General features: G+C 44.0%; 1 protein-coding gene across 5 annotated transcripts; it reads left to right on the top strand.

Moving 5' to 3' along the window:
* The first annotated feature begins 63,888 nt into the window (after positions 1–63,888).
* WNK2 (WNK lysine deficient protein kinase 2) lies at positions 63,889–252,688 on the top strand. 5 transcript variants are annotated; one of them, XM_088472731.1, is made up of 28 exons: positions 63,889–64,005; positions 69,866–70,770; positions 150,430–150,602; positions 151,375–151,595; positions 153,444–153,601; positions 167,019–167,107; positions 170,117–170,336; positions 183,714–183,987; positions 199,480–199,679; positions 204,357–204,500; positions 206,871–207,047; positions 210,602–211,099; positions 215,097–215,381; positions 215,486–215,535; positions 216,219–216,387; positions 216,466–216,582; positions 220,787–220,957; positions 223,724–223,772; positions 223,911–224,018; positions 228,650–229,602; positions 231,527–231,928; positions 232,010–232,089; positions 237,830–238,035; positions 239,459–239,680; positions 240,698–240,796; positions 245,649–245,693; positions 248,225–248,487; positions 249,565–252,688. In XM_088472731.1, the coding sequence occupies exons 2-28, from the start codon at positions 70,063–70,065 to the stop codon at positions 249,883–249,885; spliced, it is 6,402 nt and encodes a 2,133-aa protein (XP_088328857.1). In that variant the 5' UTR covers positions 63,889–64,005; positions 69,866–70,062; the 3' UTR covers positions 249,886–252,688. The 5 variants fall into 5 exon arrangements, with proteins under 5 accessions (XP_088328857.1, XP_088328856.1, XP_088328860.1 ...); XM_088472730.1 differs by having other exon boundaries at positions 231,527–232,089; XM_088472734.1 differs by lacking the exon at positions 69,866–70,770 and having other exon boundaries at positions 231,527–232,089.
* Positions 252,689–288,358: the final 35,670 nt, after the last annotated feature.

Below are 288,358 nucleotides of genomic sequence, written 5' to 3'. Positions count from 1 at the left end.
ACGTAGATTGAGGGTGGTGTAGAAAATGCGGAAGCGGTTGCTCATTATTCCAAATGCATTTTCCACAATGCGCCATGCCCGGGATAGACGGTAGTTGTAGATCCTCTTCTCTCTGGTCAGGCCCCTCTGTGCAAATGGCTTCATCACATGTTCATGTAATGCAAAAGCCTTGTCTGCGACAAAAACGTAATTTAGGCCATGCTTTGTCTGGTTCAGTGAGGGCAAGTTGAGGGTTTTTTTGGTGAGTCTCTGGTAGAAAGTCGTCTGTTTGAAGGACCCACCATCCGAAGCACGGCCATTCTTGCCGATATCCACAAACAGAAATTCGTAGTTGGCATTCACCATTGCCATGAGAACGATGCTAAAGAATCCTTTGTAGTTGTAGTAATATGATCCGGTGTTGGCAGGTGGGTTGATGCGGATGTGTTTCCCATCAATGGCTCCTCCGCAGTTAGGGAAATTCCAAAGTTGTTCAAAATCTTCCGCTATGCTGGTCCACTCCTCCACGGTGTTAGGAAACTGTAAAGATAGTAAAAAAGGGGTTAAAAAACATGACTATAATATTTTCTTTTTCTTTTTTTCCTATATAGACTCCCACCCAAGACCCTGATTTAGGATCCACACAGGACCTCAGTCTGCTCGGTGGTGACAGTGAGCCGGTGAATACCACACAAGTGGAAACTCCACTTCCACCTGGAGCCCTCATCTTCTTCCCAACAACCGCAAAAAAAGAAAAGAAAACAGGGAAGAAAGGAGAACCTTACTGAACGTGAGGACAATATTTTCCAGAATGCAGAACGGCTGCTGCAGAAACCCCCTGATGCAATAGATGATTTCACAGCTCATGTGAACAGCACTTTGAGATATATGGATACAGATACCAAAAGAAATTTTCTCAGGTTAAACTACGACCTTTTGAGTTGCTGTATGAGCAAAAATGTCAACAATTCTATGTACATGGCAGACCCAAAGCTATTTTCCCCTGCCGCAAATAGGTATGTCCATCCCCCCCTGCCCAGTTAGATATTACTCCCCCACCAAGCACCCCAAGCACCAGCACGACTTTGTATAATGCTCTGCTGGATGCAGTGGATGAATCGCCTCGTTATACAGAGATGTAATTTCTTTTCTTGCTTTTAATATCACCAAATTGCATGAATTCCAATAGGTGCTTGCTGCATGGGATAGGGTGGTGATGACGCCATTTGACAAGGTCACTACACACATGGCACAAGTACACATTGCTGGAAGCCAGGGCCACAATGTATACTTGTGCCATGTGTGTATTGGCCTGTTCAAACTGGCGTCTGACCCACCCTATCACATACAGCCAGCTACCTATTGGGATTCATAAAATTTGGTGACATTTAATTTTTCTGTTATTTTTTTCTTGCTTTTAATATCACAAAATTTTATGAATTCTAATAGGTGCTTGCTGCATGGGATAGGGTGGTGATGACGCCATTTGGACAAGGTCACTACACACATGGCACAAGTACACATTGCTGGAAGCCAGGGCGCTGATTGGATGGCTGGCTCCGGCTCCTGACAGTTCCCACGTGGGGGTGTCCCATCATTAGCCGGGTAGCGGTGTTTGTGTAAGCAGCACTGTCCATGTTTTGCCAAGACCCGGGGTGCTATGGACACCAGCGCCAGGACAGAGGTGAGTTATAGGATCTTTTTTCACAGGTACACCCATGGAATTCTATTCGGAGAAGTGGACCAATCGTCAGGCAGCAGGTAAGTATGTGTGAGTGTGGTAGGTGTATGTAATAAACTTGTACTTACTACGGTGTGTGTGTGTCTTGTGGTTTTAAATTATTTCTTTTATAGCGGGGGTACGGGTACCCGCCACCTGCTGGCACTTGTAGTTCTAGAAGTGCCAAAGGGCAGGCAAGCCCTTTGGCAAGCCTGGGGTGCTTGGGAGAAGGTACATCCCTGGTCCCCACCTCCCCTAAGATCCCCAGCTTGATAATGCTTTGGCCGGGGAGACCCAGTGATAAGGTCCCCTGGCTGTGGCATTACATCCAGGGTGAATTTGAGTCGGTGCTGGTTTCAAAAATACGCAATTTTTTCCCCCTATTTTTAAAACCAGGACAGGCTCAGAAGCCCAGTGCTGGTTCCTAAAAGAAATCAGTATGATTTACTGGCGGCCGCATGGCCGGCGGTTCAAATCCCGACAGCAGAAGCCCAGCAGGGGTGAAGATCCCGAACGTAATAAGGTAAGTATTAACTAACCCTATTCTACCCCGTAACCCTAACCCTCCCTTAGGGGTGCCAATCCCTAACCTCCCCCCCAAGTGCCTAACCATAACCCCCCTCTAAGTGCCTAACCCTAACCACCCCTTCCCCGCAGCCTAACCCTACGTCTCCCAGTGGGGTTCCTAACCCTAACCTGCCCACAGGGGTGCCTAACCCTAACCCCTCTTCCCCTAGCCTAACTCTAACACAACCGGGAGGGTGCCTAACCCTAACCTACCCCCCCCCCCCCGCGGCTGTCCGCGCTTGGCACCCGGCTTACCTTCGATCGGTATGCCGGGAGTCAGGCTCCCGATGTAGGTCTAATGACAGGCGTTGGGATTTCGACACCTGTCATTAGTGCTCTGCACCCGACTTACCATCGATTGGTATGCTGGGAGTCGGGCTCCCAGTGTAGGTCTAAAGACAGGCGTTGGGATTTCGACACCTGTCATTAGCGCTCGGCACCCGGCTTACCATCGATCGGTATGCTGGGAGTCGGGCTCCCAGTGTAGGTCTAATGACAGGTGTTGGGATTTTGATGCCTGTCATTAGTACCTTGCCGAGATTAGACAGTCGGGAAGCCGACGGTCGGTATTTCGTCCGTCGGCTTCCCGACTGCTTCGCTCCTAAAATACAGGGTAACCCTACTCATTTTTTCCGCCGTATTTTTAGGAACCAGGACTGGCTGAGCAGTCCAGGGCTGGTTATGTTTTTTGGGGGGGACCCTACGTAATTTTTTTCCCACATTTAACCCTTTTTTGAAAGATATAACACACAAGCAGCCTTCACATATCTCACTGATATATACAGGCTGCTTGTTCGGGAGAGTTTGGCAGAGAGAAGATACTGCAATCTTGAGTCAGAAATCTCTATCTAAACTTAGTCCTGAGCAGTATAATTCAAGTGCACAGTCTGGAACCTGGTCCCTAAAGAAGGGGGTGGGCCCTCATGCAGTGGGGCCCACCGGGGGATTCCCCTGTACCCCTGCGGGCCAGTCCGAAAGCACCCATCACCAAAACTACAGGTAATAAAAAAAATCTGTCCCTAATGATTATATATGAATATGACAATTTTTGTAACTGATGGGCAATATAGTTTTTAACATGTAAATGTGTGAGTATAATTTATACTCTATACTTAGGCCTCGTAACTATTGGTATCAAGATACATAAATTTACTAGCTAATGTAAAGCTAGTACAATGCATGTCAGTATCACTGGAACGCATTGTTTCCAATGTCACAATACTGACTCACATTCATACTTGTGGCCGGGAGCATTACATTTATGTGGTGAAGCAGGATTTTTCAGATGTCGCCAGTTCCATTTTTAGCATTCAATACAACTCAAGTGCTCGTTAACTACCTCCTGTCATAGATAAGCACTGTCACTGACATGGGGCCTTCCACTGTTGTACTGTCACTGCTTACACAGCCTAAAGGTCCCAATTATGACTGGCCAGTAAAGAAATAGCACATAACACAAGCTAATCATTAGATGCATTAGTAATAGCAGCATTGTTTCTCAGCCTCACATCATTCTTTATGATACCAATTAGATCCTGAAAGCTAATAGGTTGAAATAAATTACTAATTGCCTTCCAGAATTTTACAAGATTTACAGTGGTTTTATATAGTCTAGTAGTACTGGATGGCGGCTTGTCTTATTTGGCAAGTGCATGTATTACAAGTATAGGGGAAATTCAATTAGTCACGATAAAGCAATAACTTGTTGCGCGTTATCATACACATTGCACGATAATTTTGATTATTGCGTCTATGCGCAGTCCCATTTTCCAAGAAGTCCAATTGCAGTCATGTTGCAGTAGTTGCACGATAATTCTTCCTGGTTTTACCCGCAATAAGTGTAGGTGAAAATGGGGAATTCTGCCAGTACCCCCCAAAAAAAGGCAAAGTCATATAGGATAACAGTATAGAATTGTATTAGTGGCCCTAATCAAAGTTATTGGGGTTCTTAATATGTGTCAAATGGCTGCTATATGCAAAACGGCCAAAGAATTATAGAAAGCAAGTGTTTTTTGCTCAAATAAATATTCTACTTAAATTCGGGGGTGCATAAAATTGCCTATAAGTATATTTTTGTGTAATTTAAAGACACTTTTAAAAAAACCTTCAAAATACGCCTCTAAAGCCGCAAACACACTAGGCAATTCTTATGAACGATATGGAGGATAACGATATCATTCAACGATATATCGTTCATATTGTTCAGTGTGTATGCAGTGAACGACCAATGATGCTCGCTCCCGTGAGTCGTTAACAATGGCCCTCATTCAGAGCCGTACGCTATTTGCGGTCGTTCGTTTAAAAACAAGGGGTGGCTATTCAAATGATCCGTACGCACATTGCAGTCTGTTCACGCCTCTAAGTCTGAACGAGCGAGCAAAACATACGCTCGTTTATTTGTTAAAAACGCCCCCTGGCCGCACGCATCCTACGTCATGTCCGCTATTTATTAGATTAATCGAGTACATCGACCAGCGTATGAACTGCTCGCTATTCTTGTGGTTGGTGTTTGCTACCACAAATTTGCGTGCAGTTCGGGCTATAAAATAACCCAGTGACGTGGTCAATGACGCTGCTGTTTTAAATATACACACCCATAAAACGCCCGTTTTGACCTTTAAGCACGCCTGCGTTCGGATCTCCACTCCCCATTTTCAAGCACCTTCCCCTGTTACCACCCACATACGCCTCATTCTGTCACTCAAAATAGCCGGCACTCGCTATATAGCGTACAAAGGATTTTCGGCCGCACTGACTGGTTCGCGCATGCGTACTAAAAAGCGTACGCATGCGCAGATGTGCAAACATCGCTCGGAACGAGCGTACTGTTGTTAACGTGCGGCTCTGAATGAGGGCCAATGGCCCTCATTCAGAGCCGTACGCTATTTGCGGTCGTTCGTTTAAAAACAAGGGGTGGCTATTCAAATGATCCGTACGCACATTGCAGTCTGTTCACGCCTCTAAGTCTGAACGAGCGAGCAAAACATACGCTCGTTTATTTGTTAAAAACGCCCCCTGGCCGCACGCATCCTACGTCATGTCCGCTATTTATTAGATTAATCGAGTACATCGACCAGCGTATGAACTGCTCGCTATTCTTGTGGTTGGTGTTTGCTACCACAAATTTGCGTGCAGTTCGGGCTATAAAATAACCCAGTGACGTGGTCAATGACGCTGCTGTTTTAAATATACACACCCATAAAACGCCCGTTTTGACCTTTAAGCACGCCTGCGTTCGGATCTCCACTCCCCATTTTCAAGCACCTTCCCCTGTTACCACCCACATACGCCTCATTCTGTCACTCAAAATAGCCGGCACTCGCTATATAGCGTACAAAGGATTTTCGGCCGCACTGACTGGTTCGCGCATGCGTACTAAAAAGCGTACGCATGCGCAGATGTGCAAACATCGCTCGGAACGAGCGTACTGTTGTTAACGTGCGGCTCTGAATGAGGGCCAATGTCTTTTGTCATCCGTACAATCTGATGATATCATCAAGAATTGCCTGTTCAGAGATGTGGCAGGATGACTTCACTGAAAGATATCTTTAAAGATATCTCTCAGTGTGTACACCCAATATCGTTTGTCCTGCACTACAGAAAGTTCAAGGGAAATCTTTCACCAATATCGTTCATACAGCACATCGTCTAGTGTGTATGAGCCTTAACGCCCATCTGCAATCTTAAAAACACCTGTCCCATTCATATAGCATCCCCATATACCTATCCACATCAATTAACCCATTTTCCTGCCCTTTGTACTTTTACACCCCAAAAATTACATGTCATTATTGCCCAAATTAAGCTAATTTAAAAAATTAATTTTACCTCAAGCAGTCATTAAGGAGGATGGCCAGACATTTTTACCTTAAAATAGGGATTTTCCTCAACTTTTCACCTGCTCAGGAAGTGGTGAAAACTAATTTGCGTTAAATGCTATGGAGAATTTGCACCCGCGAAAACTGCGGCTAATATGATTGCGCAATAAGTATTCGCATGAGAAACTCTTTCTCAAAAAGTGGCTTATAGCGGCTAATTGAATTTCCCCCTTGATTTCTTGAATTAACAAGATTGTGAACCATTCAGTGAGATCATAAGTAACCCAGCAAATTAAGGGGCACATCCACTAGACGATCTACTCCCTGTCCAATCTCTAAACGATTTTCCCTTGATTTTTTCCCTTGAAATTTTATCTTTCAGTCTTATAGATTTGCAAATGATCCATAATAGATCAAGTGAAACTGACCTTCATGTTCAGTCGACTGACGAGACGATCAAACGACCAGCGGGAACGCGCATCGTTGATCGTTAACGACCAAACACTGCACGATTTATAAACGATTTTTAAACGATTGAACGATAATGACGTCGTTATCGTTCATTTGCCTGCTAAAATCGTGTAGTGGATGCCCCCCTTTACTCTAAATGTTACCTTTAGTTGACACCAATATGGCTCAGCATATTACGCTGAGACATACTCGGCTGGCCGGCCGCCCGGCGCCGTCCACCATTGCGACCATCGAAGGTCACGATGGTGATCCCTGTCTGTGACCTCCGTCACAGTGCTGGGATCGCAAATGCAGCAGGGAGTGTCATACACCTCCTGCTGCATTTGCATTATTGCAAGGATCATAGCAAAGCTGCCTGCGTGTATACATCATATCTATAGTCTGCGTGTATACATTATATCTAAAGCCTGCATGTATACATCATATCTATAGCCTGCATGTAGCTTTGTAATTGCGATCCTTGCTGACTCAGGGCCTGATTCAGGCCCGCTCGCGAGCGCTCGCAAGCAGGTCGATGTTGGCCCAGTGCGCATGCGCACGACGGAGCCGGCTCCGTCGTGCACATGCGCGAGACCCGGATAGCGACGGGCAGTCCATCGCTCTGGGTCTCGTACCAAAGGGGGCATGCTGTCGATGTTGAGTGACAGCACGCCCCCTTTGGTGGGTGGCCCGGGGGCATGGCTGGCCAGACGGAGGCATTCCCATGGGAACGCCTACCGTCTGGGGCTCGCCCCACTGACATCACAAGTGATGTCAGTGGAAGTGCTTTCCGCTCTGATAGAGCCGAAAGCACTCTAGGGCTTGCGGCAACGAGACCCTACCACAAGGGTCTCGTCGCAAGCCCGATGGTCGCGATGGTCTTGACCATCACGACCATCTTCCTGGCCGCTCGCTATAGCTGTGGGTGGTCACCCACAGCTATGCGAGCGGCCAGCAGGCCGCTCTAAAAAACCAGAGGGCCGGCCCTGATTCAGAGCGAGCGCTCTGTCAGAGCGTCCGGCTCTGAATCAGGGCCTCAGGCCCATAGCTCAGTCCTTATCCAGCTGGCCCAGATTTGTATAAATTTTTTCTAGTTTGCACTAGATATGGTTTTACACATTATTGATGGCATCAGGCATGGCTCAAATGTCACTAGTTAACACAAGGTTTCTCATGAATGTAATGTGGTTCACTGGACTTTTACAGGACTATTCCAAAACATGATATTTTGGTATTTACTTGCCTACAGTGTGTTTTTTTCTGTATGCCTTGGGTCATTATCCTGTTGAAATATGAATATTCTCCCAAGTCCTAGGTCTCTTGCAGACTGCAGCAGATTTTCTCCCCTAAGATTTGTCTATATCAGGGGTTATTATTATTATTATCCTTTATTTATATGGCGCCACAAGTGTTCCGCAACGCCTTACATAGTGCATAGAACTAACAGGTGAACAAGTAACAAGTTACTTACAGTACTTTACAGTGCAGGACAAGGACCCGATTTATATACATTGCTGCAATAGCGATTAAATCACTCACAATAAGCAGCAGGGAGTTATCAGTCACGTGTTAGGTGCCCTTATGGGGAGTAAAGAGTAGAAGAAAATGTAAATAGAGAAGCAAATGAGGGAAGAGGTCCCTGCGCGTGAGATCTTACATTCTAAAGGGGAGGGGCAGACAGACAGGCATGCCATAGAAGAGGAAGATAGGGAGGAAAGAGCATGAGGTGGGTCAGGATGAGTGCTGGAAGGCCTTGATGAAGTAGTGGGTCTTGAGAGCCCGTTTGAAGATTTGTAGAGAGTTGGAGAGTCTGATGGGGAGAGGGAGAGCATTCCAAAGGTAGGGAGCAGCACGGGCAAAATTTTGGATGTGGGAGTGGGAGAAAGTAATCAGTTGGCAAGAGAGGCGGCATGCATTTGTTGAGCAAAGTGGACAGGTGGGAGTGTGAAGGGAGAGAAGGTCAGAAATGTATGCGGGAGAGGATTTGGTGAGGGCTTTGTAGGTGAGTGTAAGAACCTTGAATTGGCATCTGAAGGGGAAGGGGAGCCAGTGTAGGGCTTGAAGGAGAGGGGAAGCAGATGTAGAACGTCTATAGAGGAAGATGAGCCGAGCAGCAGCATTGAGAACATATTGTAGTGGAGAGAGGTGAGAGACTGGGAGCCCAGCTGGGAGAAGGTTACAGTAGTCCAATCTGGAGATGACCATTGAGTGGATGAGGGTTTTAGTGGCATCCTGGGGGAGGAAAGGTCTAATCCTGGAGATATTTTTTAGGTGGAAACGGCAGGAATGCGAGAGGTGCTGAATGTGTGGTTTAAAGGAGACGGAGGAGTCTAGGATAACTCCAAGACAGCGCACTTTGGGGCTAGAGGAGATAGTTGTGCCATCAATGGATAATGAAATTGTGGGAACTGATGAAGTGGAAGAGGGTGGGAAGATGATCAGCTCAGTCTTAGACATGTTAAGTTTAAGAAAGCGCTGGGACATCAATGAAGAGACAGCAGAGAGACAGTTGGAGATATGGGTAAGGAGCGAGGGGGAGAGCTCAGTGGTGGAAAGGTAAATTTGAGTGTCATCAGCATAGAGATGATATTGGAGGTCAAAGGAGTTAATGAGTTCACCTAAAGAGGATGTATATAGGGAGAAAAGGAGAGGTCCAAGAACAGAACCTTGGGGAACTCCTACTGTTAGTGGAAGTGGGGGGAGGAGGAGTCATGAGAGGACACAGAGAAGGAACGATCAGAGAGGTAGGTGGAAAGCCAGGAGAGGGCAGTGCCACGTAAACCGAGAGAGTAAAGGATTTGCAGGAGGAGAGGGTGGTCTACAGGGTCAAATGCAGCAGAGATGTCAAGGAGAGTCAAGGAGAGGTCAAGGAGAGTAGTGGCCCTTGGATTTGGCAGCAAGGAGGTCATTGCTGACTTTCGTGAGGGCAGTTTCAGTGGAGTGGAGAAAACGGAAGCCAGATTGAAATGAGTCAAGGAGGGAGTGGGAGGAAAGAGAGGTGGTAAGGCGGTTGTAGACAATACACTCAAGGAATTTGGAAGCAAAAGGGAGAAGAGAGATGGGTCGATAGTTGGAAAGTATGTTAGGATCAAGGGTAGGTTTTTTAAGAATGGGGGAGACAAGGGCATGTTTGAATGCAGAAGGGACAATGCCAGATGCTATGGAGAGATTAAGGAGGTAAGCCAGATGGGAACAGGCAGAAGGAGACAGGTAGGAGAGGTGACGGGAAGGGATAGGGTCAAGAGGGGAGGTGGAAGGAGGGGAGGACCGGATGAGGGCCATGACTTCCTCTCCAGAAACAGGGGAGAAGGATGTTAGAGTTGGTGAGACAGAAGGGGAGGGGTGGTCAGGGCAAGGAGGGGGAGGAGTGCTGAGGGTCTGATGGGATATGATGTCCTCACGTATGGAGTCAATTTTAGATGTAAAGTAGGTGGCGAAGTCAAGGGCAGAGAGTGAGGAGGGGAGGTGAGGAGGGGAAGGGCAGAGGTGGGAGTTGAAAGTAACAAAGAGACGCCGGGGGTTTGAGGACTGGGAGGAGATGAGGTTCTTGAAATATGTTTGTTTGGAGAAAGACAGGGCAGCACTGTAGGAAGAGAGAATAAATTTGAAATGGAGGAAGTCAGCCTTAGAGCGTGATTTTCTCCACTGATGCCTGGCAATTCTTGAACATTTTTGCAGGTATCTGGTGCATTTGGAATGCCAGGGTTGTGGTGTGGATCTGCAAGGGTGAGTAGTTATTGCCAGAGCAACAGAGTCAAGAGCAGAAGTAAGGGAGGAATTGTACAGGGAAATAGCTTGTACAGGACAGGAGAGAGAAAGGATAGGGGAGAGAATAGAGTCAAGCAGGGAGGAAAAGGCAACATTGTCAATAGCCTCAATATTACGCTTAGTAATGGTAGCCTTAGGAGGTAAAAGAGGGGAAGGAGAGAGGGATAGGTTAAAAGAGAGAAGGTGATGGTCAGAGAGGGGGAATGGGGAATTGGAGTAATCAGAAATATCACAACAGTGAGTAAAGACCAGGTCAAGTGAGTGCCCACTCACATGGGACAGTGATGAGGTCCATTGGGCAAGACCAAATGAAGAGGTGAGGGTAAGGAGTTTAGCTGCAGAGGATTCTGTGGGAATGTAGGAATATTAAAATCACCTAAGATAATGGAGGGAAGATCTGAGGAGAGAAAGTGAGGGAGCCAGGAAGCGGTTGACAAGGAATTTGGAGGGAGAGCCAGGGGGACGGTAAATGATAGCTACTCTGAGGTTTACTGGTTGGAAGAGGCGTATAGCATGAACCTCAAATGTGGGGAATGTAAGGGATGGTTCAGAGGATATAAGCTGGTAGGAATAACTGGTGGATAGAAGCACTCCAACACCACCACCATGGTGACCCCCAGGTGTGGGAGAAGGCAAGGTCCCCAGAGGATAGAGCAGCAGGAGAGGTGGTGTCAGAGGGTGAGATCCAGGTTTCAGTAATGGCTAGGAGATTCAGGGAGTTGGAGATGAAAAGGTCATGGGTGGGGACCAGTTTATTACAGACTGACCTGGCATTCCAGAGGGCACAGGATAGAGAGATAGTATTTGTGGGGTAGATGTGAATAAGATTATCCAGGTTGTTGTAACGTGGAGGTAAGATTAATTTGGGGGACCGATATGCATAAAATTTAGTGATGGTGCGGGCACCTGAGCTAGAAAGGGAACCTGTAGGAGGTGGGCAGGGAGGGAGATGTGAATGGCAGTGGGGTGAAGTGACAGGGAGAGGAGTGTAGGGGAGGGTTTGGTGGTGGGGTAGTAGGACAGAGGGGGGGTAGAACAGGAAGAAAGTGGAGTAATGGGAGAGGAGGGAAGAGTAGGCAGACAGAGGAGAGGGGGAGAAGGGGACCAGGAGGGAGAAGAGACAAGGAGGAAAGGATAAAGGTGGAAGCAGGGGGCAGAACAGAGGATTAGGTAGAGACTGATTGAAGGAGGGAGTTGAAGAAAACCTTGTCATGGTGTTTATAAGTAAACAAGAGTAAAGAAATTTGGAAATGTGAATGAGATATGAATGCAAGAGATTTGTAGAAATGCAAGAGAAAGAACAGTGATGGTAAATATGTATGCAGATTAACAAGTTTGTTATAGGGAGGATTACAAGTGACAATTTAATGTGTTCAGAATTTGATAAATAACACAGATTGTAAGCAGATAGAGGATGTGAGGCTAGGCAGGAGAGCTAAGATAAAGGACAGTGGGCCTGATTCAGACCCGGCAGCAAGCGCTGAGTGCTTGCAACCGGGTCGGTTTGCCCACTGGGCATGTGCACGACGGAGCCAGCTCCGCCGTGTGCATGCACGAGACCCGGCTAGCGATGGGTGCTCCATCGCTCTGGGTCTCGCATCAAAGGGGGCGAGCTGTCGATGGTGATTGACAGATCGCCCCGTTTGGTAGGCGGGCGGGGGGGTTGCTGCCCAAACGGAGATGTTCCTGAAGGAACACCAGCCGTTTGGAGGCGGCCCCACTGACATCACCAGTGATGTCAGTGGGAGAGCTTCCGGCTCTATTAGAGCCAGAAGCTCTCTGGGGCTTGCGGCCACGAGACCCTACCACAAGGGTCTCGTCGCAAGCCCGATGGTCGCGATGGTCTTGACCATCGCGATCATCATCCTAGCCACTCGCTATAGCTGTGGGTGGTCACCCGCAGCTATGCGAGTGGCCAGGAGGCCGCACAAAAAAAAAAAAAACCGCCCAGATTCAGAGCGAGCACTCTTTCAGAGTGAGCGTCCGTCTCTGAATCAGGGCCAGTGTTTCAAAGTGGAAAGATGTAAACTGACATTGGAACAAGAAGGATAAGCATTGAGATATATGTGAGAATCAGAAGGACAGTATTATAAATAGCAGTGGAAGTGTTCTTGCCATGACTGTACAGGGAGTCCAGTTGTAGCTTGAATCTTTAGATCGTTGAGGTTTGTTGCTGGATGGATCTTTTTCTCCCTCTGCTTTTCCTCGGTGTAGCGCAGGTCTAACGCTAGTTATGCACTTAAAAACACTGCACTTTGAAAAAACTGCACCACCCAGCCACACTACTGACACTTATACAGGGAAGCAGGCAAGTGTGGACACTAATTAATGAAAACCCCCAATTGGCCAACCAAAGAAAAGCTAGCAATAAAGATGGCTTAAGTCATCAAGGTTCTCAACTCCCTCCAACAGGTCATGTTTTGTAGATTTCTTTAATCATGCACAGGTGACTTAATCGATGTAGCTTGGTCAGTAACTATCTCATCTTCTTTCACCGACAGAAATTCTCAAAACATGACCTGTTGGGGGTACTAGAGGGATGGGGTTGTGAACCACTAGTCTACATCTACCTCTATTTTATCATATTTTTCAGTGCCTGATACAGTAAAGCATCCCCATAGCAGGAACAGTATTGAAATGCTGATGGCTCAAATACCACCTGTGGCAGCCCGACAGTACAAAATCCCAACAAGCTAAGGTAAGTAATCTAACCCCCCCTAACCCTGACCCACCCTTAGTTGTGAATAACCATAACCTCCCTGGGGGTTGCCTAACCCTAAGTCCCCCCCAGTGGTGCCTAACCTTTACCCCCCTCCCGGCACCCTAAACCTAAGTCTCTCGGGGGGGTGCCTAACCTTAACCTCTCCCCGGGGGTGCCTAACCCTAACCTCCCCCCGGGGTGCCTAACCCAAACCCCCCCTCCCCGCATGCTAACACTAACTCTCCCGGGGGGGTGCCTAACCTTAATTCCCCCGGGGGTGCCTAATCCTAACCATCCCCATCCCCAGCTTACTAGCATACTTACCTGCCGTCCGGACGTTCGGGATTCCGTCGGTCGGGATGCTGACGCCGGTACCCTGATGTCCATCGGGATATCGCTGTCGGCATTATGCCCGCGCGGCAGGATAGCGGCATCGGTATTTCGACTGCCGGCATCCCATCTGCCGGCATGATAACTGCATCCCCCCAACACCATGTTTCACAATAAGATGCGCAGGGTATGGCTATTGGTAAATAAAAAGTTCACTCTTGGGGATATATTTACTAAAAGTCGATTTTGGTATTTTGGTTTAATAATAGGTGATTTTCTGTGTAATTTGCAAAATCGGGGATTTACTAAGGCAAAATCAACTATAGATTAGACTATAAAACCGAATCCCACCTAAAATCGACCATCAACCACACATCGATACTTTCACATAGACCACTACAGGATTCTCTCATTTACGAACAGTCGGATTGAAGCTCGACTTAAAATCGACTACAAAATTAACAGAAAAAAAACCAAATAAATAAATAGACTAATAAAGAACAGGTGATTTTAGCTTCTAAACACCATTCTATGGGTTGGAACTTAGGGCCTGATTTAGACCAAGTCGCAAGCTCTGAGCACTCGCAACCGGGTCGATGGTGGCCCAGAGCGCATGTCGATGTTGAGTGACAGCACGCCCCCTTTAGTGGTCGGGCCGGGGGTGGGGGGGTGGCTGCCCAGACGGAGGCTTTCCCATGAGAATGCCTACTGTTTGGGGGCGGTCCCACTGACATCACAAGTGATGTCAATGGGAGAGCTTTCAGCTCTGTTTGAGCCGAAAGCTCTCTGGGGCTTGCGGCCACCAGACTCTACCACAAGGGTCTCGTCGCAAGCCCGATGGTCACAATGGTCTTGACCATCATGACCATCATCCTGGCCGCTCGCATTAGATGTGGGTGGTAACCCACAGCAATGCGAGCGGCCAGTAGGCCGCTCCATAAAAAAAAAAAAAGACGCCCTGATTCAGAGCGAGCGCTCTGTCAGAGGGTCCGGCTCTGAATCAGGGCCTTAATTATCTGTCTGAAAAACGCTTCACACACTGGTGCTTATCGCATTTTAAGGTCCAATAGAATTAACCACATCAACTGCTGCCTACCACATGGCCCACTTGCTTCTTGCAGATGTGTGTTGGGTCTGGCAACCAAATAACTCCTCAAAGTTAGACAACAAGGTATTTACCAATGCACAGTTTTTCTCAGCGTTAAACCTGACATTATGGCCAGATTTAGTTTTGCCAGGTTGAGGCTCCTTCCCCACAGTCCTCGCCCTCTGCCTCCTCCATCACACTATCCTCACTAACTTTATCTCTCTCCTCCACCTCCCTATCCTCTCTTGCCCTACTCCTGGCAGCCTCCATAACAAATACAAAAAGACATACACAAACTTAAAAACAAATACAAAAATTAAACACACATTCCCCAGCACACACTCAGAAACACTGACAAAGGCTAAATAGAAAAATTAGATAAGACAAAAAATAAGACAAACTTCAAAATGACAATAACAATACATAAATTGACAGGATAAAACTCTCAGAAATCACTTTTTAAGCAACTACAGTATATGAAATCGCCACTGTCAATGCTAAACACTCCTCCCTCCGCTCTCTCCACAAAAATCTCTTCAGTTTGCATTTTTATAATGAGTTTCTGTGGCTTACAGACAGTGCATGTGTTATGTTTTGACCAACAGGAGTACATAAGGAAGTGTTTGTTGATTTTGAAGTGCACATTCCAAATCGACCATTTTTACACTCATCGACCCACATCACACTTGATTTTGAAATGTTAGGAAATAAGATATTTGACCAGTGATTTATACAGTCGATTTTAGCCAATTAAAATCAACTCGAAAAAATTACCTTTAGTAAACATACCCCATGGTGTCATCAGACCATGTAACCTTCCACCACTTGGTATATTTGTCTCGTGTTTGCTTTAAGGCAAACTCTCATCCAGATTTATTTTAAGTTTTCTTTAACAATGATTTTTCTTTTGCCACACACCCATAAATCTCTGGTTGTTGTTGTCCCATCTCAGTCATGCAAGACTGGAAAGGGAGGAATTAAATTTAGCATGATGACCAGGAAGGGCCTTTGGAATGGTCAGTCAGACGATGGCATTGCACAACCAGTAACATTACTACTTTTCCTTCATAGCCCATAGAGGTGTGCAGGAATATTAGCGTGGTTCGGTTACCAGGATTTGCGGTGAAGTGCACAGCCAAGATGTGATAGGAACCTGGTGGCCTTTGTTAGAGGCTCATTTGGACCATCAGGGATTCTGCTGGTACCAGATAATTGTAAAGTTTCCTGTTCAGTATAACAACATTTTTATCCAAATTATGACAGATGCTATATCATAAACTATTGTTTGCAGACAGTCGTCTTATAAAATTAAAAAGCCTATGGAACATTGAGTAATACAGCCTGTCCTGCGGGTAGAAATTAATTGGAATCTGTATCATAGGGAAAATTGCCTGTATGTGAAAGGCTCCTGCTTTGTTCATTCCTCGTAAGGAATTTTGTCTTTAGGGTGTTCAGAAGTCGTAAATGTACTACAGAGCGCTCATTTAAAGGGGTTGAAAGCCTAGAACACATCACGCCAGGCTGCTATCAGGTTTTTTAATACCAGTGACTGACACCTGGCAGCTTAGAACCTAAATCGTGTGTGTGTTTAATATATATGAGGCAATTCTCTCCCACCCTGCTCAGCTTCCTGCATTTCATCATTTAGCAATAAAGAAACTTGTAGTGTGTTATATTGTCATACGGTGACTATATCTTACTGAATAGTGTATTCTGATTTGACTGCACGTGGGATTATGTATATGATTCAGAATTGCACGCAAGTCGCTTGCAGATCTGTATTCAGAGGTGGCCACATCTATGCAGCTGCACTTCCCGGATCCATCTGCTCCAGCCCTATTGTTAAGGCAAGAGATCCACCTGAAATCCCCTCTGAATAGCCTGCAATACATGCCCACGACATGCCCACAGAATGCTTAAGCTATGCGTGAACATCCATTTGCAGCCAAGTTCCACCCACTCAGCCACAAGTGGGGATGTGGCTGAGGGCCTGATTCAGAGGTGAACACAATGCCAATGTTTGCAGAGTTGAGCGATTATTCGTACTGCGAGCGCAGAAGAGTTGTACTGCGCATGCGCCAAGTTTGATTACGGACGGCGTTCGCAGAGTGATTGACAGTCAAATGCAGGCATGTTGCAACCATTGCGGTGGCGTGTGTCTGCAATAAAGCAATATATATATAAACTTTATTTTCCTTTTTTTCTGAATCTAGAATAGAAGTGTTAGTGTGGATTTCAGCTTCAGCGCAGATATGGGAGCTAGTGAACAGGCTTACACATGCACTGATAGACTACTGACTGCCAGAGCCGAATTAAAGGCCATGTGGAGAGCCGTGCTGGGATCAAGTGGCACTAGAAGAGATGTGTCCCCTGCGGGACACATCAGCATCCGGCGCTGGGATGCTATTTCTGCTCCCAGCGTCGGGGAAGCAGAGGCAGCGAGTAGCTGGTGCTGGGACAGAGTATCTGTTCCCAGCGCCGATCAAGCGTCGGGTGCGGCGCTCTGTACTTGGCTCAGGGTGCGGGCATATTGTAGCCCGCCACTCGACTGCCTGGTTACAGCGGCGGGTGTATGGCTCTGGCCGCGAGCTGGGCCAGCAGCCAATAGGAGGCGGATGCAACGAGCCAATCGCAGCTCGCAGCGTCATAGCCCCGCCCTCTCGTGACATCTAGTTTTAGACGCCGCTGGGTGGGAAAAAGCAGTTCGGCAGCGGAGAGGAAGGAGAGAAGACCTCCCGAAGAGAGCGTCGCGGCAACAGGTCCAGCGGCTGCGGAAAAGGCCAGAAGACGCCGCTGTCAAGAAAGAAGACAGGCGGCGCCAGCTGGAAGAAGAGAAGAAGAGGCGGCGCCGCTGGCCAGGATGAGCCAGTGGCCGAAGAATGCGGCTGAGGACCGGAGAGGACTGCGGGGGAGGGAAGTAAAAGAGCTCCACGAAGTTTCCCCCGCAGCCTCTTCCAACGGAGCAGGTAGGCCCTCCGTGAGGCCTACCATATACCCCCCCTCCCTAGACCACCAGGGTTATCGGGCATTAGGCCCAAATAAAGGATTTACCCTTAATTAAATGTGAGTGGCCTGGGTACTAGGCCCAGGTCACTATTTGGAAAAGTAGGCGGGCAACTTGCCTGAGCCACTCAAACAATAAGGTGGCCTGGGTATTAGGCCCAGGCCGTTAAGCAAGCCCCACAGCTAGGCAGGCCCATAGGCCTGAGCCCCATATAAAGTGGCGCTGGGCACCAGGCCCAGGCCACTACCAGAGCCCATCATTAGGCAGGCCCATAGTCCTGAGCCACGATATAGAAAAGGGACTCTGGGCAGGAGGCCCAAGCCCCTCCTATGCCCTGTATTAGGCAGGCTTAAACGCCTGAGCTGCTGGTAAGACCTTGGGCGTTAGGCCCAGGGCCCTGAGCCCATTAACAGTAGACCACTGGTATAGGAAGTAGGCAGCCCCTATGTACTTGATTAGAGGTGTGACAGAAACCCCCGTGGAGAGCTGTCAGGCTCCCATCAATCTGTGTGTATTGTCTCTCCCTGTTTGTTTGTCACTACCTATCCTTCCTTCCTTCTGGGCGGACGGTGAACCTTGCAACCGGGAGCAAGGACGGGTCTTCACCTGGTGCGTGAGTACCGATAGGTGAAAATTCGGGATCTGAGTCCAAAAGTGCCAATGATGATCTTCACTTAAAACCTGAATCTATCCCTCGGTTCGGTAGGGCATGTCGGTTGACGTGAGGAGGGACGGTACTCACATAGTCTCCTTCCTCCTAGGTCATCGTGTCTGTGTTCTATTTGGGAGTTCCAGGACCGTCTGTTCAACACACGGCCTGAAGGTGAGAGGGTGCAACGCAAGGTAAGGAACTGAAGTATACCTGCACAATCAGGCACTGCACCGCACCCCACTTACAGTCACATGGGCCTGGGGAAGGAAATGATCAAGAGCCTATTGAGAGCAGAGGAGCTGTGATCAGTGCTGTGTGGGCGTGTACACCCCCCTACACTATCATCCCAATGTCTTTCTAAATACATAAAAAAATAAAAATTGCATCATTTTGGAAAACAGAAAAAACAGAAATGCTTATGATATATGGTTGGTTGTATAGCCAGCTGGGTAGCTGATCATCATCATGTCATGATGATGAGCCTATTCTGATGTGGAGACCCGAAACTGTAATCACATCTGGCTCATTGTTACTCTGTCCCTGTTGCCTAGCCTTGCGAGTGGTAAGATTACTCTTATTGCTACCAGAGGTGGGCTGGGCCAGGAGGCAAGGTGCCGTCTGCACCCCAGGCCTGTACAATTTCAGTCCCGGGGGACTGCCAGCTGCCTGCAGCCGCACTCTGCATACAGGCATGGTGGCTGGGAGACAGGCACAGGATGCACCCCGGCTGCTCCATTTGTCCATTTGACACATGCTTGCCAACATTCTGGCTGCCCCCTCTGGGAGGAAGCAGCCAGGTCAGCATAGCGGGGATCGGGGCCAGCATGGGGGGCACGGCCAGACATATTACCTGGCATTTGTGGGCAGAGCGAGAGGCGTGGCCACGCAGTCACTTCATTTTGGCCCCGACTACACAATGCCGAGATTACCGGCATTGTGAAGCAGGGGGCGGCAAGGCCGGCTGCAGCAGGAACCGTGCCCTGTGCAGCCAGGGACACGGATGCCCCAAATTTCACCGCGCGTGATCGAAAGGGGGGCATAGCCTAACTAAAATAGGCCATGCCCCCTAAATTACGCTATTTGGGGCGTGCCCATATGGCACACCTCCCATTTAACTTCTGGCTGGGGGCGAGCCCAGCACTACGTCAGTAGCTGTGGTGCACCCACCTCTCTCTCTGCACTGAATGGATGCCGCGCGCATCCATTCTTCTTCTCCAGGTGCGGCAGTGGAAGTACCCAGCCTCCCGACCAACCCACAGGACATTCCATCCTGCGGGTGGAACAGCGAAGCAGTGTCTGAAAAACGGGACGTCCTGCTGAAATCAGGATTGGCTTGGAGGGGTGTGCCCTATATGGGGTGGTGCCCTGTTCGACCGCACTGGTCGAACATGCCTCGAGCCGGCCCTGGGGGGCAGGGTCATGATGACGCAATTCAGCATGAATCGCGTCATCAGTCACGCTCACTGCGGGGGTTTCTATTTCAGGGGGGTTCAGAGGGGATGGTGGCCTCCGGGAGGCTTGACTGCCTTTCCGGGGGGCCGGGAGCAGGACCCGGTTTTCGGGAGGCTCCCGGCCGAATCGGGGGGGTAGGCAAGTATGGTGTTACACACATTATTGAAGCAGCCGATCAGCATCTACTGCCAGTTTCCCGGCTGCAGCAGGCATGTACATGAAGCTTCCGCCCAGCCATGCTGCTAAGCTGCTGATTGGTGTTAGACTCTGGCCATCCACCAATCACAATTGTGGGGATGTCTCCAAGCACCGAATGGTGGATGGCTGGAGCCAGGGATGTAAAAGGGCTTTTCTGCTCCCTATGCCGGTCACACCCTATGAGAGCATGACAATCAGAATGCATGAGGCTGCAAGGACAAATGAGGGACAGAGAAGGCAGCAGCATGGGCAGTACTACAATGTGGCATATAGTGAACTGGGGAATACAATGTGGCATAATATGAACTGGTGGCACTGTGTTGTATAATGTGAACTATGGGGTATTTAAAAGGTACTAGAGCTCTATTATAATTAAAATTAATTAGGGCACTATTATGTTGCACAAAGGAACAACTACTGTGGAAAGAGGTGTCTCTCTAGAACAGGGGTGGGGAACCTTTTTTTTTGCCACCCCAGACAACCCAGTGCTTTAATATCAGCAATACAAACAATATACATATTTCCATGTGTATATACATATTTGTCTACTCTCCCTGAACGGCCAAAAGTCTCCCAAAAATCAGGTGCCGCTCCCGGCCCCACCGGAAGAGTGGTCGATTTGCGATGAATTGCGTCACTCTGGCCTCGTCCCGAGCTGCACAATGCCGGTAATCTCGGCATTGCGTAGCGGGGGTGGGGCCGCGATTACACGATTGCGCAGCCATGCCCCCACCCTCGAAAATCGCATCATGCCTCACCCCACTATGTCAACGTGGATTATATATAAATATATATGGGTTGGGTACGAGATGCCGCTGCTCAGGATCCCGGCATTCAGGATCCTGACTGGGTTAAAATACAGACAACTTAACCTAACCCTCCCTCCCTGCAGCCTAAACCTAACCCTCCCTCCTCGCAGCATATTTTAATGTTACAAGTCGGCCTCATTGGGCAGTGTCCGACCAACTGACATTTTCCCTGGGACAGATATCGTTGCCAGTACACTGTGAAATATTCTCAAAGTCTATGACCATGATATCGGTTGAGTGTCTTCCTTGTCCCAATGCAACCCAGCACACAGCAGCGTTTGATGGTCTGCCGACAGGAAGCCGTCACGATCAGGGATTTTTTTTTTACCTGTCTGGAGGTTGATAAGTGCTGTTTTTTCATGGCCACAATTGTGAAAACATATGGATCTGGGAACTTATCCTGGATCTTATGTGATTTCACCCGGGAATTTCTTGTACTGTAAAATCTGAGGGTAATTGAATTGCCCCCCCAAAAAATAGCGGTAAACGGTTTTTACCGCACACAAAATTATCGTGGGGAATTTAATTTACCCCTAAATGGAGCAAATCTTCAGCTATTTAGCCACTAGATTTAAAGTGGCAATAATTTAAAAATCAAAACCAGGTCGATAAACATACACGTGTGCGTGTGCGTGAAATTAACATTTTGATAAAGTGCTTTTTCATACAAAGGCAAGTTGTACTTTTTTAATTTCCTTTGCACAACAACTCCAGGATTAATCCAATCTTACAAATAGGTTCTTGTTACTAATCTCAATTCATGTTCTTACAGAAAATTGTTAGCTGTTAAAAAAAACGATTAACAAACAGAACATCTTAGACCAGAGTACAGCAATTATATGTCATCCAAAGAATCTCATCATTTTGTTTTTTTCAACTAATAGGATCACACAATTAACACTTTAAGAACTTTCCTAAAAAAGTATGTCACCTTACGTCAATATCAGACATTTTGGCCCTGGGAGATAGAGTATTCCCCTCCCCCCCTCCCAATCTTATACCCTGCTCTTCCTGGACCTCTGGACTGTTGATGCCCAGTCCCTTTTCTAGATTTTCTTCTGGACACTGGGCCTGATTCAGACCCGGTCGCTCTGACAGAGCGCTTGCTTTGAATCAGGGCCGGGTTTTTTTTTTTTTTAGAACGGCCTCCTGGCTGCTCACATAGCTGTGGGTGACCATCGGGCTTGCGACGAGACCCTTGTGGTAGGGTCTCGTGGCCGCAAGCCCCAGAGAGATTTCGGCTCTAACAGAGCCGGAATCTCTCCACTGACATCACTTGTGATGTTAGTGGGGCCGCCCCCAAACGACAGGCGTTCTCATGGGAACGCCTCCGTTTGGGCAGCCACCCCCCCCGGCCCGCCCACCAAAGGGGGCGAGCTGTCACTCAACATCGACAGCTCACCCCCTTTGTTGCGAGACCCGGAGCGACGGAGTGCCCGTCGCTAGCCGGGTCTCGCGCATGCGCACGATGGAGTCGGCTCCGTCGTGCGCATGCACTGTGGGCCACCATCGACCCGGTTGTGAACGCTCAGCGCTTGCGACCGGGTCTAAATCAGGCCTTCAGTCATTTCACCAGTTTGTTGTTTTTTTTCAAATAACTTATATTTATAGGGTGCCACAAAGGGTCAGCAACACCATACAGAGGGCCTGATTCAGAGCCGCTCGTAAGCGGCCGCTCGTTCGCTCCGAGCGATGTACGCACATCTGCGCATGCGTATGGGTCATAATGCGCATGCGCCAACCAGTCATTGCAGTCGGAAATTGCGCGCTCGCAAAACAGCGAGGGCCTGCTAATTTGAGTGATAGAATGAGGCGTTTGTGGGTGGTAACAGGGGAAGGTGCTTGAAAACGGGGAGTGGAGATCCGAATGCAGGCGTGCCAAACGGTCAAAACGGGCGTTTAATGGGTGTGCATAATTAACAAAGCAGCGTCATCGATCACGTCACTTGGTTGTCTTTTAGCCTGAACTGCTCGCAGTGATTGCAGGAAGTAAAACCTACCACAAGCACTGCGAGCAGTTCAGACGCCTTTCGATGTACTCGATTAATCTAATAAATAGCGGAGATGACGTAAGATGCGAACGGCCAGGGGGCGTCTTTACAAAATAGCGAGCGCATGTTTCGTTTGTTCGCTCAGACATAGAGGCGTCAACAGACCGCAAAGAGCGAGCGCTCAATTTAAATAGCCGGCCCCTTTTTCTGAACGACCATTCGCAAATAGCGTTCGGCTCTGAATCAGGCCCAGAGTGCATACACAAATGAAATTAAAATAGTTAACAATCCCAAACACCCAGGGGTGTCGGAACGATTTTATGTTGCGGGGGTCATCATAAAATTGTTCTGGCGCTGCCCCCCCCTTCCCTCACCTAAACAGTGGCCGTAGACTGTCAGAGGCTGTGCTTTATAGTAATAGGCTGCACAGCCCCTGTAAAAACTAATGAAGTGTAGAAAAAAATCCCTTTCAAAATGGCACTAGACCAATAGCACTTCGCAGCTGAGAAGGCGTGTGTGTATAGCCACCTAAATAGTGGTATCCGAAGAATCCACTGGACAATAATTACTGAAATACCCACAGCGCTGAGAATGATACTGAATGAATAAAACTATAATGGAAGTTTGCTTCTACTATATTGAAGCAATTTAATAAAAAAGTAACATTAATATCAGTTAAAATATATCAACTCCACAATAAATAAGAATCAATGTAAATACTCTAAAACATCATTTTATGGGGTAAATTTACTAAAGGTCGATTTGGCATTTTGAGTGATTTGAGGTGCGATTTTCATTCGATTTGGATTCGATTTTGGTTTTAAGTATTTACTAAAGGCCAAATCCCATGTAAAATCGGACTACAAATCGACTTTGGACTCAAATCGCCCTCAAATCGACTATCGGAAAAACATTGGTACTTTTACATAGCCCAACACACAAAACCCTTATTTACTATCATTCGATTTGAAATCGTCCTCAAAATCGGACTTCAAATAACTCTTCAAATCCCCAATACAATAGACCTGCTTCATGCCTTCGATTTGAGCATGAGCAGGTCGGATTGACACAGATACATGCAGACATCAGTGAGATGCCTGCATGTATCTCACCGTAAAAAGCAATTAAAGAGTTAAGTTAAGAAAAAAACTGATGTGAGGTCACACCCCAAAACACAACCAGCCCTGGACTTTGCCAACCCAGTTCTGGTTGACTTAAGTACAGGGAAAAAATTACGTAGGGTCTCCCTGTACTTAGTACAACCAGCACATGGCTATGGGAACGGGAGTCCAGATAGCGAAGGGACCTTTAGCTGATTGGTCTCCAGTCCACGAGTATGCTGGCGTATTTGTCCTCCTCCAAATTGGTGTTAGAGTGTAGTGGACAGATGATTAGGGTAAATCCTGAAAAATTTGCGTAGGGTTCCCCTGTAAGATCCAGAACCAGCCCTGGACCCTTTCTAATGGGGCACTGATGCCACAGCCAAGGGAGCCCTATCACCGGGCCCCCCAGCCGCAGCATCAGCCCTGACCGTTAGTCAGCCCAGGCCAGGGATCCCTGGGGAGTTGGAGACCCCTTTAAAAAAAGGGGTCTCCCTCTCCAGGGCACCCCTAGCCTGGCTGATAGCCCGGGGCTATCCCCGCCACCCCTGGGTGGTGGGTGGCGGGTTGATTGTGACAGTGTGGTGTAAAAAGAGATATAAATAAACATTGTCTTACTAGTAGAACTGCAGGTCCAAGCAAGCCTCCCCCGCATGCTGGTACTTGGAGAACCACAAGTACCAGCATGTGGGGCATTAAGGGCCAACTGGGACTTGTAGTTCACCTGTAAAGAAATGTCCCAAGAAACACACACACACCTTACAAAGTATAAATTTAATAAATACATACATACACACACTCACAGAATACTCACCTATCTTACCTCCAGTGGTCCCCGTCTCCAGTAGGCATCCATGGGTTAAAATAACAGTTTATCCTGCGGCTCCCACCATTAACTTCAATGGAGTGAGCCGTTCATTGGCTGGGAGGTGGGGGCCTGACCTCTCTCAGCCAATGAACGCACAGACACGGAGCTTCAAAGGATGAAGCCGCGTCTGTGCGCTTCATTCGGGAAAGAGTAATCAGTCTGGTTAGACTGATTACTCCTTAATGCGAGGGTCCGTTTTTTACTTTTTATTATTTTAACCCATGGATGCCACCTGCTATTGGAGAAGGGGACCACTGGAGGTAAGATAGGTGAGTATTGTGTGAGTGAGTGTATGTATTTATTAAAGTTATACTTTGTAAGGTGTGTGTGTGTTTCTTGGGACATTTCTTTACAGGAGAACTACAAATCCCAGTGGGCCCTTAATTCCCCGCATGCTGGTACTTGTGGTTCTCCAAGTACCAGCATGCGGGGGAGGCTTGCTGGGACCTTCAGTTCTACTGGAAATACAATGTTTATTTATATTTCTTTTTACACCACACTGTCACAATCACTATTTATTTTAAAATTCAACTATTTAGACACTTTTACCAGGCAGATACAAGCAGGCATCTCACTGATGTCTGCATGTACCTTTGTGACAACGAACTGCTCATGCTGAAAGTGAAAGCATGATGCAGTTTGTTGTGTCGGGAATTTGAAGAGTGATTTGAAGGGTGATTTGCCGTTCGATTTGGACAAATGAACAGCAAATCACTCTTCAAAACCGACTCAAATCGAATTTGTTATGCAAATCACAAAACAAATTGACTAATAGTAAATGCAGTGAAAAACTGGTTTTCACTGCATGCGATTTGAGAAGTGCTAAATCACTCCTCAAATCGTGCTGCAAATCGACCTTTAGTAAATTTACCCCTATATCTGTCATGGATTTACCAGCAAGTTCATATATGTGTGAACGGGAGTCCAGATAGCGAAGGGACCTTTAGCTGATTGGTCTCCAGTCCACGAGTATGCTGGCGTATTTGTCCTCCTCCAAATTGGTGTTAGAGTGTAGTGGACAGATGATTAGGGTAAATCCTGAATACCTGGTCAGTGAACCAAAAGTTAGCTGTTGTCCCTAGTGTGATGTTAACAATTGTGCGCCTCCGAGCAATAGACCAGATGATCATTACATCCAGAAGGGCTGAACGAAACTGTGGAACTTAAGTCCATTAAAATAAATTAATCACTGCGCTTGTTTTGAATGAAAGCAGCTCTGTTTTCCATATGATATAAACTTAAAACTTTATCAGAGCCCTGTTAATGAATAAAATAAATAATACAGGTTGAGTCTCCCATATCCAAATATTCCGAAATACGGAAAATTCCGATATACGGAATATTTTTAGCATGACTGAGATAGTGAAAGCATTGATTTTTGATGGTTCAATATACACAAACTTTGTTTAAGGCACCAAATTTTCAAAAATAAAGTTTAAAATGACTTATAGGCTGTGTGTATAAGGTGTATATCAAAACATAAATGAATTTCATGTATGTACACAAACATTGTTTGATGCACAAAATTATTGAAAGCATTGTATAAAATTACCTTCAGGCTGTGTGTATGAGGTATATATGAATCATAAATGCATTCTGTGTTTAGATTTGGGCCCTATTCCTAAGACATTTCAATATGGTATACAAATATTCCAAAATACGGAATATTCCGATATCCAAAATAGTCTTGGTCTCAAACATTTTGGATATGGGCGACTGAACCTGTAATTTTGAATTAAATGCAAATACCATAAACAAAATTTAATTAATGCAAATACCATAAACAAAATAAATCTTTCATTAATGCATGTTTATTGCCCTTTTGTGAAGGTATCTGCGGGTCCGGTTTGTCTCGGTGTAGGATTCCAATTATGTGCCTTCTGGAGGTGGACATACATTTGATATGAACTAATTTCTAACTTTCCCTAGTTATTACCTTAGTATGCCTCCAAATCTTCCTCCCAACTGGTCTCCTTTCACTTGTGCGACCACTTCCAGTGAAGGTGTTCCCGAACTTCCGGTTTCACGCTAACCAACGTGTGTCAGGCTGATTGCACTTTGGCAAGGTTGCTGGTCCAGTACTGAGGCTGCCTCTTCATACTTAATAAATATCAACAAACTTTATTGATTCTTGGTTAAAATAGATGAATCTCTGGAAATAGGGAATATTAAAAAGGTGGCAACCTCATGGGATATTTGGTATTGCATTATCCGTTATAAAAACTCAATATACTGTATATATAGGTAAAATATGTGTAAAGGGTATTTTAAAATGTTGAAAATCAAATCAGATAAATAATATTTTTAAAAACATTATTTTATTAAAAAAAAAAAGGTTTTAACTCAAGGACCACATTAAGGCCATGTGGTTTTAATGTCTTTAAATAGAAAATCCACTAGGTTTCATTTTTTATTAATTTTGATACAGGATTCCCTCCTCTCCAATTATAGAGAACCTTTTGGATGCCCATAAACTTTAAGGAGGATGGATCTTTGTTATGACAATCCAAATAGTGCTGGGAGACACTGTGGTTTGTCAGACCCCTATTTATGTTATATAGGTGCTCAGCTATCCTAACCTTTAGTTTCCTTTTTGGCTGGCCCACATATTGGTGTCCACAAGGACATTCGAGTAGATAAATCACTATTTTCGTATTGCAAGATATGTGGTCCCTTAATTCATATTCCTTCTTTGTCTGATTAGAGTGAAACTTCTTTATGGGAAAAGTATTGGTTCTTTTTGTTGTTCTGCAGGCAGGGCCACCATCAGGGGAGGACTGCCAGGACTGGAGTCCAGGGTCCACATACTCAGACAATGAGAGAGGGCCCGTTTGCTCCTGCAACATACCCTCTGGGCCGGACCCTGTGCTCCCCTCAGTGGCCTGCAGTCCCAGGGCAGATTCATAAACGGGGTGTCGGGCTGGCAGCAGAACTCCGTTCAGGCAATGTTTAGCCTCTTTGGAGCATCTGTGCATGTGCTGAAGCAGGGCTGGAGCGTCCTTGCTACAGCCCTATTTCTGAACATGTGCAAACACTCCGAAGAGGCTAAACAGCTTCTCTACCCATCTGCTTTACAAATACACGAGTGGCCGCCAGCACCTGTCTGTCCCTGCTGGCCTTTCTCTTCCAGCGATGATGACAGCGCCACATCACTGGGGGACCCCAAGAAGAGTGCCGGCTGCCGAGGCCTGGGAGGACTGAGCAGAACCCAGGCCACCCATCAAGGTAGGTGAAATAAGGCTATAAATCATTAAATATATTATTTAAAGAGTGGGATGAGGGGAGAAACAAATTAAATATATAAGGGGTGAGAAGGCAGAAATTAATGAAATATTATATAAGGTGAGGGGAGAGAACATTAAACATATAAGGTAACATATTGGTATGAAACTTTTTGTGAGTCGTCAAATTCCTCTCTTTTTTATGTATAATCCTAGGATTCTTAGGTAGTAATTGTGAGAGTTGTTTGTCAAGTTCTAATACGTGCTAATGTTTTTTTAGGGCTTCCTCCAGTAGATAGTGGTCGCTGCTGAATTATGTGATAAAAGTAAATTTGAAATCATCTCTGGGAGTCTTTTGCTTGTATTTAATCATAGCTGTTCTGTTGATTTTGGCAATATCTTCAATTTGTCTTTATAATTGTTCCTCTTTGTAGCCTTTTTCTATAAATTTCTAATTCAAAGTTCTTCTTCATATCATGACTTTGTGATTAAAAAGTTATCTTTACTTGAGCAGTTACGCCTTACTCTTCTAAATTGTCCTCCCGAGATATTAGCTAACCATTTTTATGGTGGTTGCTATTGATAGATAAAGCATTATTCCTGCTTACTTCTTTAGTATGAGTCCTTGTTTGTATCTCTTTATTGTTCACAAAAATTTCCAAGTAAAAAAAATTACCATTTCTTTGCTGCTTGTTGATGTGAATTCTAGACCATACTCATTATTGTTCTTGTAACCATAAAGTCTTGAAAGACTTGAATTTTTTTGGACTTGGAAATTTTTGTGAACAATAAAGAGATAGAAATCAGGACTCATACAAAATTAGTAAGCGGGAATAATGCATTATCTATCAATAGTAACCACCATGCTGCAACCAAACCCCCTCTTTTTAAATTATTATAATACAAGTTAATTTTTTAAAACTGCAAAAATGCTGCAATAAGAGTGCCTCCACAAAGGAATCACTCTTTTCTTTTTTTCCTCTGTCTTTTGAGAAATTACCCATCTCTACTAGATGCGTTTTTTGATTCCGGGGAGCACCACCAACAAATGCAATCACGTCACTATTTGAACAAATATACTGTGCATTACGCATAATCCTGTGCGGAAGTTCCCTTGTAACACTTTACATCTGTCCTCCTGTAAGCATTTAGTGAATATCATAGACACAGCAGATGGCAGAAAATGGATTCAACACGTGTCCATCAATCTAATAAACATCAGACACTAATAATGATCAACACAGCAAATTGGTCATGGATGAAATTGGTAATTCCTCCAAGTGTCAAGACTGCCAATCCTAATGCATCATGAACGCATACCAAATTGTATGCTCCTGTGATCGTATGGTGACTATCATGAATATACCCAATCGTGAGATATAGGTTCCTCACATATCCAAATACCAAAGAAAGCCACCGACATCAATAGTGGTCATCAAAAAAGCCATTCAAATCAATGAGAAATGAATAAAAGATTGTTATTGTTCTCCTTTCAACAGGAAAATCTGTCTCTTTTCAACAGGAAATTCTGAATTCCATCAGATGAACAAATAGTTTGGACTGTGAACAGTTTTTATACCAAGGCAAAAATATTTGAACAGTAATACAAAAAACTATTTGCGGCTGCCGCTGTTGCAATTATCTCAGCTATCCATTCCCTTCCTTCCAAACGGATATGCTGGGGAGGATTTTTTCATTAGTATTATTTTCCCATACAATGCATCTCCACAACATAAATGAGCAGGTTCAGAGCATTTAATAGTCATAGAAATTAGTCAATAGTATAAAAACTGTGGCCTCCAGTTGGTATTCACATCTCCATACTTATATGTATAATGTATCTGCAACCTTGCAGGATGAGTTAATCACTACAGTAGTACATTTGAGTATTTGCACTCTAGTTATATTGTGCTTTTCCTCCCTTCTAGCAGGCAGTCAACAATAGGGATGTTTGCTTCCAGAAGATCTTCACATAATAGTATATTGTTTGGTGATTAGTACCATAGAAGTACAATAGTTTACAACCTAATGGGGTTCCCCTCCTCTACTTTTCCCCATCGTGCCAGAGGTATAGGGCACGGAATGAGAGGGAGAAGGGTCCCAGTAGCAAATGAAGGAAGAAAGAGAGGTATCTAGCGACAGGGGTCCATGGTCATCAGTACTGTTGCTGATTGCATTGAAGTGCAAAATGAGACATTCCCCCCTGAGGCAATTTAACCATGTGGAGAATGGAAATAACAGAGTATAAGAATGTTACCACTGTGCCTAAAGAATAGCCGCTCGATTCTTGCAGGTCGGTTACGGCTGGGACACTGCCGTGTCTTCCGTGTATGTTCCACGGGTAGAGTCCAGCCTTGTAAGAAGGAAGGTCAGCTGATGCGGATCACATGTGCGCCCCACATGGCCCGACAGAGATCTCTGACGTACGTTTCGCCGGTAGTTTGGTCACAGAGTAGCCCTCTGAAGAGAAACAGATACAAAGACAAATTGAAGATATTGCCAAAATCGACAGCAGAACTATGATTAAATACAAAGACTCCCAGAGATGTTTTAAAATGTACTTTTATGATTATCACACAATTCAGCAGCATCCATTATTTAATGGAGGAAGCCCTAAACAAAACATTGGCACGTATTAGAACTTGACGAACAACTCTCACAATTACTACCTAAGAATCCTAGGATTATATATAAAAAAGTAAGTAATTTGAAAGGCTCGCAAAAAACGACTCACAAAAAGTTTCATACCAATAGAGACCCAGGCTCAAATAAATAAAAATTATGAAAGAAGAACATTTCTACAGCTTGGATGGCCTGCAGAACAACAAAAAGAACCAATACTATTCCCATAAAAAGAAGTTTCACTAATCAGACAAAGAAGGAATATGAATTAAGGGACCACATAACTTGCAATATGGAAATGTGATTTATCTCATTGAATGTCCTTGTGGGCCAGACAAAAAAGAAACTAAAAGTTAGCATAGCTGAATACCTACTGTATATAACATAACAGTGTCTTCCAGAACTATTTGGATTGTCCTCCTTACGGTTTATGGGCAACCGAAAGGTTCACAATAATTGGAGAGGAGGGAATCCTGTCCTGGAATTAATAAAAAAATGAAACCAAGTGGATATTCTATTTAAACACATTAAAACCGCATGGCCTTAATGTGGACCTAGAATTAAAACCTTTATTTATAAAATAATGTTTCTAAAAATATTATCTATCTTATTTGATTTTTAACATATTTTAAAATACCCTTTACACATATTTTACCTATATATATATATATATATATATATATATATATATATATATATATACACACACACACACACACACACACACACACTACCATTCAAAAGTTTGGGGTCACCCAGACAATTTCGTGTTTTACATGAAAACTGACTTTTATTTATAAAAATGAGTTGCAAAATGAATAGAATGAATGAATGAATATAGTCAACACATTGGCAAGGTTAGAAATAATGATTTTTATTTGAAATGATAATTCTGTCCTTCAAACTTTGCTTTCTTCAAAAAATGCTCCTTTTGCAGCAGTTACAGCATTGCAAAACTTTGGCATTCTAGCTGTTAATTTGTTGAGGTAATCTGAAGAAATTTCACCCCACGCTTCCTGAAGCACCTCCCACAAGTTGGATTGGCTTGATGGGCACTTCTTGCGTACCATACGGTCAAGCTGCTCCCACAACAGCTCAATGGGGTCGAGATCTAGTGACTGCGCTGGCCACTCCATTACAGACATAAATACCAGCTGCTTGCTTCTTCCCTAAATAGTTCTTGCATAATTTAGAGGTGTGCTTTGGGACATTGCCCTGTTGGAAGAGGAAAGGCTCCAATCAAGCGCTGTCCACAGGGTATGGCATGGCGTTGCAAAACAGAGTGATAGCCTTCCTTAATCAAAATCCCTTTTACCTTGTACAAATCTCCCACTTTACCAGCACCAAAGCAGCCCCAGACCATCGCATTACCTCCACCATGCTTGACAGATGGTGTCAGGCACTCTTCCAGCATCTTTTCACTTGTTATGTGTCTCACAAATGTTCTTCTGTGTGATCCAAACACCTCAAATTTCGATTCGTCTGTCCATAACACTTTTTTCCAATCTTCCTCTGTCCAATGTCTGTGTTATTTTGCCCATAATAATCTTTTCCTTTTATTGGCCAGTCTCAGATATGGCTTTTACTTTGCCAATCTGCCTAGAAGGCCAGCATCCAGGAGTTGCCTCTTCACTGTAGATGTTGACACAGGCATCTATTTCTCAAACTAGAGACTCTAATGTACTTGTCTTCTTGCACAGTTGTGCACTAGGGCCTCCCACTTCTCTTTCTACTCTGGTTAGAACCTGTTTGTGCTGTTCTCTGAAGGGAGTAGTACACACCATTGTAGGAAATGTTCAGTTTTTTGGCAATTTCTCGCATGAAATAATGCCTTCATTTCTAAGAACAAGAATAGACTGTCGAGTTTCACATGAAAGTTCTCTTTTTCTGGCCATGTGGAGAGTATAATCGAACCCACAAATGTGATGCTCCAAATACTCAACTAGCTCAAAGGAAGGGCAGTTTTATAGCTTCTCTAACGAGCAAACCCATTTTTTCAGCTGTGCTAACATAATTGCACAAGGGTTTTCAAGGGTTTTCTAATCATCCATTAGTCTTCTGACTCGCTTAGCAAACACACTGTACCATTAGAACACTGGAGTGAAGGTTGCTGGAAATGGGCTTCTATGAATCTATGTAGATATTACTTTAAAAACCAGACATTTTCAGCTAGTATAGTCATTTACCACATTAACAATGTATAGAGTGTATTTCTGATTAATTAAATTTTTATTTTCACTGAAAAAAACAGTGCTTTTCTTTCAAAAATAAGGACCTTTCTTAGTGAACCCAAACTTTTGAACAGTAGTATATATATATATATATATATATATATATATATATATATATATACATATATATACAGTCAGGTGCATAAATATTGGGACATTGACAGAATTTTCATATTTTGGCATCTATTCACCACCACAATGACTTTGAAATGAAACAGACAACATGTGCTTTAACTGCAGACTTTCAGATTTAATTTGAGGGTAATTACATCCAAATCAGGTAAATGGTGTAGAAATTACAACGTTTTCTATATGTGCCTCCCACTTTGTAAGGGGGCAAAAGTAATGGGACAAACTAAACAATCCTAAATCTAACTTTCACTTTTTAATACTTTATTGCAAATCCTTTGCAGGCAGTTACAGCCTGAAGTCTGGAACGCATAGACATCACCAGACGCTGGGTTTCATCCCTGGTGATGCTCTGCCAGGCCTCTACTGCAAATGTCTTCAATTCCTGCTTGTTCTTGGGGCATTTTCCCTTCAGTTTTGTCTTCATCAAGTGAAATGCATGCTCAATCGGATTCAGGTCAGGGGATTGACTTGGCCATTGCATAACATTCCACTTTTTAGCCTTAAAAAACTCTTTGGTTGCTTTTGCAGTATGCTTCGGGTCATTGTCCATCTGCACTGTGAAGCGCCGTCCAATGAGTTCTGAAGCATTTGACTGAATATGAGCATATAGTATTGCCCGAAACACTTCAGAATTCATTCTGCTGCTTTTGTCAGCAGTCACATCATCAATAAATACAAGGGAACCAGTTCCATTGGCAGCCATACATGCCCACGCCATGATACTACCACCACCATGCTTCACTGATGAGGTGGTATGTTTTGGATAATGAGCAGTTCCTTTCCTTCTCCATACTTTTCTCTTCCCATCACTCTGGTACAAATTGATCTTTGTCTCATCTGTCCATAGGATGTTGTTCCAGAACTGTAATGGCTTTTTTAGATGTTGTTTGACAAACTCTAATCTGGTCTTCCTGTTTTTGAGGCTCACCAATGGTTTACATCTTGTGGTGAACCCTCTATATTCACTTTTGTGCAGTCTTCTCTTGATTGTTGACTTTGACACATATACACCTACCTCCTGGAGAGTGTTCTTGATTTGGCCAACTGTTGTGAAGGGGTTTTTCTTCACTAGGGAAATAATTCTTCTGTCATCCACCACAGTTGTTTTCCGTGGTCTTCCGGGTCTTTTGGTGTTGCTGAGCTCTCCGGTGCGTTCTTTCTTTTTAATAATGTTCCAAACAGTTGATTTGGCCACACCTAATGTTTTTGCTATCTCTCTGATGGGTTTGTTTTGATTTTTTAGGCTAATGATGGCTTGCTTCACTGATAGTGACAGCTCTTTCGATCTCATATTGAGAGTCGACAGCAACTGATTCCAAATGCAAATGTCACACCTAGAATCAACTCCAGACCTTTTACCTGCTTAATTGATAATGAAATAACGAGGTAGTAGCCCACACCTGTCCATTAAATAGCTTTTGAGTTGATGGTCCCATTACTTTTGGCCCCTTAAAAAGTGGGAGGCACATATAGAAACCGTTGTAATTCCTACACCATTCACCTGATTTGGATGTAATTACCCTCAAATTAAATCTGAAAGTCTGCAGTTAAAGCACATCTTGTTTGTTTCATTTCAAAGCCATTGTGGTGGTGAATAGAGGCCAAAAAATGAAAATTCTGTCAATGTCCCAATATTTATGCACCTGACTGTATATATATATAGTTTTTAGAATGGATAATGCAATGCCAAAAATCCCATGAGGTTGCCGCCTCTTTATTTTCCCTATTTCAGGAGAGGCATCCATTTTAACCAAGACTCAATAAAGTTTGTTGACATTTTTTAAGTATAAAGAGGCAGCCTCACTACTGGACCAGCAACCTTGACAAAGTGTAATCAGCATGAAATGCATTGGTTAGTGTCAGCGGGAAATCAGAAGTTTGGAAACGCAATCACCGGAAGTGGCCGCACAAGTGAAAGGAGACCAGCCAGGAGGAAGATTTGGTGGCATACTAAGGTAATAGCTAGGGAAAGTTAGAAATTAGGGCATTTCGAATGTATGTCCACCTCCAGAAGGCACATAGTTGGAATCCTACACCGAGACAAAGCGGACCCGCAGATACCTTCACAAAAGGGCTATAAACATGCATTAATGAAAGATTTATTTTGTTTATGGTGTATGAATTGAATTCAATATTATTACTTCTCTTTTACACTTAAGTCCATTATTTGATCCCGAATAAGTGCTCTCTTTCTGTGTACAAGTTAGGTCCCCTTGGTGTGTGTGTGTGTGTGTGTATATATATATATATATATATATATACACACAGTCAGGTCCATAAATATTGGGACATTGACAGAATTTTCAGATTTTGGCCTCTCTTCACCACCACAATAGTTTTGAAATGAAACAAACAAGATGTGCTTTTATTGCAGACTTTCAGATTTAATTTGAGGGTAATTACATCCAAATCGGGTGAACGGTGTAGGAATTACAACAGTTTCAATATGTGCCTCCCAGTTTTTAAGGGGCCAAAAGTAATGGGACTATCAACTCAAAAGCTATTTCATGGACAGGTGTGGGCTATTCCCTCGTTATTTCATTATCAATTAAGCAGGTAAAAGGTCTGGAGTTGATTCTAGGTGTGACATCTGCATTTGGAATCAGTTGCTGTCAACTCTCAATATGAGATCGAAAGAGCTGTCACTATCAGTGAAGCAAGCCATCATTAGGCTGAAAAATCAAAACAAACCCATCAGAGAGATAGCAAAAACATTAGGTGTGGCCAAATCAACTGTTTATAACATTCTTAAAAAGAAAGAACGCATCGGAGAGCTCAGCAACACCAAAAGACCCGGAAGACCACGGAAAACAACTGTGGTGGATGACAAAATAATTATTTCCCTGGTGAAGAAAAACCCCTTCACAACAGTTGGCCAAATCAAGAACACTCTCCAGGAGGTAGATGTATATGTGTCAAAGTCAACAATCAAGAGAAGACTTCACAAGACTGAATATAGAGAGTTCACCACAAGATGCAAACCATTGGTGAGCCACAAAAACAGGAAGACCAGATTAGAGTTTGTCAAACAACATCTAAAAAAGCCATTACAGTTCTGGAACAACATCCTATGGACAGATGAGACAAAGATCAACTTGTACCAGAGTGATGGGAAGAGAAGGAAAGAAACTGCTCATGATCCAAAACATACCACCTCATCAGTGAAGCATAGTGGTGGTAGTGTCATGGTGTGGGCATGTATGGCTGCCATTGGAACTGGTTCCCTTGTATTTATTGATGATGTGACTGCTGACAAAAGCAGCAGAATGAATTCTGAAGTGTTTCGGGCAATATTATATGCTCATATTCAGTCAAATGCTTCAGAACTCATTGGACGACGCTTCATAGTGCAGATGGACAATGACCCGAAGCATACTGCAAAAGCAACCAAAGAGTTTTTTAAGGCTAAAAAGTGGAATGTTATGCAATGGCCAATCCCCTGACCTGAATCCGATTGAGCAGGCATTTCACTTGATGAAGACAAAACTGAAGGGAAAATGCCCCAAGAACAAGCAGGAACTGAAGACATTTGCAGTAGAGGCCTGGCAGAGCATCAACAGGAATGAAACCCAGCGTCTGGTGATGTCTATGCGTTCCAGACTTCAGGCTGTAATTGCCTGCAAAGGATTTGCAACAAAGTATTAAAAAGTGAAAGTTAGATTTAGGCTTATTTAGTTAGTCCCATTACTTTTGGCCCCTTAAAAAGTGGGAGGCACATATAGAAACCGTTGTAATTCCTACACCGTTCACCTGATTTGGATGTAATTACCCTCAAATTAAATCTGAAAGTCTGCAGTTAAATCACATCTTGTTTGTTTCATTTCAAAGCCATTGTGAGGGAGAATAGAGGCCAAAATATGAAAATTCTGTCAATATCCCAATATTTATGCAACTGACTTTACATACATGTGGATATAATGGACTATGGGGACCATTTATTAATTATTGAGTTTTAGACCTAATAATTATAAATTCTAGCTTATCACAACAATAAGAAATTATGAACCGCTAGTATGCATCAAGAATCGAATGGAGGGACAGGGGTAATGATAGGCATACAAAAATGGGAGGCGTCCCTGTTTTCTAGGCGTGCCAAGGCCGGGTCTCCTGACACAGATTTACTAGCCCTGACAGAGGAGTTTAGGATGCCATTCTAAATAAGCTTAGGCTTACTCAGATGGCCGATGGCTGCCCGATGGTGATCTAAGGCTGCGTCCTCAAACAAAGTAGCAGATCACAGATGCCGGCAGACAAATTTTTACTCATCAGTCCAGAGCACCTGCTACCATTCTTCTGCACCCCAGTTCCTATGTTTTTGTGCATAGTTGAGTCGCTTGGCCTTGTTTCCATGTCGAAGGTAGAGATGTGCGGGTTCGGTTTTATTCGGTTCTTATCGCCAAATTAGCCCAAGTTCGGATTTATTATATTGGATATCCAAAACACGTGAGAGCCAGATAGCCAATATGATGCCGTTTTTGAGATCCAAACATATCAGAGTAAATCCGAGTAAAACCGAATCGCACATATCTAGTCGAAGGTATGGCTTTTTCCCGCAATTTTTCCATTAAGACCACTTCTGGCCAGACTTCTCCAAATAGTAGATGGGTGCACCTGGGTCTTCTGATTTCAAAAGGAAGTAACCATGATGTGTCTTTCTTCTGATGTCGACCACTGTGTCTACAGTCCTCAAGGTCAGGGGTGTATCTAGGGGTCCGAGCATCCCTGGCAAACTAAGGGACTGGCACCCTCCCCCAATGATTCAATGATTGCTCCCACAGGAAATAAAATAACACACACTAATACATTGCCCCCCACAGCCAGAAAACAAATAAAAACAAACACTGATTTCCCCCAGCTCCCTACAGAAGACTGAGGGCCTGATTCAGCAAGGAAAGCAAGTGAGAGAACGCATGCACATACTCGGCCGATGTTTTCGCATTGCGCATACATATGCATCGCACTGCACGTGCGTGAACTAGCCAGTGCGATCAGGTAAGGGTACGCATACTACATGTAGTGTGCACGCAGACCCTTGTGATACTGATTGACAGGAAGTGCCATTTGTGGGTGGTGACGGTGGGTGGTTGGCTGAACGCAGGTGTGCCTGTGCATTGAGAAGCCATTATAGGGGTGTGCATAATTAAGGCAGTGCGGCGGCATATGCAGCCAGATGACTCGATTCACGCAGGAAGTGGCCAAAATCCTGCACAACATCAGGTCAACCTCTATTGTGTGTATGGTTCCGATGGTTCTCGATGTTACCGATGTTTCCGCTGTTTTGCGGACAGCTCAGGCTTTGAGTAAAGGGAAGTGGACGGTATTGTATAGTGCTGGGCGTCTACATCTTCTGCTGCGGTTGCTGTGCGTATGCATTGATTAGCATATATATTCGCAGCGGCCAAGTGCGTGCGATCTTTCAAATGTGTCCCTTGCTGAATCAGGCCATGAGTGACCTCACCTGCTGGGCTGTCAAAGATAGCTGCAGAGCTAATTCCAGGAGATCAGCCTCCAGTCTCTTCAGAAAGTCCAGACCAGTGTCTCCGTCCAGAGAGTCCAGACCAGGCCAGTGGGTTGGAACTTGGTCCCACTCCCTCCCTCAACACCTCATCACTGTCCTCAGCCCCTCATCCCCCTCATCACTGTCCTCAGCCCTCATCACTGTCCTCACTGTTCTCATCCCCTCATCACCATCCTCAGACTATGTCACGCTCAAGCTATGCTGACCCTCTGCTGGGGTATTGGAAGACGTGGACCCAGGTTGGGAAAGGAACAAGAGGCGACGGGCCTGGATAAATGACTTCATCATCCATTAGTACCGGAAGTTGGTGAGACCTGACCAAAGGCGCGGAGTCTAACTTACTGGGAGGTGTTCACCAGTGACCCCTCCAAGCAGGATTTGGGCTTAAGCTGCACCTAGCAAGCAGGTCGTGGCCCTTTTGTCAGGTATCCGGCACAAGTGGGAAATGGAAGAACATTTATCACAGGGAAAGCAAAGGAAAAAGATACTGGAAGTTTGTACTGGGTAGATCCAGACGCAAGGATGACACAGGAAAATGGCACTAGGAGATTGTACTTGGATGACGTACTAAGTACATACGCTGCAGCTTCAGATGCAGAACTGGCACAGGAGAATGATATTAGGAGATGGTACTTGAATGATGTACTAAGTACACACACTGTGGCTTCAGACGCAGAGCTGGCACAGGAGAATGGTATGATGAAATGGTACTTGGATAAAGTACTAAGGCCCTGATTCAGAGCCGGACGTTCTTTCAGAGCGCTCGCTCTGAATCAGGGCGTTTTTTTTTTTTGTTTGTTTCGGCCTCCTGGCTGCTCGCATAGCTGTGGGTGACTTGACCATCGCGACCATCGGGGCTTGCAACGAGACCCTTGTGGTAGGGTCTTGTTCCCGCAAGCCCCAGTGAGCTTTCAGCTCTAATAGAGCCGAGCTCACCACTGACATAATTCGAGATGTCAGTGGGGCCGCCCTCAAACGGCAGGCGTTCCTTTGGGAACGCCTCCGTTTGGCCAGCCACCTCCCCTGCCTGCCTCCAAAATAGGGCGAGCTGTCGATCAACATCGACAGCCGCCCCTTTTGGATGCGAGCACCAGAGCGAGCGATTTCTCGCTTGTGCAGTGCACACGCCGCGCATGCGCACTTCCCGGCCATCGACCCGCTTGCAAGCGGATCTGAATCAGGCCCTAAGTACACACACTGTGGCTTCAGATGCAGAACTGGCACAGGAGATGACTCTAGGACACAGGTTCTCAAACTCGGTCCTCAGGACCCCAAACAGTGCATGTTTTCCAGGTCTCCTCACAGAATCACAAAATAATTAGCTCCAGCAGTGGAACTTTTAAAATGTGTCAGAGTAATGAATACACCTGTGCACCTGCTGGGTGACCTGGAAAACGTGACCTGTGTGGGGTCCTGAGGACCGAGTTTGAGAACCTCTTCTCTAGGATATTGTACTCAGTAGACGTAGTGAGTACACACACCGTGGATAAACACTAGTAACAAGTCACTAGAAGCAACGGAGCTTGGGACCTGGAATGCTGCAACAGCAAGTCTTCACTGGAAGTAACGACATTGTACAGGCAATTCCCTGCTGTCCAGAGCCCTGTTAAATACACTAAGGTAGCAGTCCATTGGAGGATAGTGTCAGCTGACAGCAAGCAATACTACCGTTGGGTAAAGGGCTAAATAGGATATAGACTGTCATGGTTGCATCCATGATGGTAACAACAGAAACCACATCACGGAGCGAGCACATGGATGTCTTAGCAGACCCCAGGTATAATCCTCAGCACAAGCATAAAGTGCCTGGCATCTGACTGCTCGGACGCTGAGGTGAGTTACTGACCCTCATCACCATCCTTAGACCGTCATCACCTCCTTCAGCCACTCACTACCATCCTCAGCCCCCAATCACCATCCTCAGCCACCATCACCATTCTCAGGGCCTGTTTCAGAGCTGCTCGTAAGCGGCCACTCGTTCGCTCCGAGCAATGTTCGCACATCTGCGTATGCGTATGGGTCGTAATGCGCATGCGCCAACCAGTCATTGCTGTCGGAAATCGTGCAAGGGCCTGCTAATTTGAGTGACAGAATGAGGCGTTTGTGGGTGGTAATAGGGGAAGGTGCTTGAAAACGGGAGTGGAGATCCGAACACAAGCGTACCAAACGGTCAAAACGGGTGTTTAATGGGAGTGCATAATTAGTATAGGAGCGTCATCGACCACGTCACTTGGTTGTCTTTTAGCCAGAACTGCTCGCATGATTGCGGGAAGTAAAACCTACCACAAGCACTGCGAGCAGTTCAGACGCCTTTCGATGTACTCGATTAATCTAATAAATAGCGGAGATGACGTATGATGCAAACGGCCAGGGGGCGTCTTTACAAAATAGCGAGCACATGTTTCGTTCGCTCGCTCAGACATAGAGGCGTCAACAGACCGCAAAGAGCAAGCGCTCAATTTAAATAGCTGGGCCCTTTTTCTGAACGACCGTTCGCAAATAGCGTCCGGCTCTGAATCAGGCCCTCAGCCCCAACACCATCCTCAGCACCATCACCCTCCACAGCCCCCATCACCTTCCACAGCCCACAGCCACATCACCTTCCTCAGCCAGCCCCCAGTCCACATCACTTTCCTCAGCCCAAAACACCTTCCTCAGCCCCCATCATCTACCTCAGCCCCATCACCATCCTCAGCCCCCATCACCATCCTCAGCCCCATCACCATCCTCAGCCCCATCATCTTCCTCAGCTCCATCACCTACCTCAGCCCCATCACCTACCTCAGCCCCATCACCTACCTCAGCCCACAGCCACATCACCTTCCTCAGCCATCATCACCTTACTCAGCCCCATCACCTACCTCAGCCCACAGCCACATCACCTTCCTCAGCCATCATCACCTTACTCAGCCCCATAACCTTCCTCAGCACCTCCCTCACTCTCTCATCACAATCCTCAGCCCCCATCACCTTCCTCAGCCACAGCTCCATCACCTTCCTCAGCCACAGCTCCATCACCTTCTTCAGCCCTCAACCTCCATCATCATCCAGCCCCCATCACCTTCCTCAGCCAGCCCCAATCACCGCCCTCATCCAGCCCCCTTCACAGACAGATCCCAACTTCCCCAGCCCAAGTCCTCACGCTGCTGTACACTTCTCCTGCCTGCTCAGTTCTCACCCCCGCAGGTCCCGGCCGCCGGAGTCAGCAGTGCAGCATGTGCCCTCACCACTCCCTGACCCCTACTTTGTAGGGCATCTAGATGCTGCCATTAGGCATGTGTCCTCTTCTCTATCAAAGCACACATGGTGTGTGATGTCACACAGGGTCACATGGCCACCCAGCGCTGCCAGATCCAGACTGTCTGTCACTCTGTAGTGATTGTGACAGACTCAGTGTATGTGTATACTAAGCGTCGGGCAGCCGGGAAATCCCTGGGGTGGGCAGCAGGGAATTGGTGTGCCCACAAAGGGATAGAACCGTGGGTGGCACCATTTATTTGTGCTTCTTCAAAAGAGCTTGAACACCACATCTTGAAACTCCAGTTTGCTTTGAAATCTTGGGAGAGATCTTGCTGATGCAGTATAACTGCCTAGTGTTTTGTTGCTGTGCTCATACAGACATCTACACAGCTGTTTCTGTTAATGACTGTGTTTCAACCTACATATGAAAATGATGATCATTATTACCTGTTTGGTATGATTGCTTAACCATACACTTATGGGCCTGATTCACTATGGAATGCAAATGCAATAGCTATTACGCACTACAGCCATGGCCAATAGTTTTGAGAATGACACAAGTATTTGTTTTCACAAAGTTTGCTGCTTCAGTGTTTTTAGACCTTTTTGTCAGATGTTACTATGGTATACTGAAGAAAAATTACAAGCATTTCATAAAAGTCAAAGGCTTTTATTGACAATTACATTAAGTTTATGCAAAGAGTCAATATTGCAGTGTTGACCCTTCTTTTTCAAGACCTCTGCAATTCGCCCTGGCATGCTATCAATCAACTTCTGGGCCACATACTGACTGATTGCCGCCTATTCTTGCCTAATCAATGCTTGGAGTTTGTCAGAATTTGTGGGTTTTTGTTTGTCCATTCGCCTCTTGAGGATTAACCACAAGTTCTCAAAGGGATTAAGGTCTGGGGAGTTTCCTGGTCATGGACCCAAAATTTCGATGTTTTGTTCCCCGAGCCACTTAGTTATCACTTTTGCCTTATGGCAAGGTGCTCCATCATGCTGGAAAAGGCATTGTTCGTCACCAAACTGTTCTTGGATGGTTGGGAGAAGTTGCTCTTGGAGGATGTTTTGGTACCATTCTTTATTCATGGCTGTGTTCTTAGTGTTAGGAATTCAGGATTAATCACGCAAGATCAAGTCTAGTATCAGCTTTGAGGACTGATTTGCATTGACTAGCCGTGGCCAGAGGGCTGAGGGAGTGGTGCAGCCTCTGGGCTGTGGAAGCAGCCTTGAGGGCTGATTTTCCATTACTAGTTGTGACCTGTGGGCCGAAGGTGAGACGCAGCCTTTGGTTTGTTGAAGCAGCCTTGAGGGCTGAGTTGCTTTTACTAGTAGCGGCCTGTGGGCTGAAGCTGAGACGCAGCCTGTGGGCTGTTGTAGCAGCCTTGAGGGCTGGTTTGCTTTTGCTAGTAGTGGCCTGTGGGCCGAAGGTGAGATGCAGCCTTTGGGCTTTTCAAGCAGCCTTGAGGGCTGGTGAGTCTCTTTATGAAAATGTGAACAAGACGCTGAGATGCTACCAATGTCGCCGAGTTGACACTGGCGTCGGTGCACTGGATTGCGCACTTGGGACACTGAGATGCTACCAATGTCGCCGGGTTGACACTGGCGTCAGCGTGCCGGATTGCGCACTTGGGACGCTGAGATGCTACCAATGTCGCAGAGTTGATACTGGCGTCGGTGCACCGGATTGCGCACTTGGGAAGCTGAGATGCTAGAAATGTCGCAGGGTTGACACTGGCGTTGGTGCGCTGGATTGTGCACCTAGAACGCTGAGATGCTACCAATGTCGCCGGGTTGACACTGGCGTTGGTGAGCCGGACTGCACACTTGGGACGCTGAGATGCGACCAGTGTCGCCGGGTTGACACTAGCCACCAGACGCTGGCATGCACCCGGGATGTTTTCTTACCCGCTGGGATGACACACCTGGCTGAGGGCAGAGATACATACTGTGCTGCTTAGATAACTTGAGTAGCACACAGCAGATGGAATGCAGACCATGCCACCTGGATGGAACAAACTGCATTGAATACTACTTAAACTGGAGACAGGTACTCGACTGAACAAACAGTAGACTGGAACCAGAGGTGGATTTACACTTCATGGGGCCCTAGGCAGGTTACTGTTTTGGACCACCTCCCACCTGTCTTTAGAAGAAAAAATAAATAAATAAAAATTCTACATAAACTAAAAATATTTTGCAAAGAATAAAGCATTTTTAATGAATTTTAATCTACTGAAAGAACAAGTACTGTGGCGATACAAGTACTGACAAAACACCTGTGCAGTTTGGGTTCGGTACAGAATGCCGGTACTCGGAACCTTGGTGGTCAGAAACCCGACAGGGTAAGGATACCAACACCTATTGGTCGGTACCCTAACCCTCCCCCTCTCCCTACCCCTTCCTCCCCGATGCCTGAACCTAACCTCCTCCCATAGTGTTTAAATCTAACCTCCCCACACCCTAACCCACCCCCATAAAAGCCTAAGGCTGCGTACACACCTATAGATATATTTGTCCAATCTGTCTGGTGGGAAAGAAAATCTGGTAATGTACAGGAGCAAATAACAATAGAAATTTGCTCCCAAACACTGGAAAATGGACCAGATTTTCCTTCCCAGCAGACAGATTGGACAGATATATTTATAGGCAAGTACGCAGCCTTACCCTCCTCCTAGTGCCTAACCCTAATGCCGCATACACACTAGACGATAAAAGTGAACGACATGAACAATAATGTTCAATGATACGTTATTGTTCATATCGTCCAGTGAACGGTGAACGATCAACGATGCGCGCTCTCGTGGGTCGTTAACGATATACCCAGTCGGCTGTACATGCGGCCCAACCTGGGGATGTCGTTAACGAGGCCATACTGCCGAATGCAACATGACCCAGTTCCCTCCCCACCCACCGACGATTGCCGCTGACGAGGTCGCTGGGTACACACATCGTTAAGTATGTACCTGGCTTAACCCCCCTAACCCCGTTACTTCAGGATTTTGGTGGTCGGGATGACGGGGCCAGGATTCTAACAGGTTGGGATTCCGGCGTCGGCATTCTGACCGCCGGAATCCCAGCGGTCGTTATTTTAACCACATTCCGTGCTGTTTATATGGTGAAGCTTAACTGGTGAAAACTGGCATATTTTACTGCCGTAAGGGTTTTCGCCAGTGACTGCAGCATTATAGAGAAGAAAAATAATTTAAAACAGAAGATTGTGCTCACCAGCCATCCTCAGGTTTCTCCTTCGACACTTCTGATCATCGGCCAGCAGAACTCCATCGCCTTCAGTAGAGAAGGAGGAAGAAGGACAGGGGTGAAGGAGGGACAATTGAAATAAGAAAGGGGGTGGCGGAATGAGGAACAGGGTAAAGGGGACATGAAGACATATGCTGGCCATACACCTGCACGACCAGCATAAGATCAGATTCACATACGACTTCCCGGAGCTCCCTGGCAGTCCCGGCGGCATGATTTGTTGTTTTTCATTGCACACGATCTGTCGTACGATCGATCGTGTGCCTCATGCGCTCATAAGGGAAAAGTCACTGAAATAACATGAACGCACGATGCATCGCATTCACAAAATACACGGTACGATCTGCACACGATACGATTGACCATATGGGCTGCACACCTGATCATACGATTCGTTTTAGGAGCTGCGGGAGCTTGCATCAGATCGTATCCTACTCCAAAAATACACGATTCATCGTAAGACTCGTTGAAAATCGGGCAATCGGCCTGAAATTGTGCAGGTGTATGGCCAGCAATACACATTGCTGGTCGGGGGAGGGGGATATACACACTGCTGGCGGGGGGGGCATGAGACATACACACTGCTAGTGGGGTACATGGAGACATACACACTGCTGGTGGGGTACATGGAGACATACACACTGCTGGTGAGGTACGTGGAGACATATACACTGCTGGTGGGGGAGGGGGGAGACATACACACTGCTGGTGGGGTACATGGAGACATAGACACAGCTGGTGGGGTACATGGAGACATAGACACTGCTGGTGAGGAAGGGGGGGGAGACATGGAGATATTCACACCGCTGGTTGGGGGAGACATGGAGACATACACACTGCTGGTGAGGAAGGGGGGAGACATACATGGAGACATACACACTGCTGGTGAGGGAGGGGGGAGACATGGAGACATACACACTGTTGTTTGGGGGAGACATGGAGACATACACACTGCTGGTGAGGAAGGGGGGAGATATGGAGACATACACACTGCTGGTGAGGGAGGGGGGAGACATGGAGACATACACACTGCTGGTGAGGGAGGGGGGAGACATGGAGACATACACACTGCTGTTTGGGGGAGACATGGAGACATACACACTGCTGGTGGGGGGAGACATGGAGACTGACAGTGTCAGCTTGGGATTCTTCCCTCTTCTACACAGCAGTGAGTTGGAGGTGGAGCAGCTGTCAAATCAATGCACTGACAGCCTGCCGAGGCACTCCATTTGTTCAGCCCTGTTGGGCCCCCTGGGACCCGCCAGGCCCTAGGCAACTGCTTGTGTTGCCTAGCATTAAATCTGCTACTGACTGCTAACAAACAGAAGCACGAGTAACTATCACCGGCATGGAGTGAAGGGCTGGCTGTAATTTAACAGATACAAGGTCCAATCAGAGGAAGCCATGCAAGCTTCCCTAATGACAGACCAGTGTGCAGCTGGCCTGTGCACACAGACAAGACAATTAATGAGCAGCTGATACTGCACACTGGCAGACAGTTAATTAGCTGATACTGCACACTGGCAGACAGTTAATTACTGAACACATGTGATCAGCACACAGCCTGGATTAAATGCAGTGTCTCAATAGCAACTAAAATAATCTGCTAACCACAGATCCTAACACTTAGGCACAATTATAAGTGAGCCCACTCCCTTTTCTGAGAAGCAACCCCACACATCAGTGCGTAACTATAAATTTTGCTCCCCCATGCCAAAAAAGTTTCAGGCACCACATCTCCCCCCCCCCTTCCCCGCCCAAAGATCAAACACACCCAAAGACGACATTTAAGGTGTGTGGTTACATGATACAGTAATGTGCCTTACACATTATGACACACTAAGTAATGCCACTTATAACACAGTATGCCACACCGGAATGCCCCTTACAACACATTATGCCACACAGCAATGCCCCTTACACATGCCACACAATAATGTATAACACATAATGACATACAGTAATGCCCTTATAACAAATTTATGCCATGCTGTAATGCCCCTATTTCACATTATGCCACACTGTAATGCCACATACAACACATTATGCCACACAGTAATGCCCCTAGTAGCACATTGTGCACACAGTAATGCCAAATACACATTATGCCAAACAGTAATGCCCATTACATCCCATCCTGACAGATATACTTCACCAACCCTCCTCTCTGCTCTTGCCAGTCTGTCACCTCAGCTCAAGACAGGTTGCACAGATTTTATGTCCGTGTAGAACCAGATTATTGGGAACATAGTTTAGAACATGTAAACTGCGTGTATCAAGTTAGTACCCCCTTATACAGTGCCCCCCTATACTAGTGCCCCTTATGCAATGCCCCCCTGTAATAGTGCCCATTATGCAGGGCCCCCTGTAGTTGTGCCCATTAAAGTAGTGCCCCCTGTAGTTGTGCCCCATATGCAATGCCCCCTATACTAGTGCCCTTATGCAATGTCCCCTGTAATAGTGCCCCTTATGCAATGCCCCCTGTAGTAGTGCCCATTATGCAGGGCCCCCTGTAGTTGTGCCCATTATGCAGGGCCCCCTGTAGTTGTGCCCAGTAAAGTAGTGCCCCCTGTAGTTGTGCCCCATATGCAATGCCCCCTGTAGCAAGTGCCCCTTATGCAATACCCCCTGTAATAGTGGCCATTATGCAATGCCCCCTGTAGTAGTGCCAATTATGCAGGGCCCCCTGTAGTTGTGCCCATTAAAGTAGTGCCCCCTGTAGTTGTGCCCCTTTTAGTAATGCCCCCTGTAGTTGTGCCTCTTTTAGTAGTGCCCCCTGTAGTTGTGCCCCTTCTAGTAGTGCCCTCGGTAGTTGTGCCCCTTCTACAAGTGCCCTCTGTAGTTGTGCCCCTTTTAGTAGTGCCCACTGTAGTTGTGGCCTCCCCAAACCTCTCTCCCTCCCCCCCCCCTCCCTCACTTACCTGACTTTGCGCGCTATCATCCGCGTTGTCTCTCCCACTGCCGCGCTGACTGGATCTAAATAGATCCAGCAGACGCGGCCGCACAGGTTCCCCAGGTCTCGGGTGACGTCATGACGTCACCCGCGCACTGCATTACTGGGAACGCTGGCCTCTGAAGTGATCAGAGGCTTCCTTAGCCTCCGATCATTTCAGAGGCCAGCGCTCACAGTTGCAGTGGCGTAACCACTGCCCCCGTAACCCCCAAGCTACCCGGCGCCTCCAAGCCACCGCGGGGGCTGTAGTTACGCCACTGCTCACGATGCTTTAATGTTGGTAAAAAGGTCTAAAAACACTGAAGCCACAAACTTTGTGAAAACCAATACTTGTGTCATTCTTAAAACTTTGGCTGTGCATGGATCATACTGATTTGTGTATGTTTCTGTCAAACTCACAGCTCACAGACAGGTGAATTGATTTCACAAATTTTTACAGGACTTTTGTCCGTTCTCATGAGAGTTTAGAAACTCTCATCTTGGTAAATTCCCGAATCCTATCTTCACTAGTTAAGAGTTACTCGAGTTTGGCCGATGGTGAAGTGAAGAGAGTTTGCTAGCTCTCCAGAATTTTCCGGTAGCAAAGGAGATTTCTCTCCCAAGTTTGTCATTAGTAAATTTGTGAGTGGAAAAAAATGCCCAAACTCTCCAGAGAATGCTAACTCGACCAAACTCGAATCTTAGTAAATTTACTAAGAATTTAGTTATTTTTTTTCCAACTCGATTAGCATCGCCGAAACACGGGTGAATTGAGGCTCCTAAAACTCACAAATTTACTAAGAAGTGAGTTTAGCTGAGAGTGAGTTGGCCGATGATGAAGCAGATCAAGATATCCGCCCCGTGTAGCAAATTTTGAAGGAGATTACTCACCCGAGATTGCAGTCTTTTCTCTCTGCCTAATTCTCCCGGATAAGCAGCCTGCACATATCAGTGAGCTATGTGAAGGCTGCTTGTGTGTTGTACCTGTAAAGAAAAAGGTTAAATCTTTAAAAAAAAATGACGTAGGGTTCCCCCCCAAAAAACAAAGCATAACTAGCCCCGAGCTGCTCAGCCAGTTCTGGTTCCTACAATTACGGGAGGAAAAAACGAGTAGGGTTCTCCTGTAATTTAGGAACCAGCACCTGGCTGCAGGGTCAGTCTCAGTTTTTAAATATAGGGGGAAAAATGCGTACTGGTCCCACCCTATCACCGGGTCTCCCCAGCCAAAGCTTTAACACCCCAAGCCAGTCAACCCAAGCCAAGGATCTCAGGGGAGGTGGGGACCCCCCCCAAGAAGAGGTCCCCCTCTCCCGAAACCCCAGGCTTATGCTGAAGCCCGGGGCTCTTCCCTGAACCCCTGGGCTGTGATAACGGGGGTAATAATATTGTAAACATTTTTCTAAACTATTGTATTTTACAGTGGAACTAGAGGTGCCAGCATGCCTGCCCTTTGGCACTTGTGGAACTACAAGTGCCAGTAGACGGCTGGCACCCGTACCCCCACATCTGGCAGCAGGTAAGTATGTGTGAGTGGGATAGGTGTATGTATTAAAGTTATACTGTATACGATGTGTGTCACGACCAGGGTTTTGCGGCGTGGAGGTTGCGGTCCTTGCCGGTGGGGGCGTTGTGGCGCAGTCCTTCCGGTGAGGGAGCTGGCGCGTGGAGACTGGCATTGTGTGTGCAGGGGTCTGCCAGCATTGGGCCATCCTGGCAAGGGTAAGTCTAGCAGTGTCTCAGCATCACAGGTACATGGGAGTGACCATCTTACCTCAGGTCATGTGACATACTGGGACTATCCTGATGCATCAGGTGATCTCTCCAGCCACTCACGCTCTGCTGCTGGGTACTTAAGGGGGTTTGGAGCTCCCTGTAGTTGCCAGTGCAAACGTGTGTTGCAGCATCAGCTATGAGAGAGTTCCTGTGCTTCTGACCTTAGTCTTGTGCTCCGGTGCTTGCCCTAACTCCTGGTTGGTCCCTGGCTCCCTGCAAACCTGTACCATACTACCCTGCCTTGCTTCCTGCTCTGAATCAAGTCCTGCTGCTTCTACCTACCCACTCCTCCCTGAACCTAAAGTTCCCAAACCTACCCATTCCATCCTGAACCTGTTGTTCCCAATTACCTACTCCAGCCTGCACCTGAGTTTCAGCAACTATTACAGCATTTCCAGATTACCCTGCGCAGTCAACTCTCAGCATTTTTGGATTTCCCTTCAGCCATTATCACAGCATTTCCGGATTACCCTGTTTAGCCATCATTTTAGCATTACCTGATTTCCCTTTCAGCTATTATCACAGTATTCCCGGATTCCCTACCCTGCTATTACCACTGACTTTCTGGACTTTTCCTTCAGCTCCACAGTTACCTCAGTAATCAAGACTTTATTTTAGTTCTGTCACTGATCTGGACATTCATTCATTGCATCACTATTGTTCTTTCACCACAGATGTTAATCAGTATTATTCTTGTGCTTGTCTACTAGTATTTACATTAAACAACCCACCTTTCAGCTGCTCCTGTTTCCACCCCAGGTCCACAACAAACACAGATCCTAACAATGTGTCAAAGGGCAGGCATGCTGGCACCTGTAGTTCCACTGTAAACTACAATAGTTTTCAACTATTTTCACAATAAAATAACCCCATACCCACAGCCCAGGAGTGCGGGAAAGAGCCCCGGGCTTCAGCCTAAGCCTGTGGTTTTGGGAGAGGGGGAACCCCTTCTTGGGGAGGTTCTCATCTCTATATATATTTATACTGTATATATGTGAGATACACACACAGCAGGCAAACACACACATAGCATATATACATAACATACACAAACACACAGGGCCTCATTCAGAGCCGCTCGCTGCTGGCGAGTGCTCGCTCTGAATCAGGGCATGTTTTTGTTTTTTATTCTCCAGCCGGCTCGCAAAGCTGTGGGTGACCACCCACATCTTCTGCATGCAGTCTGGAGTCTGTCGCAATTACTGCGACCATGGGGCTTGTGACGAGACCCTGTGGTACTGTATCGGCTCCCGCAAGCCCAAGTGGACTTCCTGCTCTAATAGAACAGGAAGTCCACTAGTGATGTCAGTAGAGCCGCCCAGAAATGCCAAGCGTTCCTAAGGGAACGCCTGCGTTTGTGCACCCACCACCGCTCCCCGTCTACAAAACGGGGCAAGCTGTCACTCATCATCGACAGCCGCACCGTCTTGTAGTGAGACCCGTAGCGACGGAGCTGTCATCGCTGGATGGGTCTCGCGCATGCGCAAACCAGAGGTGGTGCATGCGCAGTGGGGGACCATCGACCCGCTTGCGATCGCTGTGCACTTGCAAGCGGGGTCTGAATCAGGCCCACAGAGCATACATACACATAGCAGCTTGTCCTTTGATGTGTGGGCCCTAGTGCTAGCTGTGGACCTCCTCTATGACCCTAGGTGCCTGACTCCTGCTGCTGCTGGGCGGCCTTGATCCTCCCTCTTTCAAATTCTCGTACCCTCTGGGAACTCTGATTGCGGCGCAGTGCCTGACCACTGCCAGACTTGGTTCAGATGTCAGCGCTTCCGTGTCAGGTGGTATGAAAGCCAGCTGATGCAGACCCGTTGACAGCTGAGCAGGGAGTGGCCGGGCAGCTCCAAGCGTAGGCTGATGCAGAGCTGCTCGTGGCTTGTGTGGAGACCGAGACAAGGCTGTACACCAGCACTTTTGTAATGGGTCTACTCAGGTAGCAGCTGCCCTCTTTACTGTAGGCTTTGGGACTCCTCTCACTGCTCACAGCAAAAGCTCCTCTTCAGAGCATAGGGCTGAAAATAATTTCGTCTTCCAGAGAGCAGTGCAGGGAACTCCTCCACCGCGGAGCCCTGCCCACAGTCCCCTGACAATGGTGATGAACCTTAGTCTAAAGCCACGTATCCACTTGCCGATTAAAATGAGCGATTGAACGATAACGATATCGTAATCGCTCAGTAATCGTACATGAATCTGGCAGTTTAATGTCGAAAACAACCAGTGATGCACACTCCCGCTGGTCGTTTTCGACATCAATCATCGCCTGAACATGCAGGTCAATCTGCCGATAAAGACAGATTGATTATGTTCAGGGATGAGGGAGAGAGCCTACACTGAACAACATATCATTCAGTGTAGGCACTGCAGGGGAAGAGGAACGACTGTACGATTACAATGTTGTAGTCATACTGTCGTTCCACTATCTGCTAGTGGATATGCACCTTAAAACCTGCCTGGGAATATTATCTACACAATGGTGAAAACTGCATCACAATCGACCTGATGGGCCAGTCTGGTCGTTTGGAAACCTGGCCCAGCAGCTCCGCCTCCCGGCACTCTGTTTAACCGGCATGCTTAGACAGGGGCGTAGGGTTAGGCTACGCCCCTGTGACAGATTGCAAGCGATGATTTATAGCCTCAGTCCGCCCCTAATTAGTAGCATATTTGAAGTGTCAAATTGCTTCACCAAAAAATAGTCTAACTGGGTGTAAACTTGTATCAGTCTACTAGCTAGATCACATATTATTTAATTTGAATACCACTCACATTATCCAGCATGTTTAGGCAACTTCAAAACAATTTCTATGCACATTTGTTATGTAAGGGAATAGTTGATGGTAAACTCAAAGCTACCATTATTCATTTTAAACAACTTTTTTTTTTATTATTCCACCTAAAAGTTAAAACCTATTCAAAAATGTATTTTATTAATTTAATTTATTTTTCATGATAATTTGTCCACTGGAGACACTCTTCCATTAGTGCCTGTACCTATCATAGTCTATGGCAGTAGTTCCCAAACTGTGCGCCGCGGCACCCTGGGGTGCCTTGGAACTAGGGATGTGCGCCGGACCATTTTTGCCGGATTTGGATTTGGATTTGGTTCTAATTCGTCGTCCGGCTTTGGATTTGGATTTGGATTTGCCAAACTGCGGTGACTGGCTTTGGATTTGGATTTGGATTTGGATTTTTTTACAAAAATTGACAAAAAAAGCTAAAATCACATAAATTGGTCTTTTTTTTCTTCCTAGAGTATTATTAACCTCAATAACATTAATTTCCAGTCAATTTAGACCATATCACAGCTTATAATATTGTTTTCAACATTATTGGCCAAAGGTTGCAGTGAGCTGACTGGTTACTAAGCGACAAAGCAGCGGCACAACGACACAGACACCACAGTATAAAGCACATCTATGACACATTGCCACACAGCAGTGGCAGAAATGAAAAGTAGTGCACCCACCCAGTGGGGTACGGCCAGCAGAGTCACAGTACTTGTTTACAAAGTGGGCTACGGCCCTAGGAGTCACAGTGCACAATCTTATTAGCATTACACCGCACATAGGGCCTGATTCACATTACACCATAAAGTAGTGTCTCTTATTTATGTTACGACACACAGTAGTGCCCCTTTTACACAATGCCCACAGTAGTGACCCTTTTACACAATGCCCACAGTAGCGGTGTCCCTTACACAATGTCCCCCAGCAGTGGTGCCCCCTATGCAGTCCCCTTAGTAGTACGGTCCACTATGCAGTGCCCCCAGTTGAATGCTCCCCAGTAGTATGCCCCCCATTAGCAGGCCCCCCCAGTAGTATGTCCCCCATTAGCAGGCCCCCCCAGTAGTATGCCCCCCATTAGCATGCCACCCAGTAGTATGCCCCCCCAGTAGTATGGCTCCCCCAGTAGTAGGCTGCCCCAGTAGCAGGCCCCCCCAGTAGTAGGCTGCTCCAGTAGTAGCCCCCCCTGTAGTATGGGCCCCCCCCTGTAGTATGGCCCCCCCTGTAGTAGGCCCCCCCAGTAGTATGCCCCCCCCCCAGTAGCAGGCCCCTCAGTAGTATGGCCCCCCCAGTAGCAGACCCCCCCAGTAGTATAGCCCCCCCAGTAGCAGGCCCCTCTGTAGTATGGCCCCCCCAGTAGTATAGCCCTGCCCAGTAGCAGACCCCCCCCAGTAGTGCAGACCCCCCCAGTAGTATAGCCCCCCCCAGTAAAAGGCCCCTCTGTAGTATGGCCCCCCAATAGTGCAGATCCCCCCCAGTAGTATGGCCCCCCCAGTAGCAGACCCCCCCCCAGTAGTATAGCCCCCCCCCAGTAGCAGGCCCCTCTGTAGTATGGCCCCCCCAGTAGTATTGCCTCCCCCAGTAGCAGACCCCCCCCCAGTAGTGCAGACCCCCCCCCAGTAGTATAGCCCCCCCAGTAGCAGGCCCCTCTGTAGTATGGCCCCCCCCAGTAGTATAGCCCCCCCCCCAGTAGCAGACCCCCCCAGTAGTGCAGACCCCCCCCCCCCCAGTAGCGCCCCCGGACCTTTGACAAGTAAAAAAATAAAAAAAATAAAACTTACCTGTATCCCCGCTCCCGCGCCGTCCGCTCTGTCACACGCTGAGGAGGGAGCCGGAAGACGGAGCTCATGTGTGAGCTCCAGCCGGCTCCCTCCGTGCAGCAGCCAATGAGAGTCTGTGTGACTCTCATTGGCTGCTGTAACAAACACACAGCTGCCGCTGGCGGCTGTGTGTCTGTGTCTGTGTAGGGCAGAGCGCTATCACTGCGCTCTGCCCTACACGCTCTAGTGAGAATCCGACATCAGGCGGCCGCCGTTCGGCCCCGAACGGGGATCCGAGTCAGGCGGTGAACACCCGAACAGGGTTCGGGTGGACTCGGATCCCCAATGTTCGGAGCGGTTCGGATTCCACAGAATCCGAACCGCTCATCTCTACTTGGAACACTTGCAGGGGTGCCTCAGGTTGGTGGTCCAGCACCCAATCAAATTATTTATGGTCAATGTAATATAAATATGTGGACAAACAGAAGCGCAAACCTGTCACCCACTACATAAATGAACCTAAGGATGACAGGTAAGCACTTTACTTCACTTCTGAATTTCTCAATAACAAACTTTTGACTTAGGGGTGCCGTGAAAACAATTCTGATGCATTAGGGCGCCGCGATTCAAAAAAGTTTGGCAATCACTGGTCTATGGGAACATTTCATGTCATATGACAGAGTGAGTCACAGCTTCTAATAATATGAATGAAGTGTACACATTACTGCATGTAAAGATTTTCAGTCTCTGGTCATAAAGATTATCAGTATCTGGTTGCTTACACAAAAAAACAGCATTGTCTTGTGAACAGCAGGTTTTTGTCAGCACAATGTTAACAGGAAGTCCCCAAACATTATGAAATCCCAGCAGTTCTAGTTTCTGTTTACTAGGATTAGCATCAGGATATCTATGGACAATATGGGATGACTTTGTGTCAAGGCAAATTTTAAACCTGCTTTGTTTTGCTACTAATCTGTACATCTAACACTGTATCGTAATGATAAACACTAATACATCATTTAATTATACTAAATTACCATAGTACTGTTACTTGTATTTGCATGTTTTCATATTTTTGAGTGTATGATTCATTCAGATAATATGTATTTGTATTAACCAGTACTTTCTGACTTAAGCTGGACACACACCTATTCGATCACTCTTCTGATCGGGTAAACGCTGCCTGAGTGGGGTGTGAACGGCACCAACCCGGGTATAAAAGGGGTATAACATTGTCAATGATACCTCTTTTACATCTGAATGCTGGGTCACACCCGGGATTTTATTAATGCGCCCATGCTTTACCCCTTTTAAACTCGATGACCTAGGAAATACACAGGTTTATCAACTCATGCATTTCCCGGTCTCAGTCCCCAACCCTGGTACAGACCATAGTCCTGGACTTCGACACTTGTCATTTACATTCACACATTTAAAGAGTCAATGCGCGTTCATGTGCAAAGTCCAGGGTTGTGGGAAAGAGGTATCAAATTAGTGTCCCGACCCGGCACCCGACCTCGTGAAGGTCTGAGCAGTTCCTTAATCCAGGGGAAGTAGCGGCTGAATGGAAAGCCGGTCAGGCTGGGTAGAGACAGCTCGTGGGGGTCTGAGCAGTCTTGTGAATAAATGGACCATATGTGGTGAGAAAAGTAGGATATGCTAACGCGTTTCTCTGCCTGTAATAGTCTGGCAGTTTCCTCACAGGTACCTCTGAGGAAACTGCTGGATTAAGGAACTGCTCAGACCTTCACGAGCTATCTCTGTTTAGCCCTACCGGCTTTTCCACCAGCCGCGGCATCCCCTGAATCAAAGGTGAGCCGCCCTTGCATCGGCTCTATCCGTCTTGCTCGCGGTGTGACTAAGGAGAGCAAAGATTGTATTTCACATTCCGCTCTACACGGACCAGCTCAGACGGAGCATCACCTCTTCATCGCTGTCTTTCTTCCACAAGGCCACCTCAGAGTGGCATTCCGGACACTGCCTGCTATACACAAGAGTACGGGACCAGGAGGAATACTGACCGATTGTTACAGAGACCGGTCCGGTTATCATTACATATCAGCTAAGTACTGGTTTTATCATCCATTTACACTATAAGTCAAAATATCTATCTGGGTTAACCCTTGATAACTACCTTATCCATCGGGATACCTTTTCTACCACAGTGCAAGGACACTAGTCAGGTTAGCACTGGTTTACGGAACTCCCATCAACCAAACAATTTTTTCTGGAAATTGAATCATCTTTTTTATACACGATTGGACAATATATGATCTCATATAGGTCACTTGTCACGCTATTTATTACCTCTCAACCATGGACATTTATCACATGTCATTTTAATGCAGTTGTCCTCATTCACACAACGTATGAGGCTTAGTATAAATCTCTACTCTTGAGTATTATATTTGTATTTTACATGTTTTTGTGTATTTGATTTCTACCTTACCCTGATGTATTATTAACATTAAATGTATATGATTTCTATTAGCGCTCCCATCTTCTCCATATAAATATATATTTATTATTTGCTTAGTCCCTTTGTCCGGAGTGCTTTTTCAATTTGAATATCTCAAAGACTAATTAAGATATTAATATGATTCTTTGGCGACGGATTTTCAATCAGCTATAAATTATAGAATTTGGAATAAAATTTGATGTAAAAATAAATAAAATAAAATCCAAAAAAAAACATAATAAATGCTGTAGTGTAGCTAACCTCAAAATGTGAAGAAAACTACCTGAACACAGAGACGGCACAGTGACCCAAGGGAACCGACATAGGGGTGACCGCCGCCGGCTGCTGTTTACCCACACAACTGGTGGTCTGTGCTCTCACATGGACCTGGCGCCCTAGCCATGTGCGGACACTGTTTACGTTCTGCCCAGTTCAGCTACTGATTGGACGCCTGGCTGCATGACGTAGCTAATATATACTGAGGGAAGGCACGCGGCCTTCTCCAGCGCTTGGATTCCAGGCTCGCAACTCCTAGCCAATCAGCACCAGGTTAGCGCCTCAAAAGCAATGCTTCTTTTCTCTGTTTTCCACGAGAGCTGCTGCCAGCCGTTAATTGGCAGGAGGCTGGGAGACGGTGAGGCGGAGTGTGGTGTGTACTGAGCGCACACACGTGTTACACAGCCTTGTGCCTGGTGGGGGCGCCACTCAGCTGACTGATGTCATGTGACACATTGCTCACCTCCCTGTCACCCAGCCTTATAGTTACTGTTGTGAGTAGTTGTGTAAGGAACTGTCACAGTAGAGGACGCTCTTCCCTGACCTATTCTCTCCAACATGTGGATTCCATGCTTGCAACTCCCAACCAATCAGCACCAGGGTGGCGCCTTGACAGCAACGCCTCTTTTCTCTGCTTTCCACGACAGCTGCCGGCAGCCACTGATTGGCAGGAGGCTGGGACACGGTAAGACGGAGTAACAGTGCATTATCATTTGCATCTATAGGGGCTCAGCTTGCAATACCTCCTAGAAATGGTCCATTTTGCTTCAGAGTCCATGGCCAAATATATCATCGCATATCCATTATCCAGTGAAGCATTTTCCGTACGTATGTTCTGGGTGCAAATTGGTGAAATGTTCACCACGGGCATACTAGTTACCTCATAATTGCCATAATTCTTAAAACTCAAATTTGATGTGAGAATATATATATAAAATTCCAGTAAAGAGAAAAACTAATCAGCAATCACTTCTATGATACATTTTTCTGATTACTGGGATTCAGAATGATGTTATAATTAATGTATGGATCGTACCCCTTTATGTTTCTGTGAGCTGCTTCTCTATGCTCGAAAAAATTTTTTGGGTGGGATCCTGAATAGGGGTGTGGCCTCAGAAGGAGCGTGGTCTCACTGTGCTGTGGCCCCTTCCCCCATTGCGCTGTGCCGCCAGCACCCCTCTACCAGCACAGATTGCAACTCAGCACCCCTCACCCAGCACCACTCTACCAGCACAGGATCACAACAACTCTCTCCCAGCATAGATCACAGCACCAATCACCCCTCTCTCAGCACAGCACCCTTCATAGCACCTTTCACCTCTCTCCCAGCACAGCACCCCTTTCCCAGCACTGCACAGGTCACAGCACTCATCACCCAACACAGCACACCACCCATTACCCCTCTCCTAGCGCAGCACAGATCACAATATTCATCACCCCTCTTCTAGCACAGCACCTATTACCCCGGCCTTCAGCCAACACAGCAAGCCCCCTCTCGCAGCACAACATGGTGCTAGCACTCCTCACCTGCCAAGCACCCCTATCCAAGCACAGCACCCTTCCTCATCCAGCACCCCTCACCCAACACCCTACCTTCACAGCAACCATTTTTCCAGCACAGCACAATTGCACCACTCACCTGACCCAGCACCCCTATCCCAGCACAGTACCTTCATACAGAACAACACCCCCAACCCAGCACCCTGGCACTCACCCAACACAGAACCCCCCTCTCCTAGCACAGCACAATGACACCCCTTACCTGTCCTAGCACAGCACACCCCTCATCCAGCACAACAGCCCTCCTCACCCAATACCCTGACTCTCACACAGTACAGCACAATGGCTGCCCTCACCTGACCCAGCACCCATTTTCCCAGCACAGCACCCCCCTCACCCAGCATGACAACACCGTTTACCGACACACCGGCCCTCACCCAGCACAGCACCCCCCTCTCTGAGGACAACATGGTGTCAGCACCCACCCTTACCTGGCACTCCTACACCAGCAGAGCACCTATCTCCAAGCAGTGAGGACCACAACACCCTGGCCTTCTCCCAGTTCCAGACTTTACATGAGTGCAGCAGCTTCAACCTGCAGAACCGCCCGACTCTAGGTACCCACTTTTCCTGGCTCAGGCTGGCAGGCTGCATCCCAGTGCATGCCGCCCTAGCGCTAACCACTAGCTGCCGTCCAGGTGCACCGTCCCTGCAAACTGCCGCTGCCCACTCACTGTTTGCTGCTGCCGGACCTGAACGAAGCTGTCAACTGAGTGACAGAGTCTCTGCCCACCTGGCAGCAAGTGTCCTGGCCGTGGCTGGCCCCAAACCTCCGCCAGCCCCAGGCAGGCTTGAATGCTCCTAGGTATTCCAAATGCCCTAGGCATTCGCTTAGTTTGCCTATACCCCGGGCCGGCTCTGAGATAATGGATGTGGATTAAAATAAATTTTGTTTATTGGCGAGTGCCCTGTGTTTGACATTTTTCTGTATTTCAAAATTTTTGGGACTGGTTTCTAGATGTCGCTGTGGGAGCACCCTGAAGAGATGTACTTTCTCTCTCTCCCTCTGTCTATATTCTGAAGATATCTGCACTCACAACATCATCCACTTCCAACGGCTGGAGTGCTTCACGTGGGACTTCGTTCAGAGGTCCCATATGTAAAAAAATGACAACAGAGAGGGCGAAAGTCATAATCAATGTTTCGGTTCAAGCAAGACCTTTATCAAGATAATCAGCAATTTATATTCACAAAGAAAACACATCCAAGTAGTAGCATGCTACTACTTGGATGTTTTTGCTATGTGGATATGTACATTTTACTACCTGAAATGTACAGTGGGTACACATCAATTAGCTTACATATTGAACCCAGAGGGATCAGAAATTGTTACTACTGAATTGAAAAATTGTATGTGAATGGTCAAATATTCTCTGTAAAGTGCTGTAGAATATTTATGTGCTATATAAATAACTGGTAATACATTCTGATGTGGATAAGCATACAAAATGGTGGTTGCCACTGTCTATAGGCATTGTCAGATAGTCAGCATTGTCTGTACATGCTTTGGGCCCCATTCTCCTAGGATAGGAGGCAGGATCTCATGCTGTGGGGTCAAATGTGGATTCCTCTGGAAGGCCAGCCCGAACCTCTGTGCAGATGACAGATGTCCTTTACTTAAAGCTAGTCATACAACCAGGAATCCTGCCACATTGGACAAAGGCCCTAATTCAGAGCCGGACGCTCTGAGCAGAGCGCACGCTCTGAATGAGGGCCGTCCTCCATAATTATGGAGCGTCCTCCTGGACGCTCGTATAGCTGTGGGTCACCACCCACAGCCTATACGAGCGTGCAGGTTGATGGCCGCGATGGTCTTGACCATCGCCACTGCGAGCCGGAGCCTGCGGTTGAGTTTCTCAACCGCAAGGCCCGGAGTGATTTTGGCTCTATCAGAGCCAAAATCACTCCCACTGACATCACTAGTGATGTCAGTGGGCCGGCTTCTGACGGTAGGCGTTCCCTTGGGAACGCCCCCGTCTGGGAGGCACGCCCCCGGCACGCCCACCAAAGGGGGCGTGCTGTCAATCAACATCGACAGCACGCCCCCTTTGATCAGACACGATGGGTCTGCATTGTCACTGTGATTGCAGTTCCAATCGCAGCATCTAGTTTGCGCACTGCAGTGCAAAATAATCAGCCGATTGCATGCGTATTAGCAACTGCGATCTTTGCTGACTCAGGTCCAATGTCCATCTGATTGGCGTTTGTGTCTTAGGAGCCGAATCACTCTTAGCATCATTAGGGTCTATGCGAACAGAAGATAGCTGTACATACAAGCTAGTATTGGCCATGTGCAGAAATTGAAGGGCTCCCTACAAAACACAGATGAATAGTGGCTGGCAGCTATCCTAGGGGTCCGCCACCACCCAAAAGCCTCAAGGGTAAATAGATAGATAAATGGGAGCGCCAATAGCCTTTCCCGGACCAAAGAGATACACCAAATACAAAGATATTATATTTTACAAAATATATTAAATTGTAATATAATATTTTTGCAATTAAAAGAACAAATGTTTTAAAAAACTATTTTCTCATTTGGTAAAAGGACTATAATCATCCTGTACTGATATCAGTTCCATATGAATATAGTTAAAATACTGTGGGAATAGCCGCAATCCTTTAGTTACCGCTGCACACAGGGTGGTCAATGGAACCGGACTTAATAATTGCCATCAACACCCGCTGTCAGTAAATGTGCCCGGGGAGCCGCTGCGTGTATGTGTGCTCGCTCACCTGGTATATGTAATCAGCGGTGGACGCCGGGTCCCGTTGTTATCCCTGCGGTCGGCAGGCTGCTGTGCTTTGGAGTTAGCTGGTCACCAGCTCACTAAGTAAGGGTGAGGGTTACCGCTCACAAGATTGTCCACTTACCTAATAGGTACGACCAGCAGTATGTACCTAATAGGTACGGCCAGCAGTATGTGCCACAGTCCTGGACTCTGAATAATATCCAAATGGATAGTAACCACGGGGCAGGCAGGCACAAGACTGAGGGGTCTATTTATCAAGCAGTGAAAAGTCTGGAGAAGTGAATCAGTGGAGAAGTTGCCCCTAGCAACCAATCAGCTTTGAGGTAGTATTTATCAAGTACAGTCTATAAAATAATGGGCTGGACCTGATTGGTTGCTATGGGCAACTTCTCCACTGGTCCACTTCTCCACACTTTTCACGGCTTGATAAATAGACCCCTAAGTCCAAAAGCTGGTATAAATGCCGGTATAGATGTCGGGAGGATGGTTACGACAATATTCCACACGATCTATATAGCTTCCTCATAGCAACAGAAGTGCAGACTAAATCCAGGGACCCCCTTAACGCGTTTCTTTCTCTGTGAGAATTTCTTCAGAAGTATTGGCCATGTGCCAAACACATTTACCAACATTATTATTATCCTTTATTTCTATGGCGCCACAAGTGTTCCACAGCGCCTTACATAGTACATAAACAATAAGTGAACAAGAAACCAGTGACTTATAGTACAATACACTCAAATAAGCAACTGGGCATAAGCAACCAAGTGTTAGGTGCCCTTGTGGGGAGTAAGAAGTAGATTAAAGTATAAGTACGGAGAAACACAAAAGGAAAGAGGGCCCTGCTCATGAGAGCTTACATTCTAGTGCCTGGTAACGAACTTGCTTACTAACCCGGAATGTACGAGAGACTCGATATGTGGTGCATAGTGCTAGCTTGTCGCACAGGCAGGACATGCCACAAATAGCAAGGTGTAATGTGATTCACAGGACAACAAACCCATAGCTCCAACTTGGACAACCAATCTAGGATAACCTGGAGAGGAGGATAATAAAAGTCGCCAAGTATGTTGTAGTTTTAATATAAAGCACTCAAAAGTTCTAGGGTCACGTATATGTGACAATATCAACATAGAGGGGAAGACCAGGAGCTCTGAAACGCTTGAAGAGTTTAGTTCCTGTCACAAAAATCCCTTATCACCGCTGTGTGCTATGCATTACTTTGATGTTAGTTGCTCCCTCTATACGGTAAACATAATTTACTGCTGAAATCTTAGGGTCAAAAGTCCCTACTTGTGGATATCAGATCAGTTTCCCAATATCTTCTGCAATAACATAGCATATCTGGCCAGCATAAACTATAGATAAGATTGCCAGATCAGCCATGATCTGAAAAACACAGGTTGCTTAATTGCAATGCAGTCAGTTCACATTTTAGTAAAAAGGCATTCATTTATTCAAAGCAGGAATGTGATCTTAGCGATGCGAATATATGTACTTCATACGTAGGCTTGCCGTATAATCCCTATTAATTCGGGGCACATGTGAATTACACAGGTTTAGTGGCTGATTAAAACCAGGTGAAATGGATACTTGAAGTCAGTCAGCCACAGAATCTGTGCAATTCATATGTGCCCCAAATTAAAGGGATGATATGGCATACTTGTCTACTCTCCCGATTTGGGTGGGAGTCTCCCGAAATTCGGGGGACGCTCCCGCCCCCCCAGAAAAGCAATCAAGCCTCCTGGCCAGCCGCCGGCCCCTCCAGACTCCCCGCAAAATAACACACAAACCCCCGCAGCGAGGGGGGGCGGTGATGCGATTCGCACTGAACCGTATCATCATGACCCCGCCTCCTGCTTCACAGTGCCGAAAATATTGGCAAGAGTAGCGGGGCGTGGCCAAGATGATGAGATTCCATGGCCACGCCCCACTCCGCCCCCATTACCAGTTAGTGCGTGGTGTGGCCGGGGATACTATCGCGTCACACACCCCTCTGCTTGTCCGAGATAGCATGTGATATGGCAAGCCTATTCAGACGTATTTGCATATGCTTGGGCTTGCCATACTATCCCTTTAAACTGGGACACTCATAAATTACACAGGTTCTGTGGCTGGGTGACTTCAAGCCTGGATTTCATCTGGTTTTAATGAGCCACAGAACCTGTGTAATCCTTGAGTGTATCCCGGTTTAAAGGTATAATATGGTAAGCCTACATATGCTGTGCATGTCTGACATAATCAAGTTAACGATAGAGAAATTATTCAATATATTCTGTGGCAGAAAAGCACAGCTTTCTATAAAGGATAAATTACATGGAAATATAGTATACAAAAGCATAGTCCCCTTTAAGGTCAGTTCTGACTGAGCACAGGTGACTTCACTTGATCAGTCCAACTGTGCACAAGGGTATGTTTAAAACATTAATAATCGGATCAGAGGTTCCCAAACTCGGCCCTCAAGGCACCCTAACAGTCCAGGTTTTAAGGCTATCCATGGTTGAGCACAGATGGTTAAATCAAAAGATTGAGTAACTAATTAAGTCACCTGTGCCCAAGCACAGTTATCCTAAAAACCTGGACCATTAGGCTGCTTTGAGGACAGAGTTCTGGAACCTCTGTATTAGATGGTTACATAAATATCAATCATATCATCAAGCCTACTGTAGTGACCTTTTATGTCATGAATTGTAAAGTTTACAGCTGTAATAGTAAGTAGCATGCAATTCACTGGCTTCTACTATTTAATTACTGAGGGACTGTTAACCCCATCCAGTTCTCACAAACGGAAAACCTGGAGTGGTGCAAACCCTAGGCCCTGATTCAGTGCTTATGGGTCCTATCCCAAGTTTTCTGACAGTGCAGGTTTTCACTCTCTCACACATGGACAGAACTGTCATATGTCAGAAATTCACATGCACTAACTTACTATACCTTTGCTCACATGGAGGATGACCTTGAACTGGGACTTCTGTAGACAGGCGGCAGGTATGTACTGCTAAAGCGTTTTAATGTATTATTTTTTAGTATGGTAACTTAACAACTAAATACTTTTAATTTCTATGTAAAAAAAAACAAAATAAGGCAATGTTCTACTTTAGTCACCTGGGAATTAATCAAATGCTGCACCAGAGGAGAGACAATTTAGGGAACTGACTACCGGACTGCAGGAAATAATATATCAATGTTCCAACCGTATTTGTAATGGTAATAAAACATATCTTCCAAAATGTTAAATGGGCAAAGAAATAATAAAAAAATAATAAAACAAAATATATTTTCTTTGATCACAGACATCATTGACCTGCATATACTAAAGGCCCGTACACACTGGGCGATATCCATGAACAATATTGTTGAACGATATATTGTTCATATCGTCCAGTGTGTACGTACTCGCCGACGAACAATGCGCGCTCCTGCGGGTCGTTAACTATATCCCCAGTTGGCTGTACATGCAGCATAATCTGGGAATATCGTTAGTGATGCCATGCTGCCGAATGCAGCATGGCCCAAACCACCCTGCCAATTGTCGATGTAGTCATCGTCAAGTGTGGATGTACTAAACGATGCCTGGACTCCCGCCGGACCCCCTGCTGACGACATCGCCCCATACACATATCATCCAGTGTGTACGGGCCTTTAGGCTGTTAGACCAGCTATTTACAACTAAACGCAATTTAAAAAAGAACTAAGGGTTATTTCAGCACAAAACTGAAAACTTGGATATTTCCATAAATCGCACATTAATAAAGATTATTTACCTGGTGTTCCACATTCCACCATGATCTCTACTGTGGTTTGATTATGCTCTTCTGCTGGCAGCGTGTTATTGATGGACAACCTGCTGTCTGAATGAAAGAAAAGCCCTTCTTGGCAGTAGCTAGGAGGCCACTGCCAGACTGGCAGAAATCGAGGGTTCTCCTAGTGAGGGAACATTTATTTATATGGATGCAACTTGTTATGCAGCAATAACTTGCTGTAAGCGCTGGCGATGAATCCCCAGACCATGGTAGATGTTGTGGGACCAACTGAATGGGGTGGGATGCCGGCCTGTAGGTAATATTCTAGATTAATGTTTAGGGTACAGAATTCCACTTAAAACTTAGTTTTTTTTTATTTTATTTTTTTGCTGCAATTCTGTCAATTTTGTAGTTGAGATGCAGTTTTGATCAGGCCTGGTCAACCTGTAGCGAAACTACAAATCCCAGCATACTCTCCCACCGATTAGCTGGTAAAGCATGCTGGGACTTGTAGTTTCACAACAGCTTATGAGCCACAGGTTGGCCAGACCTTGGTTGTAGTTGGTACCATGTAAATACAGATCATGCCTGCAGTTCTAATACCCCTTTTACACCACAGCTAAAACATGGGGACTTCCGGGTTTCTCTGCTCTTGGAGATGATGTCATCTCCAATCGCCGGAGGAACAGGTCCTCAATGGGAACAAATTCTGACCCGGATACCTGTTCAGACATGGGACTTTAGTGTAAAAGTGGTATAATTGTCTTGATTTTTAGATGGGATAGTCCTACTTTTAATAGACTATCTTGACAAACACTGCTGTTGTGTCAGCAATGCTCATCAATGCAGAGGTGTATTTTGTGGTGGGGAGTAATGAGGCCCATATATCTGTGATAAATTGAGGCAAAAAAGTGATTGGAATTGGTAAGTCAGGTTGTCCAACATGTAGATTGCTAGTGTATGGTAACGATCAGCCATTTTGCAGACCATTACTAGTAAAATGATGAGCCTTTCACGATTGCCAGATCCTTTCTTTGGCAGAAATGATCTGGAAATCACTGAAAAGTATCAGCAATGTATGGGCGCATACTGGTGGACTAGAGAATCGTTACATTTTTGGGGAAAAAACACAGAATATGTGAATCTTAATTTGTGATTGCTGATGAATGGGCCCCACAAGTCTAGTGGGGGCATCTAATTATTGGCCCAATCAGCCGATAATCATAATTTTTCCAATCTGCTTCTAGCTAGCACTTATTAAGTATATGCTATAAAATGATGGGTAGAAGCTGATTGATTGTTATGGGCAACTTCTCCACTTTTTAGAAGGTTTGATACATCTACTCCCTAAAGGCCCCCATAAATCAGAGATTGATTGCAGCAATCGTGCAATTTGCAATAGATTGTGTATAAAAAATCTTTCCCTTTTTCAATCGATAGCAGATTGCAGAATTGCCACAATCGATTGTGTATAAAAATCTCTCTTTGTCAATCGATTGCAAGTTGCACGGTTGCTGCAATCAATCTCTGATGTATGGGGGCCTTCAGTTACAAAGAGTATTACTCATTTATGGGGAGATTTATTAAACCTTCTAAAGAGTACAGAAATTGCTATGGGCAACTTCTTAGATGAAGGTTTGATATATTTTCCCTTTTAGTGTTTTTATTTTGACCTGCATTGAGCGTAGGCCACTCCTGTCAATTCCATGAAGTACACCCCCTTCCTCATTGTCTGACAATGGCGAAATCGAGGGGCGAGGTGTTTCAAATATTTAAATTAACAATGTGCTGCGCACCACAGTCCTGTGACCGACATCCAGCAGTCCTCCTGCTTGCTCCACACAAGCCAGGTAAAGGGGTGTTCGCTACCTTAAACCACCAAAGTTCACAAAGCACTTCAACTCCTATAATCAAATAGAGGCACAGCAATAAAAAAGCTTATGTTTTTCTGGCTAAAGTTCAATGTCCTATTTGTCCTGTCCGTCTGCAGTAAAAAATAGTGTTAGTCGCAAGTAATGCATTATATGTGATTGGTGCTAATTTTAGGGTACAGACTTTTCTCTGTATAGTTGAAGTTCTTTTTTTGGTTTATGGTTAATTTGCCAGAACATGAAGTTCCTAAACAAAAGTCATTTTAATTGAAAGACTGAGCTTAATTTTACATATGATGAGAAAAAACAAAATGTATCATTCTATCATACACACACACATTTTACCTCTGTCTGAGACATACATTTTTAAACCTGGTTCTCAGACAAAAGTTGGCATTTACACAGTAACATTTTATTTGTTGTGTTACCTCTTTCTTATGCATCAGACTTCATAAATGTCCCCTTTTGTACCTCTAGATTAATCTATGATGACAAAGCTGCAAAGTGACTTTTTTACAAAAACATGAAAGATATACAATTAAAAGCTATATGGGCTGTGGAGTCCAAAAGGGGCCAGTTGCAGACATAGGAGATAAAGGTGCGTACACACTACACGATATGCTCCCTGAGCGATACCGTGTAGTGTGTCGCCGGCAGGCTGTGCTCAATGTCATTCATGACATTGAGCACAGCCGCTGAACAATATCATTAACTATATCGTTCAGCGCCGGGCTCTCTTCCCCATTCCCCAACATGCAGCAACCTGACGAGGTCATCAGATTGTGCTGCATGTCAGGGCGATGGCTAGTGTCGGAAACGACCAGCGGGGGTGCGCATCGCTGGTCGTTTCCGACATAAAAGTGCACGATTTGTGCACGATTACGCGATTACGATGTTGTAATCGTGCAGTCGCTCAGTAATATCGCCCAGTGTGTACCCACCATAACTTTTTATTTTTTAAACGATTAGGGGTGCTCATCTTATCCTCCTCCCCTATATGACTGAATAATGCATAGATATGCTTAATGATGGCAATTACCTATATTGGAAGTGCAAGTGCTCCAGTACCTGCAACACCCTCAGAGCTAGCTCCCATGGTTGTAGAAAATATTACAAGCCAGAAAGTACTTCACATTATAAAAGGCTCAGGCAATCAGCTGTTATGTCAGAAGGGGGTCATGCTGGGGGGAGGAGATGGAGCAGGGATGAGCCTCTCCATTTTGCTGTCTGAGATGGCGACTAAAATACAAGCTTCTCCCCTCTCATACAAACTACCAAAGCATATGTATATATGTGTACTTTAAATGGAAAGGCTTATATATCTTTTGTAAAGTATTACCAAGACAATGCAAATTAATACTAATGTAGACTTTTTATATATATATATATATATATATATATATATATATTTTCCTCACAGAAATCATTTTTTGCTGCACATATTATGGGTAGCAAATTGATTTATGTGAGAAAAATATATAAAAAAAAAGAGAATTATGGCATAAGAGAAATACCTCATCGCAGGCAAAATTATTGCTGGGATTTGTAGTTCGACAGTAGATGAAGAACAACACCAGCACAATATACTACTAGCGTTAATAACTAGCTGCCCAACAGAGCTTAGACCACCAAAAACAAGTAATTTCCATATTATGATAAGATAGAAAGGGGGTGTGCACCCCTTGTTAGACAATAGAATGTAGCAATCTAGTCCAACTATTTGATATTGTTGAACTGCAATTCACTAGTCACACTGGTCAGTTCAGTAAAAACCCTTATCAAAGAAACTATTGGGATAAAAAAAATTTTTTTTTCAACTAGCTGCACCCCTCCACCTCAAAGGGGCCCAACACTCATCTATATGTTAGCTGGAGGTTATTCTGAATATAGTATATTGAATTTTAGTTGAACACATTGTGTGTGTGTGTGTGTGTGTGTGTGTGTGTGTGTGTGTGTGTGTGTGTGTGTGTGTGTGTGTGTGTGTGTGTGTGTGTGTGTGTGTGTGTGTGTGTGTGTGTGTGTGTGTGTGTGTGTGTGTGTGTGTTTAGTTGGTCCCAGCAGAGTGAATGGTAGCAGCATGTAATGAGAGCAGAGCTACTGAGTGCTGAGAGAGCTCGAGTGATATCAGGGAGGGGCTGCATCGACTACTGGTCCAGAGCTGTTAAATCCCTCCTTCCTCCTCCTCCCTGCATTGCCCACCTAGGCATCCCCTTGTCCAGAAGCCGGCTTGCTCAATGGATCTGTCATTACAGAGCTGCCATCAGGAGGAGGACAGAGGACAGGCGGAGAGGGATCGGATTACTATCAGACATGCATTGGGGGCGCAGGTCACTCCTGTGATCAGGGTGTGTATAGAGGGATGTCATGCAGAGAGCACAGGGCAGGGTGGGTGGTGGCAGCAATAGCTCAGGCTGGAGGGTAGGGGGTCACTGTATAAAGGGGAGAAGTTCTATTTCCTTCTCCTGTACAGGAGTCCGGTCGGACACATGTGATGTGAGTATTGTGTGACTCTTCCCCACCCTTTGCATGCATGTGTTCCCTGCCAGCATCCATCCTCTTTGTAGCTCTCTCTCTCTCTGTTATGTCGGGCAGCAGAGCAGGGGTTAAGCAGGAATCATCTTATTGCAGAGCCACATGGGACCTCCCTGGCTGCACGTTGTCGATTTAATATGATCATTTTCAATGTTCCTTCAGTGTCTGCCTGAGGTACCCATGCAGTGGGAAGAATGGCAGGCCTGGTACCCACAGTGATCATGTAGTAATCATGTCAAGGCCTGATGCCAGCTTCTATCATTGGGAAAGCTTAATAGCAAAGGTATATCAGGCCTTGTATTCTTATGTGATCCTGTACACACCTACTTCCCTCTTTGTTTTAAGGATGCCAGGGCCTCCTGGCCCACTTTCTCAGTATCCCGGGCCCAGTGGAATCTCTGGAACCTTATGTTGGATGCTGTACAGAAAATGCCATGTTCTGAACGTACTGTCATTTATTTATCTGACATTACTAATTGGATGCTAAGTCTACCTTCACACCTACGTCCCTTTATCTAACCCTATGGAGGAGTCCCACCTAAATATCCTATTATGCACCACATGTGTTCTGATGATGTCAGGAGCTTTAGCCCATGTTCCCACGTGTGTCTTCTGACCCCAGTGCTATGGACAAGTGGTCGCAAGGAGGGAGTAGAGTGTGACTATGCTGCATGTATCTAATGATCTGTCTCTATCACACAGGCTTCTACAGCTTTTTGACAAGATCTGGTTTTGCTGTGCTGAGAGAGGATCTGCAGTGATCTGGGGGGGCAGAGTCTGATAACCTTTTCATGGGAGCTCTAGGAAGGGCTGCTGCAACTGCATCGGTCTGCGTCACAGCCTCCTGCAGGGAAATCTGTTGAGTTGTATTTTTTTTTTGTTTTGTTTCTTAAACTGATATGGACCATGAGTCCAACAGACTGGAAACACTGGACCCACAACCTGCAGACACAAATCTAATGGAAAGTGGGGTTCATAACAATAAGGATATAGTTCTTCAAGGTGCGTGTCCTGCAGAATCCAATGACTGTGCTGGGAGTCCTATGAATATTCATGGGCTGAACACTGGTGTGGATATCATGGACACTGCAATGCTCAACTCTGGGAAAGAAGCCCAGCTTGTGCCTGCTGCTAAGGACTCCAAAACGGTCAAGCTGCGGTTTTTGAGAAGGACTGTGATCGAGTCGGATCAAGAGGAACCTCCAGTTCTTGACTTAAGTGAATCTCAATACCAGAACAAGGTCATTCCTATAGCTAGAGCCAGAAGAGCCATTGCCAAGAGAGTGCATGGGGCCAGCGATCAGGGTTCAACCACAGAGACCCCTGAACCCAAATGTGAATCCTCTAGGGAAATTAGAACTGAAGGACCACAAGACCAAGCTGGACAAGAGAAGAAGGATGAACCTGAAACTTCTAAAGAGGTATCAAAGTCCAAAAAGGAGGAAGAAGAGGACAATGAAGAGGAGGCAGATATGAAAGCTGTTTCTACATCCCCTGATGGCAGGTTTTTAAAATTCGACATTGAAATTGGAAGAGGCTCCTTTAAAACAGTTTACAAGGGTCTGGATACAGAAACATGGGTGGAGGTAGCGTGGTGTGAACTCCAGGTAAGATCAAGGTTTATTCACATTAACTACTTTAAGTAAGCTGATTTAATTGGTCCTTGCTTGGAAACCTTTGATGTCTCAGTAACGAGTTATAAAGTGCTGACAGTATACGTGTGTGTATATTTGTGTGTGTGTATGTAATATATATATATATATATATATATATATATATATATATATAGTACTTTACGTTCTATTTATCTTTTAAAATTGTTTCGTATTAACTATATTTTGCCCTCCCCCCCCCCCCCCTTTTAATATTATGATTATTGTTTTTAGTTTGTGTTGATTTGTGTGCTAGTTTGGGTATCCTACGTGTGAGATCTAGGCTGCAGGACAGGTCACTTATAGATCACCTAATTGCTAATTCCAGAGAAGTGTGTTTGCACCAGTCTTGCTGAATAAATGGTGGGTTCTGTATTGATTCTAGAAATAACCTTCTGCTAGATTAATTTATTGTGCTTTATCCACATTATACATGAAAACTTCACTCTGAAATTCCGAGGAATACAAACTTGTCTGATTACATAAAAAAGCTGATGACATGCTGTCATGGAGTTTCTTGTGCTTATGTAATAATTATCCACTATTCCTATAATTGGACAGCTTGATCATCACATATTTGCTAAGCTAAGACTGAAGGAGTTATTGAAATTCAATGTCCTAAGTAGGTTGTTTGCCATAAAAAGAAAAATAAAGAAATGTCTCCATTTTAATACGGTCTGTGTAGATCTATACAGGATCACCAGAAAACCCTTCAAATGAGGGGTTTTAAGCCCATATACTATGTTATACCTCTTTTACACCAGAGCTAAAACCTGGGTTATTACAGGGTTAACCCGGGTAGCTCATTGGTGTGAAAGGGGACAGAGTTGGATTCCCAGGTCAAGTCACCCAGCAATCCAACCCAGGTAACTTGCAGGGTTTAACACTGGAATGACCAGTGAAACCCTGCAGTGTAAACGGCGTCATACAGGTCACGATGATCTGGAGCGTGCGTGCATGCTAGCCGATTGGCTGGCTTCAGTGGCGCTTGGAGATTACGTAATCTCCAAGCGTCCGCTTTCAAGCCGGAAAAGCCGGGTCACTGCAGACCCGGCTCCGGTGTGAACGGTGCCGACTCGGGAATGTCCTGGGTCGGCGCCGGCTAAATTCTGGGTCTGATCCGGTTTGGAACCCTGTTCTAATCTCCGTGTCAGACCCAGAACGCGGTATCACTCTAGGTGTACTAATTGGTAGTGTAACAGTTAAATGTGTTGGCATTACATGCTGCAGTATGTGGATGGTTTCATATAGATCTAGCCAGAAGTGAGTTAACACTGATTGATTGGGCTTACCTAAACTTTACTCTGATTCTCTAAATTCCACTGTTAATTGCAATAGTTTTTCCAAATGATGTTTCTTGTTGCTTTGTGGGCAGTTGTTACTGTGACTTTTGCAGAATATTCAGTACTTAATTTTAGGTAGCTTGTAACTCAGACCTGGTGATAACATACCGCTCTGAAGCCCCTATCTGAGGATTTTATTCTGCCTTTCTGATCAGATCTGCATTGTACTGATTGGTCAGGTGGTTGGGGATGTAAATGCCATTCACTGCTGCTCAAGCAGATGTGCATAGCACTAAGCAAGAAAAGATATGAGACTGTATGGGAGATGTATCAAGCCTTGGGGGCCTATTTATCATTAAATATTTGCGGCACATATTAAGTATTCCCCAGATGTATCATGGAGGGATCACAGCAGCCATCTCAGATACGAGAGCAGCCGCAACCCCCATAGTTTTCTGTGGTGGCGATTCAATTCAGCGCAATGTTGAATAGCCCTGGGAAGGAGTTCCCGGAGCTATCCCATTGACCTGTGCTGTTAAGTGTGACTTAAGGATTTCTGCTTGCACCTTCCTGAGGAGCGAGCCAAGCATGGCTGCCAGTCATATGGAGTCTCTCATCTGGAACATGCAAATAAATACCTATCTGAATTGCTTACCATAGCTTCCATTCCTCCTGTTATTTCCATGCTTCAGTGTTGTGTACTGATTAGGAAGCCACAGGGGTTATTTGTTGGCAGAGGGAGGAGTATTTTGCAGTGCCCTTACATACGGAGCTCAAAGTGGTATTCCAAAGCCTTTGTGCTCACTTCATCATGTGTTGTGTGACTGTGGTTGCCAAGGTGTTCACATGACACACTATTGAGTTTGAGTTCTGCACAATTTTTAATAACATAAAATGGTTTAACAAGTTCCTTCTTAAAACCCAACAGTAATTTATGTTAAAAAAAATAAAACGTAACAAAAAAAAAATACGTGGGATTGTTCCTTTAAGTTACTCACTGCTTGCTGACCTATTTCTAAAGGATTTTATTTACACCATGTCATTGTTTAGAAAACTAGAACAATTTGCAGTGTTTATATGCACACTATCACTGTTGTTGTTGTTGTTGTTTTGAGTGATCATTGTAGCCGCCCCAATAAGCAATTGAAATTTTAAATTGTGTAACTGATGCAATCTTATGGTCTATTTATTAAATGCTGAAAAGCCTTATCTCCTGAAAATGGTGTTTTCATCCAAAAACTGGCTCGCCCTCTACATTGGGAGGTCAGCACTGACAAAGCATGGGGAAGTGGTTAAACATGTATGTGGTGACAAGGATGGTGGCACAATGTTCTACAATTTGCGGATTAGATAGCCAAATCATGCATGTACATAAGCTCTGAGACTGCCTCTATACTGCTCACGAACAAGAGATCCGGAGGCCGTTGCAGTAGAAGCTCCCTCAACACCCTGGCAGTTCCGATTTGTTTGCCTGTTTCATTCCTCCTCTGCCTCCACTTCTGCAATGCATCAAGAGGAAAAGGGCCACGGTTCTCTTAGTGGCTCCAGATTGGCCCCGAAGAGCTTGGTATTCCAACCTATGTCTACTGCTGGTAGACGATCCGTGGCCTCTATCACTGCGAGAGGATCTCCTGCAACAGGGTCCTTTCGTCTATCCATACTTAAGGTGGCTAAGTTTGACAAAGTGGCTGTTGAAAGGGCTATCTTAAGAAAAAAGGGGATCCCATCTACTGTGATCCCTACCATGCTCCAGGCCATGAAGGATGTCGCGTCAAAACACTACCACTGTATTTGGAAGGCTTATGTGATTTGGTGTGAACGGCGGGGATCGCTTCCTACAGCGTTCAAGGTGTCCAGGCTCCTACTTTTCCTGCAAGCAGGATTCTCTGCTGGCCTACGTCTTGGATCCCTGAAGGTTCAGGTTTCAGGGCAGTCCTGTTTCTTCCACATGACACTCCACCGTTTCTCGTCACTCTGGAAACATTCAATTCCATATGGACTTTAATGCCCCCAGTAGTAGTGGCCCTTATGCAGGACCCAATATACAGTGCTCCCAGCAGGTCCTTTGCCCGCCGCTGTCCACTGCTCCCGTCCCGCTCGGTGCTGTGGGAGAGACATGTCGTCTCTCCCTTCACCCAGTGCGGGAGCCGGAAGGCGAAGCTCATGAGTGAGCGAGCTCCAACCCGGCTCTGGCCCTGGGTGCAGCAGCCAATAAGAGTCTGTTTGACTGACTCTTATTGGCTGCAGTGCTAAAACAAACACACTCCCGCTGGCGTGTTTGTTCTAATGTGTAGTGCCTTGGATTGCACGTGCCCTGGATTGTGGCTGTTGGCGCCCCTTGCAACGCCGGGTCCGTTGGTGCCCGGGGCACATGCCCTACTCGACTCCCCCAACGTTACGCCACTGGTGATACTTTTCCTTCTTGGCAAAAACGTATCTGGAGGGTTGCCATATCATCCCTTCAATTTGGGACACATGAGAATTACATTGGTTCGGTTCATATGTGTACCGAATTAAAGGGATGATACGGCAAGCCTAGCTACAGGTGAAAATATATTTGTTATGAATACTATAATCTGTATCATCTATAGATCTAAACAGAATAGCGCCACTCACTGACTAAACCAGGGTTTTTAACATATTTCTCAACTTTCCTTTCCTTATTATATTTATGTACTGCTTTTAAATTATTTTACTCTTGTCCACCGGTTGCTGCAAGTATGTAGAAAAGCAAAACTTATCAATAATATTTTAACTTTGGTACATTTTCTTTTTTTTTTTTTTTTTTGTTTGAATTTGCACAACCAGGACTTTTGACCGATTTTTTTTTTTTTTTTTTTTTTTTTTTGCTCGCCACCTCAGGAGTGTGTGAGCAGAAATCTTTACGTCTGCGTAATTCGCGCCCGAACGGAGCAACAATTGAATTGCTCTGTCGGGTGCTCATTACAGCCGCAGGCGAAAACAATTTAATCGCCCCCTTGTAGTCATACATCAGTTGAATCGAATGCATACTTTCCTGCTCTCCCGATATGGGGCGGGAGCCTCCTGAAAATCGGGTGACGCTCCCGCCCCCTCGGAAAAGTAGTTCAGTCGCCAACCCCTCCAGACCCCCCCCCCCCCCCCCCGCAAATAAAACACAAACACCTGCAGCGGGGGTTGGGGAGCGATGTCGCAATTTGCGCTGTATCGTGTCATCATGACCCCTTCTTCACAATGTTAAAATGTTGCAATTCCATGCTCACGCCCCCGCTCCGCCCCCATTACCGGGTAGTATTTCCGGCCACGGCCCTCTGTATCGCGTCACGCCCCCCTGCTTGTCTGACCTGGCTGTCCCCTCCCGGAGGGGGCTGCCAGAATGTCGGCAAGCATGATCTAATGTATAATCTAGGTCATAGATAACAGTTGAATTAAGTGATCTAGAGTGCAGATAGATTTTTTCCATATGGATAAACAGAAAATTGCCATATTTTTATATGCTAAAACGGCCTAGCAGGAACACTAAATAGTATGGCCTTTGTACAGATTATTTTTACACACAGTCCTCATACTTGACTAAACATGTGTTCCAACGGTACACCAAGCCATCTATCCAGGCATAGAAGAAATCTATGTCAAGCGCCTGAAGCCAGGACAAGATGGCTTGCTGAACTTCACAGTCTGTTGCGAATCGCCTTCCATCCAGGTGCTTCTTTACTGGTCTAAACATATTGAAAACAATCTGCAATGTCAGGGCTGTAGGGAGGATGGTCCAGTACTTCCCAATGGTAGAGCTGTAACCACTTACGCGTGCGGTTGTGGACTGGCGTTACCATGCAGCAATATGATGACTGTTCGTAGCTGCCCAGGTAATTTTCAACTACTTGCTCTCCGCAACCGCCTCAATGTGGCACAATAGCGGACAGCATTCACCGTATCTCCCTCGGTGAGGGAATTAACGTTCTTGTGGTCCCAAAATCCAGTCGCCATGGCCTTCTTTGCTGATGGAGTTGTTTTGAATTTCTTTGAAGGTGAGAATGATGTGAGTTTCCATGTCATGGATGCTTGCTTCATCTCCGGTGTCACAAGATGCACCCACGTTTCATCGCCTGTAACAATACACTGCAGGAACTGCGCTCCCTCCTCATGATACCTCGTCAAGTGCATGAGAGAAAAACCCATCCTGTTGGTTTTGTGAACTTCTGTGAGTTGCTTCTGTAACCAGTGTGAACACTTTTTCCTGTACCCTAGTTGCTCATGAACGATGTTGTGCACTGTACCCACTGAGATGTTCAGTTCGTCAGAAATATCACTAACTCGATTGAGTCTATCTTCCTGAATCAAACCTTCAATGTGGCATAAATTGCCATCTGCGGTGGACGCGCTTGGCCGGCCGGATCGCTGCTCATCTTGAATCTCTGTCCCGCAGTTATCAAAGGCAGTGCACCAAACCCAAACCTATTTCTGTGACATGACTTTAGAACCGTACACCTCGACAAGTTATCGATGAGTTTTAGCTGCTGATGTCCCCTTTAGACACAGAAATCTGATCAGACCTCAATGTTTCACCATGTATTCGCCAGCCCCGCCATCTTTCAACTGATGTTGGGACAGTATAAATGCAATGAGGCGCAGTCTAATGGCCGTGTGGGGAAGCCTGGTGGGAAATTAGAATGAAATCGAGAACAAGTGAGAGGTCTTGTTACCTTACTTATTGAGAAAGTTTCGTAATTTCATAAGTCTAGCAAACCTTCAGAATGCGTACACAGTGGGAGTCACCCAGCCAACGGCTACCACTGCTAGGGAAACAGGACAGACCTAGTAGAAGACAAAATGGGCAAGTATGGAGGCAGGGGGTGGCAGATGGGTAGTTCTGGATAGAGCAGGGGGACCTGCAGATAGAAGAATAGTTTTGGTGCAGACTGAGGCCGGGTCTCTTTACAGGTATGATTATAATGTCGACATGGCTTGTTGACATTGGGAATATCTGCAACAGATGATTTAAGGGTTAGGCTGCAATTCTGGTTAGGTGGTAAGATTTGGCATGCTAACCTCTCGGAGTGGACGGCCACATGCTCGACATGCCACCTGTCAACAATCTGTCAACGCATATTGAATCGTGCCCATAATAGCTCCCGGAGCTATTCAATTCAGCGCACTGTTAAGTTGGAGAATGCCCGTTCTCGCGCCTTAAACATGGTGTTTAGTCGCGATAACCGGCTAGCTCCGACTAAACTGCCCGATGCCATGCTGTTTTCGCTGCGCTTTGGGCAGAAAAGAGCATCGTGCCAGGAGTTTTGCCGGATTTCTTCTCGCACCCCAGTAGGGGTGCGAAAAGAAATCCTTAGTTGGGCTTAACAGCGCTCTGAATTGAATAGCTCTGGGAATTGAATTGAATCGAGCCCAGTGTCGACATTGTGAATGTTGACTTTCTTGTGTCATTTATTCTTATTTATTGTCATTAATTTTATATATGGCCAGAATCCCAATGGTGAATCTCGACGCATGCAGGTAAGTTAACCCACCTGTCCTGCAGCCTAACCCTAGCCCCTCCTGCAACCTAACCCTAACCATCCACCTAGTGCCTAACCCTAACCCTAATTTAATACTTACTATCGGGATCACATCCACCAGGATTCTGACTCCTGTCTGGACTCCAGCACCGGGATTCTGGACGACGTCATTGTGTGCGCTGGGATGCCAACTACATCACTGCGCCAGCATATACCATTTCACTTTTACAATTGGGTGAAAACTGTCAATTTTGTGATGGTGTTTTTTTGTTTTTTTTATTACCTTCCAAACCAGACACAAGGCTAAATTCAGCAGTGCAGTGCTGAACGCAGATTCCCGATGTTCAGGATTCTGCTCAGGCGTCAGACCCGTTCTTCGCATGTGCAGAACAGGTCTGCGAGCCCGCACATAAACTGGCAGCAGACTGTCGGTGATTGACAGTCTGCTGCCGTTTGGGGGCGGCGATACCCTCCTTTTTGTGAAACTGAGGTGTGTCGCCGCCGTTGCAGGGGAGGGAGGCCAGGATCTCCGTTGGCTGACAGAGATTTCCTGGCCTCATCCTCTAAACTGCAGCGGTCGGCTGCGGGACCCCATGGATCACCGCAGCTGGCCAATGGTACGGAGATTATCCGATGCTGCATTGGACAACGCAGCTTGGATAAGTAATGCACAGGGGGTGTGATGCCTCATGCTGCATTACCATATCTGCCAGGATCATAATTGTAAAGCTGCCTGCGTGCACTACACACTACAGTATGTGCCTGTGTGCAGCTTTGTAATTATGATCCTTGCTGAATCAGGCCCACAGATTGCACACACCAGGAACAACAGAAATCCTCTAACAACTCCTGAGGTTTGAAGCAAGCTCTGGAACTTGCAAGTTTACAAAACATAATGTGTCAATGCTTGAAATCCTGTGACTGTGTGTATGTCTGAGAATAGCAAGCTTCTAAATGTAGAAATTGTGTGAAGCTCAATATGGCAGCAATGTGGAAGGTCTTGGGCCTACTATATGTGGATTATTCTGAATTTAAATCACCCTGTTAGAATACATTTGTACGCCAATTTATTGTGCATACAGTGGGGGTTGGAATTAGTGTGACAGGTATTTATACTATACAAGGGGATTATATTAGTGGTGTATTGGAGACGGAGGGCATGTTCGCAGGGTCCATAATCAGTCTGTGTGCACATACACGTGCCAATGATCATTGTGGCTGTGATGACTCTTTGAGCTTTTGTTAGGCAATTTGCTGCTGTCTTTTCAGTGGTCTAACCAGAGGGGGAGATGGAAAAACTTAAACTTGTGTGTTTATAATTCCAAACATTTAAATTGGTTTTCAGAAGCATGCACGTCTAGCATTGCCTTGTATATGTTGATACATGTGAAATGCATATATGATTAATAAGTTACAACTTTCATTAGCACAAATTACCTGACCGAGCCCGATACAAAGCATAATTGTAAGCATAAAGCTTTGTATTCTTTATTTTTTAAAGGAAAACTATAATTGCACTAATAAGAAAAAGTGGTTGTGTGGGTCATTGTGAAAGAAGTAAATATACTTCTCAGGTTAAAGGCTCAGCCTTTAACCATCATTTCCCTTGTAATTTATTACAATCCTTAATTATTTCCTTGCCATCAATTACATTAGGAACTGTCACACAAAGGCCAACAGCACCCAACTGAATCAGGGGTCCAGCTGATAATACACACAGGGAAAGCCCCCCATGCATCACATTTGGACCCTGATAACAGGCAGAAGAATACAGTAGTAATATTATCACTGGTGTTTCCTGCCTAAAACAGATTATCTGGATTCAGATGGATGCAATGCCAATATTTACGGAGATTGAGCGATTGTTTGCTATTGCGGATAAGTGTAAGCGCTTATGCAAAGTGAGTGATCGGTAGTCAGCATTTGGGGGGGGCAGGCATGTCTGACTGTTGTAACACTGGGCCTGATTCAGAGCCGCTCGTAAGCGGCCGCTCGTTCGCTCCGAGCGATGTTCGCACATCTGCGCATGCATATGGGTTGTAATACGCATGCGCGAACCAGTCAGTGCGGTCGGAAATCGTATGCTCACAAAATAGCGAATGCCTGCTAATTTGAGTGACAGGATGAGGCGTTTGTGGGTGGTAACAGGGGAAGGTGCTTGAAAATGGGGAGTGGAGATCCGAACGCAGGCGTGCCAAGCGTTTTAAGGGTGTGCATAATTAACAAAGCAGCGTCATTGACCACGTCACTTGGTTGTCTTTTAGCCTGAACTGCTCGCATGATTGCGGTAGGAAAATGCTACCACAAGAATAGCGAGCAGTTCATACGCCGTCCGATGTACTCGATTAATCTAATAAATAGCGGAGATGACGTATGATGCGAGCGGCCAGGGGGCGTTTTTTTCAAAAAAGCGAGCGCATGTTTCGTTCGCTCGTTCAGACATAGAGGCGTCAACAGACCGCAAAGAGCAAGCGCTTAATTTAAATATCCGGCCCCTTTTTCAGAACGACCGTCCGCAAATAGCGTCCGGCTCTGAATCAGGCCCACTGTTTGCAGGGCGTTCATAAATTAGCCCTGCATAATTGCATGCAGCAGGAAAGTCCTCTGTGTCTGGAGACCAGCTATGTCTGCGACAACTTAGACTTGCTCAGAAGGCTGATGGCCGCCTGATCTGCGTTCGATGTTGCCGGTATTGTGCATGAGCAGCAGATGTGATGTGAGATGCTTTCAGCGGGCGTCTCTAAGCACTGGACGGTAGTTATTAGCATATTTTTGCAATTGTGATCTGTGAGAGATCACGGTTGCGATAGCGTTAATGTAAATCAGGCCCTTAGTGCAGCACAGCGCACCGAATGTCGGAACTAGTGACTACAGCATCATCCCAGAATATTGCATCAGACTGTATCTTATGTTTTCCACTTTCAAAATAGAATTTAAAAAAACAATATATAATCCATTAAAGTTATAAAATAAAAGAAACCACAACACAGATTGGGTATCCCTGTAATTGTGACATTGCTTTAAAAATGAATAGGAAATCCCGGCATGGGACTAATGATAGGCGTCTAAATACCGACGCCTATCATCAGCCCCACGCTGAAATCCCGACACCCGGCATACCGCTCGTAGGTAAGCCGGGCGACGTGAGTGCTTAGCCGCGGGGGGGGGGAGGGTTTAGGATTAGGGACTCCCGGGGGTCTTAGGGTTAGGCACCCCCCCCCCCCCGGAAGGGTTAGGTTTAGGATAGGGGAAGGGGAGGTTAGGGTCAGACACCACCGGGGTCAGGTTTAGTTTAGGCGCCCACCCCCGGAAGGGATAGGTTTAGGGTGCGCGGAGGGGGGGTTGGGTTTAGGCACCCCTGGGGGGAGGTTAGGTGCTAGGGGGGAAAGTTAGGGTTAGACACCCGTAAAGGAGGGTTAAGGGGGGTAGAGGAGTAGGGATAGCCTACTTGCCTCCCCTTTCGGGATCTTCAGCTTTCGGACTAGGGTGCAGCGGTGATTCATACCGATTCCGAAAAGTATAATTTTATTACTTTTATTTTGTTAAATTATAATATGGGATAAATATGAGTCTGATTCTGAGTTGGGAGAAAAGCAAAAAAAAAAAAAACATGGACAAACCATATTGCTATGCAAGGGGTGCAAATGTCACAGGCTGCTTTTGCTTGTAGCCCAGAAATGCTGGACAGTAAGCATGGCATTTGACCATCGATGATTACCATCCATCGAAGGTTAGCCGCTGATGATTTTGACATCGATGGGAGGAGATCCAATGGTTCAGAGCCCCACAATGTTTTTTTTCCCTTCCTTGGTGCCCGGACACAGAGCATAGCTCTGTCACCCTGCGCGACCCCTGAAGCCCTGACCCCAAATCTGATTGGCCTGGAGACTACTAGAGCAGGGCTGACCATCAATGGGTGAAACAAGCAATAGTTTACTGCCAATGGTTAGACACCATCGATGTTCAACACTGATGATACAATCGATAGTGGGCAGCTTTATATTTATAATGCAAATTAGATTCAAGTTTGGACACGTCCCATTCACATCTCTCTGCTCCTTTTAAATGTTCCCCCACCTGCAGTGTAGCAACGTTTTACAAGTTAAATATTGTTTTTGTTTATAACACACAGAGGCCCCCATTTAACAATGAAGCATAACACCTTTAGTGCTCGCTAAAGGGGTTATGCCACCCTTTCTGGATTTAACAAACAGCGGTGATCTAAGAATACCGCTGTTTGTTATGAATCGCGATGCGCTCCCCAATGCCGGCAATGGAGACCCGGCGGTGCCTTTCTGGCTTCAACAAAGTTTTCCAGGCTTTGCCGGGTACCCGTTATGCATACGTGCAGACGGACCGTTGTGCATGCACATTACAACGGCGCTGGCAGCATTCGGCTGCCAGCAGGTAAGAGGAGGACTTCGCCGGGGAGTGATACTAAACAAATATTGACGCTGGTATTTTCGTTGGTTTATAAATGGGGCCCTATATTCATTACAAATGTTGGGAAGGTGAAAGAAAGGTTGAGATAAATGAGGAAGCAGGACTAAGCACTGTACTAGATAAATTAGAAGGCCGGGATAAGCGGTGGCCAAATTAGTGAAGGATGTGGGGCTAAGCAATTGACAGAGACGGGGCTTTGCACCGTGAAGCCCTTTGCCCTTTCGATTTCTGCCATCGATGGCAAACCCATCGACCATTGGTGTCAAACCATTGATGATTGCAGAACATCGAAGGTCAATAGCCATACCTAGAACAACCCTACCTTGTTGTCTGTGCTGCTAGTATTGGCTTTCTACTCCTGCTGTTCTGCGAATTACATGATTTTGCCATCATATTCTCCAACTAATACACAATGCTCCTAATCCTCATCTCTGCTGTACCATTGTTATTTGTACGCCTCTATACCCTATACTGTACCACTACAACCAACATTATTAGTATCCTATTATGTGTTACTTAAAATCAAACCAATCAGTCTGGACAAGGGACACTTCAACTTCACTTCACTATGCAGCTAGTTTTTATAGCTGGACATCAATAGCGGATGGTTTACTTTCATCAATGTTTTTTGTGAATTTAGTATTTTTTTTTATTTTTTTTTCTATTAAGCAGCATCTTTCCAATGTTTGCCACGTTTGAATAATGTGGAAGTTATGCTCTCCCGATGGTAAAATACAGCTAAATACAGTCCATCCGGATAAGTGTATCTATTGCATATGTGCAAACCATCGCAATTGTACTTCCATCGAATGGTTATGATAGTTACCATTGCATCACAAGATTTGATGTCGAAAGCCCATCCACCATTTGTGGGTGGGCTTGTGATGTCTGTCACTACTAGCTTTTTTTCTTTTTTTTTCTCCTTTCTTTTTTTTAACTAAATTTTGTTTTCAGAACAAAGAACAAACACTGCTGTGCTGGTCATTATTTACTTTTTTTTTTTTTTAGACAACAACTTTTTTTGGTGGTGTCCTTCTACTATTTAGGGTTTCTGCAAGATGATGACCAGACTCATTTGCTCAGAGACACATAAAACTGATTTAGAGAAGTGCCTGGGAAAGTTTTGGTCGGCAGCATTGACAACCCACTCCTCAGTAAATCTATCCATTTTTGTATTTATACTCTGGGATGGTATATCTATTTTCTTTTAGTAGATACAATTGACAAATTTTATGCGTATATTGTCAGCCTGTATTTAACAATGCCTGTCCACTCTGGATTACAACCTGAAGTCTTGTGACATAGACATACTCGCATACGGCCAGACACACCCTAATGTTAGGCGCCTTCTACTTGTCAGGAATTTCAGCGGCACCAGTAATTTTGCTAAGAGATGACGGTGTCTGTGAGTTGCTCAGTGGCTTGAAAGATGCAGTGCCACCCTCTCCTTCACTTTGCTCCCTAGTTATCCCCAGCCGCTCAGGACGAGTAGTGTAGCGAGTTGTGCATGTACTATATAAAAAAAAAACACCGTCCAGTTCTATTTTGCATAATATGAAGTGAGGTGCCAGAGTTGGGTGGGACGTGATATGAGGGGAGTATAGGGTGGGATATCATTTAGGGGGCGATTTGGGGAACATGATCAAACTATGATTGATGAACCTAGTGATACACTACCCTGGGTGCAGAATATCGCTGTCTAGAACTCTGGGGGCACACCCTAATGAAATGTGCTGCGCATGCCAATGATTTCTGGATTTTAGAAGTTGCATTCACTGGTGCTTGTCAATTTCTAGGCTACAGCTCTGCCCTCCTCTACATAGATTTAATGATTATTAAACTTTTGTTACTTTTGTGTTTTTTAGTTTGAATTTAAGCTTCTTATTTATTCTCTGGGATCAATAATCTTTGACCTTTTACCTCTAATAACAAGTATGCATTAGTATAACTTACTCCCAGTGGAGAATTGGTGCACTGTAAATGACATAACTTGTTGTATTGTGAATGGCTTTCACAAGTTTAATGTCGAGCTGTTGCATTTTGTATCCCTTTATGTATAGAGCCGATAAATCAGTTCATTGGCAGGAGGAGATGACTCATTCTCCTGGAGGTTTCATTGCACCTCTGGGTACTGAGCATTTTATTGCATCAGGCATCCAGTAACTCAGACAGGATGATCACCTCCTAGAACCATTTCAGGCCGTTACTGGTTTGTTATATCCTACGTGGGTGATTGACCTAGTAATATAAAAATCCAATATGTGTGATGTGTCTTTTAGTCTCAATCAGTGTGTATTTGATTTGTATATAATATCTATCTCGGGCTCAGTGAGGGGGGTCATACTTGCCTACACACCTAGAAGTCGCGGGAGGCTCACGATTTTTTGGGTAGCCCCCCGGAAGTGTAGGCAGATCTCTCTCATCCTGCCAACTTCCTAGAGAAGCGGGCAGGATGGGGAGACTTAATGGGGAATTACCTGGGCTTGCTGAGGGGCCCCTCAGCCCAGCGCAATCAGGATGATTGCTCCCCCCACAGTCAGAGGACTCCCTTTGCAGCCCAGCAGACAGCAGTGTGTGCTGGGCTGCTCAACTGACTGGGAGGAGAGAGGGGGCGGCATCGGATTCCGGCCCCTCCAGCAAGATCTGGCCTGGGTGATTACTACCTGCTTCACCCCCCCTCAATGCTCCTGCAGATCTGCATTCCTTAATTACCATTACTGTATTTAAGTATTCATGAAGAGACTTAACACAGGAGATATCACTATCTCTTGGTTATGTCCCCCTGTGTTAATTTCCACACTCCCCATACATTAGTATGGGGATATGGAAATTATGGTTGGGGGACACACACAAAATTACCGCAGCTGTAGGTAATGTTGCGCATGCGCTGGTTTTATGGATGTAACAGCGTATGCGCAGAATAGATTACAGCTGCAGTAAGTTAGTGTATAGAGGGAAAACTATCTATTTCCTGAAAAGCTGTCATCGCAAAAATTACAGTTTTTCTAAATAGACAGTTATGGAGAGGAGTAATGATGATTTCCTCCGGTAATTAGGTAAAACTCCATACGGGTTCTAAACCTGATTACCTCCAGAGAAATTTAAGTTATAATGATTCGGCCCCTTAGTGAATGTCTTTTATAATTTGGACTCTGACTTGTCTTGATTAATGGCTTGTATACATATTAGTGATGTTGCCTGAGAATAGAATAAGCATACGGTCTTACACTTGTCTCCAAAAATCTCGCAACTCGACCCCTCTGCTCTATGCATGATCTTCATCTCTCATCCACACTCATTAACTGCTTTCATTCAGGGTTACAGGTTATTTGGGGGGGGCTGCCCACATTCTGTGGAATGCTGTCCCTCGCACAACAAGATTTTACTCTTGCCTCCGAACCCTCAAGCGTTCCCTGAAAACTCATCTCTTCAGACAAGCTTATGAAATTGTTGAACAACCCACGTAACCTCCCTTAACCATTCTACCCAATTGATATCCTCTATGCAGTTTCTACAAACAAAGCTCCCATGTGTTCCCTTTCTATATATTTAAGCAATTCTCTAGCCTTCGACCAACCTTGCTGTGTGACTGGGGGCGGGATGCATCAAGCACCACATTTTGGACGCGATGCATCCAGCCAATAATCGCATGCATACCGGCATTTAGCAATAATTTTAGTAAAGGACAACCCTCCTGATAACAGCTGTCCTTTACGTTGTGGGGACTTCCGAGTTTATGACCCATGAGTCCCTCTGCGCAAGCGTGGGACGCAGGGGAACTTTGGAAGGGATCCGGTTGGATCCCTCTTGGGGAAGTCTACCGAAAAGAATCCCATAGTCAATGCCTGCCTAATAGAAGCCGATCGGGTCCAAGCATATAGAAAATGCAGTCAAATCCCCAAAACAGCATATTTCTGGGTTTTGACCTCATTTTTAGCATTGATACATCCCGCTTTCCCAATTGTAACATGCCACAGAATATTCTGGAGCTGATTTATAAATAAAGAACTACGCACTAGATGTGTAAGATACTCCGGGAATAGGTTTTGGCAAAACCACTAACAAGTGTTTTGTTTCTGTGTTGAATTTCTTTAAAAAAATAATAATAATTAAAACGGCTAAACTTATGTATCTTGGACCCGTTTTTTGCCTATAGTATTATCAACATCAATAACATTCATATCCAGTCAATTTTAACCAGTTTTGGCACCTGAAATCAAAAGGAATGCAATAAAAAACACGCGGGATACAGATTTTAGAACAGAGATCAACTTGTGGGAAGACTTGAGCCAGGACTCTGTTCTACGTGGAGCCCCAAAAGTGATCAGAGTCGCGACTTGGTTTGACTCGGAACCCCAAAGTTCAGGTGTGTTCGGTTTTCAGCTAAACCAGAACCGCTCGTCTCTACTACACACAAATACCAGCCAGCTCTCCTCCTCTCCTGTGCACCATATCCTTCTTCCTCCAATCCATCCGCCGCGCACACATAACGAGGCTCATGCATTGTTAGCTGTATACCAGTTTGCTTAGTATATCTTGCATGAAATCATCATAGAGCAAAGGCAGACCTGTGTGATTCTGGCACTGTTCACCCAACTGCTCCTGGGGTTTTAATGTAGGCCAAGTTCTGTAAGTGCGTGGTCACATAATTGCTCGCACATGCAGCGCGACTATAAGATGCACATACATCAGTGACCGCCATATTTTTCTGGTTTCAGTGCAGGTGCAAATTAACTGATGATGCTAGCACTAGTGAATCGCTTGCCAGGCATAGATTTATCTTTTTGATTGCGTATTAGCAGATTTTTTACTTTTTATTTGTTTCTGAATAAGAATTAAAGTTTTCTGCTGTATTGGAGTTTTTTTTTTTAATTGATGCCTAATAGCAAATGCATATTTCAACAGCAAAAAATGGGTTGGCGGTAACCAGGCGCATATGCTGTAGCCACAGAACTTTTATACCTCTTGTGTACAGGTTAGCATATGAATAGAAATGCACTATTTTTGCAACCAATTCATTAGCCCCAATGTTCCTATCTCTTACCCACCATTTCCACTCTCACCTCCTACAGCAGTTTCCCCCTCTCAGTATAGTGGCCCTTTTAAATACATTTAATCCTAATTTATAGAGCAGGAAATGGAGTGAAACTGTAGCACTTGCAGGGAAGTGACACAGCCACATAAAATTACTGTTGTGTAGATCCAGTACGTTTTCAGAGTTAAGTGTGGGATCAACGCCTACCATTATAGAACAGGTTAAATGTACCTAATAACCCAATGTTATAAACGGTGTTTGAATGGAATCGGTGTGTTGTAGATACAATACAAAATAAACTTTTTATTTTTTCTTTACATCTGTAATATTTAGTATTTAGTGAATTGGAAGACCTATGACTCTCCATTGTAGCATTCAATATTTTTCAGCCGGTAAAGAAACAAAGGGGAATCCAGGCAATCTTTTTAGAAGGAACTGAAATAAGCAGGTAGAAGCGGAAATCGGCGTCATCTCTGGCTTCTGGGCTGCCACCGGTACCAGGAGTAGAAGCTGAGCTCCCAGAGTGTCCTTGGGATGCTCCAGGCGGCATTGTGTTGGCTTGCTGTTGAGACTAGGGGAAGCTGAGCACCCGGAATGTCCCTCAGATTCTCCCCCTGATGCTGGTGGCCCCCTGGTCGGTGCAACAGGGCGGGTGGGGGCGGTTTATGCAGGCGGAGCAGAGCGTGCCGACACGAATGTGGCCATATATTGGCAGCATCACGGGGGGGGTCATGGGGGCCGGCCGCCATTCCGGGGGACTTGCCTACTCTTACGGGTGCCTGGAGTGGCACCCGATTTTCGGGAGGGTCCCGGGAGAGTAGGCAAGTATGACCTAATTCTGATCTCGCCAAAAGAGGTGAGTATGACTTATTTAGTTTGGATATGGGATCCCGGCAGTCTGGATGCCGCTGGTTGGAATACCGGCAGCTGCATCCAGACAGTCAGGTTTCTTACCTTGCTGTCAGGATTCTAACACTAACCCTTACCACTAACTTTTCCTCCTCTGTGCCTAACCCTAACCCCCTCCCCCTAAACCGAACCTCCCCCCTTAGTCCCTAACACTAACTTTCCCCCTAATGCCTCACCCATAAACCTAACCCTCCCCCTAGAAACAAAGTGTTCATGCTTTATTTCTGCATTGTGCATATTATTTCCCTGTTCAGTGGAGTTTTGGAAGTTTTAAATTATTATTATTTATTATTATCTTATCTCTGTTCGCAGCTACACCTTTTTTTATTTTTAATCCCCATGCTAAGCCTATATTGCCAGTTGTAAACTTCTCATATATTGTAACTCATACAGATTTGGAAGCAAATCAGTCTGCGTGTAAAAATAGTGTATTTACGCCCATATGCTGAAGCACAAGATGCGTCCAGCTCTGCAACTGTATCAGAGGCGCCAGGTTTACGTCGGGTACACACACAACCAGGCCGTCTGCACAAGAAACGTTTTAAATTTGTTTTGATGGTGAAAAAAGTGTTTGCTATTTGGCTTGATTTTCAAATAATAGTAAAAATTATCTTATACAGTATATATAATTTGCCGTCTTATGTACTTCTTAAGGTGCATACACACGTCACGATTTTTTGAACGATTTGTCATTAACGACGTCGTTATCGTAACGATTTTCATTAAGGGAAGAAACATTTTTCATTCATCGTTGTAAAAATCGTTAATTACACTTCGAGGGAAAATCTGACAGAAAATCGTTGGTTACAAAATCATTACGTGTGTATACACCTTTAAAAGTATCTCTAAAAAATATATTTTAGAAATGCACATAGAATCCTAAATATGCACTCAATGAGTAAAGCACCTGAAGGCATTTCAGATGAATATGTAGTCAGGCAATCGGATGTGGCTAGCTAGTGCTCCACATCAGTGTGTATTTTCATCAGCCCTCAGGCAACCACAATTGATATGGCTTTGACAGTGCAAGCCAGGGCAGTATAAGGCCCATTAACTTCAATCTCTGTAGTTTTTATGTGCAGGACCCCCACAAATCGTACCTTGGTTTTTTTTTGTCAGAAGACTTCGAATTTTTAGACTGTACCGTTTGTTTCTTTCTAGCCCAAGACTAAAAAGTCCTATATAGTTTCTCTAATGCAACACATTTCCATTTATTCAATATAAAAAAATAAAAGATTGGACAAAGTTGAAAATATATGATCGTCCTACTTTTCCGAGTAGCTGCAGATCCCCCAAATAGTGGCATCACATTTGTATGGTTATTTGTACTCCTCTCCTCTGCCTAATTTTATTATTTTCATGGTTTGGTTATAAGCCCTCATTTGAGTGGCATTTTAATACTGTATAACTTAACTAATAAAACGGAATGTCTTCGTTCATGGCTTTTTTTTTTTTTTTTTACTTTTATTTATGTATACATATTTACTAAGTAGGACCGCTTACAGGGACAGTCTGGGCATGTTCTACCCATCTACACTACACTGAACATGGCGTACGGTATGGTAGAGTAGAAATATTTTGAAGTTACTGGTAAATTATGGACTGACCAGTATTAAAACAAGCGGCGCCCCTAGGCACCTGCCTAAAGGGAAACTCACCACTGCTTCTAGCCAGTGGCGTAACTAGGGTATTTGGAACCCAGGACAAGATGAAAAATGGAGCCTCTTCCCCCAATGTGTGTGCGTTGAAAAGTGGGTGTGGTCACATGCCACAAGGGGCGTGGTCACTGGAAAATGGGGCATGTCAACATGACCTCTCCCCCATGTCTCGTCGCTCTGGCAACAATTCTTTCCATTACATATGCATCTTAATGCCTCCAGTAGTAGTGCCTTTATGCAATGTCCCCAGTAGCAGTGCCCCATGTACTAGTGCACTCTTATACAGTGGCCCCAGTAGGGCCCCTTATACAGTACCCTCAGTAGTTGTCCCCCTTATGCAGACCTCCAGTAGTGCCCCTTATACAGTACCCCCAGTATGCAGTGCCCCTTATACAGTACACCCAGTATGCAGTGCCCCCAGTAGTGGTCCCCCCTATTCAGTGTCCCCAGTAGTGTTACAGTGCCCCTGGCCAGTAAGTGCCCCTTACATATATAACTCACACACAGACAGACATACATACACTAAACACTTAGCTGAATCCATGCTCCTGCTGCGCCCGCCACTGTCTGCTCCTCCATCCTCCCACTGTACTTTAAGAGAGATGTCATGACTTGTCTCCCATCACCCACTGCAGGAGCCAGAAGGTGGAGCTCATGAGTGAGCTCCAGCCTGGCTCTGGCAGTGGGCGCAGCAGGCAATGGGAGTCTGTCTGACTGTCGCTGGCTGCTGAAACACACATACCGCCGCCGGGTAGTACAAGTGTACTACCCAGCGCTGGCGGCGGCGTGTGCTACTATGTAGTGCGTTCCGATGGCGACCCAGGGCACACGCCTCGGCCGACCTGCTCTGGTTACGCCACTGCTTCTAGCACCCCCTATGCTGCTACCACAGCTCCTGGGTTTTCCAAGACATTGTCCACATTACTCTATGTAAGCTAACAGAGGGATAGCGATAGCTGACTACAGAAACAATACAGGTTGTGCAATAGTTTCTGTTTTCCACTCTTGTAGCTCCTACAGATGCTGTAGCATAAGTGATAATGAGATGCGGCCCAGCACACCACATCGCATAACGCTGTGTAAGCGATTACTAATCCTAAAGTGCAAATTGCCTTGAACTGAAGAGCCAGGGGCGTATTTATAATGGGTGCAGGGTGTGCGGGGCACACAGGCCCCTGGGTCCAGGGGGGGCCCGCACCGCACACCCTGCACACATATTATACTTACCGCTCCAGAATCCCATGTCGGCACTCTGCACCAGTGCCTGCGCTGTAAAAAAACTGCTGGAAAATGGCTGCCGCGGCCATTTTCCCAGTGACCTGCGCATGTGCTATAGACTCTGAGCACACTCTAGTGCCCAGAGTCTATAAGTGTGGCGCTGGCTGCGCCCCGCTCACTGCGCTGCCGGATGGAGAGGAGGGGGCCTGTGACAGAGACTGCACTGAGAATGCTCCTGTGAAGAGCTATTAATAACATTCACGAATATGTGCAGTATGTTAATGTTCCCAGACCTTTTCTAAAGACCTTGAGATATTTAGCATTTGCAGTTACTGTTCACCATTGCTAGCTGTTTTCTGCTAAATGAAACTGAATATCTATTGTTGTAAATAAACCGTATGCAAGAGAGGTGCAATTGGGTGAGGGTGGGGAGACTTCTCCAAAAATACAGATGAGCAAAAAAGGGGGAGTGGAGGACATGGGTATTGGTAGAGTGCCAAAATAACATAAATTGCAGAGGTCACTGAGAGCTACCAACAAACATCACGGCGTTTATGGCCTGAGCTAGTCATCAAGTTAATAATGTATTCACAATAAACTGAATAGACTTCACTACACCCTGTCGCTGGACCCTAGCTGCTCTTCCAGTTTGTAGTGTTCAAAGACTGTAACTTTTTTTTTTTTTTAAAGCTCTTAGTGGGCTAGACTGGAAAGCTCATAAAGTTGGAGGAAGGGGTACAATTATTGAGGTAACTGATATGTCTAATTCTGGCAATGAGATTGATTTGGATCCGCCTAATATGTGATGTATTCCATAGAGGATTTACAATTCTGATTCATGGGCATCCAAGATATAAAGAGTAAATGTTGTAATGGGAACTTGCAGTGGTTCGGTCATAAGTGCACAAATGAGGAAGGTGAAGGGCAGCTCAGTCTTGTCCTATTTCACAACTGGATACATCAGATGTGCATTCGTTCATTTCCAAAATAGTCTGGTTAAAGTATAGCGACATCATAGTATAATAAATACTTGTCCTAAACTCCAAGAGGGTAATTCAATTGTTAGATGCTGTCAGTCCTGGACCCCCGGCAGCTGCACATTCCCCCTTCCTGAGTAGACGAGCAGAAATATATGCAAAAAGTTCCAGGTTTGGTCGCCCTAACCAGGACTTTAGACAGGTATAGCTGTTTTACGCACAGGGGCATTTTAAGAGAGGAGGGGGTCTGTGTGCAGACTCCCTCCTCTCTCGCGGTGCCACGGCAGCCGGCAGGTGCAGTAGACTGGCTGGACACCAGTATTGTGCATGCGCAAGACACCGGGAAAAAGTCCGTCGCCATTTTCCTAGTGATGTTTGCTGCTCTGCAGCTCCGGCCCGGCGCTGCAGAGCAGCACTCTGGAAACAACGACAGGTAAGTTTAAAGACTAAATGGGTCTAAGGTGCCTGCGGTGTGGGCCCCCCTGGACCCAGGGGCCTGTGTGCATCGCACATCCTGCACCCATTATATATACACCCCTGTTTACGCAGCTAAACTAGGTCTAGTTGGGGGGAGGCAATCGGGAAGCCGACTGCCTAAATACCGGCAGCCGGCTTCCCGACTGCCTTATCCCGGCAAGGGTGAAATGCTGGGCGTCTAGATGTAGATGCCCGCATTTCCCAGACGCCGGGAGACCGGCACCCGGCATCACGATCGTAGTGATGCCGGGCGCCGCGAGCGGACAGCCGCAGGGGGGGACGGTTAGGTTTAGGGCTCCCGGGGGGGACTTAGGGTTAGGCACCCCCCCGGGAGGGTTAGGGTTAGGTTAGGGGGAGGGAGGGTTAGGGTTAGGCACCCCCGGGGGGGACTTAGGGTTAGGCACCCCCCCAGGGGAACTTAGGTTTAGGCAGCGGGGAAGGGGGTGGTTAGGGTTAGGCACTTAGAGGGGGGATTAGGGTTAGGCACTTGGGGGGGAAGTTAGGGTTAGGCACCCCTAAGGAGGGTTAGGGTTAGGGGGGTTAGGTTAGGTTAGTGGATACTTGCCTATCCACGAGCGGGATTTCCAGCGCTTTCGGGCTTCCGCTGTGTCGCACTCTGCTCCTGTCGGGCTGCCCTAGTTGGGTGAGACAAGCTCGATTAATTAATGGGCGCCCAAAAACAATTGAATTGCAGCATTGGGCGCCCATTAATTAGAGCGCCTAAAAAGTTAACGATTTGAATCGCTCCCTACATGCATGGAACATGAAAGGCCTACGTATCCTGCCAAATATGCCTTTTCAGCATTAAGGGTCCTTATCAGTCAAGGTAATTTGACATAGTTCATATAATGAATGAACCTGATCATCCTACAGGTGCTGTCCATTGCATGACAAATTAAAATGATCCCAACCAAATCTAGGTTGACCGTCCAGGAAGGCTTGTAATCCAGGACCATTGGATAAAAGCTACAGGTCGGAGGTGCTAATTTCCACTGCTAGTGATGTCCTTGTTTTGAAAATCACTGATTGTGACCTTTTGTAGTATCTGGGTGACTGTGTTCCCATTTAGTTTTACATTTAGGCAGTGAGCAGGAGCTTTTTTTTGCTTTTTATGATATTAATGGTTTTACATTTATCTAATCTAGAACATCCAGGCATGATGTAGCCGATAAGTGGAAATCTAAACGCATAAAAATAAGACAAAAATAAATGATATATATCCTTTGTACTTAATTCAATAAAATATGACTACCTTTAATACAGGAATTGTATACTTTAGAATAATTATTGTTCAAATAATTGATACAATTTAGATTGATGGAAAGCGCATTAATTTCTGTGTCCTTAATCCACTCATGCAGAGGTGCAGGTAGCACTTGCATAAATTGATTTCTCCTGTACTAGATTGCATATTGCGTATACCTGTATGTGCTATATATTCAGTATTTGGGTATTGCCATGTGTTGTGCCAGTAGGGGCTGAGAGTTGTGAACCATCTGTGTCCTGTGTCCTAGGGACTCTGCGCTCATTCTGGGTAGAACACATTCCTGTGCTTGCATACACAGAGCTCCAGGGCATTCAGGTCTGTCTTCAGGCTTGGTTATTTTAGCTGTCCTATTGTTCAAAGTGGCAATACAGTATAGTGAAATGGGATAATTGTGTAGATAATTGTATGTATATGGCACGCAGCAGTAATTTGTACCCATATAAGTGGGAATTTTTGCTCCCACTGTCCCCTATTGACCATAGTACTCTTGGTCTTATGTAGGCATTATAAACTGCTGAATTTTTCTTTGCTGCATGTACCGAGAGATTACAGAGTGAAAGCACCAGGATTTTTTTCTTCTTGTCACCTACATTACCAGCGGCTGAATAACCTGCCCCCGTTTCACTATGTGGTGCGCCACTCGCCTGCAGCTTCGGACTTTTGCAGAGCAAGCAGTTTTGAAGACTTATTCTAAACTGTTTACACAGCTGCAATGCCACTGGTTAATGTTATTTTCTTTTAATCAAAAGTTTTGTTTCAATATGATGAGGAAACTGATGGGTTTCCAATAAACTCTGCGTTTCACTTGTAAATGTGCAGAGTAGATTTATGCCAGTCAGTGTGGGGGATCCTATGGTGGTAATAGAAGGAAGGTGCTAGGTTTTGTGCTATGAACATTCCAAAGCTGTCCTGCTCACTACATTGTCATGTGACAGTAAATGCCATGGTAATCTCATGATACAAAGTGTGAATCATTAATGGCAGCTTGAATCAATGTGAACTGTAACAAGGAAGCAACAGAATCTGTATTTAATACCGACAGACTGGATCCAGTCTGTCAGAATCCCGATGCCTGGATCCCGACAGGGTTAACATATTGACACTTGGTGGTTGGTATGCTAACCCTCTCCCTACCCTAACCCTCTCTCCCTGGTGCCTGAACTAACCTCTCCCCCTAGTGCCTAAACCTAACCTCCCCCTTCCTGCACCCTAAACCTAACCCTCCCCCCAACCCCTTTAAGTACCTTCGGCATCCCAGCGTTAGGGTTGCCGGTGCCAGGATTCTGACCGGGTTGGTGTTCTGGCGCCGGTCAGGTAAGCATCGGCATCCAGAACACCGGGATACCGAAGCAACCACGCTCACACGGAAACAAAGAAAGCTGCTGTTTTATGTCTGCACATCCTCAGGTTCATGAAGTATACATACATACATACATACATACATACATACATACATACATACATACATACATACATACATACAGTCAGGGGTGGATTGGGATGGTAAACCAGCCCGGGAAATTTTTGAAAACCGCCCTAATGGTGTGGGGTCTGTTGATGGAATGGGATACTCCCTCCTTTTAATTGGATGCAGTCGTGGCTACTTCTAACCCCTTGCATGGTGCACAGCTGTGTCAGAATGTGCAAGGACTGAGACTGCTACGTTTAGCATTTATAGATGCCGCAATACCGCTAGGTGCACCTTTAAATGCCACCATCGGTTGCACCAGCAATATACAAGTTGCATTTCATCCATCAGTATGGCCTGAATGTGTATGCAACTACTTTCAGCAAACGCTTGCAACCTTCCAATAACATGCCCATACTATGCTTAATATACATCTGATTAATAACCACCTGTAACCACCCAGGATCGCCCAATACATTTAAAATATTGATATTGCTTTGCAGAAATAAAGAATTGAACAGCACCTTATTCTACCATAGGGCCTGATTCTGAGTGGGATACTGCAGCATCCAACTGTGCGTCCTTTGTCGCTGTCGCATTTGCAACTTTATACTAATATTGCTGCAAACTCTTTGCATGGTGCACAGCCATGCATCTGAATGTGCAAGGACTGAGACCAGAGCCGTAAATAGATATTTTGGTTTCCTGTGCCCGAAACAGCATTGTGCCTCCCCCGCCCATAGTCTAAACAGGGACAGTCTGCGCCTCAGGTGTGCGGCTCAAAAAAGGTTGTGGTCTTGTAGGGAAAGGTCATGGCCACACTATAGTACCCCCAATTCACATTATGAGACATAGTAGTGTCCCTTATACATGTTACAATACACATTGCCTCTTACACATTATGACCACACAGTAGTAGTGCCCCTTACACATTATGCCACACAGTAGTAAAGTGCCCCTTACACATTATGCCCAAAGTAGTAATGCCCCTTACACATTATGCTCACAGTTGTAATGCTCTATACACTATGCCCACAGTTGTAATGCTGCATAGTTGTTATGCCCACATTGGTAATCCCCTCCCATTTACACATTATGCCACACGGTACAAATGCTGAGTGTGCACGCTCATGGAAAAGTAGGAGTGACTTCGCAACAAGAGGCATGGCCTCAAAGGTAGTGTTGTATCCACAAGCTATGCCCTCATTGGAGAGGTAGTGGGTTACGCCTGGGAATGGATGACAAAGGGAGGCAGTGGGTGACGCTATGGGGAGGTAGTGGGTAACGTAGAGGAACATAGGGAGAGTCAGTGGGTGTCGAGGAGAGAGGGTGACAGGAGACATAGGTGACGGGGAGAAATAGTGTGATACAGAGAGGCAGTGGGTGTTATATAGGGAGGCATTGGGCTGGATGGGAATGGGGCAGTAAGATGGTGCTGGGAGGGAGGGAACACTAGGCTGAAGAAGGGTTCACTGGGTTAAATGATGGGGGGACACGGACTGGCTGGGGGGGTCTTGCTGAGGGGCAGTGGGCTGGTTGGGTTAGGGAAGGAGGTAGACACTTGGCTGGCAGGATGGGAGACACTGGTATGGGGGCATGAGATGGTGAGCTGGATGGGGGGAAACTTTGTGAATGGGGGCACTGGGCAGGATGGGAAGGGGGCAATGAGAAGGTGTAGGATCACTGTGACTGGACTGTTTGCATAGTACCTGTGCCAAATAGAATTGCACATAATAGATGTGCTGGGGTTTTGGAATTGTAGAGAGAGCAGAGCAATGAGCTGCAAAACAAAAGATGTCATATGTGGAACTGCTTTTACACATTTTTGTTTAGCAGCTCATTGTACTCTCTTTCTGCAATTCAATTCCAAAACCCCAGTACATGTACTATATATTACACATATACTATGTATTTGGTACAGACACAGTGTGTATGTGTGTACTAAATAAAAATACACCTTACCTATATGATGGTTTCTCTGCGATTCACTATTCATCTAGGAAATCCCATTTACAGGAAGATGCCTGTTTGTGTAGGAATATAACCAATGTCATTATCATACAACAGAGGTTCAACCAAACTTGTGCCTCATGTCCCCTACAGCCTCCTACCCTGTGTCACTCCAGCCTCCTGCTCTGTGTCCAATTAATCCATGTGTCTTTCAAGCTATATGCCCCATGTCTCAAGTCTTGTGCCCCATGTCGCCTCCAGGCTCCTGCTCCCTGTGTTACCTCCTACTCCAAGTCCCCACCAACCTTCTGTGTCTCCTCAACCTCTGCCCAATGTCCCTTCCAGCTTCCTTTGTCATCTCTAGCCTCCTGTTCTCTCTCATGTTCTGCCCCATGACCCCCCGAGCCTCCTACTCCATTTGTCCTCCAGCTCACTGTGACATTCCAGCCTCCTACTCCCTGTGTCACCTCCTGCCCCATGTCACTTGAGCTTCCTGTTCCACTGTCTTTCCTTCCTCTGCTACCTGTCTTTCAAGAATAGCTGCTCCCCTCTGTAATTTCAAGACCAGCCCCCACTGGCTTTCCTGCCCCTGCCACCTGTCTTGCAAGCCTCTGCCCTGTTTTTCCAGCCTCCTGTCTCCCCTCTGTATTTCCAGCCTCCTGTGTCCCTTCTGTATTTCCAGCCTCCTGTCTCCCCTCTGTATTTCCAGCCTCCTATCTCCCCTCTGTATTTCCAGCCTCCTGTCTCCCCTCTGTATTTCCAGCCTCCTGTCTCCCCTCTGTATTTCCAGCCTCCTGTCTCCCCTCTATATTTCCAGCCCGGTGTTGTCTTACCGGCTTGCTCCGTCTGCAGCCTGCATGGTCCTCTCTGCAGCCTGCATGGTCCTCCTCCTCTGTGTGGGGCAGACGGCTCTTCTTCCAGGCAGAAAGTGTGGTGATGTCGCGCTCCAGCTCACGGCAGTCCTGGAGATGGGAGGAGCGGACACGCTGCCGAGCACCATGGTCTTGCTCGGCGGCACAGGGCACTGTGGGCCAGGATGGGAGAGACTTCCGTCATGACGTCTCTCCCAATCCCTGAAGAACGAAGAAGACTTGAGACGGGCCAGGGAGGGGGCGGAGCACATGGGACAGACAGCTGCAGCGCTGCCCAGTGCCGGCCATTTTCTTCGGGTGAGTAAGCTTCTGCGCATGCGCAGAAGTTGTAACACTGCCGATTGCGGCAGCTGGGGCAGGCCCGGCTGATCATAGAGTTGGTAGATGATGCAAGCATGCCGGGTGACCGCTGGCCCCTAAAGGCATATAAAGGGACCGTCCCAGTGTCCCAATCCGCCCCTGCATACTGTAAAGAATGGCAAGGCTTTAAAGTGTAATTAAACATTCTAAACTTTTTGATAGGTATCTATTAAAAATGTGACAGTTGGGTGCTTTCATTCGTGCCACAACTAAGTGCCACCACCAGGTCACCAATTCCAAATTTGTTAGTTTTTACTTGTTGTATACATACTGTTACATATTCCTGGGGTGGGGTTTCTAAATGCTTGATTTTAGAGTGAGTGTGGCCAGTAAATGAAGAGGGCAAAATCCGCACTTATCCAGCTGTAATATGCGTCATACAAAGTGTATTGTGTGTCATGATTCCAGCACATACAGGACCGGCAATCATAGAAAGCAATTTAATGTGGCAGTAGGGCCATCATGTCTGAGCTGAATGATTGATTTTATTTCAGATATGGGCACCATTCCAGAGCATTGGAGCAAGTCCAGGAGTCTGCGGAAGCAGCAGAAAAACCTAGCACTGCCCTGGACATATATGTACATATTGGTCCCTTTATGCATTGGATAGTGTAATATTACACAGTGTTCATAATTAACACCATTGATGGTCTATAGCAGTGCACCTCTGATAGTGCATGTTTTCCAGATCTCCTAGTTGGTGCACAGGTGTATTTATTACTGGCTGAAACATATTAAAAGATCCACACATGGTGCTAATTATTTAGTTTGATACGGACAAGAACATGCAGCACTAGTAAAATTCTATTATGTTACTATTTCTATTGTGGTCATGGTGTGGGCTGGGGAGGGGGTTTTCCAGGCAACTGGAAATCCCCCAGCTTTTGCCTATAGGAAGGGAGATATTGTGCATGTGCATGAAAAAGGAGCATAGCTTAGCGGTACAGGGGTGTGGCCGTGCTTCACGTTCCTGTCTCTTGTCACGCTGGGGGCATGCCCAGAGTTTCCTGAGCTGCTGGGTTGCTCTACCTAATGTTTGGTTGCCACGTGTATGTTCACGTTAACTGCTGCTCTGCAGCAGGTGCTAGAGAGAACTCCCAACTTTACAAATTTATAGAAAGGAGATGTCTGGACGCAATTAAAACGGTATGCTGTAGCTCCAATCCTATCCTACTCTTACCCAAAATACAAGAAAACAATAGTATATACAAATAGATTTTTAGGATCAAAGAGCGCTCCCGATAACTAGAAACAGGCAAATAATATTCCAAATATCCAAAAAAAAGTTCTTACAAAGTTCCTTTAGCTTTTTCTTTTCTTTATGCTTCTTTCACTCGAAGTTTTTTCAATATGAAAAGGAAAACACAAAATCTGTATAAACTCTTTAAATGTTCTTCCTCACTTCATAAAGACATATGTGGAAATAGGTATCTTCAAAATTAGCACTCCACGTGTAATTTCCACCAAAAAAATGTAATATCCATCAAAAAAGTAATAATAGTGATATGTAATATACCTTACTCACTTATACCCCTTTTACACCGGAGCTAAAACCCGGGTTTTTGAAGGGTTAACCCGGGCAGCTCCCTGGTGTAACAGGGCAGACGGTTGGATCGCCGGGTCGAGTGACCCGGCAATCCAACCCAGGTAACTAGCAGGGTTTAACACGGGCGTAGCCCGTGAAACCCTGCTGTGGGAACAGCGCACTCCGGGTCACGAAGACCTGGAGTGCGCTGCTAGCCGGCCGATTGGTCCGGCTTCAGTGGCGCTTGGAGATGACGTCATCTCCAAGCGTCCACTTTCACTCCGCAAAAGCCGGGTCTATGCAGACCCGACTGCGGTGTGAGCGGCGCTGACTCGGGAATATCCCGAGTCAGCGGCGGCAAAATTCCGGGTCTGATCCGGATAGGAACTTTGTTCCAACTCCGGGTCAGACCCGGAATTTAGGTGGAAAAGGGGTATTAGTAACTACATATACACCTGCTCATCAAAGTATCTTTACTCTATAGATGACACAATCTATTCAAGGGAAAGTGTACCTTACTCACATAATTGATATGTGTCTTCCTCCTGTAAAGGTATCTTTACTTTTTCTCCACAGGATCTCATATGCAAAAGTCACGTTGTTATTTTGTAATGACAAATTAATTTACTTTAAAAACATGAAGAATTTTTCTTCTTCATAAAAAAACACCACAATTCCAAGAAAGTCCACAGATTATTGTTCTCCAAGAGCCAGGGAGGGAGTAATATAGTGTTAACATAGATGGTAAGTTTGTACAGCTGTCTGGATCAACAGTACAGTAATCTAAAAATCTAAAAAGCGGGACTGTCCTGCCAAATTTGACAGTTAGGAGGTCTGTGTATATGGAATATTTCACCATTTGGATTGCAGGGTGCCTAGAAAGGCAGCCTGTAGAGCAGATGCAGAACCATCCTAAAGACACTCCGGGCACTAATCCTCTTCATACTTGCTGCGGCCTGCCTCCTCAGTGTGACATCATAATACATGTTCATGGGGGTGGGCAGCACAAGTCGGATTATCGCCCTACTATCACATGGCTTTCATAATTAATTTAAAGTAGTTTTACAAACTTAGGGTAATTCAGCACAGGGCGAATTTCAAAGCTGCACGTAAGGAGCTTTTCAATTCTGTCCTTGCAAATCTGCAATTGCAGCAGGAGGTGTCTGACACCCCCCTGTTTTATTTGCGATCCCAGCACTGCGACAACCATGGTGGTCCGCACCGGCCAGCTAAGTAATCCTTCAGTTTATGCGGACCGGCTGGCTTGCAAGGCCAGGAAACTGCGTCCGAGGACACAGCCCCTGGCCTTGCCACTCCTGGGAAAACAGGGGGCCGACATGCCCCCGTTTCCGGGAATGCTGATCATCCCCATCCCTTAAATGCCTCTGTCTGTCAGACAACCAGGCAGTGACATAGCAGGGGCTGCATGCAGTATGCCATTCATACAGGACCCGTTCTGCACATGACATTTAGGAGCTGATTGGCTGGTACTTTATCTCCGTCCACTTTATCTCCATCCGAGGCTTAGTAAATAGACCCCTATGTCTTTGGGAGGAATTCAGTTTGGCACAACGTGCTGCCAGGCTTCACCAGTTGTTGTGTGCATATCTGTCAATGCTAATATTGCAAGTTGCGATGTCAGTAGGACATGATGTGCCATTCCGAAACGGCATCGATGTTGGGAACTGAATTCCCCCCTATGATTTGAATTGGGTTGATGACAGACCATTTTATACTGCTGTGCGCTGAGTTTGGTGTAGGATATTCCATCAGTGAAAAATGCTCTTTTCTAAATGAGAAAAGATAACCGTATAATAATAATCATACAATGGCCGCCTACTGTATGTTAAATAAATAAAAAAATAAAGACATTTATAGATCACACTTTTATTTATCTGTTGCCTTATTATAAAAAAGGCTTATTGCACAGAGGCTCCCAGCATATGGTTTAAAAAGCCAAAGTAGGACTATTGAAAAATCTTCTGTTGGCCAATATAGAGTTTATTCAGATAACCTTGTAACTTTGGTGAAACAAGTTGTGTGTTAAAGTTCAATTGCTTGGGTAATACTCTGTCTTTAACCCAAACAGTCCAGAGGACGAAAGTCATTTTTCAGTCAACAAAGAAGTTCCCTCTAAGCTATAAATGGAACGTTTGTTGGATATTTTTTGTCTTGTTTTAATGAAAAGATTAGATCATTTAGAATTTTTTTTTTTTTTTTTTCCAGCCAGATAGCGTTTTTTTTTTTTTTTCTGGTATATAAATTTAGACTGCTGGATTTGAAATGCTACCATCAAATTTTATGCATCACCTGGATGCATGTATGGGGGGGCAGCAGTCCTGTGAGAAAAAGAGCGCCAAATTTATCAAGCTCCACAAAGCGAGTTATTTTCCAGAGCTTGACCTCAGTAGCTAATGCCATCTTCAGATGGCGTTAGTCATTCTGTATGAGCTGCACTTCCTTAAAAACTTTCAGAGAGAAGGATCCATAAGACCTCTACACGGCAAAGGCCGCTCACAAGTGTCTAGCCTCTATAACCGCGCATGCACTGTAACGCGGCTGGGTCCTGAATCTGGAAATAAAGTAATCGTAGTAGCATTCATTTCACGGCAAACATTTTTGCTAGGACAAACTCCTATCAGAGCCCTATCCCTGGATGTAAATATTAATACATTTGGGTGTTAATTATAAATTTCTTATCTCGGCAATAAGAAATTTATAATTATCGGGACTAATTCCTGATAATTTATAAACATACCCATTCAATAAAAAAAAAATAACCTGCCCTTGCTTATATAAAGTGATTTGCAACTAATAAAGTAAGCTAATGCCAGCCCTTCATCTACTGGTCAATTCCCTGCTGCCTATCCGATTAACCAATTGGCGGACTACGATGAACGGCGATTTGTTGGGGAATGGGAAAAATCCAGCATGTTAAAAATCCCTGAATCACTGATTACGATAATGTTTTGGTTGGAATCAACGTATCTAGGGTTTCCTTATGTATGGGTCCAATCATACTTTCCTACTTTTTCAACCTACACTCCGGGTGATCCAAAGGGTCAAGTGTTGGTGGCAAGAGGACGTGACTCCAGTCACCATTGCTCAGCATGTGATGGGGTCATGATGACAAGATTTCTTAATGAATTGTGTGATCAAGGGAAGAGGGCAAAATCTGGGATGGTGGCACTGCAACATGTGCCATGGGAATGTTGTTGCCATTGTAGTCCATGACATTATGTAGAATAATAAATCATTAATAGCATCCCACAAAAACAAGGATTTTTAAATCGCAATATTCTTATTATAGCAGAGGTAAAATTTGAGCTGGTTTCATCCTGCCAGGTGACTGGTCTGTCTGTAGGTTAGCTGTATGTGTCAGCTCACCTTCCTAATCCCTCCGTGTAAGATAAATATATCTCCTAGGCAAATGGTGGAAGAAATAGAACCCTTTTATATTATACAAGTATAACACGCACTGCATTTAACTTTTGATGATATTTGAGGGTTCACTACTTTGCAATTGACACCATATACCCTACCAGTGTCTTTGTTCCAGGCTCTCCGATGCACAATACAAGTCACTTCACTCCTCTACCAATCTGCTAGGCTCAATGTCATACTGTTTTTTGTTAGATATGCACAGTAGGAAAGACCATGGTGGCTTTACAATCCACTTGCCGCCGAACATTCGTGCCCTGTATATGCGTTTTTAGTGTGTTTATTTTAAACCCTCACTTACCATTGACTGCACATGGCTTTCCTCCATTCCTCACCTCGCTTGTAGCCATCCTGTAGTGTGGGGCTCCAACATATCTGCTGAAGCAGGATGCAACTTGGTGTGGGATACATGGCTGCATATAGATCCAATGGCCAGGAGCATATTCTAGTAAACAAAGGGCCTGATTCAGCATGGATTGCAATTGCAACAGTCTACACAGATCGATCGATGGCGCGTACTGCGCATGTGTGATTTAACATGGAGTTCGTTTTGCGATCACTCAAGCAGAATAAAGGCCATCGCAGAGTGAGTGACAGGCTGTGAGTGTTTGGGGGTGGTGACGGTGGAGTGGTCGGAGAAACACAGGTGTGTCTGTCCGTTTGAACGCAGTTTTCTGGGCATGCATAAATTGCCCACTGAGACGGCATACGCAGTTTTGTAGAACACAGTGAGTACTCAGACTTGCAATTTCTGCGGCAGGTCAGTCCTGCTGTAATTGTGCGTGAGGGACCGATATTGCTCAATGTTCCCAATGTATACGCAGGACTGCAAGGTATTACGGACGTGAGATAGCGGCAGTGGGCGTCTCTATGACTGTGACTGGATCATACAGCTCATCAATAACCTCTGCAATCTCTCAGAGCCAATATGCAATATGTAGCAGCTATCCTTGTGTATCACTGTTTATTTCCCCATAGATTGTAAGCTTGCGAGCAGGGCCCTCTTACCTCTGTCTGTCTGTAGTTATTACCCAGTTTTGTTCTGTTAATGTTTTTCCAATTGTAAAGCGTAATGGAATATGTTGCGCTATATACCGTATATACTCGAGTATAAGTCGACCCGAATATAAGCCGAGGTACCTAATTTTACCACAAAAAAATGGGAAAACTTATTGACTCGAGTATAAGCCTAGGGTGGGAAATGCAGCAGCTACTGGTAGTAATCCCTCCCCTGGTACTGCCCCCAGTAGTAACACCCCCATGGTAGTGCCCCCATTAGTAATCCCCCCCCCCCCCTTGTACTGCCACAGTAGTAATATTCCCCCCCCTGGTAATGCACCCAGTAGTAATACCCCCCCTGGTAGTGCCCCCAGTAGTAATACCCCACCCCTGGTAGTGCCCCCAGCAGCAATAGCCCCCCCTGGTAGTGCCCCCAGTAGTAATCCCCCTCCCCCCCCCCCCGGTATGTCCCCAATAGTAATATTTCCCCTCTGGTAGTGCCCCCAGTAGTAATGCCCCTCCTGGTAGTGCACCCAGTATTAATCCCCTCCTGGTAGTGCCCCCAGTAGTTACACCCCCTGGGTACTACCCCAGTAGTAGCCCCCCCAGTAGAGAGAGATGTAATAATAAAAAAAAAAAAACACTTGCCTGAAACCCCGCTCCTGGTCCCGACGCTGCTACTGGCTCCTTCGGCCGCTTTGCATTATGGGAGAGACGGCGTCATCTCTCCCATTACCCACTGCGGGAGCTGGAAGATGGCTCCTGCAGTGGGAGCAGCAGCAGCCGATGAGAGTCTGACAGACTCTCATCGGCTGCTGATTACAACAAACACACAGCTGCCGGCTCCGGCGGCTGTGTGTTTGGCAGTGGGTAGTGCTGACCGAACTCCGTCCTGTTAGCGATACACACGCGGTGCAGCTGTGTCACAGAGTCACAGTCTGCACCGCGGCCCGCATGACTCGAGTATAAGCCAAGGGGGGGCTTTTTCAGCACAAAAAATTGCTGAAAAACTCGGCTTATATTCGAGTATATACAGTAAGTAACTGCTAATAAAATTAATAATTAGGAAAAGCTACTTGTGCGTCCTATACGCGTTGCTTTGCGAATAGGACGCATTTGAAGTTAAAAAGTTGCACGAAAAGACGCTTGGCGCTACCATGTCACATGGCGCTCACGCGTTATGCTAAACGTGACTTGTAGCGCATAGAGGCAAGATGTATATAGACACATCTGTATAATTTGAGTACACTGTATGTAACCTGACCCCTGTCTTTTTCCTAAACCCAAATCAAATTTCCCTCATTTACACGCTGATATCCAAGTTTATTTTTATTTTCCTCTCTGCTTTAGGTCCATTATGTTAGCCCAGTATCAACCTGTGCCCCGTACTTCTTAAATGTCAAATAATTCCTTCTACTCCACACTCAAGGACTTTTCCACCTATTATCTTAGTATCTTGTGGCTTTTTTTTTGGCCTGTGTTTATTTTGCCTTTCGGTTAAGCAGTTTTTTTTTTTTTTTTTACTGCATGTTCTGTGATCTTTGAGGTTTTTGTTTTGTAAATCAGAGCTGTGGAGTCGGTAGGCCAAACATTTAACTCCTCTGTCTGGCTTTCATGAATGGCAAATGTATGTTAATGGAGTAACAAATTTACTATAGTAAACTGGTAGTACAAGACATTGTCATCACCACTCCATAAATCATCATGCTGCTTAGATTGAACAAAAAAATGCAATATATAATGTGTAATATAATTTATGCTGTAAAGTTGTTTGGAGGTGCAGACCAGCCTACAGCTGGATACACACTGTACGATATAGATTATGCAATGATGGTACTTTCGACCAATCTGCACAATCATTGTATACGTGTATCCCCAATCATGACCGTAGAGAGCCAACCAGGGCACCAGTGTTATTGGGGGTGTGGCCTAATTGCAGGAGGCGTACCAACGCTCCCTTAGGAAAACAATCTGTGCACTGGGGAGGGGGGCGTTGTGAGCCCATCAGCCCGGCTCCAATCCAGGGGGGGAGCGAAATCATTGATTGCTCCCCCCCCACAGGCAGAGGAGAGGATACTACTACTGTGGCTGCTCAGCAGCAGTCGGCAGTCTCCCTGGTCTCCCACTGCTACAGCCCAGCACACAGCAGTGTGTGCTGGGTTGCTGACAGGTAAGCAGGTGGGGGGCGGCAGCGGACCTGGACCCCCGCCAGTCCCCTCCAACAAGCCTGCTCCCCCAGTTTTCGGTGCCCCTTCCCCCAATCCGTAATTTTCAACCATCGTTCATTGCATCATCCCATTGGATTGTCTGCACATCTAATGGGACTACGTGGTGGCATTACATAAGCATGTAACACTATATTATGTAGTTGTACGTCAGATCGTGTAGTGTTTATGGCAATGTATCGTTACATTACATCGCCGCAATGCTGGGTGACACTGTTGACTGTGTGTACCCAGCTTTACTCTAAAGGGCAATAGAGCTGAGCAATATGTGCATGCAGCATGTGAAGTCATACACTATTTTCACTGTAAGCTTACAGAATGCATTTGCTTACCTTGCTTGCAGTGCTATGTGGTTTGTTCAAAAAGTGCAATTTGCATCAACTCTAAATCGGGGCCATCGTTAGTACTCAGCCTTTCCCATACCTCTACCAACACGCCTGTACGTGTGTTAATACGATCGCTGATATTTATATATTATAAGTTTTTTGGGGGTTTATTTGTATTATTTTGAAGCTGGAGTAGGTACATTTCTGCCGACTGAGACCCCACCCAAAATTAACTGCGGCTCCACAGCCTGTTGTGAATTATGTCTTCTATGAGGTTGCTGCCTTGTCAGTATTGCCGAGTTTTGGTGGGAATTTTGCCAGATTGTATGACCTTGGACAATGACTAGACAGATCTATTACTTCCACATGAGCCAGGGAATAATGTTAAAGCATAACTCAAGACAAGAAACCATCGAAGACCTTGTCATTAAAAAGGAACTTCTGTCTGTAGTGTAGAATATGCGATACAATATATTTTATGGCTCATTAATTGCAGAGGCATTGATCTGTTTCATAGTGTTATAGACTTTAGAGGCAGATACATTGTTTGACATGCTTTTATTTAATTTTGGATGTTTGTGTCCCATGACCAGGTTTCACTAGCTTGATTGTGGACAGTCAAAGTAGTATTTCCACAAAAGGTTGTATTATTTAGGGCCAAATTCAATTAGCCTCGAAGGGCTAATCAGCCGCGATGCAGTGCCAGGGCTATTTGATTACAGCTTATGTAAGCCACTAATACCCCTTTTACACCGGAGCTAAAACCCGGGTTTTTGAAGGGTTAACCCGGGCAGCTCCCTGGTGTAAAAGTGGAGAGAGTTGGATCGCCGGGTTGAGAGAGTGGCAATCCAACCCAGGTAACTAGCAGGGTTTAACACGGGTTTAGCCCGTGAAACCCTGCTATGGGAACAGCGCACTCCGGGTCACGATGACCTGGAGTGCGCTGCTAGCCGGCCGATTGGTCCGGCTTCAGTGGCGCTTGGAGATGACGTCATCTCCAAGCGACCACTTTCACTCCGCAAAAGCCGGGTCTATGCAGACCCGACTGCGGTGTGAGCGGCGCTGACTCGGGAATATCCTGAGTCGGCGCCTGCAAAATTCCGGGTCTGATCCGGATAGGAACTTTGTTCCAACTCCGGGTCAGACCCGGAATTTTAGGGGGAAAAGGGGTATTACTGAGGCTCGAACAGAAATCTGCATTAAATAGTGGTTTTTGCCCTTACTGTGGCCGCCACAAACACGTTAACCCATAGCTCCAGGTGCTTATTCCAGAATCTATGGGTTAACACGCGTTATTCGCAAATTTACCGCACGAGGCAAAGGGCATCTAATTGAGTAACCTTGGGCAAAAAGTCTGAGGCTGCTACCATTTTCCCCATGCGGCAAATTAACTAGGCTAATTGAGGCCCTCAGTTGTAAAGCAGTTTACGTATGACATGTTTTTCTTGCCAGCTGATTCTTTATTTTATTTTCTGTATCTTATTGAAGCGCCTTCTGCATTCATTATTTACAACAAGATACACACAGGTGCTCTGTTCTTGAAATGGGCTGGTCTAGAACAATTTGTAGCCGATCTGCACATAGGATCTGTCCTGCCATTTACATAACATTCTACTCCATTGCTGCGTTGCTGAATGCGGAGTTAGACGGGCTAGGCCAATATGTAGTTAAGGGGAACATAAACACATTCCAATCATTACAGTTACTTCAAGAGCAAAAAACACACAAGAAGTGTGGCGCTAATAATTGAATAATAATATCACTAATTGATTATTATAGATATTACAAGTTGACCCGCAAAAGAGAAATGTGCTTGTGGTTGCACATATAAAGACCTATGGTATAGGTACAATACAAAAAATACGCTATCTTTGCGCTAGTAATACAAAAGAAAATAGGTATGGTAAAAATCACATGCTAATTATAAATTATCTATAAAAAGATCTATTAATAATAAATTGGCTGGTCAAATAAAATTATTTTAAACATCACATATAACTTCCATAGATAGAAAATTATACATTCATTATTAAAATAATTATGAATTATCCTGCAAAAGACATCCAAAGAATAGCTTAGTTTAATTATTACAGGAGGTGGATCTAATGTTTTCCAATGAATCCGTTGTTGAAGAAACGAGTGCTGTGTCCACACCTATATCAGGGTATTCTCAAGTGAAGCAAAATCTCATTTACTGGAGGTGGTCAAATCTCAGTCTTGGAATATACCTTTTCAGCATAAGAAAGTTCAGCCTGTGTTATATCTCCGTATAGTTGTGAGCATAGGGTGCATATAAATACTGATATGTCTCCACTGTGCGAAGTATGAATATTCCCCTGTATGTTGACAGGGGGAGAGAGGGAGGGAGGGAGGGAGGCTAATCTCAAGATGGAGACTGGGGACAGCAAGTACCTGACAGACTTAGTTTATATCTTGTAGTCAGCTGCGGCTCGATCCCTGCCTCATCCTCAGTGCCTGTTGTATGTCCAGTTATAAAGCGTGTGTCCGTTTCTCCGGAGCTCCATGATGGAAACAGGCAAGTGTCGCTGAATTGTCCTAAAAAGATCCGCACCTTTGACGCGTTTTGCACCGCAATATCATCGTTGATAAAGCACCCATACTGCGAAATGCGTCAAAGGTGTGGACCTTTTTTGGACAATTCAGCGACACTCGCCTGTTTAGTTACTTTAAAGAGATCTTCTTAAGGCCCCTACACACTGAACAATATTGGCAACGATCCGATGGATTGGACTGATAAATCGGCAATACCGCGTGTATGCAGATATCGTGCATTGCGTGCTCCCGTGGGATCATCCGTCGATTCGTCTAATCTTTCTGCATGTTCGAAAGATCAGGCAAATTGTCTGATGATCCCATGCAGCGCTATGTTGGGGGGCATATCGGGCGATCGGGCACCAGATCACCCAGTGTGTAAGGACCGCCCGACATGTCGACCCTTGGATCGTCTATCGCATTGGTGGGTACACATTGTACCGTGTGTACCCACCTTTAGTATTGTAGACATACTTAAGCTTGACCTTAGGAGATATCCTGTTTCTTGTGAACTGTAATCTGTTCGATCTTAAAAACTAGTACATTTTATGATGAGATCAGTCCACTTGAATGAACACACTATGGTTTAGTAATATATAAAAAAAATACATGTACTGTTAGGCTTTTTTTTTTCAGAACTACTTGTTATATATGACTGTTTCCGACCCCTTTTCATTCAGAGCAATTCAATTGCTCTGTCAGGGCGCGATAGCCGCCAGCATTTCTGCACGCACTCAGGGGGGTGCAAGCAGAAATGTGTGTAAAACCCCCTGGTTAGGGCGCGCTAACCAGAATTTTACACGGCTAAACCTCGTCTCATAGGCAGCGAAGAGGGCGATAATTAATGAGCGCCCAGAACAATTGAATAGTAAACTGGGCGCTCATTAATTATCATGACCTAAAAAAACATTTGAATCGCCTCCATTGACTTTTTTTTTTTTTTAACCTCCAGTGTCATTGACATTTCAAAGAAATGATCGTGAGGAAATACATTACAAACTGTTCTAGTAATGTCAAAAATGATGGCTGCTGTAGATTTCAGGAAAGGACAGATGGGTAATTTTAAAGCAGTTTGCTTTCTGTATTGAATAGACAAATGGTCAATTACTTATTTTATGGTTTTGGGGTTTTTTTATTTACATTTTTTTTGTAAGGGCTAGAAAAATACCTAGCTCATTCCACTTAATTTAAACCAAATGGTTTGGTATATGGGAGAGGCAGGTGAAAGTATTGAACGGGTCCTGTATAGACTTGTATAACCCTATGCCTTAATAGAGATATTATATATATACGGCGCGAAGTGCAGTTTAATATGCCATACAATATATGATGGGACCAAATAAAGTTACACAGTATTTGAAATATGCTGCCTTTTTTTTTTATTTTGTAATATATAAAGTTTTACCACCGCTGAGATTGTTGCTGCTTATTGCTTAATGTTATTACTTATTGCTTTCAGTTACTGACTGGAAAAATGAAATGTATGTTCTCATGCAAATACATCTGAGGGTAGTGAGCAGCATCTGAATATATATTTTGTTTACCTTTTTTAAGGAGCTGTTTTGTGGGTCTAGAAAAAGCTAATCTTGTGGGCCTTGTTCCGTGTTTTTTTTTTTTCTGCATTGATATACAAGTCACACACATTTGATATTTAAAGTGGCCCTTGGTAGTGTAGACGTGTGAAGCACTTTAGTGCTGTGATCAGGAAATGTAATTTGGTGACAGGCACAACATTTAGTCTTGGAGTTTTGCTGGAGGCAGTTGTAGTCAGACATTTTAGTGGGAGACCCTTTCTCTTGGCTGGATTTGTATTACCAGGGGCTGTGTGACTGAAATGGCACCTCTGCATCTGTCACCAACAGCGGAAGGCTTTATCTGGAGATGACTCAGAAAGCTTAACTTGCAGTATTAATCATCTCCTCTGCTCAGGTCCCCACATTACCTGATGACTGATGGATTGTAAACTGCTTTACAAGTGTGCGTATGTTGTGTATAGAGAAGGGCAATAAGTTTTTCTTCAGCTATTTTTTTATCATCATTATTTTCTTAGTCATGTAAGTGTTCTGGTGAGTAATCAGTAATTAGAATGTTTCTCCTAAAGATTACATAAACATCTGCTCAACCTGTATTATGCAATCATTTTATGGCTCATTCTACCTAAATGGCCGCCTAACCGGACGGCTTGCTAGCAATACTCGTTATAAATGATGAGCAAAGGTTGTATTACAGCTAATGGCAGACTAAGGACATACTAAAAGGCCAGCAACTTTGAGTACTATGTGCATTTAGTTCAGGATCTGCAGACCTAAAACCATAGTTTATCTCCTACTGCAAATTATTTGCTTGCACAAGCCACAACATCCTAGTTTCTGGTGACAGTCCTTTTTTTTTTTTTTCCTTTGGAAATGTTATAGCTAACTTGCCCTTCCCCCTAACCAGGTATGTAAGGGCTAGCCTGCTAACTTAAATTGGCATTAGATGATGGGTAGCCTAAGGACCAGTTGTAAGCCAACAGTATGTAAGCTGGGTACACACTATACAATGGTATGACCCAGCGATGCGGCAACCGATGTAACGATACATCATGTACACACGGTGCGATCTGGTGTACGATGGCGAGATGTGTAGTTAGATGCATCATGTTAATGTGTACACAATTGTAGATATATCGTGTGATCGACACGATATATTGATAGTGAATCAGCTGGTGTGTATACCCGATATGTCTTTGAACGATATCGTGTATGGGCGGCACTGATTGCCTATATATTGGTAACAGGGACCGTCAACACGGACATCACTACTTGGTGGCAAATTAATATGCCTGACCAGTTGTGTTGTCTGGTCAGACGGGATGCAGTGAGGAAGCCGATGGGTCGAAATGCCGACCGCCGGCTTCCCGACTGTGCAATCCCGACAAGGGACTAATGATAAGCGTGGAAATCCCAACGCCCGGCATATCGAATGATGGGAAGCCAGGCGGCAGGTGCGGACAGCCGCAGGGGGGCTAGGTTAAGGGCTCCAGGTGGGACTTAGGTTCAGCCACCCCCCCGGGAGGGTTAGGGTCAGGCTAGGGTAAGGGGAGGTTAGGGTTAGGCACCCCCCCGGGAGGGTTAGGTTTAGGTGTGTGTGTATAAAATATATTTCTACTTCAGGGTCCATAGGGTATCCACAGGATACCTTGGGGTATAGGTGATGACGTCAGTCTTCAGGCACCACAGAGTTAAAGTTTTCAGCCTCCCAGGATGCATCTGGGTCCCTCTCCTATACCACGCCCCCGGGCCAAGGCATCTCGGTTTCGTCGGTGCCTGGCCGGAGTCTGAGGCACTGTGCAGAGGGGGGCTATGAAGAGCCCCTGAAGTTTCTTTTAAAGGCAGCGCTGGCTGCACATCTGGGAGTACAGCATGGACAGTCAGTACTGACGTCCATGCCGTCTCCCCTACACCCCGCCGGTACCAGAACGCCGGTACTGATCCGGGGATGCTGGTAGACATCTGGGGTCACGGCTAGCGGTGTCCCCAGATGTTTTGGACCATGGCCGGATCCAAGGGGATGCAGGTAAGCAGCGGGGTCCCGCGGTGGGTCCCCGCTGGTCACATGGTCCTGAGTCCCCAGGCAGGGGGCTCCCTGGGGACTGGCTGCAGCGTGGAGCCAGGCGACCAACCTGCGCTTCCACTACCCCCTGGGACAGCGGGCCGCTGCTGAGCGGCATGCGCTGCGGCGTCCCAGGGGTTAAATGCATGCCAGGGGAGCGTGCTTTCCCTGTCTCACAGCCGGCGCCTCCCCTGCTGCACACAGCCTCTCTGCTCTGCCTGATTGGCCACAGTGTGTCAGCTGTCCTCCCCAGGCCGGCCTCCTTCATCTTCTGCTCCTCGGTGGCCATCTTTAAAGCATGGTGAACACTGCTGGAAGCCTGTGAGCGGTGGCATTGCGGTCTGGGTCCCCCAGCATACCTCTCCTCTGTTTGTCACAGGTCAGTGTATGCAGCGCTGAGTCCTACCAGCCTGAGGGTCTGAGTAGTTGAGAATCAGCGCTAATAGTGCAGGGATTTGTTTCTTCTGCATTGTATGTGACTGAACTGCTAGCCTGCTGTCTGTACTTTCACTTTCTACTGTCAGCTTTATTACTGTCCCTGATCTTGCTCTGCTCAAAGCCCTTGCGGTGCGCGGTGTGCAGGGTGTTATTCACACTATACCAATACGTATAGGTGTGAGTGTCACATACTTACCATCATGTCTGAGACTGATTTTCCTCTCCAGCTCATGTGTACTAAATGTAAGGTACCAATAGCGGAGGGGGAGGGTAACGCGGAGGGGTTATGCCCCCAGTGCCTGGCACTGTCACGGCCGATTATGGTCCCGGTCCCGGTACAGGAACCTCCCTGGGCTTGTTTCGCTAAGGCGCTTACAAGCCTTGTGGGCCAGCTAGCTCCGCCACATGCGTTTACCCAGACGTGTTTGTCCCAGCAGTCAGTGGTGTCGTCACCCATGCGGGAGTTCCCGAAACAATTGATGGTACCCCACAGACTCCCTGTCCCTTCCCAGGTTTCTCTGGAGCCTGCGTGGGTTAATACTCTTAACTACATCGGTTCAGCATTTGTCCGATGTTTTACAGGGGGAGTCTGTGTTGCGGCCTCATAACGGCCGGTGGCGTCTTTATCTGCTCCTTATGGGGATGACGATGAGACGTCAGATCATGGGGAGATTCTGGATCTATCTGACCACGAACCTCTCCGTACCAAAGAGCCGGACGCTAAGTCCAAGGTGTATATCCCTGGTCTTATTCGAGCGGTCCGCTCGGCTTTAGTTATTGAGGATATTGATCCTTTGGTGGCCACATTCATATATGCCTTTTTAAGGATATTAAGGGTGAGGCTACGGTTTTCCCTCTTTCTGATCAATTAGTGGATCATTTAGAGGAGGCGTGGAAAAATCCAGGTAAACGGTTTCAGCCCCAGAGACGCTTAGCCGTGGCTTATCCGTTTGCGGTCAATTATTTTTCTAAGCGGGAATCCCCTACGCAAGTGGATTCACATGTCACACGCCTAGTCAAAAGTGCCACGTTGCCTATGCCTTCGATGTCATCCTTGAAGGATGTCACTGACCGCAAGGTGGAGATCTGCCTCAAATCCGTTTATTCCCTTGCAGGGAAGCATCCAGACCGGCTCTGGCCGTGTGTTGGGTAGCCAGAGCTATGGAGCGCTGGGCGGATAATTTGGAGGCGTCTTTGGACTCTGACTGTTCGGCTGAACAGACCGAGTTGGTGGGCAATCTCCGAGACTCGGCCACTTACATTAATGAAGCCGCCTTAGATATTTGTATGCTCACCTCTAGGATCTCCTCTGCAGCTGTGGCTGCTCGTCGCACCTTTTGGTTGCGTTCTTGGAAAGCGGACGCGGATTCCAAAAAGGGATTAGAAGGTCTGGACAGGTACTATTTGGTCCAGATCTGGACAAAATTGTAGTTATGTTGGCAGCAGCAAAATCTGCATGTCTTTTGTCTGCTACGATTCCTTCTAGTGCTGGTGGGTCGTCCTTTTGGCCTCACAGGGCCCAAGGTAGGCCTAAAGTACAGTCCTTTCCACAGCAGGCTGGGGCCAAGAAATTGTCCAAGCCCAAGAAACAGGTCTGGAGTACCAGACGTCCGGCTCCTAGGTCAGATAACAAACCTGCGGCCTGACGGTCCAGGCCTCCTTTTGGGGGACCCCAAAGTGGGGGGCGCCTGCTTCAGTTCGCCCGGTGCTGGTCGCAGTGCATGTTCCAATTTCCCAGAGGGGCCTGGGTTTCTATTCCATTCTATTTTTGGTGCAGAAACCCAATGGGTCTTACCGTTCAATACTAAACCTAAAGGCCCTCAGCAAGTCCTTGAGGGTGCCTCTGTTTCGGATGGAGACCCTGCGGTCCATTATTCTGGCACTGGAACCTGGGGACTACATGGTGTCATTGGACATCCAGGACGCTTACCTGCATGTCCCTGTTCTTTTGCGCCATCAGCAGTTCCTCAAATTGGCAATCTGCAACGAACATTTCCAGTTCCGGGCACTGCCTTTTGGCCTGGTGACTGCTCCACGGGTATTCACCAAGGTCATGGCGGTCATGGCGGCTCTCCTGCGGACGCAGGGAGTCCGACTGTTGCCTTATCTGGACGACCTCCTGTTGATAGCGGGGTCTCCAGAGCTTCTTTTACACCATCTGGATCTGACGATTGCGGTACTGCAACGTCACGGCTGGTTGACAAACTGGCAGAGGTCCACTCTCACCCCGTCTCAGAGGATCCTGCACCTCGGGGCCTTATTGGACTCCAGGCAGCAGTGGATCTTTGTGACGGAGGAAAAGATCCTTGCTTTGTAGTTGAGGGTGCGCAGTTGTCTGCAGTGTCGTCGAGTGTCGATACACTTGGCAAAGAGGTTATTGGGCTCAATGGTGTCGGTATTCGACATGGTGGAGTACGCCCAATGTCACTCCAAACCTCTGCTGCTATTGATCCGGTCCAGATGGAATGGATTGCCTCAGTGTCTCAAGTCCCAGACGATGGGGCTCACTCCGCAAGTTCGCCTGTCTCTAACCTGGTGTTTGCAGACGACCCACCTCAACAAGGGTCGCCCGTTCTGGGTGGCGAACTGGGTCCTGTTAACAATGGACAAGAGCTCTCCAGCGGGCACAGCCGGTTCTCCAGGGTCACCCTGTGCAGGTCCCGTCGGACAACGCCACCACGGTGGCCTATTTAAACCAGCAAGGAGGAACCGGGAGAGTGGTCTTTATACCAGGACGTCTTTCGGAGTCTGGTGGACAAGTGGGGTCTTGCAGAGATAGACCTCATGGCGTCCCGGCACATCAACAAGTTGCCGGTGTACGGGTCTCGAACATGAGACGAAAAGGCGTCTCTGGTGTATCCCCTGTCCGTCTAGTAGACGTTCCAGTTTGCATACCTTTTCCCTCCGTTTTCCCTTCTTCCGCGGGTATTACGGAAATTCAAATCAAGAAGGAGGTACGCTACTGTTGATGGCTTCCGAGTGGCCCAGACGGCACTGGTTCTCTGACCTCCAGAGTCTGTCAGTAGATGTTCCTCTGAGGTTACCATTACGACCGAATCTGCTGTCATAGGGTCCTTGTCTTCACCCGGACCTGACTCTGTGTGGCTGTTGAAACGGTCATGCTAAGGTCCAGAGGGTTTTTCTAGCTCCGTGGTGCAAACCATACTAAGAGCTCGTAAACCTTCCTCGGCAAGAATCTACCATCGTGTGTTGGCATACTTTCTTCCGGTGGTGTAGACCTAGAGGGTATTCCCTTAGGGAGTTCCGCCTGTCTAGGGTGTTGGCTTTCCTACAGGCTGGACTGGATCATGGGCTTCGCCTGGCTTCTCTGAAAGTGCAGGTGTCTGCCCTGTCAGTCTGGTTTCATCGTAGGATTGCTGCGCTCTCTGATGTGCACACCTTTATGCGAGGTGTTCTTCGCATTCAGCCACCTTTTGTTCCACCGGTGGCGCCTTGGAATTGGGCTGTGGTCCTGAGAGTTCTCTAGGAGCCGCCATTTGAACCACTGGACTCAGTGGACTTTAAATGGCTTACAGCTGAAACCATATTCCTTCTGGCCATTGCCTCGGCCAGACGGATTTCGGATTTAGGGGTTCTCTCTTGTAGACCCCCTTTTCTGATTTTTCATAGGAATAGGGCGGTGCTTCGCACTCGTCCGGGATTCCTTCCCGAAGTGGTATCCAGTTTTCACATCAATGAAGAAATTGTTGTGCCGGCTTTCAATTCACCTGGACTTTCAGTGGGTGACGCCACTTGGGATGTTGTGCGGGCATTGAGAATTTATGTTGACCGCACTTCTTCTTTTAGGAAGTCGGACGCCTTGTTTGTCCCCTATGGGTTCCGTAAAAAGGGTTGGCCTGCTTCAAAGTAGACTTTGGCAGGCTGGATTCGTATGGCAATTTCAGAAGCTTATCTTCATGAAGGTCTTCCAGTTCCCTCCTTGGTGAGGGCTCATTCCACTAGGTCTGTGGGTCCTTCATTTGCAGCTAGACGTGGTGCCTCTGCAGTTCAGATCTGCAAGGCTGCTATGTAGTCTTCTGTCAATACCTTTGTGAGGTATTACGCTTTTGACATCTTTGCCTCTCAGGATGCTTCCTTCGGGCGGCGGATTCTCCTCTCAGCACAGGAGCGTCCCCACCCTTAAAGGATACTGCTTTGGGACATCCCCAAGGTATCCTTTGGATACCCTATGGACCCTGAAGTAGAAAATATGAGATATGGTAAGAACTTACCCTTGTTATCTCTATTTCTACGAAGTCCACAGGACTCCCGCCCTGTCGCACCTGTACTGCAGATGGGCTTTATTCTGGTCACCGGTTTTTCCGTCTCCCTATGGTGAGAATGTGATTCTTGTGAGTGTCCAGATTTTTTTCTTCTCTCTCTTTCTTCTCCTCCTCCGGCCTATGGCTTGTGACGTAACTGAGATGCCTTGGCCCGGGGGCGGGGTATAGGAGAGGGACCCAGATGCATCCTGGGAGGCTGAAAACTTTAACTCTGTGGTGCCTGAAGACTGACGTCATCACCTATACCCCAAGGTATCCTGTGGAACCCTATGGACTTCGTAGAAATAGAGATAACAAGGGTAAGTTCTTACCATATCTCATATTATATATATATATATATATATATATATATATATATATATATATATATATACACACACATGCATGCGTATATAGTATATAATCCTCCAGGGGGCAGGGCGTAACATGAATTGCTGTATAGTTATTAACTGAGCACATTTTGCATGTTAATAGAGCTTGCACCCAGTGTGGCTGCTTGTGACCAATGTACCTGGTGAAAATTCCCACCGTTGTTGACTTGTAAGGATTTTTTTCCCTCTCCCGTTCGCTAAATTCAGCAGTGCTAATATGTGAGCAAAGTATTGTTAGTTCAGTGTACAAATATTGTAAAGTTGTAAGGGATGGTTTTACAAATTATTTGGATGCATTTTCTGATTGCTGTCGTCTTCATTCCCAGCACACAGTCACTGCCATTATCGTCCAAGGAGTCTCACTCTACACCAGTGATTCCCAACCTCGGTCCTCAAGGTACACTAGAACAGTCCTGGTTTTAGTGATATCCATGTTTCAGCACAGGTGGTTTAAATCAAAATAACTGAGGTACTAATTGAGTTACCTGTGCTCAAGTGTGGCTATCCTTTAAAACATGGACTGTTAAGCTGCCCATGCACTAGGCGATTAAACCTAGCAATGGAGCGATAACGACGGTCGTTATCGCTCCATCGCTTGGTAATCTCCCGCAAATCGGGCAACAAAAGGTTAAAAACGACCAGCAATGCGCGCGCCCGCTGGCCATTTGTAACATCAATCATCGCCCCGAACATGACTGTCAACCTGACGACCACCGTCAGGTTGCCATGTTCGGGGATGATTGATCTGCATACACTGAACGTCTGAACGTTCAGTGTATGCAGTTCACCCCGCGGGAGACGACGGCGTCGTAATCGTGCCGTCGTCTCCCGCATTATTAAATGGATGGGCAGCTTTAGTATGCTTTGAGGACTGTGGTTTGGAACCCCTGCTCTACACTCTGTAATTGGTGGATGATCATATTTCTATTATAGAAATACACTGATGTATTCTCTGTATTCAGACAACATACCACCCTTCACTAGCCATAAAATATACAGATAACTTCACCAATTGCCAGGTGTACATTTATGAGAAAACCCTTATTAATAGTTATTTATGTGACTCCAGTGCTAGCCCTATTGCTCATTGTTCAGAACCTAATTTTGGAGATAGGTCCTGTAGAATGCTTCCTACATTTACCTTATTTATGGATGTAATTTTGAATGCATAGAAATTCAACGTGATCAGTTTGCATTGCATTACAGCTAGTGCATTTTAAACAGAGATGTATTGCCTTATTTTCCATGACGTCCACTGTTAACCCATTACTTCTATGCCACTGTAGTGTAATGATCCTCTACTGTATTAAGGCAGCAAGACTAGAAGATGATTGTAAATAGAACATTTGTCATACCGGCATCTAGGTGGATGAAAAAAACACAAACCCTCATCTGTCAAATTTTCCAAACAGCACCTTGTATTTAAGCGCTAGGTTTATGTTTGGCTATCCTTGCGGATAAGGGGAGAAATATCTGCAGTCTCACATCTTGCAGCTGCTGGCACCGTTCCCAGCCTGAGAGGTTCCATGAGCTTCTAAATATTTGATGAGTTTATCTAGATAGCAGCCAAACATTTTATTACTTGCGGGAGGAGGCGAAGAGACTGTGTGTACTGTATATATGGATGCAGGGTGACCTGTACAGAGGGCCAGATCTCGGTCTACTTCACCACATCTGTTATTTTTTTTTTTTGGTGTGGAAAAGCTGTTTCGTATGCAATGCCTGTTTCAGTGCATCCAGAAACAAGGACATTTGTGTAAATAAAAATATGACAGACCATGTTAAGACAACTTTACAGATGATCTGTGAGCAATAAAATAAAATCCACAAGTAGATTGGCCTTATTGAAAGAGGTTAGAAGAGCCAAAGCCTGCGAAAAAAAAACAGTCAACAAAACATCCTTGGTAAAGGACACTAAGCATATTAAAAGGGCTTTTACACAGCTTGGGCTGATGTGTTAATTAAGTAAATACCAGCTTGGCATGGTCAAGGTTATATATACAAATCCTTGTCTGCCCTGGTGGACTATAATTCTAGCTGGTATTGCTGCCAGTGGAGAGTTGGTGGCTTTGAAAGAAGGGTAATCACTGGGGTATGTTTGTCAGGGCCTTAGTGACCCAGGTAGCTCAGTTTGGATAATGTTTTCATGAGCAGCGATGTCAAAGGTGATGTCATCATGGAACTTGGAGGGAAAGAAAGGAAGACGCTGATTCAGAGGCGGATGCAATGGCGATATTTATGCAGATCAAGCGAGTGTTTTCCAATGTGGCACCAACCTAAAGAACTCTATAGCTCTGAGTCATACATGCTTACTCTCCCGGAACAGCTGGGATGCCCTCAATTATCAGGTGATGTCTCGGCCACCTGGAAGAGTATTCAAGTTTCCCGGTCCAGAGTTGCTGCTGCCTGCGTTTGCCCGCTGTTAAATACTCTTGTGTTACAGGTTGCGTATCGCTTTTCTGAAAGTGCCTTGAGTGTTTCGGATTTCAGATTTTTATTTTTCCATAGCTTGGAATACACAGTGGGCAGGGTACACCAAGCATTGCACTTTGGATGTGATGCATCCCGCCAATGATCGCATGCATACCAGCGTTTAGTAATGCGGTATGCATGCAAGGTGGTGAGCAGAAATGTGCAATAAGTCAGCACTTTGGGCGCCCAAAGCAGTACTTTAGATGGGCTTCACCATTTTGCGTGGCTAAACTTGATGATTCTGGGCGCGCACACGTGGTACTTGCGACCTAACTGAGGAACAATTGAATTGCTTTGATGGGTGCTCGTTACATTTTGGCGCCCTATATATGTGTTTATGTACTGATGCAAACTTTATGTTTAATAAAAACAAAGAAGTATATATTCTGAACATGTAAAATCAATTGGTGTAGTGGTAATGGTTACAGCTTTTTAAATTGATGATGTAAGGGGAACTGGATGGGCTGTATCTTCAAACCGCTTCTGGAAGCCAGGAGGCTGAGTTAGGGGAATTGCTAGGCCAGTTAGAACCACTCTCCTCCATTATTGGCACCACTGACACAGGACTGTTTGAAGATACAGTGCACCCAGTTTAGAATATTTATTTCTTTGTTTTTATTATGTATAGTTTGCATCAGTGCCTAAACACATTTACATAAACACATATAGAGAGCTCATACTGACTTTATATAATTATTTAATTTTAATCAGCACTTGATTGCTCTGTATAGACTACAAATTAATAGTCTGTAGTCATGTAACTTATTACATACTTACCTACAATTGGGCAGCCCCCTCCGGGACAGGGCTGCCAGGTCGGTGCAGCAGGGAGGGGGATGACGCTTTAGGTAGGCGGAGCAAGGGCATGCCAATGCGAATGCATCATCGGGGCCCCCGCCCTTTATAATGCGAATTGTGTTGTCATCGCACCCCCAGCCGCCATTCTGGGGGACTTGTCTACTCTTGCGGGGTGCTGGGAGAGTAGGCAAGTATGACTTATTGTCAATTGTTTGGTGCTATGGAACCCTTGTGGTACCTTTTTATAAATAAACCAGTGTTTCTTAATATCTCTCAGGACCCCTATCTGGTGCACAGGTCTGTTTACAGTTCCAAAGCTGAGTTGTGATAATCCCTAGACACAATGTACAGATCCACATATGGTCTGGAGAACAAGTTTGAGAAACACTCATTATGACAATAATAACCTATTAATCTAATCCTGTGAAAGGTCTGTCTCTGACATGCCCAATCACGTGACCCCTGCTCACTGCCACCAATTATGGACCCCATCTCCAACACTACAAACCTGGTCTTACACACACACACACACTCTCTCTCACACTCTCTCACACTCTCTCACACTCTCTCACACTCTCTCACACTCTCTCACACTCTCTCACACTCTCTCACACTCTCTCACTCTCTCTCACTCTCTCTCACTCTCTCTCACTCTCTCTCACTCTCTCTCACTCTCTCTCACACTCTCTCACACTCTCTCTCTCTCACTCTCTCTCACTCTCTCTCTCTCACTCTCTCTCTCTCTCTCTCACTCTCTCTCACTCTCTCTCACTCTCTCTCACACTCTCTCTCACACTCTCTCTCACTCTCTCTCTCACTCTCTCTCACACTCTCTCACACTCTCTCTCACTCTCTCTCACACTCTCTCTCACTCTCTCTCACACTCTCTCTCTCTCACTCTCTCGGAAGAATTGTGCAGCCATTCGCTATGATTTCATGTAATCCAGTGCTGTCCCTTGGCAATAAGAAAAAATACATCCTGAACAGTGGAGAAAGAGGGATCTAAAATACAGGCAATAAATAAGAAAAGAAGGAGGAGAGCAAAAAGAAGGAAAGACAAAGAAGAATTAGAGGGTAATAGGGAGAGACTGGAGACCGAAAGAGAGAAGGGAGGGTTGGAAGGAAGAGAGAGTGACCAGGATAGAGTAAGAGACGGGAGAATAGTGGGAGAGATGAGAAAGTGAGGGAAGTGATAGAAAATAAATGCAACACCGAGCACAAAAGCTGGCCACCTGATGAATGACACGTCCAATATACTAGATGATGATGAAAATGATACTGAACTATTCATATGGATAAAGAGACTTGTGTTCTATTTGGACCTGATTTCTTTATTGCCTGTAACTGCAAACCAAAGCATGTATCTTTCTGGAGCAGATTAAGGGCAATGTTTTACTAAGGTAATACCTGGAAGTGACTTCCATCCAAATCACCTTCCTATCTAACCATTTATCTCTCTCCTGTTCCCGATTACCCTCCTATCTACCCATTCCCCTCTCTCCTGTTCCCGATTACCCTCCTATCTACCCATTCCCCTCTCTCCTGTTCCCGATTACCCTCCTATCTACCCATTCCCCTCTCTCCTGTTCCCGATTACCCTCCTATCTACCCATTCCCCTCTCTCCTGTTCTGGACTAGCCTAACTGCCCATTTCTCTCTCTCTTCTGTTCCCGATTATCCTTCCTTCTCTTTCTCTCCCATTACCTTTTTGTTATTTTACTTTCACTCCTTCTCTTGGTCCTTCTATCTCTCTTTCATGTGAATCTCTCTCCTCTCTTTCTGTCCTCCCTTCACTCCCCCTGTACTTCTTGCTCTCTCCATTTCCCTCGCCAGTCCCATGCTTACCCATGTCTCTGCTCAGCGCTATATACACATGTTCTTATGTACACTATTACCTTAATATTCCAAGACCTTGTTCTTCCTCATATTGTCAGCTCTCCAACTATAGCTTTCCCACCTCAGTCATCACATGCATTTCATATTTCTTGCTTGCACCAATACATTTCTACCACATGTAAGTGTTTATGCGCTATTCCTCCCACTCAGCCCCCTCCTTTCTGCACAACAGCCCCAATACCCTTCTTCTTCATGCAGCTGCCCTCCCTCCTATGTACCAACTCTCCCCCATATTTTTCTCCCCCCTAAATAGATCCCTTCATGTTGACCCATGCAGACTTCTTCCTGTCCCTCTTGCACATGTCCCCTCCTTGTACTCCTCAGCCATGCAGTTTGAATCTCCCTGTTTCTCTTCCTGTACTTTAAACACATTTCATTTTGCGCAACTTTCCTCATTTCATTATCTCTAAGTTTCTCTCACCCATTCACCAGCTCACTGTCTCATTAACATTTTATTTAAAAAAAAAATGCAATACAACAGTGCAGTGCCAGGCGGGTATAAAAAGGAATCGTGCAAAAAAATTATGCATAGAGGTTGACGAGGAAGGTGCGGAAATTAAACCTAATCTTTAATTCTGCCCTTTCCTTTAACCAGATACCGGATATATAAAACTTGCTGACAATCAAAATGTGGAAAGCGGTATGTTGACCCAGGAAGTCAGGCGGTGCGATTCCGTATTTAACATGCCCCATCATGTTCACAGTTGTACTGCCAGCAACCTTGAAATGCTTGAAGTAGCACCTGCTTTCGGGGGTCCCAATAATGCTTGCTGACATTTTGATTGTCAACAAGCAAACTACATGAAACTAACTAGTATATGTAACCATATACAATTCAGGCGCAGCAAAAAAGTTACTAATCTAATCACCTTAAGTAACTAACATAAAAGCAGGTCCTTACAGTGGTAAGATCTATCTATCCCACTAAACATGTAACATTGAATAGTTTGGAAATACTTCGCTACCGTATGATCATGTAATGAAAGCTCAAATGAGAAACAGAGTGATTTTCCAAACAAGGAGCTCTACACATAGAAACATAAAAATATAAAAATCAATTTAATAAATAAATCATTATACACATAAGCACACATATAATAAACATCAAACTGATGAAGAATATAGCTAGTTCAGAAAAAAATTATATTTATTCCCTAGACGAGATAACCTCGAGATAAGCTGCTGGTTTGAAAAATTAGTAATATTAAAATTTATTAAACAATCAATCACATATCATACAAAACAATTTGCCATACCATGGTATACAAGTGGAAACAATTGATCAAGATCTAATGATCTATTGCACACATCTTCCTAAAATTTACATACAAATTACAGTATAATATTCATAATATTGAAAAATTCACTGAAAACCTTTAACCGGTCTTTTTTCAAAGAAAAAAGCAATCAGCAATAGCACAGCATAGATTCCAGAGATTGTCACAGCCAAAGTTAGTGCAGATTAAGCAGATTTGTTAGCCAAAGCAGAAAAAGTTCAGTTGTTATGCAGATTAGATCAGTAGTTTGAGCGATATATATTATCATCCAGCAATGTAACAAAGTTCCATAGAACCCGCTTTGTATCAGTCCTTACCTCTACCCACATGTGGGGAGAATGCTTATCGTGCCTAGTCCGTGCAGTTGTGTAATCAGCTGTGCACTCCGTGACTCCAGTCTGCTGTTTGTACCATGCAGTCCTGAGATGCTGGGGTCCTATAACATAGAGACCTCCTCTCCTTCTCTCTAGCTCTCCTGGCTGTTGGCAGTATGATGATGGATTAAGGGACGCTGTCCACACGCGGTGTGCTGTTTCCGGTTTTGGTGCTTTAATGAAACCGCCACGTCATTGGGCGGAGAAACGCGTCAGTTGACCCATGAGACGCAGGTGGAACGCAATATTGGAAGCCCCGAAACAGCGCACAGCGTGTGGACAGCGTCCCTTGATCCAATTTTTGGAAAGCGTTGCCGATACATACACTCCTGTAAGGTTTTGGAATAAGCATAATGGGACTTGACCACTCACTATGTGATTTTTCAATTACACCCAGTTCCAAAATTTTTTACATTTCTTTAGACACGGATTCTCTTCGGGCTTCTGGCAAGCTACTGGGCTTTAGGTTAATCTTAACCCCTGGATCAGTGATTATGTCATGTTTAATGACTGTGGTTTTGCCCGGTACACCTGAGAACAAAACCCTATTTCTGATAAATTCCTTAACTTCCTGCTGTTGAACGGTCGACAGGGTTTTAGCTATTGTCACTTCAGGAACCAAAGGCCCTAAGTTTACTGGAGGGGCCGGGACGGCTGACAGAGCTGCTCTGTCCTTCCAAGGTTAGATAAGATTTACATGGCATAACTGTTCTGGCTTTCTTTTCCTAGGCTCAATGACAGTTTTATAGGGACAGGACTGCCCCTCCCATGTATATTTAACAATGTCAGGTAATCCCCCTAGGATGTCTCCCGTACAAAAAAATCCTGGCGTACTGCCATGTGAGGATATGACAACGGACTATCAGGGTCTATGGATTTACCATCAATCACTTTTACATTTTCCCCGGCTTCCACCAGAGTAGGGTCATTTAACTGCTACACTGCCAAGATCTTATTTCTGACCTCAGGATCAGACAGATGACCAACTGGCTTAACAATACTTCCCATCTCAGTATTCTCTGGTTCACCAACCATGCTAGAAAAAGGGAACTTCTCATACTCGGAAAAAACTTCCCCTGCTACTGCATCAGCAACCTTCTCAAATGGGTCGGGATTATTTACTTCGGTAACAAATTGGCTTTCCCACAACTTCCAGAAGTGAGCAAAGTCTCTCCCCAACATTATATCATACCTCAAGCCATGCACCAAACCCACAGAGACTATAGCGGAACCACACTATGGCCCTGATTCAGACCCCCTCGCAAGCGGCTGTCCGCTCGCAAGTGGGTCGATGGTGTGCACTGCGCATGCGCACGACGACGGGAGCTCCGTCGTGCGCATGCGCCAGACGCGACGAGCGAAGGACTTTCCTTCGCTCGTTGTGTCTGATCAAAGGGGGCGTGCTGTCGATGTTGATTGACAGCACGCCCCCTTTGGTGGGCGTGCCGGGGGCATGCCTCCCAGACGGGGGCGTTCCCAAGGGAACGCTTACCGGCAGAAGCCGGCCCACTGACATCACTAGTGATGTCAGTGGGAGTGATTTTGGCTCTGATAGAGCCAAAGTCACTCCGGGCCTTGCGGTTGAGAAACTCAACCGCAGGCTCCGGCTCGCAGTGGCGATGGTCAAAACCATTGCGGCCATCAACCTGCACGCTTGTATAGGCTGTGGGTGGTGACCCACAGCTATACGAGCGTCCAGGAGGACGCTCCATAATTATGGAGGACGGCCCTCATTCAGAGCGTGCGCTCTGCTCAGAGCGTCCGGCTCGGAATGAGGGCCTATGTTTCTATGTTCACTTCCGCAGTAACATAATACAGACTATCCCCATGTATGCAGGTCACACCAACAGCTCTTCCCTTGCACCTTAAGGTCACCAGGTCAGCTTTCACAAGTGTAACCAGGCTGCCGGAATTTAACAGAGCCGCTACTTGTTTGCCTTCTGGGCAGTCTCCAAGGCCAATAATTGCACATTGGTGGATTCCTGCTGCACTCTGGTAGCTTCTTGCTGAGCTCTGGTAGCTTTTTGCAAGGCTTTGTTAGTTTCCTGCTGAGTTTTGTTAGCTGGGAGCAAGGCCTTAACAATGTCCTCCATGTTGTCTTTAGGTGTAGGTTTGTAGAAAAACCTAGCTTCTCTAAGCATCTGTCGACGCCACCTTCATGGACTTCACAGAACACGAGTTGATATCCAACACAACAAATTGGTGTCTGTCACATTAAATTTTAAATGTAGAACTTTTCCTCTTGCTGCAATTTCCAGTGTGCATTGCCCGCATTCTCCACCAATTGTGATATGATCGGGGTAGGGGTCCCTCTCCTGGGGTAGGTGGACACCTCCTTACACACAGCAGCCAGGAAACAGCACTCCAGCCGTGGGTTTTCGAGCAAGCTGGTCGGCACCAGTTTTTTATTGTGCAACTCCAATAGTCAAACTAAACCAAACATAAAATAACTCCTAGCCCGGCTGGGCACTGACTAGACAGATAATTTCCTCTCTGCAAGTGGCAAGGCCTACTACCTCACCACAAACACAGCACTTCCAAAAGGTCAGTATCTCTGAACAAACCTCTGTCTGTTCTCCCCAGGGTGTGTGAGACACTGCATCTAAACTCTTACACAGCTATATTGAGCCACCTCCAGGTGTAATACCTAATTGGCATGCTCTCAGGCTGAAAGGCCTAACACCTGAAACGGCCCTGTGGATGGAGCCCTCCCTTCTCTCTCACATCCACACCCCCAGGACCCATTCTCTGGCTTTTACCGAAAGCCAGTACTCAGATCTGTTTGTAAAACAGACTTTTCCTGGGAGTTAAAATACATATTACAGGAATTTGGGACATATATACACGCCATCCCTAACTTCTCCAGTGCTCCTATCACACATAACATATATATATATATATATATATATATATATTATCATCCTGCAGTGCAAATGCTGACTTTAAGGCACATTCAGTTTACAGTCAAATGGAGACATGTTATATGGCTGTACCTAAAATGTATTAATGTCCGCCTTTGTTATAGTATGTCCTATAGAGGAAGGGCAAATGACAAGGCTGGCATTTAGATGACTCTTTCTCTCTAAGCTATAAAATTGATTTGCGGCCTACCCCAGGCCGAGTGACCTTTTTTTATGTTTCTCCCAAGGTTTGCGCCCAACTCCAATTTTAATTGTATCTATATTTGTTTCTCCAAGAAGCTACAATTTACCCTTGGAAAACCTATTTTTATTGCTCTTGCTATTGACACTTGGAGCGTTTTTCTTTCTTGTATGATTCGCCCACTTTATTTCCTTGTGTAATTGCTTTATCGCTTACTCGATAGACTTCATAGCACAATTTCACAAGGAAACTGTACAATATTTAGACCTTATTGCACGGGTTTTGTGCATGCATAAAACTTAAATTTTTTTTTTTTTGTTCATTATAATAAAACCTGGGAAATCTTGAAAAGGAGATCTGAGCGGGCCCACTAGATGGAAGGTGAAGGAGGTCTAGATGAATATAAAATTAATCCTGTCCTTACAAAACCACATTATGAGGTTTTACACTGCTACAGTGATGAAGCTGCCTCTTCCCTCGCAGCATCCCGTAGCATGCCTTATTCTGTGTTTTATTGCACCTGAGCTGACTACAGCATTCATTCAGTAAACCGCTAGCATCGAAGGCTCCAGAGACACTTAAGGTGCCCACACACATAGCGACATTTTACACGATTTGGCCGATTTTGACGAATCGTGACGACGAATCGGGTAAAAAAAGTACAAATCGTGAGTTTATACTCACGAGCATGATGCCGATGCGCGTCCCCGCTCGTCGTACATCGCATCTTCTAATCTGCCGTGCTGCAGGGCAGATTAGCCAATCTGGGATACAATGCATTGGCTGCAAGATAGATCTTTAGTCAGATTGGACATTTTTAACTCCAAATCGTGATCACGACGGCAAGGGAGCTCCCGTGAAAGTTCATGAGTAAATTGGCCATAAAATTGTATCGTGAGCACATCGGTATATGTGTGGGCACCCTTACAGTATGAGCAGGGCTAGGCAGGTATATCCAATTTAGAAGTTATCATATGATGATACATATCTGATAACAGATATAATGCACGGAACTGAGCTTTATTTGGTGTGAAGTATGTACAGCTAGGCCATATCTGGTGGATCGTATACTGTAATGTGCTGAGCCATGCCTGGTGTCAAATACACGAAGGAGAGCCCGATCTGCTGACAAATATACAAAGTTGCGCCTAGTCATCCCTGCAGTCAAGTCTGTTCCCTTTTCCCCAACAAACATACATTAAAAAAATGGCACAAGGTGGATTTATCCTTTTAAAAAGGCACCAAACTAAATAGTGATTTCCATTTATCTCCAGAATTACCCTTTTTAGTTTTGTTTGATAAAAGCCTTCCGGCCCACTCACTTGGGAATGTCTGGCTATTTTTAATGCCAGCTACCAATGAGCATAGCACATACTCAGTTTACCCATGTCATGCCATATAAATGTTCCACACAGACCTACAAGAAAAAAAAAAATCAGCACTGTTTGGCGTTATGGTATATATCTGCTATATGGTTTATATGGTTTTGTTTATGGATTGTTGTGGCTACTGTTAAGGTGCATATCCACTACATGATTAAAATGAACAATTGAACGACAACGTTATCGTTTAATCGTGCAGTAATTATGCCGGCAACTACCAGCGATCTCCTGAACATGCAGGCCAACCTGACTAGATCGTCCGGTTGTGCATGTTGGGGGATGAGGGAGGGTGACCACACTGAACAACATGTCGTTCAGTGTGGGCACATTATCCACTGCACTGAACTTCAAAAGGTTTTCTCAATAAACATTTAAAATTCCATTCCTCCACAAGAATACATATTATAAGAAAAAGTGTTATAATATCAAACAATTATAATTATGATAAAATGTATCTTTGCAGTTGCCAATACTATGCTGCAATTTATTCACAGCAAGGTACTATCATCCACCGGAGGAACCTTCTGCCGGCTAATTATACGCGGTGTAGCCCATAGGCTACAGCAGCTAACGCCATCTTCAGATAGCATTAGCTGCGGGGGCCAATATCTGGAATGCATATCAAGTGGATTTTTTTCATTGGGTGGTGTCATGTTTGTGTCAAAAAAAAAAAAAGTGACTGTAAACCTTGTAAAACCACATATGAATGCTATGCGTTTGAGCATACATCTGAGAAGCTTTTGATTCACAGAAAGCACAATGCTTTGCCTATTCTTTTAATTGGGGTGTCCATTGTTTGTGATAGCTATAGAAACCCCATTGAAATTAATGATCTGTTGAAATGACTGGGAAAACTCCAAAAATAATTAAAAAATGAGTAGTATGATTTTAGTTATTTGAATATTTTTGATTGAGCTATAAAAGCCCAAGTGAGTGGCAGTATTTAAATAACAGTGGGTAAATGCTGTTTATAAAAAAATAAAAGAAAAAGGCAAACAGGGGTATTCAATATGGGTGCGATAACATCGTTTTTGCGCTAATATCGGAGGTATGACGTCATTATCGCAGGTTTTACTTTTACACCGTATTCAATTTCAAAGACTTATCGCAGTTTTGAAAAGTCTTTGATAATAAACGGGAATAACTTTTCACCATTGAATAGGTGTCGAAAAAAAGTGCAGAATTGGGGTTTAGGGGTGCAGGCTTAAAAAAAATAGCCTGCACCCCTGGGAATGACATTTAAAAAAGAACGGTGTCAAAAAAAGTAAAAAAAAAAAAAATAGGGACACCCCAAAAAATTCATTTAAAAATTGGGGTGAAAAAAAAAAATGGGAAAAAATTGTTTAACAATAGGGAAATAGGTTCGGGGCTGTTCTGCAAGTATGCGGCAGATGTTTTCTAGAATAGAATTATAGCGGCAGGTGCACAAATGCAGAATTTTTAAAAACTTACTTTAGGGACTTAAAAATATGCTAGTACCCATTTTCATGTACCCCAAATTTGATGGGACCACTTAAAAAAAACAAAAAAAATTACCTAAGTGCTCTTCTGCAACACTTATTCAAAGACGGGAAAAAAACGCCTGCTGCGGCTATTAAATCCCCGACTTTCAATTAAAGGCTAAAACGGGGTACCCATAGTGTTCCCCCATGTTTTTACAACTTTAGGGGGGTCTTACAATTATTTTAAGGAAAAATTTGTAACTTTACGCAAATCCAACTTCGGAGTTTCCCGTTTTCGTTAATTTTATATTGAATACGGGGATAAGCGGGAGCGCGCACCATACCTTAACGCATAAAAAAACTCTGATATGAAACGTTAACTTCGACAGTGAAGTTAACGATTCATATTGAATACCCCTCATAATGTTTTGTATAAAAAGGCCAGGATAAAAATGTAATACAAATGTATTTGATACTTGCTATTTAAGAAGTAGGCCTGTATATTCAGGTTTATAATTAAAATCCCATACTATTGGTTTATTATAATGATGTCTGTTAAAGTTTACTGAACTTTGTTTCAATAAATGTTCTATTCTTTGTCGCACCTTTTTCCTTCATGCAGATTTCGTTTGTTTATAAATAGTGTAGCACAAGTCATTAAATGTACACTCTTTATACTTTTTATTCCATGAAGGAGTCATAGCCAAAACTATTTTATTTAGTACACTGGTAAGGGTGTTTTAGCGGGTTCTCTTCCCTTTTTTGTTTTACATTTTTATTTATTTATTTTTCTCGTTTTTTTATTTTATTTTACCCACATGAACTTAATTTTTTTTATTGACATTTGTACTTATGGAAAATCTTATCCTACTCATACTACAGAGGGGAACTTGCAAAATTGATGATTCATTTCTCAAATTTCCTTCACAAAACTACAACAGTCTCATTAAATCATAATTTCAACAAACATTGACTGTTTTATAATTCCCATATCAAAAGCTCACTTTCCTGGGCTAGGGGTTCACAAGGTTTGGCATGTCCCCTAAATGTCTTATACCCAATACATTTCCTACTAGAAAGAGAGTCCGCGCTGTATGTCTGAATATGGTTAGAATTACTGTTTTCTATGAAGCAGCAAATAGCTTCATGTGTTAGATGTCTGATTGTGGTATATGAGGTTGAAAGTTTGAGTCCCTTGTATGGCATGATATGCTGAGAAATGCGTTTTAAATACAAGGGGATAAATGTGCACATATTTCCTGTACCAGCCTCTCTGCCACGCACCTTCCACAATAGATCTGTAGAACATCAGGAATAAAACTTGTTAAAATGAGGAAACCTTGGATCCCCACAATTCAGTTTAAAGGTGCCTACACACTTAGCGATATTTCACACGATTGCCCGATTCCGACGCATCGTGGCGACAAATCGTGTAAAGTATACCCAAATCATGAGTGTCCACTTACGATCATGATGCCGATGCGCGTCCCGGCAGGTGGTACATCGCATCTTCAGATCTGCCGTGCTGTAGGACAGATCTGACAATCTCAATCACGATGCACTGGAATAGTTAGGAGGCACGATAGACCATTTGTCACATTGGACAGTTTTTAACACCAAATCGTGCCCACGACTGCTGGGGAGAGTTCAAGGGGGAATCGGACACGATATCACATCGTGACCACATCACCAAGTGTGTAGGCACCTTAAAGCCCTCTGTATTTAAAACACATTGCTCAGCATACCAGGAGACTAGTTCCAAAGTCACTTAACACATAAGCTATTGCAAACCTAGTAATCTAAAGCTAGTTGTACTTATTAGTTTAAACCAGAGGTCAGGGAACTTTATTACCTTTTACCCCAAAATATATTTAGATACGCAGATGTTACCCCCTTGATTTGAAAGGAAGGAAATCATATAGTAGTGCCCCCATATAATGCCCCTGTAGTAGTGCCCCCATATAATGCTCCCATAGTAGTGCTCCTGTAGTAGTGCCCCCATATAATGCCCCTGTAGTGCCACTTGTACAAAAAAAAAAAAAACAGCTTAATTCCCGCTCCTGCATTCGTTGCCGTTTTGTCTCGGAACTATGGCAGAGACGTCATGACGTCTCTCTCATAGTGCGCATGGAGAGAGCCGGAAGCTGGAGTTCAGAAGAGAACTCCAGCCTCTGTCTAACGCTGCGCTGCAGGGAAGGAGCCGGGCGCCCGCTGGTAATAACATCTCAGCGGGCATCCAGCTTAGAGCCTCCCTGCGCCTCTATATTATAGAATGATTCATATGCATGCCTGGCTATCTGTCCATTACCCCCAGGAATTTTATTTTTACCCCATGTGGGGTAATTTACCCCTGTTCTCTGACCACTGGTTTAAACCATTGTAGCTAAGCAGATCTACAGTCAGGTGCATAAATATTGGGACATTGACAGAATTTTCATATTTTGGCCTCTATTCACCACCACAATGGCTTTGAAATTAAACAAACAAGATGTGTTTTAACTGCAGACTTTCAGATTTAATTTGAGGGTAATTACATCCAAATCAGGTGAATGGTGTAGGAATTACAACGGTTTCTATATGTGCCTCCCACTTTTTAAGGGGCCAAAAGTAATGGGACAAACTAAACAATCCTAAATCTAACTTTCACTTTTTAATACTTTGTTGCAAATCCTTTGCAGGCAATTACAGCCTGAAGTCTGGAACGCATAGACATCACCAGATGCTGGGATTCATCCCTGGTGATGCTGTGCCAGGCCTCTACTGCAAATGTCTTCAGTTCCTTTTTGTTCTTGGGGCATTTTCCCTTCAGTTTTGTCTTCATCAAGTGAAATGCATGCTCAATCAGATTCAGGTCAGGGGATTGACTTGGCCATTGCATAACATTCTACTTTTTAGCCTTAAACAACTCTTTGGTTGCTTTTGCAGTATGCTTCTGTTCATTGTCCATCTGCACTGTGAAGCGCTGTCCAATGAGTTCTGAAGCATTTGACTGAATATGAGCATATAATATTTCCCGAAACACTTCAGAATTCATTCTGCTGCTTTTGTCAGCAGTCACATCATCAATAAATACAAGGGAACCAGTTCCATTGGCAGCCATACATGCCCACGCCATGACGCTACCACCACCATGCTTCACTGATGAGGTGGTATGTTTTGGATCATGAGCAGTTCCTTTCCTTCTCCATACTCTTCTCTTCCCATCACTCTAGTACAAGTTGATCTTTGTCTCATCTGTCCATAGGATGTTGTTCCACTCTTGTGAAGTCTTCTCTTGATTGTTGACTTTGACACATCTACACCTACCTCCTGGAGAGTGTTCTTGATTTGGCCAACTGTTGTGAAGGGGTTATTCTTCACCAGGGAAATAATTCTTCTGTCATCCACCACAGTTGTTTTCCATGGTCTTCCCTGTCTTTTGGTGTTGCTGAGCTCTCTGGTGCGTTCTTTCTTTTTAAGAATGTTCCAAACAGTTGATTTGGCCACACCTAATGTTTTTGCTATCTCTCTGATGGGTTTGTTTTGATTTTTCAGCCTAATGATGGCTTGCTTCACTGATAGTGACAGCTCTTTGGATGTCATATTGAGAGTCTACAGCAACTGATTCCAAATACAAATATCACACCTAGAATCAACTCCAGACCTTTTACCTGTTTAATGGATAATGAAATAACGAGGGAATAGCCCACACCTGTCCATGAAATAGCTTTTGAGTTGATAGTCCCATTACTTTTGGCCCCTTAAAAAGTGGGAGGCACATATAGAAACCGTTGTAATTCCTACACCGTTCACCTGATTTGGATGTAATTACCCTCAAATTAAATCTGAAAGTCTGCAGTTAAATCACATGTTGTTTGTTTCATTTCAAAGCCATTGTGGTGGTGAATAGAGGCCAAAATATGAAAATTCTGTCAATGTCCCAATATTTATGTACCTGACTGTATGTCAATCCAATGAATTGTTTTGTTGCAATTAAACATTTAATTCCCATCCCTAAGTTATATCTAATGTAATTCAAAAATGCTGTTGTCTAACTCTCTGTAGTTTTAGGAATTCAAATAATGTCAAAGCTTTTATATTTTATATTGTATTAAAGACAGGATCCTCCTTCAGAGAAGTCTCCATACATATGTCTCACCATACACCTATCCTTTTTTGCTTCCCATCTTGTGCCTTTTCCAAAACCATGTATCTTATTTGCATCACAGCCGCATATATATTCGCTTATTGTATACTAGGTGCTTAGGATTAGTATTTTTGTCATATAGGAATTGGTATAAAGTCACAGATTAAGCCACATGATGCGTGACACGAGAAATGGCGTGGACCACTCCTATCAGACCTCTGTCTTTTGATTTTCTGGCTATATTAGTTACTGAATTGCACACAGAAGCTACATGAATGCTATTGTCAGTGTTCAGGGTACCCTTGCATTGCGCTATTGTTTCATTAGTGATGCGAGTAGGACGCCAATTTTGTGAAAAATTCTATGGTGCGCCAAACGGGAGTATTTGGTGCTATTTGAGATACTGTAAGCTTTTTTTGGACATATATGTATCTAGATGCAGGCCCATAATACATATTGCAATCATAGACAAACCACCTCAGTTGTATATGGTAATGAATTCTACAGAAAGAGTTGAAATTCATGCAAATTGAATGCGGCTGAAAGGAGTGTGGGTACAAATTATTATATGGCTTTCCCTAGGGCACTTGTTTATACATCAGTGGCCAACAGGTCATGTTTGATAAAAGAGAAATCTTGTAAAAAGGAGCCAAGTTACCATTGAGTGTCTAAAGCTGGTTACACACTGAACAGATATATCTGCAGATGATCGTTCATGTGCGCTGAACAATCATAATCTGCCTCTGGCCCGGGTGAGTGTTCCGCCTCCCTCCCCGCAGCCTCTGCCCTTCTGCTCCACGGGAGGTTTCTGCCCTCCCTGAGCTCGCCTTAGGACACCGGTGTTACGGTTTGACAGGTGTACCACCCCAGTCAAACTCCCTACCTGCTGTATATCTGCCATCAGCTGTGCAGCAGAGCAGATTCGATATGTCTGTGACTGTCATCGTTCACAGACATATATCACTGGTACACACTGGCCGACGGGCACCCGATATATTGGCCAATCAATTGATCGGCCAATATATCTGTCAGTGTGTACCCAGCTTCAAATTGACAGACTGCTAGTTCCTTCCCTTGTTTCCCTGGGAAAAACCATTTCAAACTGTGGCAAATTTAAATATATGGCTCACATCTTTTACCTCATACTTGCCTACTGTACATCTTCGGAATGTCTGGAAGACTCCAAAATTATGGTGAGGACTCCTGGGAGAGTAGACCATCCTCCCAGCTCCTGCCTGCTTCCTGAATGAAGTGGACAGGTTTTCTTTGATATAGCAGTGTTGTGTTCCCCTCCGCTGCACGATGACACACATGGGGCCCCAATAATGTCATTTATGTTGCCACGCCCATAGCACTACCCACCTGGGCATACTCTCTCCTACTTCCCCAGTGGGAGCTTTTGCATATATATTTTTTTTAACATAATCATACAACTATAGGCACTTTTTATACACATTCACTTTGGGTGTTCTACAGATGTGTCGACATTCATCTAGTCTCCTTGCATGTTATACAACCCTTCTCTGTAGTGTTGAGCGTCTATTCATGTGACTTTTTACCTTACAGCGCGTCTTATTAGCAAAGCGATGCGAATATAGGGCCTGATTCAGAGCCGGACACTGTGACAGATGTTCGCTCTGAATCAGGGCCGGTCTTTTTTTTTTTTTTGTTAGAACGGCCTCCTGGCCACTCGCATAGCTGTGGGTGACCACCCACAGCTATAGCGAGCGGCCAGGAAGATGGTTGCGATGTTCAAGACCTTGTAGTAGGGTCGCGATGGTCAAGACCTTGTGGTAGGGTCTCGTGGCCGCAAGCCCTAGAGAGGTTTCGGCTCTAACAGAGCCGAAATCTCTCCCACTGACATCGCGATGTCAGTGGGGCCGCCCCAAACGGAGGCGTTCACATGGGAACACCTCCGTTTGGGCAGCCACTCCCCCGGCCCTCCCACCAAAGGGGGCGAGCTGTCACTCAACATCAACAGCTCGCCCTCTTTGTTGCGAAACCCGGAGCGACGGAGTGCCCGTCGCTATCCGGGTCTCGCGTATGCGCATGACTGAGCCGGCTCCGTCGTGCGCATTCGCACTGGCCCACCATTGACCGGGTCTGAATCAGGCCCATAGTACGCACAAGCAGCTTCTGTTGATTAAAACATGCAACATGCCTATATTCTGTGTGCAGCTATGGGTGTTATCTGCATGCGAAACGCTACGTTACAATGTCACAGCTGATTTGCGAATGAAACTAACTGTATGGGAAAAGGTCGAGAAGACGCTTGGCGCTGCAGTCTTGCACGGTGCTCATGCGCTATGTGTAACGCGACTTGTAGCGCACGGAGGATAGATGTGGACACATCTGTATATATATCTATCAATGTATTCCAGTATGTTTTATTTTTCTTAATATATCCATTTTATACAATGTCTTATAGCCAGCATTTATATTTGTGCTATCCCTTTGAGGTAAATAATTTTTATTTCTAGTTTTGTTGTTTTCCATCATTCCCTGTTATTTCTTTGTGGGAGATGTAATGAAAGAGCTGCTTTATTAGAGAGTTTATCAAGTTTATCAGGAAATAAATCATTTATAGGAATTCCAGTTTCTGGATTCATTGCCAGAATACAGATGGGAATGAATTAGAAGGCAATTAAAGCAGAGTAGTCCTACAATAGAAAACTAATATATTTTTCCCAAGAAAATTAGATCCTCCGTAAAATGCTTTGCTTTTAAAGTACACTCCTAAAATGACTGAAGTGAGCATGCAGTAATGGTGGTTCAACTATTCCTAAATATACATTGTACTTTCAGTTACATTGTATTCTAAATTTAACAATCTTGGATATTTTAGGGGTGATTTTTTTTTTTTCGTTTTTTTCTTAGCTGCAAAAATTAATGGGTGACCAATGCAGCAATTCAGTTGTTTTTGGGGTACCCATTAATTATCGCGCTTGTCGTGCCCAATTACAGATGTGTCCTTATACATCTTTGCTGCAGTCGCGATAAAAAGCCCCTCTGGTGCGCCAGGTCCTGTGAGACTCCTCTAGCGCCGGGTATCTTTTTGGGTGTTTTTTTTTTTTTTGCAGAAAAATGCTTCCAAGTCGCAGTGTGATGAGAGTAGGACGCACCAGAAGACTGTGCTGATTAATTTGATATGCAACGCTTGTGTAGCTGTGTGCAACTGAATCCATGAATCTGTATAAGAAGTACGACAATGTAGCGGCCGCAACTTTCTTCATTCCAAGTTCCGTGGTTCATGTACAGACTCTGCTGCACAGAGATATACAAGTGTCACATATCAAATTAATCCGCAGTCTGCTGGTGTCTTAGTCACATCGCATAAAAAGACTCCCAATGCTAGCAGAGTAGCACGAGACTTGGCGGCTCACTCACGCCAGGCAAGTCGCGCTTCGTGACGTATTGAGGCTAGATGTATGAGGACACATCTGTAGACCATGTTTAGCCTTGTAAAACGACTAAACCCATCTAAAATTCTGGTTAGGACAACCAACCAGCACTTTGGGCGTCCAAACCTCAGACATCGCACATTTCTGCTCGCCACCTGAGGAGGCTGCTGGCACCTGAGGCTGTTGTACCCAAATGGAGCAACAATTGAATTGCTCCGTCAAGCGCCCATCACTAAAAGTGCAGATGCAAACAATTTAATTCCCTCCTCTACATCTCGTACCCACTGGCATCAAAACACACATTTACAATTGTTCGCACTAGCGAATGCAGGGGGCAGGGCGCTTGCCAGTGAACACACACTTTTGCACATGCATGCCTGAAAAAGGGCGTGGTCAGTTGGAAGGGGCGTGTCCTTAACACACATCCCCTTTTCATTACTGCAAGGGGCATGTCCAGCACTCGTTGCAGCGTGAACAGAGCATCTATTCACCCGTCGTTTGCTTCACCATAAACCCCCCGCCCAGTCTAGTGGGAACACTAATTTACTACCTGTTTGTTTCCAAATTCTCCATACCCAATGTGTTCACACAATACAGAAAGTCGTATTTCCTTTGCAAAGTGGTTTGGTTTTTCGGATGCTGTCTGGTACATTTTTTGCGTTCAGCGCAGGTCAAATAAGTTGAGGTTAATGGAGTGTCCTCTATTGACCTGTCTTATGCCAATTACAAGAGTTTGTTGATCACTAAAATGTATTCACATTTGGCATGTGATGTCAATAGTGTTGGACCTTTACTTGAGCTAAGTGATAAATTCCATATTCTATTTAAAAAATAAAAAAAAAGTGGGCGTACCAAGGATACGTATTCGAAGTGAAAGTTGTTTGAATAAAGACAAGGATGTTTCACTGAGAATGCCCGTACTTGGCGAACACAACCTGAACCAGAGGAGGTGTCGGGCAGAGAATACACTCCGCATGGTGGTGTAGGGAACAGTGTTTTTAGAGATTTGAGTAATCCGTGGGGATTGTTTTTCTTGTGGTCAGAGTAATGGGCTTTGTATTTAGCGTGTGGGTGTCTATGTAACTTTTAAGGTGCCTATCCACTAGACTATTACAATGAGCGATTTAACGATAACTATATCGATATCGTGCGATAATCTTTTGAAAATCGTTTGCAAATTGTTTAAAAAGTTGGTCTTTTAGACCTCTATAACATGCAAACATGCTGGTCAACCTGACGATAACATCAGGTTCAGCATGTTTGCAGATGATTGATTGGCCTACGCTGTATGACTGCTCGTTCAGTGTAGGCACATCACAGACATTTAAGTAGAACTGCACTTCCATTATGTTTCCAATTTAAAATTTTCAAATTAAAGCCACCAAGGAAGTTTCATTTCAAAAAACAAAAATTACACCAGTTTTATTAGTGATATTGAAGTGACAGTAAAAAAAAAAAATGTTGGCTAGTGTCTGACCCAGCTAAATGGATTAACTCACCTGTGCATGATTACAGAAATCCTGAAAATGTGACCGGTTAGTGGTACTGGAGTAGAGAATCCCTGGTTTAGAATATAGCATGTGTTTTTTTTTTTTTTTTTAAATCTAAGGGCTGTTTTTACCACAGTGATTTGCAATAGGTGGCACTCTGAGCCTTTCTGCTTTGTTGTTACATCTGTTTGTTACAGATTGTAATGCTTTTTTACGTACTTAAATGACAAACAGGCCTAGTTTTTATAAAAATGTTTCCAAAATTGTACTTTTTATTTTTTTTATTTTTTATGAATTAGGTAAATATCTGTTTCATAAGATTATTTAATACTTAAAAAAAAAAAAAAAAAAAATACTGCCTAGTGGGTGTCTAGCGCTAGACTTAATACAGTTTTATCTCCATCCATATTGGCATCCATATTGAACTTTAATTCCTCTCCAAGCATTTGTATTTTTGTATTGGCGCTCCTCTCAGAATGACGACCACAAGGCATCTGGGGTGCAAAAATCAAGAAGCGGAGAAAGTGATTTCCTACTCTGAGCCCCCTCTGAGTGCTAAAAATGCAGAGGTGACGCTCGTGTCTGGGAAAGACCACCCGCGTGCTGTTCGATTCCACGTGACCATGCCAGGCAGGTTGTTAGATTGCCTGCTGGGACATTACAGTTGTGTCTTTCTTTTATTAAATGTATTGATTTAATTTAGATCTCCTGTCTTCATCCACAATATTGAATAAATCTCTCATAGCTCCAAAACTGTTGCCGACAATTGAATACAGTAGCTGGGTGCTAGGTAATGATGTATGAGCAAACAATAGTCAAAATCTTTGGGATTACTCGCGCTTGCTATAGAACACTTGTATGTTTTGTAGCAGATCGCAAGGGATCTAATCAGTCAGAATAGTAAATAGGTTTGGCCGATTACTTCTCTGCGCTTGTGGAAAATTCCTTTCAATGATGTTAGGAGGGCCATGCAGCAGCCAGGTGTCATTCGGCATTTTGCCAACTGGAGTTGTGCAATATTGTGATCACGCAACTGGCCAAAATCTACTGCAATTGACCAGATCAAGTAACAGAACAGGGGTGAAAAAATCCTGTGTGACTTTTTAGCTTTTTATCCTCAGCATTTTATTGGTTGCATAATCTAGAACTTTAATTTACACGTTCCCCCATATAAAATTATGATGTAACTTGGGCACACTATTTGGTCACCTGGTGGTCCTTTTTTGACACTACCCTTATATATTATAGATTGGCATTTTGTTTCTGACATCTTTAAAAACTGCTTCAATGCACATTAAAATGCCAATCTAAATAAAATTACAAAATATCTGAATTCCTGGATAAATTCCATGCTTAAAACTGGATGAAAAACTGACACACAATCTTTACTAATATAATAAGAACCTTCTGTCTGTTCCAAGATGGCACAAAAACTACTGAACTGATTTTCATAATTTTGTAGAGGACACTCCTAGAAATAACCTGCACATTGTTTCATCTTGATCCGTCAAGTTAGAGCTGAGCAATAACGAAAACAAAATTTATTGACCTCAATGCAAGAGATAGGTGTGGCACCATGTGCGCAACCGGTAAGGGGTGGGGGGAGAGGTGCTTTGGTCCTGCGTTCACTTGAATAGGATAGACTACATAGCAGTCTGTGCACAGGGCACACAGTGACATTGGTGTGAGTGGTAGGTGTAGGCCATACTTGCCTACTTTTGAAAAAGCTTCTCAGAGAGATTGCAAAAGCAACACCTATGAGCGCGGCAGTAAAGTGGGCGTGCACCACTACAACTGGGAGGCATGTCCTCAAATTGACTTGCATCCGCATGTAAATGAGCCCCAAAGATGATAAGGGTTATTTGTTGATGAAAACACACTGATACTTTTCAGAAAATGCATGTAGCCATAGGGATCATTGTGCCTTATACCCAATGCAGGGAAATGCATGTAGCCATAGGGATCATTGTATGGAAATGGCACTGATTATACCATTTGAACGTATATATCTCTGATAGATAGGTGTGTGTGTGTGTGTAGTATTTTTTTTCATAATGGGGGGAAAGCTGCAATCGGGGAGATTACTAGACCCTTCAGTGAGTCAGGGAGATTGCTGCTATTTCAGGGAGTCTCCCTGACAATCAGGGAGAGTTGGCAAGTATGGTGTAGGCCAGTGGTTGCCAACCTTAATTGAGGTGTGAGCTACTTTAGAAAAATTAAATCTCCTGAAGAGCTGCTAAAATTGTAGAAAAAAAAAAATCTGGCTAATAACCGAACAATTGAAGGTAATTTAATGAAAATGGAAAAAAAAAATGTTTCATAGAAAATAATGCATGTATTACAGTGATATTGTTTGTAAATAAAATGTAAGCACAGACTAATTTCTCTGTTAATTACCAGATCCAAGGAGGTACGTGCAGTAGAGGAGCAAAAGATCTAGGCAGGGCTGCTGTGTGATTTTCCGACAGGGCTGGACGGGAGTCACTCGCTCCGCCGTAGCGTAGACTCCATGGGTGGAACCACGTCAGGTGATTGCTGTAGAGGCAATCACCTGACGTGCTTCCCTGTGGCTCCACCAATGGTGTCGACGCCACGGGGGAGCACAGGTCAGAGGTCACTTTCTCCTAGTTGACTCGGCAGTAGGTGAGCTACCAAAATTAAGGCCAGGAGCTACCGGTTGAAGACCACTGGTGTAGACGCTCCTGCCACCAGTTTGTATAGTGCTGGCATGTGTGTCACAAAACCCTTATGAAAAGCAATACAACTAGAAGACCTCAAATAATAAAAAAAAAAAATGTTGGCAGAAGCGACTTAGTCATGGGCAAAGCCGCATACAACAGCTAATCACAAATAAAACTACAATTTCAGTGGCATGTTAAGCTGCTGTGTGTATCTCATACTTGACTATTTTTCCTACCACACCTTCTGGAGATATGACTTATTGACGTCATTTGCGTCCTAAGGTGGGTGGCCCAAGTACATTACTGTATCGCAGGGCATGTCTTCACTGATCTGGCAGCCTTGTAAACCCCTTCCAGGTGTTGCCCACTTTCTCTGGGGTCTTTTGGGCATATTAAGAGAAGAGGTAAATATGGTGTAACGTGTACTCTACATGTACAGAAAATATCAAAACATTTTTTAGTTTGGGAGGTTTCCAGAATCCGTTTTTACCTTAAATGCACAGTGGATTACTCACCGATTTGATAGCCTTTCTATAGGTTACTTGAGGAAAATGCATTTTATGTTATCTTTGCTCGCTATTGGCCATGTGGGTATCATGAACTCTATAGTCTGCAACCTCTTATTCTAGGATGACCTTCAGCTAAAACTTTGCTTGGTGCTCTCTGTATGCACAAATCCAATCTTCCTCCATGTTGTGGTTCCTGAACCACAGTAAAATATAGAACTCTGGGGACCATTTTTAAAATGCAATAAATTAAATTATTATAATTTAACGGGGGACGGAGGAGGAAACTTTCCTAAGAGAAGAGCTTTATTTCTTGCCAATATTGCTGATCAATATTACTGCTATTTCTGGATGCTTTTTGTACATCTGCTTGTCAGCACAGGATCTTCTTATTGTGGAGCAGATCCTTGTTTGGTTGATCAGCATATTGGCCGTCATCTGGAAGATGTTAAAGATTTATATTAATGTTCACAAATGGATAACACTTCAAAATTAACGTGATGGCTCTGGGCCATTAATGCCCTGAACACATGCCCAGAGCGCCATGCTGGCAAGTGATGGATGTAGTGATATTATCTGGTAGAATGCTACAGCCAGTCTCTCCCACTAACTATGTATCTTTTCTTTTTTTTTTTTTTTTAAACAAATATTCATTATATGCTCTGTATGCTGAGTAAAATAACGAATATGCTACTCTACCATAGTTAAAGAATATCCTATAGAGGTGCTAGCAGCGGAAGTGAGTGAGGGCTTCTCTCCCTTGCATGCAATGTGCACGGTGGAACACCCCCCTTCACCCTGTAAGCACCATCATCCTTCTCTGCAAATACATGTTCCCTTTATAAATGGGTGATTTGCACACAAATATCCATATGACATGGCCGATTCAGTTGTCTTATCGCAGCGTATCTCGCATCTAAAGTGACGGGAGATTTAGGGGCGATATTCAATTCACATTAGCTAAACCCGTCTAACGTCCTGGTTAGCGTGCCCAATACCAGGATTTTCTGCACATTCTGCAGAAATGTGTCCATCGGGCACCCATTACTTACAGCCACGGTTGAAAACGATTGAATCACCCCCTAACAGTTTTGCACTTTCATTATGCCGGGCATATACACTGTCACATAAAATGCGTGCCGGTCTGACAGGCATGTTATCTGACGCCTGTAAGACCTCAGTATAACTGTGTGGCCATGCGATATCTGATATCTCCCAGTGTATGGCCTCACTAAATCTGGCTTCCTCCCTGGCTTCATACATTGCCCGATGTGGCCGACTTGCAACATGAAAAATATTGCATCAGGCGAACATGCTGGGCGATTCGGCATCTCTGACCAATCCATATTTTTGAGATCAGGTTCGCATATGCATTGTATAATTATCCGGGCGATCTGGCGATATCAGACTGATCACCCAGATAATTGTATAATGTATGCCCAGCATCCGTGATCTTTTTTATGATCTTTAATTGTCAGTGCAGATTGCTGAACATTTCATCTCTATTTGCTTTAAACATGTGTTAACTTGGCCTAAGCAAGTACAGTGGACCAGAAATTGTGAGTTATTGGATTTCTTTTCCTTCTGTTAGGAGCAGCTTGTTTTGTGTAAATCTGTACTCTGAGCACCCACTAGAACATTGTACTTTGTCCATTTTACCCCAACACTTTTTTACTGTATTTTAAGGCCAGCAGTGCTTTTTTTGTTTTTGGAAATTTTATATTTGAAACGTAAAAAAAAATAAAAAAATATTAGGATAGTGATGTCTAATATGGCAATTAGAATATTGACGGTTTTGCTCTTAGTAAATCTAGCGATTTGAAAAGTGACTGTAAAATAGTTTCTTAAAACCGCATTTGGTGTATTCGCGGTGGGTGTGTCTTAAATTAAAAAGTTAACTGAAATATTACATATTGCGTAATGATATTAAATGGTTTGGCTACTTGTCAACAGACCCTACCTCTTTCTAACCTGACTCCACGTAACAAATAGGCTGTTCTTCCTCCACCAGGAGCTCACAGGCAGACCGACTGGCTGTATATAGCACAGATCTGATTGTAGTTTTAATCTGGCCCTAATCAGGTGTTCTTTCAGAGGAAGAACCAGTAATCCATGGGATTGAAAGCAAGAAAACATTTATTTTGTCTAATTTTGATTACTTCCCCCTTGCTGGATTCTGCTGCTGAGATTGCCTCCTTTTAGGATGACTGCTTGATAATCTACGCATATACACTTCCTTTATAGCGCTTGTAATGAGTTGTTCTGCAAATCGCTTTCAATAATATAACTGGCAATCTCCTGAGCAGCATTTCAGGCTAGCATGCAGGATTGTAGAAGCAATAAGCCTTAGACAGTATAATGAAGATTTGTTTTCTAGAGAGTCTTAACCTCCCCAGTGATTTCCTTGTTGGAGAAAGTCCTGTGAGATTGGTTTTGAGCTGAAGCACTGGTGCAATATTTTTTTGTAACGGCAATTAAACTTGTATATGACGTGTGTACGCTGGCACTGTGTGCAATGTAGTGGTCTTACAGTGTAGATTCAATCCCTTGAGCTGAAATTGTGTCGTTGGGATGAGTCTCTGTCATTTGTCAATGAAATATCAACTTACAAAGGACTAAGATAGTTAGAAAAGGTGAGAATTGATTGCAGGCCGCTCTGTAGTACAGCCCAGGGACACGGTTAATAGTGCTGGTGCTTTGAGCTCTACACCGAACAAGCGCAATATTATATTCTAAGTAAAATAACTCTACATTACATGTTTACGCTTCCAGAAAACAGTTATCAGAACATTTTAAAGATACTTTCCCCCCTGTCTTCTCTACTGCAAATCTGTCTTGTGCAGAGATTGGCACCAGAATTTTGTGTTTGTTTGGTAATGAAGACTTGTGTACCGAGAGCTAGAATGGTAAGCAGACAGTTTGTCAACAATCTGAAGGTTGACTATATCAACATTTAGAATGTCAACCCTGACATAATGTGAGCATTGTGAATGTCAACCTAAAAAATTTGGACGTGATTTTATGGTTTGGGTTAGGCTGCAATAAAAGGTAGGGTTAGCTGTAAACTGGCCATACACCTTAAGATTACCTGTCCAACCATTCAACTATTTGGCTGCTTAGAACAAAAATCTGGTAATGTATGTCCATTTTCCAGCAAATGGTCGATTGTCATTTGCTCCCAAACACTGGAAAATGATCTAAAACGCTTGTTTAGACAAATTGGTTAAATAAATTTACTTTAACCAATTTGTTTGAATACCTGTTTTTGTCCGTTTTACAGCGTTTAGGAGCAAAGGGTCAATTATCATTTGCTCTCATACATTACCAGATTTTTGTTCCAACCAGTCAACTAGTTGGATGGTTAGACAGATAACCTTAATGCATGTGGCCAGCTTCAGATGAAAAGTGAATGGGAAATCCTACTGTCAACATTGTGCCACTGTCAACATTGTGAACATGGTGCCATTATGCTGTAGACATTCTGAATGTCGTTAAAACGTACACCTCCGCTCCCGCTAGAACATGTGTCTGTGGGTCGGTCTCCAGGATCCAAAGTCTCAGCCACACCACTTAAATCTGACTGACCAGTCACCTAGTGAGGGAATGGAAGGTAGGTGAGGGCCTGGTAAATTGGTGAGTGAGCAATCTCCCTGCAATATGGCGGAAACTTTCATTTACTGACACTACTAAATACGCTACCCAATTTTTCAGTGGGTGCTTCCTTTGTGCCTGTGCTTCTGTGCAAAGCTTTATATTCCACTGGGCACTAATTTGCCATCAGCTGATGGTATACACTGCCCTAATATGTCCCATTACAGTACACATTATGGCCCTCATTCAGAGTCTCTCGCAGGATGCGATTGGTCGCTTGCAAAAAGGGGCCGGGTATGCAAATCAAGCGATCGCTCTTTGCGCTGTAAGGACGCCCTCTATGATGTCTTAGTGAGCGACGGCAGTTAGCGTACGCTGGACTATAAAACCTCCCACCTGTCACTCGCAGCACACGTCATCTCCGGAAAGAGTCTGATTAATCGTGAACATTGAGGGCCACCGGAGCTGCTTGCAGCGCTTAGGGTTGATCTAACCTACCCCAAGCACTGCGAGCAGTTCAGGCTAAAAAACAACCAAGTCACGTGTGCTATGACGCTACTTTGCTAATTATGCACACCCTTTAAACGCCGTTTTGGCGGCCAGACATGCCTGTGTTCGCACAACCACTCCCCTGTTTACAAGCACCTTCCCCTGTTACCACCCACAAACGGCACTATCTGTCACTCAAAGCAACGACCAGAAAGTGGCTTGCGAGCTAGCAAAATCAGATTGCAACAAATGACTTGTGCACGCGCACTGCGAATTATACGCATGCGCAGATGTGCGATTATTGCTCCCTGCGAGCGTGCCCTAACGAGAGACTCTGAATGCGGTCCTATATTCTGTATAGTACATCAAATGCTGCTTACTGTGAACCAAAAGAAACCAAAGGAAATTAGTGTGAATAATATACAGTGTTTATTACTGTACTCACTGTATGTACTAAAGCAACTGTATTTCAGGCCCTGTCCGTGCTGAAAATATAAAAATATATACTCCTGGAAGGCATATACCCCCAATAACCCCTACTCCCCCGACATACTTCTTTCTGATTTCTTTAATAATTCTTAATATATCCCCTCATTGTGATTCCAATCAGCCGTCGATAGTAACGTAATTTTGTTGTCGCTTCTAAAATGCACTGCTGGTTTCCAATCCAGTTTGACAGCTTTCGAGGAGCCCTTTTGCCTGAATTCCACTTCCGTGTTCCCAGGAGAAAACATTGGCTCTTTAATTTGCTGGTGAAATCTAAACACATCTGTCCACCAAGTCCTCTGTGCTAGAAGAAGCTGAATGAAATGAATGAATCATGTAACCTCTGAATTTCCAGGTGCCATGGCCCAAGGAAATGTTAAAAGCTTTTTCTTTTTTTTTCGACTCAGAAAAGGTTGGTGTCAAGTTTAAACTGAGCCAACTGAACCTATAATAATGCAGTTTTTGGTGATATTGCGTGTGAATAAGCATGGGAAGATTGTAAGCTTGCGAGCAGGGCCCTCTTACCTTTATGTCTGTCACTACACCGTTTTGTTCTATTAATGTTGTTTCCAATTGTAAAGCGCAACAGAATATGCTGCGCTATATAAGAAACTGTTAATAAATAAGACATAAGGCAATTTACAGACTTTTAGTTAGAAGGTTCTAAAAAGTAAAAAAAAAAAAAAAAAAACTTAATAGAAAAATATTTCACATAAATAGATGGGCTGAAATTGATATTTAAATTGAATCTGATTACTTAGTAGGCAGAGAAGACCTGTGAAATGCTTGCTTGATATAGCTGGCTTTTTTGCTGGGTGCAATGTTAATTTAACCACTTCCATGCTAAGGATGAGTGGGACTCTTACTTATTATGTAAATTAAAAGTTCTAAGGATGAGCCCCACTCTCCGCAAACACTGCAGTGAATTTGAAGTGGCACGGTATGGGGGTATCACTAAAAATTCTCCACAATCCAGGTACCAACAGACTCGGGGGTAGCCTTGTTTGTGATCACCAGAGACTAAGCCCTTCGCTGCAAAAATAGTTAAAGTCCAGGAATGGGGTAAGACCCCCTACCCACCTTCCTTTTTCAGTAACAGCTTCATTTGAAAAGAGGGGAGACTTTTTTTTAATTTTTTTTTGTGGCTGCTAAGTGATTGTGGTCTTGTGATCACATGTGATCTCTTGTAAGTGACGTGAAAAAATGTTGGCAAGTATAATTCCAGTAGATCCCCAATACAACCATATCCCTTTTGGTTTGATGATACTTTCCATTGCCACCTTGTAATTTCTATATGGACTGATGTTAATGAATTCTCATAACAGCTGCTCGGTTGACCCCAAAGTTGGCTGCCTCACCCTCTGCAACACTCTAATGTGCTTTTGAGTCCTATGGGTTGAAAGTTGCTACATAAATATGTGCTTGTTGACTTTTGTGGGGATAAAAAAAACAATCTGAGTATTGCAGGGTTATTTTTTATTATTATTTATTTTTTTTAGATCTACATCCTGTGACATCTCCGTATGCATAAGTCCCCTGTACAGTGATTACTTCCAGAGTTCTGGGCGCACGTCCTGCTACCATATGCTCATGGTACTGTGCTGCTGAGATTGCACTACAGATGCTGGAGCTGTAATAGTGATGTCACAGGAAAGCTTTTCCTGCTCCATTTTCCTACCAGTTATTTTTGATTTCTCTTTACTCCTGCTGTGCTATTGATTTGCCTCCATAGTGCCACACTTTTTTTTTTTTTTTTTTTTTTCTTGCAAGCAGCATAAGTAAAGCACCAAGTTTAATATAAATAAAGAAAAACCTAAAACATACTGTAATAACCTACTGTAAGATTACTATAAGTATTTTTTAATGATTTTTAAAGGGTCATTACTTGTGAAATATTTTTGGAGAGTCCCATGGGCTCCTGGAAAAGTACAGTAAAGGTGCCTACACACTTGGCGATGTGGTCACGATGCGATATTGTGTCCAATTTCCCCTTGAACTCTCCCCAGTAGTCGTGGGCACAATTTGGTGTTGAAAACTGTCCAATGTGACAAACGATCTATCGTGCCTCCTAACTATTCCAGTGAATCGTGACTGAGATTGACTACAGCATGGCAGATCTGAAGATGTGATGTACGACCTGTGCATCGGCATCGTGAGTGGACACTCATGATTTGGGCATATTTTACACGATTTGTCGTCATGATTATACGTCTGAATCGGGCAAATCGTGTAAAATATCGCCAAGTGTGTAGGGACCTTAAGTCACGCGCTCGCATCCCGCCCACTTCCTAGTGAAATTGGTGGGATGAGTTGATGCCATTCTTGGAGATCCTCTATTTGTACAATTTTGCAGCGAGGGGCAGGGCATAGCGAGTAGAACGCCCACCCACTCAGTGATCAGCTGTATCTCCTCCCCGGATACACTCTCTTAAGGGAAGATTTGAACGTTGCCTAGTATGTATATAATACACTGATATTTGTGTATTTGAGTAGCCCTTTCTTTGTAGTCTATCCTATTAAGTGCGAACGAGGTGAGTTGCCATTGCAATGGTCCAGATATGCCAGCAACGGCACTGCAACTCACCCTCCCCTCATGACCACAGACTCTGCGAGTGCGGCATATAGCCGCAAATACTCACGCCGCAAGCTGATTCGTGGCTAATGGGATTTTGCCCTTTATATGCAGCAACTTTGTATTGGATCATGTAACTGCTATAAACATACCATTTGAATATTAGAGTGTGTGTGTGTGTGTGTGTGTGTGTGTGTGTGTGTATGTCTGTGTATGCAGAAAAAAATATCATCATTAAAGGTCATGAACTATTTGCCAACTTTAAAAAGAAGAAACAAAAAATACTGTTCAGTACACGATCTCCTTGTGCTGTGCTCCTAAAACGTATATATTGATTGTGAATGATTCAACTGTTTTGGCGGAGCACTTCTGAAATGTAGAATACATAATGTAATGGCCCATTCTGCATCTTTGTTTGCTTTCTTCAGGATCGTAAATTAACAAAACTAGAGAGGCAACGGTTTAAAGAAGAGGCGGATATGTTGAAAGGTTTGCAGCACCCAAATATTGTCAGGTTTTACGACTTCTGGGAATCCTGTCTGAAGGGGAAGAAGTGCATTGTTCTGGTTACAGAGCTTATGACATCAGGGACTCTGAAGACGTGAGTGTCAGACTGCAAGATGTAATACAGAAAATGATCAGAGGAGGAGTTGGTAACCCATGCTTCCACTAACACAATATTGTATACATGGCTAGTAATCATAGAAAATGGGTTAAGGGTATGATTTAGGTAAAAAAAAAATAATTGAAAAATATATATATTCTTCCACTTGCAGGAACAACCCACCTAGCTACACTGGTCAAATATAACATCTGGACATTTGTGAAAACTCAATCTGTAAGGCTTTGTACATAATATGATGTGTGACCCATCGAAGGTGCGAAGAAACGATACATCGCGTGCGCCGTACACACTTTATGACGGCGTGATGTCTCATTACATGCTGCATGTAACAGCACTGCATAGTACATTGCATCATCCCATCTGCTGTACAGAACAGCAGATGGGATGATGTGATGAATGACTTTCGTGAACGATGGATCGGATGTACACAAACTATACAATGTGCACGATATATCGTTCCAATGCACATCAGTACGATATATCATATAGTATGTACTCCGCTTAAGAGTCCAGAGAACATTGCTTACATACTTTTGTCTCTGGAGTTGGTAGCACCAGGTTAGTACTAGACCTTTTCTTGTCCCAAAGCTTTCTTGCCCCCTATATAATTGACATTTCTGCCTACACCAAGTAAATTTACCACTTGTTAAATTTATCAACAAAGCGTAGACCTTCTTTTTTTTTTTTTTTTGAGTAAGTAAAACGTTTGTCCCAATTGTGATGGTCCTTTGTGTTCTTTTCACTTCAGATACTTGAAGAGGTTTAAAGTGATGAAACCAAAGGTTTTGCGCAGTTGGTGTCGGCAGATATTGAAAGGGTTGCACTTTCTTCATACGCGAACGCCACCAATCATCCATCGAGACTTAAAATGTGACAACATCTTTATTACGGGGCCAACTGGCTCTGTGAAAATTGGAGATCTTGGGCTGGCTACTCTGAAACGAGCTTCTTTTGCTAAAAGTGTAATAGGTAAACATTTGATTTACTTGCAAAATAATTGGGGATTAAATACTTTGTATCTCCTTTGTTATAGATTTCTCGTCTAGTTTGCGGCAAACTTTTGCTTCGTGCCAAACTTTTGCTTCGTGCCAGCTAAAATCTAGTTAGGCTCATATACACATACATAATACATTTAACATTTGTGGATTATCAAACACAGCAAAACACAGTTAGTTTGATCATTGTTTTTGTTTCAAACTGTATCACAATAAATAACTTTGCAGTGTTGCCAAAGAACTGAAAAGAGGCTGGCCGTTCACTGGAGGTGATTCAATTCAGCGTGATGTTAAATAGCCCCGGAAAGGAGTTCCCGAAGCTATTCAATGACTGTGCCGTTATGTCCAACTACAGGATTTCTGCTCGCACCCTCCGAAGTGTGGTGATAGCATCATGGTTGGCACTTTAGTCGTAGAATGCCAGTTAGCATGACTAAACACCCAGCTTAAGGCACGTTAACCTTCATTCTCCGATTTAAGTGGTTCTAGTCAGGCTCAATAGCACGGCCAATTGAATAGCTCAAGGAAATCCTTCCTGGAAATATTCAACATGGCGCTGAATTGAATTGCCCTCACTGACTGTTACCGCACTGACCATAGAGGCGGCGACAGTGGGGGAAGTAGTGAGTGGTAGGGTCAAAGACTTGGTGGAAGCCAGAAAAATCAATACGGCGTCCAACTAAACTTATTATAAGTTTATTAATAAAGTTTAATTGTGACATGTAAAAAAATATTAGTGTATTTTCTGTAAGTGTGCCCACATATAGAGTTCTTTTTTCTTTCATCTGTTTGCATACTATTTGTAATTGTGCCAATAAGCTCCTAAAGAAGTAATAATCATTAACCATTAAAAGGTGTCTTTGTAACACTCACATTCAAATATTTACATATGTTCCCATAACTTTGATAGAATTCAGAATGTAACAGTGCACAGAATCTTTAACTTTCCTCCATTTTCAGAGTCTCTATTCTGCCTGTAATGCATGCTTGCCAACTTCGACGGAATATCTGGGAGAGTCACGAATTATAGTGGGCTCTCCCGCATACCCTTCCTCTTCCTGTGTGAGGTCGACGGCCTGAGGTTTTTATCATTCATTCTGCATTGAATCTAGGAACTGTGTCTCCGTTCCCTGCTATTCTGTGCTGCGAATCGTGGCTTTGAACAGTGTGGGGGACTGAGACATGATGACGCGATTGCAACGCCAGTCCCCCCCCCCCCCCCCCCCAACCTCGGATATGGGTGCCACCTCCGGGGCCCTCCCAGAGGAGTTTTTAAAAAATCAGCAAGTGTTCTGTGATGTCCTTTTTGAAGGGTTTTGGCCATGCTTGCATGCTTCAGAACCCCCCCCCCCCCCCCCCCCGTTTCAGCATGTTCTAAAGTTCTTCTGAGCACTTGAAAATGTAACAGTCATTTGTGATGACAACCAAAGCTCCTTTTATACAAGGCGACTGCTGCTTAAGGTTATTGGTCCTATAAACATTTTATATACTCTTGTTATCCAGCAGATTGGTAACAATTAATTTACAGAGACTATGTAGCTTCCATTTTTTTTCCCCTCAATATTTTTTCTGTTTCATGGAACTGATAGACTGGAGAAAATAATATGCTTCTCTCTATCTGGTTTATTGTCAGTCCTTGAAAGTTTCTTTTACATAATTTGTTCTGTTTTTGTGGTCTTTTCAACAATCCAATGTGTTTAGTCCTTTGATTATCACAGCTAGGGTTCAGATTCTGACAATGTATGATTGTGTTTGCAGCTCTTGCTGATGCCACGTGTATGATGAATAATAACTGTGGGTCTTGTGGTTACTTTACCTGCAGGGACTCCAGAGTTCATGGCACCGGAAATGTATGAGGAACATTACGACGAGTCTGTGGACGTTTATGCTTTTGGAATGTGCATGTTAGAAATGGCTACCTCTGAATACCCATACTCCGAATGTCAGAACGCTGCGCAAATATATCGGAAAGTGACCAGTGTAAGTAATTCCAGCTCCTCAAAATGTCAGACTTGTCTTTTATTCAATATAACGTGTATGATTTTGGTAATTTAATGAATTGTACTAATTATTTTCTGTGGTATTAATTCTAAGCAAATTCTCCCAACTTTTTTTTCATTTGTGTTGTTTTTGTATTATCATGTGGTCTGCTATGTACTATCTTATGGCATTATGCTGCTGAGTATCCTTTCATATTTATGATGGCAAGTTATGTGGATTCTGCATTGGCTTTCAACGCTCATTGAACCTCTGATTCTATTCAATCGTTGGACATATGCTGGAGTAAATTCAGATTGGTGGACAAGACATCCGCTAGCACGGCACCATATTATTTGGGGTTTTGTAATGAAGAGCGTATGGTGTATGTTGGTAGAGATTTCAGAGTTACATTCTGCTTACTTTTGCCATAGCTGGAGGTCCAACAGTGGAGGAAATCTCCGTTGACTGACGGAGATTTCCTGGCTTCTTCAACTTAACTGCGGCGGCCAGCTGCATGACCCCATGGGATGTCCCGCAAAGTATCCGATGCTGCATTGGACAACGCAGCTCAGACACGCAATGCAGCAGGAGGCGTGATGTCTCATGCTGTATTACCATATTACTGACTCTGACCATGCTGGAATACTATATGCATTGTTAACATCAGGGCCGTAACTTGGGGTGGGCGATTGATGCCACTGCTCAGGGCACAGGGCCTAAGAGGCACCTTCGCTGGCAGGTGGCACCTGTATTTGGCACGTAGGCTACCTGGAACGTCACCTTGCAGCCTAGAAAGCCACTGCCTAGAGTGTCCTTAGGACAATATGTGCGCACAGCTTTTTCCTGGTCCCGTCGGCCCCACCCTCTTGCTTGCCACCATGATTTCACATGTTCAGGGGCGGGGCTGGCAGAGGGAGCGTTTTCATCCTGATTCTTTCCTGTTTAACAGGTAAACCACAGCTATGTAGAAGTACTGTCAATGCCTTTTTTAATTGGTGTCTACTACCATTATATTGCAATGATCAGTTCAGATTTTATCTCCAAAAAGCATGGAGGGACACAGATGTGTACATTATCTTCTTCTCTGGGCTATGGGGTTGAGAGCCTTTCTCCGTCCCTAGACACTTATCATCATCCTCTCTTGAGCTTTAGGGTCACTGCTAATGGATCTGGCCATATGCTTTCTGCCTTGTGAGCCCTGCTGTATTTGTAAGTAAATGGCTTCCCAAGGGGCTCATAGCTTGGGAACAATGGGGCCCAGAAACTGTAGTAGCAGCATATGTCACCCTTTATGTCATAGTAAATTACAGAGCAATATAGAAACCCATGTTAAATGTTTAGTTAAACTACACTGTTTTACAACGATGCCCTTTCCAGGCTATTTTGCTGTATTTGAGAAAGTTGATTGTGTCACATTATAGTATTATCAGCTAGATTGAGTTATTCTAGTCATTTTTAGAGCTCCTGACATTAATCACTGGAAACGTCTGGTGTGTGCTGCTTCTGTCTCCAGCTAATGATTACATTCAACTGTTGGACAAATAGAGATCAATCTGCAAATGATCAGTTGCACTGTGTCTGAGCTGCGTGCTGATCAAGGTCAATTTGCAGGTGGTTGAAGCGTGAAGAGTTTCCATTCCTGATGTAAGGGGCTTTCCACCGAGTGCCGGGCAATTGTCACTTAAAGCAAAAGTGACTTCTTGGTGTAGATGAGTTCACTTGTTTTATTTCACTTTGCTTAGAATCATTAGAATTTTTTAGGAGAAAAAATAAAAATTATGTACCTTTTGTTAAGTCATTGATAATTTGTATGTTTTGCAATCTATGGGCCTGATTCAGCGCTGATCGCAGATTCCCGATTACGAACGGGTCCTGTGTGATTGCACGTAGGCCCCCCCTTTGCCTCTGCATGAGTGACAGGCAAAGGCGTTTACAGGGTGATGCAGGGTCGGGACTTCCTGCGTTCTCGGAAACGGGGGCATGGTGCCCCTAGTTTTTCGGAATGGCAAGGCCAGGATTTGCGTCCATGGATGCAGGTTCATGGCCTCGCATGCCGGCCAGCCTGTGTAAACTGAGGCTTACTCAGCTGGCCGGAGCTGCCCAGCACTGTGACTGATGGTTGCGAGGCTGGAATGCTCAGACTCGGACCTCGGTCGCAGCGCTGGAGTCGGAGATGCAGCAAGAGGTGTCGGACACCTCCCTGCTGCGTTTGCATTTTAACAAGGGGGATGTAATCGGCAGCCAGTATGCCGACCGTTGGCATCCCGAAGGTAAGTATCGGGGTGTTAGGGGGCAGGTGGGGAGGGGGAGGTTGAGGTTAGGCTTCTGCACTATGGGGAGGAGGTTAGGCTTAGGCACTAGGAGGGGGTTAGGGTTAGAAATCGGGGATGGAGTGATAAATGCGGAGAGGGGGTGTTGGGGTGCAGGGAGGGGGAGGTTAGAACTAGGAACTGGGGAAGGGGTTATGGTTAGACACCAGGGAGGGGGTATTAATTGCGGGGAGGGGGAGGTTAGGCTTGGGTACTAGGGGGGGAGGTTAGGGTTAGGCACCGGGGAGGGAGGGTTAAAATAGGAATAAGGAAAACACTTACCATTAGTTCATATGGGTGTCTGGATTCTGGCTGTCGGGATGCCGCTGACTGTATTCTGACCAGCGGCATCCTGGCAGCCGGGAATTAATACCCAACCCTTAGCATGGACGGAATTGCATAGCTGCTTGTGTGTGGCTCTGCAATTCTGCCTTCTGCTGAATCAGGCCCCATATACTGTAGTAAGCGCACAGTGTATATGTACAGTACATGTACAGTCAGGTGCATAAATATTGGGACATTGACAGAATTTTCATATTGTGGCCTCTATTCACGACCACGATGGCTTTGAAATGAAACAAACAAGATGTGCTTTAACTGCAGACTTTCAGATTTAATTTGAGGGTAATTACATCCAAATCAGATGAACGGTGTAGGAATTACAATCGTTTCTATATGTGCCTCCCACTTTTTAAGGGGCCAAAAGTAATGGGACAAACGAAACAATCCTAAATCTAACTTTCACTTTTTAATACTTTGTTGCAAATCCTTTGCAGGCAATTACAGCCTGAAGTCTGGAACGCATAGACATCACCAGACGCTGGGTTTCATCCCTGGTGATGCTCTGCCAGGCCTCTACTGCAAATGTCTTCAGTTCCTGCTTGTTCTTGGGGCATTTTCCCTTCAGTTTTGTCTTCATCAAGTGAAATGCACGCTCAGTCGGATTCAGGTCAGGGGATTGACTTGGCCATTGCATAACATTCCACTTTTTAACCTTAAAAAACTCTTTGGTTGCTTTTGCAGTGTGCTTCGGGTCATTGTCCATCTGCACTGTGAAGCGCCGTCCATTGAGTTTTGAAGCATTTGACTGAATATGAGCATATATTATTGCCAGAAACACTTCAGAATTCATTCTGCTGTTTTTGTCAGCAGTCACATCATCAATAAATACAAGGGAACCAGTTCCATTGGCAGCCATACATGCCCACGCCATGACACTACCACCACCATGCTTCACTGATGAGGTGGTATGTTTTGGATCATGAGCAGTTCCTTTCCTTCTCCATACTCTTCTGTTCCCATCACTCACAGGTTGATCTTTGTCTCATCTGTCCATAGGATGTTGTTCCAGAACTGTAATGGCTTTTTTAGATGTTGTTTGGCAAACTCTAATCTGGTCTTCCAGTTTTTGAGGCTCACCATGGTTTATATCTTGTGGTGAACCCTCTATATTCACTCTTGTGAAGTCTTCTCTTCATTGTTGACTTTGACACATATACTCCTGAAGAGTGTTCTTGATTTGGCCAACTGTTGTGAAGGGGTTTTTCTTCACTAGGGAAATAATTCTTCTGTCATCCACCACAGTTGTTTTCCGTGGTCTTCCGGGTCTTTTGGTGTTGCTGAGCTCTCCGGTGCGTTCTTTCTTTAATGTTCCAAACAGTTGATTTGGCCAAACCTAATGTTTTTGCTATCTCTCTGATGGGTTTGTTTTGATTTTTCAGCCTAATGATGGCTTGCTTCACTGATAGTGACAGCTCTTTGGACCTCATATTGAGAGTCGACAGCAACTGATTCCAAATGCAAATGTCACACGTAGAATCAACTCCAGACCTTTTACCTGCTTAATTGATAATGAAGTAACGAGGGAATAGCCCACACCTGTCCATGAAATAGCTTTTGAGTTGATAGTCCCATTACTTTTGGCCCCTTAAAAAGTGGGAGGCACATATAGAAACCGTTGTAATTCCTACACCGTTCACCTGATTTGGATGTAATTACCCTCAAATTAAATCTGAAAGTCTGCAGTTAAAACACATCTTGTTTGTTTCATTTCAAAGCCATTGTGGTGGTGAATAGAGGCCAAAAAATGAAAATTCTGTCAATGTCCCAATATTTATGCACCTGACTGTATATCCTCTTTTATATTGTGACCTATATGGGAAATACTTGTGGAAGGGAGGTATATTTCACCAATATTACAAATGTATGTTTTTCCTGAGTCTGCTCCGCTCCAGTCCTGCTGCTGTGTAATCAGATGTACACCTGCTACCCAATATCTACTGGAGGTCAGTCTCTCACAGCAGGAAAGACTGTCTGTGCAAGGGAGCTGGGGAAAATCCTTCAAACTGTAAGTGAAGTGGTTGCTGTGATCTTTAACCACAACTAATGGATATATGAAGTCAGAGGAGTTCTGTCACTACTTAAATGTAGTATGCAAAATATACTCCAGAGGTCCAACTGTCCTGACCCTTTGTGTCTGCTTTAAATGTAATATCATCTAAGGTGGGACAGTGCAGATTAGAGGAGACTGTGCAGACAGACAGCATCTTTGTCCTGTTGGTTGGTATGTCATGCATTTACCTGCCACTCTTGCCATGTGGCTCTAAAGGGATATTTTTTATGGGGAGTTTAGGGATGTCCAAACGCTTCTAAACTCTCCCGATTTGTACTGAGACAATGTTCAGAGATATGCAACAGCCACGTTTGTCCCATGCATTCTTGAATCCTTTTACTTCATAAGTCCCAATCAAAATGGCTTGAAGACTATTCCATGGATTGATCCCCTTTTCAGTAAAGTTCTTACTTATGCTGTGTATGGATAACAGAGATCCAAAGTGACTAAGGGTGAGGTGTGCTAAGCGGAATGGGTATTAAGTCCCAGCGGCTGAATAGCCGCCGGTTCATATCCTGACGCCGGCAGCCCGAAGGGAGAAGATCCCAACAGGGCAGGTAAGTACCTTATCCCTAACCTCCTCCCCGAGTGCCTAACCCTAATCTCCCCCTGAGGGTGCCTAACCCTATACCCCCTTACCGGACCCTAAACCTAACCCTAAGGGGGGGGAGCCTAACTAAGGGGTGGGAGCCTAACTGTAACCTCCCCCGAGGGTGCTAACCTAACCCCCCCTCTAGGGGTGACTAACCCTGACCTCCGCTGCTAAGGGCACCCTGGACTTGCCTCATTTGGTCCAGCATCCTTCGGCATTCCTGCGTCGGGATTAAGATAGGCGTCGGTATTTCAAAAGCTTTTCTTGAGTGCCTTTGTAGGGATTCGGGTGTCTGTATTGATTGACTAATGTTGGGTACACACAGGACGATCTGTTCAACAAACTATATCGCTGAACGATCTTCCTTGAAATTCCCAGTGTGCTGGATGAACGATATTGTTCATCCACATACCAAAGATATCAACGACCAACGATCGTTCTCCCATATGGAAAATTAACAATATCATCCAGGTTGGCCTGCATGCATGGATGATATCGTTATCATCCAGCGGGAACGCATTGTCGGACGTTCATTGCATACACACGGAACGATATATCATTGAACATTATCGTTCATATTGTTCAAAGATATCGTCTCGTGTATGCACCTTAAGCATCACATCATGGATGCATTACATCCCACCACTTATCGGCTACATACTGATGTTAATAATACGACATGTTCCTAGAAATGCGATTTAAAATGGCAAAGGACAGCTTTCCCGATAAGAGCTGCGCTTTGTGATATAGCAGCTTCCGGGTTTATGACCTAGAAGTCAGTCTGTGCATGCATCGTATACTGCGTGCGCCGGTGGTGCTAGGAGGGATCCGATTGGATCACTCTCAGAGCACAGTGTGATATGAAGTCCATAAGCTTCTATTGAGCAATGCCATCTGCAAGTAGCATTTCCTAGCAGGTTCAAGCTTTGAAATGTATTGCATTTCGGAGCTTGGTACATATTGGAATGCAGCCAAAACTCTGAAAACTGAGTTGTTGTGTTTTTTTTAGTTTTGACCACATTTCAGGCTTTAGTACATCCCGCCCTTATAGTTGTGATAATTTACATCAGAGGTTGTCTTATTTCTAATATAATAGTTTTCTTATTGAATACTGAATTGATTACATCACAACTTAACAATTTTAACAGATGTTACTTACCAACTGTAACCTATTTAATCCAAGACTTGTGTCGCATGTATTTTCCACACAGCTATTGTTAAAGGGAAATAAGCCTGTGACAACTTTGAATTGTAGAGGTTCATTCCTATGATTTCAGAGAAAAGGTTAACTTTCTAGGCACATTACAGGCAAGAATGACATTGGAGATGGAAAAGTCTACATTACCCACTTGTTGAAGTACAGGTCTTGGGAATTTTGAGTTTACCAACACCACTTAAGATCTCTTCTCTTTTCTGGGGCATGTGAGCTGCCTGTTACACTCAGCCTGCTCCTGACAGCAATAACCAATTGTCTTGTGCGTACAATTTAATTACCAGCAGTTGTCAGAGCCCATCTGAAAGCCTGGACTGAGAGTGTTACGCAGAAAGTGATGTTAAGCAGTGTGTGGAACATGTGAATAGAAATCTGTGGATAATGGTGTTTAAGTTCCCTTTCTGCTGTAGCCGTATGTATTCATATAAACTGACCAGTCATATAATATTTAACTCAGATTAGGTTGAGCTAAAACTCCCATAAAGAATTGCATAGAAACATTTAATGAACCTACAGTACATGACAATTCTTCTGTTTCTCATGCGACAATGTGCAGCAAAACAGGAACCCAATGCGTTTAAGAGGGCACAAATAACTGCGTGGGTATCAGCTGTACAATACATACCACAGGTACTTATACCACAGTCTATTACAGAGTTGCATATTCGTTACCGTGCCATTGGAGACTACTGTTTAAGGACCATTGCCCTTTTGCAGATCTGGACCTAGTTGTCCCCCAAACCACAGAACTAAAATGCTTTCACGAAAAAAGCTGCGATTGCATGCATATGCAAAGTTGCAACTATCGCAAGTTGCATGCAGGTCTATATTTCTTCTACCTCCTCTTCTTCTTCCCAGTTACTTAAATAATGCGTACGTATTCCGCAGCGCAAAGAATATTTGGCCATTCACATCAGTCCCTGCCCCAGTGGAGCTTGCAAGCTATATTGGTCCGTGTCACTGAATGTATTTCTGCCATTTCATCTTGGATGTCACCTCGCCACCTGAAACTTAATATTTCTAAAACAGAATTAATTATATTTCCACCGGCCAATAACCGTTACCAATTTGATCTCTTTATCACTGTTGATAACTCAACAATCCACCCTGCCCCACAAGCTCGCTGCCTTGGTGTCATCCTTGATTCTGCTGTCCTTTGTTCCCCACATTCAATCTGTCTCAAAATCATTTACATACATCTAAAAAACCATATACAAAATTCGACCATATCTCACACAAGACGCTGCAAAAACTCTAATCCATGCACTCATTATTTCCCCCATTGACTATTGCAATAATCTCCTTACTGGTCTTCCCAAAAACAGGCTGTCGCCATTACAATCCATTATGAATGCAGCTGTGAGGCTTATCTTCCTTGCCAAACGTTCATCGTCTGCTTCCCCGCTCTGTCAGCCCCTCCATTGGTTGCCGGTTTTCTACCGTATTCAATACAAAATACTGTTACTTAAACACAAGGCCATTAACTGAATTACACCAACATACATCTCTTCACTCATCTCAAAATTTCTCCCAACCCGACCTCTCCGCTCAGCACAAGATCTGCGTCTCTCATCCCCACGCATTACTTGCTCCCATTTACGGTTACAGGAATTTCTTCGGGCTGCACCCACTCTATGGAATGCCTTACCACGCACAATAAGACTTACCTAGTCTTCAATCCTTCAAGCGTTCCCTGAAAACTCACCTCTTCAGACAAGCTTATCAGATTCCAGAACTGACCACATAACCTTCATAGCTTCCATGTCTTATTACATCCCCTTTCACAGTCCACACATAACCTCACATATTGTCTTTCTTTCACATACTCCTGACATTTGGCCGACATTCCTGTGTGACTGGATCATGCAGCCCACCAAGAAACTGTGCATTCTGGCTGGACCAAATTGCAATATATAGCACCTATCCTTGTGTATCAATGCCTATTTCCCTATAGATTGTAAGCTTGCAAGCAGGGCCCTCTTACCTCTATGTCTATCTGTTATTACCCTGTTTTGTTCTATAAATGTTTCCAATTGTAAAGCGCAACGGAATATGCTGTGCTATATAAGAAACTGTTAATAAATAATAAATAAAAATATTCCCTACCAGATGTACATACACATAATGTACACACTAGGGTTAATTATTTAGGTGGAAGCCAATTTACCTACCAGTATATTTTGGGATTGTGGGGGGAAAGCCGAATGCCCAGAGGAAACCCATACAAGCATGGGGAGAATATACAAGCTCCACACAATTAAGGCCATGGTGGGACTCAAACTCATGCTTTGTGCTGTGCGGCAGTAATGCTGACCATTAAACCATAAGTGTGGTCTGATTAATGCCAGGCATAGGTCACGTACATTTTACTGCTTCTGCACACTTATGTTTCTAACCATTTTATAGCCAAATGCGATTTGATATGAGGCTTTAAAAACCATTTTAAAAAACGTCTCTAATACATCAGATAAACTCTCCACCTTATATATGGTGTGAAGAAATTGCTAAAGTTTGCACACAAAAACATAATGAAGAAAGTAACTACCTCCATCAGTAGTGCAGTCGCAATCAGCCAATCACAATTGGTTCACTAGTGCTGGTCACAGTTGTCGTCATGTATTTCTACCTGCCCTTGACCACTAGCAAATAATACGGATCTCTCGCTGTATTTGTGTGTCGACTGTCATCTGTTCACATTTGCGCAAACTTACGCTCATTGTATTCAACCTTTGTTAGTCCGGCCCTTCCTTCCCCAGTTTTTAACTCTGTAGGACCCACGATTCCCGGTATTTTGTCATAATGGGAAGGAACCTAATGATGTGAAAAGCCTGTTCCCGCACCACCTGACTGATCATCTGCATTTCATCTCAAGGCCTCTACTAGAGAGGAGAAATGAAAAGTGTGGCTAAAGTTCTCATTGTGCAGACAAATGTGTAGCTTTATAAACTGTAACGAAATATGCTGGCGCTATATAATTGAATGTTCATAATATATTTGTAATGCTGGTACTGCTTCTTTGAGACTCTTAAGTGATTAAATGAGCAATAAGGGTGACTGTACAAGAACCTTATAGTCTGTGAGTTACACCAAACAGAGACTTTGGGAGTAGAAGCTAAGTGCGAATTAATTTGTGGAGAAGTGTAAATGTCAGTTACGAGGGGGAAGAAGTTGAAAGTTAATATTGTGTGCTTTAAAGATCAATACACACTCAAAAACTGACATTTCCGTATGTGATACCCTTCTGGGGTATTTCTCAACGTTTACATCACTTCTCCTTGTCCACGTCACAGCAGAGAGGCAGGTGGTCCCCAATCCCATCACAGTAAAGTGACACAATAAATAAAATAATTTTCTCTTTATTAAGCGGGAACTATTTGAGAACCAGGAACCACTTATGCAAGGGTAAAACACTAGTAAATAATACATAGTAACAGTTTCATAAATGTTATACAACAGTCAGAGCAACATGCCTGTTCCAATTCTGCAACACTTTTCATAAACACGCTGTAACATTTCAATTACCTTTCTCATTACACTTTTTCAGAAGAATTCATTTAGCAACTTTCTATTCCTATGCGTAACAATAAATATACATAACTCAGGGCCTGATTCAGAGCCGGACGCTCTGACAGAGCGCTCGGTCTGAATCAGGGCCGTCCTTCCTGATTTTTAGAGCGGCCTCCTGGCCGCTCATATAGCTGTGGGTGACCACCCACAGCTATAGCGAGCGGCCAGGAAGACCATCGGGCTTGCGACAAGACCCTTGTGGTAGGGTCTCGTTGCCGCAAGCCCTAGAGTGCTTTCGGCTCTAACAGCCAAAAGCACTCCCACTGACACCACTTGTGATGTCAGTGGGGCCTGCCCCAGACGGTAGGCGTTCCCATGGGAACGCCTCCGTCTGGGCAGCCACGTCCCCGGCACGCCCACCAAAGGGGGCGTGCTGTCACTCACATCGACAGCACGCCCCCATTGGTACGAGACCCGGAGCGACTGTTTGCCCGTCGCTATCTGGGTCTCGCGCATGCGCACGACGGAGCTGGCTACGTCGTGCGCATGCGCACTGGGCCAACATCGACCCGCTTGCGAGCGAGTCTGAATCAGGCCCTCAGTCCACTACACTACTATTATTCTTAACAACCTTAGTCTGGACTAGATTAATTCCCCTTGTAGAGTCTACACTTATTGGCCAATATGCTTTCGTTGGTGCACATACGATTCTAAAGGCAGGTATCCACTACCCGATTAAAATGAGCGATTGAACGGTATTGTTATCGTTCAATAGTTCATTATTCGTTCACAAATCGGCCATGAAAATGTCTAAAACGACCAGCCATGTGCGCTTCCGCTGGTCATTTTTTACATCAATCATGACTTGAACATGCTGGTCAATCTGCCGATAACGACAGATTGCCCATGTTCAGGGATGAGGGAGGGTGCCCACACTGAACGACTGATCATTCAGTGTAGGCACAGCACAGACTGTGAAACGACTGCACGATTACAATGTCGTAATCGTGCAGTCTTTTCACAGTCTGCTAGAAGATGTGCCCCTTGTTAACTCTGCCACAATAAGTCAGGAGATGAGGAGTTTGTAACTAGCTGCTTCCCTGGGCTCCTTCATTTTGCTAATTCACCTTGAGTGACCAGTCTGTGCAGTACTGGGTATTCCTTGCTAAGGACAATACTGATAACCCATCTACATATAGGAGGATGGTTTATCTAACTCCCTTCTCTGCAGTCATTTGTCATCCTGCATGTGCTGGATGATCGGTATCGACCCACCAACTCCTAAACGACCCACGATCAACGATATCAACCACGTTGGACCGCATGAACGGGCGATGGTCATTATTGACCATCCGTGCCCGCGCATCGTCCGTCGTTTGGGGGTTGGAAGAGGCCAAAAAATGGATATGAACGAAATAACGATTAAACAATATCGTTATCGTTTTTATCGTCATACAAAGTCTGACCGGGTGTATGCACCATATGTCTGCATAATGCTCAGTCTGTCCTTGGGTGCTGGGAAACTGTCACCTGAGCTGTCAGGTAATTAGCAGTTACCTCCCTTCCGATTTTGAGGTAAATGTTTCTCCTCTCAGCTGGGTTCACACTGCGACCACCCTCTGACAGGGGCACTGGGAGACACAGACCCTCCACTTCAGGTGCCTCACCAGGACAACGCCATCCTCAGTGCCTCCTCACAGCATCGCTCTGCTCTCCAGAGACCTACCTCAGCTCTCCCCTGACCAACTGTCACATGTCTGACCACCTGATGCTGCCCATGTGACCTGCGCCTGGCCTCTTCAGCAGCTGCAGAGGCTCCTGGAAATTGTGCTATGCTTATGTAATGGCACCCACATGTGCTATAGCGTGTTGTACAGTGTCAAGACATAATACTTTACATAGTGGGGTATTACACATACATGAAGCATGATAGAATAATCCTCTGATCTTTTTTTTTTTATTTCTTCACTTTCCGTTACAACTTTTTAAAACTTTATCTTGAGCCAGAACATTTCCAATACCCTCCCTCACAAACTGCCGAAACACTCATCGCCGCTCTCATATAGAAGGTGGTCTGACGGGACAAACGCTCAGGTGATAAATCATGGCTGTTCTGCCAGCTGTCACATCACTGGCCATGGCCTTTTGTCAGAAGCCAACAATCTGTAGTCTGTGTATAGCATTTGTTATCAAGGATGCTGCAATCCCATCGGCAAGTCTCTTTACTTATTTTTTGCCTCTTTCAAATACAACAATGTCTCTGCTCTAAAATCACAGTTCAACTTTGGTTAACTGTAAATGAATTCTTCCTAGAAACACTCAGGATTCAGCCGGATTCTATATATTCCTCCTTACAATGGTGTAAAACTTGAAAATGTACTTTTAGCCTTTATTGTATGTTTGACTAGGTCTAAGTACTTTATTGTTCAGTTTTCATCTTCCACTCACCCATGGGCCTCCTCTCCATTAGCCATTCTAGTCAGAATGTTCACAGCAGCTGGAGAGGAGTGTGTTTTGATCTTGTGGGTGGCTGTAACCTGTCTGCTTGTTTGACTAATACTGTGACATGATGTGAGGAGAGATGATGGCAGCAAGCAACAAGCCCATTCACGCATTCATCGGAGACTTGTATTTCGCCTAAATTTCGGTGTACTTAAATATACGTAAAGCTATATGTTCCGTTTTAAATGTAGAATGACAGATGTTCAATTGCCCAGAATTATATACTATATATTCTATAGGGCTTAAGTCATATTTTGTTCGTTTTCTGAAAAGTGTATTAAGTATAATTATAGCCATTTATTCTGTCACCTGGCCTGATTTTTCTCAAGATAAATCTTGTTTTAATTTCCTGCTGATTGTCAAGATTGCAGCTCGTTTTCCGTGATGTGAATCCTGCAAGCAATAACTGCAATCTTTATGCCCGATCAAATCATTCAGCACATTTTTTATTCTGTCCAGTAAACCGCTAAACTACATACATTTTGTGTCCTAAAATGTTGAGCTTAATATGGTTCAAACACTTTGAATACATTAAACTTTTTAACTGCAGCACAGATGGTGTAATGGTAGCATTACTGCCTCACAGCACTGAGGTCGTGGGTTCAATTCCCACCACGGCCCTAACTGTGTGGAGTTTGTATATTCTCCCTGTGCTTGCGTGGGTTTCCTCACAGCATTTCCTCCCACACTCCAAAAATATACTGGTAGGTTAATTGGCTCCCAACAAAAATTAACCCTAGTGTGTATGTGTGTGAGCATGTGGTAGGGAACATAGATTGTAAGCTCCACTGGGGCAGGGACTGAAGTAAATGGCCAACTATTCTCTGTAAAGCGCTGCGGAATATGTGTGCGCTATATAAATAACTGGTAATAATAATAATAATAACTGCTATCTTTTTCAGGGTGTGAAACCAGCCAGCTTTGAGAAAGTGTCAGACCCTGAAATCAAAGAGATAATTGGCGAGTGTATCTGCAAGAACAAGGAGGAGAGGTGAGGGGATTATATTTGCCTTATCTGTGTAATGTAAATGTCAGTCTGATAATTACAATCAATGTTTGCTGTGAGAATATTTGCCCATGCAGCAGAGGACCTACAATGCGTAGCCCCAGGATCTCAGATAGTCTCCCATGTACCGCTCAATTCATTTATGCAAATCAGCTTCTGATGCTTATTTTCAGTGTGTCAGCTAAACCGTATATTGCCCTGGTAAATAAAGCTCTGTTTTAAAATGTTTATTCTTTAATTATATCTAAAGCAAATACGTTCTCAGGGGGAAAAAATGTTGAACCTTGGACCTGTCTGTTGTAGGCGTCTGACTCAAGCTTTTATTGTGAGTGGAATATATATAAAACTAAACCATCCTCTTTGTTCTAGCAGCTGCCAACATGGCTGTGAAACTTTAAATATAAGTTGGTCCAGTATGAATAGGAACCTTGGGGTATATTTACTAAAGTGCAGGTTTTTAGAAGTGGAGATATTGCCCATAGCAACCAATCAGATCCTAGCTATTATATTCTAGAAGGTGCTAGATAAATGTTAAGTAGAATGTGATTGGTTGCTATGGGCAACATCTCCACTTCTAAAAGCCTGCACTTTAGTAAATATACCACCTTGTCTTATTCACAGTTCGGTCCATATATATTTGGACATGGATGCAGGTTGTTATTTTAGCTGTTGACCAAAACATATTCAAGTTGCAGTTGTATAATGAATATGGTTTTAAAATGCAGACTATCAGCTTTAATTAGAGGGTATTCAAAACAAAATTGGAGAGAGGATCTAGGAATTACAGCTGTTTAATATATAGCCCCCTCTTTCAAGAGACCTACAGTATGTGGACCATTGACTCATAAACTGTTTCATGTACAGATTGGCGATATTACTTTCTTATTTATCAATTAAGCAGGCAAAAGGTCTGCAGTTGATTCTAAGTGTGTCATCTGCATTTGGAAGCTGTTGCTTTGAACCCACAACATGCGGTCACAACAAGGAGCTCTCAATGCAAGTGGCACAAGGTATCGTAGGCTGCAAAAGCAAAAAATATCCATCAGAGAGATAGCGGGACCCCTAGGACTGGACAAATCAACCGTTTGGTACATTCTGAGAAAAAAAGAATGCATTGGTGAGCTCTGAAATACAAAAGGCCTAGATTTCCACTGAAGACAAGTGGTGGATGATCGCAGGATCCTTTCCATGTTAAAGAAAAACCACTAAACAACATGCAGCCAAGTGAAGATCACTCTCCAAGATGTAGGCATATCATTATCTAAGTCTACCGTAAAGAGAAGACTTCACAAGAGCAAATACAGAGGTTTCATCACAAGGTGCAAACCATTCATAAGCCTCAGGAATAGAAAGGCCAGATTAGGCTTTGCCAAAAAAAAAAAAAAAAACCTAAAAAAGTGAGCCAAGTTCTGGAACAGCATTCTTCGGACAGATGAATCTAAGATTAACCCGTGCCAGAATTATGGGATGAAAAATGTATGGAGAAGGCTTGGAATGGCTCATGGTCTAAAGCATACCACATCATCTGTAAAACACGGTGGAAGCAGTGTGATGGCATGGACATACATGGTTTACGGAATGGGATTGAAATGCCGGCGGCTAGTCGCCGGTTCAAGTCCCGACAGTGTATGTGCGACAGGATCAAGATCCTAACTGGGGCAGGTGAGTACCCTAACCTCCGCTGTCCTCCCCCCTTAGTGCCTAACCCTAACCTACCCCTCTTACTAACCCTAACCCCCCTTACTGCTCCCTAAACCTAACCCTCCCGGAGGGGGTGCCTAACCTTAACCCTGCCCCCTAAGGGTGCCTGACCCTAATCTTCCCCCCCCTCCCCCCCACCACTTCAAACCTAACCCTAACCCCACTAGAATCCCCAATCCAATCCTCCCCGTGGCTAGCGCAATGGGCGCCCAGGACTTATCTTAGTTCGAGCTGTATTTCGACGCCTATCATAAATCCCTAGCTGGCATTCCTGAATTGTCGGGATTGTGACTGGTGGCCGCCGGTCACATGACTACATCGCTGGCTTTCAATGGTACTTGTTGCTGTGTTTATTGATGATGTGACAGAAGCAACTGGATGAATTCTGAAATGAATAGGGATATTGTGCCTGCTCAGATTCAGCCAAATTCAGCAAAGATAATTGGACAGCACTTCAAAGTTCAGATGAACAAGGTGATTTTTTTTTTACCGCATAGAAGCAAATCTTCTGCAATTGCAAAGTCAGTCACCTGATCTCAACCCGATCGAGCATGCATTTCACTTGGTTGCAATTCCTAAAAGTTTTGTAAGATATTTTTGTTCAACCCCTTACATTAAAGCTGAAAGTCTGCACTTCAGTTGCATCTCCATGGTTTAATTTCAAATTCATTGTGGTGGCGTACAGAGCCAAAATGCTGAAAATTGGGTCAGTGTCCAAATATATATGGATCTAACTGTATGTATATATAAAATTAGTATGCATGACAATTGACGATATCTCACACTATGCCTAACTTTATCTACACTGTTTCAAGCTATCAGCATCCTTTGTCAGCCATGTGAGGCTCCAAATGGCTCCCTGTACTTCTCTCTATATTTACAGACTGAAATTTTGATTTACAGACTGAAAATGCCCCCCTCCATGTCTCAAATTATCCCAATTTCTGATATACACACACAAAAATTGTGGATTTATGAAAATATGTGGTATCTGTCATTATGCAAAGTAATTTAGATTTTCGGGTTAGTGGTATTTATAAATATATGAAAACTATAATTATAGCCAACCTTCTATTTGAAAATCCTTTTGTATAATTCCTCCCCCCACCCCAAAAAAAGAAAGCTAAATGGGTGTAGTATGATGGTAACTGTACTTGCCCCGAAGCAACAATTTTTTAGCAGCTGGGTACATCTTGGGCAAAATAATAATGATGACTAGTTTATCCAACCGTCACCACTCTGGGGCAATTAATGCAAATGTCAGTGTGATAAACTTGGATTTCCATGTTTCAGGTATGAAATTAAAGACTTATTAAGCCATGCATTCTTTGCTGAAGACACTGGGGTGAGAGTGGAACTTGCAGAGGAAGACCATGGCAGGAAATCCTCTATTGCCTTAAGACTTTGGGTAGAAGATGCTAAAAAGTTGAAAGGAAAACCCAAAGATAATGGAGCCATTGAGTTTACTTTTGACCTAGAAAAGGAAACTCCAGAAGATGTTGCTCAAGAAATGGTAATTTTTAATGAATGTAAACTCTAAAAATGTAATACCTCTACATGCGCCAGTCCCTGAAGATGGACATTAGGGCATATAAAGGGACAACTTGTGTTGAAAACTGGGACATAAATATAAAAATAATGTAAGCATTTATGTTGTATCTTTGGGTATGCACTGTTATGTGGGAGAATAAGATTTCTCACCTACTGCAGACTGTATGGGTGGTCTTCAGAGGTCCCTTTCTGGCTCTCTCTTCTTCCTTCTATCCACATGTCTAGTGAGAAAGTAGAGAATTTCTACCTGCAGTAGGGAAAGTGAGTTGCGCAAAGAGACTTGGAGATGGGAACGTTTTAGCGCACACACAGGATAAAACCTTACCTACAAAGATGATGAGAATATTTGTGGTGCTTCAATTAGCTGTTCACTACTATCCCGAAGTGTACAGGAAACCTCTCCTTAAATTTTAGATATGAATATTTCTTTTTACTTCTATTTAAAAAAAAAGCATGTCACAGTTTTAGTAAGTAATGTCTTTAAGTAAGTATTTAGGTAAGTATGTCTTTAAATTTATGGAAGTTTTTATGTACATTTTTAACCAGCACTTGCATGTGCAAAATTTATATTTGTTATAGTTCGTCTGAGCTAGAACATGAAAAATCTTTAACATTTTGTTCTCATGTAGGAATAGAATAACATAAAAGTTAGTAGTTATTAATTAAATCTAAACAGTGCATTCACTTTTACGAAACAGGAAGTTCTCAGTACTGATGCAATCAGTTTTTCATGTCATTCATCCACTCTGTATTTCTCTGTTCAACGTATGCCCGTTTGCCGGGTTTATCTTGTGTGACATCGCACTACGCATACATCAGAAATGTGCACATACCAGTGTGGGTGATTTAGTGCCAGATGCATATTGAGGGCATATAATCTTTCTGCCAAAGAGGTGAAACGGGGTTGCTTTTATAGGCAAAGTTAACGCCAATGTAGACTATTATTGCATAAACAAACAAAAATATGCCTAGTATACAGTAGGTGCAAGTCCATGTTAAGGATAACTAGTAGTAATGTGGCATCATGTGGTGACTAAGATACCCAGCGCTAGCAGAGTCGCACTGGACCAGGTGTGCTGTTTAGCGCAACTGCAGCAATAATGAGTGAGGACAAATCTGTATAATGTATAGTGTTAGTATAGGATACACACACACATATATGTATCCTCTATTGGGCAATAGGTGTTCTGTGGCTTTGAGTATTTCCTCTACTGAGGATGCTGAAAGGATTGAAACTACAGCAAACTCCTTTAAAATGGGGCTTTCACTTTTAAACATTTATGTAGCTAAATATTAGTACTTTTGGACCTGAGTCGTTCACTGTACTTAGCAGGGCCCCAGCTTGTACCTATAGGCTGCTCTTTAGCCACACATTTACAAAAAGATAAATGGTAATTTCCATAGCAGAGGAGATCCAACACAGAAGCTATCAGTCAACGCCTTTAATTCCAATCTTTTTACAATGATTCCCTGTACACAACTTCAGGTTGTACGGTCGCGCTGTCGACTGCTCCCTCAGATAACAGAACTACAGGCACATTTTTTTCCATCTAATGATCTTAATGTCCCTGAACTGATGATCAGTGGCGTAGCAACGGTCCCCACAGACCCCACGGTGGATTGGGGGCGCCGCAGGGACGGATTAAAGGGGGGCGCGGGGACAAGACACCGGGGGAGGAGGGAAGGTACTGGGACAGCAGATACAGCAAGACCCTTGGGAAGGAGAAATCCAGGGGGGAGGGAGAGAGGAGGGGAGGGGCTGGTGCTGCATCCTCTCTCCCGGAGATCGGGACAGATAATGGGCAAAGATAAAGTGATGGTGGCCGGCATTAGAGACAGAGGGGGGGAGGAGGGGTCATAGTGAGTTGTCCCAGTAATACAGGGGAGGGGATCCCAACAGTCTCCAGGTGAGAAATGGGGGTATTAGTAGTAGGGAGAGTGATCTGTTGGTGAGGGGGGTCACCAGAAACTTTTTTTGGCAAGGGGTAGCAAAATTTATAGTTACACCACTGGTGTCAGCAATGCAGCCATCACAGCTGCATCCATTGTTTCACACATGATGTCCCACTGTGGTGGTTTCTGCCATCTTGGCTATTGCATTTTCCTGTGTGGCAATGGGCCTTCCCCCTCCTCAGGCTAATCAAGATTCAGTGTATGAGGAATGATTGATTCCTTCTACAGGAGGCACCCAATTAAGTGTATTATGTATGCGGCTGACAGGCTCATCCATCTCCCTAACCGCAGAGCCGTCACTTCTGACTTTGCTACATTAAGAATGCATGTATTAAAATGTAACCTTTAATGAACAAGGTAACCCACAGTTCTGCCATTTCTCACGTATGTGTAACCCCCCTTTACTCTCTCTAACAGGGGCACCAGGTTACTTACTGCATTTAGGCTAATGTACCCATTTTTTACCTCCCACTAAGTGGTGTACCTCCTTTAGATCAGTGCCTCCACCCAAGTATAAGTAAGTAGTATGGGCCTACTTGGGAAACCCCTATTATATCAGTATAGTGTGTATTGCTGGGAGTTACATGCACAATATACTTTGGTCATTAAAACCCATTACCGTCTTACTTAGGATCTTTGATCTTCGCTGCTTCATGCCATTTTCTGGGTTAAGTACGTACTCACTTTTAAGGTATTTTATCACTTTTATAGGGAAGTGAACAAATTAGTTAATTCATATATTAAATATTACATGGAAATGTAAAGTACACCAATTTATACATGAAGATATGAACATTTAACTGAACAAAGATGTACCACAGGTCATTAATGACAGATATAATTCTAGAAACACTTAATGACCAACTTTTCTATATTTTGTTCACTACTCTTACAGTACAGTATGAGTCCCAAAGTCTTCTGTAATGTTAATTTGCTTAACACTCGAGCAGCATAAAATAACTGGTTTCCTGGATGCTACTGCCTCTTACGTTATAAGCAGTAGAGAACGGAATCGGTATGATTTACCGCCAGACTCATGCCTGGCGGTAGGAATCAGGACAGCGGCATGCCGGCAGAGGAGGAAATCCCGATCGTCAAAGGTAAGTATTGTCTAACCTATTTCTACCCGCTAACCCTAACCCTCCCTTAGGGGTGCCTAACCCTAACCTTCCCCCCGTGCCTAACTCCCCCCTTCCCCACCGCCTAACCCTAAGTTCCCCCCCGGGGGTGCCTAACGCTAACCCCCCCTTCCCCTAGCCTAACCAAAAGTCCCCTCCGGGAGCCCTAAACCTAACCCTTCTCTCCCCCATCCCCTGCGGCTATCCGCGCCCGGCGTCCTTCGCTTGGGATGCCGGGCGTCGGGCTCCCAGCGTATGTCTAATGACAGGCGTCGGCATATTGACGCCTGTCTTTAGAGCCTCCTGTTCGTTGGCTGCAGCTACAATAAGTGAATTAGTCTTACTATACTGTAACCTACCCAGTTGCATAACATATCCTTTTGTTTCATTTAGGACAGTATCTTGTAGTGTCTGTTCACTGTGATATGAACTCCACAGTAGGAATCACAGCTTAACCAATGTCATAGGCTATACGTAAACACCAGTTTAAATGTCTCTATATAAAACCCCCCCAGCTCCAGAGTTTATAGGAGGGCAGGAGGTATGTACAGTACTATATATGACTGAACCTTATCTGGCTGTTGACCTCTGACTACTTTAGCCCTCTATGTGCCTTGCCCCTTCCCAGCTCTCCTCTCCACTGCTGCTGCTGCTAGTAGCTGTGTTAGAGCAGTGTATAATATAACCCACTGCAGGTAGGGTTCACTGTTGTGGATACTTTCACTGCTTCTGTGGCTCCCATTAAGCTGCCTCCTCACCTGGCTGGGAACTCTGGCCTCCCCCTCTGACAGCTGATCAGCTCTCTGACTGTAGTCTGCGACTAGCTGCTCACTACTACCTCTGCTCAATGGAACTTGCAGGTAGCTGAAGGAGACCTGGCCTCCCTCTTCTGACTCCCAGTCACCGGCTCTGGCATACAGCAGCCCAGTCAGCCGCCTCTCCGGCAGTGTGTCGCACTCCTCCCACTAGCGTCGCAGCCCCTGCTGTGCCAGGCTACCTCTCCAGCTCCACGCCCCTGTGCCTAGCAGGGCACAGAGGGGTTGAACAACCAAGGAAGGGAACTCCCGACTCCCTGTCAGCTACTGCTGACAGCTGTTATATACCTCACTATAACCGGACCCTCTTTTCCTGACAGGAACCAAGTCACTTCCAGCCATATCACTCCGCCCCTTCTTCTACAGTGCATGTGTATCCCATACACTGGGGAATATTTGTAACTCAAAAGGGTACATATACACAAGTTGTATAAATGTACATTCATTTATACATCAGTCACCTCAATAAACAATATAGTCAAATAAATGAACATATATCTGTATACCTAGGTTTACCTCACAAGTTATACATACATTATGTGTGTATATGTGTGTGTATATGTGTGTGTGTGTGTGTGTGTGTGTGTGTGTGTGTGTGTGTGTATGTATATATATATATATAAATATATACAGTCAGGTGCATAAATATTGGGACATTGACAGAATTTTCATATTTTGGCCTCTATTCACCACCACAATGGCTTTGAAATAAAACAAACAAGATGTGCTTTAACTGTAGACTTTCAGATTTAATTTGAGGGTAATTACATCCAAATCAGTGACTGGTGTAGGAATTACAACGGTTTCTATATGGGCCTCCCACTTTTTAAGGGGCCAAAAGTAATGGGACAAACTAAACAATCCTAAATCTAACTTTCACTTTTTAATACTTTGTTGCAAATTCTTTGCAGGCAATTACAGCCTAAAGTCTGGAACGCATAGACATCACCAGACACTGGGTTTCATACCTGGTGATGCTCTGCCAGGCCTCTACTGCAAATGTCTTCAGTTCCTGCTTGTTCTTGGGGCATTTTCCCTTCAGTTTTGTCTTCATCAAGTGAAATGCATGCTCAATCGGATTCAGGTCAGGGGATTGACTTGGCCATTGCATAACATTCCACTTTTTAGCCTTAAAAAACTCTTTGGTTGCTTTTGCAGTATGCTTCGGGTCATTGTCCATCTGCACTGTGAAGCGCCGTCCAATGAGTTCTGAAGCATTTGACTGAATATGAGCATATAATATTGCCCGAAACACTTCAGAATTCATTCTGCTGCTTTTATCAACAGTCACATCATCAATAAATACAAGGGAACCAGTTTCATTGGCAGCCATACATGCCCACACCATGACACTACCACCACCATGCTTCACTGATGAGGTGGTATGTTTTGGATCATGAGCAGTTCCTTTCCTTCTCTTCTCTTCCCATCACTCTGGTACAAGTTGATCTTTGTCTCATCTGTCAATAGGATGTTGTTCCAGAACTGTAATGGCTTTTTTAGATGTTGTTTGGCAAACTCTAATCTGGTCTTCCTGTTTTTGTGGCTCACCAATGGTTTGCATCTTGTGGTGAACCCTCTATATTCACTCTTGTGCAGTCTTCTCTTGATTGTTGACTTTGACACATATACACCTACCTCCTGGAGAGTGTTCTTGATTTGGCCAACTGTTGTGAAGGGGATTTTCTTCACCAGGGAAATAATTCTTTTGTCATCCACCACAGTTGTTTTCCGTGGTCTTGTGGGTCTTTTTGTGTTGCTGAGCTCTCCGGTGCGTTCTTTCTTTTTAAGACTGTTCCAAACAGTTGATTTGGTCACACCTAATGTTTTTGCTATCTCTCTGATGGGTTTGTTTTGATTTTTCAGCCTAATGATGGCTTGCTTCACTGATAGTGACAGCTCTTTGGATCTCATATTGAGAGTCGACAGCAACTGATTCCAAATGCAAATGTCACACCTAGAATCAACTCCAGACCTTTTACCTGCTTAATTTATAATGAAATAATGAGGGAATAGCCCACACCTGTCCATGAAATAGCTTTTGAGATGATAGTCCCATTACTTTTGGCCCCTTAAAAAAGTGGGAGGCACATATAGAAACCGTTGTAATTCCTACACCGTTCACCTGATTTGGATGTAAGTACCCTCGAATTAAATCTGAAAATCTGCAGTTAAAGCACATCTTGTTTGTTTAATTTCAAAGCCATTGTGGTGGTGAATAGAGGCCAAAATATGAAAATTCTGTCAATGTCCCAATATTTATGCACCTGACTGTATATAATTCTTTATTTTTCTTTATTTTTTTTAAAGGGGCCCCAACCGTGCAATCTGTGGTCATGGCTGGGCACACCCATAAGTATGGACCCCTATCACTGCATTCCCACTGTGGGTCCTTCATGCCTCAGTCCAAAACTGACTGGAGAGACGTTTGTGTTTTTTGAACCTTGCTACGGCAGCTATCATGTCTTTTTAGATTGCTCCCTATTGACATATTGTTTACATCTAACTTTTTAGATCAAGTGCAGACTAAATTTCTCCTAAGACAAACGCATAAATGACAGGGCTATGACAGATTTTCAGCTCCAGACTACAAAAAAAACCAAGCCTATGTGATAGGTCAGAAGTATACCCTTTACTACGCACAGCAGAGGTAGCCATTTTGTGGGCTGAACAAATATAGCGCCTATTAAATTGCCATGAACTAAGGACACATCACTGAGAAATAAGGCATATATGCCTCTGTGCTAGTACTGTAACTGGCTTCTAGAGAATAGGCAGCACACTGATGAAAATGGCGACCACATAAGGTATAATTGATGCACTTTAATAAACAAGCACCAACCTACATGTGGGGGGATGATTCATAATGCTGATTATAGCAAATGTAGGAGTCTTCGAAATAAGCACATTCCCCATATGTCCTGCATGATCTCAAACCATCATTAATTTGCTTACACAGGGTCAAAGCAAGGCCTATCGTTAATAAGATGCCTATTCCAGCTTTACACAGCCACTTGTGCTGTGCACGCATTATCTCCCTGCAGAGCGTCATCCTCTCTGTAATCAGAGCAATGATTGATCCAAGTATTGATGTCCTCTTCTTAGAATACAAACATGCTATTGATCCAATTAGAAAAATCTATTTTCTTTGCTTGTTGTTAAACTATTTTTCAGGCATCTAATATTTGATCTTCTGAACACGATTACAAAAAATCTGTTCAATGCGAAAATAGAGAACAGAGCTACCAAAGAAAGCAATGGCCAAATGGAAGATTTGCACTGTTTTAATATATATTACATACATACATACATACATCTCTCTCTTCACAGGTTGCTCAGACCCAACTTAACTGGCTCAAATGCCTACATCCAAGGTAACTGGTACCTTCCAATATAGTCCGTATAATTCAGAGCTCTCTGAGACTTGTAATGATGGTAAATCAAACAGAATCTTTAATGTCTACGACATTTCGGGGAGTACCCAGTCTTCAGGAAGACTAGGTACCTCCCGAAAAGTCGTAGACGTTAAAGATTCTCTTTGATTTACCATCATTACAAGTCTCGGAGTGCCGCCAAATTATACTGAATATAAATATATCCTATCTATCTAGATTATATATATATATATATATATATATATATCTCACACAGTCACTCTCTCATTCTCTCTCTCTCACTCTATGAACCCTACAAGGTTTAATATTACAAGGGAGAAGCAACAAGTGGTTTATAACCTCCAATGCCGGGGTGACTGATCTGTCTAAATAGGACACCAAAATATTAAGCAAAGTGCATATTAACCAACACAAAATATGTAGGACCACCACATGGTAGTGTTACATGTAGCTACTGGAGCAATGAAAATATATTCTAACTATTTTTATTTTCAGAAAACAATGAAATTAATGGTAGCACTATCAAAATGTTCTTTGTTTCAAGTGGGTTGGGTACTGGGTGCCGGCTGTCGGGTCCTGTTGGTCAGTATCCTAACTCTCCTCCTCTCCACTTTTTTTTTTTTTTTAAGCCTAGCCCTAAAAATCATTGTCTACAGAATGATGGTTGACCTAATGACTAAATCGACCTTTTTACGGACAACATTAGAATGTGTCATCCCTCTGAATGTCGTCCTTTTTTAATGTCAACTGGTACGAAGAAGGAAGGTGGCCACAGTGTGTGGAGAATGTGACCTTGCCATGTTGGGACTTTTTGGTGCTCCATTCACTGACATTGTGCTGTAGATTCTGCTGATTGGGCATGGCCAGACCATGAGCCGTATCCAATTAGCCCCGAACATTGTTCGGGCGCTAATTGATCCCTGCGATTGTCGAAAAACGGGGATTTTTCGATGATTATCCCAGTTTTTCGACAATGTTTTTTTCACCCTATCCTATTATTTAGAACAAAATAATAGGATAACTCTCACAAAAACACATAGGGTCCGCGATAAGCTCGCAGACCTATGTGTTTTCGCCTTTTTTTAAGCTGAAAAAAATGGCACTTATCGTGGATTATTTATTGGAACCTATCAGGTCCCGAAAAAAAAGCCCCGATAAGTGCTGGTGTCGGGCTGACTTCGGGGCTAATTGAAAAACCCCGGGGAATCCATTAGCGCCTGAACAATGCCATTTTCACACAGAAAGCAAAAAAACACTTATCAATTATAAGAACCGCGTATCCGCTTTCTATCATATTACTGGTGTATTGCAGTGATATTAGGGCAAACGATAAAACATTTTTTACTGACATGTTATACCACAATGTTTACAAATGGAAACCAGTAACATCTAGATGACAAGTTACAGTAGGTTAGGTATGGCAAGCAAGAGGTTTACCAGACCACAATATTTTAAACTCATTAGTTTGCTATTTATATAAACAGTATTAGTTGTGTCTGGGATAATTATTTCTTAGTGACATAAGAATTTGACTTTGTTTTTATGGATGTCAACAATATACCAATGGTTGCTAACCATGAAGCTAAAATATCCCAGGATGTAACAGAGAGCGTGATGGGCACAATGCCGCAGCTATAGAGTGAGATAGACGTGTGTAAGAGGTAACAGATCAGAATACTTGGGGATGAGGTCACATATGTAACCCTGGTTAAGGGTTAAAAGAAATATTGTATTAATGACAATATTCTGAGGTAAAATATTCTCTCTCTCTCTCTCTCTCTCTCTATCTATATCTATATATATATATATATATATATATATATATATATATATATATATATAATACAGCTGGTGCATGCATGATAATGTACCAGATTAATAACTGCAATGGATTATAGATAATACACCATGGGTCCTGTGCAGTATAATGTAACATCGGTATAATTCAAGTGAACAGTCTAGAACCTTATTCCTTGAAGAAGGCCCACCGGAGGTTTCCCCTGTAGGCCAGTCCAACCCTGTATCAAGTACAACCTTTCCTTTATATATGGACTAGCAGTATTCAGCTTGAAGAGAACAAAACAAAGGAAGACTGTGGACAATTTATAACGAGCATTTTAGTTCTATTGCGTGTCTCACAGTCGGACTCAACTCACAGATTAAAAAAAAGGCATTAATGAAATGCTTGTATAAACAAGGCAAGTCTGGAGTTTATATGAAGATCTTTAGAGAGGGGTCCTCACAGACTCTGCGAGGCAAAGTGTTCTAAAAAGTTCAAACTTAAAAGCTAAAAGCTTGTGCCCATAATGACATATAGAAGATTCTAGATCATTCTCGCCTACTTTCTGTTGCATATTTTTGGGAGAAGCGCGGAGAGCCGTTTCAGATGGCCACTTCAGGGTGTGTGGCTGGATTATTGCATCATTAAACCCCCCCCATGTTGCAGCAAAATGGTGCGAATCATTGGTCCGTCACGAAGGAAAGAGGTTAAAAGTATGCAATTTGCGCCATTGTAGTCCCACTCCCTATATCTCCCTATCCTACCCAAGATGGGATACACCCACTATTCTGGGGGTGCAGGAGACTACCTGAATACTAGGTCTCTCGCTCCTCCCTGAAGAATTGGTAAGTATGTTTTAGATACTGCTATTTATCCTACATCTGCAGATCAATGTAAGCAAGTGGGAAGTATAGGGAATCAGAAGCTATTAAAGTGTCTTTGACCCTGGTTATGGAAGAGTTTGAATATCAATAAACAAATCTTGAAACACATTTACCATCTTAAAGGCAGCCAGTGAAGGGAGTAAAGCATGGGTGTTATGTGGCATGAACAGAGCCAGTTAGGTACTGTAACAGCCTGGCTGTGGGCCTGTTTTAGTAGGTTCAAGCTGGGAGGAACAGGTAGAATTGCAGTAGTCCAGGCATGAGGACTCGTGTCCATGTTGGAGTGCAGGAAGATCTGAGGGAAATCAATGCTTGATTATGTTCCTCAGATAAATACTACATACTTAGACCCCCATTATGCTTCACTGCAGTTTCTATTCGCATTATTAATTGACTTTCCGGTACAACATTTTCTACTCGGCTATTTATTGGTGTCTATTGTAATTTTTCAGCACCTATTTCTCGTAAACTATGTTTGACATTTGCATATGTAATTGCAAAAAAGTAACAGCAACCTGTAAAATATGTTTTAATTGCTGTGCTCTTTTGGCTTTATATTTTATAGACCTTAGGGTGACTTTAATTTCCTTCTGCAACATTTACTAAATACATTTTGTTCCATGTTTTTTTTTTAATTGCTTGCTCTGTACTGTAGGCACACCTAAATACAAAGAGCTATACTTAATTGTTTAATTCTATAAACACAATAATTCATGTATTCATAAAAATTGCAGTATAGCATGTACACATACAAAGGGATGCATTTAATAAATTTAATCATCTGAAGGTGAAGGACCCCTTTATTGTCTTTACTCTGTTACAGAGAACCAAGAAACTAACTTTTCAAAATAAGACTGAGGTCTTGGGTTCGATTCCCACTACAGCCCTAACTGAGTGGAGTTTGTGTATTCTCTGGTTTTCTCCAACATGGAATATTTGTGTGTATATAAATACCTGGTAATAAATAATAAAATAAAAACACACTAGGTTAATTGATTTCTGCCAAAAAATGAACCCTACTGAGTCTGTGTGTGAGGGAATATAGGTTATAGGTGCCAATGAGACAGGGACTAATGTGAATGATATATTCTCTGTAAAGTGCTGTGTAACATGCGCTCTGTATAAATAACTGTTAATAAGTAAAACATTTAGAAAAGTGAAAAAAATTGAGACAAACACAAAGGTGATTTTGTCTCCTCTGACAGTCTAAGTATGTCCACTACTGCACCACTAATGTTGTCTCTCTCAAACTAAGGGGTCAATCCAATTCCACGTGAAGGGTGCGAGTTGCCGTTGCAACTCCGTTAAAGCACTGGCAACTGCACCACATCTCGTACCCCTCGCAGCTGGCACCGACACCAAATTCGTATAATTTTGCCCAGAGCCCTATGGGGCTGCGTGCACTTTTATGCAAATTTGAGCTGCCGTCAAGTGCGCCCGTTGTCGCGATGACTCGCACCTGTGAGTACATCGCATAGAATTTTATTGACCCCCTAAAGCTTCAATTGTGTCAATTCAATTACCCACAAATTACTTGCGACGCAAGTATATGCGGCTTTATGCTGTACCTAAAGTAGCTTTGGACTAGCAGACTTTTTTGTTCACAGCCTGCCTCATAGGGCTATGTACAAAAATCAGCAAGTTCGCGAAGAGATCAGGCTGCTAGGGAGAGTTCAGCTGCCATTACCGGTGTTTCTACACTGTTGCGGGGGCAAGTTAATTGAATCGACCCCAATGAGTCTATGGTGGTAATATTGACTGGTCAATGGGGTGATACACTGAAGTGCCAAAAGTCATAGGATGGATACCTTGTATCATGTAGGATCCCCTATAGCCCAGCAACTCGACGTGGCATTGATTCCACAAGTGGACGGAAGACCTCTGGAGAGATGTTGACCCATGTCATACTGGATAGTTTCCCACAGATGCCTGATATTTGTGGGTGCAGGATCTTGGGTGCAAATGGACCTCTCCACCATGCCCCATAATTATTCAATTGGGTTCATGTTTCATGAACGTGATGGCCACACCATTCATCAGAACTCTCCAGAATGCTCCACAAACCATTTCTGGACAACTTGGGACAGATGACACTGTGCATTATCCTGCTGGATTATTCCATCGTTGTGGGGGTACATGAAGTCCATGAAGAGCTGCAAATGGTCATCAAGTAATGCCACATGGCGGTTAACAGTCAGTGACCTGTTCAGGCAGATCCAACCCATGCCACGTGAAGACACCTCACACCATTATGGAACCACTACTAACCTGCACAGTGCCTTGTAGACAACTGGGGTCCATGGCCTCATGGGGCCTGCGCCACACCTGAAGTCCTCTAGTGTCCAATTAGTGACGTCATGAGCTCAGGTGAGGCGCTGTGTCTGGTGTTGTAGTGTTAATGTGCACTCAGGTGGGTATTCTGCTTCCAATCCCATGGAAGCTAAAGAACACTGCACTGACTATTTGTTATGTGTCTGGTACCTCCTGCATTGAATGTGGAAGTGATTTTGACCCACTGTCGCTTGTCTGTTACCACGGACAATTCTGGCCATACACCGCTGATCACGATCATTAAGCACCAGTGGTAGCCACTACGCTGTCCACGGTGGGTGGTAATGCCTTCAATGAGGTATTCCTGTTACACACGTGACACCGTAGATCGAGCAATGTTGAATGTCTGCACCACTCTGGAAATGGAATGTCCCATCCATAGGGCACCCACTAGCATGTCCCATTTGAACTCTCATAATTCAAGTCGCCTTACCATGAGCAGCCAATCCGGTGTTCAAACTGACTCATGAGATGTTAGATTATAAATTATGCAGGTCTGAGTATTTCCAAGATGTCACAGTAAGATGACACCACCTACCATTACCTTTACATACAGCTATGCCATGACTTTGGGCACTTCAGTCTATATTTTCAACTTCTTAAACGGATTGCACTGTGTTGTGGAGTTATCATTCCTTTATTAACTCTGTTTAGAGCACATGTACAGCAGGAGTATTAACATGCAACCCTCCAGCTGCTGTGGAATTACACATCCTGGCTTGCCCAGCAAACAGTTTTGCTATTAGGGCATGGTAAAACTTTGTCAGGGCATGCCAGGGATGTGTAGTTCCGCAGCAGCTGGAGGACCATTTGTTGAATACCCCTGCTGTACAGACAATGGTATATTTAGCTCTGTGGATGGGATCGGGTGGTTTATCATCACAATTTTTAAGAAGGGCATAAGATGAGACCTCCCGTTCCAACCATTGCAGTAGTGTTTGAAGCTGTTTAGTGCTCCTGCATACACACCTATGCAAATGAGAAGGCCTGATAATTGCATAGGTGTGTACCCAGCTTTAAAATCCATACATAAAAATCTAATTCAACTCTGGTGTCTTCTTAGGTTGAATCTGGATTCTTCCACGAGAATGATGTGAAGATTGTTGCAAAGTCAATAAAAGATCGAGTAGCGTTAATCCAGTGGAGACGGGAGAGAACTCGCCCAGAGGATGGCAAGACTGAGGAGCTGGAGCAGGCAAATGTGCTGCAGACCCCCTTAGCACCACTGGCCCATTCTTCTCACATAGGACAACATATTTTAAATGAATCGGAGGAACTGGAAAATGACCAGCATTCATTTTTGCCCAAACTGCCCGCCAGCATCACTTCCGTAGCATGTACGTATCTGTTGTCTTCACACACTACTTTGTGAAGTCTTGAAAACTGATGTCCACATTATGTCAAATACTGTAATAGTCTAGAGTGTTTAGGTTCTCATTTTGAGACCTCCTCTGCAAATTGCCATATTTGCAAAATATAATCAAACCTCAGGACTTCTGTAAGTAATGTCCAATTCCATTGATCATATTTGACCAGTGAGAGGTTGAAAGAGGAAATTGAATTTTATATTCAAACTTAATTTATTGAAAGGTTGAATTTAAAACCGTATATATGAGAACTATAGGACAAGCAGCATGTGCGTAAACTATATTGGCTTCACCTATTTTATGACTTGCTTTACCAGTTGCGTACAGTCTTATATCGCCGCACATTTTATTTATAACATCCAAAAATAAATGTTGCATTTCACAAGGCCACTCTGTTATCAAATCCACTTACATTCTATTTCATCCAAAAAGCGACATGGTAAACTACATTTATGGCTTGGCTAGTTATTATTGTACTGTTAACAGAGATATTATGGGGTCCCGGACTGTAGCTAGACAGTAATTAGATAGGCGATGTCTAGATAGACACTAGATGTTAGACAGTCAATAGTTTGACGGACAAAAGGTCAACAGAGACAAAAGTCAGACACCCTAAAGTTCTACATGTAAGAAGATCGACAGGTACAAAAGTTCAACATGAAAATGGTCGACACAAAAATGGTTTACACATTTTTTGTTTTAGGGTTAGACTCTTACCCCCACAGTTAGGGTTAGGCACTTACCCAGATGGTTAGGCATCAAGGAGAGGGTTACGGTTAGAGTGAAGATTAGGGCTATAAACAAAAATAAAATTTGTCGCCCATTTTCATGTGGACCTTTTGTACCTGTCGACCTTCTTACATGGCGAACTTTAGTGTCTGACTTTTGTCCATTGACCTTTTGTCCCTGTCTAACTATTGACTGTCTAACATCTGGTGTCTATCTAATTACTGTCGATCTCTTATACCACACCCGATATTATGCACTAATAAAATAAAAGCTGAGTATACAATATGTTGCAATATCCAAACATACAATGTAGGTCACTCCTAATAATGTCTTTTCTTAGATTCAAACTTTCTTTAAACATGTCTGTCAGTCTATAAAAATCCACCAGCTGTTCAGACTAGCCTTATAGATATATGTTTAGTCAGTTATTTATATAGCACACACATTGTGCATCGCTTTACAGAATGTATTCATTTACATCAGTCCTTGCCCCAGTGGAGCCTTACAATGTTAGAAGACGATTGGATTGTTTGAAGAAACTGCAGTGCCTAGGGGAAGTCCTACACAAACTCAGGGAAAATATACAAACTCCATATAAATAGAGACCTGGGGGTAAATTTATAAAGGGGCTCTCCCTCTCCAGGGCACCCAAGGTCTGGGCTGATACCCCTGGGCAGCAGGTGCCGGGTTGATTGTGTAAAATAGATTGAAGAATAATGTCTTTTACAGTAGAACTAGAGGTCCCAGCAAGCCTCCCCTGCATGCTGGTACTTGGAGCATCACAAGTAACAGCATATGGAGCATTATTATTATTTATTACCAGTTATTTATATAGTGCTCACATATTCCGCAGCACTTTACAGAGCATATTTGGCCTTTCACATCAGCCTCTGCCCCAGTGGAGCTTACAATCTATATTCCCTATGACATGCTCATACACACTAGGGTTAATTTTGTTTGGAGCCAATTAACCTACCAGTATATTTTTGGAGTGTGAGAGGAAACTGGAGTACCCGAGGAAAGCAGTGATGTGCGGTCAGGTGAGGCAGAGCCTTTCCTGTCCTACTTTGCTATGCTCCAAAGTTTTGACTCTAAAAATAAGAAAAGAATTAAAGGAAATATTATAAATATCTTTTTTGTATTCTAATCCTTTTTTTATAGTCGAAACTCTGGAGTAAAAAGTGTATGGCAAGTGAGGCACTGCCTCCCCTGTCTACCTTTTTCACACATCCCTGATCAAAACGCACCAAATTTCCAGTACTATATACAGCTGCACCTTTGTATAATGCCCACATGAGCCCTCGGGTTTATACGATATATGTATCTGTAACTCTGACTCTGATAATAGCCAGTGCCTCCCCAGCCATTTACCTCACCGCACATCACTGGAGGAAACTCACTCAAGCACAGGGAGAATATACAAATTCCACACAGTTAGGACCGTCGTGGGAATTGAGCCAAATTGTTTGTTTAAAAAGTTGTATAAAGCAGCCAGCATCGAGAACATGCTTACCAAATAAAGCGGTGATATAGCCAGGGCCGGATTAAGGTCTGTGGGGGCCCCTGTGCAATAAACTGGTGGGGGCCCCATCAATTACATTATCAAATATAAAAAAAAAGTTTCAAGTGATTTTCCAATATTTCTAAAGTTAACTAAAAACAATTAAAATCACACAGACACATCTCTGTACCTGAAAATAATCTTTAGTTACAGTAGGTGGAATCTTTAGTTAGGTGGAAATCTCTCTCTCTCTCTCTCTCTCTCTCTCTCTCTCTCTCTCTCTCTCTCTCTCTCTCTCTCTCTATAGTGTGTGTGTGTGTGTGTGTGTGTGTATATATATATATATATAATGATATATCAGTATATAGATACATATATCTGTATATACACACACGTGTGTGTATGTATGTATATATATATATATATATATATATATATATATATAACCTTGATTGGATTTGACCTGTAATGATTAGGGATGAGCGGGTTCGGTTCCCTGAGAACCGAACCCACCTGAAATTCGGGGATCCGGGGCGATCCGAGCCCAAGCCCTGTCTGCCCCGGATCCCTCTCCTGAGGCAAAACCTCGAGATCTGCTGTCGGATCTCGAGGTTTTGCCTCGAGCGGCCATTTAAAAAAAATGCCTTTGCCTTTAATGGGCAAAGTGCTGATTGGCTGACAGAGCCGTCTGTCACGGCTCTCTGCCAATCAGCATTATGGTGCTCATTTGCATGTAGCACGGACTCGGGAGATCCGTGCTACATGCATCTGTATGATTGACAGTGACACAGAGCACAGATGGGTCAGTGAGACCCATCTGTGCTGCTGTGTATTTCAATGACACAGATGCACGCACGGACCAGGAGATCCGTGCTACTTGCATCTGTGTCATTGACACAGAGCACTGACGGGTCCGTGAGACCAGTCTGCTGCTGTGGCAAAAAAAAAAACCTGTGTAAAAAAAGAAAAAAATGGCGTGCGCCCCCCCCAAAAAAAGAGCAACCAGCCCCGGGCTTTAGTGACCCAGTGCTTGGTGTGCTTAAATACAGGGGACAAACGACGTAGGGGTCCCCTGTACTTAAGCACAACCAGCACCGGGCTAGTCAGAACCAGCGCTGGTTGCCAAAATACGGGGGACAAACGACATAGGTCCCCCGTATTCTGCGCAACCAGCTCTGGGCTCTGATCCGGTCCTGGTTCTAGAAATACAGGGGAAAAAAATGAGTAGGGTTCCCCTGTATGTTCCAGAACCAGCACTGGACTTTTTCTAGCGGGGGGCTGATGCCACAGCCAGGGGAGACCTTTCACCGGGTCCCGCAGCCGCAGCATCAGCCCTGACCGCTAGTCAGCCCAGGCCGGGGATCCCTGGAGAGCTGGGGACCCCCCCAATAAAGGGGTCACCCTATCCAGGGCACCCCAGGCCCAGGCTGATAGCCCGGGGCTATCCCGCCACCCCTGGTGGCGGTGGGTGGCGGGTTGATAGTGTGGTGTAAATAAATATCAAACATTGTCTTTACAAGTAGAACTGCAAGTCCCAGCAAGCCTGCCCCGCATGCTGGTACTTGGAGAACCACAAGTACCAGCATGCAGGGCATTAAGGGCCCACTAGTACCTGTAGTACACCTGTAAAAAAATGTTTAAAAAAAAACACAGGACACACACACCGTGGCAGTTTAAGTTTATTAAACATACATACACATACTCAAACATGGAACCCTGTAGCATCGGTCCACTTGTCCGGTAAAGTATCCATAGGGGATCTGTGGAAAAAAAACATACTCACCATCTCCTATGCGAGGTTCTGTCCTCTTCATTCCAAAGTAGGCTTCCCCGGACTTGGCAAAAAAAAAAAAAACGAAAACCCAATCCACGAACTTAGTACCGTTCTATAGAATGGTACTTCCCGAATGAGAGCTTAGCGAAGGGGTATCACCATGGAAACCCCGCTGCTAAGCATTCATTGGCTGAGAGAGGTCATCTCCCGTCTCTCAGCCAATGAACAGCTCTCTCCATTGTAGTCAATGGTGGGAACTGCAGGGTAAACTTTAATAACCCTGCGGCTCCCAGCATTGACTACAATGGAGGGAGCCGAGAGGAAGGACTTTAGAGTCAGAAACGCGTTGGTGGAACAAGGAGGGGAACCCCCAGTTGGATTGGTATTTATCCCTGCGTTTTTTCACATCTTGAGTGCCAGGTGTCCGCACCATTCTGGGTGGAGTGGCCCCTGTACCTAGGCGGGATATTATCTCAATCCATGGGATAACCCTTTTGCTTTTTGTATGAAGAGTGATATATATTTTTTATACATTTTATGGGATCAAAAGCTTTTTTTTATTATGTTGTTTGGACAAGAAACAATACTGATTTTATTGGAAGTGGACATTTTGTTACGAGGTATACAAGGATGCCATCTAGATGAATGGAGGAGTACTGATTTCGGGGTGTAAAGATACCTTTTGGGGAACGGTTAGACCTGATCCCAGGTGAGTCTATTCCCAGCTGGTTCTGACTAGCCCGGTGCTGGTTGTGCTTAAGTACAGGGGACCCTTACGTCGTTTGTCCCCTGTATTTAAGCACACCCAGCACTGAGTCACTAATGCACGGGGTTGGTTGCTCTTTTTTGGGGGGGTGGCACGCCATTTTTTTTCTTTTTTTACACAGGTTTTTTTTTATTTTTTACCACAGCAGCACAGACGGGTCTCACGGACCTGTCATTGCTCTGTGCCAATCACACAGATGCATGTAGCACGGATCTCCCGGGTTCGTGCTACATGCAAATGGGCACCATAACGCTGATTGGCTTCCTGTCTGCCACTGCAGTGCCACTCCTAGATGGGCCACGTGTTTGTGCCGCCCACTTGTGTCGCTTAGCATAGTCATCCAGCTACCTCGGTGCAACCTTTTGGCCTAAAAACAATATTGTGAGGTGTTCAGAATAGAGTAGAAATGAGTGGAAATTCATGTTATTGGGGTTATTAATAGCGTAGGAACAAAAAAAGGCCCATTTTATGTGATTTTAGCATTTTTTTTAATTTTTTAAGAAAAAATCCAGATCCAAAACACAAAATCCAGAACCCAAAACACGGAAGGGTGGTTTTGGCAAAACCAATCCAGATCCAAAACACGAAGAAAGCTCCAGATCCAAAACCAAAATACGAAAAGTGGCCGGTGCACACCCCTAGCAATGATATAAATGTGACCTGTAATGTGTGCCTATTATATGTGTAGAAATGTGTGGTACCTGCTTGTCAGCTGTCTACAGTAGCTCAGCTCACAACCACACCCGGGGAATTAGCTTGGACGTCTGATTCATCTTTGAGGACTCGGAGTCTCCCCTGCAGTGCTCTTTGAGTTGCTTACAGTGATTAGTTATAGCCCCGGCTCTGGTCCTGAGTGAGCAGTCAAAGTCTCGCAAGATGTGACGTTATGATCTCATGAGACTTTGACTGCTGCTTACTCGGGACCAGTGCAGTACAGTGAAGCTCCTCGGAGAAGCTTCCTAGATGTACTGCTGTGTTACAATGTCGGTCCTCGCGGGCGGCTGCTGTTAGGAAGCAGCTGAGCAGCTGCCGAGGAGGACCTGAGTGCGCACTGGTTTTTTTTTTGTTCTAGTTGTGGGGGCCCTGTGTGTGTGGGGGCCCCTGAACGACCACCCCTGCTGCCCCGCCTTTAATCTGACCCTGGATATAGCGGCCCAAATATAGAATGTTTCACACAACAAACAACAATTATTATCTCTTATCCCCTTTAGTTTCAACATATTTGCTATGGTATAGCCACCCATTGAAAAGACACATTTTTGATAGTAACAAACCTCTTCTAACATAAATGTGCTGTGAGTATGAACTCCCCATAACAGGAGCATAGGTTTCTGAGACTCCATCCCTGGATAAAGCTGTGTATAAAGCTGAGCCTTCCCACGTGAGATACTGTAGAACTAGCACATGTACAGTACATAAAATGTTTTCCAGTTTTTTCAAACATACTTGGTCACTTTAGAAATACTGTAGCTTTGATAGTGTCCAGTGGAGCTTCTCAGCTCTATTTATGCAAGTACTCATCTGCAAGCTGTGAAATTTTGCTTCTTATGCGGACTTGGCAGCAAACAAGAGATGCAACTAACTCTGAATACATAGCAATTGTGCCCCCTTCCCTTTGCAAGTAACAGGAGCAGATGTGAATGGAATGCAACGATAATTGGGTGCGTCTTAGACATGTTTGGCTTATTAAACACTGCCTGTGGCCGTCATCCTCGTCGGCTACAACGTGCACCAGGGTTTGAGTACCTGCAAGTCATATCCCCCTCCCAACAGGAGCATGTTTTGCCGTTCAGGTGGCCATCTTGGGTGCATTTTGTGTGCGTCTGAACACTCTCTCTCCAGCTCCCAATCCCAGCTCCCTTTAGTGTAGGGATTTCTAAGTGGCAAAAGATGGGTATCGTGAAAAGACTCGCATGCACACATTGGCATTCTCTGTTTTATTGTGCACTGGGCACACACAGCTGCACCATAGCAATATTACATGGCACTCCCGAGGGCCAAAGTGCAACCTTAACTTGGCTTCACATTTGCACTTAACATCCCACGTATGAGTTGGCTAGCATACAACAAGCTAAAAATCATCTAACTTAGCTCTGTAAAATTATATTATAAAATTGTTTTGATACATTAACATTCCATGTTTAAAATGTGTAAAAGTTATGGCAGCTGTCATTTCCATAGCTGCATTTACTGTACTTCTTTTATGTATTTGCTGCTCTTCTGTTCAATTCAATTATGCATGTACTATATATGTACATTAGCGTTGACATGTTTTAAATATGTCTGTATTAGGGCTTAAGTGTTGTTCCTTACGAGATGCATGCAAAATGTACTTAGTATTCCAGAGTAAGAGTATCACTTACACACCTATCCTAGGACATAGCTGAAGGATGCTGTCACGTTGTGAGTAACCCTAAGCAGGAACAAAAGGATCACTGTAACAACCTTATTAAGCCAAGCTGTGATGGTTCTCTTTCATGAATGTAGCTGATCAGTTAACCATTTGTTACACAGCTTGGCAGAGGTGTAATCAATTGATCACTATGACAGAAGCTAAAAGGATATTCCACTGCAGTTTTAACAACATTCAGACTGACCAGAAATTAAGCAATGGTTGATGGTTCGTCCAAAGTTAATTTTAAAAAAATAGCGTTCAACTTGCTCTGTCATAGTGATCAATTATTTATTATTTTCACAATATTTCAAGCTGTGTACATACTGCCCTTTAGTCATCTCATTGTCAAATGTTTTCGTGGGAGGATGTTTTGGAAAGAAAAATGAACTCAGAAAATTGTCTTCTAGAAAATTTAAAAAAGATCCAGGATGATAATGTCAATTAGCTAAACAATGGAGTTGAGTCTCGACTGACACTATTTTTGCTAAATAATATGGTAAAACCTAGAACCCAAGAGGTAACTGAAGAGGCTTCTGTATATTGTTGATTGCCAGCTTTTCACAGGGGCTCGCCTACAGCAGGGCTGAAACTAGGATTTTTGTCCCCCGAGGCAAGGCCATAATTTGTCCCCCCGCCCCCCCTCCCCACAAAAAATACAACCTAGAGGACGAAAGGGTGTGTGGTTTTGTGACACCAGTAATGCCCCTTATAACACATTATGCCACACATTAATGACCCTTGTAACACATTGTGCCACAGTAATGTCCCTTATAACGCATTCTGCCACACTAATGCCCCTTATTCATTAAGCCACAGTAATGCCCCATATACAGTAAGGCCCCGTATACTTTATGCCACAGTAAGGCCCCGTATACATTATGCCACAGTAATGCCACTTATTCATTAAGTTACAGTAATGCCACTTATTCATTAAGCCACAGTAATGCCCCATATACATTAAGCCACAGTAATGCCCCATATACAGTAAGGCCCCTTTTACATTATGCCACAGTAAGGCCCCTTTTACATTATGCCACAGTAAGGCCCCTTTTACATTATGCCACAGTAAGGCCCCATATACTTTATGCCACAGTAAGGCCCCATATACATTATGCCACAGTAAAGGCCCATATGCATTATGCCACAGTAAGGCCCCTTTTACATTATGCCACAGTAAGGCCCCTTTTACAATATGCCACAGTAAGGCCCCTTTTACAATATGCCACAGTAAGGCCCCTTTTACAATATGCCACAGTAAGGCCCCATCTCCCGTCTCTTTCCAGCCAGGGCCGTGCGGTGGGTGAGCTCGGGGTGGCATGGGACGAGGCTGCCACATGCTGAGCAACTGTCAGTATTGCCGCCATTGTAATGTGGCGCCGCTCGCAAACCAATTGGAGCTCACGGGCCGGCAGCCTCTGCTGATTGGCTGCCTGTCCGCGAGCACTGATTGGTCTGCGACCGGCAACCCATTTGACTGACTTTTCCTCCGTGCCTCTCAAGGCCGGGATGCGGCTCCAAACCCACATGAGCAGCAACCTAGCCTCACGGCAGCCTCTCCCCGACACCCCCCCAAGTCCGGCACCCAGGTCACATGCCCCCTTATCCCCCCCCAGTTGTGGCCCTGCCTTCAGGAAAGTATAAATTCAATGTAGCTAATAGTTAGACATAAATGCTAGAATTGCATTAACTACTTGGTAAAATTAAGTTGTATCAGTGTCCGTTCAAGTATTAATAAAGTTTTGTAGATGCCTTAGTCCTCTATTCTCAGTTACCAGTCAACCCACAGGTTGCTAACTTACAGCATTTTTGTGACTTCAGAGATGCACATGGTGTTCCATGGGACCTGGATTCTCCCATCATGCACCTTATTCACTCTCCATTTCATTATACAGTGATGAACTTCAAATTGCATTTACACAGGCTGGCATCCTTTCCTTCCATTCACCGCCAGGAATAAACAAATTACTGAGATTTGTAGACTAGAGTAAGGTGGCTTGGTAGAGCTGAAGACCATTGGCTTGGAGGAAGCATTTCCCAAGGAACTCTGGGCCTGATTCAGCAAGGATCGCAATTACAAAGCTGCATGCAGGCAGCTTTGCAATTGCGATCCTTGCTATTAAGCAAATACAACAGGAAGTGTATTGCACCCCCTGTTGCATTTGCAATCCCACCACTGCGATGGAGGTCGCAGGCTGGGATCACCATCGCAACCATCGGTGGTCAATGGTTGCGATGGTGGATGGCGCCGGGTCTCTGGCCAGCTGAGTAAGCCTCCACTTACTCAGGATGGCCAGCTTGCCATCTGATCAACGCAGATCCTGGGCTGGCCACTCCTGGGTAACTGGGCGGACATGTCCCCGTCCTGCTGCCCCCGCACCATCCCTTAAATGCCTCTGTCTGTCAATCAGGCAGAGGCATTCAAGAGTCTGCGTGCGACTACACATGACCCATTCTGCACACTCACAGAATTGGTCCTGCGCAGATTCCCAATAATCATGAATCTGCAATCAACTTGTGTGCACTGCTCAATCAGGCCCTTTGTTCTGTTCTGTTTATGACTGTTCGTCTTGCTGGGTTCACTGGTTAGAACATACTGTAGGCCTCTAATGTTAATGTCAAGCTACTATAGGTATAAGATTGTATTCTTTTCTGTATTTTAAATATTAACAAGATGTAAAAATCACATTTATCAAAGTATATATAGTTTGAGAACTCAAATTGCACTAGATTTGATTACAGAACCATTAATTGTCTTGCTCATTCTATTGTTCAGGCTACAGGAAGTATAATTACCTTCTGGATTCCACGTGACTTCTTATTGTATTTTTATAATGACAAATAAAATGCAATGTTTGTAATAGAAATATGATCATCTTAAATTAACATTTACTGGAAATGCTTAAACTTTGCTCATGACTTAAGTAATATTTATACAAATGGAATAGATTAGAAATTGTGGGACATACCATTCTGTGTGGGAGTTTTGGTGTTGATCATTAAGTTTTAAAGTCCTAAATTATTTATTAGTAGACTGTCATTCTTGGTTTCTGAGCTGTCCATGGTGTTGGAATGCCCTATAATTGCTTTACTTAGTATATATTCCCTTCTGCTCCGTCCAGTGACTCTTCCTAAGTTCATATTGTGAATTCAGCAGAGATGTCAGGGTGCATTTTTCTAGTAAAATATAATTATTAGCGGCATATGGTGAGTGATGGCTGTGGTCATTTTCTGCATTGCGTTGTACAGTCTAAAACACATAATGCAAACCTCAGCCTGTCAACTAGATGAAAAGATTTGTTTTCTCTTTTTGTCCCATCCATTATGGTGGTAGAGGTTAATTAACCTGGTCTCCCATGTCACTGGGACCTGAAACTGTGCAGTGCTCTTTATGTCGTTTATATTGTGAAATTAAGCATTAAGACACTTAAGAAATACAGTATGTGTATGTGTGTACATATACACAACACACACACTACTACTTTTCAGCAGGAACTCCCCTCTCATTAACTATGATGGGCCAAAATGTATTTTCCATAAGATAAGTTACAGTATATTTTAAAGTCCCTTTTGAATGCCTTCTTTTCTAAATAAATAATTAAGAATTAATAGTTAAGAAGCGCCTGTGCATCATGCATAAAGCAGCTTCAGCCTCCTATACAAAGACCACCTTCTGTGGTAGTGTTGTTTGGATGGCACTCTTATGGGTAAATTTCTTAAAGTGACAGTATTTAGAAGTGGAGATGTTGCCCATAGCAACCAATCAGATTCTACTTAACAGTTAACTAGCACCTTCAAGAAGATAGTAGCTAGGATCTTATTGGTTGCTATGGACAATATCTCCACTTTTAAAAACTCTCACTTCAGTAAATTTACCCCTTAGACTCCACGGTGCAAATAAAACATCCAACATTTCATGTCTTAATGCGACGTTTCTTCAGGGATAACAAAATAATAAACCACGTATGTACTTTTATAATGATTTCACCCAAGTGTCCATGTTGCAGTGCTCTTGCCCCCACAGGGAGCATGATGACATTGTTATGCTCCATAGCATTGATGTACCGACACTGTGCAGGAGGTTGGTTCTGTCGTGCTCCCCATCACCATAGTGACACTTAAAACAAGAACAACATTGACTGCCGGGCAGCGCTGATATAAGCATAAAATATAAAACCGTTTCAGAGTCTCAATGTACAAGGACAGAGAGATGTTCCTGGAAGCAGTCATCACCCTGGGCACTAAAGAAAGGGCTACTCTACTCTCAGTTTTTGAGAGTCTTCAGGATTTGCAGTGATAGAAAAGATGCCATCACAGAAACAGAATTCATAAGTGTACCAAATTTATTTCAAGAGGATATGATCCCAAACTGTTAAGACAAGCTAAAAACAAGGTCCTGGCGTTATCCAGAGGGTATTCAGTCGGGAAGCCGGCGGATCTAATCCCGACAGCCGGCTTCCCGACTGCTTAATCCCGGCGAGGGCTAAATGACAGGCGTCTAAATCTAGACGCCTATCATTTTACCAATGCCGGGGACTTGGGGTTAGGCACCCCCCCCCCCTCGGGAGGATAGGGTTAGGGTAGGCGGAGGGAGGGTTAGGCACCCCCGGGGGGGACTTGGGGTTAGGCACCCCCCCCGGGGGATTTAAGTTTAGGCGGTGGGGAAGGGGGGGGGGTTAGGTTTAGGCACTGGGGGGGAAGGTTAGGGTTAGGCACCCCTAAGGGAGGGTTAGGGTTAGGGGGTAGAATTAGGTTAGTGAATACTTAGGGACGATCAGGATTTTCATCCTTGTCGGGCAGCCGCTGTCGGGATTTGAACCGCCGGCCAGGGGTCTGACGGTAACTTATACCGATTCCATCCAGAGAAGTGTCACTACGGAAAACAGAACGATAATATCTTTTTGGGTAACTGATTACACCACCACATGCAAGGAGTTAATCTATACAGCAAAAACACTTTGGGCTCTTGTGAACCCAGACGTACTACTCTGCACAGTAAATACTTAATGGCAGGTTAAAGATGAGGCAGAAATATTAAAAATGTTGTGGTTCACAATGATATTGTGAACCATAAATCTGTTCCTCCCCAACATTTCCTGACAAGGAAACCTGGTAACTGTAAGTGCAGAGGCGGTGTTACTTGTAGATATTTAGACACAGGAAATTTCTTTACACAACCGTGAAAAAAAATATATAAAATGGATTACCCCATTACTTACACGACTAAATTTGTTGTATAATGCATTAAATGTCCATGTGGTAATTCTCCTTAAATTGTTGAGTGGAAAACCATTCCACAATTTTAAGGAGAATAGCCTTTCAAAGGTAGTCTATCAGGCAAAGTCAGCGCTGCAATGCCGACACTTGGGCAAACTCACTATAAAGTAGGGATGTGCGCCGACCCCTGTGTTTTAGTTTTGTATCTGTATCTCCTTCAAGGTTTTGGATCCGGATTTGGTTTTGCAAACCACCCTCTAGTGTTTTGGTTTTGGATCTGGATTTTTTTAACTAAAAAGTTTTAAAAACAGCTAAAATCATGTAATTTATGCAATCCAAAACCCGTAATTTGGATTTAAAATCCGAATTCCGAACCGCAAAAAGATTAGAACCGTGACCCGGATCTCCTCAGGAGATTAGAACCGCGACTCTGATTTACCCGGATTCACAAAATTCTGGTGAATTCGGATTTCTGGAGAACCGAACCGCACATCTCTATTATAGAGGTATGTACTTGGTTTATTACTTGTTATTCCTGAAGAAATGTTGCTTCAAGACATTAAACGTTGGATGTAACATAAAGCATTTGTTATTTGTGCTGTGTAGTTTAATGCTGCATACACACGTAAAGATTTTCTTTCCAACTAGTTGATTGGTTGGAATGAAAATCTGGTAACGTATGGGAGTAAATGATGATCAGCAATTTGCTCCTAAATGCCAGAAAACACATGAAAATGGTTGTTCAGACAAGTTTGTTAAATGTTTGATCTAAACAATTTGCTGATTGCCATTTGCTTTCATACCTTACCAGATTTTCATTCCAATCAACTAGTTGGATGGTTGGACAGAAAATCTTTACGTGTGTACCCAGCTTAAAGTGCCAACCAACAACTAAATATCTACACCGATCAGCCAATAACATTACAACCACTGACAGGAAATAAATAATATTGATTTATCTCATTTATAATGGCACCTGTCAAGGGGTGGGATATATTAGGCAGCACATAAACATTAAGTTCTTGTAGTTGATGTGTTTATAATAGGGAAATATTGGCAAGCATAAGGATCTGAGTGACTTTGACCAAGATCTAATTGTAATGGCAAGAAGGCTGGGTAAGAGTATCTCCAGAACGGTAAGTCTTGGGTATTTTTGGTATGCAGTGGTTAGTACCTACCAAAAGTGGTCCATGGAAGGACAACTGGTGAACTGTCAATAGGGTCATTAATGCGCGAGAGTAGCAACGGCTAGCCCGTCTGGTCTTATCCCACAAAAGAGCTACTGTGGCACAAATTGCTGAAAAAGTTAATGCTGGCTATGATAGAAAGATGTCAACTATGGTCTGCATAGCCAAAGACTGGTCAGAGTGCCCATGCTGACCCTGCCCACTGCTCATAGCACCTACATGAGCATAAGAACTGTACTATGGAGCAATGGAAGAAGGTGGCCTGTTCTAATGAATTATGTTTTCTTTTACATCATGTGGACGGCCGGGTGCGTGTGCTTCATTTACCTGGGGAAGAGATGGCATATGTGATGCTCTGGGCAATGTCCTGCTAGGACCTTGGGACCTATCATTAATTTGTATGTTACTTTGACACGTACCACATGCCTAAACATTATTGCAGACCAAGTACACCCCTTCATGGCAACAGTATTCCTTATTGGCAGTGGCATTTTTCAGCAGCACTGATGGCAGTGGCCTCTGTCAGGATAATGCTCCCTGCCACATTGCAAACATTTTATTCAGGAATGGTTTGAGGAACATGTCAAAGGTTTCAAGTTGTTAACTGGGCCTCAAAATTACCCAGACTTCAATCCAATCAAGCATCTGTGGGATGTGCTGGAAAACCAGTCTGAAACATGGAGGCCCCACCTCGCAACTTAGAGGATTTGCTGCTAATGTCTTGGTGCCAGATACCAAAGGACACTTTCAGAGGTCTTGTGGAGTGTATAGACAAAGAGATAGTGGGTGTTACTGCACACATCAGCCAAAATACCAATAGAATATCAAAATAGTACATGCCATTTATTAAAAAGGCATATATAAATGTGTATTATACAATACCACAACCTCAGAATAAATAACTTCCTCCTATAACCATATCGGCTAGTAACACATGCTGCATAAGTGCCTTAAATAGGTAATACTCCAATTAATAAGCAGCTAGCAATACAGTGGAAAGAGCAGGGTCTCACCCATATATCAAAGTCTCAATGTGATGTATAGTGCAAAATAACGTAATAAGTATTTAAAAAGTAAAGAAGAACTGTGCTATTCTTACCCATTGCCCCTTTCGTCTCGCTCCTACATATGTACTGTGCATGTACGGCATTATCTGTTAGGCAACATAATCACACTTATCTATTAATAATCCTTCTCTAGGTTTATTTTCTTACTGTACATATTCAGTCTAGTTTAAACACTTCAGTTAAAGTGTTCTAACTGTTCCTATGTTTGTCTTTTAAAATATCCCTATTTTTTAATAGGAATATACAGCACAGTAATCTTCTTCTTTTTCTCTGTTAAATACATATCGTTACCACTTATTGTTATTCTCCAGCTCCTGTAACTGAATATGTATTAGAATATTTAAAATGCCAAAAATGCATGTTCTAATCTAATTCTGTAACCTTGTCTGGATTGGGATTGTAGCGTTCAGAGAAACTGGATTGCACGCGATGTTCTTAAGTATCCCTAGAAACTATTTTAAAATGTTGGAAATTATGCATTTATGTTGAGTATACTTTATTCTCATAGCTCTAATTCACAAGCTTTGCTATATAATAATGTTCAGTGGTGGGGTTAACTGCTTGTTACCTGAGAAACTTTTTTTTTATTCTGTGATATGAATGCACCAAGAAACAGGATTTGTACAGGCTGGAAACCAAGAATATCTAGTAAGATTCTATTTCTGCTGCATCTCTGATTTTTTTTTTTTAGACACTAAAATCGTGCTTTAGTACGTATTTTTCAGCTATGTAGCACAGCATAAACTTTTGTTCTAGATTTTTTATTGTCCTTTGTTCATTCTGTTAACCACAGAGTTACTGCATATAATTTGTTGACTTTCTTTGGCAGCTGATAGCACATTCGACAGTGGTCAGGGGTCCACCGTGTACTCTGATTCACAGAGCAGTCAACAAAGTGTAATTTATTCCTCTCTGCAAGACTCTCTACCCCCTACGGTCCAGCGTATCTACAGTCCACCCATAATCGAGGGTCAAGTTTTGCCACAGAGTCCTCAGCATCAACTGGGGCAGTACCAGCAGGCTGCAGCAGTAAGTGGGATTTTCTTTAAATGAACTGATTTGATAACTGCCTTGGTTTGTTTTCTCATTGTACCGATTTTGATTAAATTTTTTTCTTTTTTTTTGTCTGTTGGTAATCTAGCAAATTAGTGGTGTTCCCTCCTTTGTTAGGGAACTTTTTTGCCCACATGTGCCCTCTCTAAGCTCCAAAGATACCTTGAGAAAAGATTATTTTATTAGCCACTGTATGGGTTACAGTGGTTGCCAAAGAAGATGCAGTACGTCAGTTGTTGGAACGTCTGACCGTGGTGGATATTTTGAGTCTTGTCTAAAATGCTCTAACGTTCGATGTCTGAAACACAGTACGGATTATATGGCCTATAATCATAGCAGTTCACTTGACCGTTGGATCAGTCATTTATCTAATGTAGACGTATCCTCTTCAGGTTTCCTGTTCTCTGCTGAACATCCAGTTATGGACCAAAACTTGCTTTGCACTGTTCCTCCTTCCTACTATACACATCGTCGACACAGCGATTCCGTTGTGGGTTCTAGAACAAGGACAGATCTGATTAACTCTGTTCCTGTTGACCATTCAGCAGAAAATAGAGCTGTCAGATTATCAGAGGCAACGTTCATTGAAGGCTCAGAAAGTCTTCCCAAGTCAATGAAGATAATCGTACAAGATTGTGACCCTTGCTTAGCACATGTCCAACGAAGGGCACAAAGGTCACGTTCCTCTCTCTCTCCAAAGTCTTGTATATGTGATATAGAAAAACATTCAATCTCATTGTCTCCTCATAGAGGACGGGGGCAAAGTTTAGATCTCTCTGGGCTACATGAGTTACTGCATGTTATTATGGATCAGAAAACCCTCTCAGCCTCTTCAAGAATACAAGTGTCAACAGGGGGGGATGTTCATAATACCTATAACCTTGGGAAGCCAAACAACTGTTTTATACCACTGACTGGAAATAAAGATTCTGCTAGTGGAAAGTACTTTTCAAGCTTGAATTTAAAATCTCCCACCGAACACTGTGGGAATAAGCCATTTACTGGAATTGATGGCTGCAACGTGGTAGGTCAAACTGATTGTGTTCTTCACCCTTGTGTCTTTCAAAGGAATCGACTATATCCCTGACCTGACCGTGTACACGTTTGCATGATCTGTCCTTATCCTTTGTTTGTACACCAGAACGACGACGTTCTCCATCCCTTATTGTCATGCTTAGAACTCTATCCTGAGAGCTTTGCCAAACAGCCTAAAAGCCTGCTACTTGGAAAAGTGGAAAAGGCGCAGGAAAGAAAAACCATTCCGTACCATCCTTTGCCTGTGTTCCTGAAACTGCAGCGCACCACACATTCATTGCTGCAGAACCATCCTGTTTCTCACAATTCTTCACTGCATTAAGCAATCTCCTAATCAGTTTGATTAAGAGCAGCCATTTAAAAAGTTGCACGTTAAGCGAAAACAAGCAACCAATAAATTAGGCATTGAAATGTCCATTTTCTTTTTTTTTTTTTCCTCAGACAGGCTCCTTTCTCCTGGATCGTTCTATAAGCCAATAATTCCTTCCTGCAATTGCAGCCTGGTAGGCATTTCCTGCCCTTTTCAGAGAGCAGGGAAAGCATGTTATATGCATTAAATTACCGACTGTTGCTTACTGCTTGTTTTGAGTTGTTTAATTGGCTCATTTAGTGAGCAGATCTTTTAATCACATTTGGCCATGTGCAGTCATAGCATATCTCCAGATGTCTGTCCTAAAAGATTTTCAATTATTCAAATCATATGCCTGTGAATATTTAGTATCCATCAGATGGGCTTGCCCTGTCTGCTCATGCATGTGTCAATGTCCCGCAATCTATTTTTAAGCTGTTGATAGAGAACATTCTCCAAGAGGCGGAAATTAACCTCCGCTCCTGCCGTTCTCCAGCTGAAGGTTGCTGAGCCAAGACATCCAGCCTCCCCAATCTGCCCGTTTGATTAAAATGTTTAAAGGGACAAAGGCAGTAGTTAATCCCGTACCATGATCTATAGTTACACACAGTTTAACTGAGAAGCCATGCTATACAAGTGTCTGGTTCTCTGCAGCAACAAAGGTTACAAATTGTATTTATTTTTATAATGTGGGAAATGTCAAAATAAGTCAGACTGATTTTGATTAGCCAGATGTAATTTCAGTTCTGAAGGAGTTTACAGAAGAATCTTTCAGTGCAGAAGGTCTTTGAGTTTGAACTGGGAGCAGCAGTGTCCTAATTACTCTTGTGTTTCACAAAACACATTAAGCAATCTGATAGAGCTTAGCACCAGGAAAAGAGAATGGAAATCATATTGCAGCCATAGCCGATTTAGGAAAGTTACCTAATGTGATCCATGTGGCGGAAATTCACTTCAAGAATACATTGGGGATCTGCACCTTTTTTATTTGAGAATAGAACCGAGGTCTTAGCAGATAAACTGAAGATCTCAGTTCTTACCCGGCTCTCCCTAAATCGCAAATAATATTATTGCAAAAGTTAGGAGCTGATAATATAAATAGTAATAGATCTCCTATGCTACCAACAGCGCTGTATACCTTGTTGTCAGTTGCTAGTCTGACACACAGCAAGAACTACAAAGAAAGAGAATGGGTTACGCTGCTGCTGCTAGACAATAATGCCCGATTGATCCACGTAACAAACTTCTCTGAATCACAAAACATTTATTTCACATAATAAAATTGACATATTGATGAGTAAAATATCTCTATAGAGAATAAATTCCAACAACATTGTTACAAATATTGTGACAACTTCATATAACTGGAATATATGTATCAATGTTAAGGTACAATTGAATTTGTTTGCTCACCGCTCAATATTGCAACTAGATTAAGTATCCAATGAGTTCATCTGTAGAACAGCATATGGGCTGATGCTTGCAATAGTATAAAAGTGTGCCACCATAAATTCGCTGAGGCGACTCTTCCCACAATAAGATGCACAATGTCACTCCCCCTTCAATAGAATAGTCAGCTATACACGCGATTCTGTGTCTGGCTGGGATCTGTGGTGCGCCAATGATGCTGTTACAACTGGGTGTGTAGAACTCAATATAATGTCACTGGGATGGTGTCCACACAATGATAACTTGTTTAACAGCGGTCACCTCTGAAAAGCAATGCAGGGTGGCGGCTGTGAGCAGGGCACGTACCTGACCGGCACCGTAGTCTGGCAGCAGTCTCCTGTTAAATTAAACAATTAAGCAAATTCAGCTGATGCTGTCAATTAAGTCCCTATTTAAGGAGATAAAGGTGGAGTACCCCTATCTTGAAAAAGCTCCCAGAGAGGAGCGAAATGCATCGAAGGGGTTAATCTATAATGACCAAGTGCTACTGTTATCTGAAATTTGACTTTTATCTAACTGCCAAAGTTTACCAATCGAGCAAAGAGGTGGTGGTTCACCAAGAGCTCAATCAGCTGGGAGTCAGGACGTGAGAGAGCGCGGCAGCAATTATATCAGCATCTGGACCACGAGACCGTTACCAGAGCGCACCATCGGTCAGCGGCCTGCAAACAGCCGCTACCTTGTCCTGCTCTCACACAAGCCCATACCAGCTGATACTCTGGCCGCAAGTCTAAATGGTATCATCCGCATCACCAGTGAGGACACGAGACTGCTGCCAGACCACGGTGCCGGTCAGGTACGTGCCCTGCTCACAGCCGCCATCCTGCATTGCTTTTCAGAGGTGACCGCTGTTAAACAAGTTATCATTGTGTGGACACCATCCCAGTGACATTATATTGAGTGCTACACATCCAGTTGTAACAGCATCATTGGCGCACCACAGATCCCAGCCAGACACAGAATCATGTGTATAGCTGGCTATTCTATTGAAGGGGGAGTGACATTGTGCATCTTATTGTGGGAAGAGTCGCCTCAGCGGATTATGGTGGCACACTTTTAAAAGTTTTTATTCAAATATAAGGAGTTTATACTATTGCAAGCATCAGCCCATACGCTGTTCTTCAGATGAACTCATTGGAAACTTAATCTAGTTGCAATATTGAGCGGTGAGCAAACAAATTCAATTGTACCTTAACATTGATACATATATTCCAGTTATATGAAGTTGTCACAATATTTGTAACATTATTGTTAGAATTTATTCTCTATAGAGATATTTTACTTATCAATATGTCAATTTTATTATGTGAAATAAATGTTTTGTGACTCAGAGAAGTTTGTTACGTGGAGCAATCGGGCATTATTGTCTAGCAGCAGCGGAACCCATTCTCTTTCCTTTTTTATTTGAATTTCCATATGAAAATGATTTAATTCCGTCTGTCTTTTCTATGCGTCTCCATAAACTACAGCTTAACAAGTTTCCCAAACCTATCAATTGCTACTATAGTTCACTTGTTTTACTAAAGCAAACCACTGGCAATCCATGGTTGTGCTGATGTACGTCCTAGGTAGCAGGGTGGCAGTACAAATGCTACAGAAAATAATTCTATTATGCTACAATGATCGTCTATCCCTTCCAGGTCCTGCTTTTCCTTGTAGAAATCATCATGTTCTTTACCTGTATTTTTAATAAAGCATTAATATATATATATATATATATATATATATATATATATAAAATCTAAAAAAAAATTATCGTTTTGGGCAACCTTACAAAAAAGAGATGGAATTGATTTTGAAATTCTATTGCTTACTTTTAGCATGGGGTTTCTGGTGCCCCTACAATGCATTCCGGACTCGCACAACATTACTTCCAAGACCAAAACACATCCTACCCAGTTGTGCAGCCAACTACTGTCCCATCTGTCCAGTTTGCACCCTCCCCATCTGTATTAGCCAGCCAGGTAAGATGATAGAATTTATCTCTTTTATATGGATTGTTATGTCCTTCTAGCACTCATTTGGATGTGTTAATCTGTAAATGGCTGACTTTCCATGTTCTGCAAGTATATATTGTCATAGTAAGTACCATTTTATTAATTTAATCCCATTATATAAATGGTTACTATGTCAGTCTAGTACAGGCGCTTTAAGAGCTGGATGGAGGACCCTCCCCCCAGCTCTCCCTGGCTGCCTGATAGACACAGCCTCTCTCCTTCTCTCCAGGGATGGGATGCAGCAAAGTCAGAAATGTGGTCAAAACACAGAAAATGCAGTTTTTGGGGGTTTGAGCACATTTTTCATATGCACCAGACCCTGGAAGGCGATATATTCCGGGGCTTGGGTGTGGTGGTAACGCCATCTTCAGATGACGTTACCCTATAGAAGCCTACGGGCTTTTATTTGTGGCTTCTCTGGGAGGGATCCAATCTGATCCCTCTCAGCACCCCCTGTGGCGCATGTCCTTCTGGGCATGCGCAGGAGGACGCCAGGGGGACTTTTGGGTCATAGATGTGATGCGTCATGCATCCTTCCCCAGGGCAGTCTGCACAGAACTGTTTCTTGAGGCCTGTCAGAGCCTAGAGCCAGAGCACCCTAAGCCAATTGGTCACCTGCGGACATCCCCCAATGCACTCCGCTTCTCCCCTCTTCTGCAAACACATTGCCTTACTCCTCTCGCAACTCTCCTGACTGGGGAAAAAGGTTGTGTGGGTGAGAGGAACCAAAGGCAACTGGGAAAAGGGAGACAGAAATGAGACAGACAGATGGAGGGGGGGGAAAGAAAGAGGCAGAAGGGGAGGGGGGTAAAAGTGGAACAGAGATGAGAGACAGAGGGAGGGGGACAGGTATGTGAGAGACAGGGGGGGGTACTTGATAGCTCGGAGGGACAGAGATAAGAGAGCTGGGGTGACAGATGAGAGAGACCTATAAATGTGAGCAGTAGGGGACAGAGGTGGGAATGCTGGGTAAGATAGAGAAGAAAAAAAAAATGCAACACCAGCACAATGGCTAGTGACCTGGTGAATGGCTGGTCCAAAATACGTGTAATGTACAAATTGTAGGAAACCCAGTGGCAAACGTAGGATTTCTAGAGGGGGGTTTCCAATGCTTGATTTTTAGAGTGAGTGTGGATTATCCAGCTTTAATATGCGTCTTACAAAATGTATTGTGTGTCATGTTTCCAGCATATACAGGACCAGAGATCACAGTAAGCCATTAAATGCGGGAGTAGGGCCATCCTGCGTGAGCTGAATGTTTATATTGTAGATGTGGGCACCATTCCAGGGCATGGGAGCAAGTCCAAGAGTCTGGGGGAGCAGCAGAAGAACCTAGCACTGCCCTGGACATATATGTAAATATTGGACTCTATAGCAGTGCATCCCTAACGGTGCATATTATCCAAATCCCCTAATTGGTGCACAGGTGTATTTATTACTGGCTGATACGTGTTAAAAGATCCATAGGTAATTTAATTTATGATACTGAGAAGAACATGCAGCGATAGTAAAATTCCATTATATTACTATTCATGGTGAGGGCTGGGGAGGGGGGTTTCCAGGCAGACGGAAACCCCCCTGCGTTTGCCTATGAAACCTGTTTGTTGTGACTAGGAATAGATTATGCTGGGCATACACTATACAGTTATCTGCCAGATAGTTGCAAAGTGAGGACGGCTGCATCGGACAGTGTATGTACAGTCACGGCTGACCGACGGACATTTCCCCTGTTCCTTCACACGGATGGAATGAGGAAGTGTCTCCTCCCCTGGGGAGCAGCACAGATATCAGGGCCAATACACTGTGGGATATCTCACTGTGTATTCCCGTGTTATCTGCTGGGTGTCAGACTGCCAGATAAAATGCCTGTCAGACCGACATAGATTTTATCTGGCAGTGTATCCCCAGCATAAGCTGTGTATTCTGGGGTCTATTTACTAAGCAGTGTTAGGAGACAGAGTGAAAAGTGATAAGAAAGTGGTAAGGTGCCAGCCAATCAGCTCCCAACTGTCATTTTTTAAACACAGCTTGTGAGATGGCAGTTGGGAGCTGATTGGCTGGCACCTTATCACTTTCTTATCACTTTTCACTCTGTCTCCTAACACTGCTTAGTAAATAGACCCCTTTATTTGTTACTACATCCACTTTTATACTACACACACCCTTTAGTAGGTACATTTTTATTCATGTAGAAATGTAACCTTCACTTTTTTAACTTGTAATTAATGGAGTTTTCAGTCATCTATAACAGATTTCCGTTTTGTCAGTGTATCTGTGTTTTAACTGCTTTAGGCATTTGCATGTTGGTTTACCTAGTATTTTTGTTTTTAATAACAGCAGCCAGTTCAGCATCCAGCTCTTATACAGCAGATCCCAGCCGGGCAGATGGTCTGTCCTATGCAACCTACCTCCCATACATACCAACAGTACCAGCCACCGCTCACTCCAGCACCACTCCAACCGCTGCAGATCTCCACTGTGCCACTGCAGCAGCACCAGGTACCCGCGTCTCAGGTAAGGCTCCTCCAGTAATGCCATTTGTTAGACTCTACTCATAAAGAGTACAGCGGACGCAATAGACACTGAGGCATAAACACTGCAATATATTATATGTATTCTATATTTAATTGTATGTTGACTATAACTAGTTTGTAGCAAACAGCTGGCATGCATCCTTCTCAGTGTTGATTAACAAAATATCTGCCTTACTTACTTGATCAAACGTACCAAGTAAAAAGAAATGCCGTGTCACTGCGTCAATGAAAAAATTATCACACAATTCCTCTATATAAAGAGCTCTTGTTGAAGTTCATGCCATATAGGAAAAAAAAAAAATGTATTTTTCAGTATAGCTGGTCATCTTGGATAGGGTTTGTAGTTTTATAATCTGATGGCACAATAATGTAACCTAAAGCTGTGGTGACATAATCAGAAGTACATAATCGGCAGGCTTAACAGGCGTTCTGTTCACAAATAAAGAGCAAATGCAATTAGTGACGCATATGTGCATTAATTAGTATGTTATGGTCATACCTTTAGGCCAGTTAGCAAAATAAATTTGATCCGGGGTCCTGACATATATGGGTGAAGTACAGGGGCGTAACTAGGTATTTGAAGGCCCCATAGCAAAAGTTTGTAAGGGACCCTATGTACCACCCAAAATGTATATAGCGCATGTGCCCTCAGCTCTGGGCCCCATAGCAGCTGCACCCCTTGTACCTATGGTAGTTAGGCCCATGGTAACGTATCTTCTATTTCCTGGCGCATCTCTCTACTGCAGTGTTTCCCAAACTCCATTGCTCAGGGAGCCGTTACAGTGCATGTTTTCCAGGTCTCCTCACAGAACCACAAGTGAAATAATTAGCTCCACCTGTGAATCTTTTATAATGCGTCAGCCAGTAATGAATACACTTGTGCACCAACTAGGGAAAATGGAAACCATGCACTGGTAGCGCTCCCTGAGGAATGAGTTTGGGAAACATTGTTCCAGTGTATTAGAGCATTTCAGCAGTGGAATATTCAAAACTGGCCAAAAGGAGGTAACACGGTCATAAGAACAAATGTTACATGCTTTACTTTCAGAATTATGTAGTTAATACTGAATAGCCTATATTGAGTATAGATCTCTTATGTTAATGTATAACGTGACATAATTAGAGTTTTACTATACAGCGCTGCATGTAGCTCTAACTAATATATGGAATGTTACCATATTTTGAAAGTATACTATTGGAGGCATGGGGAGAAGGTTTCCATGGAAAAAAAAAAAGTTTTAATGTCTGCCAATAGGGGAAAATAGGGTGCAGTAGAGGTAAAATGCATGAAAAGGTACCAACAAATCAGTGCCTAAGAGAAACCTGAAATTACATTTTTATTTTTCCTTTTTGCAAAAACTGAACTGAAATTTTAAATTCCAAAATAAAGTGACCATTGAGCAGAAAAATTGTTAGTAATTGTTAATACCTCTTCATGCATTTTACCTTGTACAGAGCCATATTTTCCTCTGTAGGCAGATTTTGGATCAAAAATATAATTTTTTCACAGAATGTTTGTGCCAGTACCTTGAATTAGTATGCTTACTAGTATGGCATTCCGCATAACAGAGCTGCAGACATCTCTGCATAGAGAATCTTAAATTAAGGCCACGTGGTTTATCGATTTCCAAACTGTCTTATGGTTTATTAGACTATATATAAATGTAATAGAAAAGTTTTAATTTTTGATTAGCAGATACATGACATGACATAACTCTTCTTTTTTTTTTTTTTTCTGTGCTCGATCAGTTATGTCTGTGGGCCAGCAGTTCCTCTGTCAGCTATCTGCTAATACTCATAACCTTACAACATTTCCTGTGCGCCTTATTGTGCTTTTGTACACTTAAATGCTTATTTTGGATCATGAAGTGATGTTAAGTGTATCTGTTTTTAAGTAGATTTTATGTTACTATGAAAATTGGATTACATGATGTCACAGTATTGATAATTATATCGAGGTAAAGTTTGAGCTGAAAGGGGCAATTAGTGTAGACTTCCATGACAACAGCACTGTATTGGAAGGGGACATAAACAGTAGTAAGAGGAATACTATTCAGATCTCTAGTTATAACACGTTAAGGGGTCTATTTACTGAGCCTTGGATGGAGATAAAGTCGACGGAGATAAGGTACCAACCAACTAGCTCCTATCTGTCATTTTTCAAGCACAGCCTGTGACATGGCAGTTAGGAGCTGATTGGCTGGTACTTTATCTCCAACCAAGGATTAGTAAATAGACCCCTAAGGGACTAGAAAAAATTGAATGAGCGCAAACAAGATGGTGCATACTCGTATAATATCTTTCTGCAGGCAGAGCAGTCCGTACAGTGGTTAGCACCAGGGTCATGAGTTCCATTCTTGACCAAGGGGTTTTTATGTTCTCCTTGTATTTATGCCACATCCCTCTGGGTTCTCTTTGCTTCCTCTCACACTGCATCAACATTTCTGTAAATTAGTAAAATAGAGCTCGACTAAAAGGGATTAGTTTATACACTTCTTAAATTATACAACTCTCAAACAGTTCACAGGTACCATTATCTAAGCTTCACCTACTTATTTATGTAATATTACAGGTGAAACCATCCATTTAGTCACTTGGCTAAATATCACTCACTGTGGGTTATTTTATTTGCATTAGTGGAGCCTAATTTTCTCAGTTAGGCACTGGTAAATAATAGTACAAAACACTTAAGCTGGTTACACATCATACTATGGTGCCGCGTGATGTAATGATACGTCGTGCGTGCTGTACACACCGCCATGATCTGGTGTACGACGGCGCTAAGTGTCATTACATACTGCATGTTACTGCACCGTGTCATTCATTACATCGTCCCACCTGCCGTGCAGAACAGGAGATGGGATGATGCGATAAACGACGGATTGGGCGTATGCACTATACGATGTGTACAATATGTTGTTACGATCCGCATCAGAATTACATATGGTATGGTCATAGGGGGGAATTCAATTAGCCACGGCAATTGATCCCCCGGGTGCTATTCGGTAAGCTCCACTTAACAGGGATAAGTGTGCTGTTATCGGGGGATGACAGCCATTTAATGCCCGAATACATTAACTTATCACGGATTCCAGGGTTAACGCCTGATAAACTGCGTTAGCACAAGTTAACCTGTTATTTTAGTGTGCGTTAACACAGGCATAGGGAGAAAATGGAGCCTAATTGAACATCCTCTGGCGATAAGACCCGAGGTTGCCTCCCCTTTTCTACTAATTGACTTCCCTCAAACCCCCCCCCGCCAGAGTGTGTACCCAGCATTAGCGAAAACAGGCCATAAGAATTTTGTAACAATGTTTCAAATCCATTTTATTTTTTTATTAAAAAAAAGAAAGAGATTTGAAAGCGTTTGCTTTCGGGGTTATAACCTTTTAGTGATCGCTGCATTTCCGAGAGGCATGATTCAGCAGGCCCAGACTTGGCTCTTAATAAATCACTGAATTTACGTGTCAATACAATTGTTATGATGGAATTGGTGCAATAATGTGTTTTTTTGTTTTGTGCATTGTTTTTCAGCTTCCTCCGTATCCTCTCATTCCAGCAGTTACTCCTCTTACAGGACTCGAGAGCTTCACTGCCAATCTCTCTGACTTACCTGCTGTCTGTATCACCCCCCTGCCTGCTCCCTGTCAGTATTTCCCTCCAGGTGTGGTTATGTCCAACCTTCCCGTGACCCCTGCAGGGCCCCTATCCGGGACAAATATCAACCCGCAGTTGGTGCTACCCTATGAGGCCAATCTTGTGCCAAATATCCAGGTGGCTTCTGTATCTTTATTAGCAGTGGTGCCCCCTGGTGTGCCAGGATTACCAACCCCACAGCCTCTTCCACAGCACCCCCTAACACAGGCATACCAGGCCTCCTTGCAGCAGATCATTCAGAGTGATGTTGCTTCTGTTCATCACTCCCTGAGTGCTCAGCCCGTGTCACAGCAACCCCATCCTACTCTTCCTCAGTCACATCATCCGAGCATATCCCATCCTCCTGATCAGACTACATCTGGGGCTGGGAAGCAGGTAATACCTTGTAATATCCCTTTCATTTCTATTCTCTGTCTAACATGAGAAGCCCAGATCTCCTCAAAAATCAAGGTCTCGGGCAAGGACACAAGTGGTAGGTCCGAGAGATCACATTACAACAGCATAAAAACAATGTCATGCACATACAATGCTCTTTGTTGCAGAAAGGGCTCGCTGACATGTTTTGGGCCTTACATGTCAGTCTTATGTGTTACCATGCTTACATTACTTACATGGGCATGTGGGCGGAGCTGGCAGAATTTAAAGTAGTAGTTCATTTTATCTAGGTGTCGAATCGGCCAAACACAAACTTTGAATTTAGCTAACTGGCGTGGCTTAGTGACCATACCCTGACATAACAGCGTCACTGCCAGCATTTTAGTTGGAGAATGCCGTTCTCGTGTCACCCAGGTTAAGTCGCGAGAACAGACATTCCCCGATTTAACTTGTAATAGTCGGACTAAACAGCGCGCTGAATTGATTAGCTCCGGGACAAACTTCCCAGTGCTATTCAACTCCTGCTGAAATGAATTGCCCTCTTTGACTCTAAATTAGAATTTTGTTTAAAGCAGGGCAAACAAGCTAAATAAAAATACCTCTATTTAAACTTAACTGGAGACGCGTCAGTCCAACTGCAGTTTCATCCTTTGAGAGACTTTCCATGATGTAAAATTGATATACTATCTACATACTGGTTTTTTTTTCTTTCATAAACAAACTGTTCTGTTTTCAAAGACAGAAACAGTTTAGTTCACCATATTCTACTACGTATAAAAATATTTTTTTCTGCTTTGACTCCTTTTTATCGTCATGATTTTTATATGGCTTAAGGTTCTTAGCTTATGCGTAGAATGCAGTTCTGAAAAATGTGATCATTTTTCACTGTACTGCTATCAATAGACCTATTCCTTATCGATTACCGCATAGTGGTGCTGCAGTGCCTTAGTTTACATGGCTTTTTACTAACATTATTGGCTTCAGGAGAAGAATTCAAGACCTGTAAAAGTCATAGGGAGTGCTGCATTAAGAAGAAGAGAGAGTCCATATAATGTACGAGGAGGAAGGGTTCCATGTAATGCAGATTTTTTTTATCCAAATAATGACCCAATAATACAAAAAAAAAGATCCTAACGTTTTCTCTACAGTATACTTGTAATGATCCACAAAATTGTATTAAGAACCCACTATGCAGATTTATTTATTTATTTTGTCAACACAACCAGCTGTTTATTAGACACTATCCATTAATGGATGAGGAAGATGATGTGTTAGCCCCTCAAGGTCATGCAACAGCCATTGTGTCCTTTGATGTTCCAATTACCTGATCAAATGCTATGATCTCCCCCCACCTTTTCTTGAAGCTGTTTTTAGAGCATTGCCACAATTGCACTCTCAATCACATAGATAGTGCTGTGTATATTCACATGCTAGATAGCGGCTTTATCACGCATTCCCCTGAGCTGCCTGCACACCACAATAGTAATGCAGGAACACAAGGCGTGTGTGCAGACTGGAGAAAAATGAGAGAAGACTACAATATTTATTTCAAGTCAATAACTGTAGTCTCTAGTTAATAGGACTAATCTATTGAACTAGAGATAGCTTTCAGAAAGAAAAAAAACTTAATAAACAGGCTTGAAGTTGGCATAGATATGTCTTGGGTGTTTACGGATTTGTGTAAAATTTAAGTTTACAGTTATGGGACTTGTTGACATATTTTTATGTCAGTTTATAGGTATCACGTTCTCCTTTTATAACACTAGTAAACCACATCTAAAATACATTCCAGTAGACTCCTGTGAGGAAAATTTACCAAACTACATGTTTTTTTTTTTTTAAATGCCACACTTATACATGGTTTGCTATAAAAGAAAAATCAATCTTAAACACTGTGGGCGGAATTCAATTGTATTCGCGGCCCGCATCTCCCGTCTAAAGTGACGGAGATCGCGGGCTGCTATGCAATTGTCCAAGATGTTTGTGCTGATCGCGCCCATAGAGTTCAAGTTTAGCCGCGTAAAGCAGCTAAACCCGACCAAAGTGCTGGGCGCTATCGCGAAAAGTGATGTTTGGGTGCCCAAACATGTCACTTTTTGCACATTTCAGCTCTCATCCCCCAGGGGCTGCGAGCTGAAATGTAGCGCTGGCAGCTCATCGTGCCCGACAGGAGCAAGAATTGAATAGCTCCGTCGGGTGCGATAGGGGCTAGAAAGAATTGAATTCCGCCCTGCAAGTATTCAAAACTTTTGTTCTTTAGAGCAGTTCGATATTAGCAGCAGCTGAAGCTGGTTCCATAATCTCTTTTCTTCCTCCTTATTCATGGCTGGTTATTTTTCACTGTGATGACCATACACAGACAGATTTTCCTCACGTGTAACCACATTGGAAAAGTTAAACCAAATGGACAAATGCTATGAGACCTAGTTGGTGTGCTCAGACATACACACAATTAGTCGGATCAGTTATAAATGCCCCAATCAACATTGATCAGATGTTGATTGACATCAACAATCGTTTTGGGCACAGATGCTGGTATTTGCATCCAACAAGATTTCATTACTCTTAAATCTTATAGGATCTGCAGTGTTTACTATGAGTCCACACTCACCCTTAGCAGCAAAGGCATCAATTATTAGCAGTATTATGACTTACTGTTTTGTAATTAACATTATTATAAATAGCCAGACATTTGGTAGTTGTGTACATGCTTCCGAATTTAACATTTTGTAATATGATGTTAGAGGGTCCTGCTCATTACAGTTTGCAATCTCATGGGTAGGGAACATAAAAGACATGAAAACGCTCTCTGAAGATGGTAGAACAGTGAACAGGCAGGGGTAAGGCTATAATTATACAGGGACAGAAGGAAGAAGCGTGGGTCTTAGGGAACTGTTACAAGTATATATAATAGTACAAATGTCACATTGGTACATTCTGTTGACTTGTCTGTGCAGAGCATCTACAGCTCTAATACACAGGCCCGTAGAGCACCCTAGTTGTTTAAGTGTTGTAGTGTGTTTGGTTTTAAATGTTTGTGGAGGTGAACTCCTGGTATAATATAGGTGTATAAGCAGTGTTGAACTGGGGCATGAAGAGCCCACCGGGGGGGCATTGCAGAGGCCCATGCTTAAAAAGAAAATTGGCCAATCATTATAGAGGACACAGCCTACAGACAACATGGATACATCAGTGCATATTCTGTTGATCCATGTTCTTGCTCAATGAGGTAGCTGACTCTGTAATAGAGTAACAATGTATAATTCAAGTGCACTGTCTGAAACCTGAATTTAAAAGAAGAGGTAGGTTCCTCAGACAGTGGCGCCCACCGGGTATTTCCCCTGTACCCCTGTGGGCCAGTCCAACCCTGTATTTAAGTCACCCACTGAATCTGACTTTCAATAGTCTATTATGCGTTCATTTATCGTTTATCATCCCTGCATATTGACCATTTCTGCCACTATCGGTCTAAATATGGATTGATTCCGTTATAATTCTCCAACTGATTTCATCCCCCAGAAATATGTGGTTAGTGTGTTGCATTATTGAGGAGAAAAATGTACTACTACTTTAATACTGTGCAAATCCTTGATTTGAATTTCACATGCCAATAATTATTTGTTCATAGGCAGAGCATCCTCTGTATTTTTTTATTAAAAAAAGATAACTATGCTTTTAATAGCATGTTTAATCTTTTTTTTTTTTTTCTGCAATATCCTTATTTCTGTTTTTACATTGTCATTTTTTTTTTTTAATATCTGTTAATCTCCCTAAAGATTGACTTGAGAGACTCTCCGCTGTGGACTGGTATGAAATGGTCACTGAGGCGCTCCAGTAACTTAACTTTCTAGCCAAAGTGCTTTTTAATGAGTTCATAAAAGAATGTGTTGGTGTAGCCCATGCCCACAAACATGATCTGTGTTTTAACTGTTGTAGAGCTGGCCATTTGCTTTTGGACTGGTAAAATAACAGTTCTCCCTCCCTCCTTGTTGTGTAGGTCATTGGTCTCTCCCAGTATTCAGTGGACCTGGCAACTCCTGTAGCAGTGATGCCCGTTGCATCGATGATGTCACCACCTGTGCGTTTCCCCTCTGATATCCCTCCACCACTGCAAGGGCAGGATCACTTTGCACAAACCTCATACCCACATCCCATGACTGAGGCAGCTATGGCAGATAATCTGAATATGTCCTATCTAGGGTCTGGCCTTTCCCAGCCTCCTGAACTTAATAACTTGACTCCCTGTCGAGCTACCCGGTCAGTCGCAGAATCCAGTCATGAGGTACAGTAGTTTGTTTTAACTTTCTATATTGTCGTCTAATGTGACTTAAACAATCCTCTCTTTCTCTGCTAAGTCCACCTTTAAAATTCATATATTGTTCTTAGGAGCAGGTAAATCAAGAGAATCTGCCAAGCTCAAATCAAAGCTGCGATAAGTGAGTGACCTCTGAATTGTGTTTCAAAACAGATTTTTCTTTTGAAAATTATATTATTTTTATTTTTTTCAAGTAAAGGAGAAAAAACTAAACACATTTACAAAAAGTGTTGGTTGAAAAGTATTTCAGTGACAGAAATTTGCTATAGCTGTCACATGAGCTTTGGTCAGTTGGAAAAGTTCAGTCAGAAACTGAATTTGTAGAACTTTTTTCAAATTTAGATTTTAAAATAAAAATAAAAAATTCTGTGGATGGGGCGCCTTTTGTGATTCCACCATTTTGCTGCTCATCTGCTGACATTAATGTTGGCTCATAACAAGGAGATCTGTTATACTCCCTTCACATTTTGTGATCCATAAGATACATATTATTAATATCCTTAAAACATCTGATCATTTTATAGTAGACGTGTCATGCACAGTGGAGGCAAATAATTTGTGGGCTGACCACAATATTCTGGTATCAGTATATCTAGTGTTAGCGAGGCACTTGGCATCTCGTGACTCTGGGATGTCACAGGAGATGACTCGCAATATTGGTTTATCCAACAATGGCTGAAACCATTGTGTGTTGGTGATGAGTACACTTTAGTATTGCTGTGTTAATAGCCATTGTTTGCATTGGATCGTAAATCAAATGCCAGGAAACTAAAAGTCCTCCATCACTTTTATCCGTGTTTCAAGTTATGTAGGTTCTGATGCAGCATCTGGCAAAGAAATGAGCGATGGATACGAGGGAATCCATGGCACCAGTAAACAAGATGGAAAACCAGCAAAGAAACATCACCGGAGGTCGTCACGCACTCGCTCGCGTCAGGAAAAGACCAATAGACCCAAACTGACAATCCTCAATGTAAGTTCGAACCCATCTTGGAGAGAAAAATGTATCTTTAAGCTGACTTTATGCAGTTACTTTACGTGTTTCCTGTAGGTCTGTAACACCGGGGACAAGATGGTTGAGTGCCAACTGGAAACTCACAACCATAAAATGGTGACCTTTAAATTTGACTTGGATGGTGACGCGCCGGAGGAGATCGCCACATACATGGTAATAAGGCAGATTTCATAATTGAAGAGAGCGATGCAAATTCTATTACTGTAAGAAGTCATATAATCCCTTTAATAAAATTTCAGTTTAATACAAAGTTAATCGTTCTGCTGCCTAAAGGATCAACTGGCATGACCGTTTTACATAACTAACATCAAGCATTTGTATTATGGCATATACCATAAAACATTGTCAATGCTATTGGTAGTATATATAAAAGGTACAGGCTATATGGTGACCCTAAATCGTTCTAACACTCCAGGAATTTAAATATAGTTTTTTCCTTTTGGGCACATTTACTCCAGGTGATCGGGGCTCAGATCTTTTGCATTTATGAAGGATTGCACTAGCTACATGGACAAGATGGAATGCAATCATTCTATCCCTGATTGAAAGTGTGCAAAGAACAATTGCAGTCAAGCAGGCTGTGCTGCCCATGAAAATGAAAACACTAGTTAGTATAATGGTTGGCATCAATGGTGGATTTTACCTAGGGGCTGCAGCCCCCAGTAAAATCCACCTTCTGCATGGATTGCCTAGCAGTGGTTTCACATTGAAAGCGCTCCCTGCTAATCAAAAGATGGACTGTCCCTGTGGAAGAAGTGTTCTCCACCAGGGACTATTATGCCGGACTGCAATTAGCAGAGAGAACACTTCCAATGGGAAGCCACTCCCCTGCTAGAACTGTAGCCCAGTCTTGCTTCTAGGGGCTGCAGTTGATGCATGTTGGATTTTCCCATTCCCTCCAACCCAGGCATCAGCAGAGTGGGGAATTGCCCTGATAGCAGCCTGATGTATAGGCCCCAAATCAGTATATTGCAAATAAATATTTGTATTTTTTACAGTGACAATGCACTAGGCCAGTAGTTTCCAAACTGTGTGCCGTGGCACCCTGGGGTGCCTCAGGACACTTGCAGGGGTGTCTCAGGTTGGTGGTCCAGTACCAAATCCAATTATTTATGGTCAATGTAATGTAAATATGTGGACAAACAGAAGCACAAACATGTCCTCCACCACATAACTAAATCTAAGGATGATCGGTCAGCACAATTTATTTAATCCTTTTTTTTTCTGAATTTCTCAATAGCAAACTTCTGGCTTATACCCCTTTTACACCATAGTCTTGGGTCTGATCCAGGATTTGGAACACGTTCCCAACCCGGATCAGACCTGGGACAGCCCCCCTCTTACACTGCGGTGCTGACCCGGGCTTTGCCCGGGTCGGCACCATTCACACCGGACCGAGGTCCGCACTGACCCGGCTGTCCGGCGCAGATGACCAGCGCTTTTTCTCCTCCCTCCCCCTGCGCGACCTACTTACCTTATCCTGCAGCGGTCCGGAGGCAGGGAGAGCGGGTGGGGTGCGCTGCTTTGTGCCGCTCGGGCCGGCGCTGCTTGCAGTGGTCGCTTGGAGATGTCATCTCCAAGCGCCACTGAAGCCGGTCAATCAGGCGGCATGCGGCATGACCCGGGTCAACGTGAGCCGGGCCGCGCTGTTTACATTGCAGGGTGACACGAGAACGACCCGTGCTCAACCCTGCAATCAAGCCGGGTCGGATCCCCGCGTTCACGTGCATCAACCCGGGATATTTCAGTCGGTGTAAAAGGGGTATTAGGCGTGCCATGAAAACAATGCTTTTGTACTCTAGGGTTAATACTTCTCAAATAGGCGGCTTAACATTTTAGCTCTTTCGTTGAACAGTGTACAGAATAGTAAATCATTTATAGATTTACTAAGTTTTCCACCCCTTACTAGTGATGAAGCATTCCCCATATGTCTATGCTGGAAGCAGGGAGGCAATTATTTGCGTGTTAGATGCAATTTGGAAATGTGTTTTGTTTTGGGGAAGGAAAAAAGACAAACTATTGATCCTTAACACTACATACACATTTATGAGTGTGAAATATTGTAGTATGATGCTATCTGCGTACACATTTTTACATGTTGCCCCAAAATCAGCGGTGAACACAAGAAAAAACAAACCAAAATACTTGTGCATACCCAAAAATGATCGGAATTGTTGGGTCAGGATTGGATCGCATTGCCAGGACAGGGAATCTGCCCGTAGATGTATGGCCTACATAAAGGCAGCACTCATCATGTAGGGAACTTGTGCTATTCGAACGCAGTGCCTGAAAGTGAGGATAAGGAAGAGTGAGGGCTGATGATACAGCAGGGTCCCAGCATTGTCAGCGTGCCTGTTTTTGAGGGTAGTGTAGAAAAACTTCATTTAATTTTTTTTTTTTCATTAAGATGGGGGTGGATTTTCTACAAATACATCACTAATAACACATCCGTTCCTCTGATTTATTTATCCCCAGAGATGCCTGAAACCGCCACTGACATACACATCAATAAGACTATGGCGATCGGGGTCTGGATGGGACAGCAATTAAATCATTGCCATGGTTGCACAATGTACCTGTCCTGCAGTTTAGGGAGGGACGAGCATGCTCTGTACTAACGCCAGGTTGCACATACATTGTTATTTTCACTATGGTGCTTTGGATAAAACAGTAGTTATGTGTATGCAGCGGTAACTTACATTTTTACTCAGCCACCTGCCTGATGCACAGTGACAAGCTGCTGCTGTCCATATTCATGTTGCTGTTTGAGGATAGGTTATAGTAACACAAGTTCAGTAGACCTACTTTGAAAAGGAGGAGAAATGGAAGTGTCCTCAGGGGAAATATTCCATCTCTCTTGCCCAGCCTCTTGCTACTTGGATTAGATCAAGTCAAATCAGTTTTAGTTTCTGTCTGATTCTCTAGTTTGTCTGGCTCTGTATCAGTATTGTTTTATATCTACAGTACATACATTCACACTCTTGTCCAGAGGCTGGTTTCATAGAGAGCACAGTTATATGATGAGCGTATACATGGTTAGATGTGGTCATTATCCAATTGCATTTATCCATTTCATCAAACCTTTAATGGTAAGATATTGAAGTGTTCATACTAGCACCTTGGAACTGTCGCAACCCGCGCTCTTTCCTGCCAGGGGTGTCGCTGTCTGATCTGGTGCTTTTAGCACACTCAGCTGATAGAACAAACTGCTGCGGTACAGACCTAGAGTGTGCTAGAAGCACTAGAGCAGAGAGCAACACCCCAGGAAGGAAAGAGGAACTGCACGGGTTGTAACAGGTGCAGAGTGCTAGAATTAACTCTACAGTATATTGGTCAGGATAGCAATCTTTTGTGCTAAAACGCTTTTAGGTCTTTACCTAATTGTCCTTCTTTGTCCATTTGCGCTTTGTTTGTAATTAAGCACTTATGGGGCCCACAAAGATCTAGTTACACCCCACGTTAAAATTCTTTAGGGCCCCCAGTCATAATGCTTCTAGAGAGAGAGCTCTCTCCGAAGTTGTTTGTTTTATACATCACAGTAGAGCTCTAGTTTATTTTATGCACCATCCTAGTGTCCTAGTTTCCCGTAGTAGTGCCCTAGTTCACATTATGCCACACACTGCCCCCAGTGCACATTATGTCTCTGAGAGAGGAGGGTAACTCTTCTATCTATCTCTGTCCTCATTGGCTGGCACAGAAGTGACCTCAGAGAGCATTGGGAGGAGCATCACTGTCTCACCCAGGAGCATTCAGTGCTGGGAGCATAGAAGGCGGGCCCTGGAGGCAGACTGGGCCTGGCAGCCCCTTGCATTGGTATGCATTCGGCATCCCGGCGGTGTGGATGCCCGCACTCATATTTCCGGTACCCAACGCCAGCATCCCGACCGCCGGGATATCGAATGTAAGTATCGGGGTGTTGGGGGGGGTTAGGGGTTAGGCACTAGGGGAAGGGTTAGGGTTATGCATTGAGGGGGAGGATTGGGGTTAGGGTTAGGCACTAGGGGTGGAGGGTTAGGCACCAAAGAGGGGGGATTAGGGTAGGGAGAGGGGGAGGGTTAGCATACCGACCAATAAGTGTCGGTGTATTAACCCTTTTGGGATGCCGGCGTCGGGACTCTAACAGCCGGGATCCCAAGCGCTGGCTTCTCATACTGATTCCCTTGCATTTACTGTAGTTTACACCCTTATACGGAGTGGTTCCATTGGGGCAGAGTGGGTAGCTACTGTATCGTATCATAGCAGTATAACTTTAACCACTTAAAATATGGAGTATTACTAGGTATAATGTATATGTTTTCTCTTTTTGTAATTGCATTGTTTTTTATTCTGGGAATGAACAAATATAAATGTTTTTTAGGTGGAAAATGAATTCATACTGCAGACCGAGAAAGAGATTTTCATTGAACAGATGAAGGATGTTATCGACAAGGCCGAGGACATGCTTAGTGAAGACACAGAAGGGGAGAGAGGCTCCGATCATGGTGCAAGTCCTCAGCAACAAGACTCCTTCAGGGTAGAAATGAGGGAGGTACAGTACACCGTTCTATCTGAGATGCTCAGTGCTTTCACTCCCAGATTACGTAGGACATGCCTGTGACTTAAAATCCATCACAAAAAAATCGACTGCAATCCACCCCCAGCTGTCAGCATCTGCCTCTCACAGCTGCATAAATTACAGTTTTATTGCAAAGTAATTTATTGGGAGCCTGACCACAAAGGGACAGGGATGTGGGCTGAATATTACTGATGCTCTACTTAAATGTTGACTGCAGGATTTGTTATTACTATTAGACATTTACTGCCCTTTAGTAAAAATAAAGTATTTTATTTATTTTTTGTTTGCAATGCACCATCTGCAACTGCTCCAGCTGCAACTGGAGTTAACTGTTTGGTGCATAATAGTAAATAGTGACTACTGCTGAATTGGCATTCGACTCTATGAAATGTGTCATTGTCTTTTTTTTTTTTTCTTCTTATAGTTGTACTAATCTTTCTCACATGCAGCTGCTCCTAATAAATATTTGACTCCGCTTTATATACCTTTTTAATAGCCATTTTATACCCTCACCCCATAAAACCTAATAATTTGACCATTTATAAAAACATTTCTGCATTTGCTATGTAAAGATACCAACTGTAATGGTTATTCATCACAAAAAGTGATTCACTGCTAATTACATATGTCGGTTGTGCACAATGGATTAGAATAACAACGTACTCAAAGGAGAGATTCACAGAGGAGATTTGGGGGTCTATGTACTAAGCTGTGGAGAGTGATAAATTACCACCCAATCAGCTCCTGTCACTTTACAGGCTGTTTTTGAAAACTGATAGTTGGGAGCTGATTGGTTGGTACCTTATCTCCATTCCCAATATCTCTCCAAGGCTTAGTACATAAACCCCTTGGGAAGAAAAAAAGCTCTGTTGTGGTACACTCTTAAGTGTATACAAAATAATATTAAACTGTAACTTTAATTTCCGATGGTAAATGCTTCAAAATAATCTCCTGAAATGGATTTTCTCGAAGATCATTTTATTGAGATAAATTTCTCTAAATATTTCTGGACTCTAAGGGGGAGATTTGCAGTTAGAAGACCCTGCGGTGAGCATCACTACTGTGAATAACGCTTAAGGGCCTAATTCAGAGATGTACGCTAATGACATCGCAGCTGCGATCCTGGATGCAGCGACTGTGCAAAAATATGCAAATATCGCAGACGCTGTGGAATCTATTGAGACGTCAACCTACAGCTTTGCAAATCCAGGCATCTGCGTACAAAGACGCAGCATCGGACGCAGATCCTTCGGTTATCTGTCTTCTGATTAATGCTATGGTAGAGCATAATGGCTGCGGGGACTGAGACTCCGGAGCTATTTTTCTAGAGTACGAGACCACAGACGCAGGATGTGACCCCCCCCCTCCCCTCGCGAAACGGTCGCAATACCTGCATTCTTTGCTACCTCCCTGTTACCTCCCCTAAATGCTTGTTGACAGTCACGCTGTAAATATTCGCTGGGAGCGACTATGGTTTTGTACCTTGATGCATGCGCGGTGTGGCTCACGCGCATGTGCAGTTTACTGATCACCCAGCTGTGAAAATATCGGCACTGCGCACATCTCTGAATCTGGCCCCAAGATCGCTAACTTTTGGACTCCGCTCCGGAGTTCCCTTCAAAAGCCAGCGAAGTTGAGCCCTATTTCCCAGCGCAATGTACACCATGGTTCTTATCACTGAACTGGTCACCTGCACAATACCCGCGTTAAAACATTGTGCTAGGCAAATTGCATCTGAGTGCTTAGCCCCCCTAGGGGCGTCTTCTCACTGCACTATTGTAAATGTAATAATGTTGTGCTCATTAGCACATACCGTATAAAGTGCATTGAATTGTTTGCTCCTGTTTCAAATTTATCTTTGACACGAATGCGCTTCTAGGTTTAAAATACATTCGAATAATCTGATTCGCTAAGAAATACTGAATAAAACATTTCTACAACGGGGTTGTCTGATTGTAGTGAGAAACTGCATTATAGACACACCGTCATTAAGGTGATCACACTGAATACTTGGCCACACAATGATGGTCAGTATAGGTGAGTTCAAATGGACCTCTTTGCCTACCTGTGTGAAAGTAGCGGATGTAGCCAATGTTGGCATTGGTGGTTCATTATCAGTGACCCTTTCAATGCCTTTATAAATTACTCACTGTAAAAGCCGGTTTACATTTATTACAAACCATCTATGCATGACGGGAAGTAGCACTTCTATGGAGATCCTGATGGCTGACCATCTCATGCAATGAGGTTACAGGGCTCTGACCAATGAAATCACTGGTTTCAACTAAAGAAACAAACCTTATGTTGGGAAGCTGCAGTGGTTCCCAATAGAGCTAGCTTAGCTACAGGCTGATCAGGCAAATGATGCTTGCTGTAAGTGAAGTAAGAGAGGTTTTTAAACCTGTATTGGCGTTTTCTACAGCACAATTAGTTTCATTGCTGACATGAGTGTCATCCATGCAGCAGTCTGTTTCCTTGCAGGATGTGTGTGTGGATCCCATTTATCAAAGATGTGCAGATCTAGTCTATATGTGGGAATGACACTGCACAGCAATCTGATTGTGCAAATATATGGCTGTTAGAGACTGGGGGCGAGGGAAGCCAACTGTAGGGAATTATTTGAAATCATATTAATATTTTTGCTGTAAAAGTCTAAATTAGTGGTTTACTAACCAATTCTGTGTCTAGATGCCATGTTTATTCAGACATTCTAATATTATGTTTTTAATCTTTTCAAAGGAAAATCAACTCTACCCTGTAAAAACACCACCAGTTTATCAGCAAAACGGTACGAGATCTGTATGTCCCTGCTCATTACCAATTACCTATCCATACTCTAAATACAGAAAATACCAGTTTACAAGCCTACATACACATTGGTGTTGACCCTAAAATATTATAAAGAATGTGTTTGTCTCTTATTTAGTTTTACATACTGGAAAAAGGTGGTTTATCATATGTCCAGTGATGGAAAGCCCAAGTTCTTCAGATGTGTCTTCAGTAACAGTAAAGGAACAGCCAAGTGAATGTACAGGTATTAATATCCCTTACTTACTGTGCACTTTGTAACTCCAGCTATCTGCTCATTATCGCTTTGTGAATGTTGTCACTTGTTTCATTAAAAATCTAATCATTCCAGCGGGCTGACAGGAGGATGGAATGCTCTAGATTTCTGACAAAGAAAAACTGTGTAGTCCTGTGTTATATTATTATTATTATCATTCTTATTATTAATATTGTTATTATTATTGACCGTTCAAGTTGCTTGCTCACTCAAAGTACCAAACAAAGTTGAATAGTGTGCTTGGGAAAGATCAGGGTCCCTCTGCACCTCTAATCCTCTGAGACAAAAGGCCGTGTTTTGCTTCATGCCTTGGAAGGGGATTTGTCTCCCTGCATAAAGCTTTTTTCCACTTGGTGGAAGGCTAGGGGGAGCTTATGTTACCTTAGATGAGCCAAAGTCTTCCCTAGGGACTGCACATTTTGTAACCTATATGATCCTCTGGAAGTATAAGGAGGTGATTGGGAATACACTGTGAAAGAAAAACCCATTTACATATACAATACAGTGCATGGTGCTTTCCTCAGTGTATCTTCATTGTGTCAGCACAGCACCTCAGGCATGCTTTCCAGCAACCAGTCTGTGATTAGACTGCCAACTGATGTTGTCTTTAAAATCTAGGTATCCAGGTAGATCTACTACTGATCTTGTCTTATATTAAAATCCCAGCCACACAGGTGCAGGTTCTGCAGGCCCTGTACTTACCATGGTGGCTTTCTTTAGTTCCATCTCCTCTCACTCACCTGTTTACCTTATGCCTGATATAATCTGTGATACTAGACCTTTACATATTCCCACCCGTGGTTAATAGCCAAAATATAATTTACGACTTTTCATTACAATTTAAGCATTCCTTAGTCCCTCCAGGTATTCAGTCGGGAAACCGGATGACCTAAGCCCGACAGCCAGCTTCCCGATTGCTTTATCCCGGCGAGGGTTAAATGACAGGCATCTAAATCTAGACGCCTGTAATTTTTCCGACGGGCGCCCAACATCTCCATCGAAAGGATGCCGGGCTCCTGGAGGGACTTAGGGTTAGGCACCCCCCCGGGAGGGTTAGGGTTAGGGTTAGGCACCCCCCAAGGTGGACTTAGGTTTAGGCAGCGGGGAAGGGAGGGTTAGGTTTAGGCACAGGGGGGGAGGTTAGGGTTAGGCACACCTAACGAGGATTAGGGGGGTTATGTTAGGTTAGTTTGTCTGTACCTAGGGACGATCGGGATTTCCAGCGCTGTCGGGCTGCCGCTGCCGGGATCTCTGCATCTGTCGGACTGACGCTGCCGGGAATCGAACTGCAGGCCATGCTTCAGCCGGTATTTCATACCGATTCCGTTCCTCCAGCATTTTCTACCATTACAACAGGACACAGTCCAATTTCCAGGAGCCCAAGCCAGGAGGAAAAATGGATCCTAAGACCAGTGAAAAGAGAATGAGCATGTACAGTAGTTGGACAAGAAGCAAGGACCTGTTCTGTAGAGATGGCTAGTGAGTGAGTGTCTCAACACACTGACTCGAATCATTCAGATGAGTGAATGATTCGAGTCACTCAGTGTTTGGTGAGTCGAGACACCCAGCTCCCATAGCCTCTCTGTCAGTGGGAGCTAGTGAATGGCAGTTCCGCCCCCTACACTGCTGATCCGACCTGATTATACTTCTCCACTGTGTCAGATCGGCAGTGTAGGGGGCGGAGCTGTCAGCGACTCACTCTGAGTCGTGCAGTTACTGCCAGGGCTCGGGGAGTGCACTAACTCAGGAGAGTCAGTGAGAACCCTGAGCTGTAGTGCTGGGCTGCGGAGGGGTGGAGCTGTCAGCGACTCACTCTGAGTTGCTGGCTACAGCGCTGGCTGCACTATCTAAAGAGCCGTCTCTCGAGACACTGACTCGAGACACTTCACTGAGTTGAGCCATGTGGCTCAACTCAGTGTAGTGAGTCGTTCTGCCCATCCCTACTGTTCTGTTTTATTGCTTGCAATGTGCACATAAATCTGTGAGCAATGTGAACTCTGACTGTATTACAGAACACCAAGGGGGAGATGTACTAAGCCTTGGAGAGTGATAAAGTACCCACCAATCAGCTCCTAACTGCCATTTTTTAAACACAGCCTGTAAAGTGACAGGAGCTGATAGATTGATACTTTATCTCTCTCCACTTTATCACTCTCCAAAGCTTAGTGCATCTCACCCCATAGTCTTTACCTTCAATAGTAAGGTAAATTAGGTCACACAGACCAATCATCTTGTGACCTTAGCTAGCATCCAGTCTAATCAGTGCGGTGAACCAGACTCACAGGATCCTCCTGAATACTGTTTTTATAGTGTGGTGGTGTGAGAGGGTGGGGGGTGGAAGGCGAAGTGGACAGCAGGTGTCAGTGCCCAAAGAGCTTGATTTCTGACTTTGCCGCTGTAGACAACACACTGAAACATTGGGGTGGCCCAAGTATAAGGCCCCCATGGCAAGCTTACTTACTTTGCCCTGCTTTTCCTGCAAGAATGCTTTTTATTTTTTGGAATATCTTCCTGATTAGCTTGAATGGAACATCCAAATTATCATTACTGGAGTTCCAACTGTTTTCCTCTGTTGGGTAGTTGAAAGTTCCTCCTAGTACTATTGCCCTAGTGTTCCAGTAGTTATAGAAACTCATTATATTGTAGGTAAGTGTACATGTTTATAAGCCCAGTATGTTCCCCAGCCCATGAACTGTCTTATGATAAACCCTCAGACGCTTACAAGGTCCTGTACGGAATCCTGCATGACTCCCTAATAAGAATGAAAAACCGCGCAGGCTTAAATCCATTTTCACTAGAACAGAATTCTCTGTAGGGAAAAAAAGGTTAACGGAGGCATTTAAACTTAGGGCCCGATTCAGACTCGCTCGCTAGGCGGCGTTCGCATGTAGTCTGCCATTGTTTGCAATGTGCGCATGCGTATAAGTCACAGTGCGCGTACAAGTCCATGCGATCGGGAAGCATTCACTCGCTGCGCATAGCCACAACGCTACAATGAGTGACAGGATGAGCCGTTTATGGGTGGTGACAGGGGAAGTTCGATGAAAATGAAAGTGTGGTGGTGCGAATGCAGGTGTGTCTCAGCGTCTAAACGCCGTTTCAGAGGCGTGCATAATTAAGACGCAGCGTCATACACGTCACATGGTTGAATTACACACTGAAGCACTTGCAGTGCTTGCGGTAGGGTATGGTCAGCCACAAGTACTGCGTATGGGTCCGATGGTACTCAATGTTACCGATTGGTGCATACACTTCCTGGAGATGACGTGGGAAAGTGGGCGTCTTAAGACAGGCTGGGGGGCGTCCAAATACACTCCACGATCGCACGCTAAGACATAGTTGGCGTGCTAATGCCTTGCCGTGCGATCTCGGGATTTGCATACTTTGCGTGTGAACGCATCTAGCGAGTGGGTCTAAATCGGACCCGAAGTCCCTAATTCTGGCATCTCAGAATCTGTCTACTTTGACATTTTTTTGTGTTCAGGTCATGGTCCAAGACCAGTGTGTTCTCTCCTCCAGTCTTTCTGTGGAAGGGATTCACTGGATAATTTGATCACCTTTTTTGCAGGATCATATTTGGCAGTAGTGTGGATGCATGTCCACCACCTGAAAACCCATTTTACTGTTGCTGCAGAAGGTATGACCTATTGGGAGTAGTCCCTATAGATGGGACCAATTACAATGCTTGCAGGCCATCTTATGGTCTTTTCTTGTCTATGGCTTGCCACGTGGCAGCTCCTGCAGGCAGATACTTTGCAGTACTTTTACATAGTCTTGTTTTCCCTAATCAAAAATACTATTTGCTCCAACTTGCTGCACCTTCAAAAGTATTTGTCTTGGTGTTGACAATCTGGAGTAGTAAACTTCAATGTTCTAACAGTGGCTCTGTTCCCGGTCAGTGCCGTGTTGGATATTGGTACAGCACTGTTCTACTAGACCACAGAGTGCCATGACATGAAACCCCCTAGTTATCTGATAATTGTGGGTATTAAGGAGGCATTGTTAGAATTAATTTATAGCTAGGGTTACACTTGCATCCAAAGTGCTCTCCAGTTTGGCAAGTGTAAGTGAGGCCTATGAGTTTGGTTTTACGATGACAGGTTTTATGCATTTGAAATCTTAAATTATAATCTTGGCACACTTTCGTTTCAGCTGCTGTTCAATTAGGCTGATTAGAAAATGTACAAATAGCAAATGTAGAAAATTACTTGAATGATGTCCTCAAAGTCAAATGGAAGTTGCTTAACAATTAAATCTATGCAAAAGCTACAAGAAATCTGAGTAGGCTTCATAATCACAGATCAGTTTGAAGGCCAGTACAGTTGGGGGTTATATGAAATGTATTGATGCACAAAGTAACACACTGACCCATACAAATAAGTAGAGATATGCGGGTTCAATTTTGCTCGGATTTTCCCACCAAATTCGGGTCTCAGGATGTCAAAATTTAATTTTTTCATAGACAAACGGCATCTTTCATGGACGTTTTGCCTCTTTCTGAGATCCGAATTTGGTGGGAAAATCCAAACTAAAAGAAATCTGCACATCTCTACAAATTGGATACCTTATATAGTATTGTTGACCTTTTTAATTTGTTACAGATGAACAGATTTGTGAAGATAACCAACATAAGTGTTTTGTGGAAGAAGAAAAATCCAATTCGGTTGCAGGTCAGTCCATCTTAGCAGACGTCTGTGACCAGGCAACAGGAATTCCTGCTTCCGTAACGTCCTCCACTATTTCGTCCTCTGATTTGCAAACTCTTCCAGAATCACTTTCCTTCCTCCAAGGAGATCCTGTTGGCCTTGGTACCTCTTCTGTTCTACAGCCAGTAATGGAAGCACAACCTGACAGAGTAGGATCTGATGGACCTTTGCTGAAAGAGACTCCAGCTACACATGTGTTACCACAACCAGAGCACAAGGCTTGCATGTTACCTCCTGATGAAACTTACAGTTTGATAACCTCGAGTGAATCCATTCAGCCAGTACAAGTACCATGTGAGAATGGTCAAGCCCACATTCTTCTAGAAAAAGTTTTGGAACTCCAGTCTGAGCAGCAGGTGTTTTATGAATCAGACATTGGTTCACCTGTTGTCATAAAGTTAGATGCATGTTTGTCTGTTCAGGGTATTCAAAGAACAAATCAACTATCTGTTGTTCCTGAAGGATCTCAGTCTAACTCGCAGACACAGATGCAACCTTTAGGTTTACCTGGGGTGAACTCCAATCTACAGCAATCGAACATGGAGTCTGATGGGGAAGGTCCTCCCAGAGTGGAGTTCACAGACGACACAATTAAGAGTTTAGATGAGAAACTCCGTACTTTGTTATACCAGGAATATACTCCAGCTAACTTGCCTGCTGGAACACCTGAAAATTCGCTGACTTTAGAAAGTGCGCTGGAAGCTGTCAACTTCCAGACCTCAAACAACATGAATACAGAACCCGCAAATCTATACAAGTCTGTATCTGCTCCAGATGAGAGAACTCTACTAACAGAGCTGGCTGACGGCATCAACAATAATGGTGGTTGTGATTCATTAAGCCAGATGGTAAGTTTCACTGGTAATGGCTTTTTGGAATGGTTTATAAAAAATATAGTTCTTATTTTAACACACTTGTGGCTTCCTGAAGTTTAATGTCAAGAAAGGTTCAAACAAAAATGGGCAAATGAAATGGTGAATTTTAGAAACTTAAAAGGAGAAAAAAATAGTTTTCAACTATATAAATGGATGACAAAATGGTACTTTGTGCCTACTTGCTCTGGAGGGAGCCAGTTACTTGGTTGAATTGATCAGTGGCGACACTAGGGGGGTGCGGGCCACACCGGGTACCACCCTTCGAGGGGGTGACACCAGAATGCTGGCTCCTCCACGATGACAGGGAGCCGGGCACTGCAAACTAACATTACAGTGCAGCACCTGGCTCATGGTCACCGAGGAGGAGCTGGCAGTGCAGGGCACGCCCCTAGAGTGTTGAAACTGGGGAAGGGGGAGGTCACACCCCTCCCAATGAGACCACACCCTTATTTGGACACTTACATAGGGCTGACTTGCCGCACTTTGTGTCACAGACCCCAGTGCCGCCACTGGAATTGATCTGTAAATTCACCAGCCTCTCAATTCACTAGGAAATGAGAAACTGAAGCTCTCACTGATTTGTAGTTAAATATTATAATTTTTTTATGAATAATGGAGTTAGCATAAAAAAAAAAAGTCTACTTCCACTTATTCAATATACATTTTAAACCTTGATGAACCCTGCAGACTTACTACTTCAGCCCTCGGCAGATGGGAATTTTCATCCTGTTGCAAAGCATGGAGTTTGAACTGAACGCACGCACACAAACATAAGTAATGACTGCATTTTACATTTATGGTCACTCAAAGTACAGTTCCTTAACCTTCTGGTACTTACATGACAGAAAAAATGTTGCATGACCGATTATTGCTTTCCAGTTAGGAATAATTTTGTGGAGGTGGGTTGCTTTGGACCGCATGGCAGGGGACCCTGTCCACATGTTATTTAAGGGGGTTTTGGGGGACATACTGTATATGCTCAGTGTGGCAACACATTTTGCATTTTAAAATAAATTAACTTTAATTTTTTACCCCTAGCTTCTTAAAGTGTGTTTGTGTGTCTACTGGATTCACTATAGCAAAGGTTCCCAAACACGGTCCTCAAGGCTCCCCAACAGTTCAGGTTTTAGAGATATCCATAGCTGAACACAGATGGTTAAATCAAATTGACTGAGGAACTAATTAAGCCACCTGTGGTCAGCCATGGATATCTCTAAAACCTGGACTGTTGGGGAGCCTCGAGGACCGCGTTTGGGAACCTCTGCACTATAGTGTGCTTGCTCATTTGTGGCCTTCAGGCTCTCCCTTCCATCTTGATTAAAAGCTTGTAATGCGCTATCCTGTGCTTGTTTGTCTTTGCACGGGCCACTCTGTGTGGATAACATTTTGGATGGATAACACACACACTGGTTCCACCAAATGTCATTCAAAGTCTATTGGCTACTGCAGGTTTACATACATACATACATAGCAACACAACAACCAGTGAGAGCTACAGTAGTTGCTGGAGGCATGCGGCAAGTAGTGAATGAGAAGTCAGTACGTTTCATTCCACCGAAGGTGCCCCCTGACATCCATTCAAATACATTTCAATTTCATGGCATAGGACACGGCAAGGGAGTGCTAGTAATGATATAAGGAAGGGCATTGGATAAAATGGGAATATAGAATGGTGGATCTCTGTTATGTGGCAAACACAATATGTAGGTTAAACTACATTTGTTTACAGGTTAAATGCTCTTTAATGTCAACTGTGTGTTCAGTTAACTTGCCTATAATTCTCATTTAGATTCCTAATTAATTGAAGTCCCAATTATTCACAGCGAGAAAATTTTTACATTGGTAAGATTTGTTGCTATATTTTAATATTTGTTTTTATTGTCTGATTGCATCTCAGTCACAAAGAGGTGATTTTGGAGAACAGAGTCTAAAAGAAGGAGGTTCCTTATCTCGATCTTCACCCAAAAAGAGGCCGCATCATACTGACAGGTCTAAAACCATTGGGAGGTTTTCCGTGATGAGTACAGAAGATGATGTAACCGTAACTTCAATAAGTTACCTGCGGTTTTCAGCACCACCAGATGTCTATCTCGACCAGCTTCCACCCAACCCAGTCAAGACATCAGTACCTCGAGCTCATACGTCTTCACCTATAAACTCTCTTTTCTGTGGACATGTGTCCAGCGATTCAGGTGATGAGATTCCTCCGTTAAAACCCAAAGATGCCCCTCCATCAACTCCAAGCAAAGGGGCTGCAAATGACTTCATGAAGAAAGCAGCGGCTTTCTTGCATCGCAAGGCCAGTATACAAAGCCCTGAATCTCCTAACGGCCAGGCCATGAAAATCCCTTCAATAAATGTAACGTCTTTTCATTCGCAGTCTTCCTATATGAGCAGTGATAATGACTCTGAGTTTGAAGATGCCGACATGAAGAAAGAATTACAAAATCTCAGAGAAAAGTATGTATAACAGGCCGTAAGCCCATTATGACTAAATTGGTTCATAGCGTCGTCAACTAATGAATTGAGGCGGTAGCTAATCAATTTTTTTTAATAAGCTTCCACTTGATCTTCTAATTGAGGTGTGATGTGAAAAAAAAGGTTTTACAATTGCAGAGGTAGATCGCATTTCTGAAACACAATTTTGGTATATTAAAGCATGTCAAAGGCTAAACAGGCTGCAAAAAAATAGATGCTTCAAAGCTCCATGAGTTTTCCCTTAGGCCTCTAGCAGGGTTACCTCTGTTCTATATGTAAATCTTGTAATTCTTCACATAAATTATAACACAGACCTTGTTCTTATTTTTTTTTTTTTTTTTTAAGAGCGAAAAGTTCTGTTCTATGACAATAGGTGTTGTGTTTTTTTATATAACTTTCTGCCCTATACATACTTGTCGTTGGTGATAATTGTTGTTGCTGTCAATATTTGTGCCTGTGGTAAGCCCTCACCCAGGGCCGTAACTAGGATAGTTCGGCCAGTGCCATGGCACACTGCAGCCCAGTGCAGGGGGCGTTGTTAATTCTCCTGTTATCATTCTCACTTGTAGCTTCCTCTTCTTTTATCCCCAGCATCTCCTGGCCTCCCTATCTCTTCCCTGGCCCTTCCCCATGAGGCCATGGCCGTATTTAAAAAATGGTGTGGGGGGGCGCAAATGCGCTCACTGGCTCAGGGCACCATAAAGTCTAGTTACAGCTCTGCCCTCACCAGTGTAGTTTTTATCATGCCTTTGTATAAGGATGCGTATTTCTCAAGTATCGTATTGTAATAATGTTCTGTTAGTTTTTCCAGATGTGCTCCTGAGATGGTACTAATTTATGGGGGATATTTAATTAGCCGCTGGGTTTACTCCGCAGCTACTTGATTGTGTTGCCTGATTCACTTGGCTGCAGGAACCCTGCGCTTTAATCCCTAGAGGCAAGATTTTTCCATGTTCAGGGAACCTATTGATTCCGCATTTTACACTGAATCATTGGGTTAGTGCGCAATACACCAGTGTTTACTGCATGGGGAAAAGGCTAATTAATTGGATAACTATTCCCTGCATGGCATGATCAATTAGCTGTGAGGTATATCTTGTAGCTAAATGAATTCCACCCTTAGTGCTGCAAGTTTTAAGAATAAATGGGATATTTCACTATAATTAGATACTGTATAATAACTAGTCCGTTACTATGGGGGCGATGTGTCAAACATTCTAAAGATTAGAGAAGTTGCCCTTATCACCCAGTTAGCTTCTACCTGTCATGCACTTGATAAATGGTAGCTAGAAGCTGTTGGTTGCCATGGTAACTTCTCCACTTGCCCACATCTCCAATCTTTAGAAGGCTTGCTACATTTCCCCCTATATCCATTTTACAGGGTCTGTCTGCTACAGGAGTGTCAGACCGGTGCTTGTAACACCGGCATTAACAGCTCCCTTGCTCCCAGGCTGACACAATGAAGTGAAGGGGAGACCCCTCATTCCCTGTCATAAGGGAGTGATTATGCGGTGTATAGATCCTGCACATCCCCATTAAATGTGTCGGCACAGGAGTGACTAATTGACCTCTATTTGGGAAAAGTGCTCACATTAAAAGCGCCTGTTTGCTACCACACGTACTCTTAAGGGCTGTGACGTTTTGCTTCTTGCTGGTCCACATGGCACTTGATAGGAAGTCCTGAAATGTAAACTGGGCAGAACAAATGATCAATTCGCTGCAAGACTTTTAAAAATGTGACAGAATTCATCCAAAAAAATTCTGGAGTTTCATACGACTCTTGTGGAAGAGGCTATATATACAATTGAGTCCTGATTCCCCTAAAGAGGTTTAGTTCCTAATGTGTTTATGTAACGGTGGACCATTCCCTTCAATATGTCCTATGTTATTACTATAATTCTTAATGGCTTGAGTTATATGGTGTTATAATTATCACTTTAACTCTTATATATTGTTAGGTGCAAAATGTTTGTGCCCATGTGAAATGTATTTTCATTGTTGACCTCTCCAACATTTACCAGTGTGCTTGCTATCTGACCCTTATTGTGGAGAGAGTAGATGTGAATGGGTACATATAATTTTGAAGAGCACATATGAATCTTGCTGTTGATACTGTAAAACATAATGTCACTGGCTTATCATGGCAATGGTGGCACCTAAGGCATTGCTAATAGTTCTTGGCATCCCCAAATGGCCGTAAATACTGCTTCAAGTTCTGTACTTTCATATTTTTCGTGTTCAGTTGTTTTTCTAAATCGTAAGAGATCATTACCTGATTCTATTGCCATATCGTTCCATCTTTTTGTAGTATGATCTTCTGTGGTCCAACACTGTTTATTATAGTTATTTAATACTGTTATAAATGATCATTTTATCATGTGCTAATAGATCATGTGTGTTGTGAAATATCATTCCTTTTGTGTTCTGTTGTGGCGGTGCCGGCATGGTAAAATATGCATTAATTTCAAGATCATTCTACTTGTTTCCCTACCCTATAAGATCCCCCTGTTTAGATCATTGCTTTATCCTTTTGTTGCAGACCTTGTTTGTTCATGTACGCCTCTTTGTTTTAAAGAAACTAGGATTCTAAAATATTGTATTTGATCTAGACCTTATCATGGTAGGTCATTATTTGTTGTCTTCGATTTGCCCTCTGGTCAAGATTGTGCATTAACATTGTAGTAGGCCTTTCTTCCTTTCTAGTTCCCAAACCACAATAGTAGATGATAACTTTTGTCTGCCTTGATTAATCATTCCCCTCGTCTTTATGTGAGCTGGCTTACGTTCTATAGCATTTACTAATTAACTGCTGTCTACCTGTCTCTTGTAAACACTTTTGTGTAGGCTGAGTACATGAAAGCTGGATTCCTTTACTCCTAATTCTTGCACTTAACAAAAGTTTTTTTTTATGTCCTTGACTAGGGTAATTTACAAGGATAATGGGATATGACTCAGAGCATCTCTTCTGCCTGCATTAGTCATTGCATAACACTTTCAGAATTCTATAAAGGACATCTGGCTTAGTAGACTTTCCTAGTTAATTTAGTGATTTCAAACCTCCCATTCTTGAAGAGTATTCTTTGTGATATAATAGAATCATTGTGGCAGTATTATGTGTTTTTTTTTTTTTCATTCCTTCTATAGAACAGACATCCTAATAAATTATTTGATATTACAGGGACTTTTTACTCTTATGGGGGGCATCCACTAGACGATTTTATCCCTGTCCAACCTCTTAACGATTTTCCCTTGAAGTTTCCCTTGAAATATGATCTTCCACTCTGAACAATTTGCAAAGGATTTGCAAAAGATCTGCAAACGATTTGCAAAAGATCTAACAATAAACTATGTTGTTTTAATCTGTAATTGAGAGCTTTCAGCTATAGTGGGCAGACAGTGGTTCATCGTTTGATCGTTCAGCATGAACTATGTGTAAACGATGTGTAAACGATGTGTAAACGATTTGTAAGCAATCAAGTGAAATTGACCTGCATGTTCAGTCGATGGAGGAGACGATCAAACGACCAGCGGGAGCGCGCATCGTACATCGTTAGAAACAATTACTGCACGATTTGCAAACGATGTTCAAACGATGTTTGAACGATTATCGAACGATTTTGTCATTATCGTTCAATCGTTCAACTTTATCGTCTAGTGGATACCCCCCTTTAGAAATACAGTTAAAGTCCTGTACATCACTGAAATGCAGGGGAGGCCACGTCAGTAGGTAGATCCAGTTAAGACTGAAACACCAGTATGACTCTGTGTCATGGTCTTCCCACCAGATCCTTTTCTATATTGTCCGTGCCTCTTATTGAAGATTAAAATTAAACTTTTTGCTGAGAACTTTACCCTTAACTAATCATCAACAAACAATCTATCCTTATTAACATTCTGCAATAAAAAACCGTGACAAATTAGGTAATGCCCTGATCAAACCGATACCCTTTACCTGTATGCCACACACATTTTTGTCAGGAAATTGAGGCTTTCCTACAAAATTAAGGACTATTAGCGGCTATGCCGTCGCCTAGCATTAAAGTTGGGGAAAATGTAATTTTGTTGATATCCTGATTAGGCCTGATGCATAATCAGTGTTTAAAAACTAAGATTTGATGTGTGTTGCTTACGGTATACAGTGCCTGGCTGAGCTTCATCATGAGTTTGGTGATCAGTACTGTTTGCCTCCGGAATACTGGTTCTATAACCAGGCTAACCTTGCTGTGATTTAGATTAGGGCCACTATGCTCCAACTTACTTGAATCACCTCTGGAAACTATAACGGACAGTAATGTTTTTGGATAAGTCTCTATTAACTTTTAAATTTTTTTGTGAATTTAATTCAAACACACACACGATGTGTGTTACAATTTACTGTGTACCCAATCCCCTCTATTTCTGCTTAGCTTAGTGAAGTGTAGACCAGATAGTGTCATTAAATATTTGGCTAGTGTTTGTATTTATTACTTGCTCCCTGCATGTGAACCAGAAATAAACATTGACCGTTCTTCTGGCTTTAGTAGTTAGCTGTTGCTAAGCTTCACTCTTGACAGTTGGTTAAAAGATCTGAGATGAGAGAGAGGGCATTAGTTGTTTCTGTGACTTTAATAGGATCAGCCCCTGATAAATGGGTTAATTAATTTTCTTGTGTATAAATGTGAATGGCCTACATAGGCATCAACTGCAGCTGCCTATAAGTCAATATTTCAGCATTGTGGTCACTTGGATGTTTTTGGCTGACAGTGCTACTGCGGAACGACGGGTAGCGGGGGGGGGTTTATCTGCTGACCTGCAAATGTTGCAGCTTCTGCTTTTACAATGCATAATAGTCTTATCCTGAGTTATTGACCTACAGAGCAGAGCACCCATTGCCTACTCCAATCTTCAGAATATTGTAGCATACAAAACGATTAGGTATTATTATTAATCTTTTATCTAGTGCCTACATATTACAAAGCACTTTTATAGAGAATATTTAATAATCAACAAGTCCATTCCCATAGACCTTATACTCTATCTTCCTTCCACCCTACTATGGACATAAAATGCCATTTAGATGGGGCTGCTAAAAACTAAGCTTTCATTGAATACACTCCTATAGTGAAGTTTGTGTACTCTTCATATGATGCTTATTTTTTTTTTTTTTTTTTTTACAAGTCCCTTCCCTGGGGATGCCAGAGGGGGTGGCCTAGGTGGGTGGTGTGGGGGGTTAATGGCGCTGTGAAATGCATCATTGCAGCCTAACTCGCACTGTGTGGTGATATGATTTCTGGCAATCTGCAGTTGGGTGGGGATGTGTTTCACAGCACATTCAGCCCTTAGGCTACCCACTTCTCTGAGGAGGTGGGCGAATCTGGGAAGCTGGTCATCTCTCCAGAAAGTCTCTCAGCCTTTCCGGGAAAGATTAGGCAAGTATGGTTCATGTAGAAAATGTTCATTGTGTCTTATTGCATGACCCAGTAGATTACACTTTGCAGTGATTGTTGGAAAATACATTTGTGCACAGCATCACACTATATGAAATAAGAGTTTAACAGGTCTACCCCTATACAATTCAGTAAATGAGTTGCACAGATATGGTTTATTAATGAGCTGTGAGACTAAAAGCTTTTTGTGCATGTTAAATAGTGCACAGCTGCAAATCTCTACTACAATTACCAGCATTATATTGTCTAGATATTAGTTTCTTCGATTTACAAGTTGAGCTTTTTTTCCCCATTAGGCATATGAAAGAGATCTCCGAACTGCAAGTACAGCAGAGGAGGGAGATAGAGGCTCTTTATATAAGGCTGGGTAGACCACTCCCCCCTAATGTGGGATCCCTTCATGCAGCGCCACCAAGTGGCCGGCGACGGAGAATCAGTAAAAATAAACTGAAAAGCGGAAAGCTACTCAATCCTTTGGTTCAGCAACTAAAAAATGGAACAAGTATGTTACAGCATTTTCTAACCAAGATCAATCTAGATTGTAAGCTAGGTACACACTGTAAGATTTGGCGAACGATGTAAACGACCAACCAAAACGAACCAGAAATCTGTCAACGTACAGCAATACACACTACCCAATAATCGTTTAGTTCTGAACGATCCCTTCGATTCCAAAGCCTCAAATCTGTAGGGAAATGCTAATTAATTAGCAGACTTCGGACCCAGGTCGGTACACATTGCATTTTCTGAATGATACCAAAGCGATGTGAACGCTATATCGGGAGCCAATCCCATGGATTTTGGAGCGGCCGTGGGGCCCCTGGTGCAGCATACACACTAGGGATGTGCGCCAGGCCATTTTTGCCGGATTTGGTTCTAATTCGTCGTCCGGCTTTGGATTTGCCAAACTGCGGTGACTGACTTTGGATTTTTTACAAAAATTGACCAAAAAAAGCTAAAATCACATAAATTTGGCTTTTTTTTTTCTTCCTAGAGTATTATTAACCTCGATAACATTAATTCCCAGTCATTTACAATTAATTTAGACCACCTCACAGCTTATAGTATTGTTTTCACCATTATTGGCCAAAGGTTACAGTGAGCTGACTGGTTACTAAGCTTCAGAGCATCGGCGCAGCGGCACAGACACCACAAAGTCACGGTGCTTGTATTTTTTATACAGAGGGCTATGGCCCACAAAGTCACGGTGCTTGTATTTTTTATACAGAGGGCTATGGCCCACAAAGTTACGGTGTTTGTATTTTTATACACCGATGGCTAATGCCTCCAGAGTCTCTGTGATTGTATACACAGTGGGGTACAGCACCAAAAAAGTTTTATTTTGTTTTTCTTTTTAAACTTTAAACTTTTTTTTTTTTTTTTTTTCACACAGCCACTTGCAGTCAGTGTACCCCCTTACACAATCGCAGCCACTTGTGAGTCTTTGGACACAGCACTTGATCAGCAGAGTATAGCACAGCATACATCAGCGTGCAGTATGCCCTCTAAGTTACTCTTGCCAGGGTAGCCAATTGTGAGTCTCTTGACACAGCACTTAATTAGCAGAGTATAGCGCAGCATCAGCGTGCAGTGTCTCACCCTACATAGCAACTCAGCGTTTCTCCTCAGCCAGACCGCCCACATGCAGAGTTGCGTGCAGTACAGAGCGTGCAGGAGAAGTGGCGCAGAGTCGCGGGACTCTGCGCCTTATGTAGAGGCGCGGCACTCTTGCGAGATGGGCTTGCAGTGGGGATCCGAGTCAGCGGGATCCCCACTCATCTCTACTACACACTAAACAATTATCAGGCTGACAACCCAATAGGGCGCGCCCTTAAATTGTACAGTGTGTACCGAGCTTTATAGCTTGCCCTTTTTAAACGGAGGTTGCAGGTCAAGTTCTCTATTTATTTTTCTCTCTATTGCAGGTAATATTTCTGCAGAGTGTAATGGATCTCCTGCCAAGGATCCAATTAAATCTCATCCCGACTCAAAGAACTGTATTCAAGGTTCCTCCTCCCTGACAGCATCTGCAGGTCGAGCAGTTCAGACACAACAACCTTGCTCTGTGAAAGTCACGGTGTCATCAGATAATATCTGTTCTGGGGTTGTCCGGGATGGCGTTGATGTGCACGGCAACTGCGGACAAGGTGATCTATCACTGTGTTATTTTCCTCCTGAGCTAGTATCACTGTCAGTGCAGTATCTCAGGCTGGAAGTAGAAGGCTGCATAATAAGGCAACAGGGGACTGTGCTTCCATCCAATTGCACGTGGCTTTGCTGCTGTACTGCAGGGTTTTTGTATCTCGATACAAGCCAGGCACTCTGAAAATGATCATTCATCTTCATCCTCTGTATGTTAAATCTATCCAGGTACATTTTCTGCACAGTCATTGCTATGCTGCACCATCTGCATTTTTCGACATTTTAATTTCTGTCTAGAAAGATTGAAAGAGAAAGATATATTTATAACCTAACGCTAGTACTGCAGGCTGGATTGCTGTATTAGGAATGGATAAATTGTGTAAAGGAGGAGTTGTGAAACAGTTTGGCTTAGTTTATAAACCCATTGAATTTAAAGGGCATTACTACTGTAGAAAATTATCTTTTGTAAATGCATCCACCATCCCCATGCATGATTAATAGAGGGCCTCTGGAAGAAACTGAGCTTTCACAAGGAGCCTGGTGTACGCAGTTGACAGCAGCTGACCATAGGGGCGCCACCTTGCTGTGGCTTTAATTTTGGTGGCATATGAGACAATGCCAATAGTTAGCATGCTGAGACTATCAAATCTTATGTCAGCGGCCTGCTGGAACCAGCTGCTATGTTTAGTCGTGCACATTTCCTTTTAGAGGTCCAATATCTTTAGGAGTTCTCGCAAATCGGAATAAAGGAACTGTACAGCTATAAGCACGGGGTGGGGGATGCAGTTTTGAAAGATCATTTCCTACAATGAAAATGTCCTTAATGAATTTACTGTGCCCAAATTTCATAGAATTTTAATTTCTCTTCTTTCTGCAAGATTTACGACCAACGATCCCTTGTAGATAGTGTATAAGGGTCTCTTAGCTGACGCAGCTACTTTGATTACTGTAGGATAAGCGACCATAGCTAATCATAGTTTACCAGTGTCTCTCTGTTTTCTTTCCTCTATATTCATTTGCAGGCTGGACGGTTTACCACCAAACGTCTGAGAGAGTGACCTATAAGTCTAGTAGCAAACCTCGTACCCGATTCCTCAGTGGACCTGTGTCTTTATCCATCTGTTTGTATTTGTTCTTTTGTATTTAAAAAAAAAACCCCATCTCATCTCTCCACCTTCCCCAATCTATTTTCTTTTACCTAGTTCATCTCCATAGCCATCTGTTCTTTTCGACCGTTCATCCATTTTTCCGGATTTGGTACCCAACCTTTGTCCAGAGTAGGTTTTCAGAGATGCGAATGACAATGGTTCACCCAGTTTTTTAGCCAAATCTCAAAAATAATAAAAAACTTTTTTCAAACTACTGTTGTTTTAAAGGGGACGTATTATTTAAAGCAGCTTCAAATTTGATTTGACTTTTTTTATTCCGTGTACATAAAGATATATTTGAACTTTTTGTGCGCCATGTACAACTTTTGAACCCTTTCTATCATCATTTTCATCTAAGAAATTTTGCTGCTGTTCATAGCTAAAACATCAGCTGGTGGTGACGGACAGGTACTACACCAAAATACAATTTTATCTAAATGCTTTTTGTATTTACAAGAACTCCTGAAAGCAGCTACTCTTTCTTTAAGCCAGAAATGTTTGAAAAGATGTGATACTTCCCCATTAAAACAATTAGTGAATCAAATTGAATAGAAACATGGGCAACTGTTTCTGTGCCATAGGTTGTGTATCATTTGTTCCAAACTGACATTTTTATTATTTTTGTCCTCCCCCCTTTGACTTTGAGATGCTGCCATATTTTTTTATTCACCATTTATCATTTCAATGCTTTTGTGTGCACAGCTTTTGGCTAACATCTGAGCAACAAAAGCATGTGTGCAAGAGCTGGCATTCTGCGCAGCCAGGCACCAAGCCCTGTGTTTGTTTTATGGTCTTTTTTTATTACTTTTTTGTTTTGTTATGATTGATTTTGATGTAGTTTGTAGTTTCCCCTTTGAAATGATTGTGATGTCCTGCGGGCCCAAGACCAAGGAAAGAGAGATTCCATCCCACAGTAGACGAATGGTCTTATTCCAAAATGTTTGGATAATGAAGACAATGCATGTACAATGCTCATCGAGTTCTAGATGGTCACTGAAGGGTATAGGTACCAAACAAGGGCTGGATAAATGTGATGTGTGCAATGCCTCTATCTTCTTCCTACTGTGTGTAAATCCTATTACTCAACAGTCCAGTAATTCTGCTGCATTGTATAATAAGAAACTCTGTGTACAACTCGCCTGCAAACATTGAAGTCTGATATTTTGTATGCTTAACTAATATTCATGAGAACATAGATTAGTGTGTTCCTAAGAACCGATAGGTTGCAGTTTAATTTATTGGTTCATCTCACAAAATAACTTCCTTCCCCTCTGCAGCAAAACTTATTTATCATCCAGTAGGATTTCAAATGTTTTGTGCAACAGCGATAACAATTGAATTGCAACTTCTGCTTCATTAGAAATAAAGTCCATAGTTTTTGGTTATCATTGTTAGTCACCATGTTCCTGCCCATCTAGTCATTCATCCACTCGCTAAAAACTTTTTTGCAAACATCAACATTGTAAAGAAGTCCAAATAAAGTAATGATTGTCGCCCAACTTGCCCTGTTCCAAGTGCAATAAATTCAGAATTTAGTCATATTACATTTTCTATAGTCTATTTTAAAATCTATTTTGATGATAGTAGTTAGCTCGATGGCGCCCTCTTGTGGCCCTTTTACAATCCTGCCACTGCCATTTCTTTGCTGGTGGAAATAATGAAACCATTTCCAAATAAATTTGCAGGTGCAGTTTGGACCTGGTCTCTTAACCCCTGACTGTGAGTGAACACTGCTTACTTGTCGGTGTCCCCACCAGTTTCATTATTGCTTACTTACCAACACTGCATTTAGGTGGAAGTAAATGAACTCTTATGAGACCAGTGGAGATTCTAACATGTAAGCATTAGGCCCTTTTGAATGTTTAAAGAAAAAAAATTCTGCAAAGGTTGTACAAAATGGTACTATGCACCATTGGGGTCTTTTACTTAGACTAGCAAAACTTAGACATTCAAAATATAGACACCATAATGTTAACAAATACAATATTTAGACCAGGGGTTCCCAAACTCTGTCCTCAAGGCACCCTAATAGTCCACATCTTAAGGAGAGCCATGCTTGAGCACAGGTGGATTAATTAGTACCTCAGTAAATTTTATTTAACCATCTGTGCTCAAGCATGGATACTCCTTAACCACATGCCTGGCATGGTCGCATCTGATACGACCAGTCAGAAATGCCCACTAGGCGACTGCGGGAAGCTAATCTTCCAGCAGCCACCTACATCAGGTGGACCTGCTGGTCCCCCTTCACCCATGGCTGCCCCTCCAGTATGTCCCGATCACTGCTGGCCACAGTGATCGGGCACCTGGAAGAACCCCCCTCCTGGCGCGGCTGCCGTGACTTGAAGCTGCATCTCCTGGCAGCCGCAGCTGCTGCTATGTCCTGAACACTGTGGCCAACAGTGATCAGGCAGCCTGTGTGACCCTCCCGGCAGTAGTAGCAAGCAGAAGCCAGAGCCGCTGCTGTTCCTCCCTGCCTCTGTCCCGATCACTGTTGGACACAGTGATTGGGCAGTGTATTGTGTAATGTTTGTGCGTTGTGTACAGACGTGTGTGTATATACATATATATATATATATATCACACACACATTTTCTTGTTATCACATTATGTAATTAATAGCTGTTTAAACTTGATTTTACATTTTTGTTTAAACAATAAATTGAATCAGGTTTACACAGCTCTTGCTTACATGATTTGCTAATAAAAAAAATTACAATTTTGGGGACTTTTTTTTTAAATATTAGCCAGCTAAGTGGTTAAATCCTGGACTGTTATTGAGGACCCAGTTTGGGAACCACTGATTTATACAACCAAAATTTTGACATGGACTATATGTTGAATATCAATATGTAGACAGTCTAAATGTCGTCAGGGACAAAATATAGACATTTATTTACATAGACAGGTTGAAATTTGGACAGGGTCAAAATGTCGTCCGTTAAAATGTAGACACCGCTAAAACTATCGACAGTCAAAGTGAACAACCAAAATATTCATAATGTCGAAAGTTATAATAAATTAACACATCCGATACTAAAAGCCTGCCTGCGTCTCAGATGCTGCTAAATGTCAGCGTCTGTAACCAGCCAGTTTAAACGCTACTAGGAACAGTAAAATAGTTAAATGCAACAGAAAAAGTATGGGGTCCACCAGACCTCTCGTCCTGGTCTGGAACTAGAAAACCGGTGTGGGATCCCCTTATTTTCCAATAACCAGCACCCCCTGCCATAATGTAAAAATAGCCCCAAACTGGTCAGTCTAGGGCCAGCATCCAAAAATGGGGTCCCCCCTCTTGAGGGACATCCAGTGAGCTCTTCGCCGCAACACCTGGGCTTTGGGTGCTGGGGTTAATGGTGATTAAAGTGTGAATAATATTGCTCTCTACAGGCAGACTACATGTCCCAGCAAGCTTGCCTGGCATGATGCCATGCCCAGACACGAAGGGGTATATTTACTAAAGAGAGAGATTTTAGAAGTGGAGATGTTGCCCATAACAACCAATCAGAATCTGGCTATTATCTTCTAGAAGGTGCTAGTTAAATGTTAAATAGAATCTGATTGGTTGCTATGGGCAACATTTCTATTTATAAAAACTCTCACTTTAGTAAATATACTCCCTAAGGGCGCAGTGACGCAGGTATCCTATGGCGAGCTCAGGGAGGACAGAAACCTCCCGTGGAGCAGAAGGGCAAAAGCCCTTCTGCTCTGTCTGTAAAGAAAATATTAAACAGATAACAGAATGAAAGACATGGACACATGGTGTGGGGTACCCCTGCCATAACGTTAACCAGTCCATGGCTTGAATTCCTCAGAAAGTCGGGACCCCAAAAGTAAAATAAAGCGTCTAGCTCTGTAATTGTCTCCTTAATGTCCAGGCCAGAGCAACTTATATGTTGTGCTACTGTAGACACATAGAGGCCTTTTTTTTTTTTTTTTTATGCTACAACTGCAAATGTAGCTTTTTAAAGATACTTTGCGGCCTTTTTAATAATATTGCATAGAGAGGAGTGATGTGATGTAAACCATTTCAACCAAATCTTTGCACACTTTTATAGAAAGACTAATGAAGCAAATGCTTCATTGATAGCCAATGGTTTCACCACGTGTTCTATTTGTAATATGATATTAAATAAGCTCCTATAGCAGAGGTTCCCAAATGCAGTCCTCAAGGCTCCCCAACAGTTCAGGTTTTAGAGATATCCTTGGTGGAGCAGAGGTGACTTAATTAGTACCTCAGTCAATTTGGTTTAGCCACCTGTGCTCAACCATGGATATCTCTAAAACCTGACCTGTTGGGGAGCCTTGAGGGCGGCATTTGGGAACCTCTATCCTACAGTATAAGTGCAGCTGTCGCTTAGCTCACACATACACCACAATAAGATCTATCCATCATTTGATGATGATCTTTAGAAGCTGGCAATCTAGGCATTAGCATTATAGATGTACTATTCCTGTCAACGGGCATCTGTAAAATTTAGCTGTATTTAAGCAATTTTAGGCCCATCTGAAAGCTGTTACTGAGAGAGATTCTGCCGAGACATCTCAACACATATATTGCGATTTTACATTACCTGAATGGAATGCCTTGTTCTATCTCGCTCATTCTTTGTATGCAGAGCTTTACTGGCTGCACTTTTTTTTTGTTTTTGTTGTTTGTGGCATTGCATAGTTTATTGCACTATTTTCGTTTTGACTTGAACTGACACTTTTTAGCCTGCCATTCCTTGCACATCTAACAAAAAGCCTAAGATCAGTCTGTCTCTCTGACTTGTCAATTTAGTCTTGCCTAACCCTTTCTGTCTTGTACTGTTTTGCTTTGTAGGGTCCACTCTGAAACGGCTATGTCTAGGCAAAGAGCACAGCAGTAGTAACTATCCTGTTTTTTGTTTTCCATGTTTCTTCGCATCCTTCCACATTGCATGGAAACTTTTCATTCTAGTTGCTAGCTTGCTCATTTAGTATGGGGGAAGGTTGTACTGAATGTTATGAGTAAAGGGGGGTATCCACTAGGCTATTTTAGCAAGCGATTGCACGATAACGATGTTGTTATCCTGCAATCACTTGCAAATCGGGCATGCATCGGGCATGTTTTGGTCGGAAGCAACCAGCGATGCGCGTGCACGCTGGTCGTTTCCGACATCTATCATCGTCACGTACATGCTGGTCAACCTAACGATCTCGTCAGGTTCAGCATATGCGGGGATGATGGATGTGCCTGGACTGAACGAGTGAACGATCAGTCTAGGCACATCACTAGATATACAAACGAGAGCACGATTGCAATGTCATAATCATGCTCTCGTTTGTATATCTAGTAGTGGATACCTGCCTTAAGGCATTTAATCAGGTATTTCTCAGATAATTCCAGCACCTGTGCTGCAAGCATTGGTGTGATCATCTGCATGCTGTGAATATACATATAGTATGGGGACATTTATAGGCCTTTTAAAGAGGAGCACATAGCAACCAATCAGATCCTAGCTGTCATTATCTAGTACAGCGTTTCTCAACTCCTGTCCTCAGGAACCCCTAACAGTGAATGTTTTCCAGATCTCCACACTATCACTAGTGAAATAATTAGATCCAACTTAGGATCTTTAACAATGTGTCAGCCAGTAATGAATATACCTGTGCACCAGCTAGGAATCTGTAAAACATGCACTGTTGAAGGTCCCTTAAAAACTGGGGTTGGAAAACACTGATATAGAACATAATATAATATGATCTGATTGGCTGCTTATGGGCAACACCGCCACTTTTCCTCTTTTGAAGGTTTACTGAATCTCCCCCATAGTGTGTTTGTACTCTGTCTTGTCTTGTGACCAGTTTCTTGTATATCTCTTTTAACCTCTGAATTATTCTCATTCCGGTTGAGCTGAAGTTTATACTACTTGCACTTCTTCTAAATCATAATGGATTTTCATTGGTATAAAAAAAATGCAAGTTAAAAGCCTTTTATATTTGTTCCCTAAAACAACTATTAACTTACTAATGGTTAAATCACAGGCATTAACTTGTCAAACTTAGATTTATGTCAGCAAGTTTATCACAATACAAGTTATTGAAAAAAAAATTTTTTTTCTTTTCTTTTTTCTTTTTTTCTCTGACTGAATACCAGAGGGAGCAGCCATTTTCCTAGAGGCTTATCTTAATTTACCATCCCATTTCTTGCAGTGTATTATACCACTTCTCCTTGTTTAGGTGACCTTGATGTCTCTGTCTAGAAACTATGATCTATCTTCAAGCAAAATGGTGACTCCTTGTAGATCTTGCTAATGAAGTTTAGACTATTTGAACACTTGCTACAAAAAATAAATAATTCCAGGGAAACTAAAGTACCCCTAAAGTGGACCAATCATTCACATGGCTTGGAGGCAGCTGATGTATGGTTTGAACCAATATTCAACTTATCAACTCACTAGAAACCTCCCCGAGGTATGAGGCGCAATGTACCACATGCCTCAGTGATAAAGTAATAGTCTGCAATGCATTCTTCTGAATATTGGTCCAGTCCATAAAGTTAACTGCCTCCAAATGTGTAGATGACAGGTCTTATAAAAAAAAAATGACAATGATTAATATGCACCTATCACCATGTTTGAAAAAGGTCCTGTTCCTAAATGGCTTTTATCTATAAAATCGTTCCAGCTTCAGTAGAGTTTTGTGCAAAATGTTGAATATTTTATATGCACAAAACTTTCTCCAGACAATGATCAGCTATCTTGGCCTATGAAACATTCCTCTCAGATGCTGCAGTTTTTTAGTTGTAACAATCCCGTACTTGTGGTTAAATTTGCATTTGGCAACAACGACCCCATCCCAAACGCCTCCCCTTAAAAGAGAACTAAACCTTCACTCTACTCTGTGTCCATTTCACTGGGCAAATGTAAATAGCTCTCAACACCCCCTAGCCCTGGCATCTGCATACATGCTGGCAACCATTCATTTTGCCTGAATAATTACCTCATAAATAGAAAACTAGGCCTCATGAATGTCACTCAAACACTCACTCTTGGTGTCATAGGTTCCTAGAAAATTCATAGGTTGCATAAAATGGCTGCTTTAACTGTGCATGGATGACAGGTTACACTTTAATGGCAGCTTGTCAGAAAGGGTGTCTGATCCTCTTTTGAGACACAATGTATAGTTGGGTAATTGTGTTGATACATCGGGTTCATTTATAAAAATTGGTGTGTTAGTTTTGTAACCTATAGCAACAATCCAGATGTTAGAAAAACAACAGAATGTTATTGCCATGGGTTGCAGCACTTATCTGATTGTGGTCAGTTTTCATCTATATCTGAATGAGAATATAGATAACTTAATGGAAACTTTGTGACTCACAGGCTAGTCCTGTTAAAAAGTTGTAATGACTGAGATTTGTCTGTACTTATGTAGGATCCTCAACAAGTAGCCTTGCAGTAGGCCCTGAACCATCTCCTATCGCACCGCTGACCGCGCCACAAATCCAAGCCCAGTCTAATAATAGCAACAACAAAAAGGGAACGTTTACGGACGACCTTCACAAGCTCGTGGATGAGTGGGCGAGTAAAACCGTGGGAGCTGTACAATTCAAGCCATCGCTAAATCAGCTGAAGCAGTACCAACAGCGGCTGGACCTAGAGCACAAGCCAGCAGCCACCTGTGGCGATCTGAGTGCGGTCAGTAACTTTTGCTTCAAGATTCAAAGTAACTTAGTTTTTGTTCTCCTTGCCAACATATATTTTTATTACACCGTTGGACACTGGTGTATACTTGTGTATATTATTATTATTTTAACTAACTTGCACCAGTTGCATGAAATGAAATATTGGTTATAGGCTGCATCTGATGGTGGCAAAGACACATCTGAGAGATGAATGTCCCATTGTTTTATTAAACAAAACATTTTTAATAGTGTCCCTTTTTTAAGGCTACTTATCAATCACATCAAATCGAATATCCCGGTATTAGAGCACCTACTCATTCTGCTTAACCCTAATGGTCTCCAGTTTGTATTAATCAGTGGGCACTTCTGCAATGTGGTGCCAGGCATTGCATGGAATGGGCCCCATAGGGACTGATTCTTAGACGCAAAACAGCCGCAAGTGTAGATTTACTACGTTCCGTTAATGCGATAGAGTTGCACTGCCCACTGTTTTTTCGTTTTGTAGTTGCAACATCCATCGTTAGTATCGGCAGCACCTACGCCAAGCTGGGGTGTATAAGATCTGTCAGACAGGCACCCTGACGGCATAGCACTACTCTTAATACCATTGACGTCTGACTACACGCCCTTAACACTTCCAAGAAACTGATCTCTTGTGGGTGCAAGGTAGCCGTCCACTTGAAGCCCAGAAATTTTGCGGACAGATAACTGGCCACATACAGAGGTTACGTCGAGGTGCGTATGCATGTTGCGGCACATGCGCGGTATGTTAAAATCACTAGATGCAGGCAGCCTCTTTTGACCTTGCATCCGACTCAGAATCGGGCCAATAATGAGCTCCACTCATTAGGTTCCTCAGCGATGTGGTTCCAGACCTTGTGTCAGACGAAGTGCGGAGGCCATATGGGTTGGCCAGTATGGTATTTGGTATTTTGCCTTACTTTAAGCTTGTCCTTGCCTGCATACTTTAGTTTTGAAATCCTGTAGTAAATTGGTTGCTAGCCACTAAAAATGTGATTATTAAATGTGTCCATATGTACCTACTACAAGTGTAACTATACCAATGTCAAATATTTACTTTTCTCCCCAGGCAAGTCAAGGATCTGATACAACAAAGACCTACAGCGCTCCTCTGTCTTGTTCTGCCCCCGTCGGACTGATGTCCTCCTCTATCCCAGCAGGCCTTTCTGGAGCAACACAGTCTGGTATACTACCACCTTACATGATGCCCCTCTGTCAGTCTGCAGGAGTTTTCCCAGCACCAATGTATGGCACACAGTGGGCTGGAGCAACAGTGCCTGCAATGGCAGGAAATCAGCTGATTGCTCATTCTGCAAGCATGCAGCTCTTCCCCATGTCCGTGCAACTCCCTACTATGAAGCAGTCTGGTTCCAATATGAGGATAACGTAGCTTTGATGCCTTTCTCTGTCTGAAAGTCCATATTTTTAGCATTTAAGCCTGTCCACGCCTTGTGTGATTTTTATTTTACATCCCAGCAGTGCTGGGTAAGAGTTGTATGATAAGTAGCATTTCTCTTCAGCACTGTAAGATGGATAAGGAGTATGGTTTTGCTGCAAGAGTCCAGTCCGAGCCACCCATAACTGCACGCAGCTGTACTCTGCATTCCAAAATCTCTGTGAAAGTCTTGCTCTTAGTTTTGTTATCATCCCTACTGCTTGTATTTCATTCCTCTGTTTTATCATTTTACACATTCTAAAATGTAAAGTTACTTGAACTAAAAAAAATGGAGGTTTAGTGCCTTGAGACATTTAATTCCCAGTTTACCTGGGAAAATCTGTGTGACACTAAGAACAAAACATGCACCTTTCTATTTTTAGCTCCACTGTTTTTATTTTTTACCTTTTTTTGTTTTTGTTTTTTTTGCTTTTTTTTAGGTCATCTTGTTACTTTACATATACAGCATAACATTATATAATTTATTTTAATTTTGTTTGTTCATCTGTGAAATATGAGTGTTCTTGTTTTCTAGAGAAGAGCCCTCTCCCCAAGTCCAGAAAATAAGTTGCTCATTTTTTTTTAGTTTTTTTTTTTTAGTTTTTCTTTTGCATTTAAAAAGCTTGTATACAATCTAGCTTTTTATTTTAATTTACAATACAATAAATATCCTGACATGAACAAAATAAAATATGTTTCCATATACAGATTAGGCTTCATAGTTGTTGGAAAGATGCAACTAATCCCTTTTTTTTTTTTTTTTTATATACTTTGTTAGGTTTTCTTTTTTAGCTTGTGTTATATACTCAATTTTTTTTAGTTATGTTGGAGGCAGATTTGAGGTTTATGAAAAATCACTTATACAGATTACCAGTTTGAGGTGGCCAATAGGTGTTTACCGGTTTACGTCAGTATTGAGCAAAGCCAGCTTTCTATTCAGCTCCCTAGTGGTGCATATTTGGTGAATTTTGGCCAGTTGTGTCAGGCACTACGGTTTTCACATCAGATTTCCCTTCTATGTAACTTTTTGTTCATCGTAGGAATGGATTGCACAGACGAACAAAAATTGTGTGTTCTTTGTTTTTAAAGGTTGCTCATTTTCCTCACCTAGTGACTCACATTAACTGAGAATAAAATTAAGGTTATATTAGTAGCTGGGAACCTCTTGAGATACAAAATAAACACTTATGTGTATCCATTCCGTACACACAGTTGAAACAGCGACTTTTTGGGGCTGAACCATTTTGAAGAGAATGCATCCTACAAACGTATTCAAAATGATTGGCATCACACAATGTGCGTCATTCCCCAGCGGTGCTATCGCTTCCTATACTTGTGACTAGTGGTTCGGACCAAAAATAAAAGTTGCTTTTACTATGTGTGCAAGCGTGTGTACACTATAACAGCACGTTTATAGAGTGGCTGCCTATAATCAGAGATCTGTTGTGTCTTCTAATGGGAGTGTCTAGGTGAGACTTGCACAAATATTACCACAAATGAATTGTCTGTAGAAGGAAACCCTCAGAATATGTCTGATGTACTTTGTACCATGATTAATTTGCACTTTATTATTTTTTACACAGGCACACCTTCTCAGTATTAGCGCACACACAAGCTGAAGCTTTTAAATCCCCTTTGTTATAATTATGGGGGTAATCACGGTTCTCTCCTTTCCTGTTTACTGAGCAAATAGAGATTGTTGCTGGGAAGGAAGATGAATAGAATTATTATGTTGCTACTGTAAATCACTTTCACACTCCCCTTTGACCATATTTCCCCTTTCAGTAGGCAGTTTAGATTGCTGCCTCGCTGCGGATACCATGTGTCACAATGAAGAATCGAATGAATTAGAGAAAAATCTCTGGGATATTTTTTTTTGTTTTTATATAGTCTAAATGTATTTTTTAGTTTTTTTCGCTTTTGACATTTGTTTCGGGTCCATAACGTGTCTGGCAGCAGCAATACTTCATTGGACAGATCCTCTAGAGTTGTTGTACTGAATTTACAAAATAATAGCAGCTCATGTCTGTTGGCTTCTATTATCTGCCCAGTAGGTGCAGTTGAGAAAACAAGTTCCGTATTCTGTTTACAGATAGAACAGGGATACTGTCCGCCTGGACTGCATTGCCGAAACCACTTCTGTTCCACTCACCATGCAAAACCTGTGTACAGTACTCTTCTGCTGGTTGAACTTGGTAGACCGCATACTGGTGGTAGCACACGACTGGTTGGTGTAGCTCCGAACTTCTGGTTAGTTCTTGACCATTTCAATGGTCTCAATCTCAAATCCCGGGACAGGTAGTCAGCCGTTATGCAGGATAACACTTCTCTTTTCTGACGTTTGGAACCCCTGCTGGAGGCGTCGAGGCCTCATTCTGCCAAGCTGTGAAATGTATCTCATGGAGTCTTCAACCATTGTAAATGTCTCCATTTTGTTGGTAATCCCTGACTGTAACTCATCAATTCTGTTGGAATTGAATTTTATATTGACCATTCTGCAGGGCGAGCACTTTAAGATAGGAAGAGATTTCTGTTCTCTTCAACATCTTGAATTTGTTTTTAGATTCATGTCTGTGCTTCATGAGCAAACATGGGAAGTACATACTGCACTCTCTCTCCCTTTGCTTGCACTGAATCCTATCTTCCAAGTTGCTCTTGCCTGATTGTATAAACTGCCCTCCCCCCCTGTATGCTGACACCGTCAGTGGCACCAATGCATAAATATTGTATAATACAAAATAAACATTTTGTGCTTGAAAACCTGCTGAATGTGTCCTTGTGTTTTCTCCTATTCACCTCCTTCCTGATACTATCTTCCCCTGTGTCTTGCAAACACCAGCCCTAGTCTCAGAGCAAATTCCATGAGTGACATTCAGCCTAAATTGTTATTTGTCCAGCGGTGGAGGTTATATTAAATAATAAGTACAGGAAATCCATTGTGAATTAAAAGGGAACATCTTTTATGTTTTAACTTTTATCTCTGTAATTAAAAATATCTCAGTAGAGGCACCTTTGACAGCGAACATCAGGTCACGAAATGAATGGAAAAAATGAATGGACGTACACAATATCTCACTATGGGAGATGTATCAAGTCTTGAAGAGAGATAAAACGCAGAAGTTGCCCTGAGCAACCAATCTTCTGCTGTCATTTATCTAGCACAGTCTTTGAAATGACAGAAGTGGATTGGTTGCTTCGGGCAATTACTCCACTGTAGCTTTCTCCAAAGATTGATACATCTCTCCCAATGTCACCGTGCAGGGTGGTGGGGAGAGTAGTACGTGCACATGTAGGAAGAGGTGGGGAACAAGACACCTTGAAAAAACATCTATACAATATGAAGGATATACTGGGATAAAGGCAAATCCTAGTTTATAGAACCCTTATCTATCCTGTAGTAGAACCGACATAGACTCTTCTGTAAAAGTTTGAATTGCTGGATGGAATGAAATTATTAAAAGTTCCATTCAGTCATAGGGACAGAAATCAATAATGTCTGGAGGTACAGGTGCAGCAGAGATGACCAGTCAGCCAGGCTCAGACAGAGGACTCACTGTGACCAGCCCGTTAAAAATGTTAGAAGCTCAGCAGAGGTAAGATCTGTATAGTGCATCCCATACTAGAGACTCTTTTTATAGCAGACAGACAAGATAGGAGGTATATTTACATAAAACTCTGTGGACGCTAAAGGCCCCATACACCAGAGATTGATTGCAGCAATCGTGCAATTTGTAATTGATTGTGTATAAAAATCTTTCCCTTTCTCAATCAATTGTGGCAATTCTGCAATCTGCAATCGATTGAAAAAGGGAAAGATTTTTAAACACAATCGATTGATTGCAGCAATCGTGCAATTTACAATCTCTGATGTATGGGGGCTTTTACTTTGCTCAGTTGTGTTAATGCCATTTATGAGGCCAGTTAAATGGTCTATATTTTCTCACACTGAAAAATCCATAAAATATGACTTTGTTAGATAGATGGAAGATGTGTGCTATTGCAGAGTATGAATTGATGGTGTGAATCAGGAACCACTAGTGTACAGTAAATCAGTCAGAGGGGTATATTTACTAAAGTGAGAGTTTTTAGAAGTGGAGATGCAACCAATCAGATTCTACTTAACATTTAGCACCTTCTAGAAGTTAATAGCTAGAATCTGATTGGTTGCTATGTGCAACATCTCCACTTCTAAAAACTCTCACGTTAGTAAATTTACCCCGTTGCATTGACAGTGGCAGTTATTTGCAAAATAAAGCTTGTTGTTATAACCCCCCTTTTACCCTCTCTAGGGTCACCAGGTTACTACTGCCCTTGTTATCTAATGTACCCACCCTTAACATTCCTCTAAGTGGTGTACATCCTTTTAGCAGTGCCTCCACCCAAGTATTAGTAGTCAGTCTGGGCCTACTTGGGAAAACCCAAATGTGAATAGGAATTAAGTAATATGGGATAGATAACCCAGTAAATAAATTATAATAGTAGTCCTGTTCAAATCCTGTCCCTCTTAGCTTGCTATATACCTTAACTTTGAAATACACAGTTATACATGTTTATATATTCATACATTTTAACTGAACAATACATTTATACCACATCAGAATAATCTATATAAAGATACAGTATATTGATCTGTAAATAGAAACTATGCAGGAATATAGAATGTCACAGCGAATCCGACACCCCCGGAAATATCAGTCATATACAGTTATCCATTTCCACTTGTGTGAATGGTCTTACAGCAAAGTAGTTGGATCAGAGTAATAATGACGTATCATAAAGGCAGCAGAGGAAGTAGCCATAGAATAAACTTATGTGCTGACCTGGCTCTGACATCCTCTATACTGGAATCGGTATGGAATCCCGGCTGCCGCATGGCCGGCAGTACGATTCCCGGCAGCGGCAGCCCGACAGAGCAGCAGAGCCCGGCAGCGGAAACCCGACAGCGCTGGAAATCCCGATCATCCCCAAGGTAAGTATAAATTAACTTAACCCTAACCCTCCTTAGGGGTGCCTAACCAACCCCCCCTTCCCCGCTCCCTAAACCGAAGTCCTCCCCGGGGGTGCCTAACCCTCCCCCCTTCCCCCTGGGGGTGCCTAACCCTCCCTCCCCCTAGCCTAACCCTCCCGGGGGGGTGCCTTACCCTAAGTCCCCCCAGGGTGCCCTAAACCTAACCCTCCACACCCCCCCCGCGGCTGTCCGCGGCGCCCGGCATCCCTTCGATCGGGGCACCGGTCTCCCGGCGTCGGGGAAATGACAGGCGTCTAGATATAGACACCCGGCATTTCACCCTCGCCAGGATATGACAGTCAGGAAGCCGGCTGCCGGTATTAAGGCAGCCGATTTCACGATTGTATACCCCTCTATACTCTATCTGCTACTGTAGTAATATACTTATTTTATCCCAACAAAAGTATATCCTGTAATTGGCAACACTTTTATTTCTAGTTGGAGCTGCTGCAAAGTTTAAAGTTGAATTGCTTTAACGCCTGGAATTAGCAGTTTTCCCAATGACAGAATACCTGAAGGCCTGTCACTGAATTACCTCACATAAAGTTGCTATATAGATGATACCTGAGTGAGGGGAGGATATATTTCAATATATCCTCCTGAGCAACTACCAATTTTTTTTGCCAGTTTGGAGAGGCATGAAGGTAGTCAGCATTAGGAGGAGGTGTTGATGCTTATAGTGCCATGTGGAGGTTTTTTGAGGTACCTCCAAGGTAAGTTAGCTCTCAGCTTATATATGTACTGTTATCATGCAGTACATCAATTGTAATTAAATGACCCAGAGCAGGTGCTACCATTATGTAGCAATAATTATTCTGGGGTGAGCGTTTGGGAGTGGGGCCCCTGGGGGGGTTCTGACTGGGCCTTTCTCATGGCATCACCACTTAATTCACATAGAATCCTTTTATCACTTCTCTATTTGTTTGTACATTATTTATGTCATTTTAATTCTTTATCATTTCATTAACTTATTGATTTATCTTTACACATCTTTTCTTTATACTTCACTATCACCTTTTTCCCTTTTTCGTGTGATGCCCTGGGGATGGCCCTTGGCTGGAATTTATTTGGGGTGAATTGCTTCTCGGACATGAGCCTCTTAATGTTAGGGACGCCAGTATAGAGGAGCCTTGACGATTGGCCTGGCGCTTATTCATATATTTGCAAATGTGTGTAACTAATACCTCTAAATCTCTTATCATGTAGGATTTAAGTATTGTTTTTGCTGCAGTGTGCTGGGGGGCAAATCTTTTTTTCTGTGTTCAGAGTAAACCCCTCCCTTTACAAGCACCTGTGTTATGCAATTAAGCTGATCTGAGCAATTAACATTTTTTTTTGCATATTTCAATATATGTAATCCTCTGGCACAATTAATACTTCTAATATGCTCCCCCAGCTCTCCTCTCAAGCTGAAGATTTCTTGGAAGTGCTGAGTGTAATATTGTGTTCTCCTATCACTCACTGCCTGTTCTATCTACCTGCCGGCTATAGTGAGAATATATACAGTAGGTGAATGATGTATCTAATATGTCTGCTGTTGGTACTATGTGGGTGCTCACCACCTCCTATAGTAGCGGGGGCTTCTGCTATCCGGGTTCTGCTCAGCTGACAGACCCTTGAATTTTGCTAAATGCAGCTGTCTCCTCCCGGGCGGCTGAATAGTCCGGCCCCTTAGGTGCTGCATTGTCTCCTATTACAGCCTGAGCCCCCTCAGCTGACTGACTCATCTCAGCTGCTGCTGACCTCAACTGCTGCCTGCTCGCCTCCTAAACTGCAGGCGCGCCCCCTGTCCTGGAATGCTGTCTCTTAGCAGTGAAGATGTGCTGCAACTCCACCTTCAATGTCAGCAGGGCACCTCTTGTCACAGTTCCCACCTCCGCTACCACACAGCCGCTGGCCACTGCAATCGCCTCTCTGGGCAGGGCAGGGTGAGTACCACTTCTCCCATCAGCTTCCCTGCTCCCTCTCTGACTCAACCCCCCTGCGTCCGAAACTGCTCGGGACACGGGGTGACACTGGAGGGAGAGATCTGCAGACTGTCAGTTGTGCTGAGAGCTGTTTTCTATTGGTGGGTACATACTAGACGATATGCTCCCTGAGCGATATCGTGTAGTGTGTCCTCGGCAGGCTGTGCTCAATGTCGTTCATGACATTGAACACAGCCGCTGAACGATATCATTAACGATATCGTTCAGCGCCGGGCTCTCTCCCCCATTCCCTGACATGCAGCAACCTGACGAGATCGTCAGGTTGGCTGCATGTCAGCCCGATGAATGATGATGACGAACGACCCGCGGGAACGCGCGTCGTCGTCATCGTTCATCTTTTTGGGGTTAAAAATGGATGATAAAGTGGACTACTTAACGATATCGTTATCGTTCAGTCGTCCACTTTATCGCCCAGTGTGTACGCACCTTATCTCCTGAAAACCGGTCCCTCTTTCTCTGACAGGAACCAACTTACTCCCAGTGGTATCACTCCACCCCATCCTCCACAGTACATGTACATCCCACACGCTGGAGCACATCCGCACCACAGAAGAAAACACACATCAACCCATATATAAATACATGAATCACATATACCTATTATACATGACTTAAATCATATATATAGTTTACATATTTTTAGCAAAACATACATGGTTACTAATATATGCAACATACTTTTACCAACTTGAAATAGTTCAATTCCCTCAAGTGTAAATATATGAAATATACATTCTTATTAATTCAGTAAATTTCTGTAACTCATAACCCTGGGTTACATAGTATGAAACAATCATTACTTGTTTATGAGCGACTCGTGCTGTAGAACATGGGCAGGCAACGAGTGGCACTCCAGCTGCTGTGAAACTACATATGCCAGCATGTCATGCCTCAGTTTTGTTGTTAGGACATGCTGCTAATGTGGCAGGGTATGCTGGGATTTGTAGTTCCACAGCAGCTGGTTGGCCAGAGGGTGCCTGCCCCTGCTTCAGACCACACACCAAGGAGAATTGTGAGTTACAGAAGCCCAGTGCTTTCAGTATGGAACGTGGTGACAGGTTTTCTTTATTGGCCTCTGGGACTCATTATGTTAAAGATAGACTGCTTATTCATACAGAATAATATGTTTAATGAAAATATTGTAATTTAGCATATTCACAAATGGTTGCAATAATGCTGTGAATAGCGATACAAATAACATTATGGGTAATAAAAAAATAAAAAAAAATAAGGTACTTATCGCTTTTGATCTTAGGGCCTGATTCAGCAGAGGAAACTAATGCGATCGCAGCTGCGATTTTGCACAGAACAAAGTTGTGAAAATATGCTAATGCCTGCCAAAGCACAGCCGGCATTAAGACGCCCACTGCTGCCTTCTCATATCTGCCCAGTGTCGCACTCCTGCGCAAACATCGGTACCATTGACGAACAACAAGCAGTCACGCATCATATGCGGCAAGTCTGACCAGCTGCAAATATTGGAGTATCCTCACACGCAGCAAGCTCTCATGCTTCGAATGCAATGGCTAATTTATGCACGCCCATGAACCGGTGTTTAAACGGTCAGACATGCCTACGTTTACCTAACCACTCTCACGTTGCCTCCCCCCAAATGCTGACCAAATGACACACACTTTGCGAATGGATCCTTTGTGCGTAAATAATTGCAAATCAATCATGATGTGCACAGTGCGAATTGCACATATGTGCAATAGGAAATAACCGCTTTATCTGCGTAAATATCGGCAATGGTTCCGCTGCTGAATCAGGCCCTTAGAGCGCTACTCCTTTGTGGTGGTTAAAAACAAGTTAAAATTAAAAAGTTGTATGTATACAGTGTAAAAAAAATGTGTGTGTGTGTGTGTATATATATAATGCATTTGCACAATGCGAAATCATGTGAGACCTATGAACCATGCCGGATACATCCGAGTACACATGAATACAAGTTTCTCTTACAATATTTGGTCAATAATACATTTGTTACCCAAATATGACTTATGTTTTGTTATAGCCGTGATTTAACTTTTTATTTTCACTTTTTATCATTTCACTGGACTCACTTCCTTGAAAATACTCGCTACAAAACAAAAGAAAATTACAATGCAGGATTAGTACTAAAAAAATCACAAGCGATAAGTATGTATGTACTATTCCATAGTACAGCAACTGTTGTAGCAGTGCTACTACTATAAAATCCTTCTAAAATTCCACCTCAAATTTGGTTCATACAGTATGTGACAAAGTACGCCACTCAGTAGGGGAACTGAAAATATGGCAATAATCTGGCTTGGATGGTGCCATCGGGCCCTCACATTTTGCTGCTTGGGCATCATTGGTTGATGTGCCCTATTTGTGCACCCTCATAGCTTTGCTCTGTGTGGTGTGGTTGGACCGACTTTCCCATTGCTTTAGAGCACAGGTTCTCAAACTCAGGGCCTGATTCAGCTTTGGGAATAGAGTGAGAATTAGCACTTAACTATGTACCTGGACAAACCATATTGCATGTAGTGTAAATACTGGCTGCTTTTGCATGTAGCCCACAAATACTGCACAGCTTTATTATTACTCTACAATTTAGATGTCAGTTTGGGCATCTCCCTCCCAAATTTAAATCTCTGCACATTATAAATCTGCCCTATCCACAGTGGGGCAGATTTACCAAAATGATCAGTTAAGTGTTAAATCTCACTCTATTCCCAAAGCTGAATCAGGCCCTCAGTTCTCAGGACCCCAAACATGACATGTTTTCTAAAGGCACACATCCACAAGACCAGGGGTGGGGAACCTTTTTTTTGTCGAGGGCCATTATGATATATAAAACATTATTTGCTGGCCTGGTGCAGGCCACGCCCCCTCCATGTGACGTCACATGGGGATAGGGCAACAATTGCCAGTGATTACAGCAATGCCCGGAGTATCCTGGGGATGCTCTGAGTAGCTGTAAGTGCAGCGGTGGCATAATCTGAAGCATCCTAAAGACGCTACGGGCGGCACTGCTGAATAGATTCTGGCTGCAGGGTGCCATTCTAAGCACCCTGCTAGCCAGATGAGATTAGCAGAAAAAAGCTAAGAGGGCCAGACCAAATGATCCAGAGGGCCTTATACGGCCCCCGGACAGGAGGTTCCCTGTTCCTGCACTAGACGATTAAATTGAACGATAACAATATCATTATCGTTCAATAATCGTTTGCAAATCGTTCACTAAAATGTTTAAAACGACCAGCGATGCGCGTTCCCACTGGTCGTTTTAGACATCTATCATCTGCCAAACAAGCTGTACAATCTGACTACAACGTCAGGTTGAGCATGTTAGGGGATGATTGATGTGCCCACACTGAATGACTGCTCGTTCAGTGTAGGGACAGCACAGACTGACAAACGACTGCACGATTACAATGTTGTAATCGTGCAGTCGTTTTGAGGTCTTCTAGTGGATGTGTGCCTTAAGTCTCCTCACAGAATCACAAGTGAAATAATTAGCTCCACCTGTGGATCTTTTAAAATGCGTCAGTGAGTAATGAATACATCTGTGCACCTGCTAGGTGACCTGCAAAACACGACCTGTGTGGGGTCCTGAGGACCAAGTTTGAGAATCACTGCTTTAGACAAACGGGCTCCCAAATACCATCAGGTCACCAGTTCTTGCACTGAATGATATCTGCTAGAGTTGCTCACTGTTGCCCTCTGTGACTTCTCACCCTGTGTCAGTGTTTTGAGTTGCAGCATGTCGTGCTTGTTGTATGCAGGGCCGTAACTAGGGTAGTGCGACCAGTGCCATGGCACAGGGCAGGGGGCGCTGTTTGGGCCCATCAATTTCCCTGTTTATTATCATTTTCACTTGTAGCTTGCTCTTCTTTTATCCCCTGCATCTCCTGGCCTCCACTATCTCTTCCCTGGCCCTTCCCCATGAGGCCATGGCCCTTTTTTAAAAAATGGGGAGGGGGGGACGCCAATGCTCTCTCTGGAACAGACCACCAAAAAGTGTAGTTACGGCTCTGGTTGTATGTATAATGTATGTATGTATTATTTTGCTTCCTTTGTGATGCATAGAATTTCAAAAACCTCCTTATAAATCATCCTAATTTTAATAAAAAGCGTTACATATCCCTATTTATATCCAATTTATGATTGCCTACTATAAAAACATATGCAAAATCTAAACTGTTCTTGTTGAGCCTTGCAAGCTAGTAAGAACAAATATGAACATGTGTTTTTCCATTGTTTATTTATTTAAACCTCAATGATGAAAGACTTTCTCGGGAAAAAAGACTGTTCAATTCTATTTAGATTAAAACAACATATAAAATTATTTGATGGTTTTTAAGAGTTCAGAAAATCTGCAGACCAGTAAATATATAGATAAATCAAAGGCTGTCTACATAATGTAACAAGGTCTACACCGCCTTCACAAGTGCATGTTTTCTAGATCTCTCAGGTGTATTTATTACTGGCTGACACATTTGAAAAGATACACAGGTGGTGTTAATTACCTCACTTGTGATACCGAGATCTGTACAACATGCACTGTTAGGGGTCCCCGAGGTTTGGATATGGGAAACACTGGCATAAGCTATGTCAGAGGTTCCCAAACCTTGCCATTACAATCCGTGTTTAAGAATATCCATGCTTGAGCACAGGTGATTTAATTAGTTCCTCAGTCAATTTGATTTAACAATCTGTACTCAATTATGTATATCCTTAAAACCTGCAATGTAATAACAGAGGATACCAAACTCGGGGCTATGGGCCTGATTCAGAGCCGCTCGTTCGCTCCGAGTGATGTTTGCCCAACTGCGCATGCGTACGGATCGTTATACGCATGCGCGAACCAGTCAGTGCGGTTGAAATTCATGTGCTCGCAAAATAGCGAATGTCTGAAAATTTGAGTGACAGAAAGAGGCGTATGTGGGTGGTAACAGGGGAAGGTGCTTGAAAACGGGGAGTGGAGATCCGAACGCAGGTGTGCTTAAAGGTCAAAACGGGCGTTTTATGGGTGTGCATAATTAAAACAGCAGCGTCATTTACCACGTCACTGGGTTATTTTATAGTCAGAACTGCTCGCAAAATTGTGGTAGCAAAAACCAACCACAAGAATAGCGAGCAGTTCATACGCTGGTCGATGTACTCGATTAATCTAATAAATAGCGGACATGACGTAGGATGCGAGCGGCCAGGGGGCGTATTTTTCCAAAAAATGCCCGCAAGTTTTGTTCGCTCGTTCAGACCTAGAGGCGTGAACAGACCGCAAAGAGCGAACGCTTCATTTGAATAGCCACCCCTATTTTCTGGACGAGCGAGCACTAATTGCGTCCGGCTATGAATCAGGCCCTATGTCCCATTTCCTGGAGAGTAAAAGCATATGCTGCAAAGTTCCATGTCTTTATGACCAAATAACTGCTTACAAAATATATTAATAGGAAGTTATGCTTTTAACAATAATTAAAAAAAAAAAAAAGATGTACATTTGTTTGTTGCATTTTTTTAAATAAATACATAAGAAGCTAAAATAAACAATATAATAAAATCGCATATTTGTTTTAATAAAATAATTTGCCACACCAAACTGTACTTGTTCCCAAAGCATTGCCAGTACAGTACAGTTTGATAGCTCAACTGTAATGTGATTTTAAGGAATTGTATACAGCTGTTTTGGGGTCCTTTTCACTTAGTGCCTTACGCGTATTTTACATACGTATTTTTTTTATTATGTACTTTTATACAACCTTGCTCTGTCTTATTTAATTTGCCTTCTTAAAGGCCTCATGCTAGTAAGCCCCTCTTCACAATCTCCATTGTGTAAAGCTGCATACACACGTAAAGATTTTCTGTCCAACCATCCAACTAGTTAATTGGTTGGAATGAAAATCTGGTAACGTATGGGAGTAACTGATGATCAACAATTTGCTACTAAATGCCAGAAAACAGATGAAAATGAACGTTCAGACAAGTTTGTTAAATGTTTGATCTAATAAATTTGTTCAACCAACAGTTTTTGTCCATTTTCCGGCGTTTGGGAGCAAATTGCTGATTGTCATTTGCTTTCATACCTTACCAGATTTTAATTCCAACCAATCAACTAGTTGGATGGTTGGACAGAAAATCTTTATGTGTGTACCCAGCTTATGATGCATACACACGGTCAGATTTTTCTTCAGATCTGAACGATAACGATTTTAAAAATCATTCATATCTGAAGGAAAATCTGACGTGTGCAACGATGAACAATGCGCGTTCCCGTTTGTCAGATAACAATATCTGACATCTGATGTGTTTGCAGTAGGGGTGTGCACCGGCCACTTTTCGTGTTTTGGTTTTGGATCTGGATCTTTCTTCGTGTTTTGGATCTGGATTGGTTTTGCCAAAACCACCCTTCCGTGTTTTGGGTTCTGGGTTTTGTGTTTTGGATCTGTATTTTTTTTTAAAAAAGCATAAAAACAGCTAAAATCACAGAATTTGTAGGTTTTTCTGCTCCTATGCTATTATTAACCTCTAACCTTAATTTCCACTCATTTCCAGTCTATTCTGAACACCTCACACCTCACAATAGTGTTTTTATGTCCAAAAGGTTGCACCGAGGTAGCTGGATGACTATGCTAAGCGACACGAGTGGGCGGCACAAACACGTGACCCATCTAGGAGTGATACTGCAGTGGCAGACAGGATGGCAGTTAGAAAAACTAGGCCCCAAACTGTACATAATGCAAAGAAAAAAAAGAAGTGCAAGATGGAATTGTCCTTGGGCCCTCCCACCCACCCTTATGCTGTATAAACAGGACATGCACACTTTAACAAATCAATCATTTCAGCGCCAGGGTCTGCCACACAACTGTGGCTGAAATGATTGGTTCGTTTGGGCCCCCACAAAACAAGCTGGCAATTAATGTGTCCCTGCACAAACTGGCTCTACGGAGGCAAGATGTCATCCTCATCCTCCTCATCCACTGATTCCTCACCCTCTTCAGTGTGTACATCCTCATCCTCACAAAGTATTAACTCGTCCCCACTTGAATCCACCACCACAGGTCCCTCTGTACCTTCTGGAGGCTGGTCTCCCTGGAAGAGCTGATAATTCATTTTGATGAACATCATCTTCTCCACATTCTGTGGAAGCAACCTCCTACGCCTTTCGCTGACAAAGTTCCCGGCTGCACTAAACACTCTTTCGGAGTACACACTGGAGGGGGGGCAACTCAGGTAAAATAGAGCCAGTTTGTACAGGGGCCTCCAAATTGCCTCTTTTTCCTGCCAGTACAGGTATGGACTGTCTGACATGCCTACTTGGATGCTGTCACCGATGTAATCCTCCACCATTCTGTCTATGGTGACCGTATCATATGCAGTGACAGTAGACATGTCAGAAATTGTTGCCAGGTCCTTCAGTCCGGACCAGATGTCCAAACTTGGTCCTGCCTGCCCTGCATCACCGCCAGCGGGTTGCTTAGGATACCTAAGTTTTTTCCTGGCAGCCCCAGTTGCGGGAGAAAATGAAGAAGGAGCCGTTGACGTGTCACGTTCCGCTTCAGCTGACAGTGTGTTCACCAGCAGGTCTTTGCACCTCTGCAGGCTTGTGTCGGCCGGAAAGAGAGACACCACATAGGCTTTAAACCTAGGATCGAGCACGGTGGCCAAAATGTAGTGGTCTGATTTCAACAGATTGACCACCCTGGAATCCTGGCAAAGCGAATGAAGGGCTTCATCCACAAGTCCCACATGCCGAGCGGAATCGCTCCGTCTTAGCTCCTCCTTCACTTTCTCCAGCTGCTTCTGCAAAAGCCTGATGAGGGGAATGACCTGACTCAAGCTGGCAGTGTCTGAACTGACTTCACGTGTGGCAAGTTCGAAGGGCTGGAGAACCTTGCACAACACTGAAATCTTTCTCCACTGCGCTTGAGTCAGGTGCATACCCCCTCCTTTGCCTATGTCATAGGTGGATGTATAGGCTTGTATGGCCTTTTGCTGCTCCTCCATCCTCTGAAGCATATAGAGGGTTGAGTTCCACCACGTCACAACCTCTTGCTTCAGGTGATGGCGGGGCAGGTTCAAGAGTGTTTGCTTGCGCTCCAGTCTTCGGCACGCAGTCGCTGAATGGCGAAAGTGGCCAGAAATTTTTCGGGCCACCCAAAGCGTCTCCTGCACGCCCGTCACTTTTCAGAAAATTCTGCACCACCAAGTTTATTGTGTGAGCAAAACATGGGACGTGCTGGAATTTGCCCAGATGTAATGCCCGCACAATATTGGTGGCGTTGTCAGATATCACAAATCCCCAGGAGAGTCTAAGTGGGGTAAGCCACTGGGCGATGATTTCCCTCAGTTTCTCTAAGAGGTTGTCGGCGGTGTGCCTCTTACTGAAACCGGTGATACACAGCGTAGCCTGCCTTGGAACGAGCTGGCGTTTCTGAGATGCTGCTACTGGTGACGCTGCTGCTGTTGCTGCGTAAGGTGATACATCTACCCAGTGGGCTGTCACAGTCATATAGTCCTTAGTCTGCCTTGTTCCACTTGTCCACATGTCCGTGGTTAAGTGGACATTGTGTACAATGGCATTTTTCAGGACACTGAGGACACTTTTTCTGACGTTTCTGTACAGTCTCGGTATCGCCTGCCTAGTGAAGTGGAATCTAGACGGGATTTGGAACCAGGGACACACTACCTCCATCAATTGTCTAAATCCCACTGCACTAATGGCGGATACCGGACGCACGTCTAACACCAACATAGCAGTCAAGGCCTCAGTTATACGTTTTGCTTCAGGATGACTGCTGTCGTACTTCATCCTCCTCGCTAAGGACTGTTGGAGGGTCAATTGTTTAGTAAAAGTAGTGGTGTTCCTACTTCCTCTCTGGGATGATGAACGACTCCCAGCAGCAGCAACAGCAGCAGTGGCAGCAGTAGGCGTAGCAATGCAGGATCCTCCGGAGGAATCCCGGATAGGAGAGTCAGTCATGCCAGTGACATGGCCTGCAGGACTACTTCCGATCCTGACTAAGGAGGAAATTGACGAGGAGGGAGTTGACGGTGTGGTTTGCAGGCGCTTGGATACAACAGGACAACGGGATTTAGGTGTCCCTGGACTGCTTACGGTCTTAGCCAAAGTTTCTGAACTTGACAGTAACTTTTTATGAACGCGCTGCAGGTGCCGTATAAGGGAGGATGTTCCTAGGTGGTTGACGTCCCTACCCCTACTTATTTCACCTTTACATATGGTACATATGGCAAGACAGTTGTTGTCCGGATTTGGATAGAAATATTGCCAGACCAAAGAGGTGGAATGTTTGGTCTTCTGCCCAGGCATGACCGTGATGGGCTTTTTCATCCCACGGACAACAACTGTCTCCCCCGGAGCCTGATTTAAACAAACCACATCACCATCAGAATCCTCCTCGCCAACTTCCTCCTCAGCGCCAGCTACACCAGTATCCTCATCCTGTTGTACTTCAACAGTGACATCTTCAATTTGCATATCAGCAAGTGGACTGTGGGTGCTCCTTTCAGCACTTGCAGGGGGCGTGCAAATGGTGGAAAGAGCCACCTCTTCCCGTCCAGTGCTGGGAAGGTCAGGCATCGCAACCACCACCACACTTGGACTCTCCTTGGGGATTTGTGATATCTTCTTAGAAAGCACAGTTCTTCGCTGTGCTTTTGCCAGCTTAACTCTTTTGATTTTTTTAGTGGGAGGAGGGCTTCCATCGTCATGTGAAGCTGAACCACTAGTCATGAACATACTAGGGATCGACCTTAGCCGTTCCTTGCCACTCCGTGTCGTAAATGGCATATTGGCAAGTTTACGTTTCTCTTCAGCTGATTTAAATGTCTTTTTCAAGGTCATTTTCCTGAACTTTGCCATTTGGGATTGTATGTGCCCTCTACTATGACATTGGGCATCGGCCTTGGCAGACGACGTTGATGGCATGTTATCGTCTATGTCATGACTAGTGGCAGCAGCTTCAGCACTAGGAGGAAGTGGTTCTTGATCTTTCTCTATTTTATTTTTATCGGAGAAAGTTTGGTCCTCCATTTATGTTATATCGATTTGATATATACGTGCGGCTAAACACAGAAAATTATTTTTTTTTTGGTTTGGACTGGAGTGTACTTTCGGGGGTTACAGCACCCTTTAACGGTCAAGCCAGCCGGCCCTTTACTTATGACACAGGCGCACGCTTGGCACTACTTTGTTGATGCACGTGCGGCTACTGCGCACACAATTCACAAACACAGAAAATAATTTTTTTTTTGGTTTGGACTGGAGTGTACTTTCGGGGGTTACAGCACCCTTAACGGTCAAGCCAGCCGGCCCTTTACTTATGACACAGGCGCACGCTTGGCACTACTTTGTTGATGCACGTGCGGCTACTGTGCACACAATTCACAAACACAGAAAATAATTTTTTTTTTGGTTTGGACTGGAGTGTACTTTGGGGGTTACAGCACCCTTAACGGTCAAGCCAGCCGGCCCTTTACTTATGACACAGACGCACGCTTGGCACTACTTTGTTGATGCACGTGCGGCTACTGCGCACACAATTCACAAACACAGAAAATATTTTTTTTTTTGGTTTGGACTGGAGTGTACTTTCGGGGGTTACAGCACCCTTAACGGTCAAGCCAGCCGGCCCTTTACTTATGACACAGGCGCACGCTTGGCACTACTTTGTTGATGCACATGCGGCTACTGCGCACACAATTCACAAACACAGAAAATATATTATTTTTTTAGCACTTGGGGGGAGCACCCCTGATGGACAGAGCACCCCCTGGACAACACTACAGCACCCCTTTAGGACTGGGACACTGCACAGGACTTTGGAGTGGACACAGGCCCTATGGAGAACTGACTGCACAACACAGTCCAGCCAGCCCCTATGGACTTTGAAGTAGTGGACACAGCCCCTATTAACAACAGCAGCACAGCACAACACAGCCAGCCCCTATGGACTTTGAAGTAGTGGACAACAGCAGCACTACACTACACTACACTACACAGCCCTAACTCCCACCCTCCCTCTTCACTGTCCACAGCCGAGTGAGAAAATGGCGCCGACGCGGGTACCTTATATAGGATCCAAAACCCGCGAGACTCGGAAGGCGGGATGATGACGTTTTGCCTCGATTTCAGATCCGAGTCAGGCGGGAAAAGTCGAGCCTGACTCTGATCGGACTCGGATCGGGGGGGCTCGGGGGGGTTCGGATTTCAGAAATCCGAACCCGCTCACCCCTAGTTTGCAGTCAGTTTTGGACGATTTCCATTCATTTCCATTTTAATACAGTCAAAAATCGTTTGCAAATCGTTCATCTGACATATCTTACCGTGTGTATGCACCATTAAGGTTTTGTGTATGACGAAGAGGACCCAAATGCTGTGCCCAAGCGCCCTCTGCTGGCTGTTCTCAGATAGCAATATGCTGATGTATTTTATACATTAGATCAAATGTAATTATAGTCAACGGTTTACTATTTACAGTAGCGATATAGCTGAATTATAACAATGTATGTTTTGAAATAAGAAACATGTAAAACCTGGAGAGTCCATGTTTCTGAATAAGCATCGGTTATCTAACATGTAATAAATGTATATAGCTTTTTGCTAATGTAACGTAATGCTTTATTTTTTAGCATCTTCAGATGAACAAGAGGAGGAACAAGATTAGGTCTATAAAATTGTGATAACCTGTCTCTGTGTTGTGCCTCAGGAGTATTTCTTCTCTGGAATCTCATTAACTGACAATGACATAGACCACAGAATGTGACTCAGAAGCTGGAATTTCTTAGTGAAACTCTCTGTGCACTAATGTGTGTGTCTATCTGACAATACAGACCTTACACAGAAAACTTCAGTCTGAAAGTGATCCCGTCATTATGAAGTCACTTGAATTCTCTCCATCGGTACTTTCCCATCAGTTTTGACTTTTAGATATTGTAAGTAAATGTTTTTTTGTTTTGTTTTTAGAACCAGAGATTTGAAATTCTTTATAACCTCTTATTTAGGGTCAGATTCAACTAACCATTGTAAGCTGCCAGAACAGCTTCCTGCATCTTTATATGTTATAATGTCACAAAAGGCTGATTCCACTCTCAGCCTATGGAGGTGCAAGCAGAGACCAGCCTACCGTAAATGGATGACATTTGCGCAACACAAGCTCACTTGTAATTTATACCCCTTTCACACAGAAAAGCAAAATACCGGGTAAAGCACTTTTGCTGAGGTTTGTCACTCACTTATGTCCATATTATCACCATATAAAAAAGAACAATTTAGAAATAAATACACCAACTACAAAACTCATCTGCTATAATCAGCAATAATAAAAGTAGCAGCTCTGTAGATAATGGTATTCACACTGCTAAAAAGTTCATCAATTGCTGTTGAATTACAATATAACAACTGCACCTTCTATGGGCATAGAACCAGGGGTGCCGAGGTGGGAGGGGAGCGGGTACTAATTGCCCGGGCTTGCTGGAGGGGCCCGGCACCACTCCCCCCTCTCTTACATCACAGCAGCCCAGCACATGCTGCTGTGTGCTGGGCTGCACTGGGAGACTGCTCGCTGCTGCCAAGAAGCAGCCACTGCAGTCTCCTATACGTGTGGGGGAGCGATCAAGCTGATCGTGCACCCCACTGCTTATGTGCCAGGCTGAGGGGGCTCACTGCGCCCCCTTCGCCAGCACACAGAGCCGCAAAACTTTTTTTTTTTAAAACCTAAGGAGCGTGGCCACGACCCCCTTTTACCCGGGCCCGGCGCGGCTCTTGTCGGGCCTGCATAGGACTTTTAATGTACAGTACATTCAGTACACCAGTAAATTGTGTTGACAGACCTCTGCTTAATGCGCAGAATGCACTGTAATAAATGTCATATAAACATTGGGGGATATTCCGTTGCAGGCAGAGTTTTCAAAAATCTTTATCCCGCAGATTTTTAGTATTCATTTGGCTGTGGGAATTTTATCTTTTGCACATGGCACTCATTATTTATTTTTTTTGAGCACCTTCCGAACAAGTCCAATTTTTCCTAAAAATTAGTCAGGACTTAATTCAGATCTACTTGGACCCCCCTCTTCCCCCCACCCCTCACCAATAAATAAAGCAATTGGAAGTTTCCAATTATCTTATAGTCCATAATACTCTCCTTCTGGCACCGTTATCCTCCTCCGCTTCACCAACATGCAGAAGTCGTAATCTAAACCAGCATGTGAGACCCCTGTCATGGTGTGTGCAGGGCCGGATTAATAATGGGGCAGGTGGAACTACAGCTCCAGGCCCCCTATGAAAATAGGCCTACAGGGCCCACTCCAGCACACACAGAAAAAAACTTTTCTCCTGTCATCACCAATAGGACTCCAATGCCCCCGTCCATTCACCTGGCCAGCCAATCCGAGCTCCGAAGCCCCGTTACTCTACCCGCTCCCCACCGGGGTCAGTCTGAAGCTCCGCCCCCATGTAGGCCAAAGCTCCACCTCCTGGTCCATCCTCAATTGTGTCCCTATGTGGCAGCAAAGTTCCAGTCGTTAGATGCCCCGCTAATTCATGCCCCCAGCAATTTAAATGTTGCACAGTGGTGACCAGGTGAAGTGCCAAGCTGCCTCTCATTGGGTGCTCTCGTCCAGGCTCCACTGCCCAGAGGTACCTGATGGCAACTGTACTGTTAGAGTGGAGGGGAGCAGAACATCAGGACAGATGAGAGATGGGGGAGGTATGAGCTGCCTGTCTTGAGTGATTCTCTATTGGGCTCCTATAATAGGCAAATCTAGGAAAAAGTTATGTGTAGCTCTGCTCATTTATTGATGGCTCATAAATGACAATAACACAAATAATAGAGAGGGCTCTGTGTGTCATAAGTAACACTGCTCCTTTGTATGCCCCTGCATGACAATGAAACAGACCAAAATAAACAAAAATAAATTCTTTAATGCTTCTGTGTGTGTACCTGTGTGTGTGTGTGCAGCAATCATACTGCAATTTCAGACACACAGAGGAATCCATTGCACAGTGAGTGACATGTAGTCAGCGTTTTGGGGTGGTCAAAAAAACGCAGGTGTGTCTGACCGTTTAAATGCCATTACATGGGCATGCATAATTAGCCCCTGTGATTTCCTACGCTACATGAGAACCCTCTGCATGTCAGGAGAGCTGTCGAGTCTGCAGCTGGTCAGACCTGCCGCAAGGGAAAGATGGCTGCTTGCTGTGTGTCGATATTACTGATATTTACTCAGGTAAGCATATGAGAATGCAGCAGTGGGTGTCTTTATGCCCGGGTGATATTTGGAACCATTAGCATATTTTCACAGCTGCATACAAAATCTCAGCTGCGATCGCATTAGTGTCCATCTCTGAATCAGGCCCTAGATGTCCATAGGTCCATCCATCTGTTCCTGATATATATTATAGATGTTATAGATCTGCCAGCAGCTTAGTGTGTGGTAGTTATGGCCTATGTACTTTGTGGTGGTCATTGGAGTTCTCTGTATTGTATGGCACTCATTGCAATGGTCTCTGTAGTGTAGTGGCAGTCAATTACTGTAGATGCTTGGTGTATTATATGACGGACACTGATGTTCTCTATATTATATGGCCATCACTGCAGTGCTCTCTGTGTTTATGGCGGTCACTGTGATGTTCTTTGTATTATCTGGTGGTTACTGTAATGTTCTATGGGGATGTACTGAATACCGCCACAGAAATCCCAACAGGTCGGGATCCCGGAACCATTATCCCGACCGCCGGCATCCTGAAGGTAAGTATCTGGGTGTTAGGGAGAGGTTAGGGTTAGGCATCGGGTAGGGAGTGTTAGGATTAGGGTGCGGGGAGAGGGAAGTTAGGTTTAGGCACTAGGGGGGGAGGTTAGCGTGTAGGGAGGGGGAGGTTAGGGTTAGGCACCGGGGAGGGTGGGCTAGGGTAGGGGGTTAGAAAAATACTTACCGTTCTTCCTATGGGTGTCGGGATTCTGGCTGTTGGGATGCCGCTGTCGGCATTCTGATCAGCGGCATCCCCACAGCTGGGATTTCATACCCAACCCGTTTAATGTACTATATGGCAGTCACTGCAATATTCTCTGTATTATATGGTGGTCACTGTGATGCTCTCTGTATTATATGATACTCACTGTAATGCTCTCTGTATAGAAAGGTGGTCACTAAAATGCTCCATTATCGGCGAGGTACAGGCAGCAATACTTAGCCATTGAGTTTTGAGGCAGCTGATTCTGCATTTTCCATTGTAAAGTGTAGATACCCAAAAACACAGGCACTGGGTCGAGTCTTGTTTTTGCCCTGGGTAACAGAAAGCCTAGCTTCACCCCTCTATGTATGTATAAATACATATAAATATTCCCAACCCTCCCCACATATTAAAATTATATACCAGAATGTGTGAGATCTAGGTAAATCTTATATATTTTAAACTTTATTTGTATTTTTTTTAAATAAAAAGCAGAACTGAGACCCAGGGGCGTTTCTAGAGAGGAGGGAGCCCGTGGGCTGTCTTCAAAACGGGCCCCCCTCCTCTCTGTCTGGCGGCCGGCAGCGCACTGAGCTGTGCGCGGCCAGCGCCGGAGTTATAGAATCTGGGCAAATTATGGGAAAATGGCCGCCACGGCCATTTTCCAGTCGTTTTACAGCGCCGAACCCCCGTAATATTATGGGAGCACGGTGTGCGGTGCGGGGCCCCCCTGGACCCAGGGGCCGAGTTCCCCGCACACCCTGCACCCATTATAGATTAGGGGTGAGTGGGTTCGGATTATTGAAATCCGAACCCCCCCGAGCCCCCCCGATCTGAGTCAGATCCGAGTCAGGCTCGACTTTTCCCGCCTGACTCGGATCTGAAATCGAGGCAAAACTTCATCATCCCGCCTTCCGGGTCTCGCGGGTTTTGGATCCTATATAAGGTACCCACGTCGGCGCCATTTTCTCACTCGGCTGTGGACAGTGAAGAGGGAGGGTGGGAGTTAGGGCTGGCTGGGCTGTGTAGTGTAGTGTAGTGCAGAGAAGTGTTGTGCTGTGCTGCGCTGTGCTGCTGTTGTCCACTACTTCAAAGTCCATAGGGGCTGGCTGTGTTGTGCTGTGCTGCTGTTGTTAATAGGGGCTGTGTCCACTACTTCAAAGTCCATAGCGGCTGGCTGGACTGTGTTGTGCAGTCAGTACTCCATAGGGGCTGTGTCCACTCCAAAGTCCTGTGCAGTGTCCCAGTCCTAAAGGGGTGCTGTAGTGTTGTCCAGGGGGTGCTCTGTCCATCAGGGGTGCTTCCCCCAAGTGCTAAAAAAATAATATTTTTTCTGTGTTTGTGAATTGTGTGCGCAGTAGCTGCACATGCATCAACAAAGTAGTGCCAAGCGTGCGCCTGTGTCATAAGTAAAGGGCCGGCTGGCTTGACCGTTAAAGGGTGCTGTAACCCCCAAAGTACACTCCAGTCCAAACCAAAAAAAAAAATATTTTCTGTGTTTGTGAATTGTGTGCGCAGTAGCCGCACGTGCATCAACAAAGTAGTGCCAAGCGTGCGCCTGTGTCAAAAGTAAAGGGCCGGCTGGCTTGACCGTCAAAGGGTGCTGTAACCCCCAAAGTACACTCCAAACCAAATAACAAAATATTTTTTCTGTGTTTGTGAATTGTGTGCGCAGTAGACGCACGTGCATCAACAAAGTAGTGCCAAGCGTGCGCCTGTGTCATAAGTAAAGGGCCAGCTGGCTTGACCGTTAAAGGGTGCTGTAACCCCCAAAGTACACTCCAGTCCAAACCAAAAAAAAAATATTTTCTGTGTTTGTGAATTGTGTGCGCAGTAGCCGCACGTGCATCAACAAAGTAGTGCCAAGCGTGCGCCTGTGTCATAAGTAAAGGGCCGGCTGGCTTGACCATTAAAGGGTGCTGTAACCCCCAAAGTACACTCCAAACCAAATAACAAAATATTTTTTCTGTGTTTGTGAATTGTGTGCGTAGTAGCCGCACGTGCATCAACAAAGTAGTGCCAAGCGTGTGCCTATGTCATAAGTAAAGGGCCGGCTGGCTTGACCGTCAAAGGGTGCTGTAACCCCCAAAGTACACTCCAAACCAAATAACAAAATATTTTTTCTGTGTTTGTGAATTGTGTGCGCAGTAGCTGCACATGCATCAACAAAGTAGTGCCAAGCGTGCGCCTGTGTCATAAGTAAAGGGCCGGCTGGCTTGACCGTTAAAGGGTGCTGTAACCCCCAAAGTACACTCCAGTCCAAACCAAAAAAAAAAATATTTTCTGTGTTTGTGAATTGTGTGCGCAGTAGCCGCACGTGCATCAACAAAGTAGTGCCAAGCGTGCGCCTGTGTCAAAAGTAAAGGGCCAGCTGGCTTGACCGTCAAAGGGTGCTGTAACCCCCAAAGTACACTCCAAACCAAATAACAAAATATTTTTTCTGTGTTTGTGAATTGTGTGCGCAGTAGACGCACGTGCATCAACAAAGTAGTGCCAAGCGTGCGCCTGTGTCATAAGTAAAGGGCCAGCTGGCTTGACCGTTAAAGGGTGCTGTAACCCCCAAAGTACACTCCAGTCCAAACCAAAAAAAAAATATTTTCTGTGTTTGTGAATTGTGTGCGCAGTAGCCGCACGTGCATCAACAAAGTAGTGCCAAGCGTGCGCCTGTGTCATAAGTAAAGGGCCGGCTGGCTTGACCATTAAAGGGTGCTGTAACCCCCAAAGTACACTCCAAACCAAATAACAAAATATTTTTTCTGTGTTTGTGAATTGTGTGCGAAGTAGCCGCACGTGCATCAACAAAGTAGTGCCAAGCGTGCGCCTGTGTCATAAGTAAAGGGCCGGCTGGCTTGACCGTTAAAGGGTGCTGTAACCCCCAAAGTACACTCCAAACCAAATAACAAAATATTTTTTCTGTGTTTGTGAATTGTGTGCGCAGTAGCCGCACGTGCATCAACAAAGTAGTGCCAAGCGTGCGCCTGTGTCATAAGTAAAGGGCCGGCTGGCTTGACCATTAAAGGGTGCTGTAACCCCCAAAGTACACTCCAAACCAAATAACAAAATATTTTTTCTGTGTTTGTGAATTGTGTGCGCAGTAGCCGCACGTGCATCAACAATGTAGTGCCAACCGTGCGCCTGTGTCATAAGTAAAGGGCCGGCTGGCTTGACCATTAAAGGGTGCTGTAACCTCCAAAGTACACTCCAGTCCAAACCAAATAACAAAATATTTTCTGTGTTTGTGAATTGTGTGCGCAGTAGCCGCACGTGCATCAACAAAGTAGTGCCAAGCGTGCGCCTGTGTCATAAGTAAAGGGCCGGCTGGCTTGACCGTTAAAGGGTGCTGTAAACCCCAAAGTACACTCCAGTCCAAACCAAATAACAAAATATTTTCTGTTTGTGAATTGTGTGCGCAGTAGCCGCACGTGCATCAACAAAGTAGTGCCAAGCGTGCGCCTGTGTCATAAGTAAAGGGCCGGCTGGCTTGACCATTAAAGGGTGCTGTAACCCCCAAAGTACACTCCAAACCAAATAGCAAAATATTTTTTCTGTGTTTGTGAATTGTGTGCGCAGTAGCCGCACGTGCATCAACAAAGGAGCAGCGCCAAGCGTGCGCCTGTGTCCCATAAGTAAAGAGCCGGCTGGCTCATTTCTTAAAGGGTGGTGTAACCCACAAAGTACACTACTCTCCAGCAAAAATAAAAAAATATTTTCTGTGTTTAGCCGCACGTATGTATCAAATCGATATAACATAAAAGGAGGACCAAACTTTCTCCGATAAAAATAAAATAGAGAAAGATCAAGAACCACTTCCTCCTAGTGCTGAAGCTGCTGCCACTAGTCATGACATAGACGATAACATGCCATCAACGTAGTCTGCCAAGGCCGATGCCCAATGTCATAGTAGAGGGCACATACAATCTCAAATGGCAAAGTTCAGGAAAATGACCTTGAAAAAGACATTTAAATCATCTGAAGAGAAACGTAAACTTGCCAATATGCCATTTACGACACGGAGTGGCAAGGAACGGCTAAGGTCGATCCCTAGTATGTTCATGACTAGTAGTTCAGCTTCACATGACGATGGAAGCCCTCCTCCAGCTAAAAAAATCAAAAGAGTTAAGCTGGCAAAAGCACAGCGAAGAACTGTGCGTTCTAAGAAGATATCACAAACCCCCAAGGAGAGTCCAAGTGTGGTGGTGGTTGCGATGCCTGACCTTCCCAGCACTGGACGGGAAGAGGTGGCTCTTTCCACCATTTGCACACCCCCTGCAAGTGCTGAAAGGAGCACCCACAGTCCACTTGCTGATATGCAAATTGAAGATGTCACCGTTGAAGTACAACAGGATGAGGATACTGGTGTAGCTGGCGCTGAGGAGGAAGTTGGCGAGGAGGATTCTGATGGTGATGTGGTTTGTTTAAATCAGGCTCCGGGGGAGACAGTTGTTGTCCGTGGGATGAAAAAGCCCATCACGGTCATGCCTGGGCAGAAGACCAAACATTCCACCTCTTTGGTCTGGCAATATTTCTATCCAAATCCGGACAACAACTGTCTTGCCATATGTACCATATGTAAAGGTGGAATAAGTAGGGGTAGGGACGTTAACCACCTAGGAACATCCTCCCTTATACGACACCTGCAGCGTGTTCATAATAAGTTACTGTCAAGTTCAGAAACTTTGGCTAAGACCGTAAGCAGTCCAGGAACACCTAAATCCCGTTGTCCTGTTGTATCCAAGCACCTGCAAACCACACCGTCAACTCCCTCCTCGTCAATTTCCTCCTTAGTCAGGATCGGAAGTAGTCCTGCAGCCCATGTCACTGGCATGACTGACTCTCCTATCCGGGATTCCTCCGGAGGATCCTGCATTGCTACGCCTCCTGCTGCCGCTGCTGCTGTTGCTGCTGCTGGGAGTCGTTCATCATCCCAGAGAGGAAGTAGGAACACCACTACTTTTACTAAACAATTGACCCTCCAACAGTCCTTAGCGAGGAGGATGAAGTACGACAGCAGTCATCCTGAAGCAAAACGTATAACTGAGGCCTTGACTGCTATGTTGGTGTTAGACATGCGTCCGGTATCCGCCATTAGTGCAGTGGGATTTAGACAATTGATGGAGGTAGTGTGTCCCTGGTTCCAAATCCCGTCTAGATTCCACTTCACTAGGCATGCGATACCGAGACTGTACATAAACGTCAGAAAAAGTGTCCTCAGTGTCCTGAAAAATGCCGTTGTACCCAATGTCCACTTAACCACGGACATGTGGACAAGTGGAACAGGGCAGACTAAGGACTATATGACTGTGACAGCCCACTGGGTAGATGTATCACCTTACGCAGCAACAGCAGCAGCGTCACCAGTAGCAGCATCTCAGAAACGCCAGCGCGTTCCAAGGCAGGCTACGCTGTGTATCACCGGTTTCAGTAAGAGGCACACCGCCGACAACCTCTTAGAGAAACTGAGGGAAATCATCGCCCAGTGGCTTACCCCACTTAGACTCTCCTGGGGATTTGTGATATCTGACAACGCCACCAATATTGTGCGGGCATTACATCTGGGCAATTCCAGCACGTCCCATGTTTTGCTCACACAATAAACTTGGTGGTGCAGAATTTTCTGAAAAGCGACAGGGGCGTGCAGGAGACGCTTTGGGTGGCCCGAAAAATTTCTGGCCACTTTCGCCATTCAGCGACTGCGTGCCGAAGACTGGAGCGCCAGCAAACACTCTTGAACCTGCCCCACCATCACCTGAAGCAAGAGGTTGTGACACGGTGGAACTCAACCCTCTATATGCTTCAGAGGATGGAGGAGCAGCAAAAGGCCATTCAAGCCTATACATCCACCTATGACATAGGCAAAGGAGGGGGTATGCATCTGACTCAAGCGCAGTGGAGAATGATTTCTGTGTTGTGCAAGGTTCTCCAGCACTTCGAACTTGCCACACGTGAAGTCAGTTCAGACACTGCCAGCTTGAGTCAGGTCATTCCCCTCATCAGGCTTTTGCAGAAGCAGCTGGAGAAAGTGAAGGAGGAGCTAAGACGGAGCGATTCTGCTCGGCATGTGGGACTTGTGGATGAAGCCCTTCATTCGTTTTGCCAAGATTCCAGGGTGGTCAATCTGTTGAAATCAGACCACTACATTTTGGCCACAGTGCTCGATCCTAGGTTTAAAGCCTATGTGGTGTCTCTCTTTCCGGCCGACACAAGCCTGCAGAGGTGCAAAGACCTGCTGGTGAAAACACTGTCAGCTGAAGCGGAACGTGACACGTCAACAGCTCCTTCTTCATTTTCTCCCGCAACTGGGGCTGCCAGGAAAAAACTTAGGTATCCTAAGCAACCCGCTGGCGGTGATGCAGGGCAGGCAGGACCAAGTTTGGACATCTGGTCCGGACTGAAGGACCTGGCAACAATTTCTGACATGTCTACTGTGACTGCATATGATACTGTCACCATTGACAGAATGGTGGAGGATTACATCGGTGACAGCATCCATGAAGGCATGTCAGACAGTCCATACCTGTACTGGCAGGAAAAAGAGGCAATTTGGAGGCCCCTGTACAAACTGGCTCTATTTTACCTGAGTTGCCCCCCCTCCAGTGTGTACTCCGAAAGAGTGTTTAGTGCAGCCGGGAACCTTGTCAGCGAAAGGCGTAGGAGGTTGCTTCCACAAAATGTGGAGAAGATGATGTTCATAAAAATGAATTATCAACTCTTCCAGGGAGACCAGCCTCCAGAACGTACAGAGGGACCTGTGGTGGTGGATTCCAGTGGGGACGAGTTAATACTCTGTGAGGATGAGGATGAACACAACACTGAAGAGGGTGAGGAATCGGTGGATGAGGAGGATGAGGATGACATCTTGCCTCCGTAGAGCCAGTTTGTGCAGGGACTGATTAATTGCCAGCTTGTTTTGTGGGGCCCAAACGAACCAATCATTTCAGCCACAGTTGTGTGGCAGACCCTGGCGCTGAAATGATTGCTTTGTTAAAGTGTGCATGTCCTGTTTATACAACATAAGGGTGGGTGGGAGGGCCCAAGGACAATTCCATCTTGCACCTCTTTTTTTTCTTTGCATTATGTACTGTTTGGGGCCTAGTTTTTCAAACTGCCATCCTGTCTGCCACTGCAGTGTCACTCCTAGATGGGTCACGTGTTTGTGCCGCCCACTCGTGTCGCTTAGCATAGTCATCCAGCTACCTCGGTGCAGCCTTTTGGACATAAAAACACTATTGTGAGGTGTGAGGTGTTCAGAATAGACTGGAAATTAGTGGAAATTAAGGTTATTGAGGTTAATAATAGCATAGGAGCAGAAAAACCAACACATTCTGTGATTTTAGCTGTTTTTATGCTTTTTTAAAAAAAAATACAGATCCAAAACACACAACCCAGAACCCAAAACACGGAAGGGTGGTTTTGGCAAAACCAATCCAGATCCAAAACACGAAGAAAGATCCAGATCCAAAGCCAAAACACGAAAAGTGGCCGGTGCACACCCCTATTATAGATACGCCCCTGCTGAGACCCCCAAACCAGCTCACGTACAGTATGCAGATCTGCAAAGCAGTAAGTTAATATTTACAGCAATAGTACATTAGTTCTATTGTACTTTAGCTATTTAGTTTTTAAAAAAGGCAACAGCTAATTTACTGCAGTGGCTAGGGATGTTCGATGAACACTCATAGAAATATGCCAGTTATCATTGAACAATTTTGGATTTTTTTTGTTTATTTTTTTATTAATCTCAACCATTCTAGTACTCAAACAAACACAATGCAGTTCTCACCCTTTCACAAGAAAAAAAACAAACTTTTTCTTGTTGTAGCTCCACTTTAATGTGGTTTAAGGTAGGAGCCAACTATGACCTCCATTGAGAGAGCCTCAACACAGGCCACACCTCCTCTGTTAAAACCACACCCACAAGTACTGGCCAACCCCACATCACCTGTCACACAGCCTCAGCGCTTGTCACAACCTCCTGCAGCAGTACACAAACGGCCCTTCATAAATTTCAGTTCCAGGCCCATGTGTACCTTAATCTGGCACTGGGTGTGTGTCCCCTGTGTGTGAGACCCCGCCATGTCAGCCGGAGTATGTGGCAGCCGGGCACAGCAGAGAAGTGCAGCCAGAAACAGGTGAGTGACCGCATTTTTCCAGCTGTTTTTTTTTCACCACAAAAAACTTTGTGACCGTTCTTTTTTAAATCGAATACCGCGGGTACTGACCCCTGGTGTCCCCACATAAAGTGCCAGTAGCTTGCATGAAGTAATCAGCAGCTTCTTACATGTCAAGCTGCTGATCCTCCTGGGAGTGTAATGCTTGCCTATGCTGTAACAGCAAAGCTCCACAGACCCTGTCTAAGGAGACGAGAACATACCTCCCAACATGACCCTATCCAGGAGGGACACAGTGCTCTGGTCCTGGATTTCCCTAGTAATTTATGATTGGTGGAGGCTCCAGGGGCGGGGCTGCAGTACAGTCCAAAATTTAAATAGGGGAGTCACACCAACTGCCAGTGAGTCCCAGCCAGTGATGTTGGGCAGTGTGTGAAATGACAGTCGGTGTGACTCCCCTATGTATGAATTTTGAACTGCGCTGCAGCCCCACCTCTTACCAGGGAAGTCCAGGACCAGAGCATTGTGTCCCTCCTGGAGAGGGTCTTGTTGGGAGGTATGCGAGAATGATGCCCCCACCTGCCAAGGTAAGAAACAGTAGTGTTGGGGTTGCAAAGAAGGGTGAGGATCAAGACTTGTGCCAGCCTTGCTTTCATTACCGATTATTGGTGTAGTCCAGTTGAATGTATTACAAGGCTATAACTAGTGGTGAGCGAGTGGTGCCACCACCCAGGGTGCAACAGCTGTTGCCCTGTAGTGCCTGTATGTGGCATTTTAGAATATACTGCAGCCTAGAAAGCTACTGCATGAAGCGTCCTTAGGACGTCTCTGGTCGTTCAGCTTCTCCTTGGCCCCACACCCTCATTATGTCATGACATCAGAGTGGGGACGATACAGGATGCATTTTCCAGCCCGGGTGTTTAATGTTACTCTGTAGGATTCATCCTCCACAATGGTGCAGCTATTCAGTTCCTAGTCAACACTAACTGATGAACATTATATAATGCTGTTACATTCTGTTGTTGCTTACTGTAACGTGTTTTGGACTCTACAGGGCTGATTCAATTAGACACGAGCAGTTGCCGGCAGCCCACGCTTAGAAGTGCAATTGGCTGTCTATGAGCGCACCTCCTATAGCCTGCAAGTAGAAAGTAGAAATCAGCCTGCAAGTAGAAATCAGCCTCTGAGACATCCCGCAAAGCCACTGGACATTCTGGCAGCATTTGTGGTTAATTGAATCCACCCCTGTGATAAAGTTCACAGCGTTATTACATTTGTATCAATAGAATAAGAACAATTGTAGAGTAGGCGGGCCCGTGGCATCCCTATGAGTGGTCACACCTAGTGCGGCATCCATTAATTACAAGGCCACTCCTCCTGATGTGTGATGTTTTAGGATAGTGACAATGAATCATGCCTGGGGCTTGCCCAGTGCTCCGGGAGCTGCTGGCCAGCCCACAGCCTCTCCCAGCACAATGGGTGACGTGCATATGTGCGCATCTTCCATCACTGCTTCAGCACTGCTCAGTGACACCATCCGAGGGGGTGACACCAAAATAGAAGAGCAGTTCTGCTATTTTGGTGTCACCCGGTGCGGCCTGCCCCCCCTAGCGACGCCACTGAGGCGGGCACAAAATAATTATTACTGTTTTATAGTAGTAAGCAGTACTTTGCAGTACACCTATAATCCACCATGGAGCTTTTTTGTGTTATATACCAGAGTGTACAAACAATTACATTATCTGGGCTATATTTAATCAGGAATAAATTGTGGAAACAAATAAAATGTTACCAAGTAAAACATTAATGTAAAGCAATAAAACACTTCAAAAAACATGCGTTGTCATTGTGTTTCAATGTTGGTTTAAAATTTACTTTAATTTCTTAAAGTACCCTAATAAATTACTATTTTATTTTCATACTGTACTTCCCCTGGGTATATGGATTCTCATGGCCTTAGTGGATTGCAGAGGTAACTAACAATGGCTGATGCGCCAGGGTACTACAATAGAGCTTAAATATATATAAGAATAGAAGTGCTGATTGTCAGAGCAAATATTTAAAAATACACTATAAATCCGTTCAATGAATGACCATTGCCGGCTGCCACAATAAAAATGATATAAGCAACATAAATATTGAAATTTAACACAAGGAATACTATCACATAGATAGTATACCATACAATATATGCAGCTTTGCCTAGATGTTAATATCTCATTTGTCTTAGTTCATAAAACAATATTAGTAAAGCCATATAATGTACAAGCAGATTTAATTTCATGTTGAAAGAGTAAAACCTTTTTTAAACTGCCAAGGATCCTGTTTTTCTGAATATCTAAACTTGGCATTAAATTATCAACAAAGATTACATTGAACTGGGGGCAGATCATACTAGAGCCTATATACAGGGCCGCCGACAGCCGCGCCGGGCCCAGGTGACGGGGCGTGGTCTAACTGCAGGAGGTGTGGCCTTTCCCCCTTAAAAAAAAAAATAATAATTTTTGCAGCAGCGCTGGGGAGGGGGGCGCTGTGTGCCCCTCAGCCCGGTGCACAGTCAATGGGGGGTGCGATCATGCTTGATCGATCTCTCCCCATAGGCATAGGAGACTAGAGCCTGCTGCTTTAGCAGCCGCTAGCAGTCTCCCAGTGCAGCCCAGCACACAGCAGCTGAATTCTTACTGCATTATGTTTTATATATTTTATACATTTGTAGGGTTATATATGCATGTTTATGTGTGAGTAATTTTTGCATTCGTTAATAAACACTAAACCAATTTATTATATGCTTGGTGCCCATTTTCATATATATTCCTTGATTACTGGAATGACATGTATACTGCAACTTCATGAGTTAAGATAAGCTATCTGATTAGTGCTTAATATATAGTTGGATTTTTCCAGCGAAATAGATTTTGAGATATATATATCTATGTATTTATATATGCATAAATATTCAGGGTGTGTAATATATGTACTGTATATATTTATATACATATAGTCATTTTGAACTTGAGGAGCCTGTGCAAATTCCAAAAAAATATGCTTATATACATCTAGTCATTTTTAGTATGAGGAGCCTGCACACTGCAAGCGTCAAGCGACTGGTTTTTCTTTAATGTCTTTTACCTCAGTTTCTTTCTAGGTGACTAAGCTATACAATTGAAAACGCAATACAAATTCATCACGTAGATTTTGTGTGATGCCGAAACAGACAAACAAAATATCTGGAAAAGATTTTTTTGTTTCCATAGTTCATACACAGTCCCAAGGAGTACATTTCTCCCAAAAAACTATTTTATGTACAGACATAACCATTACAACTTTATTATAGGTATAGGTGCAATATGTATCCGTTTGCTGCCTTCAGATGCTCCCAGCGCTCAGCTTCCTAATTCTAGTCCCCTCTTCTGTGACATTATGATGTCTCGTGTGCCGAGGGTGGAGGAATCAGCCCAACCTACTATGGCCCTGAGCAAGTGCATAATGACATATTAAATGTGCTCTATTATACTTTAACAGAATATGCCACAGATTAAGTAGAAATGAATTATAGCATGGCGCTAATAAACAAGAAATTAGCTGTACAGTAAAACATGAGATTTAACCCACTTTCACTGGAATTCATTATTTTTCAAAATGGTCGTTTGTTGCGGGGTCTTGAATGAGTAATTTGTAGATCAAATGATCAATGTAAATCAATAGTAATTGACATACAGCAAATTGCTGGTATTTTGCAGTAAATGTTCTAGCAGTATTTGATCTCCAAAGAAATAATTAGAGGAATGTGTTCAATTATTTAAAGTGTTTGAAAAAGCAGTAATGTGCACAGCGGGCAGTGTAGAGTGTTTCACTAGTGTTACGCTTGAATGATGAACTCTCATTTATCTATATCCAACAGAATTTCCCTTAGACCCCTTGCACACTTCCAGTGGGTCTCCTGCTGCAAACACTGTTCAGTTTTCCATTTCACCCAATGTGTTTTGTCATACTGTATCTGCAAATTCCTCAGGGGTGTAAGGTTATATTGGTGTGCCTAATTTGTTAATACAACCTGTTCGCGTGGCGTTCTCAGCCTGTACAAATTAAAAAGAAAACATCCTAAATTGATATACCGCACAATGATTGGCTGTGGGCCCTATTTCTAGGGTGCATTAAGTGGGAGAGTATCCCTACAGGTTTCAAGTCCATGGACTATAAGCGGTAAATTTACTAAAGTGAGAGTTTTTAGAAGTGAGTTTTAAAAGTGATGTTGCCCATATCAACCAATCAGATTCTAGCTATTATCTTCTAGAAGGTGCAAGTTAAATGTTAAGTAGAATCTGATTGGTTGCTATGGGCAACATCACAACAGATTCTACTTGACATTTAACTTGCACCTTCTAGAAGATGATAGCTAGAATCTGATTGGTTGCTATGGGCAACATCACTTTTAAAACTCACTTCTAAAAACTTTCACTTTAGTAAATTTACCCCTAAGTGTGAGTGTGAAAACTGTATACGGAATTCACTGGAGACTGAGGGGGAGATGAATTAAACCTTGGAGATACCAACCAATCAGCTTCTAAATGTAATGTTTCAAACACAGCCTGTAAAATGGCAGTTAGAAACTGTTTGGTAGTTTATCTCTCTCCACGTTATCTCTCTCCAAGGTTTGATACATTCCCCCCTTAGTGCTCTCAGGGCTGTAACTAGTGGTTTGCGACCGATGCCTCTGCACAGAGCACAGAGGGCAGCATTGTTGTCGTCCCATGGTGCTTGCTCCTGGCTAGCAGTGTGCCTGGAACAGCTTTCTGCAGCTAGAATCATTGCTGCCAGGCTGTGGGAGCATCCTTTAGATGCTCCAGACAGACATCCTGTACTGTGTGCAGTCCAGCTGATATGGAGCATTCTCAGGATGCTCCAAATCATCGCTGCACCTACTGGTGCTGCCATCCCCGCCCTCTTCACGTGACATAATGACATCATGAGTCCAATGTCATGACGTTAGGCGCTAAGGAGGCAGGGCTGGTACAGGGAGCATTTAAACCCTGAGTGCACAAATAGGGTTGGACTGTGCCACTGGGGAGTCAGAGAGTTCTGCAGGGGTTGGCCCCACATATTTACAGCCACGTCCTCTGTAACAGGAGGCCGGGGCATATCGCGCCGACACCGTTCACTATAAAAGTCATCAAGGTTGTTTTGACTGACCCAGTGCCGAAAGGGGGTGGGGCAGGTACTAATTACCAGGGCATGGGCTTGTTGGAGGGGCCTGGCGGGGGCCCGGGTCCAACACTGCCCCCCCTCTCTCTTTTTGTCAGCAGCCCAGCATATGCTGCTGCGTATAGGGCTGCAGTGGGCGCAGGGAGACTGCTCACTGCCGCTGAGCAGCAGTCGCTCCTCTGCCTGAAGGGGGGGAGCAATCGCACTGATTGTGTCTGCCACTTTATCTGCGCCCAGATGAGGGGCTCACAGCGCACCCTGGTAGTGCAAATAGTATTTTTAAAATTTATTTTCCTAAGGGGACGTGGTCACACCTCCCACAATTAGGCCACACTCCCTATCAGTACCGGGCCTTGGCGGGCAAGCCGGCAGCTACACGCAAAGGACCGGAGCATACTGCATTGTACTACTGGGTAATCCTATGAGACTCTGCAAAGGGGTAGAGGAGCATGCACATCTGACCCGTAGAGATCAGCAGCTAACAGAGGCATTTTGTAAGTACAGTGTTGCTCCCAGTCTGCTGTGTTTCCCTTTCCCAGCATCCCTTCTCCAAATTGCTGTTCCTCCCAGTCCCAGCACCCCTGCTCCCATTCCCAGCACACATTCTCCCAGTCTATCTCTTTCCCTCCCAGTCCCAGCATTCCATCTGCCAGTCTGCTATTCTTTTCCCTACTAGTCCCAGCACACCTACTCCTAGTCCCAGCACACATTCTCCCTGTCTATCTCTTCCCCTCCCAGTCCCTGCACCCCTGCTTCCAGTTCCAGCAACCCAGCGACGAGACTACTGTTCTTTTCCCTCCTAGTCCCAGCATCCCTGCTACCAGTCTGCTGTAACCACTCTGCTGTAACTCCCCTTTCAAGTCCCAGCACCCCATCTGCCATTCTTTTCCCTCCTAGCCCCAGCACCACTGCTCGCAAGTAGTATACAGGGATTGGGTATGATATCCCAGTGGTGACCATCCCGACAGTCACAATAGCAGCAGCTGAAGGCATACGGTCAAAAGCCAGACAAACTTTAGTGAGTATTTTAACCCTAACCATTGCCTTCAGCAGCCTAACCCTAACCATCCCCAACCGCAGCCTAACCCTAACCGTCCCTGGCTGCAGCCTAACCCTAACTGTCCCCAGCCGCAGCCTAACCCTAACCGTCCTCAACCACAGCCTAACCCTAACCATCGCCTTCAGCAGCCTAACCCTAACAATCCCCAGCCGCAGCCTAACCCTAACTGTCGCCTTCAGCAGCCTAACCCTAACGGTTGCCTTCAGCAGCCTAACCCTAGCCGGCCCTTTTGTGCAGCCTAACCCTAACTGTCGCCTTCAGCAGCCTAACCCTAACCATCCCCAACCGTAGCCTAACCCTAACCGCCACCTTCAGCAGCCTAACCCTAACCATCCCCAGCCACAGCCTAACCCTAACAGTCCCCAACGACAGCCTAACCCTAACCGTTGCCTTCAGCAGTCTAACCCTAACTGTCTCCAACTGCAGCCTAACCCTAACCGTTGCCTTCAGCAGTCTAACCCTAACCGTCCCAGCCGCAGCCTAACCCTAACCGTTGCCTTCAGCAGTCTAACCCTAACCGTCCCAGCCACAGCCTAACCCTAACCGGTGCCTTCAGCAGTCTAACCCTAACCGTCCCAGCCGCAGCCTAACCCTAATACTCACTATTGGGATTTATCTGTATTTTGACTGCCTGGATTCTGCTGTCAGTATTGTGACCATCGGGATGATAATCTCTGAGATCCTGACTACATCCCATATACAGTATGTGCCAGGTTGAAGCCAGGAGAAAACACTAGTACAGTTTACAGTATTTGCCTGGTTTATTGCAGGACCATCCACTAGGGCAGTGATAGCCTACCTGATACACTTTGGTAGCCACATCGCGAGACCCTCTAACCTTTATAATGGCCACACATTGGGATACTGTTGTAATCCCCTTTACTCTCTAAAAGGGATACTGGGTTACTAACACCTCTAAGTGGTGTACCTTTCATCTTATCATTAATCCCCAATGTCAGTGCCTCCATCCAAGTACTTATGGTTTATGTGGGTCTACTTGGGAAACCCCAGTGGTTAAAATATATAGGGCTCTATTTACTACAATCCGCATATAGAATGCGGATTGTAGTGTGATATTACCGAGTGAATTCGCATTGCGAATTCAGGCAATATCACAGGGATTTACTATAAATCCCTTGCAGGGACAGAGCTTGCGATAAAGCTCTGTCCCTGCGGATCCCATCCGCACTCTAGTCGCGGCATTTTTGGAAAAAATACCGCGACTAAGAGCCCGCGAATGCGCCGACCAACCGTCGCTACTACCCCCCCACCTACGCTAAGCCCCGCCCCCCGCGATCGCATACTTGGGGACCCCCCTAGATTGTAGTTCGCTAGTTTTTAACTTTGTAACCCCCAATTTTTTTTTTCGCCCCCCAAAAGAGTGCTTTTTTTGGGGTCTTCTGAGGTATTTTTTTTTTTTAATTTTTGGACACAGTTTACCTTTGGGGGACTGTCTGAAGTTTGCAGGTGGCGAAAATGACGTCATCCGAGCGAAAACCTCGCAGAAACTACATTTTCGCTCCATATTGACTACCCCTAATAGTCTGCTAAAGTAACGAGCAATTACTCTCCTAAATATCCACTTGTTACACTGTAGCTTTTGCTGTTCCCAATATACTGTAGTAATACTCAATACGTAGTTATAGTGCAACTGTCTCTGAGGTTCCTGTGGCTCAAGTTACACTGTATTCAGGTACTGTTTCAGACCCTGGATTAACTCTACAGAATGTAATTAGAAGTTTCCTCTGATATAGTCTAAAAGGTATATATCTATAGTTTCTCTGGTATGAAGTTTGTTAATTGCTCCTCTTAGACAAATGTCTATGTAATTATACAGCTGTGGTAGAACAACTGTAAAGAGCACCACTAGTAGATAAATCCTCTAGTGCTCCTTATGATCCTGGGATATAAGCCTCTGTCCCTATAGAGCTTCTTTGCTGCCACTAGGGATATCTGTGTCTGTGTGAGTGCCAGGTATTAGTTATTCACAGCCCGACCAGCACTGTTGATGCCGTCCACCTGACACTGGAGCTGCCTCGCCTCTCAGTCTCCTGCTTTCATTGGCTGCATGCCGGACCGGCTCCCAACAGCGGCAAATAGCAGCGGTGATTGATGGCCCTGCAGCCG

This window comes from Taudactylus pleione, unplaced genomic scaffold (genome assembly GCF_031769625.1).
Source record: "Taudactylus pleione unplaced genomic scaffold, aTauple2 ptg000128l, whole genome shotgun sequence".
Classification (NCBI taxonomy): Eukaryota; Metazoa; Chordata; class Amphibia; order Anura; family Myobatrachidae; genus Taudactylus; species Taudactylus pleione.
The sequence above is the reverse complement of the archived record's forward strand: the minus strand, read 5'-3'. Positions and strand labels throughout refer to the sequence as shown.

Excerpts from the sequence above, each read along its gene's own strand:
- WNK2 (XM_088472730.1), top strand. The coding sequence starts at position 70,063 with ATGGACCATGAGTCCAACAGACTGGAAACACTGGACCCACAACCTGCA. Across the intron at positions 167,108-170,116 it reads TGCAAGAACAAGGAGGAGAG|GTATGAAATTAAAGACTTAT; the intron begins GTGAGGGGATTA and ends TCCATGTTTCAG. Across the intron at positions 170,337-183,713 it reads AAGATGTTGCTCAAGAAATG|GTTGAATCTGGATTCTTCCA; the intron begins GTAATTTTTAAT and ends GTGTCTTCTTAG.